The 252,864-nt window shown below is 44.1% G+C and overlaps 2 protein-coding genes across 8 annotated transcripts; both read left to right on the top strand.

The window, feature by feature from the left end:
• The first annotated feature begins 10,816 nt into the window (after window positions 1-10,816).
• DGKI (diacylglycerol kinase iota) lies at window positions 10,817-251,636 on the top strand. Of its 7 annotated transcripts, XM_033162112.1 has the most exons (35): window positions 10,817-11,394; window positions 116,905-117,013; window positions 122,176-122,271; window positions 123,252-123,326; window positions 128,700-128,756; window positions 132,435-132,500; window positions 138,191-138,262; window positions 139,306-139,422; window positions 142,841-142,936; window positions 143,255-143,329; window positions 144,669-144,764; window positions 145,626-145,708; window positions 148,315-148,375; window positions 151,782-151,895; window positions 152,948-153,085; window positions 154,462-154,540; window positions 157,733-157,788; window positions 158,250-158,312; window positions 158,961-159,034; window positions 159,783-159,894; window positions 161,659-161,858; window positions 173,753-173,815; window positions 185,863-185,963; window positions 195,024-195,103; window positions 195,898-195,942; window positions 204,395-204,464; window positions 205,579-205,619; window positions 209,301-209,428; window positions 211,604-211,729; window positions 222,734-222,759; window positions 239,802-239,839; window positions 242,689-242,809; window positions 247,189-247,225; window positions 250,145-250,244; window positions 251,191-251,636. In XM_033162112.1, exons 1-35 carry the CDS (start codon window positions 11,189-11,191, stop codon window positions 251,305-251,307), a joined length of 3,138 nt encoding a protein of 1,045 aa, XP_033018003.1. In that variant the 5' UTR covers window positions 10,817-11,188; the 3' UTR covers window positions 251,308-251,636. The 7 variants fall into 7 exon arrangements, with proteins under 7 accessions (XP_033018003.1, XP_033018006.1, XP_033018005.1 ...); XM_033162115.1 differs by lacking the exon at window positions 142,841-142,936 and having other exon boundaries at window positions 139,306-139,407; XM_033162114.1 differs by lacking the exon at window positions 142,841-142,936.
• LOC117053658 (5'-nucleotidase domain-containing protein 2-like) lies at window positions 102,473-106,801 on the top strand. Its single transcript, XM_033161611.1, has 2 exons — window positions 102,473-103,884; window positions 106,718-106,801. Exons 1-2 carry the CDS (start codon window positions 102,508-102,510, stop codon window positions 106,799-106,801), a joined length of 1,461 nt encoding a protein of 486 aa, XP_033017502.1. The 5' UTR covers window positions 102,473-102,507.
• Window positions 251,637-252,864: the final 1,228 nt, after the last annotated feature.

Here is a 252,864-nt window from a genome sequence, read left to right as displayed (position 1 = left end):
ATGGAAGGAGAGCTTGTTGATGGGAGTAGGCGGCAGAGTGGAGGTGCAGAAGGGATAACTTAGGCAGTCCCCGCCATCACCACAAAAATGACAAGATGCCTTGTTTCGGGTCTCTTAAACGGTAACAAAACGTGTAAAAGTGGTTTAATGACTTACAGAGGGTTTTCTGGATTCATCCAAGATCAGCCTCCCCTGATTAGGTGACTCTTGACACCATCATTTTATTCCTTTCTACAGGGAAATGTCACCATGGGGTGGCAAACATGTCTCTTACGCTTCCCTGGTAATTTGTCCTGGACCATTTCCGCCCCCCCCCCCCCGGCCCCCATTGTGCAATAGAAATGCAACCACAAGGAAGGCACTTCCTTTTGATTTTTTTACCTTAGTGGTGAAAATGGGCAGGAATTGATCAGTTAATAGAGGTCTGGCAAAACTTTATGACGCTTGTTCTCGAAAACTTCCTATTGTGTTTGTCACTGAGAGCTAAGCTATATGTGAGGAATGGGAGCTTTTCCCCCAATGCAAGCTCTGAGTGTGGGATCCCTCATGCAACAGTGATGCATGTGCTAGGTTGAGTCTTCTACCCTAACCAGCTGCAGTTCTATATTCTCTTCTCTAGGAGTGAGCTTAATTAAACCCAGTGGAACTTACTTGTGTGTAGACATCTATAGGATCGCACTGTCTCAAATCTTGCAGCCAGCATTGCCTTAAACCTTTTCCCTCCCTCCACGAGGACTACAAACTTGTCCCTTCCTATAAAATGAGGGCAAAATTGATAGGAATCGGTCAGATCCACATGTTTCCATGTCTTGTAGCCTGGTCATGCAAGAAAGCATTTTCTTGGTGTTGCCTTATTAACCAAAGACACCCATGTTCAGTAGCAAAAGCTACATTGACTTCATTTCCCCTTACAGCACTTTCCATTCCCTTCTATGACCATGTACCAGTTGTATGCTGGAAATACAAAGCAGTCCCCTGATTCCTTTGCTGCATCAGTCTTCATGAAGAAAACAGACAAAATTCGGTTAGTCTCTTTTCTTGTCTGGTCTGCATGAGAAAATGGAGCCAGCCTGATCCAAATCTGCTTGGAGAAACCAATTTGTACCATTTTCTCATACAGGCAAGAGGTCCCCAGGCGACTCAGATTCCTCTGCCATCCCTGCCCCTCCTGTTGTAAATAGTATTTATTAGTTGCCCCATGATATCAGCTGGCAGCCGGAATGACAAGCGAAGGACGTGAAATCCCTCAAATGCTCTGGGTGACTTCTGAGAAATTTCTATAACTTGTTTTAGGCCCCTAAATGGATGCAATGCAATGCCATCACCCTCCACCCTGGCCTCTTTGCGCCCTCTTGCATTTTCTGTTCCATTGTTCATGCACTCACTTAAAGCAGATGTTGTGGTGAAAACCAGCAAGGTTTTAAATCTCATGTTCTACTTGTTCCACGCTACGGCAAGCTAAAACGATCGCAACGTCCTCTCCTGAGTGCCATTCTGTCTCCAGAAAATTTAGTAAACATCTGCCACCCTTTCCCGAATAACTGGTGATGAGGATTGTTGGCTACATTTGTGTGTCACTTTCCATACCAGTCACCATCTTAAATCAATATTGGAAGGAGTTGCATACATAGATATCTTAACAGTGGAACAGGCGTGCAGAACCTTCGGCTCCCAGATTTTGCGGAACTGCAACTCCGCATCCTTGGCCATGCTTGCTGGGGCTGATGGAAGCAACAGCCCTACACCTGCTGTAGAACAACGGTTCCCCCACCCGCCAAGGGCCTCTGCTAAAATTTTAGCTGCCTGTTTTGGGTAATTAAAAACGATGCCCTTGGCTGCCGCCCTGCAGGGTTTCTCAAGAACAGCTATACACGCAAACGTTAAGCAGTGGTTATTTCACGCTGTGTATTGAACTCCATGACATCGCCTGTCATTGATCCCACATACTTGTAGCAATTATAGTTTGTTTGTTTTTTTAAAAAAAAGAAAGCTGATGGGTGGGCTTATAAAAAGAAAGGGGCATTATTGTAAACTCTATATTTATGGAAATCACGCTTGGGTCAGTGACGCTTCTTAATATTGCATAATCATTGACTAGCATGTAGATGGTGTGTTTTATTTGTGCATGTGCTTTGATTCTGCTCTAGCTTTCCCTTTATATCTGCTATTTTTACTGTGCAATTTAATGTTTTGAAGCAAATGCTTCCGAGCCAGATTTCAGCTGATGCAAATTGTTGGTTTTCCATTTTACACCAAGCTGAAGATCTGCTCCCCACCCCCTTCTTTATTTTTCTTCATCTATTCTTAGCAACACCGTCCAATTCTTGATGATAAATCTGGGTTAAATGTCAAATTTTTAAAACGCCTAAGTTCCCCTTTTAGGAATTATTCCATCGGTGGGGTTTCTTTTCTTTTGTTTGAACCTTCAATTTTAAGGAGTGGATGCTGTCTAGACGCAGTTTGGCTGTCAGTCAAGTGAGTGAGTAACATTAATTTGCCACATCAGGAAGGATATCCACGAAGAACTTGGGATCTCTAATGTCACACGTCCATTGTGCAAACTCCCACCACTGCACACAAAGCATAAGACTCTGTATATTTAGCATCCTTTTCCCCACTCGGTGACAAAAATAATTCTCCTCTAATTGCTAATTGGAAATAGGCCATTTTTCCCCTTGTATTTTTAAAGGTGAAACAATAGGCCACTGCTCTAGTGACTAAGGGGGAAATGTTTTTCAAAAGTTACAAAACATAGGAAGCTGCCTTATATGGAGTCAGACAAGTGGTCCAATAAGCTCAGTATTGCCTTCACTGACAGGCAGTGACTCTCCAGGATTTTGGGCAGGAGATAGCCCCAACTCTACCTGGAGATGCCAAGGATCGAACCTCAGACCTTCTGCTTGCAGACCAGATGCTCTACCACTGAGATGCAGCCCTTCCCTAAGTTCATATTTACTTACTAGTGGAGTTCTTCTGGATGTCTTTGCAAGCAGGAGTTCAAACCCAGGGCTTCCGGGTCCAAATCTGATTTCTTGCGAAATGAAAAAAAGAAAAGACAAATCCATCAGAAACAAGGTCCTGTGAAATTTGTGTCGAACATCTTTTAAAATAAATGTAACTTAAAATTTAAAAAATCAGCTATTTATCTTAAATTATTTCAATATGTTGACAGTTTTCACCATCTCCTTAGATTTCTTCTTTCCTAATAGTCCTCAAGACAACAATAACCTTATGCCATCATAACGAATGTGGCTTAGTAGTTAACTAAGGACAAGGAGGAGGGCACAAGGAGAAGGGGACGACAGAGGATGAGATGGTTGGACAGTGTTCTCGAAGCGACTGGCATGAGTTTGGCCAAACTGCGGGAGGCAGTGGAGGATAGGGGTGCCTGGCGTGCTCTGGTCCATGGGGTCACGAAGAGTCGGACACGACTGAACGACTGAACAACAACAAAGCCTTACTCAGAGTAGACACATTGAAATGAATGGACTTAACATAGTCATGTTCATAATTTTCAACAGGCCTACTCTGAGTAAAACTTAGTTGACTACCACCTTAACAAATGTGTTATGGTATGCAGAGAGGAAAACAAAACAGTGAGGTCAAAGGGGAATAAAATGAAAGTGCAGACTGTGATAATTCAATTAAGGCTTAAGTGCCTATAGAATTAGCACCTGATGGAACACAGCACTCTAGTCCTATATCGAAAAGTAACAAAATCATCTGTTTAGGATTGTAAGTCACAATTTACATCCTGGATCACATAAATGATACAAGTGTACAATTCGTTCCCTTTGATATTTTTCTATGCAAAATTTACAGATTCTACTTGCATGTTTTAGTTGCTGTTTTGGCGAAATGGGGGATCTCTGATGCAGAGCTTTGCGGCTGGCTAGAAATATTCAAATGACCACACTAGAATTCACAGGTTTAGATTTTCAAGTACGGTTTGCCACACAAGCACCCAGTCTTCTCTCTTGAGAATGGTTCAATGTGTTGATATAGGAGAGGTGATAATCTATTCTAGAAGTGTGCCTGTGTGGCCCTATAAATGTCATTGGACTCCCATCACCCACCGCCAACATAATCAGAGGTGATTGGATTTGCAGTTCAGCATCTTCTGGAGGGCTCACAGGGTCTACACACCTGTAGACCTGTAAACTGGAAAGCCTATGGGTACCATTTCCCATCTGATTTTCAAGAAATAACTGAGTTTGAGAATGTAAGCATTGTTCACATTAACTAATACTCTGAGGAAATGCTGAAAACTTGCACAGGACCCTGGGGAGGTAACTTTTAGATGTACCCAGTACCTCTGGGAACCACTTATCTATGAAGAGAATCCCGTAAGACTGAGGGCTGGATCTGAGCAACCCAACCACGTGGACAGGAGAGATCCAGTGGGATGATTCACACTATCTACCTGCCCGCATTCAGATGCAGCCTCTAGCCAAAAGAGACAGTTCAGTCATTCAATTGGATATGTCTAAAAGGTATGGCCATTGCAGAAAATGCTGAAGCACATTTTCAGGGTGCACACTTAGTTGATATGGAGTGTTGACCAAAACTGATGGGCTTCAATAAAACCATGAATTTGGTGTGACCCACCTGTATGCTGTTCTGTGATACTAGATTGCAGAAGATCAGAGTGTGGGACAGGAAGGTGCCTCATACCAGCTCAGTCTATATGTCTATCTGGCTCAATTTTGTGTTCACCATTCTGGTGCTCTCCTGATGTTTCAGGCAGTTATGTGTGACTTCTTGGACACAAAGCACAATCGATCTCCCCGCAGTGTCTTTGTTCACCACCCTAAACCACCTGGCAGAACCTCGGTTTTCCCAAGAGGGAAGACACTTTAAAATCCACCCTATTAAGGCAGATGTCGTTAAAAAGGAAAGCTGGTCCCACTGGTCCTTCTTTCCCCTTCAAGCAGGTGCCCTCCCAATGCTGTTGGATTATGACTCACATCATCCCTATTGGCCAAGCTAAATGGGGCTGTGGCAATTGCCTCTAGAGGACACCAGGTTGAGGAAACCAGCCTTAATTCATAACTTTCTTCCCCTTTCTCTGGTTTAATGGCTTCTTCCACCATTGTCTTTCCATTACTTTGTAGGCATCAATATAAGAGAATAAAGAGGCAATATAGGAATTAGCAGAGAACAGAGTGAATGTGCATCTCTCTTAAGTTTTATTTACACACACCTGAACTTTATGTTGTAGGATTTTGGTACAGAGGTGAGTTTTGGAGCGCTCATCTGTGATGTTGTATAGGCATGTTGGCAGGGCTAACTGGTGAGGACTAATTCTGGTTCTATAGTAGTCATGCACCACACAGGCATATTTGGTTTGATTCAATGAAATGATATATCTTAATTTTGTAGCATTAGCCGTGATGGGGACGTTCTTGTTCGTTACGTATGTAGGAATATGTGCTACTTATTTGAGGTCTAATACCCAAGAACATTGGTGATCTGTCTTCAGCAGTGTATCTCTTGATTATCAGACTTGTAACATTCAAGCAGCATTTCCACCCTTTTATCTTGGGTGCCATTTGTGTTGCTCTGTATTCCAGTTCCAAATGCCTTTTTAGGGCTGTAACTTAGATGGCCTAGCACACAGACTGCTAAACTTATACATCTCAGTTTTTGTGATTTGCTGAGCAGCAGGCCCTATTCTAAACTACTAGAGGAGGTTCTGCTGAGAATAGGATTATGGGTGCGATGGGTTTCTCCATGGATTTCTGTTCGTAATTTGGGTTCCCAGTGCATTGCACCAGTGCCCCGAAAAAGCTGGCAAACTCAGTGGAATCTGGTAGTTTTCAAAGAACCTAGGCATTGTGGCTGGGGGAGAGAGAAGGAGGTGCAGTCCTTGAGCTAGCCCCAAGCATCTGCCCCCATAGGGTGGGTTTCTCCTCAGAACTTCAAAGAGTCTGGCTTCCTACATCTCTAGATTGAAAGCCTGGAGGTGGTTTATTAAAGGAGCATGAACAATCATGGCAGATGATCTTGAACGGGGCTTCCACCGAAGAAGATACCACTTTACCTCACTTTGCACCATAAATCTAAATACATTCAGCCAGATTTAGTGCGCATGGAAACTCAAATTTACACATGCAGATCTCATCCAAGCAAAGTATTTCCTATTGGCTTAAATACCAGAATGTGTTACGAGACAATATAGCTTAGATTTATTGCCTAACATAAAAGTTGGCAGCTCCATGCATTCGGTTCCACCAAAAGCAGTGGGTCAAGGCATGTATTAACTGGGTGCAGGATTGCAACCACTCTATGTAGCCATAGAGGAGCTGCAACTGTTACACTACTAGGCCATCTAAGTCAGCATCCTTCTGCCCAAATATTTTCATTTCCAGTACTCGTTCAGCTATGTGAATAGGCAAATATACCGTAGTTTTGTTTTTGTTTTTTTTGCTAGTCTGCATTTAAATGGAATTGTCATTATAAAATATGGGAATGTAGCAAAATGCATGAGAAGAGTTCAGAAAGATTGGGTAAATTACGATAATACCCCCCTTTTTTTACTTAAACTGTTAATGTTCTTTGTTGTGTTGTTTTTACTATGTCAAATGCCTTTTCTTTTTGTATTTATACTTTTTCTACATGCACTGCTCTTTTAGGTGTGTCTACATGTGAACATTCGTATTTCTAACAGGTGGGAGGGTGGGTGCTTTGGGTAAGAGTTTTTTTTTTGTGTGTGTAAAGAACCTTTTATTTAGCAGACAGGTTTTAAACCAAGCAGCAAACTAAGTGCTTTTTTTTAAGTAGCTGAGTACAGTGAAAATATGTATTGCTTTATCTGTTTCCTTGCAAATAAATATTTTCCTAAAGAAAAGGCATCTCCCATCATTCTGCTGTTTATTTTCCTCCACATGTATTTAGAGCAGTCACCTGTTGTTTTTTTACTTTAACCCAAACCCCATACTTCAGTGCTTGGAGTATTTCTAGCTTCCTTTTCATGCTGACAGCCTATTGTCCAGTGTTACCTCCAAATGGTAAGAGATCAAAAGCTGTAATGTGTCTCACAGTCATGGACTTGCCTTTTGCTTCATAGAAAACACTGAACTAATAATTGTGCTTTGTTTACAAGATTTGTGGGGTATTGGGAGAGCTTGTAAAGCTGAAAAATGACTGCAGTTCAGCCAATATGCATTTATCTCGGGTATATTTGAGGGCTACCTTTGACCAGTGGATATCCACCCGCTTGCAGATAGATGTCCATCATGCCTAGGGCAGATCTAAAAAAATGCCAATCCATCTGTGTCTAAAATCTTTGCATCAAATGATGACTCTTTAAAACTGCATGTTTTATTTTGCACTAAAAGCAGGCAGGGGGTGGGGTGAAAATTAAAGGAGATTAATGCATAAATAAATGCTGTGTGAGAGGATTTAGGCCAGCATGGATGCTCTGACCTACCTCTCCCGAATATATTTTTATTGACTTGGGGGGGGGGGGGAGCAAGAGAGAAGGCAAATTTAGCAAATAGTGCAGGTTATATGCTAGATTAATAACTTAGTTTTATTTTTTAAAATGTATTGCAAGAAGGATTGTGTTTCTTAGAGCATTGATTTACCTAAGTTTATGAAAACTTAGAACATGGTTTTTTTTTAAATCAAGAATTTGAAAGCCAGCATAACAAAAATACAAACGTTTTGCTATATAAAAACTTGTGCTTTTTCTCTTACTGTTTATTTTCTTACTAGTAGCAGAGGCCTAGGTACCTCAAGTACATTTGGAGTACTCCTGGATACATGTTTATTAGCAGTCCAACACAGCTGTGGTTAAGAGTGCCTTTTACCAGCTATTGTTGGTATGCCAGCTGCAGCCATATCTAGATCAGGATCTCTTGGCCACTGTAGTCTAGGTACTGGTAACCTCAAGACTAGACTACTGCAATGCCCTTGTATGTGGGACCATGCTTGGACATAGTCTGGAAACTAGCTGGAGCAGAATGCAGCAGCTATAGTTCTGATGACTAAAGACAGGGGTCAGCAACCTTTTTCAGCTGTGGGCCGGTCCACCGTCCCTCAGACCATGTGGGGGGCCGGGCTATATTTTTTTTGGGGGGGGGAATGAACAAATTCCTTAATAACCCAGAGATGCATTTTAAATAAAAGGACACATTCTACTCATGTAAAAACATGCTGATTCCCGGACCGTCTGCGGGCCAGATTGAGAAGGAGATTGGGCCGGATCCGGCCCCCGGGCCTTAGGTTGCCTATCCCTGGCTAAAGACATGTGACACTCTAATATATGTTACCTAGTAAGGTTCAAGGTTCTTGTCGTAATACACAATCAGTTTGATCACCGAAATCACCTGCTCATTGTCTTAGAAGCTTGACTGCTCTCGACTAAAAATCGAGCATTTACGGTAGATTAATAACCAGTTCCAAATAATCATCAATAATTCCCTTCAAAAACTCATAAAGTCCTTTTGGTTCTAATGCAATAAATAACCAGTTGTTTCCCTGATCAGACCTTGCAGAAAATTTGAATTATGGTGTAATTCCAAAATATATGCAAAATGGTTCACAATCTGTAGAGTCTCCATGTGTAATATTAGTTTCCATCCTGTCCATTTTCTCACTTGACTAAAAGAAAAGATGACGAAGAAGAAGAAGAAGAAGAAGAAGAGTTTGGATTTGAAATCCTGCTTTATCACTACCCTAAGGAGTCTCAAAGCGGCTAATATTCTCCTTTCCCTTCCTCCCCCACAACAAACACTCTTGTGAGGTGAGTGGGGCTGAGAGACTTCAAAGAAGTGTGACTAGCCCAAGGTCACCCAGCAGCTGCATGTGGAGGAGCGGAGACACGAATCCGGTTCCCCAGATTACGAGTCTAGCGCTCTTAACCACTACACCACACTGGCAGGAGGTTTCACTATAAGGACTTCAAGTTCCCTTCCATTACCATCATTCTATGTGGATTGTATTGGTGGCTGGTTGGGTGCTTGTAATGTGGAATAGTAGCTTCGGTTAAAAAGACACCATGTGGGATTTAAGTCCAGCACTTTGCCTCTCACAGCCATGCAGCCCCAAGGTAGGGGTGAAGCTGGAACTAGCCAGAGGGTGGGATACCAGATCTCACCAAGACTGCCCAAATAGCAATGCATTTTGGAGTTTGGAATGAACATGGAAAGCCCTCAGCGCCACATGCAAAGCTTAAAAAAAGGGTTTTGTTAATTGAACGTGACTTTGAGAAGGCCACGCCGACAACGCTGTCATCAAGCAAACTTGAATTTGAAAAAGAGAAGCTCAATGGAAAATTCAGTGGAAGTGATGAGAAGCAACGTTCATTTCATCAGCGCTTCTGAAAAATCAGGTCTGACAGCACTTCGCTTTGCTCTCCCTATGCCCCGCCCTCAACCTGCTCTAGGTTCCCCACCTCAGTTCTGCAGGGCAGATTTGAGGATGGTATATGTGTGGGGGGTGTGTGTGTGGAATTTCTATTATTTATTAAATTTGTATACCACCTGATACCCGCATGTCTCAGGGTGGTTCACAGGATAAAATCACAACATAAAAGCACAAAGTACACATTCAAAACAACAACAACTCAATGAAACACGCCCCCCCCCCCAATTATAAAAGGGCATTGGATGTGAGAAGAGGGAGGGAATGTTCTAGAATTCCATGAACGCCTGAAGGGAAGAATGGTGGAAGTGAAGGTGATGGAGCTGCTGAGACTATCAACATTCCAATAACCAAGGGAAAAGCTTTGCTTCATTTTCCCTTTCAGAGGAACTGTATTTGCCTTGGGGTCAGGATGACTTGGAATTGTAGAGTTGGAAAAGGCCCAAAGGGTCATCTAGCTCAGCGCCCCCCCCCCCCGGCAAGGTAGGAAGCACAGTGTTGTGTGATAATGAAGCTGTTCTTTATTAATATAATCACTGTGCACATGGAATGACTTCCACCAGCCTAGCAGAATATTCCCATCTCCCCCCCCCCACCTGTTCCGTTTACGTTGTCCTTGTTGATTCTTATCATGCTCAGCTTTGCACTGTACACTTTATCGTACAGCTAGGAAAGCAATGTTTGCGAGAATTTGACATTAAAAACAACCACCACCTTGCTTCAGCTGCCCTGCCCTGCCATCTTTTATAATCACGGAGACCCTGCAGTTACGCACCTCAGTAAGCAATAACTTTTGCTTCTCATCGTGCCTTTGTAGTGCTACTGAGCTTTTGCTGAAAGGGATGGTCGCTGCCAGCAGGTACAAATGAAGGTTCACTGACACTGCTATGGATTACACACACACACACACACACACACACACACACGTACGTGTATTGGGGTTGTACTCAATGGTGATTCTGCACTGGTGGAAAGAGTGAAGGGCTATGGGTTTGCCAATAGGCGATCTTCCCGCCCCCGCCTGCCTCAAGCGAATCTAATGGCTTAAGTAAGCTCTTGTCCCAGCAGGAAAGTTGCTTCTGGGCTTAATAACTTCATCAGGAGCTGCCCCTTGCTGGAGGACCGCTGGCAACATATACTCCGCTGTCCAAAATCTTCAGCAAGCGCTTTCTCACGCTCTTTATTCCTGCTACCTAATGGGCTCTCAACACCCTTCACTTTCCACTGCGCTGATGCTTCCAGTTTTCTCCCCCCCCCCCCAGAAGGATTGCTAAATAATAAAAATTAACACACCTCGTCCTAACACACTGGAGACGTGCACGCAACTTATTCCCCTCCATCCCTCCAGTCCAAATGCTTCTGGATGCGGCACAAAACGGGGCGTCCGTCTGTAGCCCCGCCCCCAACTCTCTCCCCCACCCTCATCCGGCACGCACACACACACACACTAAACAGAGGAGTCTGGCCAGGTTTTAAGGTGCAGCTGCTCCTGCTGTCCTCTTCGAGCGGGCGTGGCGGGAGGAGCAGCAGGAGGGGAGGAGGCTCTGATTGGCCAGAGCGGAGGCGGGAGGTAGGGAGTTTCCCACAATGCCCCGCTGCAGCCAGTGCGGCCGCCGATGGATGCTGCGGGAAGGTGCTGCCATTTGCAGCCGCCTGGACCACTGGCTCGCTGAGGGGGGCCCCGCTCCGGCAGAAGCAGAGGCAGGCAGGGAGGGAAGCACCCTTCTCACCCCAGTCCCCGGCAGCCCTTGACAGCGAAACTCCTTTCCCTCGCCTCTCCTCCGCTTTCCCCGCGGGTCGCTGTCCGTTCAGCACCGCGATGAACCCTCCTTCCACAGCCGGCGAGGAGAAGGGGGCTGCGGGAGGCAGCAGCAACGCTTGCCGGGGAGCTGAAGGTGGCGGGGACCCTAGGAGTGCAGCCGCGGGAACAGCGGACCCGGAAGAGCCCGCACTAACCGCTCAGAAGGAAGAATCCTTGGAAGAGAAGCTGAAGAGTTTAACCTTCAGGAAACAGGTGTCCTACAGGTGGGTGAAGGAGGCAAAGCAGGAGTGTCATTCCGGGTGCGCTTTCTCCCACGTGAGAAGGGGCATACACGTGTGTCTGTGGCTGAGTCTCCTTGAGCCTCATTATGCACCCATCGTCAGAGGTTCCCTAGGAGAGAGTGATAGGGAAAGTCTTGTCTAGCTCCAATCTTCCAAGTTTCCCTGTAATCTCTCACGGAGATAGATACCTTATGTGCAAGTGAATTTAGTGTATATTTGTCATTACTTAATGTAGACGAGGTCATTGTCCTTATCTCAATTTCACCCCCTGCCCTGCTGTTCCTTCGTTCTGGGTGGTAGGTTTCACAACCAGTTTGGAAATTCTCATCTACCTGGCTGTGAACATGGGACCAGCGAGGGGCTATTTACTTCAGATGTGCTAATTCAGAGTTTTAACGGCATGATTTTATGCAGAGGGAAGCTTCAAGATGATAGATTTCAACCTTGCAATAAGTCAGGACCTACTTGGAGGAGAGGATAAAAAGCTTTGAGGATTCTGATGGTTGTTTTGGATGGATGCGGTTTCATGAGGTTTTACCCCCCCCTTCCCTCCTCCTCTGAAATCTACATGGTATGTGGGCACGCTTGCCTGGAGAGAGATAATCTTACGGTTGAAATCAGTGCACCAGGAATTCTGTGTCGCGCATAATGTGTGTTTCTGTGTCAGGTCAGTTTATGCACACAAGGCAGCAAAACAGCTGCTGCCCCAAATGTTACATTATTTTTTTCTAGAGCTTGTGGGGGGGGGGGAGGCAACTGATGTATTTGTATTGGCACTTAGAGTGGTACCGCAAAGGACTTCATATTCCTACATGTAGACCTAATCTTTGTTGACAGCGTTATATGTTAGACAATGATAGCATCATGTTATGTATGTGATGCCGTAGCAATTCCCTTTGGGATCATGTGTGTGAGAAAATATTTTAAAATCTATAGATGCGTCTATATATTAGGAGACAAGCGATATATAAGGTAGCTGTTAAAGAGTTAACGTCGTGCAGTAATGCCAATTTGTAATGCTCGAATGTATGTGTAGGTAGCACTGTAACAGCAGGATGTGGGAGTCACGCTGCCAGAATAATGTTGCAAGCAATGCCAGGGATTAGGGTGAGGGTAGCATCATAATTGTCTGCTGTTTCCCCCCCTCCTCTAACCAATCTGGCTTGCGCTAAAAAAGAAATCCTGATCTTGTTTACAATCCCTCTCCAAACAGACAGCAGTGCTTCAGAAAAGATGGTGATGGTTTATAAAGGTCTGTTTGCGATCATGAACTTCAGGATTATCCAGAGTGGGTTCAGAAGTGCTGTCTGCCGGGGAAGTGGTTATTATTCTGGAAGTTTTTGATCCTCAGTTTGAAAAATAGAAACAATTAAAAGAAGACAACTGAATATACCTGTTGCTTTATTGGTGTGTGGGGGTGTGGATGGGATGAAAATGTTTCCTTGGAAAAGCAACAGAGAACAATTTTGGGTAGCCTGTCCAAGGCTTCAGGAATCTTTTGAAGGAGAAATCCTCACATCAGTTATGAACCATTATGTAAGTGTTAGTATTTGCCCAGCTGTGTTTGGTGTGTGCCCACTTCTTTTACTTTAATGCTGCTGTATTTTTCATTTCATTTTTTAAAATAATAAAATATTGTTAGGATTCTCCCAAACGTACTTCAGCAAACGTACTTTACCAAGGAGGAAAAGACAAACATTGTATTGCTGATGCTTATTAACATTCTGGAAGTTAACACAAAAATCCAAACTACAATATAGACATAGTATAAGGAAAAGAAAAGAAAAACCTATTGTGCCCCAAATACATTCTGTTTCTAAGGGTTAACACAACAGCCAGAGTGTGATAAAGAAAAAAAATATGTTTTATAACTTTAAGGGTTTCTAGATTTTAGCTTACATAATATATATATTGTTTCAAATTAAATTATCTCCAATAGTGCTACTGTAAGATTATTATGTTGAGATTTGTCATTCCAATATTTTATAAGCTCATACCAAGATTCTAATACATTTCTTTGGGATTTTGCTACATCTTCCCATAATCTTTGAGCATCTATGATCTTATGTATAAACACCCTCTGCCAAACAGCTATTTCACATTTCTTGATTAACGCCAGCAACTAATATCCAAGTTGCCAGCAAAATATTTTCCATCACTTCCTTGTTTTCCTTCTGGACTATTTCTTTTACCTTGCCCAAAATAAAAATCACGCCATCTCATTTTAATTTGTAAGTCATGATTTGTTTTATCTGGCCCTGTGAAACCTGAAGTTAGAGACAAGCTGAATTAAAGTTTTTGGTAAATGTTTGGCTTTACTTTTATGATTTCCCCTGTAGTCTTCTCAAACAAGTCACTAGGTCCCAGCTTCAATATCTGAGCAATTTTGTCTAAGCGTTAGCTTTGGTTTATGCTATAGGGTTAACTCTGTGAAATATCGGTATCTTGTGTAAATTATGACATGAGCCTCAGGCTCCAGTGCTGTATGACAGTAAATGCTTGTGTAAGGACACGGCCAGTTATTTTGAGAAAACATCTCTTAGCAATTTCTAATTAAAAATAACCAAAATTAGTTCAAGGGTGAGATAAAGGTCGCTAAATAACTTGGGGCATCACACTATGAATGTTTCACTTGCAGCATCATGGTGATCCTACCAAATATGCCATAGAGATGAGTTGAGTGAATACAGGTGGTTGGCTGGCATCCATCTGTCTAGGGAGACAATGGAGGAGTGTGCCTTTGGAGGTGAAGTCAAGCTGTCAGAAGGTTGCAGCGCCTGCTGTGGCTGTTGTAGAGACTGATACAGGAGAGACATGTTTGGTTGCAGCTGGGGCAGATGAAGGTGTCCGGTTTTGCTGTTACAAGTGCACCATGGTGTTTCTTCTCTCTACATTCCTCTCAGCAGTCATTCCTCCTGTGTTCACTGCTATGGACGCACAACCTGTCTGTCTCCCGGCACTGCGGTTATATGCAAGGGATTCCCACACGGCAGGGTTGATGTTGCCAGCCTTCATGTCATGTTTGCAGACTTCTTTGCAACACGGAGCTGGTCTGCCAACGTGTCTGGTGCCTGAAACCAGATCCCTGTAGAGAGCATCCTGGGAATACAGACAAACATAAGCATAAAGCTTAAACATACCCAGGGATTCTCTGGCATCTAAATATGCCTTGCTAATTTCAAAGGAGAAGAGGAATACAAATACCTTGCTACCCCCATTTTGTAAATGAGTGCAAGTATGTGATAGTTTCAATGAAATAAATGGAACGATGCACATAAAATTAGGTGCCTGGTTTGGATGGATTGCTATTTTTCACCGGGGTAGCTGAAGGAATATGCAAGTTCTGCTCCCTTTCACCTGGTCCTCTCTGAACACAACTCTATGTTCAGTTGCCGAAAGAATTCCGTGTTCCAGGTTAGATAAATCAGGTGTTGGAAACTGCAGGCCCAGGGGCCAAAATGTGGTCTTCTAACCCTCCTTATCTGGCCATCAGGACTCTCCCCAGACAGACACTCCCTTGCATAGCTACACTTCCTACTAGCTTTGCTTCACACTCTTATTGGAGGTCTTCGACTGGCTGGAATGTGTCCCTGAACTCTGATAATATCTCTTGCTTCCCTGGATAAAGAGAGGGTGTAGAAACTAGCCTATTGCATAAAGGTAAATTTACTTTCATTGATCCACCTACCTTTGCCTCTGGTCCCACCCAACACTTGTGTGTGGCCTCTGGAAGATTGCCCAGAAGGGAATGTGGCCCCTGAGCTGAGAAAGGTTACCCACCCCTGAGATAATGGAGCCTTGCCTAGCCAATGCTGGCAGAATAACTGTTTTGATTATCTCACCTCCCGTGTAGGTGAAACGCTGAGCCCAGAGAGGAGATTTCCAAGTTTCTGTTGACTAGTCATTTTGGCTAGCTTCTGCAGCTGCTGGAGGTGCAAGGATGGGATTTCTAAGCTGTAAGCTTGTGTGTGGAGATGGTTTTCAAACAGCCTGCTTTCGAACACTTGCAGAGAGAGATCTGTTGCTTTCTGAAAGGTAGCATCAGCAGACCACTTGACACACATGGACTGGCTCTTTTGACATTGTAAACAAGAGATGACAGCCTAGCTGATGAGTGCAAAACCTGGAGTGATTCATTCCCCGCTGACCTTAGTCAGTGACGCAAAACAATACATTCAATGGCCACAACCATCCCTGAAACATTTCTGTTGCCGCTCGCTGCCTGCCTGCTTCCCTTTTCCAACAGTTTTGAAACGTGGAAGTTAATTCCAGGCTTCCTACTAGCGGCCTGCAGCAGTCAGAGATGGCAAGTTCTACAGGTGGGTTTGATAATGATCCAGGTAGAAGTGCCTAATGCAGAACCACAGGCAATTAGTTGATTTCTGCATTTGCATCAGTGGGGCTGGAGAGTGTACAGTAGACTGTTGCACACATTTTATTGAATTTTGTTTTTTCTGTCTTTAATATATAAAAAATATTAATGAAAACCTACCACCCTCTGATGCTATGAAATGTATTGGGGTGGGTGTGTTTGTTTCTGGAACTTTCTTCATTTCAGAGGTGTGGACACACACACACACACACAAGAGGCCAAACTAGATGTGACATTAAACTTTTTGTGCTTTTTGTTCTGTTTCCTAAAGAACAATTGTGGGTCCTCCTATCTGGTTTGAAAGGGGAGAAGATTTAAACCTTTGCTCCTCAACCCTCTACCTGCACCACCCTGGCTGCTATTTGCGATCAGCCGCTGCTAGCCATGACAGCTGTGCGCTCCCTGCACTGTCGGAGGCAGTATGCCTCTGAATACCAGTTGCTGTGAATCTGCAACCTGTAGGAGGAGTGCTGTTGCACTCATGCCCTACTTGCAGGCTTCCCACAGGCATCTGGTTGGCCACTGCAAAGACAGGAAGATAGACTAGATGGGCCTTGGGTATGATCCAACATGGATTTTCCTGTGCTCTGGGAGGGATGCTGTCAGGAATGCTACCAGTCCCTTTGTTCCAAGGCTCTGCCTGAACCCAGAGGGCCATATGGGTCTCCTCCATACATGGCTGGTTCAGTCATTGCAATGGAATTCTGGATAGTGACTAAAACAGGGAAGATATTTTGAACTGAACATGGGCTGAATGACCAGCAACATTGGCTATGCTCTTCTGCACTCCCGGGGAGTAAAAAACCCAGTTGCCTTTTGCTCAGCTTGTGCGTAAGTGAAGCTCTGATTAGTCAGGCTAATGGGCTATCAAAACCAGTAGCACCATCAGCGTAGGGCTCTGGGACAGGTGTTCAGACTCCCAATCTGTAGAAAAAGCAGAAGAGCTCAAAACAAAGCCAATTTGCCACCTTTTGAAGCATGGGAAAGAATATACATCGTCACAAAAGCATTGTCCAACTGGACTGTTGAAATAGTCTGGCATCTTGTTTTCAGGAATGGGTGACAAGCCACACCCTCTCCAGGTCACAACCCTGCCTTGCAGCCTCCTTGAGTGCTTTGTCTGGCCAGAATGTATCCTTGAGCTCCGATTATGCTTCTTGCTTGCCTGGATGGTAGAAAGGGAGGCATGTGATGAGTGTTTATAAAATGACCATAGTATACAGGGGCGAAATTTCCATTCACCGCTCTCCTCACTTTAGCCTCATGAGCCACCCATTACGTGGCCTCCAGCAGGATTTCAAGAAGGGAATCGGGCTGGATAAGTTTTCCCACCCCTGGAATAAGCTAGTAAGCAGGACAAGGAGGTAATAATGGACTGTCACAGGAGTGTACCGGTCAGTAATCATACAGTTCAAAGATGGAGTTAACTCCAAAAACATGACCTCCAGACATGGTTGAGTGTTAGGCCTAATGAGCACAGCAGCTCATTCCTGGTGGTTTTCCTCCATGAAAATCTGTTCCTGAGACTGAAAGTCCCTACCTCGTCATCAGGCCTTTCCCCAAGCAATCAGAGACTGCATCTGCATGCAGTCAACCTCTCCTCTGCCCTTTCCATGCCTCTTCTGGTTCTGAGAAACAACGGGGAGAGAAGAGCTTGTTGCAGCAGGAGGGGGAGACACCCGTGACTTTGCACCAGCCTGACTCATCTCTGCCTCTTGGCCTCCCTCATCCCATTCTTCTGCTTCAGCTTCTGTCTCTAATTCTGGACTTTCTTCTGCCACAGAATCTCTCAGCTCACTAAAACCTATTATCTCTTCAGTTTCTGACACCTCCTCTTCCCAATTTTCTCCCTCTTCCCACTCACTGACATGCCACCACCATTCCCTGGGCTATGAGCCTTCTTCCCTTGGTGATTCCCCAACTGGTTCCTCCCACCATTCATCTGTGTCCAACCAGTCCATGACGTGGACCTACCCCTCCGCCCTACAACAACCTTGCACCTGGTTTTCAGAGGTAGTCTGCAGCTTAACCTGGAAATTCTGTTAACCATAGTAACTATATGGACATTTCAGATTCAGTATTCTCTCCTCTCTGTCTCTCTCTTCACGGGCCCATATGTTCTGTTCATGCATCAGAGCTCTTATGCCAATGAGATCATCTGGATGGAGGAAAACCCACACTAACAGAGAGAATGAAAGATGTTTGGAATATATGTTAGTGCAGGATATATATAGAGAGAGAGGGAGGGGGCAGAATAGCAGAAGTTGTTTGTCTTTCCTTATGTGTGGGCATGTAGTGCATTCCATATCTTTAAGCATGGAAGGCATTTACAATAACCTTTAAATAACAACTTCCTGAGGTATGTCATTAATTCTGTTTGACTTGCCAGCATGCAAAAGAAAGCTGAATGCTTTTCTGCACCTCTTGATTTGCACATCTTAGTGCCTTTTGAAACAAGTTTATCCCATGAGGAATTCCCCCCTTTCTGGCATTTATAGCAAAGAGTCTCAGTAAATACCGTACCTAGATCTGAATGCTTTCTCCCCACCTCCTGTGCCAAAACACCACTGCTGCACTGAAATGCCTCCCACAAATCCAATTTTTCCCTTTTCTTATCCTCCTTATTTTTTCCCCCTTCACAATTACTGCCTTAAAAAGGGTGATGCTGTGATGGATTTACAAATGTAAATAACTGCACAATGAGGCAGGACGCTCAATTGGGATTAGCCACAAAGGTTGGTTTACGCAAGAGCACCGCAGCAGTTCCTCGAGGCACCTTGACAAGTTTCAAACGGTTGGCCCGGGGGCGCCCTGTGCGTGTGTGTTCGGTGTTGACAGCTAATGCACACCATTCATCTGCATTTATGGGTTCCATTATTGAGAAAAGCCTTCTCTACAAAATAACCCAGACTCCTGCAATGGAGCTTAATAACTTCGGCAGTGAGTGGAAAGTGGGCAGAGGTAGCGGAGAAGGAAAGCAAGAGAGACTTGTCATTAAGAATTGCGCAGGAGGCTTGCACACACTCCTTCCTCATTTGTCAGGGCTTAGTATGAGATCGAGCTCAGCAGGCTCCAGCCCCCAAACCTGTTTGGTGGTTCAGTGCTGAGAGAGAGAGAGAGAGAGAGAGAGAGAGAGAGAGAGGTGTGCATATATAGATACACACATAGCACGACCAAGGGATGGAACCTTGTGCTGGGCTCAGTGCTGTCAAGTATCCCGTTTTCTCCAGGAATCTCCCTTATTTCAAGCAGTTTCCCGCTGCCATCCCTTATTTTTTATATCCCTTTAATTCCCCGTTTTTTCAAAGGAAGCAGCTCCTCTCCCTCCCCCTGCTGGCCAGGGACTGAGAAGACCTCGCCTCCTTGCAGCCTCAAAGCAAGCGGGAGCCATTTCCCGCGCTTACAGGGGGGCGTATTTGGTCCCCTGCATCAGCCCCTATCAGCTGCCGCCGAGCCCCTCAGCTAGACAATAGGGTTAGCTGGGGGGGCGGAGCCTGGCTGCCTTTGAAAACGGGCGGCTGATGCTTTGAAACGTTACAATACGACGGAGCGGCGCGCACTTTGTAACTTTTTATCCGGAGCTCGCTGAGCAGCAGAGGCGTCGTAGCCCATGGGCAGTGTTTCCAAAATACAGTAAGCCTACTGCGCGCGTTCACACCAGTGCCGCCCACTTTTGCTTCTGGCTCCGCCCACCACTGCCATGTGACTGTCCCCGGTATAGGTGAGGCTGCTGATCCCTTATTTTCAAATCCGAAACTTGACAGCTATGGCTGGGCTATGCAGGACAGGTAACATTCCTAGCAGCTTCCACTGCCTCTCAAGACTGGGGCCAGTCCTACCATTAGGCAGAGTGAGCAACCACATCAGGGAGCAGATGCTGGAGGGCCACTCCCAAGTCCTCTACAATCAACGGAGCACAGTCAAGAGCCTCCCCTGCTCAATATAAACCCATGAATACAGATGAATGTGTTAGCTGTCAGCACTGAACACACACACACACACACACACACACACACACACACACTACCCCTTGAAACTTGTCCAGGTGCCTTGAGTAACCGCTGCTGTGCTCTGATGTAAGACAACCTTTGTGGCTTAATCCAAATAGAACTTCCTGCCTTCTACATAGTGATTTACATTTGTAACCACATCACAGCATCACCCCTTTTAAGTTATTAATTGCAAAAATAAGAAAGGGGAAAGGGGAAAAAATGGGATTTGTGGGAGGCATTTCAGCTCAGCAGTGGTGCTTGGGCAGAGGAGGTGGGGGGGGAGCATTCACAACTAATTAGCTGCCCATCCATACCACTCTGAGTGCAAGAAAGGGGGAAATTTCTTTCTTGCATTTATCCTAAAGAACAGGCAGGCTCATATACCCTTAAGGGATCACGGGTCCAAGCCATTTAGGGCTTTAAAGATGATAACCAGCAAGTGCCCTCCTCCATCCCGCAATGAAAAGGAAGCCAGTGCAGCTGTTAGGAAAGTAGGAAGTCACACCAGAACTGAGTCAGATCTAGCTCAGGACTGCCTACAGCAGCAGATCTCATACCCTTCAACATTTCTCTGGTAAAAATAGGGATCTCTCCTTCCATAATAATAATTTTGCTACTTATACACCCCACACATCTTACTGGGTTGCCCCAGCCACTCTGGGAAGCTTCCAGCGTATACAAAACATAATAAAACATTTAAAAAACCCTTCCCTATACAGTACAGAATTGACTTCAGACGGCTTAGGGGGTCAGATAACTCCATACCCTCCAACATTTCTCCAATGAAAATAGGGACACCCTAAGGAAAAGTGGGACATTCCAGGATCAAATCAGAAACTGGGATGGCTTCTCTAAATCAGGGACATCTCTGGAAAATAGGGACACTTGGATGGTCTGAGATCTTCATGATTAAGAAAGCTACAAAGTGGTTGCCCGAAACAAGATAGGTCCCCTAAGGGTCAACATATAGCATAAGAGTCAATGGTGTGCAGTTAGAAGCCGAACTAGATGTGATGTTAAATGTGTCTTTGGATGTAACTTGCAAGGATTTTTTTTTTTTTTATGCAAGTAGCATAAGATAGGGAAACCCACCTCCTGATAATTATAGGGATTGAAGCAGGTGGGATTTAACCATTTCCTTTCCTGCTACACTTCTGAAGGAAATACTTTCTCTAGATGTGCGATTTGTACCTGGGAGGAAACCCTCAATGCCACCACCAATGGGAGATTTCACCTTTAAGCAAAATATTAATTTCAGCAGAAGGGACTTCAATCAAGCCAGCAGTTAGGGGAGGGAACAGTTAAATCCCACCCACCACACCTGCTGTGATCTTTATGACACACCCACCCACCAGCTGATGCAACTTGGGTTTACAAAACCAAACCTGAATATTAAATGCAAAGAAACATTTAATACCATATCTAGATTGGTCCACAAATGCAGTGACCCTTCCCTGACCACAGTGCAGGAGAGCAGTGGTGGTCCATGTTCTTATCTGCAACTATGGGATAACTAGAATTAAGCTTAAATTAGGAGCGAAAGATCTTGGGTAGAGTAAGCAGTAGTTCTGCATTGTTGGTTGTTGGTTTTTTTTGCATGTACTGCTCCGCATGGTTCTGTCTTTTTGCTTGAATAGGAGGCAGAGAAAAGAAACCACTTTCTTTCCATGAGGTCCAGAATATGCTCCACCCTCCTCCCATTTTTCAAAATGTGGCACTAATCCTGCAACATGTCATGTCTACCCTCAGGAGCTCCTTGCATTCGCAGGCTCCTACTGCTGACTTACTTTGGAGCCTTGCAAACGTGTGGAGTTCCTTTTCTCCTCCCCACCCTCTCTCTTTTGTAAAACTATATTTAAAATATACAAATATTGTCAAAGGAAAACACCAATTCGTGACACATCCATCTCATTTGTAAATACAGTATTCGTAATGACTGTTTTTAAAACGTACAGATGCAATCAAAAGAAAATATAAATTCCTGACACATCAGTCACTTTCATGAATATTCACGTCTGTTCCATTTCATCTGCAACTATGGGGAATCCTTTGTTTGTGAGTTTGGGGGCTGCCTCGCTGGATTGTGGCCAGGGATGTTTTCAAATCCTTCATTTATTTACCGGTATATATCACATTTGTATTCTCCCTTTCTTCCGAGGAGTTGAAGGTGGCATACATGGTTTTCTTCCTCCCCATTTTATTGTCTCAACAACCTTGTGGAAGTTGGTTAGGCGGAGAGGTGGTGACTAGCCCAAGGTCACCCAGTGAGTTTCATGGCTGAGCAGGGATTTAAACCCTGATCTTCCAGGTCCTAGTCCAGCACTCTAGCAGCTATGCCACACTGGTTTACTTCGTTACTATACACTTCCAGGTTCATTGCAAAGAACTATTTGCAACTATTTGTGTAGCAGCTCTTCTAATGTACCTGATTGGTCCCGGGAGGCATATATTCCAGCCTTGCTAAACAGTATAGTTTGGATGCAAACAAGCTTGCTGTTTGAGCCAATGTAGCATGTCGCATAATCAGAGTAATTAATTCCCCAATGAGTCTGCACTGGTGCAAGTATAAAGAGGCAGATCATCTCGATGCGCAGTGAAAGACAATCAAAGCATTTGATTTAGAAAGTGCATTGTAGCCACTTTCCATTGAAGCAAAAGGTGTGTTGTGCCTGGTAGATTGAAATCAATTAAGTGTATTGTGTTGCCTGTAGTCGCACACTGTATTGAGTCTATGCTAAGTGGATGTTTGCAAAGCAGCTAAAAGGGTTTTGCATTTAATGATGTGTTTACATCTCTCTGCTCCTTTCCTTGCAGTGTCATAATTACAGTCGAGGTACATCCTGGATGTGTTTGTATTCAGCCTCTGTGAATTAAATGGACCCTGTACCCTTAAATACAGCCCATCCTCTAGTCTTGACTCCCCCATCCTTCTCTGGAAAGAGGAGAAGCTCAGTTGCAGGCCTGTACTAAGAGTCCTGCCAGAGAGCTGTATAAAACCCCATAAAATCAGCCTGCTAAGTTACCAACACCTATGGGACATTTAAATCCACCAGTCAATGGCTGCATGGCCTCCAAGCCAATAATAACCATATCAGCTACAGTCATATTCAGTCCTCAAATGATTCTTTTTCAGGAGCAGCTGAAATCTGTAGCTTTTAAGGGGCATGCAAACTGAGCACATTTGTATCCTGCTTTTTATTCTATGCAATTGATTCAGAAAGTCTTACGATTTGCATCATTTATTCTGGTTTGGCAAAACCTTTTCACGTTCCATAATGAGGTGGTATTATAGCAACAGGGATACAGAATCTTGTGCTCCCAGACCAACAGGGAAATTCAGCAGCAATCACGACTCCCTGTCATAAAGAGCTGTCACTATAGACATTATCAAAGTTGACTATTCATAAATCTGACTCCTGGCTGGAGGGGAAAAACCCTTTCAGACAAAATTCAGGACAGTCAGAGGCTCTTGAAATGATTTTAAAACTCAATGTGCTTTTAGAAGAGTTATCTAGAGGCAGATGGAATTAGTTTAGATGAGTTAACATGAGGAATCAGATAGTCCTGGGGCCCCATCCTTTTTCTCGTACATTCATGTGTTCATGATGTTGGTAGTTATATGCTATCCTGCTTTCAATACCGTTTTGCTTACAAAAGTTTCCAGGTGGGCATATTCTTTTGTTTCCAATCACTGTGCATCCCACAACTTCCCGATGAAATCTTGCAACCTTTATATACCGCAAATGTTCTGGGGTGTTGTTGTTTTTAACTGGGGTTGTTTGCTTAAAAGCATTTATGAACTACTTAATACCAAAATATCTGTTGTGTCATCATGCAAGTGTCCCTCCAGATGGCAATAAAAGAATAATGTTGGGAAGGCATCATGGAACAACTAAGAAAGTGGAATGTGTGGCTGGTCCAGTATAAATCCACCATTAATCCACTATTATTGCACCAATGACATGGTGCAGAACACAGTGGTGAAAAAACCTCCGTGCATCTGGATGGGGCTCCTATTTAAAAAAACAAATCTTCCCATCTCACACTACAGTCACAGTTCACCCCTGTGGATATAACTAACATCTTGGGGTACTCAATACATGGAGGAGGGAAGTCTACCGCCTGATATTGACCTGCATGATCTTCTTAACCCATGCACTTAGATTCTGTCTTAATATTGCACCAAGCAGAACTGCATTATATGATCTTAGCAGCTTATACCTATCAGAATATTTTGGGCCAGGTGAAGTTTCTCGACTTTTCTTCAAGGGAAGGTGCATGCACTGCAGCAGTAGAATCAGAAAGTCACCCAGGCATGAACGACATCAGGCAGATATTTTGTCTTCCGGAAGGAAAATCACCCGAAGCTGCTGAGAGAAGCATTTCAGGCCACAACTGTTACCTGGTCTGCCAGGAGTAAAACTAGACCCAAAGAGCTTTGAAACTACAAGCCTGATCTTCAAGTGGAGATGAGAGGGCATGTCCAGGTTGCCACTCAGTAGAACTGAGCAGAAGACACACACCCCACCCCACCTGCTGCAAATGCAACAGGGCTGGTTTTCTACATATTGAAGTAAATAAAGTAAATAGCTTCTAAAGCAGCTGTCCTGGTGCCTGGTTTTGGCTACAACTGTCATCAGCCCCAGCCATCGTGCCTGTGCTCCCATTAGAACCAGCATTAGACATCGGTGTTAGCTGGGACTGATGGGAATAGTAATTCAAAACAGCTTGGGGGCACCGGGTTGGTAAATGCTGATCTAAAGGGTGGGGTTTCCTTCAGGCTACCAAGGCCTCCCCAAAAAGACAACAAAGTTCATGTTATTTGGACCAAGGATTAGTGTATTATTATTATTATTATTAGAATTTATTAAATTTTAACAATAAAAACACACACAAAGTACAAAATACAACAAAAACTACAAAACTACAAAAAATACAAAAATCTTAACAAACACTTATTTAACTATCCTTATCTTATTCCTAACATTATTTGGGGACCTCCTCACATCCTCTCTTCTGCGTTCATTTCTAAACTTCTTTAGTAACTTTATAACATTGTAAAATCTTCTTTCTCATCAAATCTTAATCTTAATAAACAATAATCATCGTTCAACTTTAATCTTAATCCTAATAAAAATAAACATATCTTATTTCTAACTACTTCTTATATCCTATCTTACCGGTAATCTAACTTCTGGCATTACTGTAGCCTTAAATGTCCTCTGATTTCAATTTCAAATGTCTATCTTTTCACGTCGTTTCAAATAGTCTTTGAATTTCTTCCAATCCTCCTGCACCATTTCTTCCCTCTGGTCTCGGAGTTTCGCGGTCAGTTCTGTGAGTTCCATATATTCAATCAACTTCATCTGCCAATCTTCCACTGTTGGTAATTCTTCAGTTTTCCAGTTTTAGTGTATTATTAACTCACACTCCTATCCATCACCGATTGTGGTCAGCTACTCCCATTGCTAGTATTGGAATGAGACTCAACTGCCATTCACATTAGCTCTACGACATGAAATGGGGGTGATAGTGAGGTGTCTCACAATGCTTTTTTTGTTTTGTTTTTTTGCCTCAGGCAGCAAAATATCTCCAGCCATTCCTGGTTTTGTGAAAACGTCTCCTGCTTAATTGTAGGGGTAAAGGGCCTGGCAAGGGGTTCTTTTAAGACCCTTGAGATTTCAGCCGTCTAACAAATTATATTAGGCACAGCTCCTCTCAATCAATTTGTAAAAGAAACTCATTTTGGTTTAGCAATTCAGGTTTGGCAAGGTCAATTATTGCAATGAGCTTCCATGCCTCTTCATGTTGCTGTGTTGTTCTGGTCTTAAAAGCTTAACTAATAGCTCATAATAGCCTTCACCAACTGTATGATAAAAGTAAACAAAGGCTGGGGCATGTCATGCCTAGCCCTGACCTGGTAGCAGACACATAAGAACAGCCTGCTGGATCAGGCCAATGGCCCATCTAGTCCAGCACCCTGTTCTCACAGAGGCTAACCAGATGCCTGCAGGAAACCAGAAGACAAAAGAGACATCCCAGAGGTTGAAGACATCGGGGCAGCAGGCAGGGTCTCCTGAAACAGCTGCTGAGGATCCTCGTGCCTTGAGAGTCTCTCTGATGAGAGACTTGCTGAAAAAACCTTGGAGCAGCCAGAGGAAGTGGAGTCACTCACCAGACCTTGAGAACACCAAAAGTCCAGACCAAAAAACAATGACATAGCATTAGCATGTGTCTATGGACCCAGAGTTCTTGTATGGCTCCCGAGAAAGTGATCTCTTCTGAATGAACAATCCCTGAAATGTTTTCACTACCAGCAGCTATGGTTAGGAGGCCCGTATATAAGGTTTCCCTCTTGAACCTACCAGTTTGTGGAAGCTATAAAGGTCTCTAGCTCCTTGTTCCCAAACTTAGTCCTACCCACTCCTTAGTGAGCTGCACCTTGCTTGGATACCCTGTGTCCTTGACTGTTGCTTCACCTTGCCTCTGGGACATGTTTTGAACCTGAGCTGATTCCCTTTGCTTCAGCCTTGCTCTGTTTTTGGACTGCACTGCACCTTCGACCCTGCTCTTCTGGGTGAGTGTTTGTGTAAGAGACATGGCTCTGGGGACTGGGGACTCTGGGGACTGGGCTCTTGAGAGTTTTCAAAAGGGGAGACAAGGTAATTCTTAATATTTGGCATACTGGATTGAAAGCGGGAGTGTTGGTAGATCGGATGGGGGACCTGCTTGTGCTTTGAGTTACTATAGGCTTCGTGTAATCTGATACACTGCCATATTGGGAGAGAACAGGATACTTGGCTTTTAAGGAGCCCCTAATCAAATAGGCAATGCTGACAGGAAAGACAGTAGTATGGTTTGGCACAAAGCCCAGTCAGGGACTCTGGACAGTGTTGAGCCTTGATTGATGTTGACTGTTTGGAAGGTACAGCTGGGAATCTATTGTGTCGATGTGCCATTATGCACTACTTCCAATTTGCTAATTGGCTGGCATCTTCTATGCAGCCCAGTCATGACTCAGTGATGGTCAGACTAAGGCTTTCCCAGATATTAAAAACACAAAGCAAGTTGAGGAAGGGAGAATTTCCATTCCCCCCCAATGCTCCCACGTAGCCATCTTTGCTTGCTTGCCGTGTCAGCTCGAAAGGCTGCTAGTCCGGCAACTGAGGCAAAACATAAGAGGACAAGAACTGCTCTGGTGTGGGTTTGGACCAAGAAGGTTTTGTTTTGTTATGTTTGAGAAGGGGTAACACAAGAAGTTTAATTACATTATTTGCCGGAGTCATGTTTCCCCAAGGTTCTGGCACTTTCTGAGGTGTTTTGGAATTCATAGCAAGTCTTGTAAGGAAAAGGAGGGTAGAGAAGATCAGGTCTAGATCCAGGATGATGTAGGCCTTAGAGGGTGAATCTTCTGTGGCTCCTCATATAACTGCCCTCCTGATGCTGGAATGGCACCTGCAGTGAAATATGCCAAGGATAAAATATTTGTTTGAGTCATTTACAAGCTGCCAGCAGCTGCCATTGGACAGGTCAGCTTTGACTGGTGGGCAGCTATTCTTCAGAATGACCAGTTCCGACTAAAGTTTTTGCTGCACTGCTTAGAAATGCCCTGTGGTAATTCTCAGTAAATTAGCTAAGGCTGAGGTGAATCTCAAATAACTACCACTTTGTGGGATATTTTTTGGCCTTGGGGTGTAGACCAAGTGGGGGGTAGGCCAGTCTTTCCCAACCTGGTTGCCCTCCAGAAGTTTTGGACCACAGTTCCCATCAGCCCTAGTCAGTATAGCCAGTAGCTGGGGATGATGGCAGTTATAATATGAAACATTTGAATAGTGTCAGATTGGGGAGCTGGGCTAAAGTATAAACTTACTGATATATAATACATATGTTATAGGAAAGGTAATTTTTTCATCACACCTCATATCTGCAAGCCTGTGGCGGTAAGAAACTGTGCTTATGTTTTGTTTTTCCCCTCAATTGCTGTGTTATCAGCTTTCATACCTGCATATCAAGCATGACGAAGATGTGTGTGTGGAAAATTGAATGACCTTGAATATATTTCTGTTGTCTTAGGACTAGTGTATGGGAAATTGAATGGCCCCTCAGAATGAAACAATTTGACCTCAAAACAAATGGTCTGGCTGTAATCAAATTGGCCTTACTTAGTTGCAACTAGGTATGAGGAGCACATACTCAGATGTCATGGAGTCATTAATTGGTAGGGGTTGGGGAGGCTGAGAAACAGGTATATTGGGTGTGGTGGGAGAACCCAAGAAAGGCAGACCAGCAGTGGTTCCTTGCTTTTCCTGAATGTGTATGACTGGGGTGGGGAACATGTGACCCTTCAGATGTTGGTGAACTCCAACTCCCATCAGCCCCAGCTAACATAGCCAATGGTGAGGATGACTGGAGTTGTAGTCCAGCAAGATCTGTAGGACCACAGGTTCCCTACCCTGGTGTATGATATAGCTGTATAATAAAACATATATGAAATAGTTTCATTGCTTCTGTCCTTTGCACATTACACTAAGAGTAACTTTAAAAGCATACCTCGGTTAAAATTGATTAAGGCTTATGGAGTCCAGATAAAGTTTATCCAAGGCCTCTCTGTTGGCAACCAATTCTCCATTCCTGATAAGAAAGGGGTAAACGCTTGATTGTGTATGGAGGGAAGGAGAGAATTTCTAAAATGAATGACTTGAGGAGGTTTGCCAATGTGCTTGATGAGATTTAGGAAGACTTTGTTAGGCTTGCTTTTTGAATCTGTGTCATCAAATGTAGGATTTTGTGGCATTCGCACAGAGCCCCCGGTCATTCCACGGACTATTAACCCTGCACCACCATGGCTTATCTCTTCCACTGCCACCAACTAGGTTTTCCTGGTAATATATTCAGACTCAGTCAGGTTGTAACGTATTAACAGAGATTGCAGTTTATTGTGAACGCAAACAAGTTTTAAATACTTTGAAACACTGTAATTCGATTGACTCTCTCTGTCTCCCCTCTGTCTCTGACTCCTATGCCTCCCACCACTGGCGGAGGAAGAGGGGGGTGTTCGGACCACCCTGCCCCCGACAGAGCAATACTGGTGGGGTTCCATTGTGGCTGCCCCCCTGCCCACGCTGGGTGCCCCGCCCTCACAGGTGGTGCCCCCTGCCCCAGAACGCGCACCAGTCCCACCCCCGCCTGCTCTCCGCCCCCGGTGCCAGAGCATGAAGCTCCCCCACTGCCTCCCACCCACAAGAAACCAACCGAACTAACTGCCAAAACCCCTTTGTTGAGCTCTAAACACAGTTAGGCTCCGCCCCTGGGCTTTCTTATTGGTCAGCCTATTAACCCTTTCTCTATCTTCCCCAGTACAACATCTCCATAATGAGTGGGCAAACGCCACAGGCTGCATGCTTTAATTGGCTGATAAGTCAGTTTTAGCTTTTGTTGGCGTGTCATTGAAGTCACATTTTAATCAGCAGAGCTTCAAGCTGAGGGCACACCTGTTTAATTTTGAGTGTATTTTGGTCCAGGTACGTTACTGCAATAGGGAATAATAAAGCAAATATTAAGGATGGCCCTTTGGGTGTATTAAACAGCAAGTTATGTCAAATCTCTACCAGCACCTCAAAAAGGCCTCCATACCGAGGGATTGGTGAATATGCAGATCAATTTGTATTTAATTGATTAATTAAAAGGCAAATGATTAAACCTCTACAGTTGTTGAATTGGTTGGAAGCTCTAATTAAAAGCCATCAAATGGCGCTGCTTGAATTGTGCTTCTGATGATTTAATATTTGATTCTGTTGCTGGTTTTTTTTAATATAATATGACTTAGTATGATGGTTTTTGTAAGCTGCTTGAGGAAATGTGGAGAGGTAGGGTAGAAGAATGTTTTTAAATCAAATAAACCTTCCTTCCAAAAGCAACCCCCATGTACCTACGTGCTTCTAAATAAAGATTTATTAATATTATTATTATAACAGTGGTACCTCGGGTTACAGACGCTTCAGGTTACAGACACTTCAGGTTACAGACGCTTCAGGTTACAGACTCCGCTAACCCAGAAATAGTACCTTGGGTTAAGAACTTTACCTCAGGATGAGAACAGAAATTGCGCTGCCGCGGCAGCAGGATACCCCATTAGCTAAACTGGTACTTCAGGAACGAATTAAGTTCTTAATCCCATAAGATCTGCCCATAAATGGAGTGAAATGGAGCACTTTGGGGGAAAGCAAGAACTGGCCTGGGATGGAAATATGGTGAGTGATCTGTCCAAACCAGGCCTCTCTCCTCTCTCTTGGCAGAAAACCCTGGGCTTTATTCCTGTGAAGATTCCATATGAAAAGCCCGGCTGAATTGGGCCAAAGCCCCCTCTTAGTCTGACATCCTGTTCACAGTGGCCAACCAGTTGCCTATGCAAAACCCACAAGCCTCTGTGCCTGTGATTCCCAGTAACTGGTATTCCGAGCCATACTGCCTCCAACATTTGAGGTAGAGCCCTAGCCGTCATGGCTAAAAGCCACTGGTACCTTGACAGCCTTGTCCTCCATTAATTTGTTTAGTTGTCTTCTAAAGCCAACTTTTGCCCCAGTCAGGGGCGTTCCTAGCCCCTTGGCTGCCCGGGGCGGGAAGCCAAGGGGCACCCCTGGGGGGCGGGGCATCGCGGCGCGTGCGTGCGTCATGACGTCATGACGCACACGCGCGCGGCGACGGCCCGGCATCCCCGGGGGCGGGGCATCGCTGCGTGTGCGTCATGACGCACGCGCGCGCAGCGACGGCCCCGCCCCTGGGGTATGCCGGGCGGGGGCTTGGGGGCATCGGCGGGCTACAAAGAGCCCCGAAGCCACTGCCATAGCGCAAAGGGCTGCCAGGCTGCGGCTTCGGAGCTCTTTGCAGCCCACCGGGGCTCCGGAAGCGGCGGCCCGGCATCCCAGGGGGCGGGGCATCGCTGCGTGTGCGTCATGACGCACGCGCGCGCAGCGACGCCCCCGCCCCTGGGGTATGCCGGGCGGGGGCTTGGGGGCATCGGCGGGCTACAAAGAGCCCCGAAGCCGCTGCCATAGCGCAAAGGGCTGCCAGGCTGCGGCTTCGGAGCTCTTTGCAGCCCACCGAAGCTCCGGAAGCGGCGGCCCGGCATCCCAGGGGGCGGGGCATCGCTGCGTGTGCGTCATGATGCACGCGCGCAGCGACGCCCCCGCCCCTGGGGTATGCCGGGCCGCCACTTCGGGAGCCTCGTCCGTGCAGCGCTGCTGCTCCCGGGGTGACGGAGGGAGCGGCGGCGCATGGGAGTGGTGGGACGCGCCGCCGCTCCCTCCGTCACCCTGGGAGCAGCAGCACCGCACACACCCGCCTAGGGGCGGCACGAGGGGCGGCCCGCCCCCACCCGCCCCCACCCTACGACGCCCCTGGCCCCAGTGGCCATTTTGCCCAAACTTTTGCCCCACTTTACACTTCCTTACACTGAATTGCATTTGCCATTTTACTGCCCATTCACCCGATTTGGAAAGATCCCTTTGAGGATCTTAATAATCCCTATTTGTTTTAAGCATCCTGAACAATTTGGTACCATCAGCAAATTTGACTACATCACTCCTCACCCCTAACTCTAGATCATTAACAAATTAAAAAAGCACAGGTCCAAGTATGATTTGTTGGAGGAGCTCACTTTCTTTTTTTTTTAAACAGAATTTATTGACATTTTCACAAAATAACACAAACCCAACCCCACACCTACAAATACCAAAACAAATACAAATACACATAATGTCAGGATTCTTCTTCTTATCTATATACCTTACAAAAAAAAAATATTTCTAGTTCTGAATCTTGACGTTTGACTTCCCCCGCCTATACACCTTCGGTTTTAGAACAGTAAACTATTTCCTTAACAACTTTTCTCTATAAAAAATTTAACTTTACTTAAAAAGAAAAAACACAATTATCTTAATCTTTGCATTATAACCTAAATCTTAACCAAATATTCTTATAGCTAAACTTATTTCTTCTATCGTTTATCATGCTGCTTTTAACTTAAAGTTCAATATCTCCTTACTTATTTAAAATAGACTTATACTTAACAGACTTCACACTCCGATTTCGGATACCGTGGCAGGCCATTCAGATTATACATTTTATGCTTCAACCCACTCCCCCTCTGTCCATTGTTTTTTTCTGCCTTTCACCAGAACCGGTACTCCAATTATCTTCTTCTGGATGTCCACAGATCCAGGCTGCATTCACAACAAACCTTGCATCGAGCTTCAAGACATTCATCCCCTCCATTCTGGGTTTCTCCGTTTCTTTGTGCCATACTACTTCTTCTTGTAGAAATCTTAATTCTATGTCCCTTGTCCCCGAGCTGCCACCTCGGGGTCTGGATATTGAAAATCTTCCCATTCCAGGGCTGCCACCCCCAGAAACCGGCCCCCCTTCCATTCGGAGTTGCCAAGCCGTCTCAGACCATCCTTCCAACACCTCTCCCAGCTCTTTGCAAAAGTCTGTTTCCATTGTGTAAAACTTTTGAAAAGCCTCTTCTGTGGAAAATGAGTTCTTTCCATTTATAATTCCACTCAAGGCTTTTAGTTTTCGATCAAGCAGTTCCAATTGAAAGACAGTAAGCTTTTCCTCATCCTCCCAATCATTCAATGCCAACACGAGCGCAAAATCCAGCATCTTGGGGGGGAGGATGGGTATCAAGTTTCAGTTCCTGTCTCTTCCTTCCTTTGTTTCAATTTTTTCCCACGAAAGTCCAAGTCGCCGCCATTTCTCCAATACCGGAGTATAAAGACCAAAACTTCAAATGGAGATATTTTTTCCTCAGTTAACCCCCAAAAGGAGATCTCAGCAGACTCAGTTTTCAAATTCCAAATGCTTTCAATTGATTGTTGTAGCAGCAGTCACTTAAAGAGTTAATTTCTTTCACCACCCGAAGGGAGGGAGGCGGGCTGCCTTTCTTCTTTCCCCCAGATCGTTCCAGGAAAACAAAGAGTCAATCAATTACTTACAGCCTCTGGGTTCTTAACAGCTCCTTAATGACAGGTAGAACCTAGACGCTCATCACAGGCTTTGTCGCCGCATTTGCATCCCGGTTGGGGCATTTCCCCTGTAGCCCGGCTCCGTCGTCCCTTCACCCCCACTCCCCCTTTACAGGGGGAGCGGGGGAAGGGTTCGGAGCCACAACGGGCACAGCCGGGGAGCCCAGAGTGCGGGACGCTCTTCCCGCACCCCAACCGGAGCCCCGCTTTGCGGTAGCAGGGCTCCTAACCCCCGGGATGGACTGGGTGCTTCGCAGCCGAAGCAACCCACGACCACCCGCAATGGCGTCCGCCGCCGGAAGTCCGGAGGAGCTCACTTTCTACGTCCCTCTCCATTTATTCCTACTTTCTGCTTCTTAACCAGTTGCTGATGCAGAAGCAAACTTCTCCTCTTACTTACTCCATTACTGCCAAGCTTATGCGGGAAGTTTAGGGGATGTTGTTTATCAAACGCTTATTGAAAGTACAATGCCAAATCTCTGTTCTGTGCAATATCTAGCATAATAGATTTAAATAATAGGGAAATAAGTTGTGGGCTAAATATTTTGTGTTTAAATATCAGATACGATTCTTGCTATGTGGGAAGGTCTCTTCGCGTTTGACAAATTGACGCTTTTATGGATGAATAAGAAAATACATCATCATCATCAATTTTTGCTAGTACCCCTCCTCTCTTTTGGTGAATGCCTATTCTTTAAATTATTCATGTTTTCCTTTCAACGGTGGCCATTCATATTTATGTACGCACAACTGTGTGTCCTGAATATGTATCGCTGCATAATTTATCTTGCTTCAGGTTGCCATCATGCTAACAACTACATCTGTCTCTGGCTGGCAGCTTTAATATGGTGCAGCTTGCTCTGCCCTGTCCATATCATGTCTGCATAAATGATACAGGAGGAGAGAAAACCTTCTAAGCAAGTTCTCAGACCTTTTGGAGCTGAAAAAGAGAGCAGAATTATACCTGCAATAGCTACCTAGTTCTTTGTCTGACAAGCTAAACCTACTTGGGACAAGTTGTTGGTGCCATGGGTGGTGCCTAGTCTATTAAGAGCAGAAGTGGACCTAAGTGTGATGAACTTTAGCAGCAGCCTATCCCATTTTGCCACCTGAGGCACCCTCTATTTCCACTTTGCACTGGAACTACCCCACTCTGGCTGAAATTGGCAAGAGGGGGAGCATTCCACTAGGCCTTGATGCTTGTCTTCTCTGTCCAAGGGTCAGGGGAGATGAGTGGCAATGCTATGTGCCAGAATGCTCCCTGCAAGAGGGGGCATTCTTCCAGTGGCAGAAGCAGTGGGGCAGGTGAGCAACAACTGGAGTTGTTTGGTTCCCCACACTTGTGTTAGGGTAGATCCTTTTGTTCCATATAAGTTGCACACCTTGTGAGATGTCCACCTTTAAGATGAATAGCAGAAGGACAAGTTGCAGTACCTGGGGCAGAGGTTTCAGACAAATTTCTCCTGAATCCCTCCACCTGCACACCAGACTACAGCTGGTTCATTTTAGCCAGTAGAACCCAATGGGCAGCCATTGAGAACTGAGTTCCACAGCTATTGCTTACACAACAAACTATACTTGCTGAAACTCACTCTTCTGCATGATTATTAAAGGTGCAGGAACTCTCTTGCATCTGACCACCCTAAGCCTGATCTGCACAGCCCATCCTTTCATCCATATGGTCCTATGGTAAATTCAATTTCCTGGATTGTGAGAAAAAGACAGAACTTGCCCCCCCCCTTTCTGGTTTAGAAGGCCATCTTTTGCCTTTGGATGGAGGAAGATAAAAATGAGCAGGTGCCCCAGGAGAATCTGAGGTGGCTCCCCGTTCTACTCTATGAAATAATAATAATAATAATAATAATAATAATAATAATAATATTTATTATTTGTACCCCGCCCATCTGGCTGGATTTCCCCAGCCACTCTGGGCGGCTTCCAACAGAAAAAAAGGTGCTGCTTTTGCCTGGAGTTGCCCGATCCATTATGGCCTCACAAATTGACATCACTAGGGTTAAGATGTAGGCCTTCATCACTGCAGATACAGAAAGAGAGGTGAGCCTCAAGCTGTTCAGAATTGGTCTATTATTGCAGAATAAAAAGCCCAACATGCTTTGATTAAAATCTTCCTCGGGGGAAATATAGCCCAATGTTCTTTTTCTTCCAAGATAATTCTCTTGGGATATTTTCTGTGAAAGGATTTCTACCCTCACAACAGTGGTTGCATTTCTTTGGAATTCCCTTCTAAATTCTGGTTTGCTTTTACAATAACTTCTTGTGGTGCTTCTGTTTTGTTTTTATGAGTTGAATTTGTGGCTTTCTTGCATTTGCTATATTCATTCAAAGTGCAATCCTATACACGTCTACTCAGAAGTAAGGTTCTTTCTTACACACACACACACACACACACACACACATATATATATGTGGAAGAGAAGAAAAGTGGGTCATAAATATTTTAAATAATAAATAAGCCACCTGGATCTTAAGATCTGAGAAACAGCTTCCTCTCTTATGTAGCATTAAAGACAGGTATAATGGGCTTGATGCCCTCCATGTGTTTTGGACTCCAGCTCCCATCAACTCCTACCAACATGACCAATGTTCAGGGATGATGGAAAATTTAGTCCACAGCAAATGAAAGGCATCCCATTTCCTAGCCATGCTTTAAGACCATCATGCTTGATGGTCAAATAACAAGTTCCACAGGAAGAGAAGTCCATGGTTTGTCTCTCCCAATGTGAGTGTCTTCTAAGAACAGCCAACTCCCCTTCCCCACCAAAAAAACCCCCCACGGTGTAGTGGGGGCAGAGGTTTAACCTATTTCCGCACTCCAACTCATTGATATGAACCACCCCCTCAACAACTTCTATTTGCCATAGAGGGCAAAACATTGGCTAATATCAACTCCAGAGTGGGACAGTTTGGTCTGGAGGCATGGAATGAGAGGGAAGGGTTAAATATTCTCCCATTTTGCCACAGCCCTAAACTAAACTAGGAATTCCAATGGGTACTGTCAGAGTATAAAAAATTAGACCAGGAGATCTGACCGCAAGCTTCCCATGTGACATGGGACAAGAGAAATCGCACAAGTGGCATGGATGAGAGATGTCCAACCCCCCCCCCCCCAAAAAAATCTTATTTATTGATTTTTCAAGCTGCCCATTTTCATCCTAATCAAAGGAAAGGCACAAGAGGAGCCTACTCTGAAGAAGAAAATCTGTTCCACCAATGAGCTTGCTTTTTATTATAAGGATGGCCAAATATTACTTAATTTTGATGGGATATGGGGAAATCCCATTTACCTGTAGCTTTAGAGTTCAGCAGACATCAGTATAGTCTAGTGTTGCCACACATATCCGGAATACTGCAGCCACAAGCATGGGTGGAAACTGGTGAAATGTCAGGGAAAATCTTCAAAAATAGCTGTCCGGATTTTCACTTTTTGCAATATGGCAACCCTAGTATAGCCTCTCCCCCTCCCCCTCTCCTTACTCTTTAAATTGTTAGGAATTGCTGTACTTAGAGCTTGTTCTCGATATCGGATTTTTGTATTGAATTGGAGTTGTACACTCACAAACAATGGACACCCAACAAACCAAGTGTCACTGCAGTGGAATCCTTGGGCGTCTTTTACACTCTTTTTAACGGAACAGAGCCAAACGGTAGAAATTAATTTCCCAAACCACTTGTCCTTCCTCTAGCTAATTGGAATTAACTGATGGCGTGCCAGCAACCAGGGGTGTCATCGACTGCCTGCATTCCTTGCTACCTCCTCCTCCATCTCTGATCTGTTTACCTGCTCTTAGGCTTGCCAAGAGAATCCTTGAAGCTAATAAAACTCAATCAGCTATCTCATGCCCTCCAACATTTCCCAGATGAAAATGAGGGCATTGATGTGCTTGTAACACTTCCTCTCACACCATCAGCTGCTGCCTAGAGTGTTACCCCATTCACAACTGCGTTCCGCTAAAAGCTCTTCTCTGCCTGCTCTACATTTATTCTGAAAATGGCATCCCCAAGTGGAATTCCCCCCAGATACACCCTGAGTATGACAACATGATGCCATTGGGGTATTTCCCCTGTCAGTAGGAAGCAAAGGTCAGTGGGTGCCATTAGGCAGAACTTTGGGGCAGAAGTCAAGGGCCCTCAAATGCATCAGTGATGGTATCAGGGTAGGACTTTGTGGGAAGAAGTCTACTTTCCATTGTGGTGTCCACTACAGGGGGCCCAAGATGACTTGAGCATGATGGAAATCAGTAGGCCAAGTTCTGAGATATTATGGGAACATAATATAAGGCAAGATCAGGACTTTAGACTGGCAGAAGAAAACAAGTTGTCTTAGCCTTGTTTTGGAGCAACTGGCAGAGCTTCATCATCTGGACTAGGTAGTCAAGATGAAAGTTCCATCCTCAGCGTGCTGTCTCTCTTCTGTTAAAGGGACAGTGCATTTTTCTTCTGCTGTTGGTTTCCTCTAGGCCAGGCATAGGCAAACTCGGCCCTCCAGGTGTTTTGGAAGTTGTAGTCCCAAAACATCTGGAGGGTCTAGTTTGCCTATGCCTGCTCTAGGCAATCTGCTTTCAGCCTGCATGAACTACTTTGGGGGAAAGACCCTGGAGTTTTCCCTGATTCTCTGAAGGGTATGTGGTCTGATCAACAGAGTTAAGTGGCAGAGATATCTCCTTGGAGTTCCAGGGACATGATGTGGGTTCTAGTGCCAGAGGATCCACATAGGAAGTACTGTTAAGTGGATCTGTTGTCTTCTCTTCAGCTATTGTTGTAGGAGGACATTCCATCTGATGAGTTCCAGCCCATGACACTAGTCATCCCCTCCAGGATGAACAGAAGGGTCTGTCTTACCATGTTTTGAACAAGTGAATGAATGCATTTTATTATGTAAGAAGGCTTCCAATGAAACATTAAGTCCAGTGTCTAAAACTGCACCACTGGCAATAGTGTGAAATGATGGATGAGGAAATGATAAAGGGCCAGAGCTCAGTGGCTGAGCTTATGGCTTAGATGCAAAAGTCCCAGGCTCAATCCACAGTGTCACCAGGTACAGGTGGGAGTGTCCCTGCCTGAAACCCAGTTGCCAATCAACATTGATGATACTGAGATAGATGGACTGATGGGCTGGCTCGGTATCAGGCAACTTCCCATGCTCCTATAATCATCATAGAATTGTAGAGTTGGAAGGGACCATGAGGGTCATCTAGCCCAACCCCCTGCAATGCAGGAGTCCTTTGCCCAGCTTGGGACATGAACCCACAACTCCCTGAGATTAAGTCTCACATGGTACCATCTGCGCTATCCCAAGGATGTAGTGACATGATGTATCGTATGTTATGGTAGATCTGGGGAGAACTTGACCTAGGGATATCATTTTCAGTGAACCCACAACCCCCTGAGATTGAGTCTCACATGGTGCCATCTGCGCTATCCCAAGGATGTAGTGACATGATGTATTGTTGTATGTTATGGTAGATCTGGGGAGAACTTGACCTAGGGATACCATTTTCAGTTCCAATCCTATATCCCCAATGATGTGCACAATTCCACCCTTAGTTTTAGGAGAACTAATGCAGCATTCTGTCACTAGGTGTCACTATTCATTTGCTTCTTGTGTTAAGAAAGTAATACTTTGTTCTGTCCTTAGATGCTGCTGTTGGCTGCATGAGTTGAGGACTAGCCTTAGGGGTTGGTGAGCTAGGCACTGCTTTGGATGCCAAGCTGAAAGGGGTACCAGTCTGAGTTTAGTGGCTTGGTGTTGAGTGAGTGAAATTGGGTGGACAAAAGAGCAGTGGCTTTAACCTCTCCCCGCCTGTGCAAGTTCTACACATTGTTTAGGTAAAAAAAGAATTTAATTTCCATGATTAGCTTCAAAGTATGTTTGAGTTTTTCTTAAAATCATTTGTTCAAGATAAAAATCAGCACCATAAACACAGCAAACATAATAATACAATTTACAAAAAAAGCTGTAAGAGGTTCGATTTCAAAACTGGATTGTTGTTGTTGCTGCTGCTGCTGCTGTCGTCACTTTTATTACTTTCAAAATACAAACACCCTGTGTAAATTGCATATAAAGACAATATAACAGATCCAGAATACCCTGTTGAACTGATAAGGAATGATGTCTTTGATTCCAATAATTAATAAAAAGTCTTCCATTCCAAATTTTGTCAAGGCTGTCAATCTACCTTGTCTAAAATGACAAATAGCACTTAGCTGGTACATCAGCAAAGACATGCAGGGTGGCAGCAAAATTGGATCACACTTAGCAGGATTTTCATCTATGTTTTAAATGCTTGTAGTATCCTATTTTGGGTATGACAACCAGAATAGTATGCAAGCATGGTCACGCCAGTGATTTGTACAACAGCATTATTATATTGGCAGTTCTTCTTTTCAATCCCTTGCCTAATTATTCCAAACATGGAATTCACAGCTGTGTCACAATGGGTTGACATCTTCATTGAGTTGTCCCCTACCACCCCTCACCCCCCCCCCGGATTGCTATAGTGTGCTTCCACTGCTTTGTGAGCTTTGGCTTGTGCAAACTGTATTACAGTACTGAGAGATCAAGGTTTCAAAAAATGTTGCTCGGAATGATGGGAGCCTCTTGTCCACCAGAGCTGATCACAAGCACATTTTGATGATATTCAGCTTTGAGAAACTATGCTCCTCATTGGCTGCTCTAACTCGAAGTGTCAGGAGAATTTGTAGTGCTGCCCAGACATTTGAGAAGACATCATTCACTTGGGTGTCATTGATGAACTGCTTGTAGGGCATCTCACAGGAGCAGTAGGACCTGTTTGCTAAGTCGTACAAGTTGGCTTTTCAAATAGGGTGCTGTTTATTCTATGGCCAGCCCTGGATGAGTCATTTGACTATAGATAATGAGTGAAGACTATGTAGCCCTTCAGATATCACTGGGCCCCAACTCCCATTGGTTCCAACCAACATGGCCAAAGGTCAAGAATAATGTGTTGGCTATTTGTGATAAAATAGACGTCTTACACAAGACTTGAAGATAAATCTTTACTTATCAGGTTGGCAAGAGCTGAACAAGTATTACACACACACACACACACACACACACACACACACACACACACACAAATGCAATGTGTTTTTTCTCCTTTGAACCCAAGAGAGGGTTTAGTCCTTTTTATTTTCAAAACTCCTTCATAGCAGTGCATAAGGATGGACACCAGCTTGCCTGTCTTCACAAACTCCTCCAGACACCACACTTCCACATTCTCCTTGAAGTCACCACACTTCCACATTCTCAAAGAATCGACTAACAGAATAAACAACTGACTCTCAACTGCCAACCACCACCTCATTTTCCCAAAACCATTTATTCTTTGTAAAAGGTAAAGGAACCCCTGGATGGTTAAGTTGAGTCAAAGGCGACTATGAGGTTGTGGTACTCATCTTGCTTCAGGCCAAAGGAGCCGGTGTTTGACCACAGACAGCTTCCCAGGTCATGTGGCCAGCATGACTAAACCGCTTCTGGACGGAAGCCAGAATGCACGGAAACACAGTTTACCTTCCCGCTGCAGCGGTACCTATTTATCTACTTGCATTGCTGTGCTTTTGAACTGCTAGGTTGGCAGGCGCTGGGACAGAGCAATGGGAGCTCATTCCATTGTGGGGATACAACCTTCTGATCGGCAAGCTCAAGAAGCTCAGTGGTTTAGACCACAGCACCACTCGCTCCCTTACTTAAATGGCATAACTGGACAGGTCAGTAGGACTGCATTGCTCCCCTGAACTCCATCCAACTGGATGAGAGGGAGCACAGCACTGATGAGGTCAGCACAGTACAAATGTGATGGCAGAGCCCATCTAGGACCTTGCCACATCCTTCCTCTCCTCTGTCTCTGTATGCTGCAGCAACACAACAGAATGGGCATCAGGTGAGTTATGCAATCTCACCCCATCATCTTTAGTTGGTATGTAGAGAACATGCACATTTTAAAATCAGAACTCACAGTTAACTGCTTCCATACTCAAGTAACCAACTACAGGAGACTGAGGAAAGCTATATTTTATTATTTTGGTTTGAAACTTAACAAAAGCCATAGTTAGGTACTAGAAGTCTGATTTGCTTTGATGGAGATGTTGGGCCTATTACAAGACAGCTCAAGCATCTTTTCATGTCAAAGCTGTAAACAATGAACAGAATTTACTACATGTAAGCATGCGAACTGCCTTAATTGTGTGGAAAAAAACCCATAAATAAGAGGGTGGTGGTAAATCAATGGCAGGTAGTGAGATCATTTCACCATTTCTCTTCAGCGCAGCATTTAAACACACACAGGCACAATAGAGGATGTCAGTGTTTAGCTATTCAGTGACAGAGTTACACTGATAAGTGGATAATAATAAAACAAGGAGGTAATAGGTTTGTTTTCAAGGATTAATTCTACACAGAGTAAGAACCTTCTGTAGTGCACTGAAGAGCTTGCATAAGGATCTGTTTTAGACAGAGAAATGATTGGGGGGATTAGACTTGTTCCTGAAATTTGAAAACACAGGCAGGCAGGCAGGCAGGCAGGCAGACAGGAATATTATGCTTTTTGTCACTTCCAACTGCTGAGCCGAAAATCCTACCACATTTCTGATGAAACCTACAAGTCACACATGTGAATGTGCATCTTGCAATGTTTGAAGTTGTTTTCCAGCAATGATAATTACATGATATTGTAACTTTAGGGGTAATGGACTGGATGAGAGCCACCAAACTGAAGCTCAGTCCAGATTAGACTGAGGTACTGTTGGTGGGCAGTTCCCTAGACTGGATCGATGGGAGGTTGCCTGCTCTTGATGGGGTTCCACTCCCTCTGAAGTTGCTGGTACGTAGCTTGAGGAGAACTTTGGGATCCTTTGCTGCCACTTGGCCTCAGTGGCCCGGAGTGCCTTCCATCAGCTTTGGCTGTTGGCCTAGCTGTGCTCCTACCTGGACAGGGGTACTCTAACTTCTGTTGTCTATGCTCTGGTAACCTCTAGGTTAGATTACTGCAATTTGTTATACAGTGGTACCTTGGGTAACAGACGCTTCAGGTTATAGACGCTTCAGGTTACAGACTCTGCTAACCCAGAAATAGTACCTCGGGTTAAGAACTTTGCTTCAGGATGAGAACAGAAATCGTGCGGTGGAAGTGGGAGGCCCCAATAGCTAAAGTGGTACCTCAGGTTAAGAACAGTTTCAGGTTAAGAACAGACCTCCAGAACGAATTAAGTTCTTAACCCAAGGTACCACTGTACATGGGGCTGCTTCTAAAGAGTTTGGAACAGGGCCGTCTTTACCCAGGGGTGCAAGGGGTATGGGACATCCGGGTGCTGAATTCTGGGGGGCGCCAGGTGCCTGCCGCTGAAGCCGCCTAAGCTCTTAACTGTCTACCTGTTATGAAATAATAATTTTGATCAAGCTAGAAAAGCAAAATACATATATACCTAGGTATTACCGAAATGTATATCTACTGTTTCACTAAAGGACTTTGGACTTTGTGTGCTCATTTACCAAAGATGCGCTGTGCCAGCGGCAGCACTTATCAGACTCTACAACAGCACTCACAACTAAATTTGGGGACGCTGGGTGGATCTTTGCACCCTGGCGGCACATATGCTACAGACTTGCCTGGTTTGGAAACTTCAACTGGTGCAGAATTCAGCGAACAGGTTGCTCACTAGAGCAAGATAGTTTGAGCACATATCACCAATCCTGGCCTGATTGCACTGACTACCAATTAGTTTCCAGGCCCAATTAAAAGTGCTGGTTTTGACCTATAAACATCTCACGACCACAGTACCTTTGTACTGTTACGTCCGTATTATTTGTATCCTGCCCATCAGACTAGATTGCCCCAGCCACTCAGGGCGGCTTCCAATAAAACATAAAAACACGGTGGTACGCCTTCTTTCAGAGTGACTTAAGTTATGTTTTCTGTGAAGTTTCACAGTATGTAACAGAAGCACCTTGAGTTTTCCGTGTTCCTAAGTGTTAAGCTTTGGAGCATACAGTAGCTAAAATGTTCCCCTTTCATGCTGATTGGGGTGGCTCTATTATGCTGGAGACAGGGACTTCCCTTGACACTGGGCATTCATTATTACTGTATATATAGAGAAGTATATAACAGTTTCTGCTTTCAGGTTTTACTTTTGTCAAACAATCATTGTTGAGATTCCTTTTATTGCTCCTGACACCTAGATCCCAGGAGAGAGAGCCAGCTCTCATGAGACGTGACTTAAATGAGCCTAAGTTGGTTATTACTTAGACTAATGGGTTCATTTAAATGAATTGAAAGAGCCAGTTGGGAATTCTTAACCTCACGGCACATAATATTTGATGGCAGGTGTATCATTTCTTCTCAGGTTCTTTGAAATCCTGACCCTATTGAGACAAAAGGAGATGAGGAGTGGAGAATCTTCTGTGACTTATTTGAGGGGGGAAGTAATATACTCCAGGGTAAACAAGGTAGTGCCCTCTGGATGTTGCTGGACTCCAACTCCCACCATCCCTGACCATTGGCAATGATGCTGGTGCTGATGGGAATTGTAGTTCAACAAACATATGGAAGGTGGCAGTACTATGGCTACCCCAATCTAACTCACCAGGGCAGAGCAATGTCTTCCCTGTGCAGATATGTTTCCACCATCTGTTCCAACACAGCTGGGGATGCATCTCAGTGTATGTGGGTGGGCCTGATCACATGCATCTTTCCCATAGAAACAGCACCCATGTATCTGACCCCATCCGCCTAGCTGTATCAGTCAGATGCAGTTCACAGTTGTGTGGGAGCAGATCATGGAAATGTGACTCCTACATAGGCAGAAATTGGATTCAGTTCACATTTACAAGCAAACATACCTAATTCACACTTCCTGAACCAACAAGCAAAGCGAGACATAGCTGTCCTTCAAACTTTACATCTCTCTGGCTTTAAGTGATGCAGTTCTCCAACACAAAAGTCTGCACATATTTGTGAAAAAGGATGTGTAGGACTACATTGTTTGCAGAAATGCAAAACAAATTGTGTACATAAATGCATATATTAGGAGAAATCCTCCCAAAATGCATATAGATTTTTGTTTGGATTTGTATAAAAGATTATTATTATTTGCAAATTTTTGGAAGGGGTTTTTTTTTTTTGCTTGTCTTTTGATTTCCTGAAAAATACTAAAATACTTAGAAAATACTGGGCAAGAAATGGCTCACAAAGCCTTTCAGATATCATAACAGTGTTGTTGGTTCTATGGGATAAATGGCATCAAAGAACATAATGCAATCAACAAATCTTAATATTGAGATGTTGTTGATCATCAACCAGTACAAACTCAGTCAGTGTCATGGTAGGGTCAGATTGGTAAGCATCCAGGAATCTGGTATTCCCTAGAGCAGGGTTTCCCAAACTTGGGTCTCCAGCTGTTTTGGAATTCAGCTCCCATCATCTCTAGCTAATAGGATCAGTGGTCAGGGATGATGGGAATTGTAGTCCAAAAACAGTCGAGACCCAAGTTTGGGAAACAATGCTCTAGAGCCTCAGGATGTTTAAGAACATCAGAAGAGTGTGCTGGATCAGGTCAATGGTCTATCTACTCCAGCATCCTATTCTCAGATTACCTGATTATCTGGTTGCCCTATCTCTGTCTGTCCTAAAATCTATTTATGATTGGAGAGTGTATGGTTTCCTAAAACATAAGAACCTGATAAATCAGAAGAAAGGGCCATCTGGTCCAAAATTTTGTTTCGCACAGTGGCCAACCAGCAAAAGACCTTGTTGTGTCTTGGTGACTTTTATTCAGTCGTGGTGCTTCTGATCCTGAAGTGGTGCTTCTGATCTCCATCATGGAATGGAGTCTCAGACCTTCCCTCCTGAATCACTTCAGCTTACTTGGTTAGGACTGCAGCATGGTTGGAGCTGTGTGGACACATTTACAGGAACACCAGATGGGTTCAACCATTGCACCTCCAGAGTACCTGCTCCATGCTGTCCAGGTAAGCTGCAGTGACACTGGTGTTGGGAGGGTAGCTCAACTCATCACATGGGCTGCTACAGCATGTGAGCTTTTAACATTCCTATTTCCTGGTTTGTGAAATATTGATTGAGCCCAGGCTTTGTGAGTGTTCCAAACTGACTTGGGAAGGCAGGAGACCTCGAATCACCCTGATTCTCCTTGTTATTTGCACAGAGCTAAAAGCATTAAAATACTGTACCGGTATAGCTTTGATTAACCAGCTGGTTGTAATTTTTAGAATTTTTGAACATAATAGCCATCTGTAGTTACATATGATGCAGCACATATTGATAGTGGTCAAAGATAAATTTGAACATATCTTCTTGTTGTTTTTAAAAGTGATTTTAGTTGTTAATAAACATCTGTGCTGAGCAAGCTCGTTTCAGGTTTATTAAACTTAATTGCTGGTGCATTCCCCTCTAATAGCACAATGCAGTATATAAAAGCTTAAGCCCCCATTTCCAGTGCTTCTGATATCCTTATGCACAGCCACAAGAGAGCAGCTGATCCGCGAGTCTGAGAAGCTTTGAGGAGTGTGATTCAGAGGGGCTCAGATAGTAGCATTATTTCAAGAAGCTGCACATAATTTGAAGAGGCTGCACATATGTGGACTATGAAAAAGGGCATGATTGCAACATGAGTCATTGTGAATTATATACCATGCTCAACTGACTGTGCATACACAGACACACACACACTTATTAGACTACAAACGCTGATGCACAACTCTCTGACAAGGCAGGGTTAAAAAAATAGGATTTCTGGAACACTTCTCATTAAGCAAGGGTGATAAAGCAAGTTTTTCTCTCTCACTGCCTTACTGTTTAATTTACATGTAAATGACCAAGCACATAATTACAAAAAAATGCTTATTTCCCCCAATGGGATTGCCACACACAGTGAATAATTCCAATGTATGTTGATGATATTGTGATTTTCATGTTTCCCAAAACCTTACTCCCCTCCCACCTTGCATTCCCATAGCATGTGATTTTAAAATCCCCTTTCATTTTTTGACATTTCCATCATGCGGGTGGGCAATTTTTATTGATTTCATTTATTATCACTGGGGTGATATACCATCTGCAGGTTATTTTGTAACAGTGGGGGATTAGGAGAGCTGGGTGGAGGAGATATCTCCACGGAATCCACCCCCTGGGGTAAAGGGTTTGATTACTTTGGCCGGTGAGTTTAAAATGCAAAACAATACATGATCAGAATATTGCTTTTCTTTTCTTTCTTTTTTATCAGGGTCGGCAAACATCTAAAATGTTCTCAGGGGTTGCAAAATGTTATGTTGAGGAACTCTGTGCGCTAACATACCAGCAATGTGGGAAGCAGTTGAAAAGCATGGAGTTGCTTGCAGGTTCCACAACAGATGTAATAAACATGTCTAAATCCCTCCTCCCAGAAAGAACACAAAGTCTAGGGGCTAAAAATACCTAACTCATGGGTAGCCAACGTGGTGCCTTTCAAAGTTTGTTGGGCTAATGGCTGATGGAAATTCTTCCAACAACATCTGCTGGGCACCATGTTGGCTACCGTTGACCTAGCTGCACACTCTCCTGATATGCCAAGTCTTTAAACCTGAAGAAATAATTATTTCTCCAGATTTCAAAGCCTTTACACCATAGATTCTAAAGGAGATGGGCTTGGGTACAATAACCAGTTATATAGACCCCAGATTCTTAACAAGTTTTGTAATTTTAATTGGATTATTGTGGAACTATTATTATTTTCCACTATACAGTGGTACCTTGGTTTAAGAACAGCTTTAGTTTATGAACAACTTGGATTAAGAATTAAGTAGGTGTTTTGGTTTGTGAACTTTGGCTTGGAATAAGAACATTTTTTGCTTCCTGTTGAGTGTGTTCCATTTGCAAATTGAGTCCCCCGCTGCTATGGGAAAGCACGCCTTGGTTTAAGATCGCTTTGGTTTAAGAACGGACTTCTGGAATGGATTAAGGTTGTAAACCAAGGTACCACTGTAATGCAGTGAGCAGTGGAGCTTTTATTATGCTTAGCAGAGACCTGGATACAGAAGAGTTTAGATCAATTATCTAATCCAAATCCAGTAAATACAAATTGTGTCTTAAATTCCAATTTGGAATCTAGAGACCACTTTTGCTGCTGCTCAGGGCTGTTTTAAGCATATGTGGTTCCAGGGTGCAAAGATCCGCCTGGTGCCCCCAGTCCCAGGCGTGCAGGAGGACGGAGCCAGCCGGCCCCATCAGTGTCTCGCTGGCTTGGTCGCCACCAAACTCGTGGTGCAGAGCCGCCCGCAGCAGAAGAGCCTGCCACGTGCCATGGCGCTCTGACCGACAGGCGAGCTCTTCCTCAAACTCAACTCTCAGGCCCCGGACTCTTGGCCTGGCACCCCTGAGAGCCTGGCGCCCGGGTGCCCTGAACCCCTAGCGCCTGTGGGTAAGACGGCCCTGCTGCTGCTGCTGCTTTTCATCATGCAAATGTTTTGCTTTGAGTCTTGGCTTTATATTTTTCCACGCGAATTTGAAAACAGACTACTCCCATTTGCTGATTTGAATATCTTTGTTGGTAAATGTTGAACTAAGAAATTTAGGCCACAGTCACACCATGCACTTAAAGCGCTAAGATAGCACTTTGAACGTCCATGGCTTCTCCCAGAGTTCCCTGTGAAGAGGGATTGATTGCTACACTCCTCTGAGAACTGTAGCCTTGCAATGGAAACAAGTGTCTCCTAACAACTTGCAACCCCCTCAACAAACTATATCTCCCAGAGTTCTTCAGAGAAAGCCATGACTATTAAAAGCAGCATCATAGTTTTTTTTTTTAAAAAAAAAATGTATTGCATGAACATGACCTTAGTTTAGATAACTGTATTATTTTGACCTCAGAACCACCGCAAGATTAGTGTTGTGGAATTGGATATAACTGTTGAGTGACAAAATATAACTTTTAAGCTCAAAATCCTATCAAATATTAAAGGAAAGAAATGCAGATTGCAAAAGAAAGAACCACCACAAGAAACAGAATTTTTGCCATTCTTGAAGCAGAGATTCAAATTATATAATGCCGCACAGTTAATTGCATACAAATCTTATACTGTATCTGGTTATTTTTATACCCAACTATCCTACAGGCTTTTCCACCCACTTACAAACAAATCTATCTTTAATTTGCTTTCTAGAGCCTGCCGACACATTTATGCCTATGATTTCTCTCTTCCCTTTATTCAATCAGTATCCTGCTAGCAGTCCATATGAGCTTTTCAAAAATTCCTCTAATGATTGCGGAGGCTTTGTTAATGGTGAAGCTATATCATCGGCATACAGTTGAGTCGCCCTCTCCCTGCTCGTATTATTGCTTTCTCCTATTTTAATAGCTAATTTTAATAGCTTATGGTTCTATTGCTAGCACCAACAAGAGAGCATGAGCGGTTGAAGTCCTGTGTAGTTCCTCTGGTTAACACAAATGCTGGTGGTGTAAACCCATTGATGCAAATGCTCCCTCTCAGACTTAAATAAGTAGCTTGCATAGATAAGATTGTGCTATAAACTCTTTAAAATGGATGAAAATGTGCTTCCAGGGGCTCGGCTAGATTGGTAAATAAAAAGTGTTTTATACGCGTTGTATATGCAATATAACACTGTGACACCAGATGGCGATGTGGAGTCCCGCCTTTCCCAACCGGATTTCCCTGTATGAGTTTACAACGCGTTTAACCGAAATGCTTCTTTGACGTGTCTAGATCCAGCCCAGGAGAATGTTTCTTAGAAAAGGAGAAGGATAAAAATTAGACGATGACACATGGTGCAGGCATTTGACATCATCCAAGACAATGGAATCCAGACAAAGACCAAAATATATCAAAAATATGCCAAGCAATTATTTTCCCAGTCGATGCATGGAGTCAATTTGGATTTTATTCTCATCATATCTCCTCCTCATTAAAAATTATCATACTCTTGAAAGCTATTTCCTCTGATTTCCCCCCACATTTAGATTCCAAATTATGCCCTCTTGAAGGATAATACCAGAAAATTGCAGCAGAACACTGCTCATGAGTCTGTAGAGTTCAGGCAATCACAAACATTTCAAATTGTGCACTCTCTTACATCCCCCCCCAAAAAAAACCCTAGGGTGAAATTCATTAAGGAAGTATGTCGATACAAGTGCTTTTTTCCTGGGGGTACGCATACCCCTAAACATTTCGTGAATCTTTGTACTTTTGTCCATTTACTGTATTTATTTTCACCGATTTGAACTATAAAATGGTGGTTTTTCTTGAGTCAAAATTGAGAGTACCCCTAAACATTTTTTTAAAAGAAAAAAAGCACTGGTCAGCAGAATCAGAGACAAACGGCATTGTCCAAGCTTGTTGGTGCTCAGCTTTCTGAGGGGGTTGAGTTCCTTTAGCATGTTTTCACACATAATGTTTGCTCAGACTGAAGATCCAAACCGGGGAAATTTTGCTCTGTGATGAATAAACAGCAGCTCCTAGGTCCTTTGTTGGAAGCCATGCACTTTATATATATGGCGTGGATGTGACTGCGTTCTCAAGTTTTGAACTGACTCAGGCTGGCCCTCCTGGGCAGGTGTGTTTCTGCTCCATTCCTCACTTTTCTGACTTGTAGCTCAACTTCTGGCTCCTGACGCCTGCCTGTAGCTCAATCCTGACAGCTAGGGGACATGGTAGAGCATGACTGACTGGCTGTGGACTTGAGCACTCAACACGAGACAGGTAACCAATATAGCAACATGTTAAGAGTGTTGTGTGAGTGGACCTTCAATTAGGCTCGGTCAGTCACTGATGTGCACTTATTATTTCTGTAGAATTCCCTACGGATGTTGGAGGATGGATTTGATTAGCTGCATCTGAATTGGAACGTGAATCTCGGTTGCAGCTGATCTGTGAATTCAAGCATCGCTTGATATGCTTTGAAGTGTAAACACTCGCAGGAGTTGAAATTTCTGCATGCTGTAGCTTTGCTGAATTGATTGAGGTCTAGACTGTTTTCGATTCTTTTTGTATACAATTTTATTTATGGATTCATAGGTATATTGGCCACTGCCTGCAGCCAGAGTTGCTTGTTGATGGGCCGGCGGTTGATCAATTGTGACAGCTGCTCTGGACTTAAGAAAGAAATACAATAAACAGAAGCTAATTCTCCTTAGGCTTCCACCTCAGAATTATAATCCTATTTATGACATCACAATTGGTTGCTGTGGGAACACCATTGGTATCATGAAGAGAGAGTTACAGAGGGAATAAGCAGCTGGAACAGATGACCTTTCTTCTACAAAAATAAGGCTCCTGTTTTCATACAAAAAACAGGGGTTCCAAAAAAAAGAACAACTAAGTGAAGTGCAGAAGATACACATTATGCTTTCTAAAAAATGCTGCTCATTGTTTTCCACTAGCTGTCTTCGAGCTGCTTTTAAAACAGCTAAGTCACACATAGAAGGGATGGTTTGCATACATGATTCATGGATCCCCAGTTTGGTGTTTTTTCCACTCCTTCCATGGATGAGTCTATACTCTCCTTTCCTATTCATATCGCTGTTTTTCTTGGCTTCTTTGGGAGGAAAGGCAGGATAATAAATAGATAATAAAATTACAGTATGGTGATAATTCTGTCACTCAAACTGCCTCTCCCCTTAGATGAGTGACAGAGCTACGCATTGTTTATTTCATAAAATGTATATGCCACTTGGTGTGTGTGTGTGTGTGTGTGTGTGTGTTTTAAAAAAAAAACCTCCAAGCAGTTTGCAAAAACAATGAAATTATTGGTAAAAACAGTTGAAAGCAGCGATTTAAAATGTTCCAAAAAATTTAAAACAAATGAGAAGCTAAAACCCAAATTAAAACACTTGTCCGCATTCTACATAACTGGATAGTCGCCTAAACAAACTGGGATTACTGTTCAGTGGCTAGAGCAACCCAGCCAGATGGACGGAGTATAAATATTATTTTTATTATTACATACTGAGGTCATTGAGAGAGAGTCAACATACGTCTACTGTGTTTCTTATAGTTTTGCCTGTTATATGGCCTGATATGGAAGTGAATGGACCATTAACTGTTCTTTAAATCTAAAGACAGCCTTTGATTCGAGCATCACACTTGGGACAGAAACGTTTTTGGTTACACTTAAATTCTGTTAGCCTTGATGCCAGCATAGCTTGTCCCAAGTTTACCCTACTGGAGTTTGGGCTCAGAAAGTCACAGGTTTCAGTTGAACAGGTGGAGATGAGGCACAAGGCTCCAGGAACTCCCAGGTGCAGTAAATGGGAAGGTAGCTGTGCCATTTTGTTATCTGACCCCAAGGAGACGTGATGAGAATCTTCAAAATGCAGGTTAAACATTACATTAAGGGAAAAAAAACCTCTATAAAAGGTCTGAGCATTCTGAAAATCCTCAGAATGCTGTCTGGAATGATAAAATCGTACTTAGTATGATTTGTACAAGTGCCTTACAGGAAGAAATTACTCATTCTCAAATGATGACACTTGAAAACCTCCCATTAAAAATTGGGGGAAAATATGTAGACTTTAGATTAAGCTCTGCTTCCAGTTTAGCTTCAGATTGTTAGTCTAGTTCAGGGGTAGGCAACCTAAGGCCCATGGGCCGGATGCGGCCCAATCGCCTTCTCAATCCAGCCTGCAGGCGGTCCAGGAATCGGCATGTTTTTACGTGAGTAGAATGTGTGCTTTTGTTTAAAATGCATCTCTGGGTTATTTGTGGGGCATAGGAATTTGTTCATATTTTTTCCCCAAAATATAGTCTGGCCCACCACATGGTCTGAGGGACAGTGGACCGGCCCACGGCTGAAAAAGGTTGCTGATCCCTGGTCTAGTTTCTGGACAAAGTAGGAAGGCTGTCTCTTTGATGCTCAGATGTACAAGGGTGAGGGGAGTCACCTTCCCGCCTTTAAAGTGGTAACCATTCTTTCTCATGATACACACATATCCATTTTTTCCTGTTTCTTACAATCAGGCCCAGCATCATCACCCTTAGGCAGCTATAGGAGCTGCAGCATCCTGGCTTGCCTGCCATTTTTATTTCCCGCAATGCTTTGCCAGAGGCGTTGTGTGAAATTTATATGGCGGCTCTTTAGCCACCCAGCGGTGGTTCAGAGCACTGCTGTTGTCCTCCTGTTGAGATAGAAAGGGGTTTCCAAGAAGGTGCTTGGCCAAGCCCCCCCCCCCCCCCCGCCGCCCCAGAACCTCATTTCAGGAATGAGTCACTGCCGTCCTTCTCTTGCAGGTTTGGAACCTGAAAATGCAAAGCCCCCGAGGGTCTGTGTAACATTTTGGTGACTTGTCCTGTTTTCCAGGCACAAGGTTCGCTCCTAACAATATTCCTTTCCCTTCTTAGTTATTGTGAGATATGTTACTGGGAGGGATTCAATCACATGCCAGCAAATTCAGGTTGCACAATGACAGTTGATTGGGAGGTCTTGCACAACAAACCCACTTGCAGTAAGGAAAGCTTCAGGAAAATAACACTTCCATTGACACAACACCATCTACTCTCCCTACAGACAAATAAGAATGTTCAATGAAAGGTCCTCTGGAAGCAGCCCAATTGGTGCAATTTTATTTTTTTGGTTTCATTTTAGATTTTTACCTCTAAAGCCTGTGTTTGCTTTCCTCCCCCTCCTTGGAGTGAGGCAGCTTACTGGGCAAAGTGAGGAATCAAAGTGTTAAAAAAAATGAATCATGGAATATCCTGCATTAGAGGAATGAGTCAGCTGTCTTTCTTTATTTCTTCTTTTTTTGAGCATTGTTTGAGAACAAAAACTGCTGAATGGAAAGATTACTGAGAAGTCTACATTACTGAGGCGGTCATCTGTTGTTTATAAACATATGGGGAAATATTATAAGGGAGATATCTTTTGAATACTGTGCTATGACAGAGGAACTCTCACTTGGCCAATGCAGCGGCGGAGGGGCTGTGGGAGCAGACACAGCAATTTTACTCAAGGTGAAAGAAACTGATCACGGTCAGTGTAGGCACCAGAGGTCTTGATGAACTCAGGACAGCTGCATCCATAAAAGTGGTTAATGGCCCTGCTCAGGATGAAAGAGGAAATAAGTGCCAGCCAGCTGCAGCCGCCTCATCATTGGCCTTCAAAGCTTTGCTATCCAGATAGCAGTTAACAAGAGACAGACGAAGGTTTAGAGACTGATGGCTTGATGCCCTGCCCTGAACTTCGACTGCTGTGGTGGGGATGTTCTTTATGACTCCGGGCTGCTGTTTTATGTTATCGTCTCAGTGGTACTTATTACAGTGCTTCCCAAGTCTTGAATATTGTTACAAATGTTGATGAGGAAATGCAGGTTTTGAGGGAAAATAACAGCACAACAATAAACCAAAAAGCGAACGTAGTTCCTTTTCAACAGGGATGAGGAACCTTGGGCCCCAGGGGCAAAATGTGTCCCTCAGGATTCGCCCCAGGCCACTTCCCCTCCTCAGCCCCACCACATCTCTGGTGATCCCTCCTCTACACCTTCCTTGAAGGGCTGGAATGGGTCCTTGAATTCTGATAACGGATGGGAGGAAAAAGGTACATGAGTGAGCGAGCGTGAAGAAACTAGTTGCCTGTAAAAATTTGCATTTGTTGTTCTGCCCACTTTTGCCTCTGGCATGTGTTCTCCAGAAGGTTGCCCAGAACAACTCTCAGGCAGAAATGGTTCCCTGCCACTGCCTTATGAAGAGACAAAGACAAAAATCCTCTAGCTGTTGTAAGAATGTCTGGGGAAATAGCTCATGTCTGACTGGTTTGGAGGTATCTTCATCCCCTTGTTTATGGCATGTTACAGGCTTTAGGTTTCTTATTTGACAGCATTTATACCTTTTGTTGATGTGTTTTGTTGTATGGCATATTGCTGTATGGGTTGTTTATTTTATGCTCTGTACCCTACCTTGGTGGGATGTCACAAGCGTGAAATAAGATGCCGTGGGCTGGTTGAACATGGTGGGAGGAACCAGCTGGGGAACCACCAAGAGAAGAAGGCTCAGAGCCCAAGGAGTGGTGCTGGGATGACGATGAGTGGTCACAGGGAGAAGACTAGGAAGAGGAGATGTCAGAAACTGAAGAGGTAGCAGGGTTTGGTAAGCTGGGAGAGTCTGGCAGATTTAAATCCAAAATTAGAGGCAGAAGTCAAAGTTGGTGAGTGGGAGGAGGGGGACAAAGAAGCAGAGATGATTCAGGCTGGTGAAGAGTCAAGACTGTGTCCCTCTCCTGCTGCAACAATCTCCCCTCCCACCCATCTCCCAGAACCAGAAGGGGTGTGCGTGAAATGGAGTTGGAAAAAGCCCTGGAGAGGAGGGGGACATTGACGGTTGTGGGGAGGTAGGGGCTTTCAGTTTCAGCATGGGGTACGACTTACTGTGGATGAGCTGTTGTGCTCATTAGGCTTGACACTCTGCTCTTTGACATACAGTGAATATATCTCATCTCGTCTATACTGGAGTGGAGGAGTGGTCATGGCAGGGGTGGCCCCCCTCCTGCGCTGGTAAGGCAGTGGCAAGCAGCACCAGTGCTATAGTTTGGCATTAGGTCTGAATGCCACCAGAATCTTGTGGGATGTAATCCTGACTTCTTTGCCCTCATACCTCTTTCTTAAATTGTGAGGAATATGCGGATTTCAGGTACTACTTGATAACAAAAACCATTTTGGCAAAAAAAAAAAAAATAGTCTTGGAATACACAAAGCATATTTATTCATTCTTGGAATATTTATTCATTCTGTGGATAAACGTTGGCTCCCTCACCCTGAAAGTGAGATGAGCGCCGCAACCCCATAGTCACCTTTGACTGGACTTAACCGTCCAGGGGTCCTTTACCTTTTACCTTACTTTGGCATCAGTGACATGTTGCAGAATATGTCCACACATGAAAGAAAGGGTCTCTGAAGGGGTCCTATGGCCCTATGTGCTATATCTTAACATAAAACATCATTGAACATCTCATTTTTTAAAAAATAAATAATTTGAAATCGTTTGGTTGTTATCTGCCTCAAACACTCAGGATGGCAACAATACAAACGTAAAAATTAACTGACACAAATCCAAATTCCCAGCTGGAAAATGGAGCAGGATGCGGAATTTTTCCTTACCGAGCAGCTTGAACTGGTGGTGAGCATCACAGGAGAGGATTGCTGCACTCCTGGGAAGACTATCACTGTGTTTCATGAAAGAGCCAACTCTGTTTCCAGCTGCGCCTTTGATTTCCCATGTCAGTGGAACGCAGGCCAATTAGTCCCTCTTTTTCACTCCGCCCCCCTGTAAAAGCTACCCAGGCGATGAAAAATGCTATGATAAAAGGTCAGGTGTGAGCTGTCGAATCTAGCAACTTACCTACTCACAGAGGTAGCCTTAGGATGAGTCAAGGGAGGGTGCCTGCCTCAGGTGGCAGAGTCTGGGTACCATTAAGGGCAGCAAGCAGAAGAAAAACAGATCTGAGCAGTGGGGCCTATCCATGAAGAGAAAATATTTGCTATATATTAGCTGTGCACAGTTCAATGAAATGAAAAGGATAAGGCTACATCAATGGCTACTAGCCACAATGGCTACTAGCCACAATGGCTATGCTCTGTCGCCACTGTCGAAGGCAAAATACTGGTTCCGGTTAATCCCATGGGTGTGTGTGACTGTTGCACTCAGGCGCCGCTTGCAGGCTCCCCAGAACCATCTGGTTGGCCATGTGAGAGTAGGATGCTGGGCTAGACTTGGCACTGGCCTGATCCAAGGCATATTTATTTCAACATCTGAGCAGTGGACCTTTTCGATACCTGAAGTAGAAACGTCCAAATGGTGCACCAGAGGCTGTCCTACATCAGATCAGATAGTCCATCAGATCAAGCAGTGTCTACTTCATGGGTTGACAACATGGTCCACCATGAATTCATTGCCCAATATTTCTTACTTTGGCTTCCAGTTCAAAAGGAACTTTTGTGAATTTGGTCAATGATGTCTGATTGACCTGTCGTTCATATACAACAATGGGAAACCTGTGGCCTTCCAGATGTTGTTGAATTACAGCTCCCATTGTCCCTGAAGAGTTGGCCATGCTGTACAGTATGGGGATGATGGGAGTTGGAGCCCACCAACATTTGGAAGACCACAGGTTCTCCATCACTGTTATATGTGAACCACGTGTCCCTGAAATTATTTTTCACAGTTAAACATCCATTCAAATTCATGAATCCCATGTGGACTTGGGGCTTTTTTATGTGCCTCAGATGATTCGAATTTGAGGATTATCTCACTATGTGTCATATATGTTAGTGTATAGCTGTAGTGGAAACCTCAGGTCTAGGGGCCAAATGTGGCCCTCTAGCCCTCTATACCTGCCCCATGGGACTCTCCTATGGGTCACCCCCCTCTTCTCTGGCTACCCCCCTCACTGGTACAACTTTCCACCCTCCTTGGGTGTTTGTGCCTGGCTGGAATGCACACTTGAACTCTGACGTTGCTTCTTGCTTGCTTGAATGGAGTTTTGATAGTGGTGTGAATGTGTTTGTAGAAATGAGCACAAAGGTGAAATTTATATATATAGCTTCATCCACTTTGGCCTCTGCCCCCCCATCACTGTCATGTGCCCCCCCCCCAAGGGACTAGGGCCCTTGGGCTGATAAAGGTTTCCCACTGCTGCAGCAGTGCTCAAACAGTTCTCTTCCAAATCTCCAGATACATGCTTATTTTCTTGTCCACCGTGGAGGGATGAGCATTCCTAGTAGAGCTCTTTCCTCTTCATGGGCTTGTCTGTTTCACATGGGATTTCAGCACAACATCCTACCTCCCTCTGTCCTTGATTTCCAGTGCTGAACTTCTTCAAGAGGCCGATCCTCCTTGCTATGGCTCCTGCTCTATTAGGTCATTTTCTTCCTGTTGTATAGATAGCTGCTTGGTCCCTGCTTAGCATCACTCTTGACTGCCCATTGGACTGGTGATCCTGCCTTTAGCTTCTGGTCATAAATGAACTGTGTGCCTGAGAGAATGGATTGATAACAGTATTTCTGACAGTTGTGTGTACTGGATAACTGATAGAGTAGGAAAGAAAGTTTTGGGGGTGGACAGATGAGATCAAGCCTTACAATATTCAATTTGAGATGTCTGGAAGACATATCTAGTCCAGCTGTCCTATGGAATTAATTTCTGAATGCTCTCCAAGGAGCAAGAGAGAAATGCCATCAAGCATATTGGCTTAGATTTGAGTTTTTGGTGCAAGCCAACCTGGGAAAGGTATCAGAAGAACAAGAATTAGAAATCATCATCATCATCAATTTATTAATCAAATTTAATAGTTGCATGCTCAAGTGCCTCAAAGCAACTTCAATTCTATGTTTGTACATTTGAGTAGGAAGGCACCTCAAATGCCATGTAGCCCAACCTCCTGCCTATGCAGGAGGTAAAGGTAAAGGAACCCCTGACCATTAGGTCCAGTTGCGGATGACTCTGGGGTTGCGGCGCTCATCTCGCTTTACTAGCCGAAGGAGCCGGTGTACAGCTTCCGGGTCATGTGGCCAGCATGACTAAGCCGCTTCTGGCAAACCAGAGCAGCGCACGGAAACACCATTTACCTTCCCGCCAGAGCGGTACCTATTTATCTACTTGCACTTTGACGTGCTTCTGAACTGCTAGGTTGGCAGGAGCAGGGATTCAAACTGCCTAGGCAAACCCTAGGCTCTGTGGTTTAACCCACAGCCCCACCCGCATCCCGTCTATGCAGGAGACCCACTGCTAAAGTATCCTGAACAGGTGACAACATAACAACTGCTTAAAAACCTCTAAAGAATGAGGTTCCACCATTTCTCCAAGCCAGTCTGCTCTGTTGTTGAACAGAGCATAAAGATTTGCCACCAGGAAACTCTTCCTAATGTTTAGCCTACATCCTTTCTGATGCAGTTTGGATGCAATTTGGATAAACTGGCTCAGGTCCTGTCCTATGGAATAACAACTACCCGTGTTTCTCCGAAAATAAGACACCGTCTTATATTTATTTTCCCTCAAAAACCCCCACTATGGCTTATTTTCAGGGGATGTCTTATTTTTATTACCACAGATTTATAAACGGACCAAGTGAGAGCCATGAGAAGTACTAAATGTGGGTGTAGGCTGCCAAGACTGCACAGCTTATGTACGTTCTTTGCTAAACTTTTTTTTCCTTTTAACACAATGGAAATTCAAATACAATGGCAAGTATTTTTTTTGGGGGGAGGAGTAATTTAGTCCCAATCCCAATAGTTTAACCTCTTGGGTTCTCTGCTGGGTCCCGCTGGCTCGGGGCTCCACGTGGCGCTGCTAGGCGTCCCTCTCACAGCTGCAGCAGCAGCCGGTTGTTGGTGCCGTGCCCGGCCGAGCCAAGCGGAGGCGAGGCCGCTGGCTCGGGGCGCTCCATGCGGCGCTGCTCGGCATCCCACATGGCGCTGCAACAGCAGCCGGTTCCGGGCGCCGAGCTGGCAGGCGGAGGCCAGGCCGCTGGCTCGGAGTGCTCCGCGTGGCGCTGCTGAATGTCCCTTGCGGTGCTGCAGCAGCCACTGGTTCCGGGCGCCAAGCTGGCAGGCCTCGGCCGGGCCAGGCAGAGGCGAGGCTGCTGGGTGTTCCACTCGGTGCGGCGCTGTGGTAAAGAAGATGGGCAGCAGCTGGAGGGCGGCTCCTCCAGCAGGAAGGAGGCTTTAAGGTGCGGGCAGCCTCGTCTCTTCCTTGGCGCCCTCCAGAACTGTGCCCAGCACTACGGCTTATTTTCGGGGTATGTCTTACTTTTCGTAAATGCTTGAAAATCCTGCCATGGCTTATTTTATAGGGACGTCCTATTTTATGAGAAACAGGGTATTTGCTCCACTGTGATAGCTCTTCAAATATTCGAAGTTGGCTATTATTATACGTAGTTGTCTCTTCTCCAGGCTAAACATGCCCAGCTCTTTCAACTTTTCCACTGCTCGCTCTTGGTAACACGAGCAGTGTCTCGAGCTGATGATAGGGAAAACCAACACACACAAGTTTTTGTCCTAGTAAAGGGTGATTCCTACTCACATTAGACCTAAATTTAAACCCAAGGAAAGGAAGTGAAGATCCACCCCTCCCCTCCACACAATATGAGTCTTCTTTCCAATTGCCCTTTGTTCTGTACTCCTGGCTAACAGGAGGAAGGTCTTAAGAGTGTGTCGCTTTCACAGCACACTGACATTTCAGGGGCTTCATGGCAAATGTCGACAACTGGGATGAGGGGGAAATGATGCAGAAAGGGAAGGACAGCAATGGGCATCCAGCTCTGGGGAATGCCAAGCCTCCTGGGATGCTGGATCGGTGGAAAGCCAAGCACCCTTGGAACAGAAGGAGGTGGGAGAGTTTCTCATTCCTTTTCTGTATTTGAAATGCTCTGCCGTGATTCTTGAGCAAAAAGCCTCTGGCCCAGATCCAGCTAATTCATTTTCTGTAGTTAAAATGTTCTGCTGTCTTTCTGTGTGTGTACAAGGGCTCTGGCCCCAATCCAGAGAAAGTTGGTCACACCCCCAAGCCCTGTTAAAATCAGTGGGGTGCCAGTCACAAAACTAGCTTAAGTCCCACAGATTTAATTCACTATGATTTGGAATTTGGCTAATTTCCTCTGGATGGGACCCTACTCTCTGTGGGAATTTGATTGGGTTATAGTTTCAAAATGTATTGGCTGCAGGCTGCTTACTGGAGTTGAGAAGAATCTGTCGTCTTCTCCTGGGTTTCCTCACTTGAAATGTGTGTGGTGTTAAGGAAAATTGTGTAGGGAAGCTTTACTAGAGCATGGGTCAGTAAACGTCGAAGGACTCAACAGATTCTGAATGTCATGGTACTTTCATGTGAACATGATGCTCAAGATTCCTTGAAACCTCCTTATCTGTTATATATTCAGTAGGTCCCTGTGGTCTACTGGAGAGTTTCTCCTGCAAGTTCCAAAGATCTCAGAAGCCCACTCCACAGTAATTCAGAGCAGGGCTTTTAGTGTGGGTGTGTCCCTGTTCTGTGGAACAGCATTCCTGTCGACATATGACAGGCACCAGCTATCTGCCGTTTCTGGAAACACTTGGGGGTGTTTTATTGTGACAAGTTTTCCCAGCTGGAGGAATAGGTCTCTGCCTTGGCTATCCATTTTGTATTGTTTTTTTAAATCTTTTTTTCTGTATTGCTTTAAACCAGTTTTTATCTATTTTTCCATTAATTCAGTATGTTGCCTTGAGACATGTGTGGAAGGCGATTAATAAATGGAAATATATAGAAAATTAATAGTAATAATAATGAAAAGGGTTGAACTGATCAACCCTTGGAATCAGACCACCAATCACCAACAGATATCGGGATCAGGGTACCCATTTCCAGATCCTAGGCCATATGGACTAGTATCCTGAGCTACAACTTCCTGTTGTGCTTCCTATTACCGGTAGTTTGGCAAGAGAAAACAAAGTGTTCATGGGACTGGTAGGGTTTGCCCAGAGCATCTATAAGCCTCTGAGCTTCCCTCCCAGTTTTATCATAACTCCTTTCAGCGAGTGGCACATTTTCACTAGTTGTTTAATGAAAATAGCATTCAGAGTAGTGTCAGAGAATAGCAGGACTCTTTAAATACATTGGAATTTATTTATATTTCTCTCTTCATCTCTGTTGGAGCAAGAGCTACCTTTGGTTTTTTGTTTTGAAGCACTTTAATGTTCTCTAGAAATATACAGTGACAAAAGGCTTGGATCCTGTTTGCACTAGTAACAAAAAATAAATAAAAGTAAAAATCCACCACATTTCTCTGCTATGGCCTCAAAGCTATGAAACATAGCTTTTCAAAAAGTAACCGTGAAATTAATTTTGGGGGGTGTAATTGATACGGACTGAGTTTCTGCGTGTGTGCTAGATTTGTTCCATTCTGCTCCTAACTATGCTTCCCCGAGAGTGGATTTCATTTGACCGTCAGCTATCGCAGTTATATAATGTGGTGAGCAAGAATTATTATTATGTATTAAATTAGTAAGCTGCTTTATGTTGCCCAGGACAACCCAAAGCTACTTACAACCAACCAACCTGACAACCTCCCACCCATAGATACATTAAAACCAAGAAGAAAAAGAAACACACCCCACGCACTTCTAAAAAGGCTACAAATAGTTAAGGGCCAAAGGCCTGGTATAGGTTTTGATGCTAATGAACTTATGGAACATTGTTTTAAGGGAAGAATTTAGGAATAGCAGTGCTGCTTCTCAAAGCCGGTCCAGGTATAACTTGGAATCCGTTGTGGATCTCCTGTGGCTAATTTAAGAAAGGGAGTTTGTGTTTGTGTGCATGGCCATCTTTCTTTTGTGAATGCCCTGTGATTAAACCTGTGACTGATTTGCTATCACCTTCCTATAGGAAGGTGATGTAGACGGGTAACACAGCCCACTGGAGGAAGGTGAGCTCTCTCCCAAATGCATAGAACAGATAGCATGTAAAGAGACTTCGTCACTCACACATGCTGTCCACAGCATGCCCAGCTCAAGGAGGACAAACAGCTGGTAATGTAATTCTTTATTGATAAAGCACGCACTTTATGTAGCTCCTAAGGTACACAGAACACGCACACAGGCTTTTGGCGACTTAGCGATTGGCATCTCCTCCCCAGGCTTGTGTTCTGAGCTGGACTGTTGAAGCAACAACCTGACCAAAAGCAGTCTGCAACTTCTCCTTCACTGAAGCTGTTGCTGTGCCCACCACTTCAAGCCCCTCCTGGTCCTGGTGTACAGCAGAGGAGGGGATGGAGGGGATTATACTGCCACCTGCCCCAGCGCCATCTTTTCCTCTGTTCCTGGTGTGTCCTGCCTTTCCTCTTCTTTCTCTGACTGCTTCCCTTCTTCGCCTTCTTCCAACCCCAGCTCCTGCACCTCCTCCCCCATCTCCAGCTGCTCAGTTCCCCTTCCTCCAATCCAGGCTCTTGCCTCGCAGGAGGCACCCCCCCCATTTTCCCCCATGGTCATCCTCTGCCTCCCCACCTCTGCCCCCAACTCTTCAGAGCCCTGCCAGTCCCTGACACATACATAAAATATCGGAAGGTTCCTCAAAGGTCGCCTACTCTGTTGATAAAGGAAAGCTGCCAGGATCCCTAATTGGTAGACCTCTAACGAAGCATGACTAAACCACTTCTGGCAAACCAGAGCAGCGCACGGAAACGCCGTTTACCTTCCCGCCGGAGCGGTACCTATTTATGTACTTGCACTTTGACGTGCTTTCGAACTGCTAGGTGGGCAGGAGCTGGGACCAAGCAATGGGAGCTCACCCCGTCGTGGGGATTCGAACTGCCGACCTTCTGATTAGCAAGCCCTAGGCTCTGTGGTTTAACCCACAGCGCCACCCTAATGCTTTCGTCCAAATCCCCTTTTTCTTGTCATTTGAACCCAATGGTTCCAGTCCTTCCCTTTGAAGTGACAACAAACTCACCATGATGTGATGAGTGAAGCCTCAAAGCCGAATGTTGCCTGCAAGAATAAATGAGCTGTGGCAGACTAGGCTGACTTGGTGAGTGACGTCATATTTAAATCTTGCTTATGTTACTCGAATTAAAATCCCACCAAACCCAGAGAGTGTATGGTTTGAGGTACCACACACCTTGGGTGTCTCTTTAGTGCAGCCCCATCCTAGATTTTTCACTCTCAGTCCGTTCTCTTTTTCAGTCTGCGGGGGCTTTTATGGGTCTGTGTTGCTTTTTGCCTGCTCTGCCCCCCCTCCCTATTTTTGATTTGATTCTTTGCTGGCTGTGGAGTTGATTTTAACTGATTTGTTATTACCTATTTGATTATTTTGTAAGAAAGGCGGGATGTAAAAATATTTCATCTGTTTTAAATGCATTTGCTTTAGGGATTAAACCTTGAAAACTAGTGCATTCTCATTTATTGGAGGTTTTTAAACAGAGGTTGGATGGTCATCTGTCAAGGATTGTATAGCTGTGATTCATGCATTGCAGGGGGGTGGACTAGATGACCCTTGGAACCCCCTCAAGCTCTACAGTTCTATGATTAAAGCAAACCAGCCTTCCCCCACTCATACAGAACAGTGAGCTAAGGTGTTAATATTGATTCTGAACCGTCATCTTGAATGGGCACTCAAAAACATGGGGCGAGTTGTGTTTTCCCAGTGATGTCCGCTTCAGCGATTTTACTTGTTTTCGTATGCGAGAGATCCTTCTTGGAGTTTTTCTTTTTTAAAGGAATGCCACATCTTTTCTCTTTCACAATTTAAGAGGGATCAAGCTCATAACACATTTCATTCACAGCTTGCAGCTGGTATGTTTTTAAATTTCGTAATAATCATAGGTCCCATGAGATAGAAAAGAAATGAAAGAAAACACTCAAAGCAGAAATGGAGCAGAAAGAAAACTGGGAAAAAAATGACAAACAATGAGACATGTTTAAAAATAGTAGACAAACTGCATCCTTGGCTTTCATGACTATACACACTTGACTGTGAATGAAAATCAAAACTCCAGCTAGATAGTGCTAACTTGTGAGGAAATCTTTAGAGGCATATTCACCTGTAACTTCTGTCATCCCAGCCCATCAGCCATGGGGCTGATGGGAGTTGTAGTCCATCAACATCTGGAGGACCACAGTCCCCCCATACCAAAAGTACAAGATTTAGTATCTCCTAGAGCAATCTTCCCCAGTCTGGCATCTTCCAGATGTTCTGGACAGCCCCAGCCAACATGGCGATGATGGGAGTTATAGCCCAAGAACATCTGGATTGCCACATGTTCCCAGTCCTAGAAGTACAGGATTTTATATAGAGCGGAGGGTGATACAGGCCAAAGAGTTGGCGCTTTCTCAAGATGTGTGTCCCATCTGGATTTGATGTCATTTTCATTTGAAGAACCGGCGATTGTCACCTGCACCACTCAACACCGTCCCTAAAACCAATCAAGCTTCTTCTACCACATCCCCTTCCCCTATCATAGTCTTGGAGAGGGACTTGAAACCCTTCTAGCCAATCGCCTGCTTGCTGCATGAGCATCCCCAGTGGGGAAGAGCTTCAGGAAGGGAGAGCCTATCACCCGTGGCTCCGTGGTAGAGCATCTGCCTTATACACAGAAGGTTCCTGGTTCAATCCGCAGCATCTCCAGGTAGGGCTGGGAATGCCCCTTTCCTGAAATCCTGGAGAGCTGGCAGTCAGAGTTGACAACACTAACCTAACTGGACTACTTATCTTACTAAGGTTCTATTGTTGAACTTCTCTTACCATCAAGATGTTCCTCTTAATGTCCAACTGAACAATATCTAGTGCTTAATTCAAATACCCCAAATCTGCCCCATTCTTACCCATTGTACTAGTTGGAAGAGGTTCTTTAATATATATATATATTGGGCAAAACACTCTGCCTTAAACCATGTTTGATCTCAAGTTTGCAGCAGATTTGGTTGGTGAACAGGTCAATACTTTGCAAGGATTTTTATGGAGCACACTCATATGATTTGAATATACTGACATAGACAAAGTTGCAAAATCTGGCGTGGATTAATATCTTGGACTCTTGGAATAGGGAAGGCTTTTCATCTTGGACTACTTCCCATGCCAGCAGCCTGGTACAGATGTCCCTGTAGCAGGGACTGGTTTGTTCTGTCCTTCAGGCCGGAAATGTGTGGCCCAATTGTCCCTTCTCACTTGGCAGGGATTTCTGCAAGGAAGCAATTAGCAAGGGACAACAGGCTTCTTCCTGGGGATCCATGTGGCTAGGCAGAGGAAGCATAGGAAATCATGGCCTGAACTCATATTCCTGTTAATGAGGGCAAAATTAGACATGACGGCAGGCAGACCTGAATCCTGTGAAAAGTGTAGCTCCCATGATCTCTGCCATGCTGACGGATTCCGACAGCATTTGGAGGGACACAGGTTCCCCACCCCTTCTGTAAACCAAGGATTAAGTCATGGTGTGAAGTGCTTGGTACAAAGCAGGCCTCTATATTACCAGTTAGTAAAAAGTTGGCTGTATGTACCCACAGATACAGGAAGGTCAGAAGAATGAACCAGCAGGTTCAAAGCACAGCCAAGTGGCATTAAGCAAGAAACTCTGAACCAACCTGCCAGCTGCCTCTTTCTGCTTCCTTTTGCCAGGAATGATGGGATGTTAGGATTCAGATTCACTCATTGTTTTCCTCCGTGGTACGGTTAAGGCTGAGGAGCAGCTCCTGACAAAATCAGAGCTGTCAGATAAGACTGTGTTTGACTAATACTTCACACCGACTATTTCACGGCCCTCAACTGGTTTCAAGCATAAAACCTGGCAAAAATCCCCTTTTCCATTCTGCATCCAGCCTCATTAAATGTGGCATCTCTTAGTCGATGTGTGTTTCATTGGCAAAGCTCCCCCTCTCATGCTGCGTATTTTGTTTCGCTAAAGTTGTGTGCCTAGCCTGCCACAGCAAAGGTCAGAGCAAATCCAGCATCCTCATACTGCCCCCCATACACACACCACTGTCCTCTAGAGCACAATGACTTACAGGGAGCTATTCAACCGAGCAGAAGATCTTAAAAGAGCTACACAGCTGCAGCACAGTTAATGAACTGATCTTTCACCTTGAGAAAGCAGAGGCTGCCTTTGATTCCAGACACTGAAACGAGTTCTCTGGTTTCATCCTTTGGTTGCGCACCCTAATTCAAGTGGACCTGACCACTGCTAAAGATAGGCTTGCTGTAGGGGTTAGCAGAGGGTGTTGTGAGCCAGGAATCAGGTGGAACTCAACAGGGGTGTCAGAGCTGGCAGAGGCCATGGGACCACCGATTCGAAGCCTAGGCACAGGGGCTTGTTTCTAAGCTCATTTTTGTAACCTCTATATTTCACATTGTGGGGCAGTCCTGTCTGCAGGAAGGGGAGAGGACCCTGTGAGGAACCCCTAGGGATTCCCCCCTGCACCAAAATCCACACAGCAGGGCAGTGTCAGGAATCCAGGAAGCAAATTTCCCGTCTACTCTCCTGTCCTAACTCTGTAACAGTAGCACTAATAATAATAACTTTCATTGTTGTTCTTGTTGTAGAATTACACACAAAAAAGGTATTATAGCAACTTACAAGATGAAATGTTGCTGGCATCTGTCTGTCTCGGGAGACAATGGAGGAATGTGCCTTTGCGGGTGGGGTCAAACTGTTGGAAGGTTGCAGCGCCTGCTGTGGCTGTGGAGACAAATGCGGGAGAGACCTGTCTTGTTGCATCTGGGGCAGATGGAGGTGTCCGGTTGTGCTGCTGCAGATGCACCAGAGCGTTTCTCTACACCTCCTTCCAGCGGTCATTGCTCCTCTGTTCACTGTTATGGATTTGTCTGCCTGTTTTCAAGCACTGTGGTCATCTGCAAGGGATTCCTATATGGCAGGGTTGGTGTTGCCAGCCTTCTTGTCATGTTTGCAGACATCTTTGTAATGTAGATAAAGCCGATTAAAAGCATAATAATAATAACAATAATAATTAATTAATTAATTAATTAATTAATTAAGTGCATTTGTATTCCATCTTTCCTCCAAGGGGCTCAGGGTAAAGTAAAGGTTAAGGTAAAGGGTTGCAGCGCTCATCTCACTTCAGGCCAAGGGAGATGGTGTTTGTCCACAGACAGCTTTCTGGGTCATGTGGCCAGCATGACTGAACCGCTTCTGGCATAACGGAACACCGCGACGGAAGCCAGAGCACACGGAAACACCGTTTACCTTCCCACCGCAGTGGTACCTATTTATCTGCTTGCACTGGCATGCTTTCGAACAGCTAGGTTGGCAGAAGGTGGGACAGAGCAACAGGAGTTCATCCCATTGCCCAGATTCAAAACGGCGACCTTCCAATCGGCAAGCCCAAGAGGCTCAGTGGTTTAGACCACAGCGCTCACAATTCTCCCCCACTCTATTTTATCCTCACAACAACCCTATGTTAGGCTGAGAGTCTGTGACAGGGCCCAAGGCTACCCAGTGAATGGCCATTAGAACCCTGCTCTCCCAGTCCCAGACTGACACATTAACCACTACATTGCCTTGGCTCACCACCTTGAAGAGGAGGCCGAACTGTCAAGGAAGAAAGAGCCCTGAAGCAAATGGAGCCCTCCTCCCATCACCATGGCTGGCAAGCGAGTGCTGGTTGGTTTTGTGGGAAAGGTTCACATGGTTGGCCTCACCCACACAGTCATATTAATCACACACACACCCACCCACACCCACACCCACACACACACACACCTGAGCACTGTGGGATTATACCACAGGGAAGAAGCTCCCACACTGCTGGCGCTCTCTCTCTCTTTGTAGGGGACAGTAGGGAGGGCTAAATCGCATGTCATGCTGCAGCGTGAATCAAACGCTCCGCTTTCACAGTCCTTCCAAAGCCTAGCATCTGATAAGGCAAGAGTGGGAAGTGTAAGGTCAGGATGCGGTGGTAGGAAAAATAACCAGAGGGAGAAGGCGCGCTGATACAAATGTATAGGTTATGCATTATAATGTGTGGAGATGTAATAGAATTGTGTTGGAGGTAATGAACCAGAAAAGTGAAGATGTAAGAAGTCTGAGTCATTGAGAGGCTGATGGCATAATGAGGGGGCGGAACAGAAGAGCTGCTCTCTTGGGGCTCGTTTGCATATTACAAAATCAGCGGCAACGTACCGTTGGTGGCTAATAACCACGTTGCATGCTAAAAACTGCACCGAGTGTGATTACTACAAAACTTAGCAAAACTACCACGACTGTTGGCAAGTGCATGCAGCTGATGATAATGAAGATCAGTTTTTACCTTTATGGCAGGTATATATGTTCAGGCTTGATAATGTGCAAAGGAAAGGCATCTTAGGGGGGCAGGGTAGGGAGGGAAAAATGAGCCAATTCAATGGCATTTGGGGCAAACATTTAAGAATGGAATCTGATGCATGCTTGCCAGGGAGCAAGTCCTGCTAGAAATCACTGGGATGCACTTATCGGTAAAGATGGCTAGGATGTGGCTGCAAGAGCCCTTGTGGGTAAAGTAAAGACTAAATGTGCAAGGAATGAGTGTTATTTCTGAAGATGTCACCCTGCACATTCCTATGAGACACCTGGAGTGCACAGCCCCATCAAGCCTTTAGGAAGTGCTGGAGGGGAATGAAAGTTTCCCTGAGGAAATTCTGGAAAGGTTTTCTGATGAGAGTTGGCTGGAAAGACTTGGAGAATGAGATTTTTATTTTTTTGAGAGAGAGAGAGGGGGGGGAGAGGGAGAGAAGAGAGACTGAAGAGAATACAGAGAGAGGGTATTGCTAAGAGGGTATATTCATTATATTTAATCCTCTACTGACCCATGTGTGTGGGTTACTGTAGCTAACTAAGGGTAAAAACTGTTTTAGTGCCTGTTTTAAAACTATGGGGCTAGCACATAAAATTATAGAATTGTAGAGCTGGAAGAGACTCCAAGGGTCATCTAGTTTAACCCCCTGCAATGCAGGAATCTCAGCTAGCCTATACATGACATAAAGAACCTCTGTAGCAGAGTTTAATTCCCATTGTTAGGCAGATTAAAGAAGCATAGGAATAAGTTATTAAACCTTCTTTTAACATTTACAGGTGGGTAGCCGTGTTGGTCTGCCGTAGTCGAAACAAAATAGAAAATTCTTTCCAGTATCACCTTAGAGACCAACTGAGTTTGTTCTTGGTATGAGCTTTTGTGTGCATGCACACTTCTTCAGATAACATGTTCCAGCTGCTTGAGGCAGCTGGCTCCCCTTTCTACCTTCATGCAACGAAACAGACCACACTCTGAAGTAAGTTAAAAATGCTTTACTTGCTCAATCCAACACCACAGTCATGCATTATCCTATGTAGCAACAAGAAGAAATGCAGGTGAATGTTCTTGGGTAGAAATTCAACAAAAGCTGAATAACAAAATGATAAATATCAAATTGCCCACTGTCTCCTTATCACCACCTCCTCCTTTCAGAAAGCATGCCACTATTGGCCATTTGTTGCGCCTTCACCTCCTACCTGACTCAGTGCCATTTTGATATGGGACCTAGGTGAAATCAGCTGAAGTTTTTTTGTTTTTTTTAAAAAATGCATTTCTCTGTAAAACTACAGAGCTGAATTTGTGTGTCTGTGTGGGACCCCAAGGGGAGAACAGCAGTGGAAATAAACAACTGCCCTAAATATCAGTACATGATTTATTTATTTATGTATAATATTTATTTGCAATGCCTGGGAATGGAATCTGCATTATATCAAAGGATTTCAAGGCTGTTTGGGGGATAAAGAAATCCCAGCCAAATCAACATGGAGAAGATTTGGTACAGAATGTCAGTAATCTGGGAGATTTCTGGCTGTCTGAACCAGCAGGGAATCAATGTAGGTGGGGATTCCAGAGTTTGTGATGAAAAGAAAGATATTCTGATAATGATGAAAGAGAGGGATGAGGGCCGAGGAAAGAGGAAAGAGCAAGAGTGAGGCTTCTGTCTGGACCCAAATTATTTCAGTGCCTTTTTTTTGTATTTTTAGGATACAAGCTATATTGTGTGAAAACAGAGGGGGAAAGACAAAATAATGTCAGATCATAAATACCATTGGCCAGGCTGGATCTTCAGGTGGCTCTGTATGTGTATCCTATACAGTCCTCTATATGTGTATTTCAAGGAGACCAGTGGTCAGTTACTGGAGTTTGATGTGGAGGAAGCAACAGGTCCGGCTGTTTGGACCAGGCAAAAGCCAAAGGTCTGTAGTTCAGAGCTAGAGCGGCTGCTTTTCATGAAGAAGCTCTCAGGTTCAGCCCAAGACAACTGTGCAAAACCCTGGTGGGTTTTATGCATCTCAAGGCTATGCTCCCATCAGTGGTTCCTGTCATCCTTTCAAAACTTTCAATTGGTAACTATTGAAAATAGTCAATATTTTTTAGAAGAATAAAGTTGCAGGGGTCCTCAGCTCCTGTGTAAAAAGATAGTCATGCCTGTGCTGTGACTAAAGAAACACAAGCGCCATAAAGCATTTTGTTTATTAAATGGGAGAAATGAATAACATCCTGAAGTGGCCATTATTTGTATTCAATTTGTTTTCACTGCAAAATCAAGAAGGAAGAAAAAGAACTTGAACTCTAATGCACTCAGGAGATCTGTTGATGCTATATAGATGTTTTTAATGGTAGTTATGGTTATGACCTACACATTGAAAGCATACAGAGCTGTTGCTATTCATATGTTTAGTGTCTAGTTGCTGTGTGGTTGTTTTTATGTGAAACAGATCTTTTTGAGGGGTATTGAAATAAAACAAATAGTGGTGATAAGAACTGCTGGTATGGAAGACAGAAGGCATCATAGAAGGAAAAAAGGAAGGGGAATGGGGGGGAGAGAAAAGGAAGGGGGAACAAAGAGAAGAAGGATGGAAAGAAGGGGAACAAATATGGGGAAGAGAGGGGGAAAGGGAAAAGTGTGTGTGTGTGTGTGTGTGTGTGTGTGTGTGGCAATGGAGAGGTATTCAGAAACCAGCGGGTTGAAAACAGTTTGTAAGGGGAAATGCTACCTTTGACTCTCTATTTATGGAAAGGACCCATCGTTCCAAGAACTTGTTCTCCTGCTGGTTGCTTATTTCTCTTCTTAAGTGAAACAGATTTTGTTATTTTAATTTTGGTTCCTTTTTTTTCTGGGATGTGTGCTCCATGTTCTCAGGGGCATTAAATCAGGACAGAGCACTGTTCCCTGAGGCGGGCTATTCTTGATCTTGCTTGCTCCAGTTCTTCAGTTTGGTCTGCTTCTTATTGACTTGTAGCCTGATTAGAAGCTTGAACTATATACTTAGTACTCTGCAATCCACTCTTCCCTCCTCTTTGCACCAAGCTTGGTGCCACTACTCAGGTGACAGACTGTGGAAAACCTCAAAACAGGGTATTTCTGGGGAGGGGGATGAGTTGATGTGGGATCTGTCAAATCCTGTCCACCACTGTCATGTAATGGCACTGGGTTAGATTTGGGAGCTGACACAGCGTTTTTTCCTGGCCTCTCCTTCCATCCCAGGGCTGTAGGTGCGGTGGTAGCCCTGCCATTTTGTTAGGTACACAAGAAGCTCCCTTATCACTGAATCAGATCACTGTTCCATCTAGTTCAATATTGTCTACATTGACTGGCAGCACCTCTCCAGAGTTTCAGGTAGGAGTCTGTCCCTGGAGATGCCAGGGATTGAACCTGGCAGATGCCATACCACTGAGCTCCTTGTTGGGGTTTGGACTGTCACACAAGTCTGTTAGGGAATCCCAGTAGGCATTGTGCCAGAAGCCCATGCTTCTTTGCTGGGTTAGGTCTCCCCAGACTGCTGTCTGACTGGCCCTCTCTATCCCTCTCTGGCTAGAACCACCTGCTTCCCTATCTATTTATCGAGAGATGTAGGATTACATCCAACAGATTGTGCGACCACACACCTATCACAAAAAATGAAATGAAATTCATCAGAAAAAGAGGACATAGATCTGCATAAGATTTATATGTGCTGATTTATGTAGACACAAATTTAGAAGTAATTGCTATAACTTAAATAGAAATGTTTATATCTCACCATAGCATAGAATACTGTGGCCAGGTGAGCTGTGTGCCTGTTTGGTCTGCTATCCAGGTGCTCACTGTTGATGGGCAGTTTCAGGACCCCTCCTGCTCTCCCTTACTAGGGTTCTTTATTTTTAAACTTGACAGCACTTCAAATAAAGGATGCCTTCAAAGAGGTGAGTGTAAAGTTGGACACATGGCCACCCTGCCAACAGATTGCCTACAGCTCTAGACTTGGCACTTTCTTGTGTGAAGTTTCTGGGACATTGTTCTATAAGGATTGATGGACATCCAATCTGGGGTCTAGTTAAGTTTGCTGTCTTAAGTGTGTGTTAAGTGTCCATGATGGTTAAGGCCTCAGAGTCTTATTTAACAAGAGAAGAGACTATTGGTGTGCGTTTGGCCAATGCAGAGAAAGGAATGCAGTGCAAATTGCTGGTGTCCCTGTTGAATTTCCTGCTCTGAATGATTTGTTTTAGATGAGAAGTCACTCCTGAAACTGACAGAACTCTTTTGACGTCCATCCATCCATTTTGTGACCTAAAGACCTTAAATAAACCTTGAGAGTTAAAAGTGCAATAGGAACATGGTGTCAAACAATAAAGCAGGTGACTAGGGTTTGCAGAAGGAAGCTGCTAAGACTAGATAGTGGGTGCAAACAAGCCGTCTGCAAGTACAACCTTACGAAGAAGCAATGTAGTTTAAAACAGCACTTTCTTACTTTATGCACATGCACTTATTTCCTTACTATCTTCGGTTTGTGGTAAGCTACTGAAGGAGAGCTTTGCACCTCACTTGATTGGCGGAGATAACCAGATTGATGGAAGGCTTTAGCATCCTTCATGATGAGCTAACTGCGTTTTGATTCGGGAAACAGACAGATGATTTAAGATGCTCGCTATTTGTCAAGGCATATTTTTGATCTCTATCAAACATTATTTTGGGGATTCCCAGAAATGTAAAACAAAGACTAGAATTCACAGGTATCTGTGCAATTGCATAAACACATTTCTCTTGAACATTTCTCTGACATTTCTAGGAAAGCTTGATATGTATTTCTCTTGGCTTACCCTTTTAAGACTTATTCTGAATCATGCTTCGGTGCTCCTTTCTCTCTCTCTCTCTCTCTCTCTCCCTCCCCCCCCCCCTTAACAACACAATTGCTAATTTTACATTTAACAATTTGACTTGGCTGCAGTGCTCAGAGGCAACTGTGAGAGAAAGTGACTGACTGCCTCTACCTGGAAAACTGACACGACATGCTCAGGAAAACCTTGCACGTCCTCCACTGCGATGCAGATTGGTTCCCAAACAGCAAACCTTTCTGTTCCTGCCTGACCTGTCGACCCTCTCCACATCAGCAAAACCCTCACAGCACACAAATTGAACACACTTCATTGCCCAGTGAGGGCTACTGAGGAAATGGGAGGGCAAAGGGGGGGGGGAGAGAGTCATTCCCCTCTGTTCAGTTCTTGCGGGAGGAAGAAGGTGGAAGAGAGGAATGCAAGAAGATTCAAAAAGGATGGTGCTGATACCAGATCATTTAACAAGCAAAGCAGATAAAGATTAGGGTTCCTATGGCAACTGGTTCAGCCTCAGTGGGGATTTGGGGAGAGGCAAATGAGGAGTGAGCTAGTTTAACACAAACCCCCAACATTAAAGGAAACAGTCCTGACCTTTTCCTAGCTTCAGCTCTGACTCTTCACTGTTGAAGGAGTGGTTGCTGCACAGTCTGTCTTCAATACAGGAAATAATGCTTCTCTCATTATTATTTTTGTGAGTGTGCGGTGGGAAGTAAAATGCGGTCCGGTTGCTTCTGGGTACCTCTCCAAAACTCCACGTAAATGTATTGATTCCATCAAATTGCCCTCTGCCCTTCCAAATGGTTATCCAAAGGGGCTTACATCAATGTATAAATAGCAGGCGTAAAATGATGTAAACAAACACCATCTATGATGTGGGGCAGGGCGGGGAGGAGACCATAGGTCAGGGAGTAGGATGCATGCAGTGTGTCAGGGACTGGCTGGGCACTGAGGAATGGTGGCTGGGTGTGTGGGCATTGGGAGAAGTGGGATTGGAGACTGACTTGGAAGAAGGGGTCAGTGATCTGGGGGGAGCCTGTAACAGCCAGGAGACAAGAGGCAGAGGCATGAAAGCTGCAGGACCGGAGGGTGGAGAACAGGTGCGAGATAGATCAGGCTGGTGTAGAGTCAAGGCTTCCCCACCTCTCCTGCTCCAAGCTCTCCTGCTCCACTGTCTCCCAGGTCCAGGAGAGGATTGAAGAGGGAGGAGCAGAAACAGGTTACATGCAGGTGTAGTCTGCATCTGCTTGCATGTATCTCAGTGGGGGAGATACATAAGCTGAGGTCAGGGCCTCTCTGTTGCTGCAACCTAGGAGCAGCTGAGAGATGTAGGACTGATGGACATGCTTTTTCCTAACTTGTAACCCTACTTTTGACAATAAAGGGTTTGCACCTCACTCTGGACATTCCTTTCCTGACAGCGTCATGATACAGAAGTCCTCAGGTTCAATCCTGGCATCTTCAGTTGTTAGAGTCAGGTAGGACGTTATGGGGGAAGCCCTCTGTTTAAGACCCTGGAGTGTTGGTGCCAATCAGAGTCCTGGACCAGATGGGCCAACAGAGTGACCTCGTCTACAGCAGCTGCCTCTAATCAGCAACAGTAGAAACCCAACAAGAAGTGTGTTTGAAAAGCCTCTGCACAGCTCAGTAGGCTGGCCGCATGCCCAACTTTACAGAGGACACGTCTCTGTTTGAAGGGCTGCCCAGTCACAGTCCAGTTTAAAGAGCCCCAAGAGAGGAAAGCATAGGAAGTTGCCTTACACTAAGACAGACCATTGGTCCATCTAGCTCAGCGTTTTCTACCACCGACTGGCAGTGGGCATGTCCATCCCTACCTGGAGATGCTTAGGATTGAGCTTGGGCCCTTCTGCAGGCACATCAGGTCTCTACCACTGCTCTGCCACCCTTCCTCCAAGGTCAAGAGCAGTGGCCTTGGAGTTGCCCACTAATACTGAGCACCTGGGCAGCAGCCTGAGCAGCCACACACAGGTCATCTAACCACTGTCTTCCTCAATAAGGAGAGAGGCATGGTATCTCTGTATAAATCACTGTGATTACACAAGAAGAGTCCTGCTGGATCAGGGCTATCCAGTCCAGCACTCTGTTCTCGCAGTGGCCAAAACAGATGCTTTTTCTGAATGTGCGTCTGTGCGTCTTAATTAGCATGTGTATGCCGATATGCATTTTAATTAGCATATGCATATTGACAAATTTGTGATGCAAAAATTTTGTAGTGGTGCATTTTTTAAATGGGCAGTGTGTAAGTAGCTACCCTATGATCCAAGTATGGCAAAATTAAAAGCTTTTTTTTTTTAAAGAATAGGTGCTTAAAGTACACATTGATCCAAGTAGACACTAGCTACAACTACCTGCAGGGGAAAGCAAACACAACAAAATCATCTAGGGAGAAAGGTTTTGTACTTGCCTGCTCCTTGATGTGTTAGTTTCCCATTTGCAGAAAGATTTTTTTAAAATCTGGGGCGGCGGGGGGGGGGGGAATTAAAAATGTAATGTTCTGAAGTGGTGCACTCCCTAGATCTCCTGCAGGCAAAGTTCATACTGTAGGGTAAGAGTCTATCCTGATCTGCAGATATAGGGTGATGTTTTTAACTGAAGCAGCAGTGCAGATCATTTCTGCACTAAGCCTGGCATCGGTACATGCCTGTCCTTGGGCAGCTATCTGCCAGGATACACCTCTGATGCCTGTCTTGGTCCCCCATATTACAAAGCAGCTGGGTTTGAGAGCTGGCATCTTAATACCCCACAATTGCTAGATGAAGAGTTTTTCTGTGGCACGGTTATAACCTAAAACGATACATGGCCCATACCTTGCTCAGTGGGGAGAGCATCTCATTTGCACGCAGAAGGTCCCGGGGTTTGATCCCCAGCATCTCAAGATAGGGCTGGGAATGTCTCCTGTCTCAAACTCTGGAAAGCCACTTCTGGCCAGTGTCAACAGCTAGATGGACCCAATGATCTGACTTAGCTTCCTCTGCTTCTAGATGCGACTGTCACATAAAATAATGAAACTTGTGTGCATTTCTGTCAGAAGGGCCCTCAAGCACACCCTCGACGTCTGCTTAGCACCCCCTGTGCTCTCTTACCTTGCCAAACCTGTTTTGTTTCTAAACACCATTGTTTAAGAAGCTCAGCCCGTGCTTTTCACCACAACGAGGCACTTAATTTCCGAAACCGATATTTGAAAATAACATTATAAAAGCCTAACTACTTAGTCATATATATATTTGCTCTGAGGACAAGGGAAGGACAAAGAAGATTAAGTATAGTTTTTGGTGAGATCAGCACAGCATGGAAAATAACTGGGTTTTTCATGCAAACAGTATGAGGAGGACCCATCAAATGACACTTTCTCCAACCTGGGCTTCGGGGCACTTGAGCAATTTCCTTAATTAGTCTTTCTTTGTTGCTCTTGCTTTTTTTCCATAAGCAAATCAATGCAATCTCATGCATTTCTGTCTATGAAAAATAGGGTAGCCACTTAACTCATCTCTGAAAAAGAGGACGAAGGAGGGCATTGAACTGCACATACTAGTTTATATGCATAGTTGCAAATCTAGAAATCATTACCATGATTAAAAAAAAATACACTCCATCTCAGTATGTTAGGGAAGGCAAGTGACCTCTGTACCTTTTCAGTCTGCTGTCCAACTGCTACCTCTTGATGAGCAGTTTCAAGATCTTTGCTTGCCCTTCTGAGTGTTCTTTCAGCTAGACTTAAACCAGGTGGCCCTTAAAATAGAGGGCACCTTCCAATGTTCTTTGTAAGTAAGACACAGGGCCTCCTGAATGAAATAATCTCTTAGGTAGTGACATAAGTTTTTCCCTTTGCAGTTACATAGGAACACAGGAAGCTGCCTTTAAACCAAATCATACCAACTGGCCAACCAAGAACTGACCATCAGTGACTGGCAACAGCTCTCCAGGGCAGTGTTTTTCAACCTTTTTTGGGCAAAGGCACACTTGTTTCATGAAAAAAATCACGAGGCACACCACCATTAGAAAATGTTAAAAAAATTAACTCTGTGCCTATATTGACTATATATAAAGTAATTCTCTTAAATTAAGATAAATTCAACCGTGTAAATAAGTTTTTACTGATGTAATAATGGAAAGCTGAATGGTTTAGTAAGTTTATATAAAATATGCAGGGATTTATGTTGTGCAAAATGAACCACAGAAAGAGAGGAACTGAAGTCACTGACATTTTAAGGTGAATATTCTAAAATGTAAAACAGAAATTTAATTTTAAAAAATTCATTCTTGCATCGTGATCACAACTTGCGTCGCACTTCTCCGTGCTTCGGGTTGCAATACCGCAGCAGGTTAACTCAACCAGAGGCTGACTTCTAAGTATGCCATGCTTGGGAGCGCACTGTTAAAGCGAGAGCTTTGGGCATTTCCCTCCTGGGTAGGCAAGACAGAAGCCGTTCCAACTCCAACTAAACCGTTCCAGCTCCCAACTAAATCACTGCATCTCCGAGCAGGCAGAGGGCAACAGCACAGCAGAAGCCATCCGATTTCGCGGGCTCACACCTTCCACCTCTTACAGCAGGCAGAAATCCAACAGGTGCATGCCATCCCTTCTCCCGCTGTGCTGGCAGAGGGGGAAGCTGTCCCGGCTGAATCTCTGCCCGTCCCAAGGAAATCGGCATATACAAACAGACAGACAGACAGACAAACAAACAAACAAACAAAGGGACAAGGAGCAACCAGGTCGTGTCCGGCGGCTCTCCAAGGAGTTCGGATCCTTGGAGTGGCCACCCTCCCGCTAGAAGCAGGGCTTGGAGGAGGCCGGAGAGCCCGCGGCCCCCTCTGGGGAAGGCAGGCCTGCAACCCCTCGCAGGCGGGGCTGGGCAGGAGGCGGTGGCAAACGCCGCCAAAGGACCACGATGCGCCCTCGGCACCTTCTTCATCCCCTCGGCCGGCGGCGGGGACGGCGGCCCGCGATGGAGCCCCGGAGCCAGGCTTGTTGTGTCGGCTGAGAGGCCGGCTGGCGCGAGGTGCGCCCTGGCCGTGCCACGGCTTCTCCTACCCAGAGGTGCCGGGGCTGAAGCGGCGTCTGCTGGCGGTCGGGCTGTCCTGCTGCACCGTGCTGGCCTTCTACGCTGCCAGCAGCCTACAGGAGCTGCCGCCCGCGTGGGGCCGCGGCAACGATGAGGGTGACGAGCCGGTGACCGTCCTCATGCAGTGGGAGCCCTTTGGGCGTAGCCGGCCTTTGGGCGGCTGCGAGCGCCGCTTCGGCATCCGCGCCTGCAACCTTTTCAATTTTCCCCACGGCACACCAGGCAACATCTCGCGGCACACTAGTGTGCCGCGGAACAGTGGTTGAAAAACACTGCTCCAGGGTATCAGACCATGAGTCTTTCCTAGCCCTAGCTGGAGATACCAGGGATTGTACCTGGGGCCTTCTTCATTCACAGCAGATGCTCTACCAACTGAGCTAAGAGCCTTTCTCTAAGGGCTGCACATCCATTAGTATGGAATTTGAGGGGATAAGCAATCTGGGACATCATCCCCATCATGCCTTGCATCTAAGTGCACCAAGGCAACAAATGTGAGAAATTCCACATCTGGTATCTCCATTCCTAGTGACAGTTGACACTAATGTAGAGAGACTGAGCTGATACAAGGCATCACCAAAGCATAATTATGGTTGATACTAACCTAGAGGAAGTGGATTTATTAGTCACTTGAAGAGCTCACCCGTCTCTTCAGTTATCCACCAGCCATGTTGGCTGGAGCTGATGGGAGCTTGAGCTCAGAAGCATCTGGTGGGAGATGACTATTTTTCTTATGTTCTTCTCATTGGCTTCCCAGAGATTGGCCACTGTGAGAGCAGAATGGTGGACCAGACAGGCCTTTGGTCTACTCTAGCACAGCTCACCTTGGGTTCTTATGGAAGGCCCCCATTCCTAATCAGAGCATCTTCTGTTAGCTTTGTAGACATCCATCCCTCAGGCTTTGAAGAGGTTATAAAATAAACAGAAACCCAGGAGGTGAAGCTCTTCTTGGCGCAGAGATGCAATGTTGAGGAAAGATGTACCTGCTTAATTTCCTCCCACCCTGCCATTGACTGGACCCTGTCAGAGAAAAAGTTGACAGTGTTAGCTTGCTTTGTGCTCATGTCCTTCACTTGGTTCCTTTTCCTCTGTCCTTAGGGATGGGGGACCTATGGCCCTTCATGTATTGTTGGACTACCATCCCCATCACCCTGATCAATGGGTCTCACAGGCTGGGGATGATGGGAATTGTAGTCCAACAACATCTGCAGGGCCACAGGTTCCCACTCCCTAAAAACATTCCTAAAGGAACAGGGAAATAGGCCACATGAATATTCAACATCTGGAGGCCACAGCTTCTACATCCCATGAACCAGAGTAAGGGTGCAAATGGGAATGCCGTTCAGTTTCTCTTGGCATAAGCAGGGCAGTCGGAAACAGTGAGCCACTGCCAACTGCCGCCTACCCACTCCTGCTCTTTTTAATTTTGCTTTAAACCATCTTCCATAAGAGGATGAGCAAAGACAAAGAAGGTCAAGCGTTTTCTGCCTTATCTCTCTGCTCCACCATCCTGTAAGATGAACCTGTGTCATTTCATCTCTAATGGGCTTTGCTTATTGCTTATTAGCATGGCTGTCGGTAAATAAACCCATTTGTTTTGCTCAAGAGCAACCCGGTATTGCAAGGCTATGTTTGGGGGATTTTTTTTATCCTGTTTGGTTTTTAAAGCATTAAATATTTAAAGCTTTCATTCTGGCATGCATCTCTTTCACTTGCAAAACACAAGACAAAGCTTTAAATGGTCTCTCTCTCTCTTCCCTGCTCTCTCTGACACTGAACTGTCTGTAGAAATGTGGATTTTCCCCCCCTTCCACTTTGGATGTGGGCTGTCTAGTTCCTTTGGTTTAAGGAAACACCCCCCAAAGTGGTGCCCTACACATGTTACGGACTACATCTACCATCAACCCCAGTCAGATGGGGGGGCGGGAAGAGAACCAGGTTAGGGCAAGCTGTCTATGGATTTTGCCTTAGCCTAGGAATATGTGAAGCAATAAAGACAGCAGCACTTCTGTGTTTGTCCAGAGTGCCTTATCTCCCCTGCGCTGTGAGTTTCCTGCCTTATAATTAGGGCTGTAATTATAATTAGCTCAACAATTTTGAGGTTTTCCTAAAACAAGCTCAACAACTTTTGGGATGTCCCGGTTTTTACTTTTTGAAATATGGCAACCCTATTATAATGCATACAATGCAATCAATCTCTTGCTTTGGGTTTTGCATTGCCGTGGTGATTCGATACAAGCCACCAAATTTGCTTTAAAAGAGGATTAGACAGATTGTTATGTACTGAGTTGAACATGGAGGATAAAGCTACCAATGGCTACTAGCCACGATGGCTGTGCTCTGTCTCCATCTGTGCTACTGGCTCTCAACCTTTGTTGAAACGTATACAACAACAAGTTATTCAATTTGTGTCATGCGAATCAAATTGGACCCAGATTGGACCAGACCCAACATTTTAAATCAATGTGGACTGAAGGTTCTTCTGGGGTCCCTTCTGGGATTAGGAGCCCTGAAGCTTAAGCATCATTAGTTTCATGGTAGATCTGCCCCTGATATGCACATATACACTAGCATGTGGAAATGTTTTGCAAAACTGCAATATCTTTTGCCTTTTGGGGGGAGAGATGGGATGATGAGTAAGTGCCCATCCTAATAATAATATATTAATAATTTATTTTTTATACCCACCCATCTGGCTGGGTTTCCCCAGCCACTCTGGACGGATTTCAACCGAACATTAAAAACAATACAGCATCAAACATTAAAAACTTCCCTAAACAGGGCTGCCTTCAGTTGTCTTTTAAAAGTAAAATAGCTGCTTATTTCCTTGACATCTGCTGGGAGGGTGTTCCACAGGGCAGGCGCCACTACCGAGAAGGCCCTCTGCCTGGTTCCCTGTAACCTCACCTCTCGCAATAAGGGAACTGCCAGAAGGCCCTCGGTGCTGGACCTCAGTGTCTGGGCTGGAAGATGGGGGTGGAGACACTCCTTCAGGTATACTGGACCGAGGCCATTTAGGGCTTTAAAGGTCAGCACCAACACTTTGAATTGTGCTCGGAAATGTACTGGGAGACGTACCCTAAATACAAAAAGCTGGTGTCTCCGCATTATCAGCTTGTCTTGGCGGCTCAACTCCTTCTTTGCTATTGTCCAAAAGCAAAGAGTGTATCACTGAACCAGACTGCGGTAAAACTGTTTGAATCTGCCGGAAAACACTTCCACTTCCACTGCTAAAAAATGCAACAAGGCACAAAATTAGGGCAGGGCTTGAGGTGGGCACATGTGTGTTATGCATTAACCAGCAAGCCTACCTGCCTGTATTTTCCTCCCCAAGCAGCTTTGTAAAGAAAGAGCAACAGGGGAGAAAGTACGAATGCCTTCCCTTAGTTTCCCCTTCCCTTTAATCCATGGCTTGGCTCCAGGGTTGCCCTCTTTTCTTGGAATTGCTCTGTACTTTTAATAGCTCCATCCATGATAGGATTAATGTCTAGTCTAAAGTTAAAGAGCCCAGTTTTCAAGAGGGCAATGCAAAGAAGGGAAAATGCTTCCCCCTGTTATATTTCTGAGTGGGATGTAGGTGTTCAAGATGTAGGAGCCTTCTCAAGAGCAAGGGTCTCACTTTACAGAACCGAGAAATGCTCAGATACATTCCCGGTCTTAGAAGTCAAGCCAATCTTTATCCCAGTTATGGTCCACACCATTTCCCTAGTCTTAAATAAAGAAGAGAAGAAGAAAAATGTGACGCTTTCTGCCAGGTCATGCGTTGCAGGACAGTGACAATGCCTCCCCTGGATCCTGCAGGCAGTCATACTGGAGGTGAGGGGTTTTCCTGGGTTTGAGTGAATCCTTCTCAGCTTCACCCAGGTGACCCATAGCTATCAACCTTTCCCTTTTTTGCGGGAAATTTTCTTATTATAGCTTTGGGAAACAGTAGGGAGGGTTGACAGCTATGTATATAGCAGTGGGGAACAGCAGGGAGGGTTGACAGCTTCACCCAGGTCCAAGAAGTGGATTGCAGCTTGCCTGCCTATTTGGCCAATGCACTTTCTGTTTGTTTTCATATTTCTGTTTGTTCACTTAAAGAAAGTAGATTTCATGGGGGGCGCTGAGTAATTATTTTCTGAAAAGGGGGTGGTAGGCCAAATAAGTTTGGGAACCTTTGGATTAGATGGCCCTCTGTGTCCCTTCCAACTCTATGATACTATGACGGGGGGGGGGGAGCTCCCCACCCCTTGCTTAGAATAGGACCCTCCAGCCAGACCCTTCAACCCCAATCAATTGCACCCTGTCATATTGCTGGTGAAGCCTCTCTCCCACCGTACTATTTAAACCAAGGAGAGCTCCTGGAGAGCTTTGACACTCACATTTGCTCTTAAAAAGGGGGGGGGGGTAAAGCTTATTCTTATTTTTAGTGCACCTGCAAAGCTCGCCTTTAAAATTTAATTGAGGAAGATATTCATCTATATTTATAGAATCTTTAAAGAATGTAAACTCTTAACCTCTGGCTGGTATATCTCGCGGCACATAGACCTCGCTCTTCCTCTCCACTGCTGGCTATCGAAAAACAGCTTGCTCTAGGACCCAGGGGGAGAAGCTGGGACAGGCACACCATGTTGTGAGTCTATTTATAGCCGGTGCGTGTCTACCCTCCCTGCCATTCTTTTCTTAGCATCGGCTGGACGGGCTCAGCTATCAATTATCCATGAAGCTAATGACAATATGAGCAAAGCAAAGGAGGCAGGTGCTCAGAGGAGAATGAGGAGGGGGTTGAGGGGGGTGGCAGAGGTAGGGGAACATGGATCCGAAGAGGGGCAAAAAGCGTCTCTCTCTCTCTCTCTCTCTCTCTCTGCTATTATTGATTGCCAAAGATGATTGCTAATTTAAACAATCCCCGCACAATGTTGCTGTGACTTTCTCCCAATTTCAATTTCCTCCCGTTGACTTTTCAAATTTCCGCCATTTTTCTTGATGGTGAAGAGCGATGGAGGGGATATTGCCATCCAGCTTTTGTCTCTCTTGTTCCGCACCAGCTTTAAATCCAGAAAGCCCTTATCAGCAGTCACAACAATCCCCCCTCTAAACTGACTGCTTTTAGTGTGAGAGTTTGCTTCCTGTTCTCAGAAGGGCCATAGCTCAGTAACATAACCTCCAACATTTATTCAGTGAAAATAGAGACATCCTATTCAACAACAACAACAACAATTTGACTATTTACCGGTATATCCTGCCCATCTGACTGGGTTGCTCCAGCCTCCCTGGGTGCTTCCAACACAAATAAAACATAATAAAACACTAAACATTAAAAAACTTTCCTATACAGTGGTACCTCGGGTTAAGAACTTAATTCATTATGGAGGTCCGTTCTTAACTGAAACTGTTCTTAACCTGAGGTACCACTTTAGCTAATGGGGCCTCCCGCTGCCGTCGCACAATTTCTGTTCTCATCCTGAAGCAAAGTTCTTAACCCGAGGTACTATTTCTGGGTTAGCGGAGTCTGTAACCTGAAGTGTCTGTAACCTGAAGTGTCTGTAACCTGAGGTACCACTGTACAAGGCTCCCTTCAGATGGCTTGGGGGTTGGACAACTCCATACCCTCCAACATTTCTCTGATGAAAATAGAGACGTCCTAAGGAAAAGCGGGACATTCCGGGATCAAATCAGAAACCAGGATGGTTTCTGTAAGTCTGGGACTATCCCTGTAAAGGTTCTGCAGTGAGGGTGCGGACCAAAGCTCTGCCTGCCCCTTTCTGCATGAGTGGCTTTTCCTGAAAGCCCAGCTAAGTGCTGCAGTGCCAGGGGGCCACCTAGGCTCCAGGACTGACTTGAATCGTGTCCGGGGGCCAACCAGGAGCTGCCAGGCCCTATAAAGGCTTAACATATGTGTCAACTACTGAGTGTAGTCACGTTACCAAGAGAAGTTTGTGAATAGCTTTGTGGTTGCTTGATCCAGAACATGACCGCTGACCCATTTTTAATCACAGCATCTACTTCTGGCCCTTTGGACCTTAATCTGCTTCTGTTGGAACTGGACTGCCAAACTGTAGCCTCTTTCTGAGCCTGGAGGAGGCAAGAAACTCACTGACTCTCGGGTGTATGTTTCATGCTGGGTTAAACTATGCCAGGCTATACATGATGATGGGAGTTTCTAGGTAAAGAGGTTATGATTCTCAACTCCTTACCCTGAATCTTGAGCAGTGCCGGCCCACCCTTGAGGTAAGGTGACTCGACCGCCTCTGACGGCAAGATCCATGGGGGCAGCAGATACCAATGTAGATCCGTTGTTACTGATGTCGATCTTCACTCACCCCTTCTTCCCTCGCAGGGAGGGCAGTGCCATTTTGTGGTTCACCTCAGCTGCCAAAATGTCTTGGGCTGCCCCTGATCTGGCGCTTTATGTGCAGGCAAAATGCCTGATGAATTGAAAGGGAATGAATAAAGAGTTTTGCTAGAAAAATTTCTTCACATCCATACCTGAAACCCTTGGGAAGCATCGAAGATTATTAAGTCAAACTGTGCTGCGGGTGTTACTTGACTCTCAGTAACACTGCAAATTCTGTTGGGAGATTGAGACCAGCGAAGCAACTTGGCAATGAGCAAAATCAAGCACACACCATGCATTGAAAGCAAGTTCTATCCTCCCCAACAAAGAAGCTTGGGAATTGTAGTTTGTTAAGGGTACTGGGAATTAGAGATCTCTTTCTCTCTGTGTGGGTAAACTACAGGGCCAAGGATTCTTTATGTGTGCTCTGTGTCCCTATATGTATTTCATAGAACTGTAGAGTTGGAAGGGACCTTAAGAATAATCTAGTCCACACTCCTGCAATGCAGGAATATGCAGCTCTCCCATACGGGGATCAAACCTTCAACCTTGGCATTATCAGCATCACGCTCTAACCAACTGTAAAGGTAAAGGGACCCCTGACTGTTAGGTCTAGTCGTAGATGACTCTGGGGTTGTGGCACTCGCTTTCCTGGCTGAGGGAGCCGGCATACAGCTTCCAGGTCATATGGCCAGCAGGACTAAGCCGCTTCTGGTGAAACCAGAGCAGCGCACGGAAACGCTGTTTACCTTCCCACTGGAGCGATACCTATTTATCTACTTCCACTTTGATGTGCTTTTGAACTGCTAGGTTGGCAGGAGCAGGGACCGAACAACAGGAGCTTACCCCATCGTGGGGATTCGAACCACCGACTTTCTGACCGGCAAGCTCTAGGCTCTGTGGTTTAACCCACAGTGCCACCTGTGCTATCCCTAATTTTGAGAGCCCCTCTGCTCCTGCTGTCCTGTTTTCGCAGGCTACATTTTGCTTGGTCATAGTTTCCTGGCTTTACTTTCTGATGCACATTGTTTTGACGGAATGAATGCCCTTGCATGGGATATACAAAAAGCAGGACCCATGTTTACAAGTCATCACCAGATCAGTCAGAATGGACTGTGGCATTTGTTTATCACTAGGACAACCTTTTAGTTTTGATAGGTAGGTGTGTGTGTGTGTGTGTGTGTGGAGGAAAGAACAAAAGGTATATATGCTGGTTAGCTTCCCCCTTCTTCTTGACAGCAGATCAGGTTCCATCACCACCACCTGCTATTTTAATCTACTTTCCAAGTGAAGGGCTGTGACTGACAGTCGTATACATGCAATGCTTACTGGTTGGACATGCATCATTTAAAGAGACTCCCTCCTCACCCTGATCACCATGCATCCTGTTTCTTTCAAAGGCTGGCCTCAAATGCTCCTGTGTGTTCCTTGTAAGAGTTTTGTGGACATTGGGCTTTGCTCTTGTTTACACTGTGCTTGCTAGTTCATAACCTTTCTTTTTTTGGGGGGGGGGGGGTTGAATTGGACAAGGAGAAACAGAATACCACAAAGCCCTAAGCCTTTGGCTCGCCTTCTATTAAGAGAGAGTGTTTTTGTAGGCTTGGGTTTCTTTGTACTGTGACTTGGATATGAATGTGGGATGCTTCAATCTTTTCCACAAAAATGAAAAGAGGAAGAGTGACAGCAGGTTTGCCATATCAAGCCCTTTGGAGAGCCGGTAAGTGTGTTTATGTGTGGGGTATTTATTGCAGCTTCTTATCTCTTTCCATTAGGTTACTGACTTGTACGGTTGCCAAAACCATTCAAAATGAAAAGGCGCATTGAATAAAAGGATGTCTTAGGAAAGGGTCATCCATTAACGTCCTAAGGAAATATTTGGTATCCTGGTTGAGTACCCATGCTCGCCTATGCCTTAAAAGTTCTAAAGTTAATTTCTTCGAGAGGAATGTGTACCTTGAAAGCTCATGCAGAGCCCCATATCCCCTCTGTTGTACATAGGAAGCTTCTATATCCACCCCACCCTCGCATGAAAGGTCAGCATCTTGGTGGAGAAAGGGACACAGTGTCACACAGTGTGCCAAGCAGTTCTTTCACCGAAACAAATGGAAGTGGAGTTAAGCAAGGAAACCCCTTTGCCCGTGTCATAATATCCTGTGTGATATATCCATAGTCAGTTTCTGGATCAGGATAAGTAAGTGGTGGGAACTGGGACTCTGTGCTCTTTCCAATCTTTTATATCACATTTATAGCCCATGATTATAATGACTTCCTGGTGTTTTCCCTGGCTCCTGTGCTTCTGCAAAGTGAATCTTACCTCAAAACAAAAAAATAAAAAAAATTCCTTCCGGTAGCACCTTAGAGACCAACTAAGTTTGTTCTTGGTATGAGCTTTCGTGTGCATGCACACTTCTTCAGATCTTACCTGTAACTAGAGAGACTAACATGTTACCATCTTGCTTCTTGTTGCCTCTCCAGTTATTTGGGAATTTTGTCTCTCTTTCTCCATCTCTTCTTTTTTAACTGGAGTTTGGCTAGTTCTCCAGTGTCCTTCTCTTATTAACAGAAGCAGCTCTTTAAGATGATTGATAAGATAGCATTGATAAGAAGCAATGAGTTAGAGGCCTTGGTCACAATACAAGCTGCTTTGACTTTCCTGAGGTCAACAGTGCCCCTTTCTAATTAGGTGTGCGCACAGTGGCTGTGCCATTGATTGCCACGTGCTCTGACAACACAAGGTTAGAGTCCGCCAAAGACTTCAGAGCAGGGGCAGACTTTGGTCTTGCAAATTTCAGTGACACCCTGTGCCAGCCCAAAATTTGGTGCCCCATGCCTCTCACCCTCCCTTCTGCTCAGTTCACTATGTCATAGTTGTGGGTCCCTGCGGCGTCCCCTGGGCTTGGCACCCAGTTCAGCAGAACTGGTTGTGCTGCCCTAAATCTGCCTCTGTTCAGAGCAACATCAGTTTCTTCTTTGTGCTGTGTTCCCCCTTTCTTGGACACAACACCCATGTTTGCATCCAAATGGCACCATGTTGTTGTTATTATAATTTATAGGAGCATCAATATTCTTGGCAGTTTACAAAATAATGTTAACAAAAGGCAGGTTCCTGCCTCTAAGAGACTTACAATTTAAATTTTAAATATGTATGTGCAAGCTTGGTGTGTGTGGAGAAACAGAAGATGGTGAGAGAGAGAGAGAAGAAAGAGTAACAAGGAATGAATATATACCTAGATGTAAAAGCACTATTTCAAGGGGAAACAGCAACTGCTACTTTAGACTAGTGACCACCAGGGAGAGAGGGCCTTTTCAGTAGTGGCAACCCACTTATAAAATAGGCTTCCCAGGGAATTTTGCCTTGTGTATCTTTGTGGTATGCTTTTGCACCAGGTGGGCATTTTAAACAGCTGGACCTTTCCTTTTTAAAACTCTGTTTTAACTTTGGGGCGTGTGGCAAGGTTTATTTGTGTTCTCTTTATGTTGCTTTGATTTTGTAGCACTGCATCTTACTTTGTATTTTGTTTCATTGTTATCTGTTGTAAGTCAGTGGAGGATGGAGCGATGCATACTTTGCAAGTGCCCCTGGAAAACCACAACAACCCATTTTTTGGGTGTGAGATCTTGGTGGCCATTTTGTTTTGTTGTTGTTTTTTAAATATATTTATTAAATTTTGTAAAAACAACAATCAATAAAAACAAACAGATACAAAACAATACAACCATAAAAAACAAAAACAAACCTACAGTAAAAACAAAAAAAACTTATTACTATCACTAACTTCTATCCTTTACATTGTAACCTGACTTCCTCTCATCTCCACTTCTTGCGTTCCTTGTCAATCATCTTTAGTAATTTCTTACCATCTTAAAAAATCTAATTTTACTATTAAAAAATCATTAATCTTATCTATTACCTTAACTCATTCTCTCACAATTCCAACACACTTAACCAAACTCTAAATCTACAGTCTAGCTTTTCTTCCAAATTTATATCTAATTTTCAATCATACAATAATTTTCTTGGTGGCCATTTTGTCTGCCACGATCTCCTGCGCTCTCACACCCATGGAAAAAGTACTTTGGGGGAGGGGCAAGAGTGAAGTGCGGGTCACATGACTCACCCAGAAGATGCACATCTTGGCCAGAAAAAGTTGGATGTTCTGGTGGTGGAATGAACTTACCAGTAGGTGAAGCACTCCTGCTTACTTGCAGTGGGAGGGCAACATGGTGAAAGTGTCTCCGCAGGAGCGCCGGATTAGCTCAGCTGATGCGTTTGTCCTGCACTAACCTTGCTAACACCTCACCCCTCCCACCTGTAAGCAGCAGAGACCTGATGGAAGATCAGATAGGCACCTCCACCCCCACTATGCTGCCTGCTACTGTTGCAAGCTGTCCAGAGAACTTTGTATTCTGGGGCAGCATAGACGTGCCATATATCAAGAAGGCTGCACAAGGATCCAGATAACCGACTGAGATAATGTAGCAATTGGAAGGGAGCAGAACAGTTCCTTTCAGGCTTGTCTGTCAGTACACATGACACCCACAAACACACTCCATCTAGAAGCATCACTGCTGAACTCGCCTACCCTATAATGGCCAATAGAATATGCCTCTTTCCTAAATGAAGTCAAGTGCCCCAAATCACTTGACATTCATTTGGTTCTGTTTAAAACCCAGCTGTTCTTTAAATTCTCACTGATTATGCTTGTCGCTTTTCCGAGCTAACGCTCCACCTGGAAAGCTACAATTACATGGAGATCTGAACAATAAAATGAAACCTTACATTCGAAACTACCTTGGGTTAAAAAAAAAAAAAAAAGCAGACCAGGGAAAACCCTTTCAAGGCTTTCCAACATTCCCCCACCCCCTTTTAAATGCGCCTCTCTGCCCTGCTCTCTGGAAATGTGTAGGATGTCCCCATTTGTATTTTGGCAAAGCTATAGAGGAAGTAACAAAATACCATGCATATTATGAGAGGAAACAAATTGTTAGAAGAATTCTAGATCCATCTGTTTTGAGAGCAGTTTCAGCGTTGGCCCTGAGAACTTCCTATGTATCTCTCATCTCATGGGTACCATTGCTGTGCTGTGTATCATCAGCTAATCTTCTCCATGAGAGCTTTCCCAAAAGAAAACATGTTTGGTGTTTCCTCTACTTCAGCCCACCCATCAGAATGGTATTTGAGTGCTCACAAGAAAGTGACAAGCTTGAAAGCACTTAAGCGTATGCTTTTAAGAAGAATTGCAGGGAGAACATCATAAACACACTCTGTTTTGTGGGGCGGCTGCTGTGAAGAAATAAATCTCACGTATGAGAGAATTATAGAGCAGAAACACTTTAGCTACAGAGCTAAAGGAGGAGCTTTCAAAAATAAAGTTCTGCTTTGAGAATCTTCTCTCTGTGAGAGAGTTTTGTGTGAATTACTTAAAGAGCACAAGAAGAGCTTGTTGAATCAGGTCAATAACCCATCTAGTCCAGCAACCTGTTCTCACAGTGGCCAAAAGATGCCCACGGGAAGCCCACAAGCAGGGCCTGACTGCAACAGTGCTCTTCTTTCTTGCGGTTTCCAGCAACAAGCATTGAGAGACATATTGCCTCTGACAGTGGAGGTGGAATATAGCCACCATAGCTAGTAGTCACTGACTACTCAATTTTTCAAAAACCATCCAAGTTGGTAACTTTTACTTCCACCTGTGGGAGCCAATTCCACATGTCCTGTGTGAAAAGGTCCTTCCTTTGGCCTGCAAGTAGATAAATAGGTACTGCTATGGCGGGAAGACAAATGACGTTTCCGTCCGCTCTGGCTTCTATCATGGTGTCCCGTTGCGCCAGAAGCGGTTTTGTCACGACCCGGAAAGCTGTCTGTGGACAACACCGGCTCAATCTGCCTGGAAGCGAGATGAGCGCTTCAACCCCATAGTCACCTTTGGCTGGACTTAACTGTCCTGGGGTCCTTTATTCTTTACCTCTTAGAGTACATCTTTGGGTAGTGAATTCAGAAATAGCTGTCTGAAATATGTGCATTGTGAGACATGATTTTCAGGATTTGTGCAAATCCGCAGGTTCCTTTGCTTTTCATTTTGTTCATTTGCTCATTTATTTACAACATTACTAAACTGCGCCGTCTGCTCAGAGGTGATGTATACCTCTTTATTTTAAACCATTACATGTGTTGCTAGATTGCTTTTGTGAAAGTAAATACTAAGTCCAGGATTGCTGCCTCTCTGGTTGGCTCCAATACCAACTGTTCAAGGGCACAGTCATTTGGGGTATCTAGAAGTTTCTGGAATGCACATGTAGCCAACCTATGTGAGAATAGTTGAAGCCACCCCATTACTATGATATTTCCACTTTTGGTTTTATTCTTCATCTCAAGATCTCCCTGAGCATTTTGATCTGGTAAATGCTAGCACATCTCCAGTATGAAATTACTCTTGGGACCCAGTATCATCACTCACAATAATTCTGTGGGGGAATCTGCCCCTTTGGGGATTTTTAACTTGCTGGACTCAATGCTCCCTTTGATGTGCAGAGTGACACTGACTCTGTGATGTCCTTCTCTATGCTTTCTATAGAATTTGTATCCAGAGATACGCATATCCCACTGGTTCTCTATGTTTCACCGTTCTAAGCACTACTTCACAATGTTTCACTGAAATATTATTATTATTATTATTATTATTATTATTATTATTATTATTATTTGTACCCCACCCATCTGGCTGGATTTCCCCAGCCACTCTGGGCGGCTTCCAACAAAAATCAAATACATTAAAATATCACACATTAAAAGCTTCCCTAAACAGGGCTGCCTTCAGATGTCCTCTAAATGTCTGGTGGTTGTCTATCTCTTTGACATCTGAAGGGAGGGAGTTCCACAGGGCGGGCGCCACTAAATCTTAAGAAGAGTGAGAAAAAGAAGGTAATTCTGAGTTTGCATCCTTACCAAATCAGGTCAATTTGTGGTGCAGGCCTTTAGGGGAGATCCCTGCAATCACACATGCTGTTGGTTTTCTTTCAGTATTGCATTCTGACTGTGCATTGCTCTAGTTCCTACCCTGGCTCTGTGTATCTTTCTACTCCGCAATCTGGTAGGCTCTATTAAAAAAGAGCTTTTGGGGGGCTGAAATAAGTGCCTGCCAAGAGTGCTCTCAGGTGGTGCGCTCTGGGCTCCATTGCTGACCATGTTTAGGAGGAAGCTTATTCTGCCCTTGGAGCAACTTGGCTAGGGATGGTCTACTGTAGAAGTTGGCTATGGCTGTTGCCTGTTGTTTTCTCCTTTCCGTTTCAGTAATAAAGGGTTTTATAAGACCTGGAAATATCCTACAGAGTAACCTGAGATGCTCCAAGGCAGTAAATCAATAGGACTGGGTGATCTTTATACGAAGCTTCCACAGAGAATAAAGTGTGAAATAGCTGAAGTACTGATGAGGCTATGTGATATATCCTGACAAACAGCAGCTGCTCCTGATGACTGGAAAATTACTAACATGATGTGTGCTCTCAAACAATAGCCACGAGAGAACCTGGAAATCCTAGACAGGGAATTCTCCTGTCACTGCTAGTGGGGATTACTGCTACGACTGAGAATAAAAACTCAGTAGGATGAGGCTGGTTGAGTATCAAGTACGGATGGGAAAATCTGACAATTTTGGCTTCTTTCTTTTCCTCATTTATCCTATCTTAAGTTCAGTTCTCCACATTGCCAAATCACTTTGCATTAAAAAAGCCCCCCAAACCACTCTGCATGCAAATTCACCAGCATTTTACTGCGAATTTCTCCTTTCTCATTTTTTTTTTGCAATCTTCACATTTTTACAAAGCAATTTCCCCATGTATAATGCATTTTTTGGTATGAAATTTTCACCAGTATATGCACACGTTACCCTGCTATGTGCATTTTTGTACACATTACTTGGCTGGAGAGGTATACTGAAAAATTCTGAGAAATGTGAATTTCAAAGGGTGGCTATTATTCAGTTTGTGTGTTGTTTCAGAAAGTGTAAATTAAGTAGGTTAACCTTTAAACGCAAACTGAATTGGATTTATTCCATGCTGTTAAAAACACGTCTTTCCCCATGTTTTGAATTGTCTGCATCAATCTGGGGAGGGGCTGGTTGGAAGTAATTTGGAGCTAAGCCCCCACCCTGCAACTCCTCAGCTTTAAAAAGAAAAACAGCATTGGTGCTCTGTTACGTTTAATGCTGGTGGTCAACAAAAGAGGTTTAAAGACTGTCTCAGGGCAAATCTAAAAAAAAAAAGTAGTATAAACACAGACAACTGGGAAACACTGGCCTGCGAGCACTCCAGCTGGAGAACAGCCTTCACCAAAGGTGTTGTGGACTTTGTAGACACTCAAACTCAGAACGCAAGGGAGAAATGTGGGAGAAATGTGCTAAGAGGAAAGCACGCTTGGCAAATCCACACCGTGATCAACTCCTGCCCTGGAACCAATGTCCCCACTGTGGAAGGATGTGTGGGTCCAGAGTCACTTACGGACTCATTCTTCAAGGCAGCACAGCTTGACCTGAGAACATGCAGTTTATTCAACAGCCCTGTTGCTGATTCCCAGGTGTCCTTGTTAAAGAGGTGCTTCAGGTCAGACAGCAGTTCAAAGCTTAAAAACAAACCAGCACCCTACTCTGCATTTCCCAACCCTGTTCTGGAAGATTCAGGAAAGAAAAAAGAATAGCACGTAGTTAATTTTTGGAACTTGCTCCTACAGGAGGCAGTGATGGCTACCAGCTTGAATGGCTTTTTTAAAGGACTGGGGAAATTAATGAAAGGTAAAATGATGAATGACTACTAGCCATGATGACTCTGCTCTGCCTCCATATTTGGAGACAGCAATGCTTCTGTGTACCAGTTGCTGGAAACCACAGGAGGGGAGAGTGCTCTTGTGCTGAGGCCCTGCTTGCAGGTTTCCCACCGGTCGCTGTGTGAACAGGCTGCTGGACTAGAAAGGCCACTGACCTGATTTTCCAGCAGGCTCTCCATACGAGAAATGGGATTCCGTTCACATTTGAAGACTAACTTACCAAGCTCCCACTTTCTGAAACAAGATGTGAACCAAAACACAGCCATCCTTTGAAAAGCGCACTTCTCCAAATTTTGTGATGCAGCTCCCCTGCAAAAATCCATTGCATATATGAGTGAAAACAACAAAAAATGCATTCTGTTTGAGGATACTTCTCAGCAGAAATGCATGTATTAGGCTAAATTAAATTGCAGGGAAACATCCGTACATCTGGAGACATTTGCTGATGAATTTTCAAGGTAAGTTAACAAATAATAACGCAGACTGATGTGGAGATGTGACTAAGTGAACCTAAGGCCGGGAAAAAGAGAAATAAAAAATTGACACCTTCACCCATCCTTAGCATTCACCCAGAGTAAACTTATAATATATACAAGCTGCTGGTAGGGAGTGGTTTTACTGTTAAGGTCCCTCTGGGAACTGTAGCTCTGTGAGGGGAATAGGCATCACCTAACTACTCTCAGCACCCTTAATGTTTCTGCAGTTCCCAGAATTCTTTGGGGGAAGCCACAAGTTTGGATTTGAGTTTGGATTTGATATCCCGCTTTTCACTACCCGAAGGAGTCTCAAAGCGGCTAACATTCTCCTTTCCCTTCCTCCCCCACAACAAACACTCTGTGGGGTGAGTGGGGCTGAGAGACTTCAGAGAAGTGTGACTAGCCCAAGGTCACCCAGCAGCTGCATGTGGAGGAGTGGAGACATGAACCCGGTTCCCCAGATAACGAGTCTACCGCTCTTAACCACTACACCACACTGGCTCTCACTGTGCAAGTGTTTAAACACTGTGCAAGTGTTTAAAGTGCTATCATAGTTCTTTAAGTGGATAGTGGGAATGTACAGGCAGTAGCTCTCCAGGGCTTCAGACAGAAATCCTTTCAAGCCCTACCTAGAGATGCCAGGAATTGAGCCTGGAACCTTCTACATTCAGTCCATATGTTCCTTCCCCATAAATGGCCTAATAGATAAACACTGTGGCTTTTTCGTGGACCTCTCTGAGGAAGTCAATTATATAAATGGAATACAGAATCCAGTGGACATAATAGGGGTTAAGAACTATTTGAATCATAAGGTGTGTGTGTGGGGGGGGAGGGGTTTGGTAGAATTTGTGCTTGCTCTTTCTCATGTGAAAGTATTGATAAGGGTGCCTCCGAGGCAGGCTCAACTCCCCCTTGAACACACAGTGCGTTGCATTTAAAATGGTGTGCATCGTATATATCTTAAATCCCACACTTCCTCCAAGTTGCTCGGGGTAGAATATTAGTTTCTCCCCCTCCCATTCTGTACTCATGACACCCCGTGAGGTAGTTTAGACTGAGAGACGAGGGGGACTTTGAGTGCACATCGCTCTGCTGTAACTGCTTGTCATGGACTGGCAGGATGACAGGGAGGAGAAAGAGGAGAAAGAGGATCCCGGCAAGGGGTGTAGCTGGGACTGGGACACACCGGGGCAAGCAGGGGATGGGGAAGGACTCACAGGGTGATAGAGGATGGCAAGGGGATGGAGATCAGCACACAGGAGCCAGAGCAGCAGGACCCTTCACTAGAGCCACAGGGGCCCCTGTTTCCAAAAATATGGCAGGCTCTGAGGCAAAGCTCCCTAGCTGGCCAGGTGGGGCTTGCTAGCTCTGGGAGAAGGTGTGTGATTCCTCAGCTGGAGTAGGCTTGGAACAGGGAAGGGTCACATGCATCATCAAGCCCAGATGCTTCCATCAGCAGGCAAAGTACAAAAGGGAAGCAGAGGGGAGATGCTGTGTCTGCTCAACTGCCCAGGTTGATGGACCTTGACTTGGATGCTCCTGGACCTCTATGGGACCGTGCTTTGGGTTTGACTCTGGACTGTATCCTGACTGCTGAACCTCAGATTTGGCCTACTTAGATTAACAATGGACTGTGTTTCCTGACCTTTGGACTTGACATACTGACTTGCTGCCAGGTAGGCCAGGGTTCAGGACCCCTCTGCACCACATTGGTGCTCTCATGAGAATGCAGTCCCTCTTTGGGACCCAACTTCTCATATGCAGCAAATAGCATATGGGGAATTTGGATGAGATGTGGTGGAATGGTATGAGGAGATATGGTTAACGCACCTCACAGAGCTACGATTCCAAGAGTTCCCTGATAAGAGGGATTGACTATAAAACTACTCTGAGAATTGTAGCTCTCTGCGTGGAATAGGGGCTTCCTAACAACTCTAAGCAACCTTAACAAACTGCCATTTCCAATTATTCTTTGGGGGAAGCTGTGACTGTTTAGCAGGATGTTGCTTTTAATGTATAGGGCAGGTGGGGCTGTCGGATCAGTCACGACCTTATCTATACTTCTGAAAATTTAATTTTTAATGCCATCCACAGATCTAATGCACACTGCAATGCCCGTGGCTCTGTAACAGTTTGCGGATGTTTGTGCTTTTGACAAATTCAAAACCAAAAAAATTCTGTACTACTTGTATGTTACAAATGATTGCATCATGTGGCAATAAGTACTGATAACAGCTCATCAGCAAGGCCCTGAACTATGCATTGCAACTGGTTAAACCTTTATTAAAGCCATCTATTAATTGCTTGTCAACTATGTATAAACTCTTAGAAATGAGATCCTTTGGACAAAGGGGTGACCTTAAATAATTCAGTGGGCAATCACGAGAATTGTGGATGAGATCTGCAAAGAGCTATTGAGGAAATGACAGCGAAGAGAGTCCATGGTTACTCACTCAAAGTCATTGGCTGCCCTTGGTGTAGGGGCTTGTAATTGTAAGGCTACTGGTGACCTCTGGATTCACCTTCAAAGTGTCAGGAATGGCAAAGGGCTCAGGTCAAGCAGAACCGAGAGTCTCAGTGCCACAGGAGCAAAAGCCCAGCAAAAATCCCGAGTGTTGACAGAACACAGGAACATAAGTCAGGTCCATCTAGTACAGAATTGTCCATACTGCCTGGCAGCAGCTCTCAAATGTTTTCAAGCAGGATTCTTTCCCAGCCGTAGCTGGAGACACTAGGGATTAAACTTGGGGTCTTCTGCATGCAAAACAGATGCCCTTTCCAGAAGCAAGTCTGCAGAGTTTCGTTTGCAGGTCAAAACAAAGAGTCTTCCTGCAGCCATGGATAAAAGGGCTTACTTTGGATCTGATTCCTTGCAACCCAATTCCGTAAGGTGCTAGAGACCAGTCTGCTGTGCCCTGAACCAGGCCATAGGTCCACATGTCCCTTCCCAGGGAGCTCAGCAGCTCCCTGTTGCTTCATGGACAGCTCGCCTCAACTGGATGAGTTCTCAGCTGCCCAACATTCCATGACTGGACCTGTCTCCATTGCTGCAAAGAGCTGGTTGGACAATGATGGCAACAGCACAAAACCAGATACGTTTATCTATAGCGTCTTCCCTACAAGAAGCTGTAGGAAACATAGTTTCGAATGGGTGCCAGGGGTTCTCTGCTCTCAGAGATCCGGCCGGGGGGGGGGGAGGAGTCACAGAATCATAGAGTTGGAGGACTAAAATTAATTTTCCCCAACCCCCTTGCTGGCACAGGAAATCCATTGGTACAGCATTCCTGATAGGTTAAAAACTTAGAATCATAGAATCATAGAGTTGGAAGAGACCACAAGGGCCATCCAGTCCAACACCATCAAAGCATTCCTGACAGATGGATGTCAAGCCTCCGCTTAAAGACCTCCAAAGAAGTAGACTCCACCACACTCCTTGGCAGCAAATTCCACTGCCGAACAGCTCTCACTGTCAGGAAGTTCTTCCAAATGTTTAGGTGGAATCTTCTTGTAGTTTGAATCCATTGCTCCATGTCCGCTTCTCTGGAGCAGCAGAAAACAACCTTTCACCCTCCTCTATATGACATCCTTTTATATATTTGAACATGGCTATCATATCACCCCTTAACCTTCTCTTCTACTGGCTAAACATACCCAGCTCCCTAAGCTGTTCCTTCTAACGTAGGAGAGTACCCCACCTTCTGAGGCAATCTGTTCCACTGCTTGCTTTGTCAGGAAGTTCTTCCTAATAGTCTAAATCCTTTTTCTTGTAATTTCGTCCCACTGGTTCGAGTCGTATCCTCTGGAGCAGCAAAAAGCAATTTTGCAGCATCAGCTACATGGCAGCTCTTCAGATATTTGAAGATGGATATCCTATCGCTGTGCTAGTTTTAAGGCTATGATGTACACAGAACTGGCCATCTCCAGTCATGCAGCAAGCCAGGTGTTATTGCATTTCCCACTTTGACAAAATTCATGAGAAGATGCCCAAGTATTTCAATGCTCAGCTCCCCACATGGCCAGAGGCTACACTTAATTGGCTCTGCATGAGTTCAGAGCTATCCCAAGATGGATTTTTAAAGCAATCATAGTCGTGCAATTCTCCCCTTGGTACGGGTAGCTATTTTCACTTTTTAAAGCATTCCTTAATGCTTCATGTTATATTTAAACTAATTGGCCAATTAGATTCAAATTGCAACATTAGACCGACTTTGGAGCACCTAACAAAAGTATAGTAATTGATATTTCCACCAACCTCTGCCTGTATTTCTGGGTTTGAAACATGGGGCAGTCATGCCCCCCCCCCCAAGAGCTCAAAGCAGGGTGTTGGGTTTGTTGTAGGATAATATAAACCCACAACTAGGTACTATATTAGTAGGAGGGGTGATGCATGTCAGCAGCTCCCACAGTTTAGGTAAGAAAAAAAAGGGGGGGACACTGCTTTTCTTTTTAAGAATTAGTTTTTATTAAGGATTTTTTGTATTACAAAACAGATAAACAGGGAAATGTACATCTATTGTCTCTGCTTTCAATTCATAATCTTTTTCACAGTTTGTTTACATTTAGTAAGAGACATTTTTGCCATAGATGTCTTGTGGTTGGGGGCAAAGAATGACAATGAGAAAGGTTAGGGGTCCCGAACTTGGTTGGTTGCATTCAGTTGTTTGCTGTTTGGCTTGTTTGTATGTTTGTTGGTGGACGGGAGGTTGTTGGGTCAGGTTAGCCATCTTGTTTTGTATGCTGTTGGGTGGGATATACCGTTTTTCCTGTTGTGCTGTGTATGTGATAAAGGGGGACCACACCGGGGTGAAGGCATACTCCTTTGCTTGTTAATGGGGCAGTTTCCCATAGGTTTTGGTACCAGTGATCTATACACAGAGGGAAATGTAGGTATTTCAACAATTTTTGTATGTTAAACTTTCAGTACCGGGAATATTTGCTTATACTAAGGGAAATCTACAAACCAAAAAATAAAAAATAAAACAACAACTTTAATATAAATTTTATAGAGCTGTATTGATATATATTTATACAGATTGAGTGTATGTAGAGGCTCACTGCTTTAAACACTCCTCACACATGCAGTCTTTAGGGAGACAACACAAACTCTAAGATCTTCTGATACCCAAACAAAAACCCAGTTCTGCCCCCTCTCTGCCTTATTCCCAGGTCACGGCTAGCCCACATGCAGACTGTTTGAAGGACATCATCGTAGCAGGGAGATGGTTATTCACTGTTGAGAACAATCTCTTTAGCAGGAGATTTGCTAGGCCATCAAAGTAATATCCCACAGTCCTCCTGGTTCCAATAACTACCTCCTTTCCAACTCCCCTCTTGCAACCACAGTGCTGTAAGAGTCCCCAATCCTTTTCTAATACAGGTGAAACTCGAAAAATTAAATATCGTGGAAAAGTCCATTTATGTAAGCAATTGTTTTTATTAGCCACTGGAGTTTAATATATGAGATAGACTCATGACATGATTGTTATAATTGTGATGATTATGGCACACAGCTGATGAAAACCCCAAAGTTGAAATTGTTAATTTGGGGTTCTCATCAGCTGTACGCCATAATCATCACAATTATAACAAATAAAGGCTTGGCATATCTCGCTTTGCATGTCATGAGTCTATGCCATATATTAAACTCCAGTGGCTAATAAAAACAATTGCCATATATTAGTTTCACCTTTTAAGTTGAATTACTGAAAGAAATGAACCTTTCCACGATATTCTAATTTTTTGAGTTTCACCTGTACACATCTGCAAAGTGTGTTCATTTCTCTCTGGCCCACCAAACATGGTACTTTTGGCAGGTAAACTTGCAGCTTGCTCTCATCGTGAGCAAACTGGTTCCATACTTCTGAAACAGGTGCACCCACCTCTGGCAGAGATGCGTGCTCACTGAATGCTGATTTCTCCTTCAGAAAGCTACATGCCAAGAGTCTTTGAACTTCCATTTCCTTTAACAGTGCCTCACCTGGTACATTACATTTGTGGTCTGGCAGGCAGCCATTGTTCTAAGCTGTTAACAGAAGCTTATTTAGAATTCGGTTGCTTCTGTTCCACAAGGAAGTGGGGGGGGGGGAAAGCAACATCGTCCCCAGATTTGATTCATCATGTCTGCACACTGCGAGCTGTGCAGCCACACCTGATGAAATTGCATCTTCTGTGCACTATTAAAAGAGTATGAGCCCTGAACAAAGCCCACCAGCTACTGGAATGGGGCAGAGGAACAGTTTGGAGCCAGGTTTGAGAGACAGAGAAGTGGCAGCAAAAACTGGGGGGTGGAGACTTAAGCAGGTGCTGTCTGTAAAGCTGGTGGAGGATATTGGCTGTGATGCTTGCTGAAAGGGTCACAGCTGCACTATGCTCTGCTCAGGCGTAAATATTACAAGAACACCATAGATCTCTAGTGCTTGCTTAGGACTCAGATGCATTAGTAAAAAACAACAACAGTGTTTTGAATGCGTTATAAACATGCAACACCAGATGGTGCTGGAGAGCAAAGAAAATTTATATGTGATTTTACATAGCTTTTTTTCCTTTCGTTATAATGATTTAATTTCTGACTTATTTATAGGGTTTTTCCCTCTGTGTGTAGATCCACCCTTATTCTTTAATGCAAAAGCAAACTTAACTCTGTAGCATTGCCCCTGGAACTTGTCACTACTTAGAGAAGAGCAGGCAGCTTTTTAATTCAATGCACATGAGAGCACAGGAACCCTCATGATACTGAGGCAAACCATTGGTCCATCTAGCTCAGTATTGTCTACACTGACTGGCAGCCGCTCTCCAAGGTTTCAAGTGGAAGTGCCTTTCCCAGAGATATGCAGGATCGAACCTGGGCCCTTCTGCATACAAAGCAAATGCTCTACCACTGTGCTACTGCCCTATACCATTTTTATTCTCTGCCTCTTCTCCTTCCTATGGAAATGGCAACATGCTTCTATGGTGGGGGGTGGGGGGTGGGAACAGAGAACATCCCCAGAGTTAGCAAACTTAGTTTTGCTCAGGATAAAAATACACCTGCAGTTCTCCTCTGTTTTGACACAGCAGGATCTGTCTGCTGAAGTTCAAAGCTGTGTGTGTATTTTAGCCCATCTCTAAGAGGGCATGTCCTAAATGATACACCACCAAATAGCTTGTAATTTATGCCCTTTCCTCCCTCCTTTTTGTGCAACTTCAAGCACCTAATCATTAAAGTCATTTATGTTAAGGAGCTAAGCCCTTATTGCCATGGAAACGCCATTAAAACAGCTTTTGAAGTTTAGATGTCCTTTGTTTATCTGGTAGCATTTGGTACCTTGTTGAACTTCTCTTTACAAGAGCAAACAAACAACATGGGGAGATAGGTATTTTAAAGTTTTGTTTTTTTTCATGTGGTAAAATGATGAAGATTAGGGTTTTGATGTTTAGCTGATTAGGTTAAAATCCTACAAGCAAACTCAGCATGTATGAGTGGGCACGCTTGGATGGCACTGTTATCTATTTCAGAATCCTCTTGGTCAGTTAAAAAAAAAGGTGTTGTTCCTCCAGTAATCTGTTAGCAAATTTTAAAATTTTATTATTATTTTGAAGTTAAATGGGAATATAGTGATGTTGTAGGAAGCTGACTTACACCACATCAGGCTGTTGGTCCTTCTAGTTCAGTCTTGTCTACTGAGCTACAATCTAGGATTCCCGGCAAGGAATCTTTTCCAGTGTTCCAAGGAGATTCTAGGAACTGAACCTAGGCTGGGACTTCCTGCAGGCAAAGCCACTGAACCATGGCCCTTCCCCACAGTTGTTCTGACTGACAATTGTTGCAACTCATGAAACAGGCTTGATCAGTGCTATTTTCCTAGAAAAAGAAGTGCCAGAACTCACCACAAACTTCTCTCTTGTTCTCTTAGAATGGTAATGGCGCCACCTGAGAGGTGCCGCAGCTGAGCTCTGGCTGAAAAAGAAGAAGCTCTGGGCTTGATCAGGGAGAAGGAACGGAACATGTGCTCTCTTGGGGATGGAGATGTTAGTAAATCAAGATAATCCTGGGGGTGCCCCAATAACCCCTTTGTACAGAGAGCTTGAGCAGAGAACCATTATATTTACAGGCTTCCCTACACAGCGATAACCCAGTTCAGTGCGCTTCTTATCTTCCCCTTATTCTTACACGAAGGCACTTTCTTTAGAAACAATAACTTTGCTCGTGCTGAGTAAAAATGATAAACGGCTAATAACCACCCTTATTTTATCTCTAACAATGCACTTTGGAGTATACAAAGCAATAGAAGCACAATGGCTGTCAGCCCTTCCTACGCTGGGGCTGGCTTACAAGTGTTGGTTGCATTTAGAAACTGAGTTTTTCGAGCATATTTGTGATAGAATTGCATTGCCAGGCACTGCAGTGTCATCAATCCTTCAGATTTCTGGTCCGAAGCCTGCGGGAGACAGAGCAAGTGCTATGGCTCATTTAAACACAGGCAAGACCTTAAAATGGTCCTCATATATACAGTAGCAACATGCCAACTGCAGAATGATTTAGTTACGAAACATGAATGTGGGCAGGCTTGAATTGGTTACGCTATATAAATGAGTTACAGTGGTACCTCGGGTTAAGTACTTAATTTGTTCCGGAGGTCTGTTCTTAACCTGAAGTATACTTAACCTGAAGCACCACTTTAGCTAATGGGACCTCCTGCTGCCGCTGCGCCACCAGAGCACGATTTCTGTTCTTAAGCGGAGTTCTTAACCTGAAGCGTACTTAACCTGAAGTGTACTTAACCTGAGGTACCACTGTATTATATTTTTATCACACCTTTCCCTCAAGCGGCTTGCAGTGGTGTACAGAAATCTCTCTCTCTCTCTCCCCCTCTCTCCGCAATTTACCTTCAGAACAACCCTGTGAGGTAGGTTGAGCTGGGCGATAGTAACTGGTGTAAGGAAACCCAGCAGTGGAGTCTGGTCCAGTAAGGAAAATGACATCCTGCCCCACCAACCTCAGCCTGCCCTCAGCCAGCTGCATTCTTACAGGTGGTTGAGTGGATGGCACTTGCTGTCATCTTCTTCAGTGTTGCATTTACAGAATTCAACAGGGAAGAAGATGGAAAAAACTAGAATTAGTGGGCACCCCCTCCTGCTGCAACAAGCTCCCCTTCCTCCTTGTCTCCGCAGAACCAGAAGAGGCATGAAAAGGGTGGAGGAGAAATTGGCTGCACGCAGTCTCTGATTGCATGGCGAAAGCCCTGGAGACGGCTTTGAGGAGGTGGGGACTTTCATTCTTGGCAACTGTTCTTCATGGAGTAAAACCACCCGGCGGCTGGAGAAGTCGCGTCGCGCGGCCAGTCCCCGGAGCAGAGAGCAGGGGACTGCGAGGGGCTGAGGTGGCGCTTTCGTGCTTCTCTGAGGTTATGCCCTTTTAAAATCCCCCTCACCACCACCACGGAGAGGCTCCATGGCTGCCGCGGGACTCAAGGCTGCAGGCGGCAGCGTGTGGAAGAGCGGCGGAGTCGGTCTGCAGCTGGTGGCCGCTGCCGCTTCCACTCACAGCTGCGCCTCTAAAGGCAGCGTAGACGGGCGCGCAGGCTGCAGCCAGCCGAGGGCCCACCAGCACCAGTCGGCGGGACACTCGCCGCCGCCGCCGCCGCCGCCGCCCTCCTTGAACGGCAAAGTCAAGAGAGCCGGGGACTCCAGCCATGCAGCTACTGCCCCCTTGGGCAGCCCCGTCGAAGGGGTCGACACCAAGTCCTATCTCTGGGCCAGGTACCATGAGATGAAAAAGCTGGTTTACGATCTCCTCCCACCAGGGGTCTGCAGTCTTCTTAACCCAGCAGCTATTTATGCAAATAATGAGATCAGTCTGGGAGATGTAGAGATCTATGGCTTTGATTATGATTACACATTAGCGCAATATTCAAATTTGTTACATTCTATGATATTCAACACTGCCAGAGACATCTTAATTGAACAGCTTAAGTACCCAGAAGGACTCAGAAAATATGAATACATTCCTGGATTTGCCATAAGAGGGCTTCACTATGATGTCCACAAGAGCCTTCTGATGAAGATTGATGCTTTCCACTATGTTCAGTTGGGTACTGCATATCAAGGGCTGAAACCAGTGCCTGATGAAGAGGTTATTGAGATGTATGGCGGAACCCAGCATATTCCATTATACCAAATGAGTGACTTTTACGGCAAGGGTCCATCAATTAAGCAGTTTATGGACATCTTCTCCCTTCCTGAAATGACTCTGCTTTCATCCGTGACTGACTATTTCATGACTCACAATATTGAGTATGACCAAGTTCATCTTTACAAGGATATAAGTGATGCCATTAAAGATGTCCATGTGAAAGGAATGATGTACAAATGGATTGAAAAGGACATGGAAAAATATATTCTTCATGGAGATGAAACTTACGCTGTCCTAAATCGACTGGTTAACCATAACAAAAAACTATTTCTTATCACAAACAGTCCTTTTAGCTTTGTTGATAAAGGAATGAAGCACATGGTTGGCAAGAACTGGCGAGACCTTTTCGACATGGTCATTGTGCAAGCAGATAAGCCGAATTTCTTCACTGATAGACGCAAACCCTTCAGGAAAATGGATGAAAAAGGTTCACTTCATTGGGATAAAATAAGCAAACTGGAAAAGGGGAAAATTTACAAACAGGGCAATCTGTTTGATTTTCTGCGGCTAACAGGCTGGCGGGGGTCCAAGGTCCTTTATTTTGGTGACCATTTGTACAGCGACCTTGCAGATCTCATGCTGCGGCATGGTTGGAGGACAGGTGCCATTGTTCCAGAACTTGAAACGGAAATCCGAGTAAAACCACTGGGAATGAGCTGCTGTGTTCATTAGGCCTGACATTCAGCCAAGTCTGTGGAGTGTATCTTTCTGCTAATACAGTAAAGAGTTAACTCCAAATTTGAACTCTGTGATTACTGACCGACAGGCTCCTTTGACACCTATCCAATTCTTTCCCCCAAAACATGACCTTGTTACTTGGGAGGACAGCACTTGCATTCAAAGCTTTTTCCCTGCAGATCTTGCCACACTGATCTGTTAAGGTGAGTGTTTAAGAGAGTGTTGCTTCCTTCACTGGATGAAATCTCAGCAGTAAAAATCTCCTGGAGGGGAAGGCCTGCAAGGCATGGTACTTCTTCATGCATGTAAAAGAGCCCTTTGGATCATTTCCCACGCAATCAGGAACCAGTAGCTATTCCTCTTACCATGGGGGGGGGGATTGTCAGAAATTTGTAAGCAAATACGACAACTGATTGCAGAGTACTGGCTGACATTCTCAGAAGCATATTTCTTAACATCATTACGTGTTCCCTGTTGAGGACTGTTTGGAAACAATCTCTTCTTGGTAGTCAGAATGTAAGAGAAACTGCTGGGATGTTGAAGTTGGTCGTGATGATTTTTTTTTTGCTGAGGGGTAGAGAAGGAAGCTGAAAGCTTTAAACCAGCATGAAATGCCCCCCCACCGCAGACTGAAATTTTATGGACCAATTGTCCAGTCCAGGTGTAGTTGCACATCTCTGAGTGATTTGCTGTACATCAGCAAGGATTTTCCTCTTCTAATGACATAAGAAGCTATCTTATACTGAGTCAGGCCAAAGCTATCTGGGTTTCTGACAGGGAGTCTCTTCTAGTCCTAGCTGACGATGCTGGGGATTGAATTTGGCACCTTCTACATGCATGAGTGGCGCTGTGGTCTAAACCACTGAGCCTAGGGCTTGCCAATCAGAAGGTCGGCAGTTCGAGTCCCCGCGACGGGGTGAGCTCCCGTTGCTCGGTCCCTGCTCCTGCCAACCTAGCAGTTCGAAAGCACGTCAAAGTGCAAGCAGATAAATAGGTACTGCTCTTGCGGGAAGGTAAACGGTGTTTCCGTGTGCTGCTCTGGTTCGCCAGAAGCGGCTTAGTCATGCTGGCCACATGACTGTACGCTGGTGCCCTTGGCCAGTAAAGCAAGATGAGCGCCGCAACCTCAGAGTCATCCGCGACTGGACTTAATGGTCAGGGGTCCCTTTACCTTTACCTTACATGTAAGGTGGATGAATAACCATTGTTGTTGCACTACAATGCCTATCATTCCTGTTCTGGCTAAGGCTGATGGTACCGGTAGTTGTAGTTCAGCCAACACCAAAAGCACCTCCGGTTCCTCATTCCTTGTCTACATAATGCCAAGCAATCTGTTTGTGAGCCATGCTTATCAGTCAGTTTATCTCTGGAATGAAAACAACCTTGTTAGGACGGAGTGAGGAAGAATGGACAAATGATAAAAATCAAATGAGGAGGGATTAGCAAATGGGAAGGGAATTTAGTCCTCAACAGTCTACGAAAGCCTTTGTCCTCCTTTCAGGTGGCAGGTACATATGTGAGAAAACGTTAGCTCTGTGTCCAGATTCAAAATCCATCTTTGTGGTGCTTCTAGTGTCTGCTTTAATGGAATATGCCCCTGCTTCTAGCATTTCTGAGCTTGACTTGTGTTTGAGCCAACTAGGATATATATACTCTGATTTTGGAATGCACAATGTCATAATGGGGATTTTCTCTCTGTGGAACCTTCTGAATCAAATTACAGGTGGGCAGCCGTGTTGGTCTGCCATAGTTGAAACAAAATAGAAAATTCTTTCCAGTAGCACCTTAGAGACCAACTGAGTTTGTTCTTGGGATGAGCTTTCGTGTGCATGCACACTTCTTCAGATACACTGAAACAGAAGTCACCCCTTGCCTTTTCCTGCAAGACTAATTGCAGCCGCCGTCAACAGGTTTTCCACACCTATCAGCTGATCACCCATTCCCACCACCCTCTGAGTAATACCGCTCCCCACTCCCTTACTATATTTAAGGATCTGGTGACTTCTGTTTCAGTGTATCTGAAGAAGTGTGCATGCACACGAAAGCTCATACCAAGAACAAACTCAGTTGGTCTCTAAGGTGCTACTGGAAAGAATTTTCTATTTTGTTTCTTCTGAATCAAAGCCAGTCGTTTAAGAAACCATAGGGCTAGGGGGACTTCCGGTTTCCTGCCGACAGAACAGGGAGAGTGGGTCTGAGAGAGAAATTTGGGAGGAAGGAAGACTGAAATGGGGAATTGTCCTAATGGGAAGCCTCTTTCGGAGGAGATTTAAATATGCCAAAGTAAGAAAAAAAGAATGGGTAGCAGTCTGGAAAACGGTTTTTTATTTAGGGGCCAGCAGTTGTAAATGAATTGGGACATCAGCAGACATGGATTAAAAAGTGCTTGCAAAAAGCAACAGTTAGGATAATTTTAAAAGGGGAAATAGCATGAAAGCATAGGTGTGTAATGTATAAAGTGGTCTGAATGTTTAAAATATCTGTGCTGTATACCACAAGTTTAATTGTTTAGTAGTTGGAAAATTGGGTAAAGGGATCTGGAATTTAAGATAATTTGGTTTATTTAAAGAACCAGAAGAGGGGGTGGAGGGAAGTTTGGGGATTTGGGGGGAGGGCAAAAATCTGTTCTTTTCGATTATTTTTAATGTTAATGGGAAATGGGAAACGTGTTTGGTAATCTGGTATTGATACAATGTGGCATATATTGCATTTTTTTTAAATGAAAAGTAATAAAAATTATTTTAAAAAGATTTTCACCCTAAAGCATCCTTGTATGGTTCCTATCCCACAGGCAGAAGCACCCAAGGAGAGTGAAACAGGGCCAGAAAGGATGAGGCCTGGGAAGACTTCTGAGGGCCCAGTAGTGAGGCCTTGAGGGCCACATGCATCCCCCGGACCTGAGGTTCCTCAGCCTTGATATCTAGCATATAAACCTGTGTTATACCTTTGGCCCACCTAATCTAGTATTGCCTTCTCTGAGCAGCAGCAGCTGTCTAGGATCTTTCCCATTTCCTGATAGCAACAGTGCAACCCTGTGTGTGTTTGCTCAGAACTAAGTCCTCCCGTGTTCAGTAAGACTTACTCCCAGGTTAAGTGTGCCTAAGATTTGCAGCCTGAGTTACACAGAATCCAGTTCTGAGGGAGCTGCAAAGCCTCTGGATTTGATGCTGATTCTGCCACTGACTCACTCTGAAAGTGAGGATAAATAATTCTGCTTTGAGCTTTATAGATAGAAAACAATATGTTGGCCTGATCAAAAGCCAGACTCGGGAAGCAGATGCTAATATCTTAGCCTGTGTTGGAAAGTGCTGTAACTGAGCACATTGTGTCAGTGCCATTTTGCCTACACGTGGAGTTTCGTGCCAGAATTTGACTCACTGCTTAATCGCCCCCCTTTAAAAATATGAGGACGCTTGATATATGTAAGGTGCTGTAGGAGGTGAATTCTTATCCAAATTGAAAGGATACTCCCCCCAATGACCCCAGAATGTCCATACTTGGAATAAAACGGGTTCGTTACTTGTTAGCTCAAGATGGATTTAAACAAGACAATTTTATTCAAATGAATAAATGTACATATACTGAAATTGTCATTTAACACACACACACACACACACACACACACACACACACACACCAATTAATCAAAATAAGCCTCATGGCAACCAGCTGTTTGTTTTTCCACTATGGGCAATAAGTTAATGTTTTCCTAGTGTGAAGGAAAGGTATTATTATCTGTCAAGTGCATTTTGCAGTTCCGTCTGGTGTCTTTGATACGCAGAGTGACGCCTGTATCTCAAGCTTTGCTGGATGGAATTATTGGTGTTTATGTGTGCATATAATGAGTAGAACATCTTTCGATTCTATTAAAGCTCGGTAGCAGCTCCGGGTGCCCAAGGCAGGGCAGTACTCTGGAAGTTGCATGCCGCCTCTCTGTTATTTATATTATCTAATCACATTTTTTGGCACTCAAAATGCCTTTTGGGGATGTTTTCTGGGGTTTAAATGCGGCATCTGAGGATGTTACTTGCTGGTATTTTCAAAAGGTATTTCCAACACACCCTTCCTTCTTCTCACTTCCCTACCCTCTGAAGCCCTTTCCCTATAAAGCACAAAGGCTTTTCTGTTTGTCCAGGGCAATGGGATACTGAGTTAGATGGAACGATGCGGTCTGACTCGGTATAAGGCAGTTTCCTATGTTCCTGAAATGCAATGTGAGGTGATTGAAAAATCTTTGTTGTTGTTCAGTCGTTCAGTCGTGTCCGACTCTTCGTGACCCCATGGACCAGAGCACGCCAGGCACGCCTATCCTTCACTGCCTCCCACAGTTTGGCCAAACTCATGCCAGTCGCTTCGAGAACACTGTCCAACCATCTCATCCTCTGTTGTCCCCTTCTCCTTGGGCCCTCCATCTTTCCCAACATCAGGGTCTTTTCCAGGGAGTCTTCTCTTCTCATGAGGTGGCCAAAGTATTGGAGCCTCAACTTCAGGATCTGTCCTTCTAGTGAGCACTCAGGGCTGATTTCCTTAAGAATGGATAGGTTTGATCTTCTTGCAGTCCATGGGACTCTCAAGAATCTCCTCCAGCACCATAATTCAAAAGCATCAATTCTTTGGCGATCAGCCTTCTTTATGGTCCAGCTCTCACTTCCATATATTACTACTGGGAAAACCATAGCTTTAACTATCCAGACCTTTGTCGGCAAGGGGATTAAAAGCCTTACTACTCAATTAAGCGGCTCTGACATCGCAGTGCTGGGAGGTACCTGGAGGGTCTGCAATCCTCCCCCCCCCTCTCTGTGTATATAGATACATATCTGTAATGCTTGTAGTTTCTTTAGGTCTAATGATGCTATCTTGCTGTGAAAATGGTTACGGTTGTCATGGCAACCAGCCCTGACTGGGAACTCTCAAATATGGATGGGTCTTACGGTGGTATCAGATTGGGGAGCTTCTGGCTTTCAGGAAGCATTTCCTATATAAATATAAACTTGGTTGCATGGGAAAACACTGGTTTATGGACAGGAAATACAAATGCAGCAGGCATTTAGGTTAAGCAGTGTGGTATAGTGAGTAGTGTCGGACTGGGAAGGTCAGAATTCAGATTTCTGCACAGGCATAATGCTGACTGGATGACTCTGACTCCCCACTCAGCTGTGAAGCTTGTCGCGTGACCATCTCTCAGCCTAGCCTATATTGCAGGGTTGTTGTGAAGAAAATATGGAGAAGGCCAACTATGCCACCTCATGCTCCTTGGAGGAAAGGTGGGCTATAAAAGGCAAACCACCTGTGTATGGTGTCTGCTCTACTGCTCACAACTGTAATAGGAGAGGCACCAGTGGAAGAACTCATCCTTCAGCTTGAAAAGAAAATAAGTTACTCCAGTAAATGAAACCGATATAAGCTGAGTATGTTGATACTGGTAGTTACTCAATTGACTCTATATTCTTTTTCCTTTCCATATTATGTTAACTCCTACTTGTGCTGTTCATGCTCAGGCTAGTGATGGATGATTCCACCAGTTTAAGTTTCTCTCCTTTTCTCATTTCTCCATTCCTAAGTTCAATTCTCCACATTTCTTTATTGGTTTATTTTTTAAAGATATGAAAAATTGGCAGCATTTTAGTGCAAATTCCTCAAAATGAATGGAATTTTCCCCAATATAAATATCATTTTGCAAAGAATTTTCCCCAATATAATGTCTCATTAGTTTCACTAATATATGTCCCCAATACATGCATTTTTGTATACATTTTTTTTTTTTGGTTTGGAAAACTGTTGCAAAATTCAGAGAAGTGCAAATTTCAAGGGTTAGTTTTGTTTTGGTTCATGTATTGTTACTGGAAGTGCAGATCAGGTAGGTTCACATTAAAATCCAAACTGAGCCAAATTTGCACTCCACTCTGCCTCTCATTTAGACCCATATGAACCTGCTAAGATCCTCCGGTGAGCCCCTTCTCTTTTGGTCCCATCAGCGACAGAAGCGCTGCTGGTAGTGAAAGGAGAGAGTGTCATTTCTGTGTCTGCTCCCATTTTGTGAAATTCTCTCCCAAGAGAAATTGCATTGGCTCCTTCCTTGTTGTCTTCCCATCGACAGGCTAAGACCTTCCTGTCCAGAGAGGCCTTTGGAAACAAATACTGATCCCTAGGCTGCTGTCAATGCAGATTATATTTTAATTGCTGGTTTCAGATAGGTTGTAATGTATTTTAATTATTGTTTTTAATAATTGATGTTTTTAAATGTGGTAGGCCACCGTGAATCCTAACTTGTCAGAAAGGCTGGATACAAATATAACTCCCTCCCCCCCTCCCTCCCACTTCAGGTTCTGCTTTTGCCTTTTGCCATATCCCTTGTATGTATGCATGTATGTACAGTATGTATGTATTTTAATTTATATCTCACCCTTCCTCCCGAAGGAGGTCTGGGCAGATAGATGTATTCTAAAGCAGTTAAAATATTCTAAAACACAGTTAAAAACATTACTTCTTCCAGTGATCTCCAGGTTGCCAAGAGCAGTATTCTTCAGTCATCAAATACCTGGGTGAACACAAGTGTTTTCAATTTTTTCCTGGCAGTTAATAATATTGGAGACAGATGCAGCTCCACAAATGGTGATCAACACCTTTTGCAGAGGTGATGGAAATGCTGCATGTTTTCCCATTGAGAGGCTCTTCTGTAGGATACGGGATGATGGTTGTTGTGGTCCAGCAACATCTTCAGGGCCACAGATTCCCTGTCCTTATTCTACAGCAACAACTCATCCATCATGGAGGTGGTATTGGCTCAGTTCAGATGAAATTATCTTTGTAAGACAGATCACATTCCCCCCCCCAAACTAAAAATGAGTAGTGTCTGTGTGCTCTCTTTTCTTTTTCTCTTCTCTTGCACCTTAATTCAGTGCTTCTGGCATTTCTTAAACCACATTGCGGGTGGACCAGAAAGGTGTAGTGGGTTCAAATGTAAGTAGAGTGCAAGCTAGGACTGCAAACCATGGTTTGATCGTGGGTTGTAAGTAGAGCTTAAACCATTGTTTCTTGATCCAGATGGAAGCAAAACTGGTATTCACCACGTTGTCCTCTCTCCTTCCTCAAGTTCAACTGTTTCATGTGCTGAAGTCCTCAGGGACCACATCTGAGCTCCAGAGCAGCCACCAGTATATTTATATCCTGGCTTTCTTGAGGCTTTTTTTTGGTTCACATTCACTATTAATAACTGTATAAAAATAGAAATCTATAAATTAGTCAACAACAGAAGTCATGTAGGGAAAAAAGGCTTCTAAAGTTCAGGTCTCAGGATTCCTCAAGAAAGTAGCCCATAAAATTGGGGATCCAAAGTCCTTCTCTTTGTTTCTCCTTCCCCATCCCAGATTGCACCTCTTGTGGCACAGGGTCATAGAGCAAGCTTCCCCTGTGGTGATCTCCCATAATCGAAACAAAATAGAAAATTCTTTCCAGTAGCACCTTAGAGACCAACTGAGTTTGTTCTTGGTATGAGCTTTCGGGTGCACGAAAGCTCATACCAAGAACAAACTCAGTTGGTCTCTAGAAAATTCTTTCCAGTAGCACCTTATTTTGTTTCGACTATGGCAGACCAACACGGCTACCCACCTGTAACTGATCTCTCATAAGGAGAAGATCTTCCTCAAGTAGGCTAGATCCAGGCCATTCATCATTAGAACAGAGGTCAAGACACAACAGGAAGCAACATATCAGCTAGGGCAGGGGTAGTGAACATGGTGCACTCCGGATTTTGTTGGACATCAAATCCTATTGGCACCATCTAACATGGCCAATGGTCAGGGATGATGGGAACTATAGTCTGATGTTATAGCTTTGGCTACCCTTAGGCTAGGGGAAGCAGAGTGCTCTCGGACATTTGGCAATCACCAGATTACTGTGTTTCAGTACATATTCCCAATCCAGAAGTTTTTCAGAGATACACACACACACACACACACACACACACACACACACACCCAAGCTCTGAAACAGGGAACTTGGGAGTAGCAGAGTTTTCACCCTCCAATGTTTCTTTCAAGAAGATGTCAGCATGAGGGTAACACTGGCAGATTCAACCTTATTTCTCTTATTTCCCCCCCTGCAGCACTACTGAGCCCACCCCCCAATTCTGTAGCCTGAAAAGCAATGGATTTGAAGGAGCCTTTGGGTTTTGTTATGTTGAGCCTGTCATGCAATCTCAGCCGGAAGTCTTAAAGTTCAGATTGATTTAGAAAGGTTTCCATAAACAGTCCGGCATTGTTTACCTCCTGATTCAAAACCATAAATCCTTACCTGGCAGATTTACGGAAGTTGTTTCTGGAGAAGCATAGCCAAGCATGCTCTTGGAAAGTACATCATCACCAGATCACCTTTCAAGAGGTCTCAGCCAATGTTGAGGTATTGTTACAAGAAGTTCACCCACTTCTAATCCTGACCTGAAATTGTATCTGAGGTGTGACATAGGACCATCTGTAGCCATTTGTCAGGCGTGTTTACCTTAGCTGGCCATGGTTCATTGATAGTTTATTGTTGGAGGCTGGGTAGACATTTGGATGCCCATGAAATCCAGTTCAGGATTTGATTTTGGATGAGCTGTGGCAAATTAATGCAGACACAGTAATTCATTTAACAATGATTCCGAGAATGATACTGGCTGCAGAATTTACCATGTTAATTATTCACTTTTATTATTTATTATTTCTCTTCCGTTATTCAGTCCCCTAGGGCTGCTAATTAATAGAATTGAATACAGCTCACTTTAGAACAGGGAATGGGGAACCTGTCTAGATACTACAGTACTTCCATCAGTCACAGCCAACAAGGCCAACAGCCAGGAATGATGGGGGTTGGAATCGAGTAATTGATTTTTCTTAAAGGCTTACTGCAATCAATATATAGTAATGGTTTCACCCAATTAAGGGTCATTTTTAGTCATCTAATTAAATTAGTTGTTTGATTAACTCTGCATCTACTTTTAAAGAACTAAAACAATAGTTCTGAATATTTTTAGATGACATATGTACATGTGAAATGGCTCTTCTTAATTAAGTTGCTTAATTAATCAGCCATGACCTGTTAGTCAGTTTAAAAGTTTTGTAGTCAATTACTCTAAAATTGATTAAGGGTTAAAGCCCTGATATAGTCATTATTGTCACAGAGGAAATAAATGCACATTCAAACTCTCTCTAAAATGGCAACAGGTGGAGGGTTTCCATTCTGGTATGTTATTTAAGTATGGTTTGTACAAACCATAGTTTCCTGTATTTGGGTGAAAAGGGAAAAATACTTGCGCCAACCATGACCAGAAATTTTACATCTGCTTCCATCATGAGAGGAAGAGGAGAAGGGAGAGCAAGTAGCAAGCCCACCCACGAATTGATGCAAAAGATTCTCATAATGACCAGTCATAGTTTATTGTTTCATCCAAAGTGGGCTGGTGTGCTAGAACATTGCTAATAAGCAGACATTTCTCCGATATACTGTAGTACGGAAAGCCAGCTGGATGATAATGAGGTGGCAAAGAAATATATTTGGAAATGTGTTATTTAACGAGTGCCCCTTTCTCTCTCAGTCTGGCTTTTCGTGCATGCCCTGGAACTCCTGACCTTTAGTGCTACCTAATTTGAGAGATTTATACAATTTCATAGAATCGTCGGATTGGAAGAGATCCCAAGGACCACCTAGTCCAAGACCCTGTAAGGCAGGAATCATAGCTAAAGAAGCCCTGACAGATGGCCATTTGTAAATAGCTATTGTATTATTGGAATGCTATTGTGAAAGAAAACCTGTTTGTTTTTCTTTTTTTGGGGGGGGGAGGCACTGTTAGAATGCTTGGACCTTATGACATACACTTGGAATGGGGTTCTGTTTGTCAATCACAAGTTCTGCTGCATTGCTTTCTGTTGCCAAGACAGAAGTACTGCTTATTAGCCTTTTCGTTTGCTTGCTTGTTAGAGTGGCAGCTAACGTTTTAATCTAGACAAAGGGTAGCCAACGTGATGCTCTCCAGAAATAATGTTGTTGGGTTTTTTTTTAATAATAATTTTTATTAGTTTTCAATTACAGTAATCCAATAACAGCCTCATTATATCAATGCCAAATTATAATACAATTCCTAATACCAACCATTCAAATACCAAATTATATAAACTCCAGAAATAATGGTGGACTACAATACCCTTCTCAGACCCTGTTTTCCAGGGACGTCCCCTGATTTAGAGAAGCCATCCCAGTTTCTGATTTGATCCTGGAATGTCCCACTTTTCCTTAGGATTGTCCCTATTTTCATCAGAGAAATGTTGGAGGGTATGGAGTTATCCAACCCCCCAGCTGTCTGAAGGCAATCCTGTATAGGGAAGGGTCCCCCCCTAATGTTTTATTATGTTTTTATATATGTTGGAAGCTGCCCAGAATGGCTGGGGCAACCCAGTAAGATGTGTGGGGGTATAAATAGTAAAATTATCATTATGGAATGGGACGTCCCTGTTTTCATGGGAGAAATATTGGAGGGTATGCCATCGGTCCTAGCCAGCATGAGCAATGCTCAGACATGAGGGGACTTGTAGTCCAGCAACGTATCTTGAGGGCACTGTGTTCGTCACCCCGTTTTAAACAAATGGAACTGAGAGGGAGTCATATGTCCCCATTAAGAGAAATGACATATGTTTGACCTTGGTTGTTTGAAACAAGAAAGCAAAGAAGAGAAGAGAAGCATGAGGCTTTTGCACAGCAAGGGGATGAAATCTGCTTCAGTTGGCACCATGAAAGAAAAGGGAGAGTTTATTTATTTGTAGATATATTTATATACAGGCAGCGACCATTTTGTGAGGGGGTTCTGTTCCGGGCCCCTACACACATTGGCAGGGCACACATAAGCCCACCCCCTCCCGCCCTATTCTGCTCCCGCCTCACCCCTTTCTGCCCCCATTCCCACTCTTCTGGGTCCCAAAGGACCTGGGCGTCAGTGGTCAAGCGTCAATTAGACATGCCTAAAATGGCTACCACCTGTATCACCCTTTGTACCCCATTTTAAAGCAGGGTTGGGAAACCTAAGACTCGGAAGTCAAATGTAGCCCCCCAGGCCTTGCTACCTGGCCCACAGGGCCTAGGCACTCCTGTCACAGCCCTCACTGGCCTGATTCTGCACACTCCTTTTTACCTGGCTGGAGAGTGTCCTTTAACTGTCTTGCATGCCTGGAAGGAGAGTGTTGTGTGGGCTCGGAAAGGCTGATCATGAGGCAATGTAACCTTTGGACTGAAAAATGTTTCCAGACCTTGTTTTAAAATATTTGCCGTGGTGGTGGTGGGGTGGGGTGCCTTTTAGACTCTGCTTCAGGCAGCACTGACAAGAGAAATATGTTGGGTGGGTATCCTCTCCCCCTGCTTGTTTAGAATGGTCCAATGAACACAGGGAGACTCAATTTGGATAAGTGCAAAAATTAACTGCAACTGTTAATTAACTGTAAATTAACTGTTCATGTAACTGTTTGCTGGTCCATTCTGCGTGTGCGCATAGTGTTCTGTGCAAGAAGGATACCCCCTTCCTCCTGCTGCTATTACTTCTGCCTCTCCCTGTACACTCCTCATGTGCTAGTTGCACATTTCAGGGCCAATTCATAATGTATAAATTGGCTCTGTCTGCCCTCTCTTGGTGAGTGCAATCTCAGAGCTTGCTTGTGTCTTTTTTTTTTTCTTCTAAAAAAAAACATTTTTAAAAATTGATTTCCCAGTTACTTGCAACCAAAAGGATAATTCAAAACCATCCATTGTAATGGGAAGGCAACGTTGTTATTAGACAGCGAAGGATCCGTCTTACGCAGTTGGACTTAAAGAATTGTTTCAACAGCGGAGAGAAGGGCATTTTGTACTGTGCACATCAGGTACACATTAATTCTGCTTTGGCACAGTGGGAGGGATTCAGCACAGGGCTAAGGAGATACCTCCATCAGTGTAAGGTTTTCTGCTTTCCTGATGGAACAAGCTCTCCCCTCCCCTCCCCTGTTCTGAAGGTTCTCCTGACTGAGCCCGTTTGGGGTGCAGGTAGAGGATGGTGGGGTGGGGTAGGGTGGGATGAGGGAAGCCTGGTTGCATTAGTAGAAGTCCTTGCATGGGCTTCCACTAGCAGTACAAGACTGCCAACTACATATTCTAGATCAGAATAGCATTCCAGATGTTGTTGGACTACAACTCCCATTATCCCGGACCATTGGCTGTGTTGGCTGGGGCTCGGAAGGGAGTTGGAGTCCAACAGCATCATCAGAGTATCATGTTGGCAACCCCTGTGTTAGACGTACATCATTACAATACATAAATAGAACAGGATGGGTGCAGAGATACAGAGAGTGAACAATGTGAACGTGCTGAATGTCCACAAGAGAGGTTAGAGGTTGAGGCTGCAGTTACTGGCCTTGGGATTGTTTGGCATTCCACCCTAGCTATGTTGGAAGTGCCTTTGGGTGATGCTCCACCCAACAGCATTTGTAGCATTTTCAGGAAGTCACATTTATCTCTTTTGAGCCAAGGGAAGTAGAAAATGTTTCAGGTTCATATTGTGGGTGAGCTGGAACACCAGCCTAGCTAAAGTTATATGCGTCTCTGTGTATCTTTATATTTAAATGCACACATTGTGTTATGTGTGTTCATTGTATATTGTTCATTGTTATTTGGATTGATCTGGGATTTTCCCAGAGTGGATGGAAGCAGGTCCAGATCACTGATACATTAGTACATCAGGAGCTCTCCACCCCCACCCAACCACCATTCACAGATATTGAATGTATGGAAAGGGTTGAGCAGTGCTGTATGCAGAAGGAAGACACACAGAATCCATTAGGTCATTACCTACACTGTTTGTGGAACAATGAAATATTCAACTGTACATCCCTTGGTTTCCTATGTATAGACTAATAAGGCTAAAATGAAATAATCGGGAATTAGAGCTTCAGCCATTCCTTCCTTCCTTCTTTTTTCTTCTTGCAGGAAAGCAATTTCCAGATCCGGCCTTCAGCATTTGGCTCCTGTTCAAAACCTCAACATTGCCATCACCAACGGCCCAGTGAAGGAGCTCAGAATGGCACTAGAATGGAGTGTAGGTGTTTCTTTTTTGTTCTGGATATTTAGTACTGTTATGGCCTTTGTGCAAATAATAGCCTGGTTGACATTTCTAGTAGACAGAGTTCAAATAACTGTAGGTTGGCGTTTGAATGATTGAAGACTGTCAAGAGTGTTGCATGGCAAGAAACCCCTAGAATTTCTTCTTTATGTAGACATGGTATGAAAGAAGAGCTGAGTTAGTCTCCCTTCTTTCCCGATACCTTTGCATTTCGGAGGCAGGTAGGGGCAGCTTTTGTCCAGTCACAGCTACTCTAAGATCTTGGATACCTATTTTTTTTTTCTATTGGCAATCACTTCTCCACCAAGGAAGACCCTCACAAAAGACTTAAAATGAACCAACAATAGTCTTCTGTGGGCCAAGGGTGTGTCCCTGTAACCTTCTCTTTGAATTTTCACACATTATATATTGTGCAGATGCCCCATTTTAAGCAGGACACCCTGGACTGACAAAAGCACAGGACCAAAAGATGGGTGTTTTTACATCCTGCCCTGTGGTGCGAGTCAGGACCAAAAAACAAAAGCAGACCTACCTTGCCCCCACACATTGCCACTCTTCTTCCTCCTTCCGTCACAACACTTCTGGAGGCTGTCTTCTGGAGTTACGCTGGTGTCAGTGTCGGTTGGGCTGGCCGCACTGGCTTCACCTGAGGATGTGCCAGCTTTGCCAGTCTCCCCCAAGGCTGCAGTGGCTTCACCCCAGGCCATGACTGCGTTGGTCAAGGCTGCACCACCGGCAGTGGCAGAGGTGATGGGTTGGTGGGCAATGGCAGCTGGTGAGTGGTCAGGAGAGGGGGCAGTGGGGGAGGGAGTGGACAGGTGGCAGCGAGTGGGTGCTTGAGGGAGGGGGTGAACAGGTGGGCAGTAGCGGAGGCGGGTGCAAGCAGGCGGATGTTGGGGGTGGTGGGATGGTGCAGGGTGTGTGTGCCAATTTGCTCTCCCAAAATGTTGGAGGGGATTGGACCGGCTTAAAGCACAGTTAGGTCATTCTTTTATTCTGTTCAGATCAAAGCAGGAAAGGCATGAAAAAGTAGTACTTCATAATAAATTACAGGACACATGCAGGATACGGATTGGGTCTCTAACATAGTGTGTACACCGTTTTCCAAACCAGCAGTGAGAGTGAACTGAATGCAGAATAAACGGGAGTGCGCACACTGTCTTTGTCTAATTGTCTAGATCTGCTTTCCTAAATGTGAGTAATTGCTGTGACCTGATTCATTAACTAAAATGAGAGAGAGAGTATCCGTGTGATGTAATTGTTACAGTGTATTGAACCAAGACCTGGAACACCAGGGTTTAAATCTTCCCTCCACCATGAAGCTCCCTGGGTGCCCTTGGGCCCATTGCCATCTCTCAACCTGACCTACCTCACAGCATTGCTGTTAGCATAAAATGGGGAATGGGGAGGTGTGCCAGATTGAACTCCTGGGAGGGAAGGTGAGATAAATATAACATTTTAAAAGCCTGGAACAGTCTGGCTTATCCTAGAATGAATGAAGAGAACCTTGCTCACAGGCTTAGCTTCATAATCTTGGGTTCTACAAGGACTAGAGGCTGTTTTTAAACAAGAAAGCTATATATCTGGGGAATATGGCTTATTCAGATAGGGGGAAACTGTAACATCCCTCCTGGATGTCAATTGGTGGAAGAAGTAAAGGTAAACTTGCCTCTCTCTGCTGTCTTTGCCACTCAGGTGAATATTGCGATTGATATTCTGACTGAGGGGTCACTCTTGGCTGATCACAGGGATCATGACAGGATATAAGGAAATACGGCAGTCTCTAAGTTTAAGCATTGATAGGTCTGTTGGCTGAAAAAAATAGCACAATTTAAATTGTACCTTCAGTGGCCTAGGAAGCTATATTTGACTGTGGAGGACCAACTTAATAGGCTCTTGACCAAGCTTCCTTTTGCGTTTTCCCCTGTGGGAATGGTGGTGTAATTTACAAGGGCAATTGAGAATCCAGTGCTCTCACCCTTTCAAGGACGTCTACATGAAGAGAAACGAGGTGTCTTCCCAACTGGATTGTAGAAATAGGCCAGGCTTACCTTTAGAAAAAAAAACCTACATTTAGGGATGTAATGAAGAAACTATATGCACTAGAATAGGGAAAGGCAGAAAGACTCTTTTCAATGTAAATATTGTTTTAAATCTCTTTAAAACTAGATTTGATGGCCTGGTTGCAATAAGTTTTTTTTCTCCCTCTGACACCCTCCCCTTCTATATATAGTTTAAATAATGTTGTTTTGGAAAAAGCAACTTCACAGAGCGGGTGGCGCTGTGGTCTAAACCACAGAGCCTAGGGCTTGCCGATCGGAAGGTCGGCGGTTCGAATCCCCATGACAGGGTGAGCTCCCATTGTTCAGTCCCAGCTCCTGCCAACCTAGCAGTTTGAAAGCACATCAAAATTCAAGTAGATAGATAGGTACCGCTCCGGTGGGAAGGTAAACGGCGTTTCCGTGCACTGCTCTGGTTCGCCAGAAGCAGCTTAGTCATGCTGGCCACATGGCCACAGCTGTCTGCTGACAAACGCTGGCTCCCTCAGCCTATAGAGTGAGATGAGCGCCACAACCTCAGAGGTGTCTGCGACTGGACTTAACGGTCAGGGGTACCTTTACCTTTACCTCACAGAGCAAGTTAAAGGATTTAGTGAAATAGAGTAAGAAATTGTCCTTTTTCCTCACTGGTCTGCCTCATTTCTTTAATGAGCTACTTTTATAGTAAGAGAAATTCCTCTTTCAGCACACTGAAACTATCAGTATATTGAAAGTGGTTTAAAAAGACACAAAGATGTGCAGTTAATTGAAAGTAATCTGCTGTTGGACACCCTCTGGTTGGAAAGCAACAATATTGCTCGTGACTTTTTTCTTTTTTCTTTTTGCAGCGCAGAAGCCAAAGTATTAGGCATGATCAATGCATTTTGTATCATGCTGCAGTTCTGGATTCCCTTTGCTTAAAGCAGAACATCATAAATGTTCTGTTTGAAATTAAGCTGGTATTATGGCAGGAAGGAAGCTGGAGTCCCCTTTAAGCTCCATTATTATTATTCTGGGTTATGATGGTTTGAAAATAAATATCCTCAGCTTAATATTAGTTAGTTATAGCTCACTCCCCCCCCATCTTGGAATCTACCTGGGAACATGTAATTCCAAGGTGGTCCCCCATCCTGCCATTGACCCACCCCAGGTCTGTATGGCTGCAGCATTGTGGTGGCTTCATGTGTCTTCAGACCATACCCTGGGACCAAGGTTCCAAAGAAAGCTCAGGTGACCATGGAATGTTCTTCAGAGACACAGTGTAGGCACCTTCTCCCTCACCAGCCAAAAGGAATCCAGAAGCCACCATCTATAGATCATCCTTCTCTAGCCTGGTGCCCTCCAGATGTTTGGGGCTAAAACTCCAAACGTTCTAGCAAGGATGTTCCAAAATGTCTGGAGGGCACCAGGCTAGAGAAGGGGGGGGGAGCCAGTCTATAGATGCACACAAAAATCTTGAAGCACAGACTTGCTGGAGGCGCCACCTGTCAAATGTGAAGAATGAAAGCCTTAACTGCTTCTGACCATTAGCAATCCCCATAGCACATTTCAAAAAAGTACCATGTAATGCCTTTGGCAAATAATGTCTACCCATGAATTCAACCCTACATTCAGATTTTATACATGGTTGTGGCATTTCATGCTTTCCGATCTGCCTTTTGGGTCTGCAAAGATGGGAAAGTTTGAACTAAAATGTCTCTTTCCTCTTGGATTTTATTATAAATAGTGGGTTTTGTGGTCCTAAAAGCAAGTAATGGATAGTTATCAGATAAAAACTAGTAGACATATTTGATACATTCCTTATGACTAGCACAATTGGTTGGTGTCTTCCTTCTGTTTGAGCAGGACAGGCAATGATGCTCTCTGGGCCTTCTGGGATGCAGAGTGGGACAAACAGAAAGTGAGACCATGAATGCTGGAATGATTGATGTATATATATTATACCTAGTGCTGTGCTGAAAAATCTCCTCCTCCCTTCTTCTTCTTCTTCTTCTTCTTCTTCTTCTTCTTCTTCTTCTATCATTTTCCATCAGTTGATGAGGAAAGCAATTGCATTCAAACATAATCAAAGTGAATCAATTTTTTGGTGAAATTCTCATAGATGGGTGCAGGATTTTTGTCATAATTACCTTACTTACCTTTGATGTGCTCAAAGGGTGTTTGTGAATCTTCTTTCATTCATTGTGAATCTTCCATTCATTCAACACACCATTTCACCCAAAGACTCTGCAGCCTTCACGGGTGTCTATGCTTCAATTAAAGCCTAGAGGAAGACATCATGATGCATCATGGCTGCAAAGTGCAGAAGAAATGTTTCCTGGAAAGAAAAAAGCACATGTTGCCCCTGGCCACCTGGCAACAAGAAGTAAACTTAGCCTCACACACAGAACAATCCTAAAGATATTCTGTGGTGAACTGAGAATGAAGTGGGAAAATGAAGTTCTGTTTAGCGGGGAAGAAAAACTTTGAGAAATTGGAATATGCAATATGAATGTGTCAAAGGATGTTGGGCAGAGGGAACGATCTGTTGATAGTTCCAAAGTTATGCTTCATAAAGAGAAGTGGGGAATGTGTTAAATAAAAGAACACTGGGCTTTTTCCACACTGGTAGTCCAGACACGAACCTTGTGCATGGAACATAGTTTTCACCCTTGTGGATGGAATATGGCTTTCAATGCGTCTTGAATGTTTTATATTTTTGAGGGGGGGGGAGGTGTGCTTTTTGGTTGTCACTTCAGCTTTTTTGCATTTTGAAAAGCAGATTGAGAAATGTAATAAAACGATCAAGCAAATATCAAAAAATCCCCAAACTGCATCAGACTTACAGCTGATCTTGATAAAGTAAGGGAGACTCCTGTATTTTAATATGCTTTTCAATGTCTATCCACAAGTAAGAACCATTGAGTCCAAGAGGGCTTACTTCCAGGTAAGTATGCATCAGGGAGAATCTGGTCTATAATTTGAAGGCAGTTCCTTAAATGTTCACTTTGGGTCTTCTTGCAATTAAACGTTACTAATAATGACTATACAGAAGGTTGCTTTTCCCCATCCCTCTGAGTAGCTAACTGAATGAATGAAAAAACATTTTCATTTTCTCAGGAAAATGCAGTGAATGGCGAACATCTCTGGCTAGAGACAAATGTTTCTGGGGACCTGTGCTACCTGGGGGAGGAGAGCTGCCAGGTCAAGTTCTCTGTAAGTGTTCCTTTTTCTCCCATAATTTCCACACCAGTGTTCATATGGCCCTAGGTGTGTGAACAGACTCAGGGATGGATGGGTACACCCATTCAAGTATTCAGTGAATGTATATAGTTGAGGGACAGGGCAAAGCCTGCTGTATTGACACTGCTCCCTTCTTATGTGTTCACTGAATGCACAGAGGAATAACGGCATAATTGTTTTATGTATGATCTGCATGATCCCTGTGCATACAGTAGGAAACTCTTTGTATAACACCACCTCCTTCAACATGCTTTGGATTACAAGCCTGGGAAGCAGCACCCAGCTGTGCGGGAATCACTCTTGCTGGCTGAAAGGGGCTGTTTTGACAAGGCATTCCCTGCAAGGAACATGCTGGTGAATCAGCAGGCAGACGGAACCCCAGAGATGTCAGCTGATGGGCAGGCGGGTGTGGTTTTGGGAGCGGGGATGCCAGTACAGTGCAAACACACCAGCAGGAGTGCCAGATTGGCTCTGCTGGTGTATTTGCACTGCACTGACCTCCCCACCACTTTGCCTCTTCCCTTCTCTCTCCTATTAAGCAACAGAGACCCACCTGTTGGGAAGCTAGTCTAGCAGCTCCATCCCATTTTCCAAGCTACTCCTGCCTGTATACTCTCTTTGAGCAAGCTGCTTTCTAACCACCAATTGAAACCTTTTACTATTTGTTCCAAACATCTTGGCAATTCAAGGTTTACGAGTGCTTTTATTTATAACCCGCATGTTTCTTGCCTAACTACTGAGTAAGTCGCCTTTGGAAGTGGATAGACAGGGTAGAAGTTTATTATTTTGACAACAAAGCACATTGTCCAATTGCATACTGTCAACCAGGAGCAGAAAATCTTGAATGCATGACAAGAACGAAAGTGGGAGGGAGCGTGGAAGAGCAAGAAAATGTTCACACCATATTACCTCCTCCTATATTGATGAGCATATGGGTACTATATATATTTCAGAAATCAGCTCTTCGAAGAAAATGTGCTGCTTGTAAGATTGTCGTCCACAATGCATGCATGGAACAGTTAGATAAGGTAAGATGGTGCCACCTGCTGGGATATTTGTGCCAAGGAACAAGCTTAGGCAAAAGTCCCTGTTATTTACTTGCATAATGGTACTATTTCGACCTGTAAGGCCAATGCCAGGTCTTTTCACCATAGCAATAATTCTCCATCCATCATAAACTACCCCTGCCCCTGCAAAAATAAAATAAAATAAAATAAAATGTGAATAATCTTTTAGTAGTGATGAATTGTAGAAGAGCAGCCATACTTGTTTGCAGGGGAAAGCAAAGTCTCCAGGACCCTGCAGCATTTGTTACCCGAATGTTTTTGTTGTTCACAAATGCACTGAATGCAATATGTTCCACAAATTAAATGATTGGCTTTTCTACTGCCCAAAGGGCTCTCTGATATTATTTTACGTCTGCAAGTTTTAGTGTTACCCAGAAATCCTCACTGGGTAGAATCGGGATGGACAGATTATGCTAGAGTCAGATTTTCTTTTTGGTGGCTTTTCTTTTTGGTCATGTGTGCTTCATTTTCCGAGTCCAGGAGGAAGTGGATTGGTATCCATGTAGGAAAGCCATTTCGTAAGGAATCCTATGAATCCAAAGGGGTGCATCTGCATTACTTTCTTGCACCAAGAGCAAAGAGACCCCTGGCATTTTATACACCCATACACAATCAGCATAAAGACCCACCAATATGAAAATGTACTTGTAATTCACAACCCCTGCAATAAACATTAATAATACTAGGACAATGAAAAATAATGCTATGGAACAACCAATTTTAGTTTCAGGGCTATTTTTCGTTGTCATATCTGTCATTTTCTGGAGTACATTACAAGTATATTTTCATATTTCAAGGTCTGTTTGCTCTTCTTGTTTGATACATAGGGACCCTTATTGTGTATATTCATTCCGCCGCACCTTAACACGTTCACTGTAGCATAAGCTTTTGTGGTCTGGTGATGACCTTGGCCACATTCACAACATTCATCTAAAACACCAGAGTTCTCTGGGGAAAGGAATTGGTTGTTAAACTACTCTGTAAATAGTAGCTCTGGGAGTAGGGTTGCCATATTTTGAAGAGCAAAAAAGACAACACATTTGCCGGCTTCTACTTTTAACTACGGATCGCTATGACGACTATCGTTTTAAATACCACTACTATATGTAGGCTCTAGAAGCTGTGATATATTGCTAGTAGCAGTGTTCTTAACTTTCAACAAAATAATAATAATAATTAATAAACATATTGCTCACTCACTTGCCACATGAAAGTATTTGGGCAGATGTTCACATCTTTGTGAACATAAGCGTGCACAGAACAATTAAACTGTTTAACATGTACATATGGACTCTCCTTAAGGGCAGGGGAATGTTAACTCTTGTCCTCCCTGACTTATTCTCCAAGATCTTATAGCAGAGTCAGCATCATTTTAGTTCAGCCACAAGAGAAGGGAATTCTAGAGTATGAAGCTAGTTTAAAGATGCTGCTCTGTTGTGATTCTCTGCTGCTAACTAGCTTAGCCGGGTGCCTTAGATCTGAGTCTTATGCACTAGAAATTGTTTTCTTGGGTTACTGTAAACAAAAACAACAAACAAAAAAAACCCAGGCATTTTGCCAAATTAAAACAATCGCCCAGGAAGAAATTTTAATCCTGAAAAAGAGGACACATGCCAACCCTATCTGGGAGGGAAATAGGAGTCTCCTGACAACTCCTAGCACAGACTTCATACAACTTGACCCTCCAGATGTTTTTGGCCTACAACTCCCATGATCCCTAACTAGCAGGACCAGTGCTCAGGGATGATGGGAATTGTAATCTCAAAACATCTGGAGGGCCGAGTTTGAGGAAGCTTGGTCCTAGCACCCTTAACCAGTGGCGGAGGGACCCTCTCCGGCACCCGGGGCGGCACAGCCCATATGGACTGCGCATGTGCTGCATCCCGTGCATGCGCATTCCATACGGAATGCCGCACATGTGCACTCCGTAGGGCCACTGCCCGCGTGAGGTGGCCGTACGGGCTGCCGCTTGCACGGCGGCATCCCATACGGACTGCGCATGTGCGGTGACCATACGGGATGCCACTCACGCACGGCGGCCATATGGGCTGCCGCTTGCATGGTGACCATGTGCCCTTGGCAGCTCTACAGCTGGGGGGAGGCAGGGGCCATCTTGCCACCCCTCCCAGAGTAGAAACAACAACAGACAGTCACGGTATCTGTACCTCAGAAAAAATACAAAACCGTGTATATCACTGGAAGAATTGCATAAATATGAAACTAAACTGACAATATCATAATGCAAAGGGCATTTATAAATATTTCATTAGAGGCAAACCTATATATGCTTTAAATCATCAAAGTGCTAGTACTAAGTGCAATTTACAAAGTGCAAAAATACACTCCCATCCTTCCAATAGCTGAGTTATGTTTTCTTTCTTTGTTCTGATTTGATGAAAAGTCCAGACCTTGAAGAAACCGTTGGTGAAACGGGAAGTTTGAAGCTAGCCACCCATCAGGAGAACACACCCACATGTTGGAGGGATTCTGAATAACCTTCCCCAACAGTGTGAGGATGGACCTACGCGTCTGATAGACATTTGCTATACCATCTTCATCATTATATTGAACATTATATGGCACTTTGTATTTTTGCACTTTGTAAATTGCACTTTGTACTAGCACTTTGATGATTTAAAGCATATATAGGTTTGCCTCTGATGAAATATTTATAAATGCCCTTTGCATTATGATATTGTCAGTTTAGTTTCATATTTATGCAACCCCTCCCAGAGTGGCAGTCAGGGCAGACCGCCCCCCTCTGCCCCCCTTCCTATGTCCCTGCTCTTAACAGACTACAGCGCTCAGAATTCTTTGGGGGAAGCCATGGCTGTTTAAAGTGGTATGACATTGCTTTAAATGTATGATGTGAATGTGGCCCTACTCTGATGCATAAATCAAACTTGGCGTATATGCGTGTAACATCAAAATACACATGATTTCTTTTTTCTGTTACTGTGCAGATCAGGGGAAGCATTAGAGGGCAGCAGAGCAGGAGGTTCTAAAATGAAATGCTGGTTGAATTTTCTTGCTGACCTTTACCGGGAATTATAATCATTTCCTCCTACAAGTTCAGTACTGATGACATCTAGCGTAAATCCACATGCCGCCAGACAGAAAAGATTCTGAAATAGCCAGGTTAGTTAGTTTATAAAGGAAAGAAACCCCAAGGTCAATCCAGCATATAAATCTGCCTCAAACTTTATCTTGTGGCAGTGGCTAATCCATTGGCTGGCTCAATGCCCAGCATCTAGGATGAATTTTAAACAATACGATTACAATTTAGATAGCTTTCCTATCTTGGCAAGATCTATAGATGGGTCAAAAGCTTAATGGTAGCATCTGAGGCAGCTTAACGGCCTGGAGTGGGGAGCGCTGACATGCATTCTCCAGGCCATATGTAGGTCAAGAGTACTTGTATATTTTGCTTGGTCACAGAATCTCAACTTCCATTTTAAGAAACAAGCAAGCAAGCAAGCAAAAGTGACTCTCTAGGCTTCAGGGTTGCAGAAACAGGGTTATACCCAGACTTTGCTCCCGTGGGCAGGAATGTCACACAGAATGAACAATTGAAGGTGGAGAGACTGTGTCCTTCCAGATGTCACAGAGTCATAGAATTATAGAGTTGGAAGGGACCGTGAGGATCATCTAGTCCAACCCCTACAATGTCATTGGACTCCAACTCCCATCAGCCCCAGCCAGCATGACCAACCGTCAGAGATGATGGCAGTTGTACAACAACTCTGATTTGCAATATCTAGTTCTGGCTTTGGTGTCGTGCAGGATGTACAACATATTCATATTGAAATAAAAGCACCCACCAGAAACCACAATTTTCCTCTACACTATATGCTTTGGAAGAATGTGTCTTTCTAATGATTTCCAGCAGTATGCTCAATATGCCACTGTAAGAGACACAAGTACCTCAGACGCCTGAGTTTTATGTTTATTTTCCAGGCGTTTTGCTGACATTAGTGTTTGAATTCTGACACTATATATGCACGTCTGTCACTATCAAGAGGGGATGAATGTTGTTCACGGAAATTATTTATGAATTGTTAAATGCCTCAGCATAAAAACTTAGCTAGCAAACTAACCATAGCCTTCCTTATATGCATTTAGTCATGCAGAGGTGCTGTTTTTATTGTCCATAATGCAAAGCACAACATGTTTAAGAGGTTTTTTTTTTTGGGGGGAAGCATGAACTGTAATGAGCATTTAAAGAGAAGGGGGCAAGAATCAGAGGTAGAAGAACTGCTTTGCATCCAGAAAGTCCCAGGTTCAGTCCCCAGCATCTCCAGGTAGGGCTGGGAAAGACCCCAGCCTGAAATTCTGGAGCAGTGGGGAGTATATGAAGTGATAGAGGAGGAGTAGTACCTCTGGTGGGGAACACACCACCCTCCTTTAGGGACTTCCTTTGCATGTGAAGACAGGCTCTAGTAGATTGAGTGGACAAGACCAATAGTGGGCCCAGTAGCCAGGAAGTTGGTTTCTGTATGTGCCATAGAGGGAAGTGAGGGGCCAATGGGGCTGATCAACCTGGGAAGGTAGCCCATCTTGGAGAAGGAAGACTCTAGTCCTAAACCTCTGCCGCCTTGTGAGATATCTTCGAGAGAAGAAAAGGCTAAGGAGTGAACCCCACAAAAATCCAGAGTGGAATCCCTAAGACGGAGGGATGGCGTCTTGTATGCCTCCTTCCCCCAACTCCTGCAGCCAGGCTGGTGCCAAACATATTGCTCTGCACACACACAACTGCACACCCTGCGCCGAAGCAGCCATGTAGCAGCACAGCATGGACGCCTTGCTAGATTTTTGCAGCTGCTGGGCAGGTGATCCGATGGATTCCTCCAGCAATCCTGCTGGATTGGCTAAGGCACCTTGTGGCTTGCTAGAAAATGGGGCAGCTGTTTTGTGGTGACACTGGGCCCCTACTCCAAGGACCAGGTCCAGAACAAGCATATCACCTGTATCCCCGCCAGTCAGCTGCCCAGTCCTAGAGATCCATTGCCATTCAATGTGGACAATACTGAGTCTGTACTATACTGAGCCTGGAACTATAGGAACACAGGAAGTGGCTTAGGAAGGCAGACCACCGGTCCACCTAGCTTAGTACTGTCTACAATATCTGGAAGAGGTTCTAAAGGGTTTCAGGCAGCCCTACTGGAAGATGTCACTAGGGATCAAACCTAGGACTTTCTGCATTCAAAGTGGATGCTCTACAACTAAGTTACAGCCCTTTACCACCTCTTTTGGGTGCTTGGGAGGGGTGGCCTGTTTCATCATGGGGATAGGCCTGCCATTATTACTCCCATCTGCTTGCTTCCCACCTGGCAGATTAACTTTCGTTGCAAGCCAACTTTCCGAGAAGGCGGCTCTAGATCTCCCAGAGAGGTGAGTGGTTTGTGAACGTTACCTGTGAGTCTCTTTGCGGGATTGTGGCCCATAAGCAGCTGCTCCGTTCTTGGGGGGAGGGATACTTTCAGATCCAGTGGAGCTTTGGAAACTGCTCCTCTGCTTTCCAGTTTCTCCTGCTGCTCAGCCTGCCAGGCTGCAAACCAGAGAGTGTTCATATGCCTTTAAATCCTAAAATCAGCAGACAAGCGCTGCCTTTCGCCTCCCTGGTTCTGCTGTGCATCCTCTCCTTCATCTCTTGTGACATGCAGGACTTTAGGAATGCCACATGGGAGGTGGAGATATTTGGTGGGGTTGAAGAAAGGAGACAGAGGAAGCACAGCAGAAGAATGAATACAAAATGTCAAAGTTGCATGTGACATGGTTCAAGTGGGCTTCTTCAGGGCCCCCCGAATCACTTTAAAAGGCAGTTTTGCTTCTGTCTGGGATAAGTATTAGACCTCGATTTGATTTTGGTTTATTCTATTTCTCTGCCACTTTCCCAAAAGCAGCTTATGAGCAACAAATAATAATGATATAATAAAGCATAATAGAGCATCACAAATACAGCACAAATCATACAGGATAATTAACAACTCATCAGTGAAACAGTTACGATGTGTAAAACACTGTTAACAAAGCAACAACTGAATAATAAGCCCAAACATTCCCATTAAAGCAGAAGTTATTATATGATTAACAAACCAATGCAGCATTTATAATCTATAAAACAAAATAAACAACTTGAAGACAATAGCAACCAAAAAATAAACTAAGCACTGTTAAGCTTATACACTGTTGCACCGGCAATGAAAACGACGTGACAACAGGATGGTACCCACGGGAAGGCAACCTTGAGCCACGCTTGAGGGCTCCCTTTTATTAACAATCTCACACACAGGTTAATGATTAGTTCCACAGGAACAACTTCAGGAACCAAATAAGGACACATATAGCCAAATGGTGATACATCCATACCATATAAGGAGATGCTCCTACACAGGGTACTTTGGCAATACCCCAAACCTTCCCACATGACGTCTCCATGGCGTACGTGCTCATCCTCCATGCCTCTCCCTCATCTTGTGACTTTTCCAGTACTTTTCCACCACTCCTTTGTTTTGCTGCCCTGCTGACCCGTGCATCCCCATCCTGGTGCTCTAGTGTCAGCGTGGTTTGCCAGCGCTGTTTCCAACCTTTGCAGAATCGACGTGGTTTGCCAGCGCCAACCATAATCCCTACAATACACAAACACTCTCCACATCTCCTTGACTCATAATTTTCATTATATTTGGCTCATTAAAATACATATACACATAATGTCTGTGGCAGCAAATCCCTCTTTGAAGGTTCCTCAGGCTGCATTTGGAGCAGCACAGGTGAGAAACCAACCACGCCCTGATGGCAAACAGTGTCTCCTTCCTGCACAGTTCTTCCTCTGGAAACAGCTCCCTTATGGTAGCTTCTAGGGCAAGGCAGGTGGAAAAAGCCATTGCCTGCTGGCCAACACAGCATCTCTCTCCCCTTATCAGATAATGTCCCAAATTACTTGAGCAGTGCCTTGAAGAAGCTGCTTCAGTTTTCCCCTGGGGAGGGGAGAAGAAGACCACAGGATCACAGAGTTTCATGAGCACTCTCCGGGATGGGAAATTCAGCACAGAATACTAAACCTGTTGTGTATCATTTGCTCCTGATACGTGCTTCACGAGAAACTGGGCTCATTCTGAAAAGAAAAGCGCATTGCAGATTGTTTTTTATTATTATTACAAACTTTATTACATATTAAAAATGCATGTGACACATAAGTTACATATTACATAATTAATATTACATATGGTGATTTCAAGTTATACCACAAAAAAGAAAAAAGAAATGAAAGGAAAGACAAGAGATTGAAAGGAAGAAAAAAAGAAGAAGGAAAGAGTGACAGAAGAAAAAAAACAGATTGATTGATAGCAGCATGTTGAGGATGTGTGTAAATGATTATGGATTGAGAAAAGCTACATTTTTGTGCTGCAGATGGCTTAGTGCATATGTAGTCTTAGAGCTCATTCACACTTCCATTTGCCTATCTGCTTTCTCCCAGGAAAACCCGCAGTTGACCATTGAATTGGAGCAAACATTGATTGGGTTTCCCGCAGTTTGTCGGTCATTTCAATTTAGTGCTAAAGTGTGTGTTCTCTAGGGGGAAGCGGCGAGACAAAGGCAAAACCGCTTGGACTCATGTTTTCTAGGCATGGGGCAAGCAGGAGTATGGACAAGCCCTCAGTGTCCCAAAGAACAGAAGTCCAGCCCAGCTCCTGCAAGGACTATAGAGCAGTCCACACACAGGTCTGCTGCCCATGATTTTGCCTTGAAAGATAGAGTCAAGAATGTGGATTTGGCCTAGGAAGATGAGTAACCATGGACCATAAATAGCTGGCAGATGATTCAGGGAGCAGGACCAAATCCTTCAGAAACCATATGGTGCAAACATAGCCTTAAAAAAAAATCATTTAATTTCACTTTTAATTTGTATGCCACATTTCTATATTACTATGTGCACGGCGATTTACAACAACAAAATATACAACAAAGATCACACACCTTATAATAATCTGACCCAATGCGACAAAGTCGTAATAAAAACATATCTTTACATTAAACAATTAAACAACTTATAGCAAGTAATGTTCAACAATATATTAGAATATAATAGTGCACAATAAAATTAACTCACAAAATATCAGTAAATAATAAACAGAAATTTGCTCTTAACAGTTACAATAAATGATTGCTAAACTATAACCAACAGAAATAACAGCAAATCACAATGGATAAAAAACCCCACACTACATGCAAAATCATGTGAAAGGATCAAACTGAAACTGCCTTGGTTGTGCTGGTCGATGATCTCCGGCTGGCTAGGGACCAAGGTGAAAGCTGTTTCCTGGTCCTGCTGGATCTCTCAGCAGCCTTTGACAACATTGACCATGACATCCTTCTGGACTATCTAGAGGAGTTGGGAGCTGGGGGCACTGTTATGCAGTGGTTCCACTCCTTTCTCCTGGGCCATGTCCAGAAAGTGGTGTTGAGGGATGAGTGTTCAGACCCCAGCGATCTTGCTTGTGGGGTGCCTCAGGACTCCGTACCCTCCCAAATGCTTTTCAACATCTATATGAGGTGGCTGGGAGAGATCATCAGGGGGTTTGGGCTCCGTGTTCACCAGCATGCAGATGATACCCAGCTCTACCTCTTCTTCAAATCAGAACTAGAGAAGTTAGTGAAGGTCCTGCGTGAATGTTTGGAGGCAGTCGGAGAATCGATATAAATAATAAAATTATTATTATAAAAAAATGGACACACACACACACACACACACACACAACTTATTTTTTTTTTTTAAAAAAAAATGGGATGTGGAGGAGTACTGCTTTGAATACCAAAAGCCAAAGTTTTCCCAAATGCCTTTTTTATTTTCTGTTATGGAACATCTCTCTCTCTCTCTCTTATGTGTGCTTCAGAACAGATGACAGCTCCTATCCCTTCCTTTCTGAATTGCCTCCCAGCAATGCCAGCGGCAATCTCTAGACTGCCATATGCGAATGGTGGCTTTGGAATGCAAAGTTCTGCGCCGGATGCTGGGCTGTGTCTTCTTGTATTAATTTTATTCCTTGCTTCCGCTGCCTCCCCCTGCAGAATTTTGTCCGACATCACTGGGTGCACAGACGGCGGCAGGAGGGGAAGTGCAAGCAGTGTGGAAAGGTAAGGCTAATGCCAGGGACAGCACAATTCATGTTGCTGCTTGAAGGTGAATCCTGCCTGCCACCACACACACACCAGAGTCCATATACATAGGCCGATCAGATTGGCAATTTATTTTATTTACCAAAAATAAATAAATCTATGCACCAACATCTCGGGGTGACAGATGCATTTTAAGCAGCTGCCTAAATGTCAGTACTGTAGGTGCCCACCTGATGTTCATTGGAAGCACATTCCAGGAGGAAGGTGCTACCACACTAAAATGCACCAATCTGGGTGGACAAAAGCTGAACCTTGGGAGCATGTGAAGCTAAGGTGTCTCTCCTGAGGATTGAAGTCACTGGGCAAGGAGGTATATAAGGTAAGGCATTCCCAGAAATAACTTGGTCCCCAGTTGTTCAGGGCCTTATAGCAAGACCTTGAACTTGTCCCAGTAACATATTGCCTGTTGAATCTTATTCCTTAGTGAACCTGAGGGCAGCAAGCAAATTTGCAGGGTTTATGCAGGCCTGGGGCACATAGCTGTGGACTCTGACGGAGGGGTGTGGCTCAGGAAGAACAGCCGAGGTGTTTTCTGCTGTTCTCCTCAGTTTTCGCCACCTGAGGCAATTGCCTCACTCTGTCCAGTTGAAAAAATAAACCTATGCTGCCAATACTCGTGCTAAATCAGTCTACAATAAGCAGCACAAATCTACAGGAGCCTGGCTAAAGAAATTTAAAGACTGAAATTGTCCTGTTGCACTAACTTGAATGAGTTTTCTGTTTGTGGCTTCTTTGTTAGACTTCTTGCATTGCTATCTCTTTGGTTGGACTACCAATATAGAATTCAGAACGTGGAATGGTTAATGGTTTGGTAGATTTGTGTGCACCGTTTTTGTGCTGCTTATTGTATACTGATTCACTCTGTCCAGTGACAGGACCGGCCCTGACTAATATCTACAGCATTGAAAGCTTTGCGTATCATTTACTCCTTGACATAACATTAATTCATTTTAAGGATTAGAGCTTCTCCCTTGTTCTTTTCCTTTATGGTTCCATGGACTTGGTCTGCCCTATATTCCACCCCCCTCCAGTTTTTTTTTAAACAAAACTGATTTCAGAATGGAAGCATGTAACATTTGCTGTAGCTCCCAACTCCTTTAGTTCATTTCCATCATATATAGTTTCTATTTTGCCCTTCATTGTCAGGTGATCTCAGGGATTGTTAAATAGTAAGACACACACACATACACCAGCCTTCCCCCCACAACCTGGTGCTCTTTGAGTGTTTTGGATACGATTCCCAACATCCCTGGCCATAAGCAATGATGGCTGGGGCTTTGGGGGTTGATGGGAGATGTAGTCTGAAACATCCAAAGAGTGCCAGGTTGGGGGTAAGACTATTCTAGGGGGTATGAGTAGAATGGGGGAAGAGTTGGCCCCTTCTTCACACACACACACACACACACACACACATGCATTGTGCCTGCTTGAAATACGCGAAAAGGGCATGCACACGATTCCACCGCTATGAACCAAGATCCTTGGATTTACTCTAAATCCTAGCTTCATCTGCGCTGGCTGGGACTGATAGGTTTTGTAGTCCAAAGCAACATCTTAAGGAAGGCTGATGCACACAGTACAATCATTTGGTAGAGCATTAGCAAACATGAAATAGCATAGAAGATAATAAGTCTGATTGCACAGTGTTCTGATTTTATGCACTGGCAACGCAAGGAAGGGCCTTGCAGACTCAGATCTCAAGATTATGAGGGATTTATATGGTTCGAGAGCTGGAAGCCTTAATAAAGCCTTCAGCCCCTCGAGCAATTAAACAATATGATATTCAAAATTGTTATCAATTTGGGGCTTTTCAAATCTGCTTAAATGCCCAGCTCATCTTCCCACGTTCATTACAGCCCCGGTTCTCAAGTTTAGTGAATTAGGAAAAAAAAAATCAATTTGCAAGAACCGCGGAAAAGAATCATAGTCCCATTATCTCCAAGCAGCATCTCTGCCTTTCACATCACCCAGTCCTCTCAGCCTGTTTTGAATTATTACTTTTCTGTGAAGCAAGATAATTTCACCATCTTTCTTATTCTTTCTCAACCAATTCAAAAAAATAGCCCAATAACATATCTCTTTATCTTTCTACGTGCACCAATTATAAAGTTCCTGCAGTTTTTGAAGCCTGGCTCTTCTCTGCACCCCTAAGAAACAGTTTCCTATTATATATGTGTGTGTCAGGCAGGAGTTTGGTAAAGGCAGGAGGTATTCAGATGCTGTTGAACTGGGGATAAGAAACCTCCAGTCAGTAGTCCACTTTGCCATGGCCTTGTCCCTCTCTCTTCCACCTAGTGCCATACATTATGTCAAGTATAATAATAATAATTTTTTATTTGTACCCTGACCATCTGGCTGGGTTTCCCCAGCCACTCTGGGCAGCCTACAACAAAGATTAAAAATACATTAAAATATCACACTTTAAAAACTTCCCTAAACAGGGCTGCCTTCAGATGTCTTCTAAATGTCACTTAGTTGTTTACCTCTTTGACATCTGGTGGGAGGGCGTTCCACAGGGTGGGCGCCACTACCGAGAAGGCCCTCTGCCTGGTTCCCTGTAGCTTTGCTTCTCACAGTGAGGGAACTGCCAGAAGGCCCTCGGTGCTGGACCTCAGTGTCTGGGCAGAACGATGGGGGTGGAGACGCTCCTTCAGGTATACTGGGCCGAGGCCGTTTAGTGCTTTAAAGGTCAACACCAACACTTTGAATTGTGCTCGGAAACGTACTGGGAGCCAATGTAGATCTTTCAGGACCGGTGTTATATGGTCTCAGCAGCCGCCCCCAGCCACCAGTCTAGCTGCTGCATTCTGGATTAGTTGTAGTTTCCAGGTCACCTTCAAAGGTAGCCCCACGTAGAGCGCATTGCAGTAGTCCAAGAGGGAGATAACTAGAGCATGCATCACTCTGGCAAGACAGTCCGTGGGCAGGTAGGGTCTCAGCCTGCATACCAGTTGGAGCTGGTAGACAGCTGCCCTGGATACAGAATTGACCTGCGTCTCCATGGACAGCTGTGAGTCCAAAATGACTCCCAGGCTGTGCACCTGGTCCTTCAGGGGCACAGTTACCCCATTCAGGACCAGGGAATCCTCCACACCAGCCTGCCCCCTGTCCCCCAAGAATAGTATTTCTGTCTTGTCAGGATTCAACCTCAATCCATTAGCCGCCATCCATCCTCCAACCACCTCCAGGCACTGCGCACAGTGCTTTGCAAACACTGGCATTGAGTCTGTGTGGGCAAAGCGCATCACCTGACATCTGATGTCCGGTGATTGACAGATGGGAGGCTTTATCCAGTGGTCAAACTATTCCCACAGGGATGGGGCAGATAAGGCTCCAGTCCAGTAGCCAGATCCAGTTCCCCACACCCATGTTAAAAAATGGGGAGGATTTGGGCAGAGGCTGTAGCTGGGTTCGAGAGAGCATGTATGAGCTCCAAGTTTTGATTATTGTTGCTTGCAAATAAAACAGGTCCTCTGGTTAAAGAGGGCAAAATACTTGGACATTTGCCCATGTTCCCAAACCAACAAGCGGCCCTCTGTGCTCACAGTCTTACCATTTCACAGTGTTATCACCCATAGACCTAGACAAGCTTCAGAAAAGGGCAACCAAAATGATTAATGGGATGGAGAGATTCCCCCCCCCCCTGAGGAAAGGTTGCAGAGTTTGAAAATATTTTTTTATTGATTTTCACAGTTGAATTCCACATTTAATCAGAACATTATTTTCCCCTCCCACCCCCCCCCCCCAAATTCACAAATAACTTTTTCAAAACCTTATCTTTGAGGTTCGTTAGACCTCATGACTTCCCTCCATTCACTCTTCTTGGTTCTTTATGTAGACAAAATTTGAGTTTGAGACTTTTTTAGTTTGGGGAAAAGGCAAGAGGTGACATGTTGTAAACGTACGCATGGCATGGAGAAAGCGGATAGAGGAAGTGCTTTTCTCCCTTTCTCCAAGCACCAGGACTCGTGTACATCCAATGTTGGTGAATATTGTAAGATTCAAGACAGATGAAAGAATGTCCCTCACGCAGTGCATAGTTAAAGTACGGAACTTGCTTCCACAGGGTGCAGCGATGGCCAACAACTTGGATGACTATAAAAGAGGATTAGACAAATTAATGGAGGAGAAGGCCATCAGTGGCTGCTAGCTGTGATGGCTAGGCTCTGCTTCCAAGGCTGGAGGCAGCAATGCCTCTGAATACCAGTTGCTGGAAGCCGCAGAAGGGGAAAGCGCTCTTGTGCTTGGGTCCTACTTGTGGGTTTCCCACAGGCATCTGGTTGGCCACTGTGAGAAAAGGATGCTTGAAAAATGTTCAGTTTAATGTTCAGTTTAATTATTGAGAAATGTGTTCAGTTTTTCCTTAGATGATTTGGATTTTAGATATAAGAAGTTATTACAGTAAATAGGAATTGAAACCAAAGGAGAGAAAACGGGGAAAGTCACCTAGTATTAATCTGAAACAAGATTTTTTTTTTTTTGTGTTGAACAAGAAAAAGAATTATTGGTGTTTTAGTTTTAGTTGGGTTATATTTGTTTTACTATGTTGTTTGATTGTTTGTCTGTGTGGTGTATGTTGTTTTGCTGTTCTTTGTCTGGAAAAAGCCAATAAAGATCTTATAAAAAAAAAAAAGAGAAAAGGATGCTTGACTTGACGGGCCGCTGGCCTGATCCAGCAGGGCTCTTCTTACATTCTGCTTTGCACAAAGTATGCAAGGAGTTCAGATGCAGCCAAAAAGTATTCTAAGTTTGCATGCCCCCACTTCTCCAAGGTCGGGGGAGATGACTGAGGATGCCGTGCTGGAGACTTTCCCCACAAAAAAATCCTGAAGGCATCAGGGCTTAGAAGAAACAGTACCAGAGACTGGACAGCTAGACTCAAGTCTCATTAACATTATGGGTGAACGGACCATTGGATGAAGTTTCCCCAGAAATGGATTCTCTTATGCCTCCGTTGCACCAATCAAAAAGCATGTCAAGTACACAGGGCCTGTCCACTCATAAGGCAAGCGGAGGCAAGTACCTCAGGCAGCAGGTTCCACAGGGATAGCAGATCTGGCCGTCAGGGAATGCCTTGCCTGTTGCTGCTACTGCAGCTGCAATGGCAGCAACAGCTGTGACATGCTCCTGGGAGCCAGATCTGTTGTCTCCTTGGCAGCCCCCCTAATTTTATCTGCCCCTTGGTGGTCCTACCACAATTTAATCAAGGTCTGGTTGACCAAAGAAGGAGATACTCCCCTGCAGTCTCACTTGTAAGGAAGATAAAACAAAATGTTACCATGCATGCAGTACACACCAAACATATTTTTTTTTTGGGAGGGGGGGGAGAATAATAATAATAAGAGTTTGGATTTGATATCCCGCTTTATCTCTACCTGAAGGAGTCTCAAAGCAGCTAACACTCTCCTTTCCCTTCCTCCCCCACAACAAACACTCTGTGAGGTGAGTGGGGCTGAGAGACTTCAGAGAAGTGTGACTAGCCCAAGGTCACCCAGCAGTTGCATGTGGAGGAGCGGAGACGCGAACCCCGTTCACCAGATTACAAGTCTACTGCTCTTAACCATTACACCACACTGGCACTGGGGGAGGACCGCTGTGCAATGTGATTCTTAGGTGATGGATGTGATAAACTCATCTTGTCATTACAGGGCTTTCAGCAAAAATTCTCCTTCCACAGTAAAGAGATTGTAGCCATCAGCTGTTCCTGGTGCAAGCAGGCAGTAAGTAACTTTTGCCCAGTGAGCTGTGTGAGTGCTTGTGACCGTCTCGCCAGCATGGCTTGGATGGTTCTGCTTTGATTGCACAGGCAGCATCTCTAATAAGAAAAAGGTCCTGTGGGCAGGCTCTACCTTGCTTTTTTATTTTTCCACTCAGCTCTCCTTAAAATGCCAAGTATCTGTACTGTGAGCGGTGGACGTGCTGCATTACTCTCCCACAAACATACTGAAGAACGTCTCCTTTTTCTTGAACTCGTGGCACTAATAGGGCATAATTTTTCCTTTTATTTCCTTCATTTGGTCCATTAAGATGATTGTTTATTGATACAGCATACAAAAAAATCTGGCAAGAGAGTCAGGGAAGGGGAAATGTGAAGTACTGAGCATACACAGAAGAGCATAAAAGCATTCATTTAAAGAAAAAGCAACTCATTTTCATAGGTGTGCCCCCCCCCGCCAGGTTTGCAATCCCTGTGCTTAGAGGTTCCCGTGCCAAGCGGCTGGCAGATCTTCTTGCGCAGCAGTTCCCAAGCGCCTGGCAGCCAGCTGGTTGTCAGGTGCTTTGGAAGCCCTGTGCAAGGGACTTGGACAGGTACCAATCATCTAATGCATGGGTAGGCAAACTAAGGCCCGGGGGCCAGATGCGGCCCAATCGCCTTCTCAATCTGGCCTGTGGATGGTCCGGGAATCAGCTTGTTTTTACATGAGTAGAATGTGTGCTTTTATTTAAAATGCATCTCTGGGTTTTGTGGGGCTTAGGAATTCGTTCATCCCCCCCCCCCAAAAAAAATATAGTCTGGCCCCCCACACGGTCTGAGGGACAGTGGACCGGCCTCCTGCTGAAAAAGTTTGCTGACTCCTGATCTAATGTCATGATGGTGTCAGATGACTGTCCCACTTGCCTGTGAAAATTGGCTTGTCGGGGTGGAGAGATGAGCTTCTGGCCTGCTGGGCCCGAAAGATCTCCCAGCCCTGTTTTACAACATTATTTTCTCTCTCGCACCTCTCTCCCTGTTTCATTGGTGCCTCTCTTTTCCTCTCTCAAGTTTCACAATAAGGTCACCTGCTTCATGCTGCAGCACATCGAAGAGCCGTGTTCCCTCGGAGCTCATGCGGCTGTTATCGTACCTCCCACCTGGATCATTAAGGTGAAGAAACCTCAGGTAACTGCATGCCAATGTCTGTTTTGACACTGCTGGTTAGCTCGCTTGGCTTAAACACCTGATAGTTTGCCAGACAGGCATGCTTCACTGCCTTTCGTCCACAAACCCACCACCTTCTGCACTCATAAGTGTTACAAGCCATTATCCAGCCTATCCAGTTACTCCTTTGGGAGGATTCCTTCACCATATTGTTTTGGATTGTGGAGAACTAGAATACTAGGCTTCATGGGGTCATTGTTGGAAGCAATAATGCAATTTTTCTATGCGTCCCTGTCTGAATGTAGCTGAAGGGGTGAGGAACCTCCAGCCCATGGGCTGAATTAGTACCACCAGCCCCCCCCCCCCCAATTTGGCCATTGAAGCTGTTTTGGCCAAGCCACACCCACTTGCCTTACACCTGCCCTTATCAGGGGTAGGACAGGTTAAGATGCAGCTGGCCAGTGGGTGGTTGCAATCCTAATATTATGAAATCTATGACTTCATTGTGGCAGCAGGTGATTGACATGTGTGTGGCTCCACCCATGTGTCATATTTGGACCAGGGTGTGTTTGGGGGGAGATGAGGATGAATCCAGTTTCCTGCTCCTGGAACAGAGTTAGAGTTGCCGGATTACAACCTGGAGATCCTGCCTGTATCTTTAAAGGTTCTGAGGCAGTTGGTTTAGGGCTGCATCTATTTAGGACTGGACCAAGGACTTTTGCCGTCTGAAGCAAAGGATGAGATGGTTCCCTGCTGCCCATTCATCTGCCAAGACTGGGAGTTGAAACTGGTGATAGAACAGCACCCTACAGCTTAGGGGGCACATGGCAGACCATGTAGCACACTCAGCCCTATCCTCCAACACCTCAGCATTGCTTCCTGCCCCAAAGCATATGCCACCTGAGGCAGCCCCCTTACTCTGCCTAATGGTAGGGCCGACCCTGTCCCTACTCTGTCCCTCCATTGGTCCCTCCATTCATGGTCTCCTCTACTATCTGGTGGGTGTTTTTGAATGCTTAAGCATTTAGTTCTCTCTGGGAAGTGAGGGGTGTTTCCCCCTCCCCCTCCCCTGGTAACTTGTGTACATACATTTGGAAATGGTACCTTTGATTGTCAAGGGGAAGATGGTTTGGTATACTTTGACCTGAAGAAATTGGGTAAGATCCAATGTGGTATGAGTGGGCTTCTGCTTGCAAAATGGGGTTTCTCCTTCCTCCCCTCCCCTTCTACATGCCCACAAAATCAGCTCCAGAGGGTTGGGCGACCACCTGGAACATATTTTGAGGACATTTGAAATGGGGACAGTAGAGGTTGGAGAAAATAAACCAGAAGTACCATTGCACAAGGGACATGGGTGGTGCTGTGGGTTAAACCACAGAGCCTAGGGCTTGCCGATCAGAAGGTCGGTGGTTTGAATCCCTGCGATGGGGTGAGCGCCCATTGCTCGATTCCAGCTCCTGCCAACCTAGCAGTTCGAAAGCACATCAAAGTGCAAGTAGATAAATAGGTGGGAAGGTAAACGGCGAGAAGGTAAACAGCGTTTCCGTGCACTGCTCTGGTTTGCCAGAAGTGGTTTAGTCATGCTGGCCACATGACCTGGAAGTTGTACGCCGGCTCCCTCAGCCAGTAAAGTGAGATGAGTGCCGCAACCCCAGAGTCGTCCGCGACTGGACCTAACGGTCAGGGGTCCCTTTACTTTTACCTTACCATTGCACAAGCAGATTCCGCTACACAAGTTGGCGGACATCTTTGCATGTGTCTGCTAGTTTACTCTCTTTAGCGCAGTATTCTGTGTACACGAGGTCATACCTGACCCAGCAGGAACATTATATGTCTTCTTCTGTTCTTTAACTTTTTAATTCAAAAGGCAATGAGAAACAATAACCACTGGCTATGATTCACTTCCTGTGCCTGATGAGATTTGGAACACAGACCATTTGGCACTTTGCACTGGGAGGGGGGGATAAAAGGTGGGTGGTGATCATGATAGGGACTTTAACAATGGAGTCTCTTTCAAAGCAACCATCCTGGCCTGCCTTGGCAGTGTTTCCCCACCTTAAATATAACCAAAGAAGTAGAACACTCGCAGTGGATGGTTGGCCACGAGAAGAGGAATTTATAAAATGATGTTCATGAAACAGAAACGAAATGTTAGTTTAGATTCTTACCTAGCATGACTTATAAGCCATAAATTTCTGAGATATTTAGAGCACCTAAATATTTCACCTACAAGGGTTGAGAAAAGCAGAATGTATGCTTCTTTCTTTGGCGATCACGCTTTGCGTGGAGATGGATGAGGCTGAGCTTTTCTCACTTCCATACTTGGTTTTAAAAAAATAAAACTTGGCTAGGTACTTAGTTTTGCTGCATTTTTGTTGATAAGAAATTGGGTTAAACCCAAATTCATGACTTGGGTTTTGTAATGGCAATAGTAAGCATTTGGGGGAAATCAGACATGTTTACAATATCCATAATTTTCTGTGTATTTCTTTTACACAGTTCCCTCAAGTGAAACAAGCATAGGAAAGTCAGCATTGAGTGTTTTCATCCTGAAATCCACCTGCAATGCAATGTTAATCTATTATAGTGTCACAAGAGCATGGGAACATGCGGGGGGAGGAGAGGCGGGGAAAGCCCATTGCTGTAGCCAAAGTCTTCATGTGCTGCCTCCCACTGTCAGAGCTCATCAGTTGAATCCCACCCAATACATTTCCACCATAGGCGGGAAGCTTCTGATTAGGTGACTTATGTGGCTTTCCAATCTGCTGACCGGGGAAGCTTCAAGACCCTCACTTTTCTTTCTTATGATTATCTTTAAACTGGACTCCAGACAGACAGCTCTTCAGATACAGGAATCCCTTCCAACAGAGGGTTGTCTTCATATATCCCTTCAAATAGAGCAGTAGCCATCAACCTTTCAGACCCGGGACTCTCCTTCAACCCAAATTTTGCATTTTGGGAACCACACCTTAATCATTGTTATTTTTAACCATATATTTGTATGGTGGCAGTACTGCTGTTGTGACTCTCCTTGGATCTCACAGGTAGGTCTCAAACCTTGTCTCAAACACAGAAAAAATAGGTGGACCCTTGCAACTCTCACCTGGGAGCTTCCATTTCTTCTCCCCATCTCCCATCCTGCCTGGGAGACCTTCCCTTCCCTGCCTGTCCCACACGGTCCTTCACCAGCCAACTGTCACCTTCACCTGTGTGCGATCCTTTCATTGACCCAGAGCAGAGGACATCTGAAGGGGAAAAGAGAGAGAAGGAAACGGAAGCAAAGGAGGGAGAGAAAAAGTAACATCACATGAGGCTTCTTTGGAAGGGAGTGTACAGTAAAGTGGGAGTGGCGTAGCTCGGAAAGGAATGAATAAGTACACCAATAAATCCCATGAGGCTTAGCTCGTTTTATCTTGTTCTGCTTCACCTTTTTACACAGATGGTCTCCACATTAGGAGACGAACCTGATTGGGCGGGAGACTGGAGCCCCGGAAGGAAAACGGGCGTCTCCTACCTGAATTGGGAGGGTTGGCAGGTACAACATGTGCTGTTATGTGAGTCTATGGGAGCATCTAGTATTCTTCTCCCTCGCAGCCTTGGAAAGTCTCCAGTTCTGAAAGTACCAGTCTGGTGGTCTCAGTCAGTGTGTGGCTTTCTCCATAACCGGTGGTGTGACAGTGTAAAAGCATGAGGCGCATGTCTTTTTCAACCCACGCATGTGTGGTGTTATCATTCTCCAAAGGTACTGACACAGAGGTGTTTCTTATAGGGATACTTTCCTTTTCAGTTTGTTCTTTTTAAATACTCTTCCCCTTCTCCTCCCTCCCCCCTTTTAAAAAAAACATATATACAGAATTCACTGAAAAATTCGACGAGGCGGAAGAAGAGGACGTCTTTCAAGAGGAAAGCCAGCAAAAGGAGCAATGAGGTAAATCTTTAAGGTACACTTTAAGGGTCTGGCATTAGCTGGGGTTCCTAGAACTATTTGGGGGGCCTGACAGGTGGCTGTAGAGGTATCAGAAAAAGCTAGGAGGTTCTCTGAAATGTAAACTCTTGATGTCGTAATCCTGTGTATCAATGGAGAGCGTTTTCAGTCTCCACTGTTCCCAGGCCAGATATATTTTATTTAAAACTGTAATAGTTGAAATAATGATTCTTGTCCCTCTTCCTTTTGAGTGTTCAGTTACAGGACTGATAATGAAATCCAAGAGGATAAATTCTAGTTTGTTATGGAATCCTGCAAAGAAACATGGGGATTTAAGGCTGGCGAGTTCTCTGTCAGAATTCTCTGTTTGAGAAGACTAATCTTTCTCTCTCTCCCCCCCCCCCCCCCGTCACAACTACATTGCTCAAGGGGATGATATGATGATGAAATTTTATATTGTAACTATGGTCTGAGAGTAAGAAGACATTGGCACAAATAGGGCAACACATAACTTTTGCCGATAGGGGTGAATAGTGTCATTTGAAAGGCTCCATTGGTATCACAGTGGAGAACTATTGGAGAAGGAAGAAGATCATGGCAAGTAAGTAGTTGTAGTGTTGACCAGTACCACTGTCAATCAAGATGGTGGAAGGAGTGTGTATATAACCCATACAGCACACTGACTGGGTCAGGAAACCAAACATTCACCCATCTGCCTTTCTTCAGTCACACAAAGTGATACTGGGAGGGTCTATTCTCCCTTGGCAACTGCCTTCATTTCCTCATGGAGGACAAACTCATAGCTTGAAAGACTTAAGAGTCAGTGTGGTGTAGTGGTTAAGAGCGGTGGACTCATAATCTGGTGAACCGGGTTCGCTTCCCCGCTCCTCCACATGCAGCTGCTGGGTGACGTTGGGCTAGTCACACTTCTTTGAAGTCTCTCAGCCCCACTCACCTCACAGAGTGTTTGTTGTGGTGGAGGAAGGGAAAGGAGAATGTTAGCCGCTCTGAGACTCCTTTGGGTAGTGATTAAGTGGGATATCAAATCCAAACTCTTCTTAAGTCCATCTCTTCCCTCGAATGTTATGTCTTCAATGTTGCTATTAAAATGATGGCATGTGTGTAGCTTCTTGTAAGCATATTTAGAACATGCAAGCCATCACTCACAGCTCTTTCGTAAATCTTGAATGATCTGGTGTCTCTGACTTGTAATTTTGCATATCTAATTCAGGGATGGAAGAACCTGTGATCTTCCTTCTCCCATGGCATCCCGAGTCAACATGCTCATTGCTTAAAGCACACACCAATGTCTTCTGACACATTTTTATTTTCTATCTTCTAGGAGAACAAAGGCCGTCCTTTTGTGGTAAAACCCATCTCTTCCCCGCTCATGAAACCATTGCTTGTATTTGTGAATCCAAAAAGTGGAGGGAATCAGGTAAACACGGAACACCAAACACATTGGCTACTTTGTGCATGTTGCGTCTTTGTCAAAGGAGTGGGTGTAAAATGAATTGATTTCAAAACAGAAATAAACGCTTCCATCTTGAATTAAATGCTTCTGGAGTGGAGGATTTGGCTTTCAGTAATTCATTTTATTGATCGATTGGATTCGTATGCTGCCTTTCTGCCAAGGCACCTGAGGCAGTTTACAGCGTTAAAATATTAAAACAAATGCATTATATAAAATGTAGAGTGACAGAGTCCTCTCAGTCCAACTGGGAGCTGATAGCACAAGTAATAATAATATTTGGTCATAATAATGATTTATTAATTGTACCCCGCCCATCTGGCTGGGTTGCCCCAGCCACTCTGGGTGGCTTCCAGCATATATAAAAAACCACAGTAAAACATTAAACCTTAAAAAGCTTCCTTATACACAACTGCCTTCAGATGTTTCCTAAATGTTATATAATTACTCATCTCCTTGACATCTGATGGGAGCACGTTCCACAGGGCGGGCACCGCTACTGAGAAGGCCCTCTGCCTGGTTCCCTGTAACTTCACTTCTTGCAGTGAGGGAAACGCCAGAAGGCCCTCAGCACTTGATCTCAGTGTCTCGGATCTTTTGGCCTGACACAAGAGCTCATCTTACGTTCTTATGCACATGCAGGTCTTTTTTAAGCAGGAGAAGATGGAGAAGGAGCTGCCCCAGCAGTTGTCTCAGGCTATTACGAGAACATTTTACTGGCCTGAATTAAGAATTCTTAAAAAAAAAAAATTGCTGCAGCATTTGTCCAGGGATTCAAGAACTGTACTTCAGAGAAGTTGACTGTTTTCTTTTCCTCTTTCTTGACAGGGTACTAAGGTTCTCCAGATGTTCATGTGGTACTTGAACCCACGTCAGGTCTTTGACCTCTCTCAGGAAGGACCAAGAGATGCGTAAGTTTTGAGATGTTTGATGTGGTTTGCTATTCCGCACTTTTTTTTTAGCATTAGCACAGGTATTTTGAAGGGTGCCTCTACATGATGGGCATTTTGAAGCAACCACTAAGAGATATTGACTGGAATAAGCACATCTTCCACAAGGTGGTCCAGGAGAATTTATGGAAGGAAGGGAAGTTAAACTCCCTTTGTCTCTGTCACAGTCAGTCCCTGGGGAGAGAGTTCTGTAACAAGAGCATATCTGCTGAAATGCTTGGCTCCTTCACTCCAACAACCTAACTTCAGATAAAGCTAGTATTTAGGATAAATCCAGTGCATGGATATATAGCTGGGGGCGGGGGGCCTTCATAAGCGTTCTGTGGAATGCAAATAAGTTGGAAGAGCAGCATGCAACATGATGTGTTCTGACTTTGCATACCTGAAAATGACAACAGAATATGTGCTCTATAAACTGTATATAATCCAGTACTGAGATTGTGTATTAGAGCAGTGTTTTTCAACCACTGTTCCGCGGCACACTAGTGTGCCGCGAGATGTTGCCTGGTGTGCCGTGGGAAAAATTGTGTTTATTTGATTCCTATTCAAGAGAATTACTTTATATATAGTCAATATAGGCACAGAGTTAATTTTTTTAACATTTTCTAATGGTGGTGTGCCTCGTGCTTTTTTTCATAAAACAAGTGTGCCCTTGCCCAAAAAAGGTTGAAAAACACTGTATTAGAGAATCAGAATTGGGCTGAACTTTAGGTCAAGGAGAGAGCTCTGAGCAGGGCTGGATTTAGGTTTGATGAGGCCCTAAGCCACTGAAGGTAATGGGCCCCTTTATATGTCCAGCTGTCCTTTGTCAACAAGAAAGTGTCACTGTTTTTTTGTGTTGAATATATGCTATATGGTAATTTATGGACCTAATAGGTATCTAAAGTCATTTGCACATAGCAAAAAATGTATTTTATCAAAGTAATTGTTGAACAGAAATACAATTAAGAAGAAGTATATTAATAGTGAAATAATTATTAAGCTCTAACTTAAAATGATTTTTTTAATGCATAACAAACTCAATAATGCAAACACAATGGCATTTGTCAATAACAAAAGTTTTATTTTATTTGTTTCTTATCTTATATTTTGGAAATGTACATCCAGTTTTCCCCCCTATACTTTTTTGCCCCCCCCCAAGAGAGTAGGGCCCTAAGCTATAGCTTGTTTAGCTTATACGTAAATTTGGCACTGGCTCCGAGCCTCTCTCTTAGCAGCTGCACAGAAGTGCATTTATTTACCCCACAAGTGAATGACGGACACAACTTCTGTGAGACAAGTCAGCAGCTTCATCTCGGTGCATGCGATTTGAGCATGAGTTCTACACAAAACAGATTTATTGCAGGGAGAAACTAACCAGTGGTAAACTTCCATGTTGCAACTTTTCATTATCTGAAATGCAGACCTTTATTTTTCAATGCCACCAGGTGGTGCTCTCAGATAGTTACTAGACCTCCTATAAGGTGCTGCTGCTTTCATAGCACTTTGGGTCGTGGACTGCTTTGTGTGTGGGTGTTAAATAGTATGTTTGAAAGAGGCAAATGGGATTGAAATAGCCAAGAGGATCACTGGCAGAAATTGTGCCACGTTTCACAAAGCCACACATGTAGTTTAAATAGGGTTGCCATATTTCAAACAGTGAAAATACGGACAGAAAAGTTGTTGAGCTGTTTTAAAGGGAAATCGCCAAAGATGACACTGCCAACATGGATTGCCATATGTCCAGATTCCCCCAGACATTTTTAATCAATTTCCATCTGGACATTGCTTCCAACAGCGTTATTCCAGGTATGTCCGGGCAATTCCGGACGTATGGCAACCCTAAGTTTAAAGATATGTGATACAGCAACATAGCTAAGCAGGTACAAGTCTTTCTGTATCTGGATGGGAGGCCAAGAAGGAACCTGGTGAATGCTGCCTTGAGTTCTGTGATGGAAGAAAGATGAGATAAGAAAACTAATCATTTAATAATAAAAACAATGTTTATCAATTTTTTTCACTCAGTCAAATGATAATAAAAAACTTCAAACATATTACTCCGCCCATATTTATGCCTGTAACATTCTGTAATGATTCTCCATTCTACTAGGCCACCCGACCACACAGTTTCTAGGTATGGGCTTGATTATTGCCTCTGTTTCTCTCTAGAGTTAATAAAGTTTTGGCATTTCGATTGAAGCTCCTAGGTGAAATGGTGCCCTTTCTCCCACCCATGCTGAATGCTGCTAAAGTCCTAGCCCCTACTTGCCATCTCAATTGCCCAGTGATGTTGCTTCCATTTCCCCATATTGGTCCTGGGGGGGGGAGAGAAGCCATTTGGTGGACCCCACTTATTTCATGCTATACGTATTGGTATGTCCTAGTCTCATAGTTCTTTGTCAGCTGCTCTAACTGACCTGCCCACATCTGTTGACACCTGGCCTTATTGTCGTACCTGGGCAGTTCACCTGCTTACAGTTGCTTGTTGCCATATCTCTCATTGTTTTTTCAAAGCAGGGTTGGCTAACTAATAGCCCCCAGGCTGAATCATCACTTAAGCTTTTTTCATGCTTGTTTTCTTTTTACAGGCTTGAATTGTACAGAAAAATGCCAAATCTTCGAATCCTGGCCTGTGGTGGGGATGGAACGGTAAGTTCCACGACTTTTTGGGGGGTAATAAGCAAAGGAGGGAAATTGCTGTGAGCCTATTGCATGAAAGGGGTCACATCAACACTGACAAACAGCACACACCAACTAAGGGGGGGGGAAAGTGGCGGTGATGTTGAGGAGCAAATAGTCCGACCTGGTATAAATTAGCTTCCGATGTGTGCCTTGTTCCTCATGGGTGCAACAGCATGGACAGAAAATAGCAGAAGGCTTCATAGTGAAGTTATTTCATGCAGGCAGCAGCTGGTCATTAAGGGTCAATTCACACATCCATGCACATGACTTGATTTCTCTGTTCTTTATTACCATATAGTCTACTGAATGAACAGCGGCAGCATTACACGACTCCAGTGGAGAGCATTTTGTTAGGTGTTGGGAAATGAGAAGTTTGGGTTGTTATACCTGAGATGGTCCATCCATGCAAACAAGTCACTCATGCATGTGTGAAGCTTGCCTCATCATGCAGGGATAAAGTGCAGATAAATCAAGCAATGTGTGAACCAGGTCTTGGAATGCTGTGTAGGTCTGCTCTTCTTTGCTCTTCCTACAGAAGACATTTGTGGCAGATGGGAGATAATCTCCTTCTGCCTCTGCCTCTGTCATATTTACATTATTCGGGGATGTCAGTCTGGATTTCATCTTTGGGATCTCCTCTAAGCTTGTGATTTATGTCTGCAAGAAGGGAGAAAGGCGCTGCTCAACTGGTCGAACCAGTCTCTTTATTAAGCCAAAACAAAATCGAAAATTCTTTCTAGTAGCACCTTAGAGACCAACTGAGTTTGTTCCTGGTATGAGCTTTCGTGTGCATGCTCATACCAGGAACAAACTCAGTTGGTCTCTAAGGTGCTACTAGAAAGAATTTTCGATTTTGTTTTGACTATGGCAGACCAACACGGCTACCCACCTGTAACTTTATTAAGCCAATGGCTGCAGCCAAGTCTGCAAAGTATCTGGCTGCATAAGTAAAGAGAACAGGTGACTGGCTGACACAGAAATGACTAACTGAAGATGGGCAGTAGGGGGAGCCAGTCATCCCTGGCTGGAGGAAGCGTTATTAGAGTCTGTGAAGGAGAACAATGACTGCTCTACACATCAAATGGGGGGCGACATTTGCGTGGTTGCATGCAGCCCCCTGGATCCCAGAGCGGCTCCTGTTAGCTCGGAGCTGGCTTTGCCTTCCCCAGGCTGGATACCTGTGGTCTCCACCTACCTCAGCCAGCACCCAATCCTGCCTGGGGGAGGCGTTGCCAGGGGATTGGCCAGGTAAGGGGAGGAACCACCCAGCCCACACAATAGGTTTAGCTTACCTGGGAAATGGCAGTTGGGCTCCAGAGCTTCTCCCACCCTCCACTCCCTCAATTAACGCTTAATTTTGCAGGTTAACCTCTTTTTCCACAGGTACGCAGGCGCTGCTATGTCAAGGCCGCTGTTGAAGTGCCGGAAAGGAATTTCCCTGCATTGGCAGGTTTCGCCTTTCCCGTAGCAAAACCTCACAACTTTGGCGGTTTCAGGCCTTGGGCGGAATCCTTTAGTCATCTTCCTAAATGGGGGGGGCATGGGGCGGTGACTCCATGCCCCCAGAGCGGCGGCGATATCAGGGTTCCCGTTAAAGGGGTATTGGGGGGAAGCATTGGCCATACGCCTAGAGGTTGTCATTGCTCTCTCCCTCCAGCGGCGGCGAACGGGGGGTGGGCTCTCTGCTTGAACATATGTTCTCCAGAGCCAGCCCAATCCCCAAATATTCTGGATAACAATGAAGTTTCCCAGTTCCCCGGCTGGGGGCTGGGAAGGATAAACGCCCAATGCCTGAGCCAAGGTCTCCCTACATCTGAATCTTAATAAAGTTGTGGCCAATTTTAATCCCATAGCACGTTGTCTTGTGTCATTTTTCCGCTCAGGGGCTGCCTGGGGTTTGGGGGACTCTGCCTGACCATGCAAATAACTGGCAGTCTTGAACTAGGCAGGGAAAAGAGACAGAGGCTTGACCTGTTCCCTGTGCTGAATTCAAAGCTATGTCTTTGCCCCAGCCTCCGTCTCACTGAGCAAGGGAGCAAGTTATGTTGCAGTGCTAATGCTGTGAACCTTGCATCTTATGGTCAGCCCATGTATGTGCATAAATGAAAGGCCCCACTGTCTGATTCTACATGCAGAGATCCCGAGATCTTGCACCACTTGAGATATGTGATACGCGCAGCTGTATTTTAAAATGCTGGCCTTTGGGTTTGTTGTTTCCCCATTCCTTCCATTTCACATTTTGAGCTAACGGTGGCAGCATCTTCTCATTAATATGAGAGACACATGACTTATCTATGCTGAGGTTATGTTAGAAACAAATTAACGTCTCGTTGTTCCAAAAGCCATTAAATCTAGAAATGAAAATCTTGCTCAAATGGATTTAGTGAATATTCAATGAGACCAGATATTACTTTGCATTATTGAAAGAAACAGAAAGTGGGAGATTTTCCAGTGTACCTGCCCAGTTGTTAACTTTTCCTCTTCTGGCAATAAAATAGAACATCATCAACTTCAGGCAATCTGTATTCTAGACTTTTTTCAGTCAGCCTTCTGATTCGGAACAATTCAGAGGGTGTCTTATCCAATTTTCTAAAGACCATGCAGAGCATTTAGGATCCATAATAATATATTTAAAAAAAAAAAAAACTCAGCTGAAACCCCCAAAGCTTTATTTCTCAAAATGCAGCTGCTGAGAGCAAGTGGAGAATTTGGACTGGGGCTGTAGTACAACATGGAGGGTGAAAGGGAGATGAACCCTAAAGGAATCTAGGAGCAGGGAGAGAGCTTTGGCCACTGTGAGAACAGGATGCCGGGCTATAGATGGGCCTTTGTCCTAATCCAGCAGGGTCTTATTATATTATTATGGGGGTGTTGCTGTCCCAGCTTCTGCCCCTGATTGATTTCCTGCACAAACTTAAGCCCTCCCTGAGCTGCTATTAGCTGCGACAGGGAGAACCTGCAGGCAAAATGTTTTCTACTTGCATGTTTTCTTCTTGGTGGAGAGGAAACTATTTGTGAATGATAGTGTTTGTGTGTGATTTGGATCAGGGCCATCGCACAGAGAGGGGACATGAGTGAAATTATTTGTTTGTACTTATTTATTACATTTGTACCTCAACGTACCTGCTGGGAAATCAAGGCAGGGTATGTGTTTCTCTCGACCTTTTATCCCCGTTAATACTGTGATATAGGTTAGGCTGAGAATGGGTGATCCTGGTTTCCGGATTCTGATTTTTAAATTCATAGTATAAGCCACACACCAGCAGAAATAAAATTGCAGATGGGATATGGATTCGGAGAATCCCAAGTAGTGTGCCTTCACCGCCCCATAGCCTATGGTATCATTTCCTTTCCTGTAATATTTGATGTTTAGGTGGGCTGGATCCTCTCCATCCTGGATGAGCTGCAGCTGAACCCCCAGCCTCCTGTTGCTGTACTTCCACTTGGCACCGGGAATGACCTGGCTCGCACCCTCAACTGGGGAGGGGTAAGCGGATTGCATGTTATGCCTCAAAATATTTTATCAGACAATCACTGGCTGCCATTTGAAAGGTGTGAGATCTAGTTGAAGCAGGAGAAGGAATAGAGGTTTCTGAATATTCTCTTTAGGAGGTGGCAGGCTTCTCCATCATCAAACCCAGTAGGCATTTCCTCGGTGGATACAAAGTACACATTTCTTTGCTTGGGTACCACTTTCAAGAGATGTGTGAAACATGAAAGAGAAAAGGCTGCTTAGTCCCCGCCCCCCTTGCTATTTCCCCACAGATAATGAATTTTTCTATGTTGTTTTCACTAATATCACCACCATCATCATTAAAGAGTTTTTATATGCATTTTAAATGCAATTTCTCCTAAAATGCTTGCACACATTCTTTTTTTGTGTTCAGAACTGCATTGTAGCATTGAGAAAAGAAGGCATTTCAAAGGATAGCTGCATTTTGGTTAATTTATTGTTTTAAGATGTGCAAATTAGCCAAGTTTGCAATAAAATGCTAACTGAAGTTCATTTCTCCCTCACCCCTACCTCTATGGAGAGAAGACACTCCCCACTAACTGGTTTTATTTCCAAACCTATAAGGGAAAACAACTTAGGTGTTATGTGTTATCAGACAAATAGCTGGAAGGAAAAGGGTTAAACAGCCCCCCCACCTACCTCACATCTGCCCCCAATCACAGTACTTCAAGTCTGTTTTTCATTACAAAAAACCAAACAAACAGCAACACTAAATAACTCATCTCGTTTGAGCCTGAAAACTTGGCCTACTATCACTCGGTTTTATTTCATTCTTAATGCATAAATCTCCTTTTGGTCTAATGTTTGGGAATTTCTGGGAGTAATATCCCCCCCCCCCAAAAAAAAATAATGATTCTAGCAACCTCTCTCACTACCTCTTGAAAATAATGGAATAATTGGAATTCACATACAAGCTTTTAATAACATTGACAATCCCATATTCTGATCAAGTCTCTGCAATACATCATTTAATGAGTAGAAATGCCAATTGTTGACATCAGACTATGAATATCTCCTATTTCCAGGGATACACAGATGAGCCTGTTGCAAAAATTCTCTGCCATGTAGAAGATGGGACCATTGTCCAACTGGACCGGTGGAACCTCCAGGTGGAGAGAAATCCTGATTTGCCCCAAGATGAACTAGAAGATGGAGCACGGAAGGTTAGTATGAGATCTTCCTCTACCGGAACAAACCGAAGGAAGAAAATCAGGGTTCGTGCAGGATGACAAGGGAATGCTGCCCAGGAGTGCTAAGAATTTACAGTACTTTTCTGGCTTAAATAATTGCATTTATTTACATGGTTGTTTGCTGTTTCTAGAAAGGCAGAACTAGAGCCAGCCAATGATCACAAAATAAACCCTATCTGTTAGCAGCATTAGGTCATTTAAAAGAAGTAAAATCAAAAGAACTAAACCTTTGAGTCCAGTAGACAGGGACCCACCGGTCCCTTGGCTGGTGATGGCAAATTTCCTGAGCAAGCCTGTGAGCTGTTGAAAGCGAAACGGTATTCTTTACTGCCTCTGCAGCTTGGCTAATGAGCGCCACTAATTAGCAACAGTCGAGTAGTAAACTTCATTGGTGCTCTGGACCAGGCAGACCTTCTAAGCCAGTCTTGTAAACTTGAGGTGAACTTCTGATGCTACATGCTTCACCTGTAGCAGGAGGCATTTCCAGAGAAGAAATCTGAATTGCTTAAGAAAAAGGTCCTACAGGATGCGGGCGACCTTTTTGTGCTCCTTTTACAAAGTCCTCCTTTGCCTCCTTCCACTTCATATGGGGGACTGTCTCCGAGTGGTAGAGCATTTGCAGAAGAACCCAGTTTCATTTCCTGGCCTCTCTATTATTATTATTTTTTTAATGCTGTAGCTCGGAAAATAATACTTCTTGCACAACTGCTGGCAGTCAGATCATAAAATATTGGGTTAGTTGAACAAGGCAGCCTGCTATGAGAATATGGAGCTATCGTGCCTAGTCAGTCTTGCCCAAGGTGTCTGTCAGGGAAAGAGGGGCTACTCGGGAGGAGCAGGGAGAGAGAGAGAGGAGCAAGATAGTGTTTCCTCCAGGGAAGGGGGGTCACTGGGTTATAGAGAGCAGCCACCGATAATCTCCACAGATTCATCTCCCAGCTCAAGCCACCGTCAGGAACTGTCACCGGAAGAGGGGGAGATGCCAGGCTCCGGGAGGGCAGGGCAAAGACCAAGAGCAGTCAGTCTCAGACAGGAGGATGAGACGATGGGGGGAAGGGGGCGGCGGTGACGTCATTTTAGAGTGCCCAGCCGTTGGTTTTGTTGGTGGGCACACCAAAGCCCGCCACTCTGAGAATCTGAAAGTAACTGAGCAGACGTACTCCAGAGACTCTGTAACTACATTATGAAAAATAAATAGTTTTAGCTTACCGGAGAGCTTGTCGTTTCTCATGAGCAACATCCAAGGCAGGAGCAATCCCTCACAGTGTCCTAACATTTGCCATTGCATAGTCTTAATTTTTCTTTTCACACACAACATTTCCCTTGTTCCCCTTGTCTTATCATTGCAGCTTCCCCTCAGTGTTTTCAATAATTACTTCAGCCTGGGATTTGATGCTCACGTTACACTGGAATTCCATGAATCTCGAGGTGAGAGAACAAAAAATGGTATCTCCTCTTCCTGAGCAGCAGGGTGGAAAATGAATAGGTTGTGAACGCCTTCCTCAAAGAGGTGCTTTACCTTATATAGCAGGCAGAGCTGCAACAGGTGTGGACTCTTCCATTGTAGTACAGTGTGGGATGAGCTTGAGGTGGAGACTGTTCCTATCCCTCAGAACACAATAGAGGAGTTAAAGCAGGGATGATGAACCTGTGGCCCTCTCGATATTCTTGGACTTCAACTGCAATAATCCTTGACCCCACTCGCCATTTTGGACTTGGAGGGTGACAGGTGCCCAAGCCCTGAGTTAAAGGAAAACAGGAAATGATTTAGGTTTCTCTTTAAGAGCTTAAGGTTTCTCCATACAAGCTGCTTATCAATCAGCTGGTTTTTGTGTGTGCATACATGATGCATGCAATGTTTTAGAACATTCACTCGGATCTGTTTGTGGGAAGGCTAAATGTCTTCCCGTAAACCTCTCATTTTCCTACTTGCAAAACAATCTGTCTTTTAAAACAAGAAGTGGATTTGTTGTGCCATATTGCTTCAATCCACTTTAACAGTCTAAACCTAAATTTGTGGTATGCATTTGAATCCCTCCTGCAAAGTCCGGAGGTGACCTAAGAGTCTATACCTCTAAGCTGCTTGTTCATGAGAAAAATCTCAGAGGAGACCTAGCTCCACCTCTTCCTAGGCTTCCACCCTAAAGGATTGCCAACTCCTTTCTGGCAGGGATCATGTAGTTGGGGGGTTTGGGCTGCTTTTAACTCTTCAAGGTAACTTTATATTATTTTATACAATGAGTCATGTTGACACTGGGCTTTTCTCCTCTCTCATGTGGTTTAGCTATTATTGTATATTGCATCAATGCTTTCTTTTAAAGTTGTTTTTATTTTAAAATGTTGCACACAGCATAAAGGTTCTCTATTATGAGGTGAGCAATAAAACCAATCAATAAATGTACTCTTACCAGCTACACAGAAGGTAGATGTTCAGCAGATGAATCTTTTTCGTTGCGTGGTGATCATTTACTGTTGCTGCTCAAAGTTTCACCTGATAAACCTCTGCCTGCTGTGCAATGTCAAAGAAATAGGGGCCCTGCCAATACAGTGGCACCTCTGGTTACGAACTTAATTCATTCCAGAGGTCTGTTCTTAAGCCGAAACCGTTCTTATCCTGAGGCACGCTTTCGCTAATGGGGCCTCCTGCTGCACATGCGCCTCCGGCGCACGATTTCCGTTCCCATCCTGGGGTAAAGTGCACAACCAGGAGCAGCTACTTCCGGGTTAGCGGAGCTCGTAACCTGAAGCATTCGTAACCAGAAGTGTTCATAACCAGAGGTACCACTGTAAACAATTGGAAATCCTACCAATCTTCTTTTGTAAAAGAAGGTAGAGCAGGAGGTAGAGCAAAAATCTGGGCTGTCCTTGCCTGATTCTTCTGAATATGATACACTGTGCTATGAAAGGTTGGGGATATATTGTGAAGATGCAGGACTTGCGTGACTACTTTAGGAGCAAGACTGGCACTCCAGAAGAATCCCTACTAAAGTGCACAATAATATTTGTCTTTGTTCATGTGAACAAAGTACTCGTATCTGTTTTGAAACATTGCCCTTAATACTCATGTAGTTCCATACAGCGCAAACCAGCCAAGCACTAATGGGCAGTCATTATGATAGATGTCTGTATGCTAGGAAATCATATTGATGATACCCAAGTTGTTGTTCAGTTGCCTTGTTTGGCATGTGGCTGATTTAACTACAACCATACTTGTCCTCGTTTTCATGCTATCACAAAGCCATGCAAAAATGTGTGTGTGTGTGTGTCCCTGCTTTTTAAAAAAGAACATCCTAATGCCAGGCTAAATAAAGATCTGAATGCCTGACGGAAAGAGCGAATGCATATTTTATCGTGTTTAAGATGACTGTGAGCAGTAAGCATAATAATGAAGGGCCATGGAAGGGCAAAGGAATGAAGTGATGACAGCTGCGCACTCATTTCCATGTGCACATGTGCTGGTGTGCATGCCAAATGTGCCTGGGACTATATAGTAGGGATGAGGTCCTAAGCTACTTTCTCACTTAGCAGAAGCATTACTTAATCATGAAGTCATATTGCGCTATAAAGAATGAATGTACATTATTCCAGGGATGCCAATGTGTGCATGCATGTGTGTTTGTGTGTGCACGCAGGCACACACACGCTTTTAGAGGAGAGTGAAACCGCTTTGGGAAAAAGCAAGCTGTAGGCTGAGTAATTTGGCCAGAAAGATTTCCCCCCCTGTTAATTCAGAGTTTCCCACCTCTTAAATGAATTTTGATACATAATGTTGGTGTGGGGGACCCTCTGGGAGTTTGCTTTAGTGTCCTTATTGTTTGTGGACTTCCTTTTGGTGTCTGTGTGTTTCAGACAGATGCTGTTTTCTGATAAGTAAGGAGGGTTGTTAGTTTGATTGAAGGCTTGTCCTCTGGGGGGCTGGTCCTTAGCGTTCAATCAGAGCAAATGACAATTTGGTTTTCTCCAGATTGATGTTTTCTCCAATTTAGCACTAAAGAGCAGGTTTTCCCTGGGAAAGGAGTGGGGCAAGGGTAAACCCACTCAGACTCATATCTAGAAAGTGTGAGTCCGAGCAGAAAACCGCTCAGACTTGTGCTTTCTTGGAACTGGAGAAGTGGACTTGGGGCGAGCCCTGAGTGTACTTTTCAACAATGTGTGTTGCCACTTTTCAACAATGATCTGCAGATTTGAGGGTGGTTCACAACATGAAGATATGATATTAAAACACAAAATACAATATAAAAGCACAAGGCGCTGTTATAAGAAAAAGTGCTCCTTTCCCCTTATGGGGTACCCAAGAGCCCATATAGAGTCCTTATGTAGGTTCTCTATTGGTAGGAGAAAATAACAGAGGCCATCCAGAGAATATTGAGAAGCAAACTGGCTAGTAAGCCTGATCTTTATTAAACTGTTGCAACAGGGCTTTGCTTCTCAGTATTCTCTGGTTGGGAACACAGAAAACAAAGATGCATCCTTTTCGCCCCTCCTCTTTAGTCAGCAGCCAGCAATGGCTAGAAACTCAGCTGTTTGCCTGCCAGAAGGAAAATAAGGAACTGAACCATCTGTTTAATTGACTTAGTAAAGATTCCTTGTATTGTGCTGTTTTCTTCTTCTTTATCACAGAAGCAAATCCTGAAAAATTCAACAGCCGCTTTCGAAATAAAATGTTTTATGCTGGGGTGAGTTGAAATGTGTTTTCCCGAATCCAAATTTTGCTGCTTTTTTTGGGGGGGGGGGTAAACAGTTTATTCTTTTTTTATTGCTTTAATTATCGAGGATCATCACCACTGTTCTTTGGGACATCAACCAATTGGCGCAGATAGCACATCATCAGGCTCAATCTTGAGCCCCTTTGAAGTCACCTGACATCATAATGAAATTGGGTAATTGACAGTTTGGGCTGGGCTCCCATTCCATGCCGATGTCTGATTGAACGAAACTTTGATAATTACAAATGTCATATTAACTGAGATCAACTGCAGCACTTAACTGTGCCCTGAAACTCAGCCTCTTTCTGTGGGGCAACGTCACTTAACAAGGCCTTGTTTTCACTCCAGATCCTTGACGCAACAAAAATGAAACTCAGATGAAATTATTATATCACACTTCTTTTCCCCGTCCACTTTTCTGTATAATTTAGGCAGCCTTTTCAGACTTCCTTCAGAGAAGCTCCAGAGATTTATCCAAGCATGTGAAAGTTGTGGTGAGTATAAAAAGGGGAGCTATGTTTTTTGCTGATGTGTTGGAGAGTTGGCTGGTAAAACGAGATGAGAAAAGTTTCATCTTGATTGTAAAGTTGCATACTTTTTCGTGAAGACAAGTGGAAATTATTTTCACTTACACTTAGTGACGCTTGGGAATCTGGGCTGGTAGCTAGATTTGTTGTTCCAGAGTTGCCAGTTTTAACATGGAACAAGACTTCCATGCCTTTAACTGAAACGAAAAAAGGAAGGAGAAGGAAGGAAGGAAAGTGGGCGCAATAAATTGATTTCAGCAAGTGTGCTTTCTGGCTTACACCAACCTTCCTTCCTTCCATGTTTATTTTTCCAGTGTGTACCCCACATTTAAGTCTGCACTAGATGTTTTATTTCCCACTAGATGTAATGGCACTTGGATCAAACCACATTAACATATCTGGAGTACTTGCTTTTGCCATGGGAACATAGCAAAAATAAATACACTAGGGGCTTGCTCCTCTTTGTTTCATCTGGGCTTCTTGTGTGATGTGGCCTTACTTGTTTTGGTTTTTTAAAATTTAAGTCCAAGATCTCATTGAAATAAATCCACAGATGTTTATTTTATAATAAACCTTAATACATACTTGTGTGCTCTCTCTCACTCTCTTTGGCAGTGTGATGGCACAGACCTGACCCCAAAGATCCAGGAGCTGAAATTCCAGTGTATAGTGTTTTTAAACATACCCAGGTAAGGACATGTCGTGGGAGGACTTGCGACAGGATGAGGGAACCCTAGGAGGGGAAACCATTTTTGAATAATAGACAATTGTCCCATAGATCTAGGATTAGATCTCTAGCAATTACCTGAAAGGGCAGTTGTTATAGTTCTATCCCCCCTCTCCCCCTCTCAATCCCCCTCACACTGAATTGGAAGACCTAATGGAAATAAACCAATGGAAAGGAGGGAACAGCCTCCCATTGTCCTCTTTCCTCAGCTGGAAGACCTTACTCGCTTTTTGAGGAATTGTTGTACTTTGGTGATGTGAAGAGTTGAAACCAAAGAGGTGGTGGGAGGGACTGACCATATGGAGCATTGAAAATAAAAATGAGTTTCCTCTTTGCCTTACTCTCTCAGACCTTATTCAAACAGCTAACTGTGGGATAAATATGAGTGTGCAACCAACCAGCCCCTGCCCTGCAAATGGAGAATTGACCACCCTGTTCTGCATGATGTAACTCTGGTATAAAGCAGAGGTGTTCCTTCTGAAACCTTATCCTATCGGAAATATATTTGTAGAAGACCTATGCTTGGTTTTGTTGCCAAAAGCCAAGTGGGCCAGATGTTCAGTGTTTGCTCAAATCCCACAATATCCTCAAACTCTTTCTAACCTCTCACATTCACGCTTGTGGGCTTTTCATGGGCATCTGGTTAGAAGCTGAACTAAAGAGGCTTTTACTTTGAACCAGCTGAGCTCTCCTTATGTTTTTCTGTTCAGGTATTGTGCTGGCACAATGCCCTGGGGGAATCCAGGAGATCACAGAGAATTTGAACCACAGCGGCATGACGATGGTTACATTGAGGTCATTGGGTTCACCATGGCCTCTTTGGTGAGTCTTTTTCATAGATTGCCTCCTGCAAGCAAACTGTCTATAAGTCAACCAGAGCAAGAGCTAACTCAGAGAGAATAAACCAAATGGCTGGTTTCCAACAATAACTGAGTATGTAGAATGAATCTTCCTCACTCCTAGGTTTGCCATTTGACGGAACAGTGAAGGATGGGTGACCACCCCTTCCTTCTACACCTGAAAAAATGGCTTGCAGGAAGGACTTTGTTGCTATCTTAATATCTGGTGCTATAGTTATTGCCTCCTCCCATTTTTATTCCTTGTTTCTCTCCATGTCTTTAACCCTGTAGTTTGCTTTTTTGAGACAATGGGAGCTATATAGTTTGTCCAAAGATGGGAGAGGATGACCAATAATCTTTTGGGCTGTGGTTATTACCTTCTGGAGCATTTTCCTGTCGATGACTGTGCACCTGGCAAACCAAGCACAGATACAGTATGTAAGAACGCTCTCTATGCTGCCTCGATAGAAGGACACCAGCAGTCTCTCACTCAGATTGTTCTTCTTTTAAAATCTGAGGAAATAAAGTCTCTGCTGGGCCTTCTTTACCAGAGCAATGATATTAGTGCTGCAGGTCATACCCTGCTCGGTAGTAACACCCAGAAACTTGAATATAGCCACCCTCTCCACCCGGTTCCCACCAATATACAAGGGCTGAATGTCCACCTCCCCCCCCCCCCCGTAGTCCACTACCAGTTCTTTGGTCTTAGCGATATTGTCTTAGCAACATTAAGGACCAGATTATTTTCTCCGCACCAACCACAGAGCCGCTCCACCTTGTCCCAATAGATGGACTCATCCCCCTCAGAAATGAGCCCCACCACAGTGGTGTCATCAGCAAACTTGATGATTTTGTTGCTAAGATGTGTAGCTGTACAATCATACGGATAAAGGGTATACAGCAGAAGAGCAAGGAACAATCACTTCTCCAGGGCATCAACCTTTCCCTACCTGTTGCTAACTGTCTCTCCCACCCACATACCAGTACCTTTATTGCTTCCAAGTGCCTTTTAAACAGCACAGCAAGTCAAACTTTGAAGCTTGTAAATGTTATTGGCGTGTGACTCCAAGGGTTAAACTTCATGTGGCACCAAACATTGCTTTTATCCATTTTAATTGGAATTAGTGACCATGAGGAGCCCCAATCAGGACCCTTGGTGGGTAGGCACAGGGAGTTTAACCCTTTCCACACACCACCATGGTCCCAATGAAAATTGCCCCCCCCAACCTACTATTTACACTCAGAGAGAAGTTCCTATTGGTACATGTTTAATGTCTTGAGGAAAGGCAAAAGCGAAAAAGCCCAGAGCAGACAGCTCATAAATATCCACCATCCACCCTAAAAGAACCATTTGGGACTTTAAAAAGACCTGTGTTCACCGAGGAAAGGCAGAATCTAGTAAGGCTGGGACAGGGATCGAGTACCATCACCCCCATAATATTTTACCTTAGTATATGTATTTTTGTGCACATTCCTTGGCTGGACTGCACAATTTGGAGGATTGCAAATTTCAAAGCATGGCTGGGTTTCAGTTTGCACATTTGTTTCCAAAAATGTGAATAAGGTAGATTGGCCTTTAAATGCAAACCGAATCAAATATCTCAGAGTCAGTAGGTACTGAATCACCTGCTGAAAGCAATCCTTGAGTTCATATGGTCTTGCAAATAACGCAGTACATTTTAGCCAGATTTGATGACTTGAACTGATTCCGCCCCTCTTTTTCTCCTCTTCTATTTCTGTTGCTAAGGCTGCTCTTCAAGTGGGAGGCCACGGAGAAAGGTTGCACCAATGCCGGGAAGTGACGTTGCTGACGTACAAGTCCATCCCCATGCAAGTGGATGGGGAGCCTTGCCGGCTGGCTCCCTCGCTAATCCGAATCGCCCTGAGGAATCAGGCCAATATGGTGCAGAAAAGCAAGAGGAGGACATCGATGCCTATGCTCAACGAGTGAGTTAGCTGCATGTGCATCTTGGGAACAGGGAAATGGCAAAGTTGAGCCAAGTCAGTGATGGATCAAAGACATGGCCGAACTATGCCAAACAGCATCCTGTCATTCTGCACCTGTCCAAATGATATGGCATACCTCCTCCTTTCACCGAATACCCCACCTTTGTTTGTGCTTAGCATGCAAAGACAGCTATACAGCCAGAGAAGCAGGAACCCTTTTCTTACCTCACAATATATAATAGCAATGCTTCCCTCCCCTGCAATTCAGTGCTGGCTGCCAGTACTTTAAATGTCAGAATAACTCAGGACGATACCATCACCCTAGCTCTCCAGTTACAGGTGGGTAGCCGTGCTGGTCTGCCATAGTCGAAACAAAATAGAAAATTCTTTCCAGTAGCACTTTAGAGACCAACTGAGTTTGTTCTTGGTATGAGCTTTCGTGTGCATGCACACTTCTTCTATCTGAAGAAGTGTGCATGCACACGAAAGCTCATACCAAGAACAAACTCAGTTGGTCTCTAAGGTGCTACTGGAAAGAATTTCCTAGCTCTCCAGTCACTTGTTCGTGGAACATTTACTGTATTCTGGTGAGTTTAAATTTTCTCACAGTATCCTTTCCTGATAATTTCACCCTCGCAGAGCCTTCACTCTGTAACATTGTTGTTGTTGTTGTTCAGTCATTCAGTCTTGTCCGACTCTTCGTGACCCCATGGACCAGAGCACGCCAGGCACGCCTATCCTCCACTGCCTCCCGCAGTTTGGCCAAACTCATGCCAGTCACTTCGAGAACACTGTCCAACCATCTCATCCTCTGTCGTCCCCTTCTCCTTGTGCCCTCCATCTTTCCCAACATCAGGGTCTTTTCCAGGGAGTCTTCTCTTCTCATGAGGTGGCCAAAGTATTGGAGCCTCAGCTTCAGGATCTGTCCTTCCAGTGAGAACTCAGGGCTGATTTCCTTCAGAATTGATAGGTTTGATCTTCTTGCAGTCCATGGGACTCTCAAGAGTCTCCTCCAGCACCATAATTCAAAAGCATCAATTCTACGGCGATCATTGTTAGCCTGAAGTTAATCCAACCCTCAGCACAAGACTCTCAATCTAAGTTGAAACGAACAACCCTCCCCCTCCAACATTTCCCTTCTCTTAAAAAACAACAACCCTTCACCGAATATTATCTTGATCTATGTTGCCCAGGCATTTGGCGACATTTCACTAATACAGGAAAACTCACTGGGTTTTGAAATGTTTTCCCTACTACATCCTCCCTCCCCTTACCAAATGACTTAGAGCTTTCCCCTTGTGTTCCTTGTGGGAATGAAGTTTGTTTTTTCATCCAAAGAGCTATTACTCCCACAGTTCCAACACCACAAGCTTTTAAATTGGTAGCGCATAGCATTTATGTATTGTATTAGAGGATTCAGGGTAGTTCACATAACCTGATAATGTGTAGAACACAAATCAATATCATTCCTATATTGCAGATGGTGGAGGAGAAACTTTGGATAGGTCTCCTGTATTGTTATGAGGAGGGCCGGGATACTTGTAAAAATGTGACATTACGCACACTCCAGAAAAGGCCCACGTAGCCCCCACTTTTTGTGGAAAAGTGGATTGTATGTTACTTATCAAACATTATACAATTCTTTTTTTATTGTCACTAGACCTGAATGTGCTGTTCCATCCATGAACAAACAGGCCCTTCTACAATTTTCTAAAGCTTAGTGCCAGTGTACAATATCAGGTTTGCTCCTGAAGACGATCGGAACCAACGATAGTCAGATTCCACCTTTAAAACACACACACACACACACACACACACACACACAGCCAATATCAGGATTTTTGTCACCAGATATGGAATCCTAGTAGTTGAATGCCCTTGTTTAACAGAGCCTCTTCACACCATCCCTGTTTTGCCCCTGAAACACAGATGAGCTCTTCAACAATATTGGCAGCTATTCATTTCTCTCCCCCTCTCTGCTTGTTTTCAGTGAAGGGAACTGATTTAAATTATGGGCTAGGAAATAAGAATCTGTCTCAAGATGATAATTGTGTGTGGTCTTTTTGGCTCCTTCTGAAAATATCATTACCGAATGGGTTGTGACTGGATTTGATTTTTCATTTATTTTATTTATGTGGGTTTTTAACACATTCAGTGCCCCCAAAATACTGTGTTGTCCTGCACAGCTTTACTTCCGGCAAGAGGTGACCAAATAAGTATTGGAGAAAAGACCCCATGCTTCAGTCCATGCACTACAACAGAGCTGGGGAAGGTCCTTCTACCTGGCCCTTGGGAATTTTCCCAGGTCACATCAGCCCAGTGTTGCACCCTCCTTAAATGTTCTTGCCTGACTGGAATGTGTCCTTGAACTCTGATAATGACCTTTGCTTGCCTGGATTGGAAGGCAGAGAGGGGCACGTGAGTGTGTGTGGAAACTAGCCTACCATTGAATGCTACATTTGTTTTGCCTCTGGCCCTTGGAAGGCTGTGACCTTTGGACTGAAAAAGATTCCTTACCCCTGTGCTACAGAGTGGGGATGTTAAGGCCTATATCCTCTGCCTTCTATTTCTATGTCAATTCATCTTCAAGAAACAACCCAGCAAAAAAGAAAAAAAAAGAGAGAGTTTATGTGTGAGAAAAAGATATGATCAGGTATCAGCTAAGGGACCTAGGCAAAGAGTCTCCTGAGGTCCAAGAGGAGACTTCAATTTCCACCAGCTCTCTTTCTCTCTGCAGTCACTTTGTTCTGAAGATGCTGACCTCTGCACACTCTTTCAGCCATGTCCTTCCTAGAGTGCTGGATACTGGACTGCAGATGGTCCTATTGCCTTACCATTTCCTCCTTACTTTTGCCCTACTTTACAGAGGACGTCCATCTATCTGAACGACTGTCAGAGGACAGTCCTCTGACTTAAGGAGTCCTCTATGTGAAGAGCTGTCCCGTCTTAAGTCTGAGAAAGAATCTTAAGGAGGGAAAGTAACCAGGGGCCTTGGAATGGCCCAACCATAGGTAGCACCTAGATAGCAGGCTGAGCATCCATGGTCACAACCTTCCCCACTATGCATTGTGTTTCTATTTAAATTATGGCAATTATTTTCTGAATGGGCATCTAGACGTATAAATTAGTATACACAGATCCTTTGCAAATTGTCCTTTTATGCCCTCTTTTTGGTTTTTTGGGTGATGTGTAAATGGCCACTCTAGGTAGCAGATACCTCATTCCCCTCACATGCCATCCCCATTCACATACATAACATGAGGGGGCAGAGTGGGCCTTACTTTGGGGGGGGGGAAGTGACCCTGAATTTACCTCTTTTCAGTCTCAGACAGTTTCTCCCTTACAGGGCTTTCTTCCTTTATGTAAGTTGTTATACAAAAAAAAAAAAAAAAAAAAAAAAATGCTCCTTTTCCCTTATGGGGTATTCCAGGGCCCACATAGAGTCCTTAAGTGGGTTCCCTATCAGTAGGAAAAATAACAAAAGCCAACCAGAGTAAATTGAAAACCAAAGCGGCTAGTAAGCCTGATCTGTATTCAAGGAACTGTTGCAACAGGGTCCCCATTCACCACATGCAGCAGGGAGGAGAACCCTTAACAATGGTGCACAAGCCCTTATATAGACTTCCAGGGCGATTGTGATGCTTCCCACGAGTAACGACTCCAGACTGCTGATCTGTATATTTACATTGCTTTATTATACAGATATGTACAAGTCAGAGCTAAAGTTCTAGCATCCATTCAGTCACTTTCAGATCCCGGAAGTGGTGCTCGGCGGGAACGCCTCCAACACAGTAGTTGGGGCACCCCACATCTCCTCCTCTCTTCCTTCCGTTTGAGCCCCCAGCGTTGTTGAGGTGACGGAGCTGCCACCTCCCCCTCTGTTCCCGAGCTGCTCAGTTATTTGCTTAGGTGGCGTTCGGGCTCTCTAGAGTCTGACAGCCCCTCCACCATCACTGTTGCATGACATGCTTGGACTCTCCAGGCGTTGCTCGGAAACCTCAGCATCCGAGAGCCCTCGCATCCCCTCATTGTGCTGTCTGCTGACCCCTGGTGGTCCCCTGACATAGACTTTTGAAATTGCCCACCCCGTAGCCCAAGACCACCCCCCTAAAACATACATACATCACAGAAGGAGTCAGTCTACAGCAGGGGAGGCGGTCTACAGCAGAAATCCTGTTTGCCAGGATACCTGATAATGGTCACTGAATGCATTACTTGGGCAGTCTGGTCATTCTGGCCATTCTTTTGTGATGGTTAATACTTTAGTTCCTGAATCCAGGTCACAGGCTCATTCACACAACAGGTTCATACACAAACACACCCTAAAGACAGGATTTGCAAGTAAAAAGACAATGGGAAGGCTTTCCCCATTTGCCTCCCTTACTGCAGAGGAATATTTGAGGTCATTGGGAGAGTCAGAATGGCTCCAGAATTGCTCTCCCATACTATTTCAGACACATGGTTCATATATTTAGATATGTGTGCGTTTATGAATATTTATTCTGTATTTGAGACCTTAAAATTCTTATAACAAAGTCAAGGAAATGCCTGACAAATGACTGTGCCAAGGGAAGGGAGGAGAGTCAGGCTAAGTGCTCCTCTCTCACATACTTCTGTGGTTTACGATGTTAATTAAAGGGTCCATAACCTACTTCTCTTCCTCTTCCTCCTCCTCCTCCTAATAATAAACCTAATATAAAATGAGAACAGAATGAAAACTTCACAAGATAGAGCAGAAACAGAAGAAAGTGGGGAGGGCTAACTGAAAAGGCAGTGAAACAAACAAAAAAAAGTCTTCACAGCCATCATGAGGCCGCCACTAGAGCTGAGTAGACTTTGGGTGGCAGCAGGACATATAGCAATGGCAAATGTCATGGTAAGGCCAGTTTGTGAGAGAAGGTGGCCCCCAAATCATTTTTTTAATTGTTAAAGCAAGACACCTGTCCCCTTCCCAAATTATATATTGAACGGTTGGGTTCCTGAGTGGCCCCAAGATATCTACTTTGGCCCTTAGGGTTCTGTTTACCAAGGAAGCCATGTATCGTCAACTCCTATGTCCACGTTGGAGGACAGGAAGCTGCCATATGAATGTACAGTGTGGTACCTCCCTAGGGTTACAGATGCTTCAGGTTACAGACACTTCAGGTTACAGAATCCGTCAACCCAGAAATAGTACCTCAGGTTAAGAACTTTGCTTCAGGATGAGAACAGAAACCGTGCGGCGGCGGCAGCGGGAGACCCCATTAGCTAAAGTGGTACCTCAGGTTAAGAACAGTTGCAGTTTAAGAACAGACCTCCAGAATGAATTAATTTCTTAACCCGAGGTACCACTTTACTCAGAAGTAACTTTAACTGGAATAGGTCAGTCCTAAATGAAGGAATATCCTGGGGATGGGGAGCTTTGGGCATGTCAACAGAAGCAAGAATATTGACTGAAGAACACACATCTTATTAATGTTTGCTTGCTTCTGTTGCACTGATGAGAAAAAAGCAGCTATAATCCCACGAACTAATAAAACGGAAGCATCTGGGTTTGAACCAGTTTTGGCCCTGACTTGTGAGCTAAATTAGCATAAATAATCCTGTTTAGGTGATCTATGGACTGGGCTGAGGCTTGCCTCTGTGGCACAGTATGCAAGATGAACCCAGTTGATAGGAAGTGCTGTGTCACTATACTGTATGGAGCTGAAAACTATTTTCTACAGCATACAATATTTGTTTAAAACGTTTTCCTTCAGCAAACATCCCTCTGAGTTCCTCCCCCAAATTCTTTGCATGAAGCTAATGTGAAACACATGCAAACATTGCTAGAGCAAATTAGTTTAAACTTTAAAAGTCTGGGATAATATCTGCAGAATGTTTGGTTAAACTGGCAAACAGTGTCCACATTTAATATATATTGAGTGAATTTGCAGGCTTCCTACTGGCTTTATCTTTTTGATGTTGATGATGACAGACCCTTCCGAGTTACATAACAGCATCCTTCTTTGGCGTATTCCAGGACTATGGGGCTCTGCATGGCTGGAAATTGCCCCATTTTCTTTAATATTAGGAAGCATTCCGAATGCTGAAATGGAGTGCATGTTTCAGTGGGGCTGCATACTTGGGGTATCATCTGCCATTGAACGTGATGGGGCAGCAGTTCCTGTTGGCATGGAGCTTTCTGTGCTCTATCAGAGGCTGTATTGTCCTTTTGTGTGTAGTGACTCACTTCTATGACAGCTAGACAGCTTAAATTTGGTAGTGGCAGTGCTGACCCAAGGCACTTTGGTACCTGAGGTGAACCACAAAATGGTGCCCCCCCCCAGCCAGGAAGAGTGGAAATCTACATCGGGAACAAAGGAGAGGGGAATCAAATCAACCTTGCCCAATGGTTGAACTGGGAATCAAGGTGGGTGCGGAGCCCAGGAAGCCCCAGATAGGCAGCCCCACCATTTCCTCCCTAGGGGTGAAAGAGTAGCAGTGTCTCCAGTTTGCTGGGATTCCACTGTGGAGGCAGCATGGGGGTTGGGGTGCTGAAGAGGTGGTAGATCTGACCTCCAGGGAGTGCATTGCAGCCACTGTTGGCACCACAGCAGCAGAAGCAGGTGATGTGTTCCTCAGTGGCTGGATCTGCCACCTGGATCTTGCCACCAGAGGTAGCTGACATCATCCAAGAGACCCGGTCATTAGAAAAGTCTGTACCTTGTCCACCTCTCTTTCAAAACGTGCAGCAGGAAGTCTTAACAGTGGCTACTTCTTTGGCTCAGAGCAAGCCAAAGTACAGAAGGGCAGGGTGGCTGAGCCATGGGAATTCTGTTTTCTCTTTAAAACACTTGAAGCTGCTGAGTTGTGCGGCTGGCCAGCAGGATTTGCAGCATCAGGAGCATAGTTTGCATAGCCATAGTTTATTGCACAGCCACATGTTCACTGGTGTGTCTCTTACCGCAAAGCCCACAAAGAGTGGGCAGCCTAAGTGCATTTTTAAGTGGGGAAAGGGTTGGTTCAGGCTCACAGGCACAGTTTCTGCAATAGGTGATGTTAAATCCTGCCACCCCTCCCCCTCTTTAAGTTTTGCTCCACCCACTTGTATGGAACAATGGGGATGCAAATGGAAGAGACAAGGATACCATTGTCCATCTCAGGCGCTGATGTTTCGAGGATCTGAGGGATGTGTGTGTGTGTCCCCTTTAGGGATTTCCATCTTAAGAGATGGAGCCCCTAGAATTCTGCTACTCCATGGCAGCCCTCTCTGCTGTTTATTGATGGACACAGAGCCTGGAGCTTGTGGCAGGGGACACCATATACGCACAAATTAATCTCTCCACATGCTTTAGATTGGACAGGGGGGGCTATACAGCAGCTGGGAGCTAGTATTCACATTATGGGGGAAAATATAGCTCTACCCCTGAATTTTCCCTCCCCAAGTTCAGCAAAATCTTGCATTTCATGTATTTATTTACTGCATTTCTTTTCCACTTTTCCTCCAAGGAGTTCAAGGTGGCATGGATAGTTCCCCTCCTCCCCATAGCCGCTTGGGTGCATGGAGCAGTGTGTGCTTCCTTCAGCTAGGGGCAGAGCAAGCCACCAATGGCGGAAATTTGGCGCGCCACCCGCCCGCGACTCCCAAGCCTCCCCCAGCTGTCAACAAGAAGCTGGAATAATAATAATAATAATAATAATTTTATTTATACCCCGCCCTTCCCAGCCAGAGAACCGGGCTCAGGGCGGCTAACATCAATTAAAATCACAACAAAAAACATAAAAACGATCAATTTAAAATAACAGATTAAAATACAAATTTAAAATTCAATTAAAACTGCAGGTCTCAATTTCAAAATAACCCACCAATAAAAGATGAAGCATAAATATTAAACAGAAACCAACCCAAAGGCCAGGTGGAACAGCTCCGTCTTGCAGGCCCTGCGGAAAGATGCCAAATCCCGCAGGGCCCTGGTCTCCCGTGATAGGCTGTTCCACCAAGTCGGGGCCAATATTGAGAAGGCCCTGGCCCTAGTTGAGGCCAACCTAACGTCTTTGTTGCTCGGGACCTCCAAAAGATTATCACTTGAGGACCTTAAGGTCCTACATGGGACATACCAGGAGAGGCGGTCCCTTAAATACGAGGGTCCCAAACCGCATAGGGCTTTAAAGGTCAAAACCAGCACCTTAAATCTGATCCTGTACTCCACCGGGAGCCAGTGCAGCTGGTAAAGCACTGGATGAATGTGGTCCCGCGGCAAAGACCCGGTAAGGAGCCTCGCCGCGGCATTCTGCACCCGCTGGAGTTTCTGGGTCAGCTTTAGGGGCAGCCCCGCGTAGAGCGAGTTACAATAGTCAAGTCTGGAGGTGACCGTCGCATGGATCACTGTGGCCAGATCAGGGCGAGAGAGGTAGGGGGCCAACTGCTTAATACGGCGGAGATGGAAAAATGCCACCTTTGCTGTGATTGCAACCTGTGCCTCCATAGAAAGAGAGGCATCAAAGGTTACACCCAAACTCTTGACGGAAGGCGCTGGCACTAATTGGGCCCCCGCAAGAGATGGGAGTTGGCCTCCCAACCCCATGTCGTCCCGACCCAGCCAGAGGACCTCTGTCTTCGAAGGGTTTAACTTCAACCGGCTCCCACGCATCCATGCAGCCACAGCCTCCAAGCACCTGGCCAGTGTGTCTGGGACCGAGTCAGGGCGGCCGTCCATCAACAGAAAAAGCTGGGTGTCATCAGCATATTGATGACAGCCCAGCCCGAAACTCCGGACAATCTGGGCAAGAGGGCGCATAAAGATATTAAAAAGCATCGGGGAAAGGATTGTGCCCTGCGGAACTCCACACACCAAGGAGTGTCGCGGCGACAATTCCCTCCCTAGCACCACTCTCTGTCCCCGACCTGAGATAAAGGAGCGCAGCCATTGTCGGACTGTGCCCTGAATCCCCACGTCGGCAAGGCGGTGGTCTAAAAGATCGTGGTCGACCATATCGAAGGCTGCTGACAAATCTAAAAGAATCAGCAAGCCCGAACCGCCTCGATCCAGCTGTCTACGAAGATCATCTGTTAGCGCCACCAAAGCTGTCTCGGTCCCATAACCAGGGCGGAAGCCGGACTGAAACGGATCCAGAGCCAATGTTTCATCCAGAAATCCGCTAAGCTGTTCAGCAACCGCTCTCTCAATTACCTTACCCAGGTACGGAAGATTCGAAACTGGGCGGTAATTGGATAGATCTAAAGGATCTAAGGATGTTTTCTTTAAGAGCGGACGCACCACTGCCTCCTTCAATTCCTGTGGGAAAGTCCCCGTGCCAAGGGACAAATTTATGATCTCACCCAGAGGGGCCCGTACCTCGTCTGGACACGCTCTAATCAGCCAAGATGGGCACGGGTCAAGGGGGCAAGTGGTGGGCCTTCCAGGGGGGGAATGCCACCGGCAAAGTGGCGCAGCCCCCTTCCCCCGACTTGGGAGTCGTGGGTGGCCGGCACACCGAATGTCACCCCCCTCAGTGAGGGCACACAGGGCACCCCGCCCCCACCACCCCTTCCTCCGCCCCTGGCTACAACCACTACACCACACCAGTGAGAGCCAGTGTGGTGTAGTGCTTAAGAGTGGTAGACTCGTAATCTGGGGAACCAGGTTCGTGTCTCCACTCCTCCACATGCAGCTGCTGGGTGACCTTGGGCTAGTCACATTTCTCTGGAGTCTCTCAGCCCCACTCACCTCACAGAGTGTTTGTTGTGGGGAAGGAAGGGAAAGGAGAATGTTAGCCGCTTTGAGACTCCTTCGGGTAGTGATAAAGCGGGATATCAAATCCAAACTCTTCTTCTTCTTCTTCACACTGCCTTTCTAGTCTTCCAGCGGCTAAAGGTTTGGTAAACTAGGACCTCTCTGCTCTCTGCAATGGCACAGAGTCAGCATTTGTTGCCAAACACTATGTCTACAAGGATATAAATAAGAATGATGGGAAATTCTTTCAGAGGCAGAAGGTAAGGTGCAATTTGGGATAAAAGTTTAAGCGCCACCAGTGTGCAGTGTCAATATTGTTTGTCTCCAGATACGGGAGAAATAGGAGGTATAGATGTGAACAAAGAGATATCATGTTTGTTTATGGCTCTTATCTTTTGTCCATTTGTCTTCTGAGTCATGCTTGTTAAGTTCGGTGGCAAAGTTTTACTGAAGTTAATCTGGGAGAGAGTCAATTTTGCTTTAGAAGAATGAGCTGCGTTTCAGTCCGCCTCATGCATCATTAACAGAATTGCCAGCTAAACTCCAGTTCCAGAATCTCTAATAGACGGAGGGGAGCCGGGGGGGGGGAATACCCATCCAACTGAAGATAAATGAAAGAGAGGGAAATTGACTTGATAGTGACAACGCTGCAGTGCCGGCAGATTGGAGAACCTGGCCTGATATGTAATCTGAATGTCACTTTGAAGAGAAAAGTGCTGTATAATCAGCATCCAGTTTCCCATCATGCACTTTATGATCCAAAGACAAAGTTGAAATGGGTTTGTCTGTAACACAGTCAATGAGGGACATCAGCTTCCTCCGTGTGAGGATATCTATTTTTTTCCTGTTTGCATTTTTTTGGGGGGTGGTGGTGGTGGTGGAATATTCTGCATGATGAAATGCCATTTCAAAACTGAACTATTAAAAAAAACTGTTCACCAAATAACTCCAGAGAACTCAGGCCAGAGAACCAGGGGTTGAGAAAGGATCTCCCACTGGCTCTTCCAGACCTGCTTAGTTTCAGGGACTGTGATGCTGATGCCTTCAGACCATTCTGCGGACCCAATTGTGGACTCACATTCTTTTACTTGGGCTATTGATCTAACACAACCACCACCACAATTCACCCTGCTTTTTACATTACTATTTCATTACTATTAAGGCACAACAGTACACAATATTAAAAACAGTTTTAAAACACCCCAAATCACAGAAATAAGGTGAGTCCTAAAAATATGCACCTCAAAAGCCAAGGTGAAGAGGTGTAGTGTGAAGCTCCAAAGGCCATCATAATGTATTTTTCATATGGACATTTTTATGCACGTCAGTGGCTCCATTGGCAGCTCCCCCCTCCCATTCAGATGCCATCTGGGCCATGTGTTTTTGAGCCTGTGTCTTGTTTGACTCATCTTCATGGAAACAGTTCATGGTTGCCCCAAAGCATGGAGCTGATTGCCTCAGAAATTCAAAATGTATTGTAGGGATGAGGAGAAAGGGAAGGGAACAACCGAAGTGGGGTGAACAAGTGAGAGAGGTTGGGGGAGTTTGTGGCAATGATGTGCTTGTCTCTCTCCAAAGATGGTTGCATGCAACCTCTTAGGATGAAGAACTGTAACTCTTCTTTCTATAAAGGATGCTTCAAACTCCAAAGTCTTGTGGAGCTGCAAGGCTCAAACCCCAGGAACCTCATGAAGCCCAGCCAAGGTACCAAACCATTGGTTATGCTTTGCCTCCAATATTGGAGGCAGTCTACCTCTGAAAACCAGTTGCAAGTGGGGGAGAGCACTGTTGCCCCCAGGCTCTGCTTGTGGGCTTCCCATGGGCATCTGTTTGGCCACTGTGAGAATAGAAAGTTGGAATAGTTGATCCAGCAGGATTCACCTTACGGTCTTATATTCTCAACCCTGCCATTGACAGCTACCTGCCATGTTGCCTCAGAGTTCCACCATGCCACATAACCAGACGCCATTTTCCTCCACTGCGCTTGCTGATACCTCCCATTGGCTTTTCCCTTGATGGTTTTGCTGCCCTGCAGCTTAGCACACATCTCCATTTTGCCTCAACATGATGCCTTCCTTTTGTTTCTGTTTAAATGTTGTTGTATGTCTCTTTCTCTCTCTCTTTCTCTGGGCTATTTCCCTGTCTGTCCATGCCGTTGTGCTGATCCTCTCCCGGCTGCTCATTTCCTGCTGCCTATAGCATCCCTAAAGTGCCCTCTGCTGACCTGAGGAGAGTTTCAGCTCCCCCTGATTCCTTCGCCATGTGAGTACTCCTCTTTTCTCTCCCTTCTTTGAAATGCCCTCCGCTTCTCCTTGCTCCACCTCTTCCCACTCTGCATGGTTTGTTATGTGCTCATCCTTCCATCACCCTGAAGCACTTTCATCCAAACCTAGCATGTCCGATGAGGTAGTTCCTAGTGTGCAAAAGAGGAGTTTTAATTGGGTAGAGGTCATGTGGTGGTAAGGTTGCTGAAAATACTTGCCCTCTAAGCAGAGCTACAGCACTGCCTGACAATCCTGTCCTCTGCCCCCATCCCTGATATGCTCCAGACTTTGGACCTTCTGAGTTATTTTCTCTTTTAATCTCGAAACTCTACAAACAAAAACCCTTGTAAATGAAACTTAAAGGAGAAGGAAAGTGTTTATCAACATAAGTAGTAATCGAGGTGTCTTAAACTGGCTATGTTACTACGCACCCTTTGCATTTGTTTTGTTACACTTCATAATTTGCATTTTCAAAAGGCCGGGGACAGAGTTGAGGAGAAGTTTGGGGATTAAGGGTAGAGCCTGGCAGAATTGCATCTTGACTACCTTTCCATATCTCTACACACAATTTGGCTGGTGGGGTGGTTAAATTCTTGGTGGTTGTTCCCTGATTTTCTTTTCTTTTCTTGGCTTTTTCAACAAAGCTCTTGAGGAACAACCAGCCCTAGTTTCCTGACTTCTGGAGGGAGAGTTGTAAGCCAGGGTCATACTTACATGTAACTAGACATCACTCCCTCTCTAGGTCCTCAAGACATTCTTACAGTGAGGACAAAGAGCACTTTGTCACACAGTACATGATTAACCTATGGAATTCGCTCCCAAAATATGTAACTTTAGTCATCTAGGTGACACACAATACAAATGGAATAATGCAATGAAATATCGAATAATGTACAATAAGACCACCGCAAAACAAAATAATATTATTTTTTGATCTTATAACCCACTTTTCCTCCAAGGAGCTCACGGTGGAGTACACAGCTCCTTTCCTCCCCATTTTATCCTCACAACAACCCTGTGAAGCATGTTACACTGAGAGTGAGTCACCGGCCCCAGTGAACTTCATAGCTGAGTGATGATTTGAAGCCTGGTCTCCCAGATCCCCGTCCAGTGTTTCCCAAATGTGGGTCTCCAGCTGTTTTTGGACTACAGTTCCCATCATCCCTGACCACTGGTGCTGCAAGCTAAGGATGATGGGAGTTGTAGTCCAAAAAAAAGCTGGAGACCCACGTTTGGGAAACACTGTCCTAGTCCAACAGTCTAGCCACTGCTCCACACTGGCTATCAGAATGCTGCCACATAGCTGTTGACACAGTGATGGGAAGTAGGTGCATGAATACGATGCGCGCTCCCCCTGCAATGTGCTTACCAGCGCCATGTTGCTTCCTAGCTTTGCAACGATTTCAGATCCACTTGACCTCTCTGCTCAGCTTCTCTAACATTTTCAGCATCTCAGTTAATTTTTGTATGTCAGGTCAAGACTTGAAGAAAGTGGCAATTTTTGCAAAGGGACCTAAGCTAATTTGTTAGTCAAAGCTATTCTGTATCTCCAGATCTGAGAAGAATAGATTAATCAGGCAGCTGCACAATGACTGACAATTAGCATGTCTGATAAATTAAAGCACAAACCCAAGGGGAACTATAGAAATTGGATTTGGGATGCTGGTTGCTTTGAGATTCAAATGTTCTCCTTCAGCTTGGCAATGCGTGTTGTTTCTGAAATCCTGTTGGAATGATGTGGCTGAATTGGTTTTTGAGGAATACGAATGGCTGGCTGCAAATAACCTTCAAATATTTTGGTCCATTTATCTTATGGAAATGGTCTTGAATTTGGGATTGTGAAGTCTACAAATTGTTAGCCAGTGTTCTACATCATTAAATGGTGTGACCTTCTCTGAAATTGTATTGAAGATTTTGAGTTGGCATTCAAACCACATTCATTTTATATGGTCATTTGCCTACAGGGAGAAAGCTCAATCTGCTGGGTTTTTTTTTTTTGTAAATGTTTGGCTAACATCAAAATTATCTTATTCATCATTGCTGCCCACACAAACAGCACCTTGCTGCATTCATAAACATTTCTGCACTTTCTCAGAGTGTTAATTATTTCCTAATAAAGCAGTAATCAAAGACATATTTTCTTTTATTGACATTCTGGGCAGGAAATAGTAATGGGCTATTTCTGATCATATAAAATGTTGTGGGAGCTGGAGATTTTAATGCCATTTACATCTCAAAAGACAGACCCAAGAAAGGCTATTACCGCTAGTGTCTGAAGTAGCCAATACTAATTATTCATATGAATGCAAAAAAATACACTTGGCTGCCTTCTCTGCCTAGCTGAAATCACTATGATCTGCATCTGTATACCAGCCCATCTGAAATCTCATTTTTGTTATCTGTGGAACTCTCAAAATGTTAATTCATTCATACCTGATCCTATGGAGAATTCTGCAGTAAGGGAACCTATGGAGACCGGGAATAATTGCCAGACAAACACAACATATGTACACATTGGCTAATGCATTGAAGGTAAATTGATTGTACTTAGCAAGTTGAAACCGTAACAAGATGTTGCAGTGTGGAGGGTTCCAGGCAGGCAGGCAGCCCTTTTTGAATATGGTGATACCTCTGGTTACGAACTTAATTCGTTCTGGAGGTCCGTTCTTAACCTGAAACTGTTCTTAACTTGAGGTACCACTTTAGCTAATGGGGCCTCCCGCTGCCACCACGCTGCCGGCACGCAATTTCTCTTCTCATCCTGAGGTAAAGTTCTTAATCCAAGGTACTACATCCGGGTTAGCGGAGTCTGTAACCTGAAGTGTTTGTAACCTGAGGTGTTTGTAACCCGAGGTGCCAATGTATTTCTATTCCCCATTCCCCAGCCTTCAACATTTAGCCACCATTCCATAGTTACTGAACATATTCAGTCCATGATGGGCTGTTTTGGTGTCAAGACACACTAAAAAAAAGGACATATTTACACACTGCATAGTTAAACTATGGAATTCACTCCCCCAAGAGTCAATGATTGCCACCAACTGGGATTGCTTAAAATGAGGATTAGACAGATTAATAGAAGATATGGCTCTCAATAGCTACTAGGAAAACCTCGCTAAATTTAAACAAAAACATTTCCCCAAGCCTATTGATAACTCCCTCTTGGTCACGAGTGGTGCTATTTTTGTTAGGTACAAACCCTCACTCATAGTATACTGTTAGTATATAGGATATTAACAAAATATGCTAAAAACACTGAACATGAAGGAACCAGTCTCTCTTTTAGCTGTTTGGGGGTAAGTACCATGGGCCTCATTGCTACAAAATAAGTTAATTCAAGGGGCAGTTAAGCACATGAAAATGCATTTGTTTTTGTTGTATTTATATCCCACTTTTCCCTCCAAGGAACTCAAAATAGTGTATATGGTTCTCCACCTCATTTAATGCCCACAACAAGCTTGTGGGGAGGTAGGTTAGGTGAAGAGGCCCTAAGTCACCCAATGACCTTCATGGCCAAATGGGGATTTGAACCCTGGTCTCCCAGGTCCTAGTCGGACACACTAACCACTGCACCAAGTAAATCCTGCTCCAAGTAAATCTCCTGGAGACATATTGGAGGAAAAGAACTGTTGCTGACACACTATTAGTCTGTGGTATGTTGTCTCTGACTCTGTGGCATTAGGCACACCTGCATGGATTTGTCGGAAGGCATTGCATGCTCATCTGCTGTGACTTAGCGTGCCACCCAAACGAACATGTGCTCAGGTTTTTGCATTCCTTGCCAGTCACTCAGTGCCAACAGAGTTGATTTTGGGTTCAGTAAAAGCCTGTGGATGGTGCTGCTGATGGTTAATGCTATCTTCAATGCTATCTGTGATTAGTTTTTATATGCTGGAGCTTTGCGCTGAAATGTCACAGACCGTAGCTGTTGTATTTAATGGGATTTTGGGTATCCCTGTTAGGGTGGCAGTTTACTGGCTGCCAGAAAGGGGAGGATCGCCCCCAATAGATGACAGATATTTTCATAAAATTGGCTATTTTATATGAATAGAATGCAGATAACTGACTAAATGTGTAAATAATTGCTGTAATTTAAATAGAGGGATTCTGTGGGGAAACTTTGGCCTAGTATTTTGTATGTCTGCACTGTGTCTCTGGAGACAATGGAAGAGTGTGCCTTTGGGGGTCAAACCGTTGGCGAGTTACAGTGCCTGCTGTGGCTGGAGAGACTGATATGGGAGAGACATGTTTAGTTGCAGCTGGGGCAGATGAATGCATCCGGTTGTGCTGCTGCAGATGCACCAGGGCGTTTCTTCTCTGTGAACTCCTCCCGGTGGTCACTTCTCCTCTGGTCATTGCTGTGGATACACAACCTGACTGTCTGTTTGTAGGCACTGTGGTCGTCTTCACATGGTGGGGTTGGTGTTTCCAGCCTCCATGTCACACATTTGCAGACACCTTCGTGACACAGAGTAGGTCAGCCAACAGGCCTGGTGCCTGAAGCCAGCTCCTTGGGGATCCTGCCACCTTCCATTTTGTGAACATGACCAAGCCAGCATAGATATCGCTGAGACAAGAGTGCAAACATATTGGGAATGTGGGCTTGGGAGCGCACCTCTTTGTTTGAGACTCTGCCCTGCCACGTGAAGCCCAAAATCTTTTTGATGCAAAACACGAGGAAGATGTTGCAGAGTTGCTCCTGGCAGTTGTAAGTTTCCCACAACTCACTTCCATTGGAGAGTGTGCTCAACACACAAGCTTGGTAGACGTAAGGGTCTGGTGACTTCTGTTTCAGCGTATCTGAAGAAATGTGCATGCACACGAAAGCTCATACCAAGAACAAACTTAGTTGGTCTCTAAGGTGCTACTGGAAGGAATTTTTTTTATTTTTTATTTTGTTTTGGTATTGGTTGTTAGCATCACATTCTCCCATACCCTTTTGGAGACGTGAGCCATTGTCTTTAAGATGCCCCAAAACTCTTTTCTCTCTCCTCTGATGGCATCTATTTATGTTTTGAATGAGTAAAGCATTGTCAAAGAGAGCCTCATTTTTAATGTATCACTTCTAAGCTCTGACAACGAAATCTCGGTAGCAAGGTTAATTATTTTTCTTTTGTGGCCGCTGTTTTCCTTCTCCCTATTGTTCTAAAGGCAAGGGGATTTAATTAGTTTTGCATGTTTATTTCTTCTCCAGAAGATAGGTAATTCATTAATCTGTCACTGCAAACATGGCCCAGGGGAGCTGTGCATTTTCTGAAGTTTAATTTCGGGGGATTTTTGTTTTTAAATGGAGGCAGATTTCTCACTGAATCATACCAGCTAAGTTAGAATTTCAATGGGATGTGATGTAGACTGTTTTCTTTCCTTTTTTAAAAAATCTGTCAGAAATCTGTGACTGAATTCCTCCCTTGTCTGACTTTACGCAGACACTTGAAGGATAAGATATGGTTCACAAGACTCGTAAATAATTGGAAGGAGAATATGGGTGTGTTTTTAATTAAAAGTTTTCATCCGGCTGAATCAAACTGGTGCTGTGGCAGAAATGCTGTTTAGATGTCAGATGAGTGCTCTGGGTTCAACCGCTAGCCTGGATTCTCTCATTTTTTCTTTTTGCATGTCAGTGGAGGCAGAAATACACATTCCAAATGCTGCTACAGCAGCAGTATTTCCACAGGGTCTGGATAATTAACCAGGCAGTGCTAGAGTCACACAGCTTCAACACAAGTGTATGTCATATTGTCAGAGCAGTGTGTCTGGGTACATTTTCCCATGTGGGCATGAGAAGAAGCTGGCACCTGAAGGGAGATGGACTTGAGGGGTGTTGGCCTGCTATAGATTTCATATGCTTTAGCCCTAGACATTGGGAGAAGGGACTTCAGGTCCATTGTGGGCTTCCTCTTCATCCCACCAACTTCATCTCCTGGATCTATGGCTGTCCTGCCCTTTTGTGTTCTGCACTGATGCTAGATCCCACGAAGCAAGGCTGAGCAGGAGTTTCAGGACCATGGATAGCTCCAAATGAGCCCCAAGTGTTCTGATAAAGTTTGAGAGCAACCTGAGCCTTTTTCAGCCTCTGCCCCGAGACTACCTCTCCCATGCTCTACCCCATTGTGGGTAACTTCAGATTCTTAAAGGGTCAGTCCTCTGACTGGAACATGGGCATTCCTCTGTTCTATAGCCTCATACGTACATGGTGTACTTCCTGCACCAGTGGACTGGTGATGAGGCAATTGGTTCTTCAGGTTCAATGGAAGGCACCCATGAGGGTCCAGGTTCCAGCCTTACAGGCCCTGGAGATATGAGAGGTTGTTCTGTTGGCCCTTGGCTGTGAAGCTCAGTGATCTCATTTTCTCCAGCAGTAGGCTCAGAGCCTAGAACCTCATCTGGCTCCTTAGCTGAAAAGTCTGACTCTGAGTCTTGTTTGCAGGATGAGGACATTGGGACTCTGCGACCCTCCAAATGTTGTTGGATGACAACTTTCATTATCCCACACTGGCTGAGGCTGATAGGAATTGGTAATCCAGCAGCATCTCAAAGGCTACAAAGTCCTCATTGTTGTACTAGAATCATAGAATCATAGAGTTGGAAGAGACCACAAGGGGCATCCAGTCCAACCCCCTGCCAAGCAGGAAACACCATCAAAGCATTCCTGACAGATGGCTGTCAAGCCTCTGCTTAAAGACCTCCAAAGAAGGAGACTCCACCACACTCCTTGGCAGCAAATTCCACTGCCGAACAGCTCTTACTGTCAGGAAGTTCTTCCTAATGTTTAGGTGGAATCTTCTTTCTTTTACTAGGGAGTGGCAAATCTTCTTTGGCCAGATACCTTTAGATGTGGACTCTAGTTCAGTGGCAGAGATTCTGCTTAGCATGCAGGTCCCAGGTTTAATCTCCAGCACCAGCATGTCCCCTGCCCCAAACCATGGAGTGCATGAAACATGAGCAGGCCAATGGTCTTGCTTTGTATAAGGAGTGAGCATCCTACATTCCATTGTGGCTTCTAGTCCTCTTGTCCATGGGTGGAGAACTGTTTTCAGCCCAAAGTCCATATATCCTCTTATATATGGGCCTTATATATCCACATATATTTGGAAATCCCTAAGGGCCAGATACAGAGGCCTAGAGGGCCGCATTTAGCCTCCAGATGTGAGGTATCTGCTACTGCTCTATGCTTTTTTCTCTCCTTTGGGGCTTGTCTCAGAGTCTTTCATAGGATCCTAAACATGATGTCTGAAACAGAACTGTACCAGCTACTACTCTGTTTCAAGGCCCATTTCAATTATGGACTTAAATGGATTAGATTCTAATTCTCTGTGTGTATGCTTCCTCCAAATGAGCTCCACCGCAGATCTTGCCAGCAAGAATCTGTCAAAAGGGGCCACAAATCAGGGCCTTTTCTGTTGCAGCCCCAAAATTTTGGATTTCCCCTTTTCAGAGGATTTCTATGGCTCCATCCCGCCCCCTGCCCCCAGATAAGAACTTGGCTGTGTCTTTGATAGTTTATTTGCTACAATCTGTTTCATTAATTGTAAATTTTGATATTTTGTCAGTGCATTTTTTTTTTTTTGGTTCTTATTTGCAAATTGCCTTGGGAATTGTTAATATGCAAATTGGGATCACAGTGATTGAAACGGATACATAAATGAAAAATATCCATAGCATGGAAGAAAACGTGCTGGGGAAGAATTTTTTGAGTTCGCAGCTTTGCTTGTGTACAAACCCATTTGTGCAAGAGTTCATTTGGCTCATTGGTTACTGATGCTGATGGCCAGAATACATACTTCTAGGCTTCATGCTGGGCGGAAAGTTACTGTGAATTTATCATTCCACCACTTTGGAAACCCAACTCTGTGGCAGGGTTTTTGGCATACAAGTGAGAATTCCAACAGCGTTCAGTGTCATTAGCACTGCCTAATACAAATGACTATCATTTTTGCTGGCATGTTCCTTAGGAGGCAATGAAACAGAACCTCATATATGAATACATAGCTATTGCATTTCCCAGGGGCTTTCTAGTCTCAGAAATGCCCACATTGATTTGTAATTTATGACTGAGAAATTACTGCAAAGTCTACTGCATACATCTCATAAACCTAGTGTCTGGATTTGTTTGTCCAGTACTGGTGGGCACATAAAAAGTCATGAGAAGAACTGGTTGAGGCCAAAGACCCATCATCATCCAGTATCCTGCTCCCACAGGGGTCAACCAGATGCCCATGAGAAGCTCACAAGCAACACCTGAGTGTAACAAGACTCTTTCCCGCTCAGTTTGATTCCCAGCAACTTTCTAAAGGATGTGGATAAGGCTGAAAGGGATCACAGAAAATCTTCACTCAACTTGAGCGCTGTATAAAATAAATGGCAGCTCTGCAAGAAGTCGCCAATGATTTCAAAACAAAGATGTTAGAATTAGATCGGCCAATATAATCCCTGTCTTAAAAATGCTGGAAGCTGTAAAAAAAAAATTGGATTCTTCAGTATTATTGTGGACATCCTTTCCCTAAAGATACAGTTACAAAATTAAATGTAAGCTTTATATTTGATATTATATATGAGTTTCCTCAGGTCTTCTGAGGAACAACAACAGCTAGTTATCCAAATGGCATAGGCAGCATTCAAAACTTAAAAGAAAAAGGTACTTATCTCTGTATCTTGTTCTAACGCCAACATATCCAGATAGTGGTGACAAGGTGTTTGTCTGAAGGGGAAGAGAGAGACAATTTCTAGAGCACTGAGGAAGCTGCCTTTCCTTATTTTGTTCTGTGTCTATCTCAGTCTTTCAGTTTTTCACTGCAATGTTGCTGGAATACATTCCCTTTCCTCAGACATGGACTATTCAATTAAATACTTGTGTTGATTGAAGTCCGAAGACTTGGTTCATTTTGCTATCTGCTCTCTGGCATTTTTAAAATCACCTTTCCATATAAAAATGTGTTTTTATACGTTATCTCATATTGTACCATCTCATGAGAAACCACACAAAACCACGCAGTCACCACCCAAAGCAACAACCGCAGGTCAACACAAGTAAAATAAAAAAAATGTAGCCCATATAATTCTTTAAAAGTCTTGTCAATATTTAATTTACTTCCCCTCCCTGATTTTCCCACCTCCTGCGCCTTTGGAGGGCAACGGCACCATCCATCATATTGATCTTAATTTCTCAGTCAAGTTCTTTTTGAATGTTAAATAAATGTCTGAGTCAAGAAAGGGGCTGAATCACCTGGCTTACAGCCAGCTGTTATTCGCCTGCTGCTTTCTCCTCTATCCCCAGAGTTCTGAATCTCCAGATCTCCCTACAAAAACAAAAGAAGCAGCAGGTAGATCCTACCCTGTTAGATGAGATGTCCGAATGCCAGTTAAAGCAGACAGCTGTCCCCTGAAGCTGCTCTGGAAGTTATGGGTGCAGCTTTCTGTCTCATACAAATCATGACAGCTTGGCTTGCATAGAGAGAAGTTGTTTCTTTGACATCTGAGGGCACCTGGGCAGCATGGCAGCTGCTATTTAGCATTGGGGAATTATTGTCTGTCCAGAGCAATGTGAAAACCATAATTATTTCAGCTGGTATGGATCGCTATTCTTAGAATCCTTTAAAATTCCAGCATAACCTCTGAAGCTCAGAAATACGTTGTACTCCTCATTGCTTGCTGCAATGAACAACGAGAAAATTATATATTATATATGTATTTTTCAGTTCATGGTCTTAACCCGTAGTTACTTCCTGTCACTTCCAAGACCAGACAGTCTCTGCCTTTAGGTGCTGCTTTAATAGGGAGTTTGCGCTCAGGTTGTTTCTAGGTTTTTACAATTTGTCCAGAGGTGACAGACCTGTTTATAGCAATCATCCAAGGAACGAATTCAGCTTCCTCAGAGGTATTTGCTAATTGCCTTCTCCATAGGCTCCATAGGTCAGTGAAAATATATCGCCTTAGGTCCAAAAGGTCTGGTAGATTTTAAGCTAAGGAATAATGATGCAATAATTCATACGGTGTAAGTTTACTTTTTGAAAGGAAAGTGCTTTTTGTTGTTGTTGTTGAAGCTGGATGCATAAAATAACAAAGAGCCACATGTCACAACCTGCCCTGGGACCAATATTAATAAATGTTAAGCCCATTAAAAAAATATCCCATTGAAGAAGACATTTGAGGACTATAGGCATACTTTCTGTTCCCAACAGCTGACATCACCTCTGTGGAGAAGGCAAGGAAAATGGCCAGTGTGGAGCAGTGGTTAGAGTGTTGGACTATGACGTGGGAGACCAGGGTTCAAATCTCCATTCAGAAAAGAAGCTGACTGGCTGACCTTGAGCAAGTCACTGCCTCTCAATCTAGCCTACCTCACAGGGTTGTTGTGAGGATAAAATGTGGAGGGGAACACCATGTAACCTTGATTTCCTTGGAGAAAGGCAGTGTATAAATGAAACAAACTAACTACCGGTAACCAACTAACTAATAAATAAAAATGGTTATATACCATTCTTTGTTTGCTTTGCATCCAACTGGTTCTTTTGAGAAACATTCCTCTAGCTCATACGTGGTGGTGCCATGAGGGCAGAATGAACAGACCCCATCCCCAAAATGTAGCACACATTGAAGTGAGCAAAGCTTTACCATCACATTACCATCTAAAGACAGCCCTCCCCCTGTGATAAAACCATTTCCCAGAGCATAAACGTAGCTATTGCATTACAGCTAATTGAATCAGAGCAGTAGACCCATTGATACTAATGGATTTAAGTTACTGAGGGTTGGCATGGTCAGATATTTTATTATTTATTTATTTATTTGATTGCTCAAAAGCCACCTGGATCTGCTGCAGTGAGAAGGTAGACTCAATCAGGGAAGGTGTCTTGTGTAAGTTACCTCCAAAACCTGGAGTCAGCATTGATGAGACTTCTACTTACAATAAATTTCTTATTAAACTGTTTGCTAATCATTAATTGGAATGTATGTGCTGTTCGCTTCAAACAGTTATTGGCAGGGGTGAACCTTGAATGTCTTTTTATTCAATAGCAAATCTAGAATGTTTCCTAAAGTATCTGGAGTTCAGGATATGCCTGTCACTCTAGAGAAATTGGGTCAGGTGTGTTGTGCTAAGCTGCTAAGAGGAGCTGCTTGCAGGTATGAGCTAGCAACTTAAAAAAGTGAAGCTCATTTGTGCTGGGTTCATCATATTGAGGACTGCTAAAAGCACAGCAATTGCATGCATTCGTTTGTTTGTTCATTCATTTATAGGTACTGTTATGCCATTGTTAAATTATATTCTTAGGGCCGTATAAATTGATTAAAATACAAAATCAAGTTGAGAACAGTCACCAAAATCAAAATTGTAGCTAAAAGCTTGGGGAAATGGAAAGGTTGTCTCCTGGTTCAGAAAATACAATAACAACAAAAGGGGGTTGTTTTCATTTAAATGTTTTACTTATTTATTTCCCTCCTTAGTTTTAATGAATGTATAAGGTGTTTTTTTTTTTAATTTGTTGGTTGGTTGGTTGGTTTTATTTTTGTAAAGATGCCTTGAGCTGCCTGTGGTGAGGGAAGGTGTCTAATAAATTTAATTAATTAATTAAAAATCAGAAAAGCTTTTCCCAGCTTGAGAACTACTGTAGAGAAGGGCCTCTCAGGTAGCCTTCCCCTTCATCTTAGACAGCTGGGTCTCCCACAGAAGGTCCTCTGTAGGAAGTCCTAATCTACAGCTAGGCAGATTTCAAATTTATAATGGGGGGAGGGGAAACCCAGCAGGTGCACGCCAGATTTGTAACGGAAACTTTACTGACTTTCTCAAAAGGACTGTTTGACCCTTGTGACCTTCAAGGAATGCTGTTCCATTGAATCAAAGGCCGAACTGTTTTATTTGCAGAAAGCTCGTGTTTTGAGATTGGCAGCTAAATGCTCATGGGGATTCGTTTTTTTTTGTTTTTTTTTGCTTTTTGCTTCTGTTCTTCCTCACTCATTGCAGCTCATTCTAGGAAAATCAGATACTCTCTTCTGGAAACCAATGTTAGCTGTGACCCTGCCTAACATTTCTTTCGCCTTTCCTTGCAGTCCCCATGCCGTCTTAGAGCGCCTGAGGATCAGAGTGAACAGGATTAGTTTACAGGATTATGAGGGACTGCATTATGACAAGGAAAAGCTTCGGGAAGCTTGTAAGTATATCTATATATATATGGCTGATTAGTATAACAGCATTCATGTGTTCTCCTATGTATATAGGTAGCCTTTTGATATAGGGCTGACATGTTTTGGCTGGGCTTGGACAACAGCCATTTGCTGTCAGGTCCTGCCTTCTTTGCTTTGTGCTCCACAGAACCCGAGTGCATTCCTCATGCCTGGCAAGGTGGCTTTCATGAGGGGAAACATTGGGCAAGAAGATTTGTGTGCATTTATAGCATCTCCTGCCAACCAAACTTACAGCTTGGCACCATTTTGAAAGAGGCACTTGGGAATTCCCCTGTGTTTTGTTGTTGTTCAGTCGTTCAGTCGTGTCCGACTCTTCGTGACCCCATGGACCAGAGTACGCCAGGCACGCCTATCCTTCACTGCCTCTCGCAGTTTGGCCAAACTCATGTTAGTAGCTTCAAGAACACTGTCCAACCATCTCATCCTCTGTCGTCCCCTTCTCCTTGTGCCCTCCATCTTTCCCAACATCAGGGTCTTTTTTTTTTTAATAATTTTTATTATAGATTTTACAGATACAACCAAAAAAGGAAAACTCCACCATAAGTACAGTCTTGAATAAAGTTACATACAGTAATAATTTTGCTTGTATGCGTCTTATTTAACATCAGGGTCTTTTCTAGGGATTCTTCTCTTCTCATGAGGTGGCCAAAGTACTGGAGCCTCAACTTCAGGATCTGTCCTTCTAGTGAGTACTCAGGGCTGATTTCTTTGAGAATGGATAGGTTTGATCTTCTTGCAGTCCACGGGACTCTCAAGAGTCTCCTCCAGCACCATAATTCAAAAGCATCAATTCTACGGCGATCAGCCTTCTTTATGGTCCAGCTCTCACTTCCGTACATTACTACTGGGAAAACCATAGCTTTAACTATATGGACCTTTGTCGGCAAGGTGATGTCTTTATGTGTTTACCAGCATGTTTTCTTTAAAAATGCTGCTGCTGTAGTTGGAAGCTTCCTGTAAACAGAAACCAGCTGATCCCTCTATGACGTTTAGTCATTTGTTGCAAGAAACAATCTCCGAACCAGACGCGATAATTATAGGTGTAGCCCTGAAGACAGAGATCTGGTGTGGCAACGGACAGCTGTGGCGGATAAGGCAAAAGTAGCAACTCCTCTTTTCAGAGCAAGCAGGCCACATGTTTGGAAGAAACCCATACCATATGGATATTGCCATCATGCCCTGCTGGTGCACTTTCTTGAGACATCTGGCAAACCTGCACGGAATGGCGAAAGGCTGAATCGCACACTTCATTCTGTTCTGCTCCATTTGGGCATATGAACGATACAAATGTCTTATACCACAAGGGCCTCGTGCAAATACCCTTGTAGTCATGGAGAAGATTCCCATTAATTTTCCTGATTCTCAGTTAAGACCTTATCAGCCTCGAACTTCACAGCTCTGCTGAGGAAAACAATACGCAATTTCTGGGAGAAAGTACTGTAGCAATTAATGGTCACGTTCAATCAATGATGCAGAAGTCCAAGGGGGAGGTCAGCCAATCGGGCGATGCTGTTGACGGCAACACCTTAAAATGAAGTCCTTTTCCTTGGTGACATGCACGGAGTCATTAATCAGTGCAGGATGTGGCTGCTTGCGATAACAGTTTAATAGAGTCTTGTTCATGCATCTGGCTCATTATTCATATTCAATTACAAGGACGGCTGTTTGTTATGTAACAAAGCTGCAGCTTCCTTTTTTTACAATATGGGATTCCCTGGTAATTACTGGATGGCAAATCTTCTAATTGGTTTGCTTATCTTCTTGTAGAAATATGGTTATTCTATTTAGACAGTTTTATGCTCCCAGACACACACACACACACACACACACCCTTTTCACTGTTCACTGGTACTCTTTCCCAGAGTTGAAAGATGGTCTCAATAATGGAAACACAGGTTCTTCTAACAAGACTAGTGCCAGCTCTTGCTACATATTTCCACCCAGAAAATTAAAGCCTTCATCATGGGTTTCCCAAACCTTCTTCATGAAGATAATTGCTAGGGTTTGTGGGGAGAAAGTATATTAATTATTGAAATTATGCTAGCTAACGTCGACTGCCTGGTTTGTGGTGGGAGAGCTGTCTTGGATGGTGCTGAGCAGAACTCTTCATTGGGGAAAATCATTTGCCTGAGGAAAAGAATTGCCAGATTGCAACAGCAGAGGTTATTCACCTTTGTAACATTGTGGTGTGGTGCACGACAGTACCTCCAACACAATGGGGCAGTTTGGACATCATGATAAACCTTTGTTTATTGGAGGGACATGGAAGAAGACATTTTGGGACTGTAGACTTGCTTTCTCCTTCCAGCTGTGAGCATCACCTCTGTGGAGAAGATAAGGAAAATGGCCAGTGGGAGCAATGGTTAGAGTGTTGGACTAAGACCTGGGAGACTAGGCTTCAAATCCCCACTTGGCCATGAAGCTCACTGGGTGGCTTTGGCCCAGCAACAGTCTCTCAGTCTAGCCTACCTCACAAGGGTGTTGTGAGGGTAGGAGAAAAATGGAGAGCAGGAGAACCATGCATGTCACTTTGAGCTCCTTGGAGGAAAGGCAGGATATAAATCTAACAATAAATAGCCTTTGACTTACCCACTCATGCTCCCCTCTCCAGTGGTGAAGGTATTGGAAGCCTTTCTTCAGTTTTTGAAGAAAACAGCTTGTTTCATTTGAAGGTGAACTATCATTCACCTTATCTGTAGTTTGTTTTTAAAAAAGCCCACTTCAAACTAAGAGTTATGAAGACAGCTTAGCTTAACAAACCACAGTTAAGATTAATCACAGTTTAGGGTTCATGTGTGGTTAAACCGTGGTTAATCAAAAATGGAAGTGAAAGCTTCATCTCCTTGTGGATGTGCCACAGGAGGAGTGGTGGGGAGAACATGAGCCTTCGGCTTGCTATGGCTTCTCCCATCATGTTAAAACAGGGATAACCAATGTGGGGCCCTCTAGATGTTGTTGCACTTCATTTGCCATCAGCCTAAGCCATCATGACCAGTGCTGATGGGATAATTGTTGTAGTTCAGCAACACCTGGAGGGCATCACTTTGGCTTCCCCTACATTAAGTCATGGTTTACTAGGATGTCCAGTCCAGCTTATTGTGGATGTCTCTCTTTTGTAGAAAAAGCTGTAGATCAGCTTCCAAATGTGTGGGTCATGACTCTTTCCCAATGTTCCTCCTTTCAATCTTGCCCACCTAAATAGGCAGTAAATGATGAAAATCATAACATAGAAACCCGTTTAAGAACGAGCCATTTTATTATCCCTTTGGGAGCCCTGCAGGAAAGCTATTAAGATTTTTGCCTGAGACATGTCTTCATGATGGAGCATCAAATACTTCGACACCAGCGTAATAACCTGGATCATCCAAACTCAGAGTAAATAAATTTTGCTCTTCTTGTTTGCTTCAAATACCAATTTGATTCTATCAGTGGCCTCATCTGAAATTGAATTTTTTTTACTCCTGCATCCAACTCGTCATACATGCTGTTCAGAGAAGATTAATCTGGGCTCCACTGGAAGTAGACAACTCATTTTTGAAAACCTTCCAAGAAATTAAATGATTCCATACTTTCCTTTGTAATATTGAAACAACCATTCTTTTTACCTTATTTTACCCCATTTTTGTTACTTCACTATTTTATTTCAGTTCTTTCTGTCTCCATCAGAGCACTTTGGTGATAGAATGGAACAATATTCTTATAAGAGGTAGAGGTATTCACTTAGGACAGTAAGTGTGTGTGTGTGTGTGTGTGTGTGTGTACTGTATGTATGCTGGAGAGATAATCCAATCCAAGTTCTTTCACTGTAACCAAACCATTCCCCAAAGATGAATTTGTCCAACCAAATTGCTTAGTTAATTTGTTCTTTAATGGTAAGCGTTCTTCTGATACAACAGTTTCCACCTGGTGAGTAATTTTGGAATGACTTCCAAAATCTCTATATAGGTAAATGTTACATCAACGGGGAGCAAAATGAATTAGTGGAGAAAGTAACAAAAAATAGTAAATTTCTAATTTTTAAATGAGGCTTATTGTCTTAATGGCTGAAGACAGGTGCTCAAAAATGTGTGGGTAGTACTTGGTGAAACATCAGAAACTGAAAAAGCACTTGAGAATGAGTTTAATTCACCAGACAGAAGGGACTTCATTCATCCCCTTGGCTACTTATCCATAGAAGACTTTTCTGTTGTATCTTCCAAGTGTCAAATCCTTTCCTCCTCAGAAGTCCTGGGTGACTTGAATTCTGGAGGCAGCAACATGAAATAAGCCAGTCTATATAAGTAGGCTCAATTTGCATAATTGATTCAGCTCAGTACATAACAGTAGCATTTTCATCAGGAATGGGGAACCTGTGGCTCTCCACAGGTATGGCCAATGAACAGGGATGATGGGATCTGTAAACTGACAACATCTGGAGGGCCACAGTGTCCCCATCCTGGCCTCATATGCCGCTGGCAAGGCCAGGCTGAGTCAAGCAGCTGTACCCAAATATAGATCTGGAGGGTGTGACGCTGACCTCTAGCTCAGAGTCTGTAAAGCCAGTGCTCCAAAGCTAGAAGCTGGAGCCTGATGTTCAGCAAAGAAAAGCTACTGCTTTGGATTTTCCAGAAGGTGGAAGAAGACAAACCTCCTAGTGTCTATGCCAGTCTGGTCGACCCAAAGGAGTGTTTCTGTGCTTAGGTCTAACCATATGTCATGACGAATGCATTGCCAACTGCTGACCTGAGTTTTTTCCTCATTCTCCCCAGTGATGCGATTCCAGGATGGCACAAAATCAGTATGTGGCATTCTCTGGCAGCTACTGGGGCCACAGTGTCCCCTCCCCTCTTTAAAAATGTATTGTAGAAGTACGAGTCAGTTGGGAGCTGTGATATAAGTTCCCCACAAGGACCCAGGATGATGATGCACCAGGAGCATTGTGGGAAATTAAATTGGCAGTTCCTAGAACTGATTCGGAGGAGCACTTCATCCCACCACCACATAAGCCTACTAGCGGCTGCTAGTGTGTGTGTGTGTGTGTGTGTGTGTGTATTTTCTACCAGTGTGCACTTTGCCAAGGGCTCATTTAAACCTGGAGTTCGTCCAGATTACCGAAGGCACGAGCGATGTGATGTCACCATGCTCAGAATTAAGTAGCCCCTGTCAGCAGCACTCGGTGACAAATGGAATGACTGCTTTGTTTCGGCGTAATATTTCAGCAGGCGAAATGGAGCCTTGCTTCTGAGAAAAACACACTCATTTCCCTGTGCTGAAAAGTTTAATAGAAGAAAATAGCACGAAAATTTATGAACCATCTCTCTCTTAGCCCACTTACAGCAACAGCGGTGATGCACTGGCTACTGATGTAAAAAGATAGAAACCAGCTTCTAAGCAGTAGCTAATGAGGAAGCATGGAAACTAGATCCCAGCAAACCCTTAAATATATTTATCATAGTTCTTCAAATTCTTCTTTTTATGGCATGGTAAGCTAACCATATAGTTAAAGCTATGGTTTTCCCAGTAGTAATGTATGGAAGTGAGAGCTGGACCATAAAGAAGACTGATTGCCGAAGAATTGATGCTTTTGAATTATGGTGCTGGAGGAGACTCTTGAGAGTCCCATGGACTGCAAAAAGATCAAACTTATCCATCCTAAAGAAATCAGCCCTGAGTGCTCACTGGAAGGGCAGATCCTGAAGTTGAGGCTCCAGTACTTTGGCCACCTCATGAGAAGAAAAGACTCCCTGATGTTGGGAAAGATGGAGGGCACAAGGAGAAGGGGACGACAGAGGATGAGGTCGGTGGTTCGAATCCCCGCGATGGGGTGAGCTCTCGTTGCTCGGTCCCTGCTCCTGCCAACCTAGAAGTTTGAAAGCACATCAAAGTGCAAGCAGATAAATAGGTACCACTCCAGCGGGAAGGTAAACAGCGTTTCCATGCGCTGCTCTGGTTCACCAGAAGCGGCTTAGTCATGCTGGCCACATGACCCGGAAGCTGTACGCCGGCTCCCTCGGCCAGTAAAGCGAGATGAGCGCCACAACCCCAGAGTCATCCATGACTGGACCTAATGGTCAAGGGTCCCTTTACCTTTAAGCTAACCAATAATAGTATGCAAGCAGACTTTACGCTGTCAGAGAAGCAAAGTTTGACAGCCATGTCCATTTCACATCTTACCAGTGCCTTGATGTCACTTTTGAAAACCTCTGACAGGGATGAAGAGAACTTTTTTTTTTTCAAACTGGGGTCTGTATTCCCTAATTTCAAGGGTCAAATGCCATTGGTGGGCAGGGCAATGGATGTGACACTGATGCTTACCTTTGTACAGTCCAGCCATGCAAAAGCAAGTGGCTTCTACAGTTAGCATCTCTTCATTCAGACATACAAGAAGCATTGTTATAGTTCAAGTGGACGTTCTAGCCAGGCTAAAGAGCTGGATGATAATGATCACCTGGAAGATAATGCATGAAATGAGTTATGGCATTTCATGGTCTTTGTGGATGCACTGCTTACATTTTAATATTTTCTTCTGCAAATGTGTGTATAGATACTTGGCAAATGAGGATTTTCCTTAACGCTTCTGATGAAGTGGGCTGTAGTCCACGAAATCTTATGCCACTGCAGTGGCTTGTTAATTTTTCTTTAAAAAGACCCTTCCCAATATTTATGTACCTGCAGTTGAGTTCCTGCCCAGTTAATGAAAGAGAAGTGGGAGGCACAAGGAGGGCATGGCCACCTAATTTGTTAGTGTCAGTAGTGGCTGTCTGCAGATCTCTCTTGATAGGCATCTTCTGAAAAGTCTCTCTACAGCATCTCACCCATGGACTGCGTCGAACACGTCTTGATGCCAGTGGTTTATTACTAGGGTATTTCTCCTCTTTCACATGAATAGGACAAAGTACTTCCACATTAGGGCTGCACCGATTAATGTTGAGAACATTATCCTTGTTGCTTAAAGTAGCATTGTGTAGCACTTGATTTATTGGGGGAAAGGTATGGGGCTTTTAATGAAATACAGAAGCTTCATACCCTGTTTCCTTCTCATTTCCATCAAATCACTCCTTGTCCCCTTCAACTGCCTTCCAAATATTATAGCTATGGGTTACAAGATAAGGGGGCTAGGTCCCACTTTCCTTGTATTCTGAGCACTGGCACAGGAGCTAAATTAAAGCTCACATGAGATGTATGGAAAGGTAAACAGAGTGAAAAAAATATTAGCCTGCTGTTGCTTCTTATGCTTTTAAAAGCTCTGCATTAAACAAAGTGCCAACTGCAGGCTATTCATTAATTTCCAGCGTGCCATAAATGAATGTCAGAAACAGTCCTTTAATTCTTAAGCCATTGCAGCCAGCTTAGAGCTCATAATATGATCAACCATAAGCAGTTTGTGATGAGTTTGATAGAAGAAAACTAAATTGTTTAATGATGCATCAATATGTAATCTTGAAGGTTTTTCATCTGTTTGAGGAATTTAAAGCTCTCCCATGTATTTGAAATGCACTGAGTATGTATTTTTGAAATAGCATTGTTGTTGTTCAGTTTCTGTGCACTACAAAAATACAGTGCCAATGATGCCTGGGTTAGTTTATTCTTAAGCTGTTTCAGCACTGTTGTCAATGCTGCTGGTCCATGCTCATACAAACTCTTGCAAAGGCGGAAGGATTAGCAGTATTAGGGCAAAGAGCATAATTCACTAAGAAATTCTACTGCACACTGAATGGGAGATGTGCAAGAACTACGGTGGTTCTACATACACTAGGGATGGACAACTGCAGTCCTCCAGATATTATTGAACTCCAGCTCCCATCAGCCCCAGCCTGCATGATCAATAGTGAGGGGTGATGGGACTTGTAGTCCAGCAACATCTGCAGGGAAACAAGTTCCTTGCTCCTACACAGCTCTGATTCACTTCAGTGGGGATTGAACAGGAGAACCTCCTGGTGGATTGTGTCCAAAGCTCCTAGGAGACCAGAACACATGCAATTTCTTTTCTGTGATTTTTGCTTTTATTTTATTTTATTTTAACAAATGGGGATAAATGACCAGATGTTAATGAAACCCAGTGTTTCCATGGTGTTTTGAATTGCTTTACTGGACTTGCTCACAAATTTATTGACAGCAGCACGAGTTATTATAGAATAAAGAAGTGGAAGGGGCAAGGTGAATATAAAATGGAAGAATGGAATAAAGAGGTGTGGGATATTAGCCATTAATGATAAATTAACATGCGCTATTAGGGTAAGATGGGGAATACGCAGAAGAAATGTTTTTGAGGAGATACGGAGGGTGTTTGTAGAATTTGTACTGTTCAAACGGAAAGGGGTCGAAACATCTCAAGAGGTGTTGAAATTTTGGGAGCCTAGATAGTTAAAACGGAATGGTATCAGGGGTAGGGTGCACATTTTATTCTTATTTATTTGTTATTATTATTTTGTCAAAAAATTAACGAATAAATAAAATTCCTTTACTTTGATTCTCCATGCTCTTTTCATTACTAAAACTCACGAAAGCCCGCTTCATGAACAATGGTATACGTAGCATGAAAATTTTCTACTCTCTCTCTCTCTCTGTGGGAATAATGTGAAATATAGTAATGTCACTTTATGTTGTCGTGAACAGCCTTGACTGGATTTTCTGAATGAATCCTGTTCTGGTTTATTATTATTATTATTAGCTATGCTGAGGTAACCACAGTTGAGATACCTCTATTTTAAAGTATGACTGCAATCCAGTACGTGTTTCCTTGGAGTAAAACCCATTGGCTTTCTAGATTGGTGTGCACCATGCTCACCGTAGGTGGCAAACCTATAACCCTCCAGATGTTGTTGGATTCCAACTCAGTGAGCATGATCAATTTTCAGGGATGATGGGAGTTGTAGTCCGCCAATATCTGGAGGACCACAGGTCAAACGAGCCTTGCTGTACAAAATCGCGCTGCTAAAAAGATTGCACACAACAGTGAATTTCTTTCTGTTTTGCAATGTGCTGTAGTAGTTATTTATTTATTTATTTATTTATTTATTTATTTATTCATTCATTCATTCCTGTAGCTATTCCTCTAGGAATGATAGTTGTCAGAGGAGACTGTGATTTGGAGACCTGTCGCATGTATGTGGATCGCCTAGAGGAGGTGAGTTGCAGCAAATCACACACATGGACACAGGTATTCAAGGCCAGATTTAGGTTTGATGAGGCCCTAAGCTACTGAAGGTAATGGCGCCCTTTAAATGTCCACCTGTCCTTTGTCAACAACAAATTGTCGCTGTTTTTGTGTGTGTGCTGAATATATGCTATATGGTAATTTATGGACCTAATAGGCATCTAAAGCCATTTGCACATAACAAAACATGTACCGTATTTTATCAAAGTAATTGTTGAACTGAAATACAATTAAGAAGTATATTAATAGTGAAATTCAATTAAGAAGTATATTAATAGTGAAATGCAATTAAGAAGAAGTATATTAATAGTGAAATAATTAGTAAGCTCTAACTTAAAATGATTTTTTTTATTCATAAAAAACTTAATAATGCAAACACATTGGCATTTGGCAATAACAAAAGTTCCTTTAGAAACACAATTTACAAAGACTCATAATCTAGTCTCTAGAAACTTGCTTTTAACATGAAATAACAATAGGTGTAAATATATGATACAAACTACTAATAATTATAAATAGCAGAATGTAGGCACCTTATATATAGAAATGAGCAAAGCAGTGATATTTTAGGGAGCAGGCTGGCAGGCAGAGCCCATTACTTACATCATAGGAGCCTACACAACATTTTGTGACATGTCTGAACAATAAAAAATAAAAAATAATAAACGTATATGGCAACTAGTTAGCAAGGATGTTTGGAAAATGATGGAGGCTGAGGCTTGTTTGGGACTAACCATTCATTGTTTTGATCTATCTCCTTCTAGGATTTACAATCCGTAACTTCAACAACACAGAGAGTCCACTACCAGGTAGAGAATCTCTTTACCCTTTATCTTTTAGAAGAAGAATAAAGGAAGATATTGCTCTGTTTAAATTGTTCCATTGCTATTTTGGACTACATTTGATAGCAGAATTTGGCCAGAGTAAATAAATTTAATAAGCTGTGGATTTCTAATGAATGGTCATTTACAATATCCTGGAATAAATAAAACAGTAAAGTCCTATTGTGTCTCCTCAGATGTAAGCCCCATTCCTCCCAAACATGTGGCAAGTTATACTCATTAGTTGAAGCACTCATTGTTGTAGGACAGGGTTGAGGAACCTGTGGTCCCCCCTTACGTTGTTGGACTCCCTTCATCCCTGATCATTGACCATCTTGGTTGGGGCACTGATGGGATTTGGAGTCCAATAACATCAGGAGGCTCCCAATCCCTTCTGTAGAAGTTTGTTAACAGCTCAGTCAAGTTCAGATAGTTTACTCTCAATTCGCATCAGCCCCAACCAGCATGATCAGTGGCTTGGGATGATGGGAGTTACTCCCAGACAGGATTGCAACCTAAATGTCATTCAAGAATGCAAGTGTAGTCCCCAATGCCCAAACTTGAGCAGGCCCTTGGCATAGTGCTGCTAACTGGCCCCTCAACATCCACCAGTATTGCAGCTAGTATCTGCTGCCTCTTGGGGGAACTGCTAATCTTCCCATCTCTCAGGTGAGTGTGTTGCCTTACCAAGTAGTAGTGGCAGCACCGGTGCTTTGATGGACCAGAAGCAGAGCAATTCACATGGTTTCTTTTTTGTGTCTGGTAATCCATTGTCCAACTTCAGGCAAGGATAACAGGACATGACTCTTTTAAAAATATATATAATTTTATTAGGCTTTACATTTCTATATTCATCATGATAACATTATTCCAAAGAATAAGAAAAAAAATACAATTCCCCCCCCCACACCCCAACTTACCTCAACTCCCTTCTCTGGTTCTTTACACGTTAACTTCTCCTGCTTGTTTTGTTGTACCTTAATATTACAACCCTTGAATTAAATATTATTATATTCTCTTCTTTTTTATACCATGATTATTTTCAAATTACCTCTTACATTTTGATATTTTCCTTTTATTACATCTCAATCTCTTTATTTTGTTGACTGTAAGTGTTTAATCAAACCCTTCTAGGGAGTCCTTTTTACAATATTTCTGTGAGTACAACATAAATGGTTCCCAGTCTTTTAAAAAGTCTCTGTTGTCCTTGTCTCTAAATTTTCCAGCTAGCCTCGCCATTTCAGCATAGTCCATCAGTTTTTCTTGCCATTCTTCTTTAGTTGGTATCTTGTCCTCTTTCCATTTTTGGGCTAGTAATATCCTAGCTGCTGTTGTGGCATACATGAATAGTCTTCTATACTTTCCTGGCAAGTCTTGACCTATAATTCCTAGCAAAACTCCTGAGAGAGGGCAAAGCCACATTCGCCTCCTTTTTATATAATATTTTCAGTTCCTGCAAAGATCACCTGCAGCAGTTTCTGTTTGCATTTACAATCTGTTTTTGAAGATTCGTCCTCCAGCGTGCATTTTAAATATAATCTCGTCTGATTCACGGAGTTGCATTTTTAATCTTGTTTCGCCTTAAGGAGTATTCTCTTGTTATCACCTTCATGCACTTTCCACATCATTTTCCCCAGCATGCTTGTGCACACGCTGAAATGAAGAGTTTAATAAAGTATAGCACCAGCAAGGGGACCTACCTTAAAAAGAGAGAGAGAGAGGCTTTCTACATTTTTGAATTTTCTCGTGTAGAATAAGGGCTCGTGCCATTAAGACAAGTTGGGATGGTCTCAGGTCAGTCTTCGCTGCTCTTTCCAAAGCGTGAAAAATCAATAAAAGGTGAAGTTAGTAATGGATCATTTCTTTCAGAGTATTTTGTTTCCAAAAAATAGGTACATAAAGCTGGCTAACATTTGCATGGAACAGGTATTTCGTTACCAACACCACCATCATTATTTAATACTGTTACTGTATGTTACCTGCCATTCACCAGCAAGTCCCAGTGTGAATTACTACAGTTTAAGAACAAAACAGTGAAAACTGTTCTTCCAAGGACACTCAGTAACACAAGCAAACAGCATTTTTTTTTTTTTACTGAGTGTCCCTTCATAAAAAAGTAACATTTCAAACCTGATCCAACTAAAGTTGTGACTCCAGACCAAAGTAGTTGTTGTTGTTCAGTCGTTCAGTCGTGTCCGACTCTTCGTGACCCCATGGACCAGAGCACGCCAGGCACGCCTATCCTTCACTGCCTCTCGCAGTTTGGCCAAACTCATGTTAGTAGCTTCGAGAACACTGTCCAACCATCTCATCCTCTGTCGTCCCCTTCTCCTTGTGCCCTCCATCTTTCCCAACATCAGGGTCTTTTCTAGGGAGTCTTCTCATGAGGTGGCCAAAGTACTGGAGCCTCAACTTCAGGATCTGTCCTTCTAGTGAGCACTCAGGGCTGGTTTCTTTGAGAATGGATAGGTTTGATCTTCTTGCAGTCCATGGGACTCTCAAGAGTCTCCTCCAGCACCATAATTATTATTACATAAATAGTAAATCTTGGCTTATACCAAGTCCCACGAGATGGACTGTTACTGTAGTATATAATATATGCTATAGTATTTAATTATGATTGTGTATTTGTTTATACCCCCCTCCCCCCTTTTCCCTTATGGGATTCAAGGAAACTTGAAGGAAGAAACAAGAATAACTAAAAACTTAATGGGAAGGGAACCATTAAAAAATTAATAAAATTAAAACTATATACATAGATAACATCTGTTTAAAACATACATATAATTACAATAACAACTGTAGTAGTTATATGACCCCCATATGCAGTGAGAAGTAAATATCAGGACAAAGGTTCCAGAATCGTGTTTTCCCTAACATAGATTTTCATGGTGCATAAAAGTTTTTAATAGGAGAACATTCAACAATACGATTCCCCACCAGCAACCTGAAATTCTACAGTCCAGAAATGGGTTTATAATCTCATCTCTTATCAGTGAGGACTATACTTCTGTTGCAACTAACCTGGAGCCTTGGCACTCTTCCTTGCAGCTAGCATTTCATAGGTGAGGGTCATCGTCTTTGACTGTTTGCCATTGAAATGGTTCCAGTCTCTTTTTAATCCACATTGTGGAGGGGGATAATGTAAAATATGAACTAGAGGGGGATGGGACAATGAAGTCGTTGCAGATGTTTGAAATGAGATTTCTTCCAGGACCTGCACATTTCAAAACAAATCCTTCCTTGGGGCGCTTTTGAACAGCAATACTCATCAACAGCAAGGGAATTATTATTGGAGTCACTGCAGTGTTCTTTGCTTTTGATGAAGATTGCTGTTAAGAAGTGCTACAGAGAAAGGCCCTGTTCTGAAATGTGTCGGGCTTGGAAGAAAGCTCGTTTCAAGCATATGGAGTAGCTTCCTCTCCTCTTCCCTGTTTGTGGTGCTTTCCAAGTTTCATGGTTGGTAAAATACGAACTGTCATATTGCCAGTGTGGTGTAGTGGTTAAGAGCGGTAGACTCGTAATCTGGGGAACCGGGTTCGTGTCTCCGCTCCTCCACATGCAGCTGCTGGGTGACCTTGGGCTAGTCACACTTCTTTGAAGTCTTTCAGCCCCACTCACCTCACAGAGTGTTTGTTGTGGGGGAGGAAGGGAAAGGAGAATGTTAACCACTTTGAGACTTCCTAGGGTAGTGATAAAGCGGGATATCAAATCCAAACTCCTCCTCCTCCTCCTCTTCTTCTTCTTCTTCTTCTTCTTCTTCTTCTTCTTCTTCTTCTCGTGAGGGATGTCTCCACCTGTACCAAGCAGATTGGATTGGACAGAAGTCAAGCTATTTTCCCCACCTGCAAAGTGCTTCTCAATGTAGTGCTTTGAAAAGGGCTTCTGAAGACCCCTGGGAGCAAAGCAGGTCACCTGGCATCATTGCGATGTCAGGTGATAAGTAAGTGGCTCTAGCCACCTGTCAAATATGGCCCACAAAGGGTTGAGAAAATCATGATTTGGCCTCCTAGGTAGATCCACGAATCACCCACCCAGTTCTGCAAGTAAGCTTCTTTGAATCCTCCTGTGCATCATCAGTACTTGATTATTACTCATTTTGAATGGACTCCTAGATTCTCTTCAATTTTCCAGGGAGTTATTTATATATTCTCTGAGCATCTCTTTGAGCTCTCAATCCAAAGCAGCATTGTCTTGTTATCAACCTGGTATGAATTATAGAGTGAAAGGCGGACAGTACTTGCGCTCGAGCTTTTTAGTTAATAGAACTATCTTCCTGTCTCACTAATAAGGTGTCTGGGGCACTTTTAGATCTCATAAACAAAGTACATTTCATTCTTGGGGCTCCCTGGAGTTTGGAATGGGGAGAAGTTGGCAGATAACATCACTGTGAACCCAGCTGCAAATGAGAAACTTGCCTCCAGATGCTGATTTGTGTTCCCTTCTTTTTGTGTGTGTGTGTGTGTGTGTGTGTGTGTTGCTTGCTGCAGTATGTTTAATACACACCCACCCTCATGTAAGTGAGAGCTCCACCTCCCTCTGGTTCAGCTGCTGTGTTTGGGTTGCCTTCTACAAAGTTACAGGGAAAAGAGTCAATAGATTCCTTCTCCGAGGGGATGACTGCCAAAAGCGAAGGCTGCATTGGCTGTGCAGCTGCGCCCAGGAATCTCCCCTCCCCTCTTCTTGTCAAACTATCTTCATCTGAGTTATCAGTGTTTCTCAGATATTCCTCATTCTCTGCATCTTTTACCTAAAGGAGTGTCTGCACTCAAGTTAATTTGTAGATCAGTTGAGCAACAACTGCACTATTCTCTGCAGCAGAAGCCAGCGGGTGTATGTGCGAGGCTGGCACCGCTGCGCCAGCAATCAATGCAGTTTTTTGGGGTGCCAAAAAAATGTGGTTACGGTGTCCCAGAATCCTGCAAGAGATCCCAAAGGGTGCCTCTCAGATTAAAGTGCAGCCATAGCTGAACCTTTCTATCTGCGTTGTGGGATGCATAGAATATTGTAGGGTCTATCCTGTAATTTATTTCCACCACTTTCAGTTGTACAATGTACCCTGGACTTTCCTCCTTTCTGTCCTTTGGTGTCCATCACATCACAATGTTTGGGATTAACTGATAATTCCTGTGCCGCAAGAACAATTACTGCTGGGGTCTACAGCAAAACGCTGCCGGATGGAGGCTTGCTGTTCAGTGTCCCAGCCAGTGAAAAATTCTATCTTCCAGAATCCTGTCCCACCTGCAGTTTTCTGTCCCCCCCCATCCAGACTTTCAGTGTTCTGAGGCAACTGAGCATGCTCAGTCCTTATTGGACCATTTTATTTTGGGGATGGCAGGGGTTGCCTCCTTAACCCCCCCCCCCAAGCTTGGTACTTCTGCAAACTGCATAGATGTGCATGCTGTTATCTTCCTCCTCTTTTATAGTGGAAATGATTTGGCTATAATCCTGTTGACACTCACCAAGTGAGGTTGGTGGTTGTTGTGGTGGTGATAATTAATTAATTAATTAATTAATTAATTAATTAATTAAGGTATTACAAATTCACCATAATTCCCCAGGTCTCGCTCTTTCCCAGAGAAAGTAGACTCTCTGAAACTCGCACTCAGAGCAGGGGTTCATGCCTGACCATAGGAAGGAGATGCCATCCTTTGGTTGATTCTGGTGTGCGAAGTGGATGGAGGATTTATGTGATAGAAATAGTTCTTGCAAAAGCAGCACAAGTCAGGCTTTGCTTCTGGGTTTGCCATATCTTTGAATCTCCTGGGAGCTTGCATGAGAAGGGTGTCTGGAGCATCATTTACTTCCCCATCCTGCATAACGAAGGAGGGAAGTGGATGATAGATAGATGACTTAAAACAAGCCCGGAGGCAGGAGCTAATAAGACGAATCTTGCAGCTTCTCATGGGACCAACGTAAAGGCCATTAACCACTGGCAGAAATCTCATGCCAAGCTAATGAGCATCAGCCTGGTCGTGAGAAATTAGAGATGGAGTCTTTCAATGAATTAAACCCTAATTGTTGTAACAGTATGGTTTTAGAAATTGCCCAGGCAGAGAGGGCTGGCTTCTTGCACACCAAGAATGCATGGGCCAGGAACAGTTGGTTTTTTGGAGTCAACCACAATCCAGATGGTATTTACAGTTCAGTTGCATATTTTTGGCCATGGTGCTATATCTTTCTTCAAAGCTGGCTTCGTTTACTAGCTGAGTTAAGAGCCTCTAGCAGGCTGTAATGTTTAAACAACAACAACAACATGGGACAGGCTAGTGCTCCACATTTGTTTACTGTTCTCGGTGCACATTTTAGAGGCTGTATTTTAAAACTAAACACCCATTTAACATAACTCAGAAGATTTGACCAATGACATCAATGGCTAGCCATGATGGCTGTATACTTGCTCCACTGCTGAAGGCTGTATGCCTCTTAACATCAGTTTCTGTGGAGCACAAATGCGGAGAGTGCTGTTGCACTTGTATCTGGCTACCAAGCTTCCCACAGGGATTTAGTTGACCACGGTGAGAAGAGGACACAGGGCTGGATGAGCCTTTGGTCTGCTCCTCTAGGTATGTTCTTATGACACTGGCAATACATTATTGACCCAGTTACTGACTGCTCAGCTTATATGCAATTATTCTCATATAGATTCACAATAGCCCAGTATAATCCATCACAAAGTTCAAAAATACCCATAGGAATGATTCTCACTACTGAAAATTGGCCTGGCTGTGTGGCAAGCTCCAGGTATCGTACAATTGGCTGGGCAACCATCTGTCATGGCATGGCATGTCCAGATAGATTTTCAATCTGCAATGAAAGTGTGTGGGTGTGATTGTCATTGCAGCCTAAAAACCAATTGGAAAAAATAATAATCTGACAAATGCATGGCTGTTTGGCTCGCTCATTGATTTTATCGTCCAGCCGGGGGCAATTTTTCAGTCATGAGAATCCACCCCGAAGAGTTCATTCCTGCATGCATGTCACTCAGTGGCTCATACCTGAATGTGTGAGGTGATTCCTTTGGAAAGTGTTGCTTAGGAGATTACATGGAAACTCTTTCTCTGGGAAACTGACTGGTGCTGAGACAGACCACTTGTCCATCTGGTTCAGTATTAGCTACACAGACTGGCAGCAGCTCTCCAGAGTTTCAGACAGGAGCCCCTCCCTTTCCTACCTGGAAAGAGGAGGGGTTTAACCTGACACATTTTGCAAGCAAAGTATGTGCTTTACCCATGAGCCTTTCCCTTTCTGTACTGCTTCCCACATGCAAGTGTCCCTAGTGGTTGTTGCTATGATCACTTGGCGGATAGGCATGGGGGAGCTCACCTTCCATATATGTTCCTGATTAAGCATTTAAATTCATAATAAAGCAAAATTTGCAAAAGTTTAATATTGTAGCTGTTGCTGGACCATACCTTAGGCAGCACCCGAGTGCCCCGCCCACCGCTTCCCCATCACCGAAACCCTGTGTTTACTTGAAGAAAAGCCATTTTTTCACATGCAATCCTAAGCATGTTTATTTGAAAGCTAACTGCAATATCAACAGGACTTTGTAAAAAAAAAACAACAACAACATGTTGTTTGACAAAGCAGTCCCTCCAGCTACCACCTTGAAAATAACTTTTAGGTTAAATGCAGTTAATAACCGTATCTGCACCAACATTTCAGTGGCAGGATTTATGATAAAATAAAACTGTTATTGCAGGATCCCCACGAGATAACGGATATCTGCAATGCGCTATATTACTCAGTGTTAAGTGTGATGGATAAGGGTCTTAAGTGTGTTTTCCTCACCTTTGCACCAGGCCTAGCAAACTCAGTCCAATCTATCCTGTGAGTCAAGTCAATCACTCCTATTAACCTTCTCACTCAGAAGGAGGAAGAAATTCCTGTTGCCCGGTGTTGATATAGTTCATATTATTTGCAACTATGCAAATGGTGCAGTGTTACGGAAATATATTAAGACTCGGAAAAACTGTTCTTTGCCCAAGGGACACACTTCCTCTGCATTAAATAAATAAGTGGGAGGGGAGTTGACAAGGTAGCTAACCCTGGGGATTTGACTGAAACAAGCATGCAGTGTTGGTGGTGGTAGAGAGCAAATTGCCTTTCAGATCTAGTACTATATTTAATTAACTAAATGCCTGAACATGTTTGTGGTGCCATTTCTTTCCCTTGCTTCAAGTCCCTCCTTCTGTGTGGCCTGTGAATTATCTTCTGAATCCTTTAAGCACCCGTAATGGCATTTGTCCACAATCCTCTATCCCCTCCCATCATCATTGCCCCCACAATGTCTGTCTTTGTCTCTGAGCTTCTTGGGGCCTTTCTGTTTTACCTATAAGTTATCCTTTGCAGTGATGGCCAAATATGAAGAAAAACTACTCCTTCTTCTTCTTATTTCTTAATTTTTTCCTTCCCCCCCTCCTCTTGTTCTACCCAGGACCAGGAAACCTCTTTCCCAAGAGCACTTTCGGTTCAGAGGCTTTCCCCTAGATGGTGCTTCCTAGATGGTAAGTGCAGAAGATGGTTTCATTCATCCTTGCACATTCTGAACACATACTTTCTCTCAAAAGAATTCTGGATGCTGTAGTTTACCCCTCACAGAGTTACAATTTCCAGCAAGCCTTAACAAACTACAGTGCCCAGAATTCTTTGAGGGAATGAATGTGGTTTACTGGTATCGTGTACACACGGTCTGAGGAATCTACTTAGACACTCACGTTGAAGAGTTTTGCCAAGGGTAACTGCAGTGGCAGACCTTGGTGTCTCAAATTTTCAGTGGCACTCTGTGTGGTGCCAAAATCCAGTGCCCACTGCCTCTTGTCTCCCATTCCGTTCAGCCCAGACACTGAGGTCCAGCTCTGAGGGCCTTCGGGCAGTTCCCTCACTGTGAGAAATGAAGCTACAGAAAACCAGGCAGAAGGGCTTCTTGGTAGTGGCGCCCGCCCTGTGGAACAACCTCCCACCAAGGAAATAAACAACTATCTGACTTTTAGAAGATATCTGAAGGCAGCCCTACCCCAGAAGAGACAAGGGGGAGCCCCTGGGGAAATCCTGCCATTTTGGAAATGTGTTATTACGAGACAAGAGCATTGCATTGCTGTTTTCTTGCCTTATTTGTCTACTTATTTATTTCCCATGCTGGTCTTACAAAGTTTCAAAACAAAATGCGTAGCCGAAATGCAGGTGCATTCTACACGATTGCTAATATACCAGCTGTCCATCAAATGTCTTAAATCACACACACAAACAACACATAGTCACATGTTACAGGGTAATCCCATTCATGCTTATTATAGGCTGTATGGTTATATAACAGACAAATGCTGCAAGAACAAACATCCCAGGATCTCAGCAAGCTTTACGTGCATGTGTGCTCTGCAAACACTTTATACTGTAAACCTTCGGATGAAGGGTGGTGTATAAATTTAATAAATGAAATAAATGAATAGCATGGTTGAAGCATCAAAATATTGTTGTTGGGTGGTGGGTTTTTTTTTGGCATGTAAGAGTTTTCACTGCTAAGATTTTTGCTGAGCTTTTAGAAGAAGGAATAGCAAGCTTTAAGAACATTTTTTACTCCAGACTTTGTCTTTAATGTAGTCATTTCCTTCTTATTTCCAGCAACTTCTGCCGATCGCTTTTACCGCATCGACAGATCTCAGGTACACCACAGCACCTTTTCTTCCTTTCTTTCCCCCTAAAACAATCCTTGCCAACGTAGTGCTCTGAATGTATTTTGTACTCCCACCAGTCCCAGCCAGCCCAGTCAAAAACATCTGGAGTCTGAAACATCTGGAAGGCACTAGGCTGGCAAAGATTATGTCAGATGGTACAGGATTGGACAAAACAAAATTAAAAATTAAAAAAATTCCTTCCAGTAGCACCTTAGAGACCAACTAAGTTTGTTCTTGGTATGAGCTTTTGTGTGCATGCACACGAAAGGAATTTTTTTATTTTTTATTTTGTTTTGACTATGGCAGACCAACACGGCTACCTACCTGTAACTGGTACAGGATTGGATTTACCATTATACTCCAGATAACAGGACAATAACCAAATAGCAGCATCTTGTTATATCTAATTGTTTATCAGTTACAGAGTTGGGGCAGATGATCAAGTGTCCATCTTTAGGATACAATTGATCTGTGATGTTCCATGACCTCAGAAGGTGGTAGATTCTCCATCACTGAAGGTTTTTAAACAGAGGTTGGATGACCATCTGCCAGGGACACTTTAGCTGTGACTCCTTCACTTCAGGGGTTGGACTAGATGAACAGTTCTACAATTCTATGATTCTAAGTAATGTTGAATTAAAATTCTAGGATGTGCTGCATGCAAATCAGGTCACATTTTTTAATTATTATTTTTTGGCAACTCAGGACTCCAAATCTCAGAGAAAACTTGAGCCCGTTGTTTAAATGTTGGAACCTCAAATTCAAAAATATTGGAGACTCTTGCATTCGGTAGAGTATGAATTAAATAAAACACCCTGTGTGAACTGGCAGAAGACAGCCAAAGTCAAAAGAACATTTAGAGGCAAAAAGGATCTGCTCTGTCTTCCTGGCTCAAACCCAGTTTGATGTCTAATAGCACAACTTTCGTCTCCTTTCTTGCTTATCTTTCTGTGCTCGGGACAGCTGCATTTTAAAAAGTAAATCTCCGCGTTTATCTCCTTTTGCTGTTTACAGTCTGCCTGAAATCCTAATCCACTGCATGGGAGATAAGATAACTCTGGAAATTATGAAAATGTTACAAGCCAGTACAAAATACATCTCCATGCTTTAAAAGCACACCAAACTAATGGTACCAACATTTGTCAGAAATGTAGCACTTTGTGTGCGTGTTGAGCACTTACTGGAAGTTTCGCAAACAGTAGGCTTCCTTTTTAAAAGACAAAACAAAACAAAATCCATTTAATGGCTGTGCAGCTGCAACAAACTAACTAAAGGTGTGTTTGTTGCTTTCTGGGACTATAAGAAGAGCCCTGTTGCATCAGACCAATGGTCCATCCATTCCAGCATCACACCCACTGCATATATTTCTGCTACAGTCCTATAGAATGTGTGCAGCTCAATGTGAAGTGTGTATACTTGGGAATAAATCTGCTCCACTTACCTGTGGGGAGGAGTTGTGGTGGACCGCGTGGTCGCCCTCTCACTTCCGGGTGGGCGGGGGATTTTGTCCCTCGCGGCCCAGAGGATTCCTGGCCACGTCAGCAAACAGCTGGCCAACTGGCCGGCTGGGGTGTGTGGCTGGAACTCCCCTTTAAAGGCAGAAGAAAGGCTTCCTTTCGGCTCGCTTCCTCAATCTCCCACCCTCCCTCCCTATTTGCAGGTTTTCCTTCAATGGCCTTGCTCTGGACTTCGGTTGGTCACCTGCCTTTGTCAGGGGCCTGGTAGGAATTTTTCCACTTGGCAGATTGGCTTGGCCATGTGGTTTTCGCCTACCGCTTAGCAACTGTCACAACTTTGTAAGGTGTTGTGGTTAGGCATTGGGTGACCTTATGATGGGGGAGGGGAGGCCTGGCCATCGCCTGCCCCTCCAAGCTTAAGGGTATTCCATTAAAGGAATCCGGGGGTGCGGATCTTGTCTGAAGCCCGGGGCGGGGCTAGGGCCATGCCACGACCCCTTGGGAACCCAGGGGGAGCTCTATTTGGTCTGAATCGACGGAGTTCCCCTTACCAGTGGTTTACCCTTACTTGACTTCCTGCTCTGCGGGCAGGAGTCAAATATAGTCAGGTCCACTCAATGCCTAAGCCAATACCGCTCACATTCTGTAACCAATAAAGTTGTGGCCAAATTTTGCCCAATAACATTAACCTTATATCCTGTGTCCCTGTGTTTTATTTCATCCTTGAGGGGGCGGCCACGGGGTCTCGACACGCAAATCCCACTGAATTCAACAGAACCTACTCCCCAATCAGTGTGCATAGGCTTCCAGCCCTAGCAGGCAATGCTTTAGCATTTTTCCATCTCATCCCCATAACAATATTTTATGGTCGCCTGCCTCATTTTATAGGTGGGAATTGAAACTGGGAGAAGGAGCAAATGGGGCACTTTCCCACTAACCTCAGCCTCTGCTCAGCCAGCCTGTCTTCTTACTTATATGCAATCCTGGCAGTGGCACTGCCAATCGCCTTCCTCCTCCTTAGTCACAGTGTGAACATCTAGGAAGCAGGATGGAGACAAAACTAGAATTAATTGGCTCTGCCTGACATTAGTGCTGGCTGCACCTGTTTTTGGTCTCCCTGCTTTCTGCCCAACCAGTTCCAATGGGCAGCTGCCCCCACTGAGATGGTGACTTATAGCCACCCAGTGAGTCTAACACTATGCACCAATGGCCCAGTTCCAGCCCACTCTCTACTGTATGCAAGAGTCATAGAATCATAGAACTGTAGAGAGTTGGAAGGGACCCCAACAACCTCCTGCGATGCAGGAATCTCAGCTAAAGCATTTATGACAGGTGACCATCCAACCTCTGCTTAAAAACCTCCAAGAAAGGAGAGGCCACAACCTCCTGAGGGAAGAATATTCCACTGTCAAACAGCTCTTACTGTCAGAAATCCCCCCCCCAATGCTTAGTTGGAATCTCCTTTCTTGTAACTTGAAGCCATTGGTTCAAGTCTTTCAATAAAGGCATCTAGCTTGTGGTGGTCAGTTGAAATCTCTGTGCATATTGACTCCTCCATAAGGCCAGTCATTCACCATGCACAAGATCCAGGGGTGGGTTTCGTTGTTTGTTTTTGCATTGTATGGTGTGTTGGGAAATAAAAGACATTTCTGGTGCCGTCCCCTTAATGGACTTCTTTGTGTGATGTTTGGACACACATGCTTCCTTATCTAAGGACATAAGAAGAGCCTGCTGGATCAGGCCAATGACCCATCAGGTCCAACATCCTGTTTTCACAGTGTCCAATCAGATGCCTGCGGGAAACCTTCATATACACCCAACCACAAGAGGACTCTCTCCTTCCTGCAGTTTCCAGCAACTGGCATCTGAAAGCATTACTGCCCCTGATCATGGAGGCAGAGTATAGCCAACATATAGCTGATCAATAGGACTTTCCCTCCATTAATTTGTCTAATCCTGTTTTAAAGTATTGGTGGCCATCACTGTCTCCTGTGGGAGCGAGTGTCGTAGTTTAATTATGTGTTCCACGAATAGGTATTTTCTGTATTTTCCGTCTACAAGGAAAGCTTCTGTATGGGAAGGATTTTCCTTTCCTTTCCATGCAATGGCCACAACCTGCTAATCAATTTTTTTATGTCTAGGAATTGAGTTCCATTTAGTTCATTGTGCACAGACTATGGATTGATCATTCACTCTCGTGCTGTCGCTGCAGGAACATTTGCACTTCGTGACTGAAATTTCGCAGGACGAGATTTTTATTCTGGACCCAGAAATGGTGGCAACGCAGCCTGCAGGGACGCCTCCAGGAATGCCTGATCTGGTAGTGGAGCAGGCCTCTGGGTAAATTTCTTCTTTCCCCCCGCCCTGAAGTGGGATCTGGAAGTCTCTGTACATACTGTATCTTTCCTTTGTATAATGGGAGCTGCTCCAGAGGACAGTTTCATGCATTCACCGTTGTGAAGAGTACAAAAAGGGAGAAAGGCTAAATTTCAAACCAGAGATGTTAGTCACACATAGGTCCTTCTTCTCCCCAACCCATATGCCTCTGTCACAGTTATCATTGATGTGCTCCGGCTCATACCTGTCTCTGCTCCCTGTGTCCTTCCTTTCAACGTTTGCTCCTTTGAGAGATGCAAGGACTCAGCCTACATGGGAATTGGGCTTCCTGCTTGCTTCAGGTTACCCAGATACCAGTCATTGGTCCTGGTGGTTTTAACTGCCAGTGACTTTTGGGTATCTGGATTTTTGCTCCTCTGACTCAAACTAAATAAAGGAACATTAGTTTTATGCAATTTTATGCAAACCGCTTCAAAGAATTTAGAACCTGTTTGATTGGTGCTACTTTCCTAAAGGCATCCTGGGAATTTATTTGTTTATTTTGCTTGGAGGTTTCTTCCCCAAAAACGGCCGCGGTTCAGAAAAAAAGGAAGAAGGTGCAACAAAACATCTGTCCTATCTATTTTAAAATTAAGAATGTTGTGTATTGTCAGAAATGCCTTTTAGATTTTCACAACAAGTCTTAATTGCATTTCATCAGTGTTGTGTCTGAAATAGTCCATGAGTGGCAACCCAGATGGCAGGAGTATCAGGAGCTCAGCAGAAGAGCCCTCTTGCAACCTTATAAGATTGGCAGGTGAAAATAACGGTTAAGGAAACATGCAAGAGTATGAGAAGAGTTGTGAATAATCAACTCTGCAGAGAAGCAAGGCATGGAATGACCCTCTTCTGGGAATAGGAATATGGATGAATCAGTCAGTTTCAGTTTGCCCCCACACCTGAAAAAGAGCCTCGGAGACAGTACTGGAATTAGAGTTATATTTATTCGAAATAGAAGAAGTTGGAGAAACAGCAAACCAACTTCAACCCAATTAAACCAGCTTCAACTAAATTCAATTCAAGAAGTACAGGCAGGTGAGGGTTTAACTCATTCTGGTAGGGAAGGATCTCTCAAGCCTTCCTGGGCATGTGTTCCAGCCTCAGACTGGAGCTCCCCAGCAAAGGATGTGGAGCAGTAAACACCCTCCTTGCCAGGGTGCTGAGCAATCACCTAAGGTGCGCATGCCAGACCTCCATGTCACCCCAAACACAAAGTACTGGCAGATCTCTGAAGGGTGTCCTCTACCCAATAACGCCTCATTTCCCTCATTATCTCTTCACCCATTCTTTCCTTCCCTGTCCATGCTTCATGCTGCAACAGGCACCATCCACGCCATTGCAGGAATGCTGAATGAACTGAACAATGTGAAGCAGGCAAAAGGCAGGCAGGTTCCTGGGCCAATCAGGCTGCACACCCCCCCCCCCCAAAATTAAAATTCCTGCTCAGTTCCTTCAACAGATGATTTGCTAACATCCACTTTGCACACAGGAAAAGAGGAAGCTTGCAAACCAGTAAAGAGGAGGAATTGGCACATGAAACCCACCCGCCCTCACTTTGCTGTCTCAGCATGTGATCCCCTCATCCTCTCCCTTTGGAAGCAACAAGCTCCTGAGCTGTCTTCTGGAGCAGGGGAGGGGTGGGGAAAAATATGCACCCACTTTAGAGGTGGGAGTGAAATTTTCTCAGTCTCTCGTTTATCCCGTCTTCTGTTTGCCCCATATCTGCTGCAGTTTGCAATTGCTGCTTGATTGTAAAACGAAACAAAAAAACTAAACAAAACCCCTAAAAGCAGTTCATTAAAAAGTCAGCATGTAAATTTTCCCCAATATACCAACTTCCCTAATTTATGTATTTTGCATTCAGTTTACTGATTTGTGTGCACTAATTCACCTCCCCCCCCCATGCTTTATTTTTGGCATGAGCACAGAACTTCAACATTTGGAGAAGCACGGATTTAGCTGTGTTTCAGTTAGTGTGTGGGGTCCTGAAGTGCTAATTAAGTAGGTTCACATTTGAAAAGGTGAACCAAGCAGCACTACCCCACCCCCACCCCGCTCCCCACCCACCCCACCAAAAAATAAAGCAAAAACTCCCATCTGAGAATAATGGTGTTTTCCATTTGGAAATCTTTTTCTCAGAATATCAGATCGGTGGAATCCTGCTGTTCGAAAGCGCATGCTGAGCGACAGCGGCCTGGGGAAGATGTCCCCGCACTACGAGGTACCTGAGAAACAAAAGGAGGCCAGCGAGATGCACATGCTGCAGTAAGAGCCCTCTGCATTTCTCTGCTTGATGCTGCATTGCTACCATCACCAAAGGCAATTTTACCTGCTCTTTTACAATGCGTTTCCGATACACTGTTCTGATGTGCTCTGCATTCTCTGCTTTCTTTCAATCTGCCTCATACTTTTTCATCTCTCTCTCCCCCTTTAAATCTATGTTGTGCACCCCTGATTCAAACTAAGCCAGGGCATATCTGAACTGCAAAGTTTAGGGGATGTTATAGCATTAGAACGAGGAAGAAGAGAATGTACGAAGCTGTTTTATATATTTAAGGAAGCACATAGCATGAAGGCAGTTGCACAACACTTCCTTTCCTTCTGTTTGTCTTCCATCACAACTTCTGCACACTTTTTATTTGTAACTTTTAGCGCAATTTCATTTACACCCCACCTTTCCTTCAGGGAGCTCAGATTGGCATCCGCATTCACCTCTCTTCATTGTGCTTCTTGTACACCACGTAGAGATGGTTGCATTTCGGCAGCATGCAAACTGTTTAAATAGCTTATAAATAAAATAAATCTGCAGAACACCCCTTTTAAGTTGGCTAGGTTGAGAAGATCATGGGGATTTGAACTCTGACCCTGGTCTGACAGTCTAGAATCTGACCACGGCACCAGACTACCCCTTCAGCAGCTGATTTTTAAATTTATTGCTTTATTTGGCAAATTTTAGAACGGGCTGGTGGTTTATTCACATATACAAGATAAAAATGTTCCCTCTCTCCTATGTGGTCAGACTCAGAGGTGTTTGTTTTCCCAAGAGCTAGACTTGCAATTCACTTTTGCGAAGGCCACATTTACATGATGCATGTCTTGATCTTGAGACACATGGGAGTTTTTCTAATTTATATTTGGTGTACAGTTAATATTTTTTTTTGTCCAAATTGATTACTGAAATTGACTTGATTTTTAAAAATAGAAGGCATGCAAGACTCTTGGCTCCTCGGCCCTGATTTAAGCATCCTCTCCTCTCCTCTTGATAGTGATGTAGAGCTGTGGTAAATGAGGATTGTGAAATATGTTCCCTCAGCATCTCCTGCATCTGCCACCAGGGGCAGTGGCTCTGACAGGTGTCAGCAGTAGCCTGGCCAGGAAGCCCTGGCCTGTGAAGGACTTAGCATATGTCCCCCGAAGCTGGCTGCCATTGAGAAGACAGGAGGCAGTGTAGTGGTTAGAGCAGGCTTCCTCAAACTTGGCCCCCCAGATGTTTTTCGCCCACAACTCCCATGATCCCTAGCTAGCAGGACCAGTGGTCAGGGATGATGGGAATTGTAGTCTCAAAACATTTGGAGGGCTGAGTTTGAGGAAGCCTGGGTTGGAGGGTTGGACCAGGACCTGGGAGACCAGAGTCCAAATCTCCACTGGGTGGAGTATAACCTATTTCACAGTGTTGTTTTTTGTGAGTTATAAGTGTCAATAATTAGTAAGTAAGAGCATACCCTCCAACATTTATCTGATGAAAATAGGTACATCCCATTCCATAATGATAATTTTACTATTTATACCCCACACTTCTTATTGGGCTACCCCAGCCACTCTGGGCAGCTTCCAACATATATAAAAACATAATAAAACATTAAACGCACCAAAAAAACTTCCCCAAATTGCCTTCAGATGGCTCAGGGGTTGGATAACTCCATACCTTCCAACATTTCTCCAATGAAAATAGGGACATCCTAGGGAAAAGCGGGACATTCTGGGATCAAATCAAAAACTGGGACAGCTTCTCTAAATCAGGGACGTCTCTGGAAAATAGGGACACTTGGAGGGTCTGTAAGAGTGGTCATTGGAACGACAGATGGATGAGGGAAAACTTAAGTATACCCAAGTAACATGTGCCTGTTTTATTGTATTTTAAATATATTGCAAACTATCACGAGAACTTTGGTTAGCAGGCTGGGTATGAATACTGAAAGTGAACAAATGAATATGCTAGCAAGAGTCTCGCTGAGCAACAGCAATGACAGCTTTGCCACACGTGTGCCCCTTGCGATCTAAATTCGAAAAATGCCAGTTTGGTTGTGTGAATGGGATCTGGATGCAGCCATATGCCCTTTCCCCATCCCTACATCTGGGAAGGGCCCCTCTGGAAGATGATCCAACCAAGCTGAGTTTGCCTAATTTCAACTGATGTTGTGCTGCTTGTCATTTTATGCCATCTTCTTTGGACAGAAACGCCAAACCAAAATTCTGCCACACATTTCCACAATTCTGTCTGCATAATTTAAACCTAGGCGAACGACATTTTCCTCGAATTTGGCCCTCTCGCCCTCCTGGTGTTTGGGGTCAGGGGTAGATGGCACACAGCTGCTTCTGATGAGAACAGGAACATTTTCGGGTGCTGTCCAGATGTAGTGGTGAAAAAAGAGTATACTGTAAAGCAGTGTTCCCCAACCTTGGGCCTCTAGCTGTTTTTTGCCTACAACTCCCATCATCCCTGACCACTGGCCTCGCTAGCTAGGGATGATGGGAGCTGTAGTCCAAAAACAGCTGGAGGCCCAAGGTTGGGGAACACTGCTGTAAAGTGTGAATTGCTGCCATCCACTCCCATTCCTTTTCTGAGTGAATAATGTTTTTTTAAAGATATATATAATTCAAATTCTCTGAAATGGAAGCAAGACTGCTCTTCCCCCCTCCTCTGAATCTTGGAAACGGAGACTCTTAATTATGTTTTTGTAGCATCTCTGCACCTGACGCATCGTGGAGGAAATTTGCCCTGCTGACAAATTGCTCTGGCAGGTAGTGACACACAAAATGCATCCCACATGCCAGCAGCTTACAAATTGGCATCTTCCAAAACAAGCTTGCTGTTGTCTAGCACCGCCTCCGTTCCTTTCCTTTTCCCCTTCCCTCCTTCCGCCTCTGAAATGAACAGCTAAGCTCCTAACCTTTCTTTGGGACTGATTTCAAGCAGAACAAATGCTTGATTGGCTAAGAACATCACTGGCCCCGGCGCAGAAATGTTTTGCTGCAATTTAGATTTTAAATGCTCTCCGAATATTGCCAGCAACTAAAGCAAAGGCAAAAAAACAAAAACAAAAAAACATTTTGACAGTGAAGTATAAGACTTTTTAAAATGTTGGAATACATTTTAGGATACAAACTCGATGTTGGCAGGGAAGATAGACATATGATGCCTTATCCATCATTCCTCACCATAATGGAAATTATTTTCTCCCCTCCATCCGGGTCTGAGTAGTTGCCTTGACCAGATAAGAATAGGTGGTTTATTCAGAAGCCTTCACAGACTTTACTGGCAATATATTTTTCTATTTTTCTTTCTTTCTTTCTTTCTTTCTTTCTTTCTTTCTTTCTTTCTTTCTTTCTTTCTTTCTTTCTTTCTTTCCCCTTTTCTGTTTATTATTCTGTTCAAGTGAAATGGTCAGAGGGAAAAGAGTGAACAAATTTCAGGGTCATAAACATTTGTGCAATGAATTTCTGTCTGAATAATGAAGAGGGGGGGGGAAGGCCCATGGGAATCTGATCTCTGTGGAGTTCTGCTTCTTGCCACAACTCTGATCTGGGGTAAAATTCAAAGTTCTGGCTTTGAAAGAAACAAACGGCTTGGGTCTAGACTCTAGGATACCTCAGAGATGGCCTTAGCATCTACTTTGCATGCAGAAGATTGCAGATTCAAACCCCACCCCACATCTCCATTTCGGACTAGGACTATTTTCCCCATCTGAAACGCCAGATAACTGCTGTCAGTCAGTGTCAACTGGTCTTCCTCATGCTTGGGTCTCCAGATGTTGCTGGACTACAACTCCCATCATCCCTGACCATTGGTCATGCTAACCCGGGATGATGGGAGTTGGCGGTCCAACATCTGTTGAGGGAGGCCGAAGTAAGTAATTCTATTTGTTTGTTTATTTAGTTCATAATTTTTATTTCATTTTTTTTAATAAACCTCAAACCAGGTTACAAAAGATCAGTAAAATCAAGAGGAAAAACCACAACCATACTTGAGTATCTGAATTGTAGAATCTAAGAGTTGGAAGGGACCCCCAAAGGTCTTCTAGTCCCACCCCCTGCAATGCAGGAATCTCAGCTAAAGCATCCAGGACAGATGGCCATCCAAACTCTGCTTAAAAACCTCCAAGGAAGGAGAGTCCACAACCTCCTGAGCGAGACTGTTCCACTGTCAAACAGCTCTTAGTCTCAGAAAGTTTTTCTGTATGTTTAGTCAAAATCTCCTTTCTTGTAACTTGAAGCCATTGGTTCAAGTTCTACCTTCTAGAGCAGGGGAAAAAAAAAAAGCCGTCTTGCTTGGAAGTACAAAACAGAATGCTGACTGACTGCTGGGACAGACAACTGGGGGTGTGGGATAGTGGGACTGAAATGGAGTATATTTAATAGGAGCTCTCCCATGCTGCAACATTTTGCTGCAGGACCCACTTGTTTGCACTTAACTGTTTCCCTTTTCAGCTTTGGATCCCTTTTCCCATCGCTGAGTCCCTTTTCCTGTTGGTTATGGTAGTTAAGTTTCAAGAGAAACCCTCTAGGTGGCAGTAGAACGTCGAGGATAGCAGCTTGTGTAACAGCTTTCTGAACTTTGCTGAAACTTTGCAGCAGACAGAAATGCCCCCCCCCAAAAAAATCTTGAACCAATGGTGGATATAACCCGAGCTGCAGAGGGGAGGAGGTAACACTAGAACTGCTACCCTTCCTTTTAAAGATGCAATCTCAACTCCACAGTGGCACTGAGGCATCGTCCCTACCGCACCTGCTATGTGGCTCAATTTGACTAGGCTCCCTGTGCAATTTTGGGTGTTGCGTATCGAGGACACAGAAGACATAATTTTTGTTTGGGTTTTTGGCAATAATTTAGGCTACAACTTTATTTAAATACAAATTCGGTGAGTGGTTGCGTAGGCATTGGTTCAGACTACTGTCCTACCGGGACAGAAGCTGGCCTAGAACCAGCGATTGGGAAATTGCAACTGAGGAGAGTTAAGGAGCAGGGGGATACAACGCAACCCTCTCCCCAGAGGTCCTGGGGACTCGGCCACGGCCCTAACCCCTACCGGGGCTTGGACAAAGCATAAGAGTCGCCGGATTCCTTTAACGGAATTCCCAGTTTCATCATGATTCTGGATGGGCACCGCCCAAACCAGCAATCCACACAGGAACCAATGCCTAACCGCCAACCTTACAAGTTGTGACAAGTTGCTACTGCAGTAGGCAAAACCAAATGGCAACAGCCAATCAGCCAGATGGACAAATTCCTACTGGGCCCCTGCGCCAAGGCAGACAACCCCATGACAGGCAGTTGCAAGGTCAAACACAGAGGCCTAAATAAAAGAGGGGGGGGGGCGGGATGGGTGATCAGCAGCCGAAGCCAAGAGAAAAATCACCCTGCGTGCAGGAATATATATAGGACGCTAAGCTGTCCATCACCGATTGCTACATTGAGCTTTGCCCAGCAACACCTAACTGACCTATAGCTGTTACGGCCGGCTGCCGGCCCCACCCCCACAGGAAGGGATGAGTCTTGCCAGGTCCCGATCGCAACACGTGCTCTTACTCAGGGTAGAACCCGATTTACACAGTCGGGATTCTAAATTGTGCAGGGACCCTGCCCTACCATGGAAATCTGCACACTAAAGAAGTTCACCCTCAATCCACTGGAAGGTGGCAGAGTTAGGCCACCAGGGATGTGACATATGAGTCAGGGCCAATGAGCCTAACCCTGCCCTCCTGCCAGGGAAAAGCATAGGCTGGGAGACTCAACGGGACTAGTACAATGCTGAGATTTTAAACAATGCACCCGACTATTAACAAGAATGGTTGAATGTGCAGGTGGAGACTAGGAATGGGAATTTTATGAGATTCTCAATTTCATAGATCCACATAGATCTCTTTCTAATTCCCATCTCACTCCTTAAGTTTGACGAGAAGCAAGATTCCCCACCCCCACCCCTTGGTTCTGCTAAAACATGAATTATCCTTGTGCAATATTTTATGCACCATTATATATCCAACACACACATACAATATTGCTTTCCTAAAGGAATCATCACATGACAGGAACCTGCAGCAATATGTATATAACTGTGTGGAAATGCAAATGCAGCCAACCAAGTTCTACTCGGAGTAAACCCAATGGAATGAGCAAGCCTAGGTTAGCCACGTCCATTCTGTTATGTATTGAAGTTCTCACCCTAGGCCACTAGGGGTGTTGTGTATATAGTTTCACTCTGCCCACCGCGGCTGCAGTTCTCACTCAGGTCCGCACATGCAAATGAAGGATTGAGGGTGCCGCTCACGGATTGGGTAGCTAGAGAGAGTTGCTACTGTTGCATGTTACAGAGTACTATATCAGCAGGCTGGCTTAGCCCTTCAGTTCAGCTCTGTTCCAGCCTGAGAATAAAGAAAGCTGCTTGGGGAATCACTGTGTCCTCTGCTGTGTCCACCCACTATTTAATACATTCCTCTTTCAATAGATCTGCACTGAGTGGAATTTAGTTGGATGCATCCCATAGTTATAGAAGTATACTGCAGAAATATAGCACAGTGTGAGATATGGCTCTTTTATAGGTACTATACATACAGTGCACATAGTTTATATGTATACTGGGTGACCTTGGGCCAGTCACAGTCTCACAGCCTAGTGCACCTCACAGAGTTGCTGTGAGAATAAAATGGAATTGGGAGAGGGAACTGTGCAGGCATCAGGGACCAGCAGGACTCCGAGGGATGTGTAGAGGAGGCAAGGGAGTCTGAGGAATATCTAGAGGAAGGGGTCAACAATTTGTGTGGTTCTGTGCCACCCACAAGGCAAGGGTCAGGGCTCTGAGAAGAGGAATAATAATAATTTTTATACCCCACCCACCTGGCTGGGTTTCCCCAGCGACTCTGGGCGGCTCCATAATAAAAACACATCAAACATTAAAAACTTCCCTCAACAGGGGTGCCTAGATGTCTTCTAAAAGTCAGATAGTTGCTTATTTCCTTGACATCTTATGGGAGGGTGTTTCACAGGGCGGGCACCACTACCAAGAAGGCCCTCTGCCCAGTTCTCTGTAACCTCAACTTCTCACTGGGAGGGAACCAACAGAAGGCCCTCGGAGGTGGACCTCAGTGTCCGGGCTGAATGATGGTGGTGGAGACACTCCTTTGGGTATACTGGGCCGAAGCCGTTTAGGAAGACTCAAGACTGTCAGAGGCAGAAGAGGCCTTTTTAAAAATAAAAAATGAAAAATGAATGCATCCTGAAGAACTGGACTTCGATTGGAAAAGAACTAGGGAAACCAGAATTGACGGATTCACCTATCCTATGCTGGAGACAGATGCTCTGCTGCTATTTGTTTTTGAATGTCTGAAGGTGGTTTGAAAGGAGGAGTGCTCCTTTGGGGGGAGGGATTTTATTGTTTCAAAACCCTAAAATACATCTTTAAGCGAACGTGTGCATGGGAAAACAAAATGGGTGTGAACTGCATAACATCAGATATGAAACCTCTCTTAAACCATTTTCGTCTCTATTTAATGGACTGGATGTATATAACCTTTTAAAAAATGGCTTTCATGTTCTATCCATTGCAGAGGAACAACTAGTGAGTTCATTGGAACCACAGAGAGAGAGAGAGAGAGAGAGAGAGAGAGGTGTTTTGTTTCTTAAAAAGAAACAACATTCAGCCGCCCTCTTTTTTTCTTGGCCAGCTAAATGGCAGAAGTGCTTATCAGAAGGACTTAGTGGGTATGTGTAAAATGAATTACTCGAGTGGCAAAGAAGAGAAAGGCCATAAAACTCCATGGCAGTGCTATAAAAGTATTGTTGTTCTGCCTTTTAGATTCTTTAAGGCTTTTCTTTCAGATGCTGTGGGTGGCAGAGGGTTTCAGTTGCAGGGTTATTGGTAAAAATAGCTGCTTTACATCGGCTTGACGTTTCTCTGGAGGCTTTTGTCTTTATGAATAATACACCCGGTTGCCGGAATTTCTGTTAGACTGTGCCTGGAGGAGGCTGGTTGAATTTCCATGAAACCTCAAATCCCATAGAGTGAGCTCACAAGGTTGCAAATCCCTTCCTTCCCATACAAAGGCATGCCTACACTGGCGCCTTCCTCAAGCAACAAGCCTCCAGCAGACTGAAAACACCAGGAATAGTCTGACTGGCACAGAGTTTTCCTTTAATGCTAAGCTCCCTTGGCCACTGTTGGCCTCCAGGCAGTGGGCCTCTAGGAAGAAGGCACAAACCCCCAGGTCCATTCTGCACAGACAACATGCTTTCTGTTGCTGACCCATGCTTGACTTTGGCTCTTGACAGCACCTTGCATTGGTCCTAGATTGGGTTGCCATATGCAAAATTGGGTTGCCTCTTTTTCCAGGACATGTCCTGCTTTTCATGGGTAGAGTCGCCATATAGTGATCCAGAGTTAAAACTAGAAGTCGACAAATGTGTCCTCTTTTCTCTCTCTTCAAAATATGGTAAAGCAAGCCTAGAAAGAAGCTGGCAGTCATGTCTTTGGATTGGTCAGGGTTAACAAATAAATGGAGCCACGCCTTCTACCACTCTCTACTGACTCCTGCTTGCTCCATTTTTAAAAAATTATTTTTTATTTTGACAAAGCAATAATAGTAATAAATGAAATAAGAATAAAAATGTGCACCCCACCCCGAGACCATTCCATTGTAACTATCCAACCTGCCAAAATTTCAACACCTCTTGCGATGGTTTGACCCCTTTCCGTTTTAACAGTACAAATTCTACAAACAATTTCCATATCTCCTCAAAATAATTTATCTTGCATATTCCACATCTTACCGCTTGCCCCATTTTAGGTTTGAGTTTTTTCCATTTTCCAACTCAAGCCTCACATTTTAGTGACCCCCACCTGGAGATCCAGCTGTCAATACCTTCTCTCTCCCCCTCCCCACCCCGTAGTTTTGCATCTATCTTATGCCTTATCCTTGGCCTGGTCCCAACAGGTGCACACCATAATAGCAGGAGTATAAACTTTATAATTTTCTTAGCAGTACTTGCCATGGTGATTTACCCCCCCCCCACCTCGTCTTTTGGTCTTTTCAGATGCAGAGCTAATTACCTCTACCTGTCTTGCTGTGATAGAAATGCTAGCGAGACAAAAAGGATGCTAAAGTAAATGCTCAGTTATGGCTGCAAAATGGATTATTGTATGCTGTTCCGTTCTGGATCCTAGTAATTTCAGTGCCATTGGTTAGCTATCCCTTCTGCTGTTGAATGGCTACAAGGGACACTAAACTGTAGGGGGCTGGTGGAAAAGTTGTTATCATAAGCACTTGAGTGGGGTTAATCACTTGTGTGACACGCTTCCCCCTTCGTCTGGTTCTTCCAGGGAACACAGCTAAAGGAACGGGGGTGGGGGGTGGGCTTCAACAAAAGCAAGTCTCCAGCTGACTTGGTACCTATTCCTTCCCACTGAAAATGGTAGCTAATAGTAGCTTCATGGGAGGGAAATTAAGCTGAGAAAACAGGGTAAGGAATCTGTACCCCTCCAAATGTTGTTGGGCTGATTGGAGCTATGGCCCAGCAATACCTTGATGACCACAGGTGTCAGGTAGACCTGACATGGGTGACGCTGTGGTCTAAACCACTGAGCCTCTTGGGCTTGCCAATCAGAATGTCAGCAGTTCAAATTTGCATGATGGTGGTGAGCTCCTTTTGCTCTGTCCCAGCTCCTGCCAACCTAGCAGTTCAAAAGCACACCAGTGCAAGTAGATAAATAGGTACCACTGTGGCGGGATGGTAAACAGCATTTCCATGCACTCTGGTTTCCGTCATGATGTTCCATTGTGCCAGAAGCGGTTTAGTCATGCTGGCCACATGACCCGGAAAGCTGTCTGAGGACAAACGCCGGCTCCTTTGGCCTGAAAGCGAGATGAGCACCACAACCCTATAGTAGCCTTTGACTGGACTTAACCGTCCAGAGGTCCTTTACCTTATTGCCTCAGGTCTTTCCCGTCACCTGCTTCCTGGTGCTTTGAGACTGGATTTTCCAAGGACTGACCCTGAGACCTTTAGGAGGAAAAGCATGTGCTCCCGGAGCATGACTGGCATTATGGGGCAGGTGCCACAGAGTTGCCCTCCTGACAGCATAATCAATGCTGCTTAGCTGGTCTCTAAGGTGCTACTGGAAGGATTTTTTAATTTTGTTTTAGCTGGGGAAAGGCAGTATAGCTTTGTTACAGGGGCACGTGGTCGGACCCAATCCAGTACTCCCAGCAATGCACCTAAGCAATGCTTCCCTTATCGTTGCCCTGCCCCTTCCACTGAGCTACCGTTCTTCTCCCTGATCATGTCTGTGATGCACACCAGCAGTTACTTTGAAGGGAAAAGTAAAGTGGTGGAAAATCTGGCTGCAGATCATTCGCTCTGCATTCAGCTTGACTAAGAAATCTCAGTGGAGCCACTGCTGAATTTTGATGGACCTTTGGTTATCAATTCACCTCTGACCTGATCCACCGAAGCAATTTCCCCCCATTATTTTCTTTCTATGACTTGAGACTGCTGGAGATAGAAACTGACTGCACGCATGAGGTTGAGATAATGGGTGGCAATAGCTTGTTCCTTGGGGAGGCAGAGATTTTAGGGCAGGTCTTAGAGAGCAGTAACCAGGCTCATTATTGGGGGGCAGTGGGAAGAACCAGGGGAACAGCGACGGCAGCAGTTTATCCTTCCAGCTGTACCTGTTTACGAGGCACCCTTCATTCTTCTCCATATATTTTCAAATAATAATAGTAAAGTTCTCCTTTCTCCAAAATCACAATGATACAGAACTAGGTGGATTTTCATGAGGCTCATTTTAATGCAAATACGGAATGAAGTGGGATCTGAATTTCAGCAATTGTTAGGAGTTGAACAAAACATAACCTGTAGAAGTATTTAGCGTCAGCCAAACTCTGCTTTACTAAGTGCTGCTGCAGAAATCCCTGAAAGTACACTGAATTTTATTTGTCGCCTTTTCATCTTACCAAAAAAAGACTGATGGGTCTTTGTTGGTTTACTTCCAGGTCTCCAGTTTCTTCAGAAGATCAAGGTGAGAATCTATTTTATTTGTTTGTGTGTTGTTGTTAATTGTCCTATTGCAAACTCGGCTCGATAAATATGAATTTTGCTCAGGTTAATTGGATGAGAAGTGATCTAGATTCTTCACCACCGCTAGCCCTCGGTCTGAGTGGGGAAAGCTGGGTGAGAATAATATTTGGCATTTGTCTACCTAGGGTATTCAAAAGTGATTTCCACTAATCCACACAATGCCTTGTAAGGCAGGGATGAGCATACTTCAGGTGTCTAAGATCTATTTGGTTTGTTTAGTAAATCCTCAGTGTCTCTACAAACCAGAACCAGGTGCAAAAGACATAGGACTTTACCAGAGCTTTCTGCACATGCAGTGAGACTTCATTCTCCTCTCTGGAGCAGATTTTGAGGGTGTATGGTGAGCTGCAGGCAAGAGGAAAAAAGCAGCAACTTTTTCCCTGCATGCATATATCTCTGGTGCAAATGGAATGGCAGCATTGGATACAGCCCATGCAGTTAGAATTAAAAAACAACAACAGGTTGCCTCTGAGCTCATTCTCACTGAAATACTGGGCAAATAAAGATAGATGTTTGGGTCTTGGGAATGGAACAACAAGGACACACCCATTGGCCTGAATAACTCATGGCTGCCTGTTCCAGCTAACAGTAGACTCCCAAGATTCCCATGTTTGTTTTCCTCCTGCTGTCTTGGACCCTTTAACACAAGGGTGGGGGAACCTGTCTTCCATCATCCTCATCCCCACCAGCATGGTCAGAGATGATGGTAGTTGGAGTCAGCAACACCTGGAGGACCACAGGCTCTCCATCCTGCTTTAGCTGACCCCAGGACTTTCTTCATGGTTTCCTCCTGTTGCAAGACTGAACCCAAGGTCCACTAATAAGATGGGAAGTCATAACTGATACTGGACAGGTAGCAATGTGTTCATTTCAATGAGTCTTGCACAGGAGAAGCTCTTGATGAGCTGCGGCCCAGTTTCTAAGAAAAGAAAGTTGTCCTTCCTTCCAGCCTTTGAAATGTCATTTCACAATGTCAAGTGAGTACACACTATTCCCTCCCGTTCGGCCACGGCTGAGTGATATGTTTATTATGTTGCATTTGATCCTTGCCAAAACCTGACTCCACCGCCTCTTACTCCCATGCTTCAGAGGAAACATTACATTTTAATAGGCTGTCCTGGGTACCAGTATCATGCTATTTGTCAATGGGCAGTGATTTATTAGCCGGGCTTATAGGTTTTCCTTACATTATCGTATTACTCTGTCATTTTATCTATTAATTGAGTGTCAGGCAGCATATGAAGTGCTTCCTTATGGATCTTCTCGGCTTTAATCTCCAGTATCTGCCCCTACCATCTCCCTTTCCTTTCTGCCTTCCCTGTTTCCCTCCTTTGCACAAATTCCTCTCATGTTCCATTTACCACCTGTGCCTCTGTGACGGGGGACCAGCTCTACAGTTTGATCAATATCCCTAACCACTCCAGAACCATAAAAGCATTTATGAGCTTACTTTGAAATGGAGAATGAAAGCCGCAAGCACTCTTCACCTATCATACCAAGGACATTAAAAGCTTCTGTTTAATGACAGTGAAATAGCTGATTGAGAAATGTATTACAGGATAGAAGAATGGTTACAGGCGAGAGCCTTTTATGATGCAGCAGGGTCAGAACATTTAGTTCCGATGCTTGTAAATACTGTCTGTCATCCACCAGGAGAGGAATCGCCTTGGAACTTAGCTCTGCATAGGCTTTGCCCCAGTGCCGCAGTGATGGCTTCACTTGGCAAATGGGGGCTGGTTGCAACAGTCCTATGTGTTTCCCCAGCTGTCCCCTCCAGCAAAGCCACAGACTTGGATGGGCAAAGCATTTTGCTTCCTCCTCTGTACTCCAAGGTCAAACCCTGTGTCCTGGATCATCTTTGGGGATGATGCTCCCTGGTTCCTCGCTGTGCTAGCCTTAAGCAGCCTGATGTGCTCCCTGGGTTGTGTTTTCTCAGGCTTAGTGATGATGTGCTGTCACGGGGGCAGTCAAGAAATACAAAAGATTTGTTTCTGCCATCGCTCATTGCATTCCCTTCTCCTTGGGGGAAAGGTTATAGCAGGGACAGACTTTGGTAATCTTTTGTGATGTGGTTCCCCGTGTGAGGTCAACATTTGGCGTCCCTCAATGGATCTTCTCAATTATGGATCTTCTCAGTTTTGCCACCCCTGCAGCTCAGCACCCTGTGTAGCAGAACCGCTCACAGCACCCTAAATCTGGCACTGGTCACAGCTCAGTGGCACAACATCTGCTTTGCATGCAGAGGGTCCTAGGTCAATCCCCAGCATCTCCAGGTAGGATGGGAAAGACTTCTATCAGAAACCGTGGCAAGCCAGCCGCTGTGAAGAACCCTCAGCTAGGTGGACCAACAGGGAAAGGCATCTTCCTGTGTTCTTACATGGTAGTCCCAGCAAGCTGAGGCTCTCTCTTGGCTTATGGAGTAGTTGTGCTTTTGGGGTTCATGGCTCCCCAGATCCCTGTTGGGGGGTATGGCAGACAGGAGCAGAGCATTGCTGGTTAGGCAACACATGTCCAAGAATGTAAGATCACCCCATTTTCAGACCAAAGCTAGTCTAGCATTTTGTTTCCAACAGTAACTAGCGAGATGTCTCTCGAAAGCGTTAGTGCATGAGGCCACTGCTCTCCTGAAGCTGAGCAGGTCTGAGTCTGGTCAGCACCAGAATGGGAAACCGCCAGGGAATCACAGGTATGCTGCCTTGTGTTGCACAATGGAAGAAAAGTGGGTTAGAAATGTAAATAAACAAAATCATTGGATCTGCTATTGGAGGCTCTGAACAGGAATGTGCCTTATGCCAAGTTAGACCACTGACCGACCTAGCTCATCATTGTCTACACTGAATGACAGCGACTCTCCAGATTCCAGGGATCTTTTTCCTACTTGGAGGTACCAGGGATGGAACCTGGGATGCTCTTCATGCAAAGCAGCTGCCCTACTGCTGAGCTGTGCCCCTTCCCCTATAGTTGCAAGCTTTAATCCACAGATGAAACCATTAAAAACTTAGTTGATTGAGCAGTGAATATGAATCTTCATCAGTAAAGCAAACTTTAATTGTTTCTAGACTGCTTTTATAACTCATGTTGCACCAGGCACTTAACAACAAAGCTTGAACGACACATTTTAATTAGTGTGGCTGAGACTTCAGGGCACTCTTTCTCCTTTCTTTTCGGGACTTATTTTGGTTCGGATATATTACTCTTACAGGGAATTTAAGAAAAAAGCAGCACTCAAGGCAATCTCTGAGACAATGAAAACCATAGGGACCCCAGTGTGGTTTGATTTTAAAATCCTCCTTAAAGGCCAGGCAAAGAGGAGAATTTTCTTATGATCCTTTCTCTCAGAAACACCAACATTTTGAGGCTTCTCTCCCCCCCCCCCACCTTGTCTTTTGGAGGTGTCAGGGAAGAGGGACTGTTCCCCCCTCCCACTTTTGCTTCTAATATGGAAAAAGTAATAAAATATTAAACATGAGGTTGTTTTTTCTAGTATTGCATTGTAGTTTCCCCCCTTTTTTTTACTGAAAAAGTTACAAACCGAACATTTCCCTTCCCCCACCCCCACCCCACTTTTCCCCAACCCAAAGTCATTGTTCAGATGTAAACAATGATAGCAAAGTTTGTGAAAGCACTGAAGTGGAGATAGACTGAAAGTTGCCAATATCAATATGAAGGAGAATGTTAAACACAGCCATATATTACAGAATGAGGCAGGTACAGTTTGTCCTGTAGAGTCTTCTTTCCTGTGCTGGATGAATGACCACCAGTTCACCATAAAAGTCAGTCTCTCTCTCTCTCTCTCTCTCCTCTCTCTCTCTCTCTCTCTCTCTCTCTCTTTCTATCTATCTAACTATCTATCTATCTATCTATCTCTATCTCTTGCCCTCCAGCCACACGAAGTTTTTGCATCAGTTTTTCAGAAATATTTTAAATTGTTGTTAAAAACAGAGGACTTGTGTATTTTTATTTTAAAAATGATAATTTAATTGTTTTATCTTGTTTGTAAATCACTTTGCCTTTTTCAAAAACATAAAATCAAATAAAGAGGCATGTAAATTTTTATGAAATAAATAAAATGTTGGCCTGGGTATATCACAGACATCGCAATGGAGTTGAATTTGTAAGATTAGCAAGAGGAAGGTCCCAAAGGTCTGCGATCATTAGCCACTTTGCTGCGTGGCTTTTCACACCAGATAAGTGCCCTCAAACTTCTCAGCGGACAACTCTATGGGGCAGGCCTCCCATCCTGCAGTTTGTACAAGTCAAGCCACGCAGCCCTGACTAGGATTTACTTTAGCAGTCAGAACTGATAGCTGACTTGCATTCAGGCTGCAGCTTCCCTTGTCAGAGGCATTGACAAGACAAACCTATTGCACAGACTGCAATTCCCGTAGGGGCTTTGCTGACAAAGAAACAAGTGTCAAATTCTTGGTTTAAGCAAGGGCTGCCCTGTGGGATGTGTGGGAATTCTGAGCAGGTGAGTGAAGTGCCACACAGCCCAAGGGAGACAGCGAGAGAAGCTGAACGGGACAGGCTTGTTTTCTGAGCCTCCTTCATAGCAAAATCTGTACACTGTTCGGGTAGTTCTAATCCTATAATTCCCAAGAGAAAAGCTTCTGGGTTGTTTTTTTTAAACGAACATTATCTTAAACATCTTTTTCAATTCATTATGTATCATTTTCCAGTAAGCCTTGACCTTATTACAAGACTACCACATATGGAAAAGGGTACCTTCTTTCTCTTTACATTTCCAACACTTATTCGATTTTGATTTATACATTTGTGCCAATCTACTAGGTGTTAAGTACCATCTGCATAGCATTTTCATATAATTTTCTCTTAAACCATAACGTGCTGTAAATTTTATATCCATATTCCATAATCATTCCCATGTTTCCATTTCTATATTATGACCAATATCAATTGCCCAGTGTATCATTGAAGATTTCACTTTTTTTGTCTTTTGTCTTCCATTCCAATAGCATCTTACACCTTTTAGACATCACTTTAACATTACAGTTTAGCAAGTCTCTCTAATTGTGATAATTGTTCCAAAAAAACCCACTTCGTATCCTTTTAAAATATTTCATTCAAATGATAATATTGCAACCATGTTGTTAATATACCAGATAAATCCTTAAACTCTTTTGATTTAAGTTCTCTACTCTCCTCTCTTAGCAAATTTCTATAAGTTGCCCAACTTTCCATCATATTTTTCTTTTTCACCACTATGGCTTCCAAAGGTGAAAGCCAAAGTGGTGTTTTATTCCCCAATAAGTTTTTGTATTTATCCCATATTCTGTACACCCCCCCCCCCAAATTATATGGTTTGTGAAGGCTTTATGTACTTTTGCCTTTTCATACCACAAATAAGTGTGCCAACCAAAAATATTATCATGACCTTCCAAATATGTGGATTCTTCAGTAGCAACCATTCCTTCAACCAGCACAGCCAAGATGCTTCATAATATAATCTCATATCCGGCAGGGAGAAACTTCATCTTTCTTTCGTGTCTATCAGTATGTTATATTGTATTCTCAGGTTCCCCCCCCCCCCGCTTGTCAGATATATTTAGAAATACCCTTTTGCCATTTGTTGAAGAAAACTGTCTTGCCGATCACCAGTATTGATTGAAACAAAAATAACATTTTGGTAGTACATTCATCTTTATGGTCCACACACTACCCAGTAACGAAAGTTTCATTCTACCCCATATTTGCAAATTTCTTTTAGTATCCTCCCATGTTTTCAGATAGTTATCTTTATACAGCAGTAATCTGTTAACCATACACCTAAATACGCAACCTTCTTTTCAATCTTTAGACCTGATATATTTTGTAATTTATTTTTACTCTCATCATTCATGTTTTTATCAGGAGCTTGGTTTTATCCTTTTTTTCTATCTCTTCTAATGCTTTCAGAATTGACTCTATTGGTTCTTCTACAGATATCACCACATCATCTGCAAATGCTTTTAATTTGTATTTTCTCTGTCTCACCCTTATTCCTTTAATTTCTTGATTACATCTTATGCTTTGCGCCAAAACAATATAAACAATAAAGGTGACAGCGGACAACCTTGTTTAGTGCCTTTAGTTATCTTACAGTTCTCAGTCAATACATTATTTACTAACAATTTTGCTGATGGTTCTGTATACATTGCCTTAACTCCTTTTATAAAAGTGTCTCCACAGCTCATATATTCCAAAACTTTAAACAGGAGACGTTATCAAATGCTTTCTCTGCATCTAAAAACATTAAGGCTGCTTGTTTTTTTTTCATTTCTCACTTCTAAGTATTCTCTTAGAACAAAGGAGGGTCAAGAAGCCCTTCAAACAAAGGAGAAAGGAGGAATCTCAGTCTCCAGTCAAATGCTTTCTGAGTGGGCCAGCAGTTTTTGCAATTAGGAGTGAAAGCATTTGCATACGAAGCCTTGATTAGCCTTTCATTCTGGGTTTGCTTTTAAATGTGCCATTACTCAATTGCTCTTCTCCCCTTGCCAACATAACACTGTTTTAATGAAGTGCATGGGATAGCCAGCCAAAATCGTACTCTCTCCACTAACACATCTCCTTCGTCTTCCTGCTCCCATAATCCCTCCCCAACCCCCATCTTTCTTTCAGCTTGACAACTATTTTCTCCCTTTTCATCGCTTCCAAAAGTGGCATCAACTTGTCCTTGGGTTAGTTTTCATCTTCTTTAAATGGTTATCTTACAGAATACATTGGAGAAGCCAGCGAGTCTGGTGCTCTGGTTGCTCACAACTTTTCTTAAACCAGGGCTAAGAAAAGGAACCTGACGCCCTCCAGGTATTGATGTTGGGCACCAACTCCCATCAGCCCCAGGAGGCACAATGAGGGATGATGGGAGTTGTAGTCCAACAAGTAGAGGAATGGTGGGAGTTGTAGTCCAACAACAAATAGAGCGCCAAAGGTTTCCCATCCTTGATTTAGACAAGAAAATTTTCACTCTACACCTTCGCAATGAGGACCCTTTCACATGCTCTGAAGGCTCTGTAATCCTCTGCACACATGTAGGGGAAGCAACAGCCAATCCTGGTTCTCAGATGGGTGCGTCCTATTGATACATATGTGTCATTCACACACTACATTGCTAGGTGTACACCTAAGCAACATAATGTTGAATTGGCTCTCACCTCTACTTTGCAAGTTGGCTCATCTAGTCCAGTACTGTCTGCACTGACTGGTAGCAGCTCTCCTATCTGGAGATGCCAAGGATTGCTCTTGGCACCTTCTGCATGCCAAGCATTGTTCCCCATTCATTTAAAGGCACAGAAATAAACTCTTTTTTATAAAATAAAAAATTAGAATAAACATATGCACAAATTCTTCCTGAATTTTCATTTCTTTTTTAGATGTAAGGTACTATATTTACTTTGCTTGAATTATTCTGGTTTTATGTAAGCCACTTTGTGTTCTGTGTGTAAAAAGGCTGAGGAAAAATTAACGAAAAAATAAAACATTCCACTTGGGGGAAGATGTGGTATAAGTATGCTCTGTCTGGACTGCAATCTTATACTCGCTTACTTGGTAGTGAGCTCCTTTGAACTAAGTGAGGCTTACTTCTGCGTATGCATGTACGGGATTGCACCATTGTAAGCCCCCCCCCTTTTGTCTTGCCCCCTACATTTTAAACACTTTCTGGCTTGCTACTGTTCATCTAACAAGAGAGAGGGTGAGGAGTTGGGGCGGGGAGAGACTTTCTTTCATCTATCCTTGTTGAATGAGGACTACAGGAATAAAGGAAACACTCCATTTATCAGGTCTGCAACTGTAGTGTGATGGCTTTAAGACATTGCTATTTCTAAGAATAGAAATGTTATTTGAGGCACTGTCTCAAAACAATGGCTCATATCAAGAGGTTATAAATTGTAGTCCCACAAAGTGTCTCTGCCTTTTATCAGTTCAAGGTATGCCTATGAATGTTACGAGTTGTATTCATTTGCAAAGATTTCCACTAAAAGTGTCAGTTAATTTTAAAAATAGCAACTTTTAAAGTGAAGCATTAAAATAAAGTTTAAGGCTTTGGACTCAGCTACACTGGAAAAGAAAAAAAATTGCTTTATATGCATTGTTTATACATCCTAACACTGTGACACCAGGTGGTGCTGTGGAGTTCCGTTTTTGCCAACCTGATTTCTCATGCAAATTTTGCAACGCGTTTAACTGAAACGCTTCTTTGATGTGTCTAGATCAAGCCTATATTAAGAATGCTCACGACTTCCGGCGGCTGACGCCATTGCGGGTGGTCGTGGGCTGCTTCGGCTGCGAAGCACCCAGTCCATCCCGGGGGTTAGGAGCCCTGCAGCCGCATAGCGGGGCTCCGGTTGGGGTGCGGGAAGAGCGTCCCGCACCCTGGGCTCCCCGGCTGTGCCCGTTGTGGCTCCGAACCCTTCCCCCGCTCCCCCTGTAAAGGGGGAGTGGGGGTGAAGGGACGACGGAGCCGGGCTATAGGGGACATGCCCCAACCGGGATGTAAATGCGGCGACAAAGCCTGTGATGAGCGTCTAAGTTCTACCTGTCCTTAATGAGCTGTTAAGAACCCAGAGGCGGTGAGTAATTGATTGACTCTTTGTATTCCTGGAACGATCTGGGGGAAAGAAGAAAGGCAGCCCGCCTCCCTCCCTTCGGGAGATGAAAGGAATTAACTCTTTAAGTGACTGCTGCTACAACAATCGATAGAAAGTATCTGGAATTTGAAAACTGAGACTGTTGAGATTTCCCTTCGGGGGTTAACTGGGGAAAAAATATCTCCATTTGAAGTTTTGGTCTTTATACTCCGGCATCGGAGAAATGGCGACGACTTGGACTTTCGTGGGGAAAAACTGAAACAAAGGAAGGAAGAGACAGGAACTGAAACTTGATACTCACCCTCCCTCCTAAAATGCTGGATTTTGCGATCGCACTGGTATTGAACTCTGGTTTAAAGGATGAGGAAATGCTTACTGTCTTGAAACTGGAACTGCTTAATCGAAAACTACAAGTTTTGAGTGGAATTATAAATGAAAAGGACTTACTTTCCACAGAAGAGGCTTTTCAAAAGTTTTACACAATGGAAACAAACTTTGGCAAAGAGCTGGGAGGGGCGCTTGAAGGATGGTTTGAGATGGCTGGGCAACTCCGAAAGGAAGGGGGGCCGGTTTCTGGGGGTGGCAGCCCTGGAACGGGAAAATTTACAATATCCAGACTCCGAGGTGGCAGCTCGGGGGCAAGGGACATGGAATTAAGATTTCTACAAGAAGAAGAAGAAAAAGAAACGGAGAAACCCAGAATGGAGGGGATGAACACCCTGAGGCTCGATGCGGGGTTTGTTGTGGAAGCTGCCTGGACCTGTGGACACTTAGAGGAAGACAATTGGAGATTTGGTTCTGGTGAAAGACAGAAAAAGACAATGGACAGAGGGGGAGTGGGTTGAAATATTAAATGTATAATCCAAATGGTCTGCCATGGTATCCGAAATCGGAGTGTGAAGTCTGTTAATTACAAGTTTATTTTAAATAAGTAAGGAGATATTGAATCTTAAGTCAAAAGCAGCATGATAAAGGATAGAAGAAATAAGTTTAGCTATAAGAATACTTGGTTAAGATCTAGGTTATAATGCAAAGATTAAGACAATTGTGTTTTTTCTTTTTAAGTAAAGTTAAATTTTTTATAGAGAAAAGTTAAGGAAATAGTATATTGATTTAAAACCGAAGGTGTATAGGCGGGGGAAGTCAAACGTCAAGATTCAGAACTAGAAATTTTTTTTTTTTTTGCAAGGTATATAGATAAGAAGAAGAATCCTGACATTATGTGTATTTGTATTTGTTTTTGTATTTGTAGGTGTGGGGTTGGGTTTGTGTTATATTATGAAAATGCTAATAAATTCTGTTTAAAAAAAAAAAAGAATGCTCACTATTGAAAGTGAATGAGCTGAAACGAGAATGTGACATACTGGGGAATTCGAACTTTTGACCTCCAATTTAAAATGATAATGTTTTAAGACATTGCACTACAACCCCAGAACTGATAAACTGACCCCACTGGGTTAGTTTAGTTTTGGTTAGTTTAATATTTGGTTAGTTTAATCTGTGTCACCTACCTTAAGCAAACTGGGATTACCAAGGCATTCACTGGTGCCCCGGACAGCTTCCCAAGACTATGAGCTTTCATTTAAAAAGAAGAAGCAAGTATCTCAGCCTGGGTAGCTCAGTTGGTTACAGCATGATGCTGATAACACCAAGGTTGCAGGTTTGAATCCTGTATAGGACAGCTGCCTATTCCTGCATTTCAGGGGGTTGAACTCGATGATCCTCAGGGTCCCTTCCAACACTACAATTCTATGATTCTAGCCCTCATGAAGTTATGGAGTAAGAAAGGCAGGTACCTTCTAAGCAATTTATGTGAAACGAATGTGCTATGGCCGCCTTGTATATTTTCCCTGGTACTGAGGAATGCTCCCTGTTGCTATTAGCAGCAGCATCACCATGTGTGTGTGATCAGTATTGTGTGATTTCCACAATCAGGACCAGCAAGACATAGCTGAAGTCTGATGGTTGTGGGTGGTTGTCTCTTATTTTGTGTTGTTCCTCACTCCCCATGACAGCCATTTTATGACTGGTGCCTGCAGCACACTCTCAAAACGTGTCCACTGGTCCAAAAAGGTTGGCAACTTCCAGTTTAGTACATGCTCGCATATGAAGTGGAAATTCTTATGGCGACTATGAGAGCCACATCTTGTAGCCACCATGTATGCTTTCATTGCAGTTTTAGAGTTTCCTCTGCAGTGCTATGTGAAATGAAATTACTGCAGTTTAGGGTGGCTTTTGTAGACTGATTGGGGGGAAAATGAGAAGGGAAAGCTGTGCTAGAGCTACCAGCCAGATAGGTAACTGTGAGAGCACCTTTTCAGAGCTAAGCAGTGCTTAAAAAAAATTAAAAATAAATAAACAGTAGCAGCAGCTCTAGGGCATTGGCTTGTTGTAAATTACAGTGAACAGAACTTATTCTTTCAGTCCAACATCTGTTGCCAGTGTCCCAACTTTTCTGAAAGAGAGAGTCTGTTTCTTAACAATGCCGATTGTGCAAGGTTTACCTAATTGACAGGGATTCGTTTTTGGGGATTTTTTTTTTTTAACACTGGCAGCTTCAGCAAAGAGCACAATGGTTTAAAAATGCATAGAAAAGCAAGTTACCTCTTTCATCCCCCCGGCTTCTCCCCGCTAGAAGAATGGAGGTCTATTGATGATCTAGCCAGCCCAGAGAAATGTGCCGTGTTGCCAACAGTGTATTTTGCCAGTTTGTTAGATGGGTAGAAGCCTTAGGTCTGCACTTTTGTCAGTCACACAAGGTTTTCTGTGGACTGTGTGTGTGTGTATGTGCCTGTGTATAGCAAATCCACTTACCCAATCAAAGAGCACTAAAGCACTTCTATTTCTTGCTGCAAATGCTCATCTTAGGGAAAAGTCAAGAAAATAATGACTTGGTCTCCGTGTTTGTTGAATGGAATAATGCTTGGTGACATCTTCAAGGCCTGGAGATACTTTATGGCATGATAAAACGTGTGCATAATTCATGCTCTGTATTGTGTGGCAGCAACACTTGTCGCCCTCTGAATAAATGCATATTTAAAGGCCTCCTTTCGCCCATAATTGCACATTGATAGTGCCAGCCAGATTCTTTTTTCCTAGAGCTGAGAGCCAAGCCAATTTTCAATGGTTTGAAGCCTGAGTTGCATCCATGCTCACATAGTTTAGAACAGTGGTTCCCAAAGTAGGTGGTACTGTCCCCCGGTGGAGTGGGGGGCAGTGAGATTACCTGGGGGGCAGTGCTACAAGGCAAGTGAAGAGACAGGGGGGGCAGGGTGTAAATGACTATCTAGCTTTGAAAAAGCTGGTATCAACTCCATCAATTTTGTTGAATTTTTTAGGCTAAACAGTTTTAATTGAATTGCAAATCAATGTGCAATTTATGGTTACTGTTTTGAATTTCATTGTGTTGTTATCTTTCTTAGTCGGTCGTGCAAACCACTATTCTGAATAATGAAAGGCCTCCTTCGGGAGGTTGTGGACTCACCTTCCTTTGAGATTTTTTAAAGCAGAGGTTGGATGGCCATCTGTCACGGATGCTTTAGCTGAGATTCCTGCATTGCAGGGGGGTTGGACTAGATGACTCTCGGGAGTACCTCCCAACTCTACAGTTCTATGATTCTGTGAGTCAGGGCAGCTAACAAATGGGCGGCCACTCACTTTCCCAACAAAAAGGAATGGTATCACCAGAAAAGAGGACTCTGATTTGCATAAAACTCACAGGTGCTCATTTATATGTACCGGTATACATGTATTAAATCTCTATAGAGTATGTGCAGGGCATCTCAACATAGTGGAAGAGACAGTGGCAGGGCAGCAGGTTGCCTGTTCAGTCTGCTGTCCAGTGTGGTGTAGTGGTTAAGAGCAGTAGACTCATAATCTGGGGAACCGGGTTCGCGTCTCCGCTCCTCCACATGCAGCTGCTGGGTGACCTTGGGCTATTCACACTTCTCTGAAGTCTCTCAGCCCCACTCACCTCACAGAGTGTTTGTTGTGGGGGAGGAAGGGGAAGGAGAATGTTAGCCGCTTTGAGACTCCTGCGGGTAGTGATGAAGCGGGATATCAAATCCAAACTCCTCCTCCTCCTCCTCCTCCTCTTCTTCATTGATGGGCAACTTCAAGGCCCCTGCTCTCCCTTCTTAAGGTTCTTTCTTTTTAAGCTGGACCTGGACTGAGCAGCCCTTTAAAAAGGGAGTCCCTACGAAAAGAGGACTGCCCCGTGTTGAATAGGACACAAAGCCACCCTATCTGGCAATCAATATTCTAAAGCAGGGACCAGCAACTTTTAGGGGTGTGGGGGGATGCATTGGCAAACTGGAGAAATTTTTGCGGGCATCACGCACCAACATGCATTACCGCCCCTTAATGTTCATGAAAAGCAAGTGGAATTCTCTAGGGACAAGATGTTTTCGTTCATGGCCAGCAGAGGGAGTAAAGTTAACACTTCCAGGGATGCTTGTAATGGATGAATAGCTCTATTATTGTTTAGATGAGAAATTTTCATTTGGGTTTTAAAATCCCAGCGTATTGACAGCTCCATCTCCCCTTCGGAACTGTACAGACAAAAATAGAAATAATGAAGGCTAACAATGCAAGCTGAGTTTTATGGATTTATGGATCTGTGCTTCCAGTGTGAGAAAATAGGTTGCATGTGAATTGTTGCTTTGAGGTCTCCAAGCAATGTCTTCATAGATAACAATTTATAAAAGTTTAGCAATACAATATTCAATAAATAAATGTGATAATAAATAATACTTAACCTCAGTATAGTGATTTCAAAAGTTCAAAACACTCTACATGCATTGGCCAGTTGAAATCCTTACAACTGTCCTTTCAGGTAAATGAAGTATTGTTGTCCCCCAACAATAGGGGGACTGAGGCTGGAGGAGAAGAGCTTCCTTAAGATTATCTAGTAGACTATCTGGCAAAGGCAAGAGTAGAACTGGAGCTCTCATGATTCACATCTCAGTCTCTTAACCACCATGCTATACCAGTTTTACATGCCCTCCAACATTTCTCCAATGAAAATAGGGACGTCCCATTCCACAATGATAATTTTACTATTTATACCCCATACATCTTATTGAGTTGTGTTTTAAGACATGGGTGGCTCTGTGGTCTAAACCTCTGAGCCTTGGGCTTGCCAATCAAAAGGTCAGCAGTTTGAATCCCCGCGACGGGGTGAGCTCCCAGCTCCTGCCAACCTAGCAGTTTGAAAGCACATCAAAGTGCAAGTAGATAAATAGGTACTGCTCTGGTGGGAAGGTAAACGGTGCATCCATGCACTGCTCTGGTTTCGCCAGAAGCAGCTTAGTCATGCTGGCCACATGACCCAGAAAAACTGCAGACAAACGCCGGCTTCCTCAGCCTGTAAAGCGAGATGAGCACCGTAACCCCAGAGTCGTTGGCGACTGGAATTAACTGTCAGGGGTCCCTTTACCTTATAAAGCAAGCAATAGGTAATTTTGGAAGGAGAGTTTCCACAAGTAGACTTGAAAAAGTTGCTTGGTTGAACCTGCTGGAGGTATAGTATCTGCTGAACAGGAAAATATTCTCCCCTCTTACACACACCCCTTTTATTCATTTATCTGCCCCTTTAGAAACAAGCCACCAACTCCACAACACCCAGCAAAGCAACACATGTGTCCCAGTTAATAGAGCTGCTAGGTGCTTTTCGGAAAACCTGTAAATAAGTTGTCATGAAATCTGCCTTAAGAGTTACTGTAGTTTTATTGGTTGTCTTATAACTCTTTTGGTTTGGATGTTACATTTTCCTGTGCTGCACATGGGAGATGAAGCAAGGAAATGTCCCTGAGACTCTTACACAAAAGTCTGATGCAAGAAGCATTTGGATCTTTTATCGCAAACATGGTTCTCTCTGAGTGAACAACACTGGTTAGTTTCTTTGCTTGCGTCCTTCAGTTCTTCCTGCAGTGGTTTCTTTCTTTCTCCCTCTCCCTTTTACACATTTGTGGTGTTATTCCTGGAGTAATAATGAGCTCCTTGTGGAATTCTCTCCACAGAGGTGCCAGCCCAGCACTGCACAGAGAAAATTCTCTGCCAATTTGCTTGCACTTCTTCATTTTTCAGACTCCAGTTGAGGCGAGGGTTTCTAGTCAGGAATATGGTGGCACTAGAGTCAGTTGCATTTCTGCACTAGGGAAAGGTGATATTTGGGGGAAGCGAAATAATTTCAATTCTCATCTAAAGGCAAATCCATCAGAACTATACCTATTTAAACAATAGGTGAACTGATATGCCTTTGAAATTGGCATTTCTCCTTTTTTTGCAATTTTACAGTTGACCTTTGAAGTTCATTGGGTTGTGGTGCATGAGAGGTTCTTCACTGTGATGGCCTCTGGGTTGTGATATGCCCTCCCTGCTAAGTTGTGTCTCACTCCATCACTGGCTGCTCAAGATGCTTATTTCTGCAGAGCATAGCTCCATCTGCAGAGTTTCTGCTTGCTCTTTGATATGGTCTAAGTGATGGCTTAGTGTTGACCTTGAATGTAACCCACCTTGAAACTGCATGGTGATGGGCAAACTATAAATCAGGGATAGGGCTTCTCAGTCCCAGAGGTCAAATGCAGCCCCCCATTCCTCTCCATCTGGCACCCCTGACTATTCTCAAACCACGTTCCCAGGAAACCCTCCTCAATTTTTCTGCTCCGAACCCTCCTCAATTGGTTTTCTCCTGGCTGGAATTTACCCTTGAATTATGATGGTGCCTCTTCCTTGCCTGGATAGAGCATGGAGAGAAAGGAGGATGAAGTATGGCTGTATGTAGGAACTTCTGACTTTTACTGTACCATAGCAAGAGTCGTATCTGTGGCTCCACCCACTTTTGGCTGTAGCCTCACCCCCCACTGGCATGTGGCGCTTGGGAGGTTGCACATGAGGAAATGTGGCTCTCGAGGGTGAAAAGGTTGGCTTAACATCCTTTATATGGTTTCTTAGAAAGATAGGAAGCTGCCTTCTTCTTCTTCTTCTTCTTCTTCTTCTTCTTCTTCTTCTTCTTCTTCTTCTTCTTCTTCTTCTTCTTCTTCTTCTTCTCTCATTGCCAAGTAAGATTGTCTTCCATGAACATATCTTAACTTTGAGTCATTAAGTGACTTTGGAGGCCAATTCTGGATCCATACATCTTTCTACAATGGGGACATAGGTTTCCGGGCAGGAGTTGATCACGGTCAGGGTTTGCCAAGTGTGCCTTCCTCTTAGTGCGTTTCTCCCTTTCATCCAGAGTTTGAGTGTCTTCAAAGCCCATGACACCTTTGGTAAAGGCTGTTCTCCAATTGGAGCGCTTTCAGGCCAATGTTTTCCTGTTGTTGGTGTTTATGCTACATTTTTAAAGATTTGCCTTGAACAGTCTCTTTTGCTGACCACCAGCATTATCCAGCATTATGCTTTTTTAAGTTTGGAATAGAGTTGTTGCTTTGGAAGACGATAATCAAGCATACTCACAACATGAGCAGTCCAACAAAGTTGATGTTGAAGAATCATTGCTTCAACACTGGTGATCTTTGCTTCTTCCAGTACACTGGAATTATTTCACCTGTCTTCCCAGGTGATGTGTAAAAATGTTCGGAGACACTGTTGCTCCATCTAGCTCAGTGCTATCTACACTGACAGGCAGCAGCTCTCCAAGTTTTGGGGCAGGGGACATTATCAACCCTACCTGGAGATGCTGACAATTGAACCTGGAACCTCCTGCTGGCAAAGCAGATGTGCCACAACTGAGCTATGGCCCTCCTTGAATTGAAGCCTTCCATAAGAACCAATTACTGGTTAAGCATGTCACTAAGCACCTTTTCACATGTTACATTGGTTGGTGTACCCCTAAATATGTAAAGTGCTTATGTGGCAAGTGGATATTTGAAAATATTTGGGTTATACAGGTACATTCACCAGAGTTCTGGTAATTTCAGCGACTCCTTGCACTCAGGGGCAAATATGGGTTTGTTGTTACATAATGTGTGAAACAGGGACCAATGTGATGAGACGATTTTCAGGGCCGGACTTTGGCAATCTTCTATAATATGCCATCTTGTGCAAGGTCAAAATTTGGTGCCCCCAAATGGATCTTCTTAATTGTCGATCCTCTCAAATTTGCACCTCCTCGGCTCGATGCCATGTGCAGGAGAACTGCCCGCACCGCACCAAATCCAGAGCTGCCATTTTTCACAACTGAGAGAAAAGAGAGAGACATGTGTTTCGGGTGTGAAAATGCCCTTAAATCTAAGTTGCAATGCATAGCAATGGCCTGGAAAGGTCATGTCTGTAGAATATAAGGCCTTTGGGGGTGAGCCTCTTATTTTGTATTAATTATCACAATTGGGCAACATGACTGCATTTGTTTCAAGAATGATTATTAATGCTAATGTCCTCTTTTTGTTCTTTGCAGCACTTTTACAGTCAGTAATAGCTGGTGATTTTCTAAAAGTAAGTAAAATAAGTTCTGATGCATCCTCATTGATATTCCCTATACCCCTTACATGGTTGTTATTATTACCATTTATTTATTTAATACAAGTTTTTATATGTCAAGGATGATGTACCAAAGAAGGGATAAAAAATATCTAAAAATGTAAACATAGAGAAATAGAACAACCCCCCGAAAGCCACAGAATCTATGAACACGATTAAAATGGCTAGCTTACATTTGTATCTAAATATTTGGAAAATTAAACCAGGACATTAAGATGGGCACCAGGCAAACCTCACTAGAGAGAAGAATTGGGGTATCATTGCCATAATGCCTCACCTTAGACCTGCCTTTGCCAAACTGGCTTGGCCTGATGGGAGTTGTAGTCCAAAATATCTGGAGGGCACCAGGTTGGCAAAGCCTGCCTTAGATGATGGAGGCACTAGCAGGAGGCCCTCTAGTCAAGATCTTCATACAGTGGTACCTCGGTTTAACAGCTTCCGCTGTGTGTTTTTCAATTTTTCCTGTTGAACTTGCAGCCAGCCCTTTGTGCCTTGGTTTTTGAACATTTCGGAAATCAAACAGACTTCCAGAACGGATTACATTCGAGAACTGAGGTACCACTGTATATGGGTGCTTTGACCCTAAGCTATGAAAGGTCAAAACAGCACTTTGAACTGGGCCCAGAAATGCTTTGGGAGTGAGTGCAGTTAGTATAGTATAGTCCAGGCACAGTCTGTTCATAATGGCCATTCCCATTCTGCATTAACTTATCATTTCTGAACAGTCTTCAAAGGCAGTCTCACATCTAGCACATTACAGTAGTCTAGCCTGGAGGTTATCAAAGCATGGATAACTGAGGCCAGGATAATTTGTTATCCTCCTTCAAACTCCAAATGGGTACATATCTGATCACCAAATGCCAACTAGAATCACTTTTAGAACAAGAGATCTCATCGAGTGCAAGTACGTACATAAGTATGCTTTAAGCGCCTTCCACAGTCATCTCAAAGCAATGTACAGAATGCAGCAAAACCAGCTAGAAAACAGTTTAAAACGGAACAGAAAAGATCAGCAGCTCAGAAAAAAACAGGAAGTGGATATCCATGACAGAGATCTATTCATCTTGCTGGAAAAGCTTGTTGGAACAAAAATGTCTCCAGTCATATCTGGAAATATTTAATGCCTCCAGTGAAATAAAGTAATACCTACAAGGCCTGCACAACACATCCACCCTCAAGGATACCGAGTTACTTTATAAGCTGAAGAATTACTATTAAATGCTAAAAACTCACAACTTCCCCAAGAGACTAGTCTTAGCAATACTACAACATCAAAACACTCCTAAACGCATAGTTCAGTGCAGATGCAAGCAGCTACCCAAGTAAGTAACAGGCACCACAGTCTATCATCTTATGATTTGATATATGGCCAGTCTAATAGTACATTAGTTTCTGCTCTCCTTTGCACTTCATTGCAATTTCAGTATTTGCTGTGAATGCAGTTCAGATATTAAGCATGTTCCAGGAATGCCAAGCCTCTCCTATATCTCTCCTGTTGGGGTAGGATGGGGAGAGTTTCTCCCCCTCCCCAACTGCTGCTTATGTCATTGCATCACCTGTTTTTCAATAACTAAGGCACATTTCAGAGGTTACATTTTTTTTCTGATCAAGGGATCACTGCCATAAATGACGTTATGCCGTGTTATTGATTCTCTTACATTTATATCCCACCTTTTGCCCGTCATGGAACAGAAATTGATGCTCCTAAACAGACCTAAATCTGCTTAGCTTGGACATTTTATGTGGTTTCTGACCACAGACTAGGATTCTTATTCATTCACACAAGAATTTGAGGTGGGCTGTGCCATGAGAAGTTCTTGCTTCTGAATAATTGCAATCCATGAATTGGAACTGGCTCAGTGCTTTAAAGTGTTCTCTTTGTGAAGCTTGTGAAATGGCCTGGGAGACACATTTTTGTGAAGAACGTAATATAAGAATCAAGTCCTGCATCCTGTTCTCACAGTGGCCAAGGAGATACCTATGGAAGGCTCACAAGCAGGACGAAATATAGACCTACCAGGCCTCTCTAAGCAGCTCCCAGGACTCTCTCCACCCCACATTTCCCACAAGCCCATCTCCATGCCCTCCTCAATTGCTCTTATCTACCTGGCATGCATGCAACTCAATTGTCACGGTGACAGCTAATGCGTGCAGCATTTTTTTTTCTACAACCATCACACGCAAACCAGTTCTCAGAACTTTCACTGGCCTAGGGAGGATGGGCTCTTATGCTGAAGGTTATTTGGGCTTCATCTGATTGTTGGTGTATTCAGAGAGCCCTGTGCTGTGTGTTGAAGCCCCGACAATCAGCTGGTGGGCAGGGCTTCAAAGTTCATTGCAAAGGCTTTTGCAGGTGCTATCCATCAGGTGATCAGTCGTGCCAGCAAACCACTTTTCAGCCCAGCTGGAACTTTACCTGCTCCATACCAGACATCCCTGGTGCAGGACAGGCGAGTGGTGGCTTGTCCAAAATGGCCTGGGGGACCAAATGGAGAGACATGGTGAGACCAAACAGGCCAACGGGCCAGAGGTTCCTCATCTCAGTTACAAATAAATTTAACACAAAGTTAATAGGCCATTGTCCAACCTATTTTATATTACAGTTTAAGGCGTATTTGTTCATGAAATGCTATTAAAGATACTTGCATATTTCTCCATTGCTCAGAGCTGAATCTGGAAGCCCAACAAACATTTGCCTAACAGCTATTTCTGTTTTAGCAATGCAGTTTGTTTAAGGCCACATCTGCAAAAGGAAAGCACGACTTCACATAATTTAGACTTTTCTCTACGCATTTATCTTCCAGTTCATAGACTGCTGCAAAAAAGGAGCTAATCTGTTAATCCAAGGACCTGACCACTGTTCCTTGCTTCACCACGCAGCCAAGACTGGGCATGGCGAGATTGTGAAGTACATCCTAGACCATGGTGAGTGAGGGGGTGGGTGCCAAGCTCTTCACAACATAGCTGTCAACTTTTCCCTTTTCTTGCGAGGATCCTATTCAGAATAAGGGATTTCCCTTAAAAAAGGGGAAAAGTTGACAGCTATGCTTCACATTCAAGGGGCCTTATTGGCTCTGATCAATTACCTGGTTGGAAGGCACACATGTAAAAAAAATCACTCGGTCTAGCCTTTCCACTGGCAAAATGCACAGACAATAGCTTTTCAGATGTTTGGTAGTGGTATTGTAGAACCATTATTGCCAGTGATGCACACATGTTTTGGCTTGTGTCTCACCACAAACCTTATTTGTTCAATAACAACATGATGAACTAACACGGAACTAAGAAAGAGTGTCACTGATGCTGCCTGCAGGCCTGGAAGGAGAGCAACCAGCACAATCTCACTCTCCCTTCATGCAACTGATGCATAAAGTCTCTGACCAACTGGTTCCGTATGTTCCCTTTGGAAAGGCTGAAGCATATTGGCACTTCTTCAGTAGACAGCCATACATTTTGATGTGGTGCTGTGATGACCTTAGCAGCAGGTCTATTTCAGCCATTTGAAGGCAGTGGCCTCAGTACATGCCTCTGAAGAATGTGGGATGAGTGACTAGAGCTTCAAGGGGGAAAATAGGGGATGGGGCGGTTTATCTTATATTAGTGAGGTGCTCAATGGCATCTGCTTGGACTTCCTTTCCAATGAAAAAAGGAGAAGTTTTTAAAGGAGAACTCTGGACTCACTTGCAGCAGTGCAGGGCTCTTTGCAGCCTGGGAGATGCTTTTTGACAACAACATACAAAGTAGCATGTTGATAAACACAGACCTGGGATCCTTCCATTGCTTAGTTTCTCTTGCAAGTTGCTAGATGACCGGGGAACCATATGAATCTCCTCAGTTTGGTTTGGGTATTGAGGTTTCTCCAGATCAAACGCACAGCCCTCATTATTAGTGCAGTCACATAAGCAGAATCAATTGTATGGGTCTTCGCCACCTGCCAGCTCCCACCCATGGGATTGCATATTCACACATGACATAGATGGATGGGATATCGCCATGGAGAAAAGCATCTCCCGTAGCTTGGAGTGCATGTGAAGAGGGTCTGAGTAACTGCATTATTCTTGGTTGGAAGACAGAGGCTTAATGTTGTCTGTGTTAAGAAAGAGGGTTGATTGGGAAGGAGGGGATTGCATTTATGGGTGCCATGTTGTTTGGAAATCTGGCTGAAATGGGAACCTTTAGCTTCCTCTTTTGTCTCCTTGTGAGGGGGCAGATGCCTGATTTTCCACATCTTTGCCCCACCTTCTTGGCCCACATACACACAGCACCATAGGGATTTTGCCGTGCTTTGCTTCCTGGGAAACCAACAGTGTGTATGTGTTTGTGTGTGTGGTGCAGCTAAAGGCAGGATAAAGGGGGAAGAATTATGAATTTGAGACGGGATGACAATTGGAGTTGTTAAGGACAGACAGCGGCCCCCACAGGGCACCCTCCTGTTGCTTTCCCCTTCTGAGTTCTTTTCAGCCGAGATTCCCCTCGCAATTCTTCCTTTAATTCCCTGATCCTTTTCTTCACTTCTCCACCTCCCTGCACATTTCTCTCTTTCTCTTTCCCTGTTTTGTTTTTATTTTCCCCCCTCCCTGCTGTTTTCCTTGATAGAAATCTCACTCATGCATTTCCCTTCCGGATTTCCATTGGGTTAGTTGGCACTCCCTTTCTCCTTGGCCTTCCCTCTCCCCTCCTCCTTTCCTTTGCTTCTTGTCCCTGGGTAAAAGCAGCCAGCTCCCTGCTGTGGCAGGATGACAGTGCCACTAGCTTTCCCCAGTGCCAGCCTTTCCCACATCTGTGCGGCTTTTGTCCTGAGTCAGAGGAGGATTTGGAATGGTCGTCTGGCAGCAAAGGGGAGATTGATATATATAAGAAAGCGAGGTCCAGAAAAGGGGAGGAATCAGAGGGGGGGGGGGACATGAGATGGTTGCTGGAGAGGCAGGCATTTGAGAAAAAAGGCTGAAATCCCATGCACATTTAGGTTGCATGCACACTATACGTTTTAAGAACCCCCCTCACCCCAAAGAATCCTGGGAACTGTGGTTAGCTAAGCATGCTGGGAGTTATAGCTCTGACAAACTACAGCCAGGGCTGTGTGCGTGTGCTTCAAACCTCCTTTAAACATATCACATTTATGCATCCTTACTTGGGAGTAAGCTCCATTTAACTCAGTGGGCTTTACTACTGAATAATTTTCACTGGATCAACTAATTAACTCTCCTTTCCATTTGATTCCCCGCCACCACCATATTGTATCTTTATCTTTAGTTGGCAAACCCCTAGGTGCGTTGATGTTTTCTTTTTCTTTTTTAACTTTCTGTTTGTTGCTTAACAATTTTAGACACTTTATAAATGACAGCGACAAAACAAGAAACGATCAAACTAAATAATAAACAAGTAAAGGGGAACTGGGCTAAAAAGCAAGGCTGACTCCCTGTCCCTAAGCTCCATCCTCTCAAAATTTCTACATTTGCCTTCTTTACCTTAATGACCGTTCCCCGCATCAAACGGGGTGCACATTTTGCGTGGTTGCGCTCAGCTGCCTGGATCCCAGAGCAGCTCCTGGTAGTTCGCGCTGGTTTCACCTTCCTGGGCTGGATACCTGGGGTCTCCGCCTACCCAGTCAGCCGCCCAATCCTGCCTGGGGGAGGTGTTGCCAGGGGGATTGGCCAGGTAAGAGGAGGGAACACAGACCCACACAATAGAAGGTGTTACATACCTGGGAAGCACCACCCGGGCTCCAGAGCTTCTCCCACCCTCCACTCCCTCAATTAATCTTTTCATTTTTGCAGGTTAAACTCTTCTCCACAGGTACACAGGCGCTGCTATGTCAAGGCTGCTGTTGAAGGGCCGGGAAAGAATTTACCTGCATTGGCAGGTTTCACCTTTCCCGTAGCAATACATCACAACTTTGGCAGTTGCAGGCCTTGGGCAGAATCCTTTAGTCATCTTCATAAAGGATGGGGGGGCGGTGACCCCATGCCCCCATTGCGGCGTCGATACCAGGGTTCTCATTAAAGGGGTCTTGGGGGGAGGCATTGGCCATACGCCCAGAGGTTGTCATTGCCCTCCCCCTCCAGCGACGGCGAACGGGGGCAGGCTCTCTGCTTGAACATATGTTCTCCAGAGCTAGCCTAATCCCCTGAAGTTACCCAGGTTCCTGGCCGGGGAGCTGGGAAGGATAAACGCCCAATGCCTGAGCCAAGGTCTCCCTACATCTGAATCTTAATAAAGTTGTGGCCTAATTTTAATCCTATAGCATGTTGTCTTGTGTCATTATTCCACTCAGGGGCTGCCTGGGGTTTGGGGGACTCTGCTTGACCACACAAAGACATTCTAAATTTCTTCCAGATTCAAAATTAGAATTTTATCAATGGAGGTTGGTAACTGAAGGTGAATGAAGCACTGCCCCACTGACCTCAGCCACTCCCCACCTGGCTGCCTTCATACCTACAACCACTTTAAAGGGTGACATTAACCATCATCTGCCTTCTCCTTAGTCTTGGGGTTGCACTTGTAGAACTCAGCAGTAAAGGAAGGATGCAAACTAGCATTAGTTGGCCCTACCTGCCATTGGCTCCGGCTTGACCTACTGCTGGTCTTCTTCCCACCCTACCAGCCTCAATAGGCACCAAACACCAATGAATTTTAACACTTTGCATTGTATTTCTTCGTACTGGGAGTGGCTGCTGAGACCATATAACAGTGGTCCTGAAAGATCTACATTAGCCCCCAGTAAGTTTCCGAGCACAATTCAAAGTGTTGGTGCTGTCCTTTAAAGCTCTAAATGGCCTCGGCCCAGTATACCTGAAGGAGCATCTCCACCCCCATCATTCTGCCCAGACACTGAGGTCCAGTGCCGAGGGCCTTCGGGCAGTTCCCTCCCTGTGAGAAGTGAGGTTACAGGGAACCAGGCAGAGGGCATTCTCGGTAGTGGCACCCACCCTGTGGAACCCCTTCCCATCAGATGTCAAGGAAATAAACAACTATCTGCCCTTTAGAAGCCATCTGAAGGCAGTCCTGTTTAGGGAAGTTTTAAATGTTTGATCTTTTATCATGTTTTTCATATTGTGTTGGGATCCGCCCAGAGTGGCTGGAGAAACCCAGCCAGATAGGCGGGGTATAAATAATAAATTATTATTATTATTATTATTATTATTATTATTATTATTATTATTATTTATTTCCACTTAGTGTATTGATGTGTACCACCTAAAGGGGAAGGAAGTGAAATTCCTCAGCATGCCCCTGAATCGGAATCCATTTTGTGTTGATGAACTTGAGGATTGCCATGTGATTTACCTTGCTTCCTTTGACAGGTCCTTCTGAGTTACTGGATATGACAGATAGTGAAACGTAAGTTCTGACCACTTGGCTCTTCTATTTCATTGGTTTCATTCCAACTCACTTTTAGGTGTGTGCATTGGTCTCCTTTATTTTTCTTAACCAAGCAAACAGCACCTCTTAAAATAATCCAAAAAAGCAGTGACTTCCTGGTGTTTCTTTCCAGTTGCATAATAATGTCTTTCCTAAACTGCTGAGCAAATGTAGATAAAGGGGCAAGCTTCACATTGATCGATGCAGATTTTTTTCTCTAGCTTCTTCTAACTTCCCTCTTGTACTGTGAATTCCGGTGGTTAATGCATAGAAAACGGAGAGTAGACACTGCAAAGATAGATGTACTATTCCCCTCTCTTTCGTATTATATACTGAAATGGAGATTCTAATCTAGGGCAGACAAGCCAGTGTGGTGTAGTGGTTAGAGTGTTGGACTAGTAACTGGTAAACCAGGGTCCAAACCTCCACACAGCCATGAAGCTCACTGGGTGACCTTGGGCCAATCACTGTCTCAGTCTAACCTACCTCACAGGGTTGTTATGGGGATACAAATGGGGAGGGGAGAGCAATGTACACCACCTTGTGCTCCTTGGAGGGGAAAGGCAGTACAGTGGGTACCTTGGTTTACGAACTTAGTCCGTTCTTAATCTGAAACCGTTCTTAAACCGAGGCGCGCTTTCCCTAATGAGGCTTCCCACTGTTCGGATTCTGTTCTTAGACCAAGGTAAAGTTCGCAAACCAGGACACTACTTCCAATTTTGCAGAGTTCGTAAACCGAATAATTCGTAAACAGGGCTGTTCCTAAACCGAGGTACCGCTGTATATAAAATGTAATAAATAAATGAAATCAGTGTGGTGCCCTTCAGATGTTACAGACACTATTTCCTCCATGCCTGATCATTGGCCATCTTGGCTGGGGTTGTTAGGAGTTGGAGTTCACAACCTCTGAAGGGCTACCCCTGTTGGCTACCCCTGTTAATCCATAACAGTCATTGGTCCCCATATGTAGATGAAAGCCAAATGATGCAACAGCCTTGATGAAGTAAAGAAAGTATGTCTTATGGTCATAGCCTAGATGGAAGGTTGCCCAGGAACCCTGCGTATGCTGTATTGAATTCTGTGGAAGAAATTTGGGGGGAGGGATGAAAACAGAAAAGGAGACAGAAGCCAGGGAGTAGAAGTTACTCCATATTAATTAATGCAGCTATGAATTTGTGTATGTGACATTAGTCATGTCTTAATTTCCCCCCTGCTCCTCCCCCCAGTGTTTTCTGCTATCATTATCCTAGTCGTTTTATTAGAAATATTGGAAATAATATCTGGTTTCTCCTCACTGCACCCATTGTCTGAAGAAAAGTAAAGGGTATAATATAGTTTTTTTGTTTTTGTTTTCATTGAAGTTAAGTGAAAATTTGTCTCAGGATATGCTTTGATGAAACGTGAATTTGAAAAATGGAAAAAAGCATTGTTGGTGTTGGGTTTTTACCTCGGGTGTTATGCTGCGACTATCAAAATCTCTGCATTTGCATCATCTTCTTATCTGAAAGTTGATGCATTATATTCGGAACCTGTTTGTATCTGATACGAAATCCATTCACCTGCCTATTGCAGAATCCGGTTTGTGAAACATCAGAAAGCCCATTCCCAACAAGTTAATTGCACCCTTGTAAAACTCATCAGAAATTCTGGGAGCCAAGAATCCTGTTCTGAAACATCTTCTTAAGTGCCATCAGTCATCCTATTAAACACAAAGTGCTTAGCTCGAATGTGGTACTAGATTAATTAATGCCCTCTGGTGTCTTTTTGGTGGCTCCTGTAGCAGCCTAGGAAGAAAAGAAAAGGAAGAGTAGGAGAAAAAGCACTCCCAAGAACTCTAGAGCTCCAATGCTTCCAAGCAATGCAAAGATAGCTAATAGACTTTGGTTCTGCTTAGCTTATGCCAGCAGCTCTCTACCTTTGAAGAAAAGGCACAATTTATTCCCTTCTGTACCTGCAAAGGTTCCATTATGGGGACTCAAATAACCTGTCCATTACATAAAAAAAAATAAAAAAAAATCCTTCCAGTAGCGCCTTAGAGACCAACTAAGTTTGTTCTTGGTATGAGCTTTCGTGTGCATGCACACACTTTTCAGATACCATGTGCATGCACACGAAAGCTCATACCAATAACAAACTTAGCTGGTCTCTAAGGTGCTACTGGAAGGAATTTTATTTATTTTTTATTTTGTTTTGACTATGGCAGACCAACACGGCTACCTACCTGTAACTGAACCAGTCCATTAGACAGCCTATGAGAATTACAATTTTGCATTTGCAGGCACTGCTAAAGCCTTTGATTCAAGCCCAAGCAGAGACATGGCCTTGAAGTTGCCTTTTGATATTAATTTAAATTGGAGCACCAAGGTTTCGACATAATGCATATCTTTTCCCCCAGGATGGCGTGAAAGGAGTACTCGAGTTGCAGTGTGTCACTCAGTCCCAAAAGGCAAAGAACTGTGTGATATAAATGATTCCAGATTTAAAGTGTTTTTCAAAAATAATAATAATTAAAGAGCACAACCCCCAGGCAGAAACCAAACAGACAGGCCAGAGGATGTGGGAGGAGAGGGGTAACTCAGAGGCAGGAAAGGGGGAAGCTCACTACTGTTTGCTTGGTGATGGAATTCATTGAGCGGGTGGGGGGGGAGCATTCTTGTAGCTGGTTCAAACTGGAGCTTTAGTCTGGACAGCAACTTAGCATTCAGTACATTGCTTTAAGCATGCTAATAATAAAAATAAAAATAAAGCCATGAACACAATTGACAGCACCGAGGAGCCAGAGATCAAGACTTTAAAAAGTGTCTGTGTCAGCAGTATTTATAAAGGTTCCCTGGTAAAAGTGATTAATTGCAAAAAAAGTGTTTCTTATTGATAGTTTTCTCTGTTGTACACACACAGGGGTGAGACGGCACTGCACAAGGCAGCCTGCCAGCGCCACCGTGGCATCTGCCAGTTATTGGTGGAGGCAGGAGCGTCATTGAGGAAAACGGATTCCAAGGTAACCAAACCAAACAAACCCATTTCAACAATGCTGTGGGCAAGTGAAACCAACACGCATCCGACTCAGCCAGGGAAACGGCAAAAGTGTATTTGAGAAGTGCCAAGTGAACATTTTATTTATTTATTTATCTATTCATTCATTCATTCATTCATTTACAAACTGTTTCAGAAAAGGCCCTCACAGACATTCATTATAATTAATTTACTTCCAAGTAAGTATGATTGAGACTACGGTCTCTTAGCAAATCAGTTTTTTTTTTCTAAAGGTAAAGGTAAAGGTACCCCTGATTGTAAGGTCCAGTCACGGATGACTCTGGGGTTGAGTGCTCATCTTTCTCTATAGACTGAGGGAGCCAGCGTTTGTCTGCAGACAGCTTTTGGGTCATGTGGCCAGCATAACTAAACTGCTTCTGGCGAACCAGAGCAGCGCACGGAAACGCCGTTTACCTTCCCACCGGAGCAGTACCTATTTATCTACTTGCATTTTGATGTGCTTTCGAACTGCTAGGTGGGCAGGAGCAGGGACCGAGCAACGGGAGCTCACCCCGCCGTGGGGATTCGAACCGCCGACTTTCCAACCGGCAAGCCCTAGGCTCAGTGGTTTAGACCACAGCGCCACCTGCCAGGGACTACTGTTGCTTTAAACCAAACTTACACCTTTGTGACCAATCAAACCAGACAGCTGGTGGGCTGCTCTGTGTGATGACTCATCTAACTACCAGCCTGCCCACCATTACAAAACAAAAACACAATGGGGCTGTCAATAGGGCTACACAGGATACTATTCTAATTTCAGTTATTCACGTCAGAAGGTAACACATTTGTTGTAGCCGAACAAACCAAGCATCTGTTTGGTTTGATGCTGCTCAGTGTTGTGTTGTTCCCCAGGCTATTTCTAAGCCCCTCTTCTCTTTGTCTGTCTGTCTGTCTCTCTCTCATTGTAGGGTAGGACACCTCAAGACAGGGCGCAGAAGGCCGGGGACCCAGATCTAGCCTCGTATTTGGAGAGTCATCAGAACCACCAAGTGGTTCCCCACGAGGACCTAGAGACTGCAGTGTGATATTTGTGGTGTGTGTGAGAGAGAAAACCCTAGGAGATCATGAGGCTGCGCCTGAGGCATTCTCGGGTGTCATGTGAGGAAGGAGCTTATGGAATCCATGCATCTCTCGCTCTCATGCAAAATATCTGAGAAGATGCCACCAATTTCTAAGGGCTACGGAGACTTGCCACGGAACTCTCATGTTCCCAGATGTTAGCCTGCGGGGTAATAGAAGGAGACTCAAAGGTCTGTGGAATCCATGGGCCAAGGAAACTTACTATTACTGCTCTCAGCAAGTAGCATGAACATCTCCCGTGTTCCTCTGTAGAAATTGCTTGGAAGAAGAAGGAAGGAAGAGTTCAGGGGAAGAAACAAAGTAACACAGATATCCATAATCCCACCAAACATTTTCCTACTACAACTCCTTGCCATGAACCTTTTGAATTTCCTTATGTTGACCCAACATTTTCCCTTCTTCACACTTGCTTTCCACATTCCTTCCCCTTCAGTTTCCACAGTTGCACCTCAGTAAAGTGGTGTTTGCTTATCAGTGTGCTAAATCTTCATGGCTGCTCAGGAGGAAGGCAAGGCTTTGAGGTGAGCCCTGGGTTTCCTTGGCAAGGCCGCACCTCTAAATAATTTCTCACCTCGTTGTCCTTCAGAGATTGCATTGCCAGATCGTTGCCATATTGAATATGCACCAGAGCTGTTTCAGAACCCATCACAAAACGTATTATGAATTTGAGAGAGCACAAAGGCTACAATGTAATGGTGGACCTGACAGAACTAAGGTCAGGTTGTAGACTTGTCTCAAAGAGTATGCTACTCTTACTCGAATTCCTTTGGCATCCTGCAAAATTTCCCAGATGTTTGGTCTCAGGAGGAACCTCCACAAATTTGCTTCAGAGTTTGTTTTGGGCAAAATCTGATCACAACCTATGGATGTGTTGAATTCCCCTGAGAAACTGTGCTCATCATAGTCACTTTGGGGGCCATTCTAGTAAGACATCTCAGCTCCCTCTTTGCTGACCACAACAAGCTGGCCATGCTTTGTCCTGAATCTTGTCTGGAATTAGCCACATTTGGGTACTTGAGAAAACATTTTTAGGCTGCAAGAGATCAGAGAAAAATAAATAGCCATGCAGAGTATTTGATTAATGAACTTCAGCTTTTGCTTTTAATGACTACTTGAAACTAAACTGAAAACATTTGCTGTCAAAACCTGGCTTGCTGGCAACAAGAAAGGGATGAAAGTCACATAAATCTCTCTCTCTTGTTCTCTCTCTCTTGTTCTCTCTCTCTTGTTCTCTCTCTTACTCACTCACTCACTCATGCTCTCTCTCACAAAACATACATATATTGACAGTGCAGTGCTAAGTGTGTTTGCTCAGGTCTCTCCTAATTCAGTAGGGAAGTGTGTTCAGGATTGCAGCCTAAAATTCCCTTATGGTGGAGAATATCAACTGCTGTACTGTATGCATTCAGACATACAGAAGTAAAATAAAATGATCCCAATAATTATGGGACAAGTGGTAAGCAGTTGCTATGCCTCTGCTGCTTTCTCTAAGGTAGGAACTT

Source organism: Lacerta agilis, chromosome 10 (assembly GCF_009819535.1).
Source record: "Lacerta agilis isolate rLacAgi1 chromosome 10, rLacAgi1.pri, whole genome shotgun sequence".
NCBI classification, from domain to species: domain Eukaryota; kingdom Metazoa; phylum Chordata; class Lepidosauria; order Squamata; family Lacertidae; genus Lacerta; species Lacerta agilis.
Note: the sequence above shows the minus strand (reverse complement) of the source record. Positions and strands in the feature narration are given on the sequence as shown.

What these genes read in the sequence shown, in the direction of transcription:
- DGKI (XM_033162112.1), top strand. Translation starts at nt 11,189, where the DNA reads ATGAACCCTCCTTCCACAGCCGGCGAGGAGAAGGGGGCTGCGGGAGGC. An exon ending in GTGTTTTTAAACATACCCAG is followed by an intron (nt 159,035 to 159,782) that starts GTAAGGACATGT and finishes TTTTCTGTTCAG; the next exon opens with GTATTGTGCTGGCACAATGC. An exon ending in ACCGCATCGACAGATCTCAG is followed by an intron (nt 205,620 to 209,300) that starts GTACACCACAGC and finishes CTGTCGCTGCAG; the next exon opens with GAACATTTGCACTTCGTGAC.
- LOC117053658 (XM_033161611.1), top strand. Translation starts at nt 102,508, where the DNA reads ATGGCTGCCGCGGGACTCAAGGCTGCAGGCGGCAGCGTGTGGAAGAGC. An exon ending in AACTTGAAACGGAAATCCGA is followed by an intron (nt 103,885 to 106,717) that starts GTAAAACCACTG and finishes CCTATCCCACAG; the next exon opens with GCAGAAGCACCCAAGGAGAG.